At 38.9% G+C, this 288,358-nt stretch overlaps 7 protein-coding genes and 1 long non-coding RNA gene across 15 annotated transcripts in view; 5 read left to right on the forward strand and 3 right to left on the reverse strand.

The window, feature by feature from the left end:
• Nucleotides 1–692, forward strand: part of mbd3a (methyl-CpG binding domain protein 3a) — a 10,333-nt gene extending 9,641 nt beyond the window's left edge. For all 4 annotated transcript variants that reach the window (XM_017697111.2, XM_017697112.2, XM_017697113.2 and 1 more), the window contains exon 7: nucleotides 1–692. This exon is cut by the window's left edge and continues 980 nt beyond it. The gene's annotated coding sequence lies outside the window, so the exon portion shown is untranslated.
• A 2,603-nt stretch (nucleotides 693–3,295) lies between these two features.
• LOC108427159 (RNA-binding protein MEX3B) lies at nucleotides 3,296–9,300 on the forward strand. Its single transcript, XM_017697116.2, has 3 exons — nucleotides 3,296–3,676; nucleotides 4,271–4,836; nucleotides 6,441–9,300. Exons 2-3 carry the CDS (start codon nucleotides 4,335–4,337, stop codon nucleotides 7,820–7,822), a joined length of 1,884 nt encoding a protein of 627 aa, XP_017552605.1. The 5' UTR covers nucleotides 3,296–3,676; nucleotides 4,271–4,334; the 3' UTR covers nucleotides 7,823–9,300.
• A 7,015-nt stretch (nucleotides 9,301–16,315) lies between these two features.
• On the reverse strand, nucleotides 16,316–100,990 carry LOC108427160 (protein unc-13 homolog A). Of its 2 annotated transcripts, XM_017697119.2 has the most exons (42): nucleotides 100,622–100,990; nucleotides 83,912–83,941; nucleotides 83,711–83,810; nucleotides 77,165–77,282; nucleotides 73,614–73,737; nucleotides 70,980–71,050; nucleotides 70,163–70,217; nucleotides 67,017–67,046; nucleotides 65,294–65,501; nucleotides 56,852–57,958; nucleotides 55,839–55,941; nucleotides 54,358–54,404; nucleotides 50,718–50,796; nucleotides 50,040–50,045; nucleotides 49,840–49,914; nucleotides 48,701–48,920; nucleotides 47,600–47,827; nucleotides 46,935–47,076; nucleotides 44,741–44,910; nucleotides 44,473–44,588; nucleotides 42,721–42,884; nucleotides 41,037–41,190; nucleotides 40,486–40,554; nucleotides 40,053–40,142; nucleotides 39,773–39,907; nucleotides 38,061–38,188; nucleotides 37,756–37,841; nucleotides 37,060–37,186; nucleotides 35,511–35,607; nucleotides 34,901–35,044; nucleotides 33,607–33,684; nucleotides 33,016–33,093; nucleotides 30,835–30,923; nucleotides 29,155–29,304; nucleotides 28,076–28,199; nucleotides 27,326–27,382; nucleotides 26,586–26,666; nucleotides 24,369–24,516; nucleotides 22,420–22,476; nucleotides 19,296–19,388; nucleotides 19,027–19,186; nucleotides 16,316–17,278 (listed from the first exon to the last, which is right to left on the reverse strand). In XM_017697119.2, exons 1-42 carry the CDS (start codon nucleotides 100,641–100,643, stop codon nucleotides 16,987–16,989), a joined length of 5,652 nt encoding a protein of 1,883 aa, XP_017552608.1. In that variant the 5' UTR covers nucleotides 100,644–100,990; the 3' UTR covers nucleotides 16,316–16,986. The 2 variants fall into 2 exon arrangements, with proteins under 2 accessions (XP_017552608.1, XP_017552609.1); XM_017697120.2 differs by lacking the exon at nucleotides 22,420–22,476.
• A 5,971-nt stretch (nucleotides 100,991–106,961) lies between these two features.
• On the forward strand, nucleotides 106,962–116,822 carry LOC108427161 (BTB/POZ domain-containing protein 2). 2 transcript variants are annotated; one of them, XM_017697122.2, is made up of 9 exons: nucleotides 106,962–107,660; nucleotides 108,745–108,864; nucleotides 108,987–109,143; nucleotides 109,339–109,444; nucleotides 110,440–110,580; nucleotides 110,947–111,139; nucleotides 112,914–113,001; nucleotides 113,216–113,362; nucleotides 113,927–116,822. In XM_017697122.2, exons 1-9 carry the CDS (start codon nucleotides 107,059–107,061, stop codon nucleotides 114,086–114,088), a joined length of 1,716 nt encoding a protein of 571 aa, XP_017552611.2. In that variant the 5' UTR covers nucleotides 106,962–107,058; the 3' UTR covers nucleotides 114,089–116,822. The 2 variants fall into 2 exon arrangements, with proteins under 2 accessions (XP_017552611.2, XP_017552610.2); XM_017697121.2 differs by having other exon boundaries at nucleotides 107,059–107,660; nucleotides 110,440–110,637.
• Nucleotides 116,823–120,795: 3,973 nt separating this feature from the next.
• Nucleotides 120,796–145,228, reverse strand: eef2b (eukaryotic translation elongation factor 2b). Its single transcript, XM_017697123.2, has 13 exons — nucleotides 145,014–145,228; nucleotides 142,004–142,218; nucleotides 136,891–137,072; nucleotides 135,743–135,954; nucleotides 135,280–135,458; nucleotides 134,613–134,718; nucleotides 130,764–131,016; nucleotides 128,703–128,898; nucleotides 127,061–127,427; nucleotides 125,201–125,554; nucleotides 123,351–123,533; nucleotides 121,952–122,084; nucleotides 120,796–121,268 (listed from the first exon to the last, which is right to left on the reverse strand). The coding sequence occupies exons 1-13, from the start codon at nucleotides 145,014–145,016 to the stop codon at nucleotides 121,075–121,077; spliced, it is 2,577 nt and encodes an 858-aa protein (XP_017552612.1). The 5' UTR covers nucleotides 145,017–145,228; the 3' UTR covers nucleotides 120,796–121,074.
• A 1,457-nt stretch (nucleotides 145,229–146,685) lies between these two features.
• Nucleotides 146,686–153,648, forward strand: armc6 (armadillo repeat containing 6). The gene is made up of 8 exons (XM_017697125.2): nucleotides 146,686–146,857; nucleotides 147,236–147,379; nucleotides 147,932–148,017; nucleotides 148,328–148,895; nucleotides 150,918–151,063; nucleotides 151,241–151,372; nucleotides 151,710–151,847; nucleotides 152,783–153,648. The coding sequence occupies exons 2-8, from the start codon at nucleotides 147,244–147,246 to the stop codon at nucleotides 152,993–152,995; spliced, it is 1,419 nt and encodes a 472-aa protein (XP_017552614.1). The 5' UTR covers nucleotides 146,686–146,857; nucleotides 147,236–147,243; the 3' UTR covers nucleotides 152,996–153,648.
• A 940-nt stretch (nucleotides 153,649–154,588) lies between these two features.
• slc25a42 (solute carrier family 25 member 42) lies at nucleotides 154,589–175,952 on the forward strand. The gene is made up of 9 exons (XM_017697126.2): nucleotides 154,589–154,802; nucleotides 154,948–154,998; nucleotides 161,704–161,865; nucleotides 166,540–166,651; nucleotides 167,763–167,788; nucleotides 168,023–168,189; nucleotides 169,630–169,746; nucleotides 170,127–170,278; nucleotides 171,794–175,952. The coding sequence occupies exons 3-9, from the start codon at nucleotides 161,785–161,787 to the stop codon at nucleotides 172,108–172,110; spliced, it is 972 nt and encodes a 323-aa protein (XP_017552615.1). The 5' UTR covers nucleotides 154,589–154,802; nucleotides 154,948–154,998; nucleotides 161,704–161,784; the 3' UTR covers nucleotides 172,111–175,952.
• Nucleotides 175,953–182,519: 6,567 nt separating this feature from the next.
• LOC108427105 lies at nucleotides 182,520–232,529 on the reverse strand. 3 transcript variants are annotated; one of them, XR_005129128.1, is made up of 5 exons: nucleotides 232,490–232,529; nucleotides 225,775–225,989; nucleotides 217,125–217,236; nucleotides 199,274–200,353; nucleotides 182,520–183,442 (listed from the first exon to the last, which is right to left on the reverse strand). It is a non-coding gene; the product is annotated as an uncharacterized LOC108427105 (long non-coding RNA). The 3 variants fall into 3 exon arrangements; XR_005129127.1 differs by having other exon boundaries at nucleotides 225,775–225,993; nucleotides 232,490–232,504; XR_001857825.2 differs by lacking the exon at nucleotides 232,490–232,529 and having other exon boundaries at nucleotides 225,775–226,016.
• Between the last annotated feature and the right edge of the window lie 55,829 nt (nucleotides 232,530–288,358).

The following is a 288,358-nucleotide window of genomic DNA, read 5'->3' on the forward strand; positions in this document are numbered from 1 at the left end:
GATTTGATCATAGCAACATACACAGGCAGCTGGGCTTCACCTTGCACTATTGTGGATGGTTTCAAGGGTTAAACTAGGAAAATGTGTTGTGTTAAATATTTGTTGTTAATTTATTGCATTAACATGCTATTATTCTTTGACAGACATTTTTTTGCATAAACCCGTATTTACAGAATTTGCCGACTGTCCAGAGCCTTCCATTATAAGTGTGTTTTGAGTCAGGGTACGTGTGTGTGTGTGTGGTGTGTGTGTGTTTTTTTTTTTTTTTTTTTTTTTTTTTTTTTTTTTTTAAAGTACAGACAGTCTTGTCAAAACTACTGTCTGTTGTAATCGAGTGTATGCTAAAGGTTATGCTGAAAATGTTTTTTTTCTTTAACAGTTCCAACCTTATTCTACTATTTATGTTGAATTTTCTACCCCTCAGTGAATTCTCAGAGCATGTGACAGTGAAACACTGAAATCCTTTAAAACAAAGGTTTTAATATTGGTGCTTACCTTTTTTCTGTACATTATGACTACAGGGCCATGATTGGCAGGTTTTTGTGTCAGGGAGTCAAGAATTTATAAATTGTAGAGAATTGTGAAATGAATGTTACATTGGTCATTCTGAAAGCCACAAGAAGCTGCCATCAATGTTTTTTTCTTTATTTAAAAGCTCTCAGTGTCCAGCAAGTGAAAAAAAAAAAAAAAAAGGTTAACAGTCTAAATAGTTTGTAAATCTATTTTTAATCTTTGGATTGAAAATAATTTTGTGCCCTCCCTGCCCTTACATTTCTGATTATTCATTCTAATGAATCAGTGTCTTACACATTTTCCTAAAGGGCTTATTCTTCAGCTGTCTTTTATCTAAGGCACTATCATCACCTTAAAATCAATCATTATTTAACAAGGCAATCCTTAATCCAGACAGCAAATCTTTGGATTATAAGATAATGTTTTGGTGTATAAGCTCTTGTGCTTTCACATTCATAGTCAAGAAAACAGTAGTAAGCTCTTAAGGTATTAAGGGCCAGTTGTTTAAACAGAGATTAAGTACTATGCCTTAGACTAATTACCTGTAGAGTACCCCTTGAAAATACCCTTTTAGTCTTGTACTTGGCTTAATCTGTTTGGAGAATTGGTGCATAAATGATGCTCTAGAGAAGAGATTGTTGGCTGATTATAACATTTAGTGAAAACGCCTCATCTGATGGTGCTAAAACTTAATAAATAAATAAGGTGCTTTTTGAAAGGTGGGGTTTCTGTTTGCAGGTTGTGGTGTTACATAAGTTTAGAAGCTTTTTTTGTGTGTGTGTGTAATGCCAGACCACTGTAAATATATGCATTGGTAGAAGCTATTTGAGAAACGGGCAAATTTGCACTTTAAATGCTCGACCAGCAGAGATTAAAAACACTGCTAATCAGTGCACCACTTTGTCAAAAATGGCAAAGGACTGTATGTTGACAAGCGTCCACTTTGGTCCCCAAATGTATTAAGCTTGGTTGAGAGTGCTGAACTAGGAACAGTTCCATTTTGTCCATATCGCTGTATTTGTCTGGATGTGAACAACAAAAAAACTGAACCCTGATCAAGTCTAACTAATGCAACTGAGAATGAATGCATCCAAGTGGACTGTTCTGCAGGGTTTTCATGAATCATCTTCACATTTTTAAATATATATTATATATTTTTACATTTGCTTTAAGAATATGGTTATTTTACAGATTTGATCTCAAAGCCAGCAAAAATTCTGTATGAAATTTTCTATTTTACAAAGAGTTATTTACCTGATTTTGTTTTCTCACATTTAATAAATGTAAGCTACAGAGGCAAAGACTTTTTTTGTACTTTATGCAGTTTGAGCGTGTGGATCTAATTTCTTTGAGAGAAGATTCCCTCAAAATGGACTTAATTTTATAAATTAATAAAATTTCATCTTTGATCAAATGCTTCTGGGGTTTCTTGTGATGAATGCTTGCAAGTACTTAAGTCTGATGTGAAAATATGGAGATTTGACTCAAGTGGAAGGGGATTCCATCCCATTTCGCATCACAATAGTTTTCAAGGACACTTCACAATTACACTCGCCCCCTGGGGCTAGGCTACATAAATGAGATTTACGGCTGTTGAGACAAATGTACAAAAAGACAACTATAACTTATAATGTAAGATCTTTTTCCCTCCATTTACCTGGAAACAATTTGAAGATGGTTTTATTCCTATAGGTGACTAAAATGTTTGGGCACCACTGGTCAAATTACATTTTTTTTTTTTTTTTTTTAAATGAAAATTGACGTCACTACAGAGAACATACTACTGCACATTTTAATGCACAGTAACTGCACACCTACTGTAGAGCATGTAACTTGTTTTGACTTAGAAAATCAATAAAACACAATTTGACCAGAAGTGTTCGCAACATTTTTACATGGACCTGTATATGCAATCCAAAAATGTGCCAGATGTCAAAATGAATGATGAAATTAAGATTAAGTGACCCTTATTAGCCCCACAATGGGGAAATTTCACCTCTGCATTTAACCCATCCATGAAGTGAAACACCACATACACACTAGTGAGCACACACACTAGGGGGCAGTGAGCACACTTGCCCGGAGCGGTGGGCAGCCCAATCCGCAGCGCCCAGGGAGCAGTTGGGGGTTCGGTGTCTTGCTCAAGGACACCTCAGTCATGTGCTGTCGGCTCTGGGGATCGAACCAGCGACCTTCCGGTCACGAGGCTGGATCCTTAACCTCCAGTCCATGACTGCCCCACCAAATATACCAGCTGACAAAATTAATGAAGTTTTGTTACGTTAAAAGTTGCTTTTTCTTTCTCCTGTGAAGTTACCATTTATATGTTTATATATAGGACATGGCATTATTTATAATTAATTATAATTTCATGCAGTGGGGGGAAGAGCACTGTAACTGAGCTAGACAATAAAGCTTCTGATGTTCAGCGTTTATCAACTTAAAGGCGAGGTAGTGTAAGAAGTAACACAGTGGGGAAGTTCTCATTGTACAGCGCAGTATTGTATGGTTTGCCCTCAGCTGGCATTAAAAATATCTGCTGTGCTTTGAAGTTCAGTGGCTGATGTAACAATCTTGAGGACTTTCACATTTCCTTCAGCATTTATGAGAAGGAACGAATCTGCAGTTAACATCGCAAATGTCCAAAACATGTTGGTAAATAAGGTGCATTGTGTCCGGTTCGTCGTAACCGGTGCGCGGGTACGCGCAGGCGCGCCACCGGCTCTCCGCGCGCCTATTGCGTGGCCTTTGAACCCATTGTTGTGTCGCGGGTGACGTCAGCGCCGTGTGCGCGAGAGACGGGCAGAGCGGCGAGCGTGCGCGTGGCGAGACAAAGACGGCGGAGCGGAGAAACGGGAGAGAGACGAGACACGGGCTCGGTGCGTGTCTGTTTTTGTTTTTGTGGAGCTCTGCGCGCATGGAAATGTGAAGAACTGTACGAACGGATGCCCTGAGCGATGTCAAAGCGAAAAGATTATTTTTAAATTAATTTATTTTTTTTCCGCGAGCTGACGACTCCCGGTCTTTCTCCACTCCGTATGGTTTTTAAATCTTTTCTCCAACGCCCCCCAAAATTAGCAGGTCTCCGCTAACCTTAGCCTGAACTGCTTCACATTTTGTTCCTTGTCTGAATCAGAAGAAAGGAGGAAGAGGCTGCCCAGAGGTAAATCACGTTTACCTGCTTAATTACGTCTTTTAGAAAATGTTATTATCGACTGTTGAACTTTGTTCGGCGTGGCTGCATGCCTGTGTAGCTAGCTGTGTAGATGTTCTCCACAAACAAAGGCGGCGACAACGTGACTTACCTTCCTCTGCTAGCTGGCTAACGTTAGTTTGCTAACAACAAAATACAATTTTCTCTGCTTGTAAATGTACGTTTTGGGGTCGTAACCTTTCCCAAGTCACACCCTCCTTCATCCTGTTGGTTGTTTTTGTGAATGTCAGGGCTCTATTTGGTAATTTACTGTGGGTTAGAGTGAGACCTGATTGTTAAAACATTGTACCAAGTGTGCTAACTAGCTAGTTGTGATGCTATGTAGCCGCGTTAGCTGCTCGGCTAACAAAACTGGCAGGCGAGGAGAAAGAAACAATAAGGACAAAGCGGCGAGGCGAGAGAGGAGGGGAGCTAATGTGGTCTTCACACATGAACTAGACATTGGGGCAGCGTGTATGCGACACTTCATTATGATTTGTGCGGTTTATAGTTCGACTCGCAGTGCGTTGTTCGCCTGAATAATCCTCTTTTCCCCTTTTTTAGAGAACCGCTCCCGCCCCAAGAGCAACTTCGGAGTCTGATGGTCATCCACGGGGACTGAGTTACTATGCCTAGCCCCCTGTTCCACCCTGAGATTATGGATCACGATATGGTAGTGAGCGGCCAGCAGAACGGGGTCACTCTAGCCAGGGAAACGGACCCGGAGTCCCGGGACGAAGACCACCAGGAAGCGCTCCGCTTCGCCCTGGACCAGCTGTCACTCATGGGGCTGGACAAAGTAGATCCACTGGATGGGACAACGGGAACTACCGTGTCCGAAAACTGCAACGGTGGAGGAGGAGTAGGAGGAGGCAGCGGTGGCAGCAGCGGAGGCTACGTCGACCTCCAGATGCTGGAGCACCCTGGTGGATCTTGCGAGTCTCCCACCTCATGTTCCCCGTCTCCGGAGTACTATGGCCCGGGCGGCTACCACATAGGCGGCCCGCACTCTCACGCGGTACTTGGCGAACAGAGCTCGGTGCTGTGTAGCCGAAAGAGGAGCGTCAACATGACCGAGTGTGTACCTGTCCCCAGCTCGGAGCACGTTGCAGAAATCGTAGGACGGCAAGGTAACGCTGATATTTACGCATGTTTACTTGTCGTTCATGTGCGTCAGTATTTACAAAGTAAACAACTGGGACGTGCCAAGCAGTTTGTGAGCCTCTTAAAACTCTTTGTCTATCTGGCAGACCTGAAGGAAGTTATAGCTGCTTGACTAGTTAGCAGTACTCAGGTTGGTGCGCTGTGGCTGTGGAGGAGTAACCTTAGCGTTAGCATGCTGCATGTTTTGCCTAGGAAGCAGCAGCTATTTAGCGGTACAAAACATCAGAAAACGATGTCTCCAGCGGGCCGATTGTCTGGTAGCCCTTCTTCGGCAGATGGAAGTAGCTTTGGAGGGGGAGGGGAGCTAAGGAGGGAGGAGGGGGGTCAGACAAAGCGGCAGATTGTCGGGTAGTCTGGACGTGTCTAGCAGTCTGCCCCAAACAAAAGAACCGTATCGACCGATGCCGTTGGGCTGGACCCAAGTCCACGTTCACGTACCAGACTTCTCGCAGACTTTATTTTTATGATCGTCTGCGTTCAAGAGTTTGTGTTTATCGCTTTATTTTTCATAATTGAGCAGGAACGCGTACGCAGAGCAGGGCCGAGCGCGCACCGGGACGGTCTGGGCGGTGTTTGCGGTCTCTGCAGCGCGGTGGACGGAGTAGCCGCATTAAACACATTTTAAGCTTATATTCGTGCTGTTTTATACGTTGTTGTCCGTAGTGATGATGGACCGAAAGCGTTGTGGAGGTAAAAGCCTCTGAGCGCTGGTTATTGCATTGTTCTCTTTGTTTGAAAATGCCATGCTTTCTGCCTCCGACAATGACATCACGCACCACGCACACTATTGGCTGCGTGCAGGAAGCCGTCCGTATTTAAAGAAACAGTAGCACCCTGTTGGGTAACAGTGCTTGCATGCTAAGTACTCGTTAGCTTATAGAGGAAGAACAATAAAAACGTGCTGTTTAATAGTTTCGCTTTATAGATTGTTTTTGAAAATGTATCCATATGCCCAAATATGTCGTTAAACGGTGTTTGGCCCGCTCTTGCAGTCCTCAACTCATACCTTTTGTTATGTAATTGACTAGCATTCACGCGTTTTACACAGGGGCAGTATAGGACAAAGCCCTTAAGACAGATGTTTTGCTTGAACATTTTTTTTTCTGCTTTTAAGTGTAGTGTTTTCTCATAAGACCCTTTTATTCGTTTAAGGTTTTTCATATGACCACATTTTTCATATGCTTGTTGGTTTTTAAAGGAAACATGAGTGATGGAGCAGTATTTTTATTTATTTGTTTTTTGTTCTCTTTAGACTCTCACCCAGAAGACATTCTCTGGCGGCAGTTTTATAGAATAACTTATATTTTTTGCTGTAGCTTTCACTTGATTGTGGTGTTTTTTTTTTTTTTTTTTGTTTTTTTAGGGTGGGGGTAATTTTTTGTGGAGCACCTGTGAAATGCATTTGTGTTTACAGAACTATGCAGATAGTTTTCATTGCGTTTTTTTCCCTGTTTATTTTTGTGTAATATTATTGTTGTGATTTGGTAGTAGTAGCAGTATTACAGTTACTACTATTATAATTTGTAAGTTTATTATGTGCTAAATGTCTGGAATTTGTTTTTAATTGCAGGTTGTAAGATCAAAGCCCTGCGTGCAAAGACCAACACTTACATCAAGACACCCGTCCGAGGAGAAGACCCTGTATTCATTGTGACTGGCCGGCGTGAGGATGTTGAAATGGCCAAACGGGAGATCATTTCCGCCGCAGAGCACTTCTCCATGATTCGTGCCTCTCGCTGCAAAGCTGGGGCCGGAGGCAGCAGTGGCGGTTCCCTCCCCGGTCCACCACATCTGCCGGGTCAGACCACCATCCAAGTGCGCGTTCCTTACCGGGTGGTAGGCCTGGTGGTGGGGCCTAAAGGAGCCACAATCAAACGCATCCAGCAGCAGACGCACACATACATTGTGACTCCAAGTCGAGAGAAGGACCCTGTTTTTGAGGTGACTGGGATGCCAGAGAATGTAGACAGAGCACGGGAAGAGATCGAGACGCACATCACTCTACGCACGGGTGCCTTTGTGGACCTGCAGGGTGACAACGACTTCCATAGTAACGGCACCGATGTCAGCCTAGAGGGTCTGGGTTCGCTGGGGCTTGGTGGTACCTTATGGTCTCGCAGCGGTGGTCATGGCCACACCACCCAACCTCCTCCACCTCCTCCTCCTCCGCCTCCTCTTCCTCTCTCCATGCACCACTCCACACGTAAGCTGTCCTCTGCTTCCTACCACAACGGCGGCCTGAGCTCCGACTCCTATTCAACCAGCCGCCGGCCCACTGAAAGCGGCAGTCCCACAAGCCCCTTCAGCACAGGCAGCGGTGGCGGAGGCTTCACTTTCGGCAGCGACTCTGCCCCCAGCTTGCCGGCCACAGCCTCAGACGACCTGAGCTTCGAGTTCAGCGGGTCCAACATCTGGGCACCCTTCATGAATGGTGGCAAGCAGCCACAAGCAATCCGCCGCAACAGCAGTGGCTTGAGCGGGGGCAACATCACACCCCGCCTCTCACCCACCCTGCCTGCTGACTCGGCCTTGGATCATCCACTGGCTCGCCGGGCGCAGAGTGACCCCCTCAGCACGCTTTCCTGGCTCCAGACTGGATCATCCTTCTCCGGAGGCAGCAGCAGCAGCGGTGGAAGCACTACTGGCTATTCTTCTTGCTCCGCCTCCTCCCTACCTGGAGGTTCCCCCACCGACTCTGAAGGCGGTGGCAGTGGAGTGGGTGTTGCCTCTGGTGTCCTGGGCCGGCTGAAGGCCAGTGGCCTGGCCGGTATGGTACCTGGTGGCAACAGGGACTGCTTTGTTTGCTTTGAAAGTGAGGTGACAGCAGCACTGGTGCCCTGCGGCCACAACCTGTTCTGCATGGACTGCGCTGGGCAGATATGCCAATCGCAAGAGCCTGAATGCCCTGTGTGCCACACCCCTGCCACGCAGTGCATTCGTATCTTCTCTTAATGCCATGCAGTTAGACCGGAGGATGGTTGAGTGGGTTGCTGTCATTGAAAACTTATAGAACATCCAGCTGTCCAGCTATTTAGAAAGTCTACAATAAAACTTGTAAGGAAAGAGGAGGACGTGTATCTGCAACCTGCCTACACTTAGGATTGACAGTAATAAGTACCATATTAAATATGACACTATTCTGATGTTGATTTATTATTATTATTATTAATATTAATAATAATAACTGATGATGACAATATTATTTGCTGACTCATGTACTTGTCCCAGGCTGTGGAATCAGCAGGTTTTGTGGGTTTATTATTATTATTATTTTTCTCAGAACTGAAATTTCATTGTGGACGAGGAGGATGGATACCAGTGTCTTATCTTTCTTTAGGCATTAATTTTATCTAACACCGATGAGTCTGTCCATGTATTATACATTCCCCCTCCCCCCTTCATTTTTGCTTCTGAGCTCAGCCTGACTACAGGTTATTATTTTTTTGCTTGAGACTTTTTTCTACTTGCAGATATTTTTCGATTTAAGCTGCATAGGTCTGCACTTTTTTCTAATGGTTAATTTTGAAAAATTTTCAGAGGGACGGGAATGCGCTTTGTTTATAATCCCGCGTGTTTGCGTTTGCTGTTGGAGTGAGCAGCAACACTATGACAACGAGCCTGTAATGGTGAGCTTGGGGAAAACACAAGACTGTGGAGCCTGCATACCCGTCAGACCAAAATATTAGTTTTTTTTTTTTTAATGATTATTGTCAATGAAGAATGAAACACTTAATATTTATTCAAGTTAAGAGTTGATATCCAACATAATGGTTAATGTTCAATATAAAGATAAGTAGGTAGGTAGAATAGTTAACGTTGCATAAGAAATATCCTTACAGTGCTGAGAGGTTGGTGTTCCGACTGTCTCTTGTCTTTGTCTCTCTAGCCTTGCAACCTTAAAACACTCATACTCCAGTCCAGTGGAGGGCACTGTTAACCCCTCTACAACTAATTGTGAGCTCTGTGGCCTGTTTGTGTTCTAGCATAGAGCAGACTGGTCAGATACACTTCATTACCACAGACACTCTTGTATTTGCTACTACGATCAAAAAAGGTCAGATTTGTTCATTCTAGTTTTGTGCTCTTACTCAAGGGGGCGCCAAAACTAACATTTTAAAACACCACCACAGACACTGCACAGTCTGGAGTCGCCTTTTAGTCCACGGAAAACCTTATCTGTTACAATTTTTATTGTTGGAGAGATTCTTTTAAACATTAGCTGTCCAGGTTGTTGCTGCAGAGTTGGACAGACGTAACCTCTTCTCCACCAACCACGATGTTCATTGAATTTACTGAATTATAGGATAGATAGGTCTTTGTAACTTTGCAAGAATGTTTCTCCTTACTGTGGAGGTATGTGTGAGTGAGAGCGTGTGTGTGGAGGAGGAAGAAGAAAAGAGTGGGACGTTCTTCTTCTTTTTTTTTTTTTTCTTTTTTTTTTTTTTTTTCTTTTCTTTTAATTTAGAGGACTGTTGTAGAGCCATCCCACTTTGTGCACTGCGACACATTGCAATGTTCTTTTTTTTCCTTTAAATCTCCTGCTGGGGCCACAGTGGATCTATTGGGCCAAAATGGAGAAAACGCCGGTCTTCCGCCCCTTCAGTTTGTGAGCTTATATGTTCTTGCTCTTACTTACTCTTTGAGGATGGATGCCCCACAGTTCAAACTGCCAATAGAGCAGTGCTGTCCTCTGTCCACCGTTAGAATGGAGATCACCTCCCATGTGTTTTATCATTGCTGTCATATCAAAATCTCGTTGCTAAGATTGTTTGATTTTTCAGGTGGCATTTACAGTAAGGTTTTACTGATGAATTGGCCAATGGAAGTCCTCCATAATTATTCTCATTACATCAATGTTAGTCTTTTAGAAGTGAATGACCTTTCACAGATACGAGGTTTTGCTATGACAGCGACAATATCACCTATTAACTCATTTTTGTGCTCCGATGTACAGCTTTTGGTCCGATGAAATGGCGTATCATGTCGGTAGCCCTTGGAAAAGTTCAGAATGATTTTTACGTGACAAGCCATGACATCATACCATTTTTAAAGGGCTTCCTGTGACTGCACTGCAATTCAGGTCTCATTCAGTTAACAATAACCAGGAAAAATTCCCAATCAGAACCTGGCAGCTATATCACCCAGGGCTTCCATACACTTTTTGTGCTGACATGTCCAAGAGCTGCAGCAGTAGGTTTTAGGCTTTTAGAGGTTGGAGCAGCTTCAATCTCCTGGTATCCTGGCTTAGAACTGAACCGAGATAGAGACTTTAAAATTGCATTTAAAGGCTGAAGTTTAGGTCAGAGGCACCTTTTTTCAATTGTTTCTGGGTTTGCCAAGTTTGTATGTGTTGTCCAAGGACTTTCAAGACTAACTTGGAGTGTAGGAAGTTAAGCAAGTCTCATCGGTCTGGTCCATGCTTCTCAGTCTGTGTCTTTTGAGGGCTTTGTGTTTTCGCTTCGTTCACAGATGAGGACTATTGCTAAGTAATTTGGTTGTTCCAGTTGAGACCAGTTGACGGTGCTTTGGTGGTGCAGATCATTACTGATGACTGGTCTAGAAGCAGGCACGTTATCCTGTGTTGGTTCCCGTTACCCCATTGCCTGTAGCTGAACTGTAACAGGGACAAATACTCACAGTTTTTGCTTTACTTTGTTACTTCAAATGCAGAATGATTTCAATAATGCGATGAGGATAAACTCTCTTAAAAGTATTTGTTCAGAGTCTGACATGGCATCTGAACCCACCTTGACAACGTTTTCTCTTTTTGTCCTTCTAAAACAAGTTTGTGAGTTCAAGTCTTGGGAATCTATTCGCTGAAGTTTTGCTGTTTTTTAGTAAGATTAGTTTTAAGAAATGTGTTCAGAACTGAAACCAAGGGTTTGTTTCTGGTTGTGTACAGTAGGAAAATGGATTAAAGGTACAAAATTAGCTCCGAGTCAGTAGTGTACTGTAAAGGTGCCTCCGATTCTGTGTTGTTTGTGTTCCAGGCACTTCTCAGAAACCTCAGAAATCAGCCTAGAGGATACAGCTTTCCTCCACAATCCGTCACTCCGAACCTGGACACACCGATAGCACAGAAACATGGAGATGGAATTGTTTCAATCTGTAACTCCCCCACCCCCCATTCCCCTCCAATGTTTAAAAACAGGGTTTACAGATGTTGTTCTGAGGGAGGTAGATCTTGGGCACGGTCTTGCATTGGAATGGCATCAACTGCCATCTTCCTTTGAATCACTTAGCCCTCTAACTCTGCTCTCCTTTATAGTTTTATTTTATTTTTTTATTTTGCTTTAATTCTTTTGTATGCAGAACCAAAAGTCGTTTCAATAACAAGGTTTGAGACCTACCTGTAAATACCCTGAATTACAATCATTGGGATTTGTTTTCCAGAAGTACAAAACTGATAAGGTTAATGTAGTTTTTAAAAACATGTATCATTATTTGTAAGTTAACTATCTGCATGTCTTGAAGCCATCAGGCATTAGCTAATAATTTTCTAAAGAAAAAAATCGACAAAAAAAAACTTTTTACACATTTTATTTTTACAATTTATTTGCTTACCTTGACATAAATATCCCAGATTATAATGTGACCCTTTTATTACTGCAAATTTATCTTTATTTTCCATATTTCTGTTTCCTGTGTACAACATATAGGCAATTTATAACAAAATGAGAAAATTATTGAAGAAATTTAAAATTGAAATATATTTTATTTGAAAGTTTATGGACCTTTTAGCCGTGAGTTGGAACAATTGTATACTCGTATGATTTGAACTGACTTGACGGTTATAAGAAATGTATCAAGAGTTTTATTTTTTATGCTTCTTTAATAAAATCTTGTTTTTTGTTTTCATTTTTTACTGTAAAACAATAAACATCAGTGTCTTGGTGCTTTTCATTTGATTTACAATAGGACAATACAAAGAAGTTCTTCAGTATATGGTAGGTGCTTAAAAGCAAAACTGCACTGGATTATAGGAAACAGTTTTAATAGAACTGTTGCATTTAAGTAGGAAAAGGTGCTGCTAACATGCTTTGTGAATCTTTGTGAAACTAGGGTGCAGTAGCTTATACTGCCACAAGGGGGTATCAAAACATCAGTGTGAACTTTGTGAGTGAGCGAAAGGCTGCCACTCTGTTTTTTTTCTGTCAAGGAAGTGTGTTTGTGAACTGGTTGATATTTCCTGCACTTCAGAATTCTTGTTTTTACTCTAGAAGCTGGTGTACAGTTACAGTAGATATTTACACAGCACAGACAAACTGACTGCACAGAAACCTGGTTAAGATTCATATGCCATCGTAATAAAAGGTGGACAAAACTGCCGTAAGCTGTAGACATGTATGAATGCTACAATGGGCAGAAGTGCACTTGCCTTTTCTGCTTTACTTGTTGGGATTTAATCACTTTTAAGCACCATCTAGTGGGAAATATAGCTAGAATGTTCTTCAAAAGGAACAGCATCAATGTATTTAATTGATTGAAATAGGCACCTAGTGCAGAAAGACTTACTTTGTCTTCTTGTAAAGCCTATCTAGATATGGAAGGAGTAAAAGAACGTATTTCTTTCTTCATGAGTTTGTGCTCGCTTTACCAGGTTGTGCATTTTGGAAAGTGGTTAAGTCTTTTCCAGACGACAGCCCACAAATAAATTGCAGCTTCTTCTTCCATTCTGGACCAAACCTTTATGAGTCGTTTTGGACCAGCTGTACTAGCATATGTTGGATGACTGATGTTGCCTCAGAAGCTCTTATATTGAAACTAATAGTATTGGTAAAACATGCTGGTAATTAAAAGTACAAGAACCTGTGAGTGAATGATCAGAAAAAAATGAGCTGTTTGCTTTAGGGATAGGACAGCTACTCATAGGGTCAGTTTACTGGAGCCTTGGGCTACACAGTATTCTGAAAGGAGAAAAGATGGTTCTTCAAGGGTTTTACAGTGCCTTTCATAGTTTATTCTACTGTTCTGTTCTAACAGTAGCAGAACCCTTTCTGGTGCTATATAGAACCATAAACAGCTGGAAACTTTCAGACATGTAGTGTATGTTAGAGAAATCCACACTGTATAAGATTATAGAGCCTAAACAAAGAAAGCTGTGGTTCCAATGAACTGTTTTCATTAGTTTTTCTGTCTCTTGTACCTGTTAGAACTGCTTGTGTGTCTGTGTGTATATATATATATATATATATATATATATATATATATATATAAAAACAAGAGAAAAGAGTGAGTGATCAGTTTTTTTAATAGGAAGCAATGCTGCATTAATCCACCATCATCCTCATTAGAAACCATCATAATGGTTAAAAATAAAAATTAGAAACATCCTCAGTATAAAAACGTCCTGTCATGCTTATACACGCTACATTCATTTTTGGATACGTCAATGTATTCACAAGCTTTTTTACTTTTTTTATTTTGAAAAATAAATACATTTGAAAATATCTCAAATAAAAACCAAAGGAAATATACAGATAAATCTGTCGACAGTTGGCAGGTTAACATCAAAAAAGACACGTGCTGGCACAATTAAAGTTCAGTTTCTGTTCATGCACTTGATTTCTATTCACAAAGTGGGCACCACAGCAACCGCGTCTGTGGGCATGCACACATGCATATGGGTAATTTTCATGCCCATTTGTGCTTGAGCCAGTCTGTGAGTGTGTGCCTGTGGGGGGGTGGAGTGGGGTTGAGGACAGATGATGTTCCTGTTACTGTTAAGCATGTGGCATTATTTCATTATGTCCACCTTCTACCAAATAAAGGCCAGTGTGACGGACATTCAGAGCCGCATTGGATTTGGTTTTGAAACTAAATAGCTCAGGATGATGAGCCCCACTTCTGTTCAGAACAGTTAAAACACAAACTTCATTGCTCACAATGTTGCCTTTAAGCTTTATCCATTGCAACTAGCTCATGAAAATCCTATTTTGCTTTCCAACAGTAATTATATAAATATGTGCAAGCGCTTGTGCTGATTACTCACACTCTGCCTTGTAAACATTTTATATTCTATTCCAAGTAGACAAACAGCTAACCACTACAATGTTATTTAATTGCACTATGGTTTAGTAAAACAGCAAACTTTGATGGCTATGCGTCCATGACTGGCTCTCATAAAACCACTTATAGTGTATCTTTTAATCTATTCACTCAGTCATATATATATATATATATATATATCACTGTTATAACAAAACCTCCCACCTCAGGTATTGTATCTTTGTAGGAGAAGGAAAAACACAACGTAGGTTAAAGTAATGAGATTTTATTTTCATTACATCACAATTTTGGGCCATTACTATTGGCCGATTCCTCTGGAAATGCTCACTCAAAGTAAAGGCCAGCTGGTGTTTTCAGACTGCATAAAACAATGTAAAGGTTCTGAGGTTTTGATATGACAGTGATACATGACATCATTTATGTCTCCCATATATCACAACCCTATACGAGGCCAAGTGGCTATTACAGATTTTTGTCAATTGGTCATTAAGTAAGTAAGCCACTTAATTTGAGGTTAAATGACAGAAACAAAATCTGTTTTGTACTTCCTCTTTCAGTAAATCCTACATATTTTATTGTATGCACAAGTACAATGGTGTAGTTTCATATTTGCCTCTGCACTCCCTGTATGACCTCTGAGCAAGAGATCCAGAGAGCTGTGTTTTAGTCTCAGTCTTAAAGTATTGCTGTAGAAGTCAGACAGATAAGACTACACCAGATTGCACAGAACATATGGAAAGCACAATCAGCAGCTGTGCCCATAAGCCAGTGATGCCGGACATGAACATGAGGACCAAAGCTTGTATTATTGTTGAGCTGACAGCCTCAGGCCTGAACACGACACAGACGGTGCTTTTATTTGGTGGAATCAGTCTAATCAGATCCAGCCATGTTGAAACACAATGGAGTAGCACTGTAGCGAAGCTGTACTGCATTTAATTTTTGCTTGGTTATCTCCCCATAGATGGTTATCACCTGTTCCTTCCCACTCTGCCCCTCAAAGGCAAAGAACAGTAACTATGGCAACAGTGGCACAGTCATGTTATTGTCCAGCTCAATATATTACTGCGATACTTTTTTTCAATATCCTTAAATACTTGCCCAATTATCTACCCCAGTGCTGGTTATCACCAGCTCCTACCCACCATTTAAATCTCCCTTACTGTACATCTCCAACCAATCTGGAAGCAGGTTCATGGTTCCTCCAGGATGTTTTGACCTTTTTTTGAAAGTTGCACTTTTTTTGAAAAGCTATAGTGCAGATGAAGGTGTTTGGGTGAAATTGCCCTGTTTTGCAGATGTCTACAGTTGGTCAGCACCACTATAGAAGGACAGAGAGTAACTAGGCCATCCTTCACACTCAGAAACCAGCAACGCCACTGGTGATCCCTTGAACTTGAACTCAGTGTGATAGGAAGTGACTCTCTTAGCCAGCTGCACCATTTAGAAAGCCCCAGATTCAGGTTTTGGGATTAATACACGTAACCCATTGTCTGTTAAACAAGCTGTAGAGTCATATTTGCAGAGGCACTCATTGGATTTTGTCATTGTTAAGAAACATGTCTGAGTCTCACAACTTCCAAAGGCAATTTGAGCATCTCTACTCATGTTTAAGTAATACGCTCTTCCAAAACTCCCTCTAACAAAGATCAGGTCAAATTGGGCTGGAATAATCCTGATGTTAAGGGTCAATCATGTCTCAGAGTTGTCACAGGATGGCCTAATCATGGGGCAAGGTTTGTAGAAGTAGATTCACAAAATCACTTAAAATCAAATTAATAAATCCTGGTGAGTCCACCAGTTGTTTTTGTTGTTTTTTTTTTTGCTGTGTTCTTACGTGTAACTCAATGTCCAAATGTATTTTTTTTAGATATTTATTAGATCATGGACATGAAAAAGCTATTTAGCTAGCTGTTTGGCTTGGCAAGTGCATAGTGCAGGCTAACCTGTGCCTTGATTAGCTAGGCAACTTCCAAGTTCTGTAGCTTAACTAGCTATCATAGCAATTTATGTGAACTTAACTGAACTTAGAAAGTTGCAGCGCCTTCTACTTTCCAACTTAACCTGTGACGAGCCTCAAATTTCTCTGACCAGTCAAGATCCATAATAGCACAAAGTTTGTGTTCTCTCATTTGTCACACCATCATTTTTTGGATGTCCAGCAGCGAACAGAACTAACACATCACAATCGAAACAAACAAACAAAAGCCCTGTAACACACAGCGGCTGAGTGGCAGCTGAGGCGGGCACATGGAGAGAGTCACAGTGTTAAAGTGGCTTGGCTTCAACATGCACAACATGGTAGAGGACAGGAGAGCGACAGAGTGCTTACTGAACCAGACAGACAGACAGACAGGGAATGGAGTTAAACACCTTAAACATGCAAAGAAGGCAAAGTGCAAAATATTGCAAACAATGCAAACAAATCAAGCCCCATTGTGGATTTTGACAATTGGCTATAAATGCTAGTGAGGTGTGTGGGGGAAGGAAAAGTCAGAGAGAGGAAAAGGGGAGAGGGTTTTTTTTTGGATTAGGGTACTTATGTACCTTTCAAGGCAGCGATGCAGTGCATGTACGCAGGCAAGGACAGGATGACATAGAGGACCAATGGCTTCAAAAAGCCTTCGGCATGTTTTCAAAAATAATAGTCAAAGAAAGTCAGAAACATGAATTTTTACTGGACTATAAATCTGCATGGAGCTAATCACTGGATGTATTGTTTCAATAGAAGCCCTGTGACATGCTGAAGTCCTTAGTAAATCTAGAGTGCAAAGACAAAGAAATTGGGAGGATATGGCTGTGAATCTATATGTACATGGTCATGTGTTAGCACGTCATAGCTGAATTCCCTTTTTAAAAATAAAACAAGGCAAAGATGAAAGAGCTATACCTCTGACATCATTATTTGCTTGAATCAGATTTCATTGCTTTAAGTTTTTGTATATTCGTGTTATGCCACTATCAATTATATTAGCAGAGGCACAACAGTTTAGAGCTCTATATGGTCTGTACTGAAGTCTGTACTTACTGGACTGAACTCCACTGGTTTGGTTACTGTGTGCATGTCTATGTGCGTGTATATATGTGTGCCTCTCCCATTTTCGCTTCTAGCTGCCTCGTCCCTCCTCGGCCGAGCGCTGATCGGACTTGAGCTTGACAAACTCCTTAGCCACTTCGTCATTGTTGCGCTGGGAGAGGATGCGCAGCACGGTCAGGCCCGTCTCGTCCATGTGTACCCGTTTGCCCAGCGGCAGCCAGTAGGCCCCACTGCCCCGCGCCACCACATCCTTCAGCTGCAGCACAGCCATGCCCACTGTGCGGTCCTCCCGTGCAAAGCAGTAGTCCTTTACACACACCTGCAGCTCATAGCCCTCGGGGCCCAGCTCACTGCCCAGAACACTGCACAGAGAGTCACAGACAAGGAGAGAGGGTAGAGAAGAACATTTAAGGTGATGACTGCATAGCTGTCAGGAATTGGTTATAGCCTGATGTTATGACACTGTGGGACACATCGTGTTTGGAAATTGTATCTACCAAATTGGATTTACCACTTTGTTGCAAAAATATATATATTTGCCTACGTCACTGGTGCATATCTCTTGAATCAATGCTGGCTGGCTATCTGGTAGTGCCAGGGGAAGGACGAGACCCAAACAATACTCAACCTAACCCAGAACTGGCTCAAAATGTAGCAGTTTAAGGATGGGTTGGCAAAAGCGGCGTGGCGTTACAAATATTTATATGACCTTTTATATATATTATTCATATGATCTTCAAAATGTTACAAAAATAGGTGAGTATTAATTATTGAAGAGACACAGGAAAAACTCACAACTCTGGTCTTCATTTTTTGTACACTCTGGCTTGAACACAAAGATTTTTTTACACTCTGGCCCTCTAGTGCATGCATTCATATTACACTCAACATACACACAGATGTACACAGACACAGATGTCGCAGTATAATTTAGCCTTTAGACTAAAATAGTGTTTTCACTAACCCTAACCATAGCTAGTCAAGGTTTTGGCTTAACCTGGTTCTGAGAAACCAGCCCCTAAGAACAAAATGCCAGCTGTTGTGTTCTAAAATGGTAAAGCCTATACATATGTCCTCATAGACTCCTAGTTATTCCTAATACCAATATTACTGCTATTAATATTAGTAATATAATCACTTGTAGGTAGTTTGACCAGAGGAGGATGGGTCCCCCCTGGTGAGTCTGGTTCCTCCCAAGGTTTCTTCCTCAGTTCTGAGGGAGTTTTTCCTTGCCACTGTTGCCCCTGGCTTGCCCACCAGGGGGTTTCTGTACATTCTTACAGTCCTGTTAAAACTTTGTCTTTTCCGAAATTCTGTAAAGCTGCTTTGTGACAACATCCGTTGTAAAAAGCGCTATACAAATAAATTTGATTTGATTTGAAATTTGATATACTATGTGTACACACGCTGAAATAACACATTATTAAAGTTTATTATATGTCTGTGAAAGTATCCCCTCTCACTGTTTCTGTGCATAAAGGTTAGATGCATTGAATTTCCTTAAAGGAACTCTTTGTCCATAAATGCAAATGTTATTATTGCAAATGCAAATTATTTTATATGAATTTTAATGGGTGGCAACATTGTGCAAATAAACCTATGCTAAATTTACAAAAGAAAAAAATTACATGGTTACGCATCAGTTAGTGTCCGATGTTTGCTTCTTTTTTGCCACTGAAGTTACAAGGACAAGGAATGGAAATTCACCAATTAGCATCATGTGCATGCCTGAAACATCACACACTTGCCTCAAACCATGTAGAGTTGTTCAGTAAGCAAACAGACTTGCTGAAATGGTTTCTGATAGCGCATGACAAACTTCTATCTAAAAAAATTATTAAAAAAGGTAAAACAGTGGTTGCAGTTATAAAGCCTGAATTTTGTCCATACTTTAGTTCACATTAATAAATAATAACTTGCACTAGTTGTTAGCAACATAAGCCTCATAGCTTCAGAGCAAAACTAAAGAAGTGAAATTCAGACACTAAACATGTCTTGAACCACATCTGAGGTTACAGGAAACTTGTGTAAATTGCGTTTCTTTAATGCAAGAACTATTCTTTTACTCAAAATGTGAGCTACTGAGCACTGCATAGATGAGAACACTTACAATTGAAAGGATTCGCCAAACTTAGGGGACCAGCTGTTGTTCTTAGACTTGGTGGCAAACTTCCTCTTTTTGTCACTGAGATGAGGCCCAATGATGTACACTTCCACAAAGGGGCGGAATATACCCTGGGTCTGCCAGCGCAGGTCATTGGCTGCCACCACTGTTAAAAGTGAAAAAAAAAACAAACAAACAAACAGTGAAATCTACAAAGAAAAGATGGAGAAACCAGAAAAGCTGAAGAGAAAACAGGGTGAGGGAGAGATTTATACCTTTAACATTGATTTTATGTCCTCCTGTGTTGGGGTCACCAAGGGTCTCCACAGTCATGGACGCCTCTCCTACAGCATCGTCCACACTCGGGGCTGCAAAATAAGGTTGAAGGAAAGGAAAAAACATCAGTTTTCACATTCATCAGTATCAAGATATGCCATTGCTCAGAAAAGCCTTTGCATATATACATGCAGTATATATGCTGTAACTTAGATACGTTTCCACTTTGTTTATGCATTGCCACGTCTCGTACTTTCCTGCCACACAGCTCATGCATCACCTGATGTCATTCCACAAGCTCTCATTTGCATTTGTACATTGGGAGAGAAATAACTAAGGAACACACTTAAAAATCCTTCTGAGAATTGCTGCATGCCATCAGTGAGCTAACATTCAGCTGATAAGACAATGCGTGCCAAGTTCAAGCTTTGTTCTTTCACAGTAAAGGTTTATTGGCCACAGTCCTCTGACAGTAGCTGCGTTTACTTTGACTTCCTGTGCAAAACAATGTGAAAGCAAAAATGAGAATGCATAATATGAAATGAAAATGCATAATGAAACGTTAGAAATGCGCTTATATCTAAGTCACTTTTAGCGATAAGTATATGTTATGATATCAACAATGTAATTTCCTGCAAAAAAACTGTTGTTGCAAACGTTTACAAATAAAAGAAAAGCTGGACATCCATCTTTAATTTCATGTACACTTTTAGAAATAAAGATTCTGTGCAGGTATATATTTTTTCGTTTATCAAGGTACAAACAATGTGCCCTCAAAGGTACACAGTGGTTTTAAGGTCCATTGTGTGCCTTAAATAAGTTTTTCCCAGTAAAAAATGACATATTTACACATTTTCATAAATTAATGTTTAAAATAACTTAAAAGCCTGGAGACAAGATGGGGTGTGTGGAGTCAATATCATTTCAATGGATTATGGTACAATTATGTTCCCTAACTAAAGGTAGTGAGATGTATCCTTGAGAGCACATCTTTAGTGTAATATTTAGTGTACTAAAGATGTGAGGGTAACTGCCCCAGTGACAGTTTCATAGCTTTTTTCTGTGAGTGTAACTTGTGCACCTTTGGCCTGCCTGAATTCCCTCTTTTTTTCCAAATTAGAACCACAATATAGAGCTGTTCCAACTCCATTTAGAAAGAAACATCTCTCTCTTTAAAAGCTGAAAAATGACACAGATTGACCTTTCATAGAGATGTACCACATACTTTTTAAAAAGGAAAATTCTGTTAAAGAATTACATTCACAAAGACATTTGCCAATGAAAATGAATGAAAGAGGTCATTTTTACACCAAAACAACACAAAATGCATTGCAGATTCTACACTGTAATACATTCACCTTTTGCACTGTGTTCTGTGAAATGCTATTGAGACATGACTGAATATCTGAAGGAATCTGCTTGGTCCTGTGGCCTCGGTGAAAAAATATATATCTATACCTATCCTACAACAACGAAAAACACCAGGAGGAGCCCACCGCTCTTAACTCCTGAGAGATCTTTTTAGAATTGGTCAACATATGCTACTACCCACCAGATGGTGCTACTGTGCTAATGACCTCTGTGCATTTTTTAAAAGACTTGCCATTTTCTGGCCTACGGATATAGAACTTACTGAAGACAACATTTTACACAATTTCGGGGAATCCTTTTCGTTCCCTCAAGCAAAAATAGCAGTCTTTCTCTCCAGATGCACAAAAGTGCACTTGGCAGCATAACTGAGACTTCTACCCAAAGGTCCATCTGCTGATTAAACTGCTCAATGAATTAGATAATTGCTATTAACTAATTCACTGAATAAAAGCACAGCAGTAAAACCGTGACACAAAGCTCAGTGCTGGCAGTGAACACACACACACACACACACACACACACACACACTATAAAAAGGATCAGCATAGTCTTCTAATGGCATAGAAGAATGAGCAGGCAGGCTGTATGCCAGGTTAAATGCCAGTCTGTGCCCTCATCCGCTCCAACACCACCATTACAGCTCATTCAATCAAATACATGCTCAGATATCACGCTGCGATGTGAGGACAACAGAGAGACAAATGGAGAGAGAGGGAGACACTAATTTTCACATTTTACACAAGACACTTTCTACTTTTTAGACTGTCTGCACTCTTTAATCTCTTCTTTTGCTGCTAAAGACTGCGGTTACACAGTTTACATTGACTGACTGTCATTGATCATTGCATCAAAAACAGAAATACTGCTGTTAATGACTGTCCATTTGTTTTGTTTTACTGTTTATTGTCCTACACTTAATAAACAGCAAGACACCTAATTGTGAATTTTATGACCAATATTGCAATTTAAATAAAGATTATTTTCTATAATTTAAGATGCAGATGTTTTTTGGCCAAAAAGTCCAGAATATCTACTTTTTCTGTCTTCAGGCTTAAATGCTGAACATACCGCCTGTTAATTGTGGTTGTACTATCACAGCACAAGGGCGTGGCTTTTGATTGGTCAAGCTCATTGTATTTGGTTATTATTTTCTCAATTAAAACTGCTAAGACAACGCTGAAGGCTATAAAAAAACTGCAGCTCCTGCAATATGAAAACTGCACTCTTTCAGATAGTGATTTCAGTTTAAAGACAATCTGTGTTTCAGCCCTATTGCTGTAATGTATCTACAGACCAAAATCATTCCTCCCTAAACGTATGGCTGTGTGAATGAAAATAAAGCTTGACTTGACTTAACCTGAGGCTTATGATGTAAAGAGATGTAAAAATGCACATATGCATGTATTTTAAAAAAATAATTCTACAGTAGTGTAAGCAAACTGAATTGTGCAGTGAAATATGCGCTCACTGCTGGTCAGAATTCAAAATATTACACAAAAGCTCAGTGTACTGTATTCCACAGCTGTGCAATATGTCTTCTGTGTCCTGTGCACTGGCACCTCCACTGCAACAGCTGTGATGGTGGGACGCAGGCCACTGAGCTAGACCCAATTAACATAATTACTTAACATGCATACACAAATATGCAAACACCTCGTTTGCATACATGAATGTGAATGAGGTCTTTGTTTAAGTGCAGTCATGCTCATGCAGGGAGCAGCCCTGTGTGCCCAGAGCCCTTTAGAGACGTACCCTTCTCTGGGTACACATCCTCAGTGGGGGTAAACCTCACCCCTTTACCTCCATGGACTAGCAGAGAGACAAAGTGACAGAAAGGAAGGAGGAAGAAGGAGAAGACGAGCGAGAGAGAGAGAGAAAGAGAGAGAGGATAAGTACTTAGAGTAACATCTGAACACAAAAAACACAAACAACACACAGTTTGGAGTGGACAAACAGTAGTGGCATAGTGAGCTAGAGAGACAGAGAGAGACAAAGGAGAAGGGAAGACAGAGAGAGAGAAAGAGATAAAGAGATATAGGGAGCGAGAAGTGTAATTTCCGTTCATGTTTTCAAATTTTAAGTAAAAAATTTCCAGAAAGTCTGTAAAAGAAAATACAAATTAAGTTTTCATCTACTACTGTTTTGTGAAAATTCCTGAAGATAACATGAGATCCTGTGATGCGCAGTGTGAGCCAAGCATCCAGTTCACCATGTGCGGCATATACAATGGAGGGATTCACATCTTTATTAGCTCTCGGCAGTTTTGGCAGCCCTCTGTTAGCTCTAAATAGGACACAGAGTGGAGCAGGTAGTGGGCCTTATAATAAGCGTTGATGTCACTGTCCCACTTCACTGTCACCCACCAAATCCCTGCGAACACCACTGGGGCATGTAATGCCAAATACTACATCATCGCTTATTCACAAAATCTATTTCCTTCACATTTTTTAACATTTCTGCTTAAAACATAATACAACTATTCCCCCTCACCCAAGCGTAAAAACTTATTTTACAACATGGAGGCTTTTCTTTATGGCTTTTCCATTTTATTTTATGCACATTTTCAAAATGTACTTACAACCCCAATTCCAATGAAGTTGGGACGTTGTGTAAAACATAAATAAAAACAGAATACGATGAATTGCAAATCCTTTTCAACCTATATTCAATTGAATACACTACAAAGACAAGATATTTAATGTTGTTAAATTTAATTATATTTAATTTAATGTTGTTTTTGCAAATATTCACTCATTTTGAATTTGATGCCTGCAACACGTTCCAAAGAAGTTGGGACAGGGGCATGTTTACCACTGTGTTACATCACCTTTCCTTTTAACAACACTCAATAAGCATTTGGGAACTGAGGACACTAGTTGTTGAAGCTTTGTAGGTGGAATTCCTTCCCATTCTTGCTTGATGTACAACTTCAGTTGCTCAACAGGCCAGTCTAGTACCTGCACTCTTTTTACTATGAAGCCACACTGTTGTAATGCATGCAGAATGTGGCTTGGCATTGTCTTGCTGAAATAAGCAGGGACGTCCCTGAAAAAGACGTTGCTTGAATGGCAGCATATGTTGCTCCAAAACCTGTATGTACCTTTCAGCATTAATGGTGCCTTCACAGATGTGCAAGTTACCCATGCCATGGGCACTAACACACCCCCACACCATCAGAGATGCTGGCTTTTGAACTTTGCGCTGATAACAATCCGGACAGTCTTTTTCCAGTCTTTTGTTGCCCAAGTCCCAACTTCTTTGGAATGTGTTGCAGGCATCAAATTCAAAATGAGTGAATATTTGCAAAAAACAATAAAGTTTATCCATTTGAACATTAAATATCTTGTCTTTGTAGTGTATTGAATTGAATATAGGTTGAAAAGGATTTGCAAATCATCATATTCTGTTTTTATTTATGTTTTACACAACGTCCCAACTTCATTGGAATTGGGGTTGTAAAAAAGGTGCACGGAAAACCCTTTAAATAAAAGGAGAGAGAGAGAAAGAGGGAGAGGGGGAAGAGAAAGAGGAAGAGAAAGGGAGAGAGATAAGGACAAAATTAAAAGGAGAGAGAGACAGAGTGAGAGTGAGAGAGGGGAAGAGGGAGAAAGAGATGGGTAGAGTACACAGACCTATAAAAGAGATAAAAGAGATTAGTGAAGTGTACAAATGCAGACAGAGGGGTGTGGACAGAGATGTACCCTGAGTGTGCTGTGACTGGACGAATTTCCTAATGAGTTTGTCCGTAGCCTGCGTGTAGAGTGAGAGAGCGTAGCGCAGAGACTGCAGGTCTGGGCTTTTCTCCAAAAACGTCTTCTTCAGACCCACCCCGCCAGCGTGGAAGTATTGCTGTTATACACAAAGACACACACATTTTCAGTGCCTTATCTCAGAATGAATTCACAAACATTGTCTAGGGCTGTATGTAACTATCATAGTACTTCTAAACAGTGTGGTACAATAAGTGGTACCATTCAGCATTTGATGAAAAAACAGAAAACGAATGGAAATATATTTATTTTTATTTTGAGTAATGTACAGTAGTTAATGTAATTAATCGTCTCCACAACAACAACAGCAGCAGCAGCAGCAACAACAACAACAACAACAACAACAACAACAACAACAATAATAAATAATTTTATTAATATAGCACTTTTCATGCCAGTGGCAGCTCCAAGTGCTTTACTGACAGGTAATAAAACATAGTTATAGAAGAGAATCAGAAGAAAATGAAAAAGATTAAATTACAAGATAAACACAACAAGACGTAGAGTTTTAACTAAATGGTAACTTAAAGGGATACTTTAGATGCTTCTTAAAAGTGAGCACTGAGCTTGACTGTCTAATAAATGGTGGAGTTAAGTTCCACAGATTAGATGCATAATAACTGAAAGAGGCCTCTCCTTGTTTTCTGTATTTTACAGAGGGTGTCTGTGGAAGGCCACTATCTGTAGATCTTAGATTACGTACCGGAACATAGACAGACAGACACTCTATGATGTAAGCAGGTGCTAGGTTGTTTTGAGCTTTAAAGACTAGTAGCAGAACCTTGAAATCTATCCTGAATGATACAGGCAGCCAGTGCAGTTCTTTCAAAACTGGAGTGATCAGATCTCTCTTTTTTGTTTCTGTTAGGATGCTGCTAATTTTTGTATGAGTTGTAAGGCATGTATAGGTTTCTTAGGAAGTCCAGTGAGAAGAGCAATACAGCAGTCAAGTCTGCTTGTAAAAAACGCATGAACAAGTTTCTCTGCATCGCCCTAAGAGAGAAAAGGCTTAACTTTAGCGATATTTCTTAAATGATAAAAAGCTTTAGTGGCTGTGTTTACATGCAGGATAAAACAGCTCAGAGTCAAAGATCACATCCAGGTTTTGTACTTCAGGTTTGGCGTAAGAAGCTAAAGAACCAGGTTTCTCATAAATCATTTTTCTCTGAGTTTCTGTACCAATTATCAATATTTCTGCTTTTTAATTATTTATTTGTAGACAATTTTGCGACATCCCCTGAGAAATATCTGACATGCAGCTGGTTAGTCTGTCTACAGAGTCTTGATCTTCAGAAGGAATAGAAATGTATAGCTGGGTGTCATCAGCATAGCTATGAAAATGTACACTATGCTTCCTAATGACATCCCCTAGAGGTAGCATGTACAAAGAGAAAAGCAAAGGTCCTAAGACTGAACCTTGAGGGACTCAACAATACAGTTTCCCCACACAGCATGCTATTACAGCTGCAGGTACTTTTGCATGTGTCACTGAAAATGAGGAATTCCCACAGTAGTGGGATCTCATGGATGCACCCATGTTTGCACACTCACAGCGAGGTAGTTTATTAGTGCAGGACCTGCATTGCTCAACATTATTTAACATGTGATTTATAAATGAATCAGTGAATTAAAAAAAAAAGGATATAGTCAAAAGATAACAAAGGCTGTACTTGCACTTGTATGGTGTCTCATCTATTGAATCCAAAGTCGTCTTTGGGCTGACTTCGTTTTTTTCAACAGGCAAATGGTTAAATCCTTGATCACTGCTCACAATACATATGATATTACAGCCCCTGAACATGTTTTGGACTTTCTATACTACATGTGCATTTCATGTGTCATTAATTTTTGCTCACCAATACTACCAATTAAATATCTTTGAAGTAGCTGATGAACTACAACTACCATAAACGCTGGAACATAACCTGCTTCATAATTTAAGACATATTTCTATCATGAATGCACGCATACACAGGGTTCATGTGCAACTGTGATTGTTTTTGTATTTGCACTGGAATCGCTTCTCAGACACTATTGCACTGTACAGCCCTGCAATCATTCAAGCACAGTTTCAGTGCTCAGTGTAGAATCAACTGTGATGTGAACTTGAACGTATGATTGTGTGTGAAGAGAGTTGTATGTGTTCACCTTTATGGTGTCCAGTGCCAACTCAATGACAGCACACTGTTTTGGGGTGAGTGCCTTGGCCTCCTCTCGCACCATGTGCTCCTAAATGCCGAACAGAAAACAAGTCAGTATGATGAGATTTTATTTACATTATTCCAAATGTTTTATAATAAAATGTACATTTAATATACATTCGTTATTAATTAGTGTGATTCAGCTGCACTTATTTTGGAGAAATGATTACATACATTTCTTGGCCACAATAATATTGTTTTATTGTCTATATTCCATTATTTAGCTAAATGTTATTCTCATATGCAGGTGTTCAGTGTATACGACTCATATCAACATAATTGAACCGAACTGCAGTTTCATGATGCACTGAAGATAAAACATATACTAAATATAGGCTTTGCTGGATTTTTATTAAGGATGCATGATACTTCAAACCAATATTTATTCAAAATAAATAGATTTGATAAATAAATAAATAAATTTGAAATAGATTTCAAAACTGAAATATCACCATTTCCTTTATTTTACTGCATCTATAACCCTACAGGAATAATTGTTATATTTCTCTGTAATGCTAATCCAGGTAGGTTTAGTCCCAATGTCTATATTTTATACATACTGATGTATTGCTACCAGCACTGGCAGATATGTACAGGACAAACACTGAACATTGGCATGAGCCCACAATTTCCATATTGGTGCATCCCCAATGTTTATTATTTGGGTATATGACTTAGCATGTTTACCTTCAGCTTGGAGAGCTGGCCCAACTCTTTAGCAGCATTAAAGATGAGCTGCGTGCCCTGAAAATAGAGGAATCAGCTATTAAAAATGCTGGTCAGAGGAATGATAGTGGAAAAGTGTTTAGCATATGAAAATCATAATGCATACACTCAGACACTCAAAAGGAACTCCATGAGCAATGCAGCTTCAAACACTTACACACTCAAACTCACACAGCCCACTCTCTCTCTCCTCCCACAGAGCTTGACCTAACACTAACTCTAGACTGCATTAGATCAGAAACCCATCTCCTCTTGTAGCGCTGAAAGACAGGAAGCAACAAGAGCTTTTTTCCGGCCTCTCTGCCCACCGTATCATATTTATGCTCCCATTCTTGTAATGGTGCAATTCGATCTCTCAGCTGCCAGAGCTTTTTACCAGAAGAGACCATGTGGGTTCAGCATGCTGGCGGACACTCAGGATTACAGCTGCTTGGGCAGCAGGTTTTCAATCTCCATGTTTTGTGCGCATGTATGTGTAGGTGTATCACAGAAGGAGTGAAAGTAGAGAGCTGAGTCTTTCTCAGTATTCTGCATCTGCTGAAGGCCCACTGAGAACTTGCTGATGGGCTGGATCATGCTGACATACAGCACCTGCTAATCCATCATCATCAAACATTACATACACAAAGGAACTCTTGTGCATCAAGATGTAATTTAATGATAAAACACAAGTGCGTGTGTTTGACAGTGTGTTAGGAGAGGAACCCTCACCGTTTGGTCTGTAAGTTGGGGAAGAACGATGGTTTTCTCCATGGTGTTCATAACCAGCTTCCACAGCTCTTTGAGGACACGCTTCAGAACTGTCTTCTCACAGATTTTAGCAAACAATGTCAGACTGAGAGAGAGAGAGAGAGGGCAAGAGGCAGAGAGGTAGATAAAGAGGGGCAGAGAGTGAATTTACACTTACAGTTTGACAGAAACAAACAACAAACTATTTCTTAAGCTATTATTTTAAAAGTCTACAGATCTGGATAGTCCAGATATACGGATGATAATTTTTATGTACTATTTGACTTTAATTATCTAATTACATCATTTGTTACTTATGCAATAAATTACATCTACATTCTGTATCAATAATTTTGAGCCCTACTGGTGACATCTAAATTAAATAAAAATGATGTATGACCACGCCTTATTAATATGTGAAAACGAGATCCAAATGCGTGACAATGACTTAGTAAGCTGTGGAAATGAGATAATTGTGGCCATGACTCAGTAAGGCAAGTGAAAAATCACACCTTACAAAGTCATGGCCATGCATTAGGATCTCATTCCTACTCCTTACTAAGGTGTGGTCAAGCATTAGGATCTCATTCTCATGCCTTACTAAGTTGTGGCCATGCATTAGGATCTCGTTCACGTACTTTACTAAGTCGTGGCAATGCATTAGGATCTCATTCCCATGCCTTACTAAGTTGTGGCCACACATTAGGATCTTGGTCCCACGCTTCACTAAGTTGTGGCCACGCATTTTTATTTATACAGGATGTCACCAGCAGGGCTCCATAAAAAATGAAAACGATCGTAATACTTTTTCTTTACACTAAAATCATAACAAAATATTTCCTGTTCTACTAAGAGAACAGGCAAATGTAGCATTCATAGGAAGGATCTGCGTTTTTGACAAAAAGTCTTTGCTTGTTTCAATTAGGTACGATGTATCAATCATTTTTTGAATGAATAATCGAAATGTAAAAAGCCGTATCAAGATATGTGGCAGGAGAAACCTAGAACAGTTAAAGCCTGTAGACGTGATCACTGGTTTATGTGGGTGTGTACTTTCTCACTTGCTGTCAAGGAAATCCATGATGGGCTGCAGGACGTTGTCGGCATCCTGTGTGAGGCTGCCGTTGCCGTTAGCAGGAACGTTTGCCCCCTTCACCTGGCTCAGGATATCCCCCATCTGCCTTACACTCACTTCAATGTGGGGCTGGAAACTGTAGCACACACACACACGGACACACAGACGTACCCACTATGGCGAGAGGACTCACAGTTAACTGAAGTGCTCTGGATGTGTGAGGTCAAGGATGTGGGTACAAACTGATGTATGCAAATCAGGCAATTCTAGCCTGAGCAATTTCTCATTGTATAAAACAAACATGGATGATTCTGTATGGAATTTTTTTAGTAAACAAAGATGTATTTTTCATTAAAGCAACAGTTTCACAAAAATTCTAACTTACACAATGTCCCCCTTTCCCTATGTTTGAAGTGCTTTATTTTTGCACAGCAGCAATGAGGCTAATGTAGCTAATAGAAGCTTATATCTCAGTAATTAGCACTGTACAAACAGCATGCCTTAATCATCACATGTTTACTGGACAAAAATGTGTCAAAAAATTATAAAAAGTACATTAATAGCAGTAGCAGCAATCCTGAAGCTTTCATTTTGGGTGTACATTTGTATATAATTTACAGACAGTATGTTCTACAATGTCAGAAGCCATGCATGCAGGTCTATTTGAAATTACTTGAAATTAGAATTCAGTGCAGGCTGAGTATGTAGTCTGAACCGGATTAATTGATAGGGCACAACTTTCCATAACTTGTTAGCTATACTCGACTGAAGTTCCAGTGCAAACCTAAAGAAGCAAACATCAAAGACACCAAAGAGGTCTTGGGTGACCATCTAGATTTGCCATTTGATTTTTTTACCTGAAATGCTGCTTTAATTACTCTTAGGGTTTCAAACTGTTCAGGAAAACCAAACCAAACATTCACTGCATGGTTTAGTGCTTTGCTGGTCTGTCACAACTGATACAGAAGAGCTTTTTATTTAGTTGATGAGTTGACTACAGCGCACAAAGAAATTCTCAGCATGCCATTACATCAATGTAGGGCTGCCGTTATTATTTATATCAGTAAATCTAATCTTACTTCTAAATTTAGTATGATTTTTTTCAATAAAAAAAGCCAAACAACTTAACAAAGCAACAAGTCAACAACAAGACAGTTTCTTACTGTTAAATGGCCCTCATTTTTTTCAGTCAAGTAATTGTGACAGTCCTATATGAATCACATTTGTTAAAACTAAGCGTCTCTTAAGTCAGGCCTCCAATAAACGATTTAAAGCCCACTATTAACCACGATTTGCACCTTCTGACAAGCGTTCACAAATGGAAGCAATTTTCCAGGTCGTATCTCAGGCATGGATGATCTGATGATCTAGCTCCAGAGTAATCGGAGGCCTTCCAATATTTTCGAATGTTTAATTTTTCTTCTTGTGTGTGCATAAAAGAACAAACAGGTCTGGTTCCAGCTTTGTTTGAATCATGTAATAACATGTAGATTTGGACTCTTTTGAGGCTAAAATGCTTTATGTGTGCAATACCCTCATCTTGCCAACAAAACATCAGGAAACTCTGCCAAAGACTGATGTTAAGTGGGTGATGCTGTCTGTTTTTGAAATCTGTTAAGAATCTAACAGTTGTGAAGTGCACACTAAGCTTTACAGCAGGACCCACCTGACTGCAAAGATCCTGCTGAGGTCATCCATCACGTTATTGAGTTTGACCTGCAGCTCCTTCAGGAAGTCACTGGCCTCCACGTTTAGCTGTGAAAAAGGCACACACAGATGGCATCATGGCCATTGCCAAAATAGCATTGAAATGCAAAGCACATCACTCCCAGGAAGCAACAGCACATTAGCAACGGTAAATCTCTTCAGCATGTCAGCCACAGATTCCCGTCAGTGTACTAAATATTCAGGCTTTGCTGACTTTCCAGGAATTTGAAGCAGAAACAGCCAGTTAGCCAAGAGAGGTTAAAACAGAACGAGGTACCATGCATTTGTTTGCTCTCCACCGAATGAATAATTGGCCAATATACATTCACAATATCAGTAAGTTACAAGTTATTGCGAGAGTGCTTTTGAATATTCATTATTTGTCTAAGTGCATGTGTCATCCATCAAATGCAGTTCATTATTCAGTCAACATTGTAAGCATGCAGAGAATTAATTCTCAGGAGAAGATTAGGATATCAGTCATAAATGGAGTAATACACAGTAAATGTTTTGATCTGCTGTGAAATTAATGTGCCATCCCATGGAGGGGCCTGATAGGCATTAAATGGTGTGTCATGCAATAATTACTATGCGGCAAGTGTCAGTGGGTAACAGGTGGACCAGAGGCTTTGCTGCGGAGGAGGGAATGACTAAGAGGTTTTGGAAGAGGCAGACTGAGAAGGAGTTTTACTGTAGGGTGACTCAGGAAAGAGGGCAGGATGGATAGACGAGAGAGGGAGAGACTGGTAAATGACAGAAAGATTTAAGTGCTCAACAGGGAGCTGGAGTGATGGCGTATTATGGAGGGAAGTGAAAGATAAATCAACAACTAGCACAGGAGGCAGTCCCCACTCCAAGTGCACTAGTGGAGCTGAGATATGAAACTTCTATAGAAACAGCTTCTCTTGCAAAGGAAACTGAGGACTAATAAGAAGACATTTAAACAGTCCCACATTTTTCAAACTAATCTGTATCTGCTGCATCTGTAGGGTACAATAAACCACCATGAGCAATAGGTTCAACATGTTTTCCTGGACCTGAACAGAACAGAAAAGCTATGCATTCAAAACACATCTGTAATAGAATCTTTTGGGGCAGTTAGTGAATTCTATCTCTAAACAATTATTTTATGAAATCTTCAGTCAAAAATATACAAATTAAGCTGTAAATCTGTTTAAGTTGTTATTTCAGAGATAGGACTAGAATTTCAGAAGGAAAAAAAAATATATGAATTTGTTACCAAATTAAACACACAACACACAATTTTAACATCATGCAAATACTCTTAATATTTTACACTATGTTCCCTGGGACTTCAAAATAACACTGTTTACAATGAAGCAGCCATAGGTACACACTTAAAAATATAGTTCTTCAAGGGTTCTTAATCCTTTTTGAAAACGGTTCTACATAGAATGGCTCTTTTATTGTTATGATGCCAATCTTGTAACAATAAAAGAAACCTTTTGGGTGCTATCTAGAACCATCTGTAACACATTCATGCACATTTTCCATCGATCTGAAGAAAATCTTCATGATCCACAGGGTTCTTTGAGTGTTCATGGTTCTATAAAGAACAATTTTATTTACTAAAGAACCCTTGAAGAACCATCCTTTTTAAACATACAGTATTCACTCACCCCTTAATTGATTCAGGATGTACCATGGATGAAAAATAAATAACTTCACTAGAAAAAACTTCACTATTTTCAATGAAATAATTCATTTTAGTTGATAGTTGATATGTGAAATGGAGGGAAAAAAAGAATGCCACTGTATAAACAGAATTTACAACTGTTAAAAGCTGTCACCATGATTGGACACAGCACACTGTTAGGAGATCCAGTGCATCATGATCATTTGTCACATTAGCCAATCCACAGTGCAGGAAAATGCTGGTCCAGGACCCTAGGGAAAACGCCCTTGGCCAATCAAGTGGCCGTTGCTAGGTTAACCTTTTTGTGCCTGTGCAAAGTGAAAGTTGATTAGGATTGGGAATCTCAGTTTAGTGCTACATGAGGATTCAAAATTTCACATGCGGATTACATAAGAATTGTGAGTTCTAGATGAGGACTATATGAAGATTTGGACTACTATATGAGAACTACATGAGGTTTTGGAATACTGTGCACGCACTCACATCTTTGCCTCCCATGGCCTCGAACATCTTCTCCAACTGCACTCTCAGCTGTTGGATGTTATTAATGATGATGCAAGGCTGATTATAAGAAAACAGAGGAAATTTATGATTAAACTCACCTATTAAAACATAATTAAAACATACACACAAGCACACTCCAACCCTGAGGCACACAGAGGAACACAAAATCACTATCTACTTCAAGCAGTAAATTCATGCTGTGTCCTGCTGAAAATTATCAGAGTACTTAAACACACACTGATAAGACCAAATTCCCAGCAGCCTATGCACCACAGTGGGCTGGAAATCAATTAGAGTTTCACTTAGCTGTGTGAGCTGAACAGGATGTGTGTGTGTGTGCATGTCTACTGGGGCCAATTCCTCTCAGACCATGCTGACTACATTCAGCTAATTACTCCATCCCCACTCAATTAAACACACAGATACCTTTTCCAGACTAATCAAACATCATAAAAGCTGTTTCACTCTTTTCAAAGTAAAGAGAAAGAAAAAAAAACAGAGAAAAGCATGACAAAACACATACATACACACAGACACACACACACATGCAAACACACAAAACCCACATACCACTTTCTCCTTATTACAGTGGCTGGGGAAGTCCTTGGCAATGATATCAGCATAAGACAGAAGTACAGTTCCGATAGTCTGAAAGGGGAGAGAAAACAAGAGTAAGAGATATGTTAAAGGAGGATTTGACTGGTTTAAAAAAAAACCTGTATAATTTAATGATTGAGAGGTAAACAATTTCATTCCAATTGATTTTGATGCAAAATTCTGAATAATAGGGAATTTCTGGTTTCTTTAAAGTGATGGTGATAGGAATCAGGGCTTGCCATGTCTACAACTCAACAATAGCCATTTTGTTTACTATGTAAGATGACTAGTGAACCTATATGTGTCATGTGGGTTTTAATATGTAATGCTGAAAATGGTAAAATATTGGTAAAACTGAAAAATGTATTTTAATTGGGTGCTATTTTGCCTAACAACTAATGAATGAATGCACTTATAAATGTAAGTTTTAAAGTTATTTTCTCAAAATGAACATAAAACAATGTTTCAGGCTCCAGGCAACATATTCTTAACTTCTGTCAATTAGCCTTTAGAGCCATTAAACACAACAGACATAAGCTTCCTATCATCACCACTGTGAACAATTCTGACTCCACAACAGAGCATTTTCATTCTGAATGACTGTTTACATATTAATAATTGAATTATTATTCTCCTTTTAAGTGTAAAGTTCAGTGAAATTAATTAAACAAATCACAATTCATCAATTAATTAAAATGTCGATAACTGTGGTTTCCTTAGCCAAGCCATGAAGTACAAAAGAAGGTCTGAAATTTTGAACCAGACCTGAATATAGACTGCTAATATTGTGTCCCAGTCTAACTACAGAAACACTGCCTAATTTTGTACCCGAACTTGAGTGCAGCCCAACAAAATTCTGTTGAGTATGATTTGAGGCCAGCACAAATTTCAGTACTAGTTCACTCAAAATTACTGACCATGATGTTTAACAGCATGATATGCACCTGGAAACAGAAATTAGGGAAAAATGCTGGAGTAGCACTTTCCTTTCTGTTTACACCCAACTGCATTCTGGACAAATTATGTCTCTGTATAGTGGTAGACCGACAAACTTATGTCCAAATGTTACTGTAAGCTAGAACAATTCTGTCCCAAATTGCCCACAGCCTGATAAGATTTGGTCTAAACCTGACTGTAGCCCAATAAAATTCTGTCCAATTCTGACTGTAGGCCAACACAATGCCTCACCCAAATGTAGCATGACAAAACTTGGCGTAAACCCAACAGTAGGCTGTATGCTGTAGCTCAATAAAGCATAAAGCAGCACCTTTGCAAATCTCTTCATGTAATTGCCAACAATTTGAGGGTCAGGGCACTCCAACTTCCGAATAATTTCAAAGCTCTGATTGAGTTGAGAGAAAACATCCACTACAGAGCAAGAGAACAGGGCATGCTCTGACGTCTGCTGGAACTGCAGAGAGAAGAGAGAGAGAGAGAGAGAGAGAGAGAGAGAGAGAGAGAGAGAGAGAGAGAGAGAGTGATGTGAAGAAACATTGAGTAGAAGGACCTAGAACAGGAGACCTTAAAGGAATCATAAAACTGCTTGGATCAATAGAAAGAAATTATTTGACAAATTAATAACATCTTTAAAACTTTGATATATTTTGACCATTTGGCAAAGATTCATAAGTATTGTGAACAGGACTTTAGAGTCAGATCTATTGCCAGACACATGTGGCTCTAAGGGCAAACACTTATTTCTTGTTACATGTGAAAAATTTCAGCATATGATATATTGTAACAACTAGGTTAATTATTATAATTAATTATAATCAATATAATCCATATAGAGTCATTATAATATCAAAGTAATGAACATCAGATCATGCATAAATATAAACAATAACCTGTTAAATAAATAGAGGTGTGATATTTACCCCATCCTTTGCATCCCTCACCAGGGCACCATGCAGGAAATCCTTAGATACTTCTTCATTTTCATCCAACCAGAGAATCACAAAAGGCTCAAACCACCTATTAGAGACAGTCAATTGTCACTAAATTATATTATTATTGTAATTACTGCAACCATGGTCATGTCAAAGTATACAGCTTGAAGTTTTCTAAAGAAATAGTACAAAAGGACAGAAATTGCTGCTCTGTAGTGTATAGTAATGTAACAAGATGCATTAGAAGCAATTTGCTAAATGATTTTAACTGGGATTGCAAAATAAATCATATTTGAGTTTCTGCAATAAACACACCATTAAGGGCTGTGATGAGAGAGTGGGATCGAATTATTTCTGTGCTGGGCTTGAAGCCTGCTCTCCCAAGTCAGTTACAAAAGACACACATTCACAGCTCAAAAACAACCCTATCCCTATTAGCCTGTAAAAATGCTCCAAACATGATCACCACTCTCACTCTCAGTGCTTTGTGTAAATGCACAGAATGTATGGTAAAATATAGGAAGCAACAATCTATGTCATCATAAATTAGTTTTTTAAGATATTAAATATGTATTAGATACTTTGTAGATACTTAATTTATTCGAGTTACATTCAACTACATATTTACTAAATTGACCACAATTGTCTTTAACTCTAAACCTGGCTCTAATCCTAATCCTAACCTTAACCTCAACCCAAAACCTAAACCCAACCCTGGTCCTAGACCTAATCCTGGTCCAAGTCCTAACGCTTAACCCAATCATTTAGAAGCAATTGAGTTTCAGTTTAATTTGTTAACAATTTGAACATCTGTAGATAATTTATAAGGGTCTATAGTGGGCTATAAATCTATTCAGGGAATCTTGTTTTTAGACTGAAGCTCCTCAAACTCATTCATGTTTCACGGGCTACAAATTCTGCACAAGGCGGTGCTGAACATCAGTGACTGTGTCCTTGTTCATTGCACAAAAAGTGCTTGTAGTTCTGATGTAAGTAGATTTTAATATTTCATTATTTTTTATTCGCTCAATGGTGCTTTTGTAATTTTGTATTTTTTGCATTTTCTTAAAGGAGAGTTATATTTCTTTTTACACAGCAAAAAAAGTCTCTACTTGCGGCACATCCAGTCAGGCAGAGTCAGGCACGCTATCTTAACAATTATTTATCGCTTCTCATATCGTTGCAAGTTATATTGAACATTGCTAGTTATTTCCATATTGTACAGCCCTAATTAATAACTGTGTCCACAGAAGTACATGGGACTATGATTTGTAGTACTTTCTGTAGATATTATATTCTAGTTGGGCTAGTGTATCTAGTGTATGTGAATGTGTATCTATCAATCTAACCTACTAAAAAACTAACAATCAAACTAACAAACATCCATCCATCCATCTATCCATCTATCCATCCATCCATCCATCCATCCATCAACAAAACACTGTACATCTTCCTGTAGGGTTCACCATTCTAACAGGGAGTACTTCAGTATGCAGAGAAGATTTAGAGTATTTCAGAAGGATTTGACAGTACTTACGCCGGGTACTCTGGCACACGGTCTTGGAAGCAGGGCAGCTCCTTGCAGTATTCATTGTATAGCCACTTGACTTTGAAGTGAAGGTTCATGTAATCTGCACTCTTACACAGCCGGTGCTTTTCATGCTCTAAAACAGACAACATCAGTCCATCAGGACAGATTGCACTTAAAGCAGCGACATGCTCAGGAAAAGCGTAGCAATAAAGAAAGCACAGATGGAGAGGAATCCGCAGGGGCAGCAGCACCTGCAACTTTACCAGCAGGACTGAAAGGCTTACAACTGATTTGGCCATAAAGTATGATCTATGCCTTATATATTTCACAACTCATTAGTCTGTTACTACACAGTTTGTTGACCACTCTTTATTTGGTACCTCAGTGGAAAGGGACCACCACTGGACTACCACTGACCAGATATTATTTGGGTGGTGGACAGCAGTGATATTAACAATTTGGTATGTTGGACTGGCACAAGTGTGTCAGGCAACGCAGCATTGCTGGGGTTTTACACATGTGTACTAACGGCCACTTGAAACACCAACCTTTGTTGATACTCTTGTTGACATACAGTTAGACACTATAGCTTATTGTTTTCCACGTATAATCTGCATTAGTCATCTTCTAGCCAGCCTCATCCTCAGTGCATACTGCATATTCATAAATAATGTCTAAAGCAGTGACTACAGCAGTCCTCACCTTCCATGGCATACTTCATGTCCTGAGCGAACATGTTCCACATTACCTCAGCACTAATTTTCCCCACATTCAGCTCCTGAGGGAACCTGTAAAAAAGGGGTAATGCGTAGTGTAGTCTGTTAATGTTTTCTCAAAAACAAAACAACAAATACAAATAGCTACTGTGTGTCTCCTATCAAGTCTAATATTAAGGATTTAGTGATAGTGAATAAAGTGATAGTGATTTAGTGATAGTGAATAAAGAAATCTGAAATCAATTACAACATACATTTTACACAAACCTCTGATTATACGCAAACACTCACTGGTTAAGACAAGGTGTGTAGGAGTTCTTGTCCTCTTCTATAATGGAAACAATAAGGGTAATGAGTTTGGACCAGAAGTCTAGGTTTTTGACGCTTGGGCCCTGCTCCTCTGGAGGGACACTTTTAGACTGGAAATGCACGCACACACACACACACACACACACACACACACACACACACACACACACACACACACACACACACACACACACACACACACACACACACACACAGATTGAACATCTGATACAGTTCAGGTAATAAATAAAAAAAAAACTTATTTTACTTATTTGGTATTAAGTTTTAGCATTTTGCTATCTTGAGAGGAGATGAGAAGAGAAGAGAAAAAGATGACAAAAGAAAAGAAAGAAGAGGAAGATGAGAAAATGAGAAGACAAGAAAAAGAGAAAATGAAAAGAGATCAAAAGGAGAGTAGAGAAGAGAAGAAAAAGAAATGAGAAAAGAAGAGAAAAAGAAAATGAAAAGAAAAAATAAAATGACAAGAGAAAAAGAAAATGAGAAGACATCAAAAGAAGAGAAACAGAGAAGAGAAAGCAAGAAGAGAAGAGAAAAAGAAAATGAGAAGAGAAAAAGAGAAAATGAGAAGAGAAAGAGCACAGAAGAAAAGAGAAAGCGATAAGAGATAAAAAAGGAGCAGAGAAGAGAAAGCAAGAAGAGAGAAGATAACAGAAGAGAAAAGAAGAGAAAGAGAAAATGAGAAGAGGAAGAGAGAAAACAAAAAGAGAAGAGATGAAGAGAAGAAAAGAGAAGAGAAACATTGCAGCTGTTCATAACTGCCATGCCAGCCCAATGATCAATATTTTATTTTCTTAAAAAAAATGTCCATCAGAGGCTCCCTGTTCTCTGCCTGCTGCTGCTGAATAAAAAAGTCGCCTGTGGTGGAATCACCATGACAACTTGAGCATGAAAGTGGTGAAAAACTGCTGTGTAGCCTTGGGCCGGAGGTGAATGGCTCGACTCATGAGACTCTAAAACTCTGCATCAAACACCTGCACACTCCTGAATCAGTGTAAAACCAATCAGCTCTGGAGCAATTCAAAAACATTCCTGCCACTTACACCTGCGCAAACACATGCCTGCATGAAACAAATCTCAGCTACTGCTACTAATTAACGCTCAGCAGGAGGAGAGGAAATCAGTCCCTTACATAATTCTCTGCATCAAATAACTCTTGAGTATTTCTACAAACAGCTCTGCATTAAATAAGTCAACAATTAAAATGTATTATATAAGCAACAAAGCAAGACAAGAAAACAATAGAGAATAAGCACTCCTGCTGAACTATTAATATCTCATAACCTAATGACATGTCCCAGAAAGCTTTGAACACTAGCAAATACAATTTAAAACATAAATAAACATAGAAGGCATATAATATTTAGACTAATGACTCATGAAAGTTTAGAAAATGTTTCCTTAATAGTAGAAGGTACATAAAAGGAACTCATACTTTCAGTTATTATTGCCTCAAATGGGAATCGAACTGATTTTTTTTTCAAAAGTTCTGCCTAAATAAATGTTTAAAATGTAAAGAAAAAGTCATTGAGAGGGGTCTGATGTGAAATGCTCCATTCTAGAGAAACTTCAAAGTCAGGATTGTTAAATAAATGGTTTCACCCAGCAACTCTGAGCAGTCACCCTAATGGGTATTACGCACATGAACACATGCAAACATAGTCTCGCACACTAACCGGGTCAGTCTGATATTCTCGGCTGTAGAGCTCATGGCAGTTGTTGAAGATGTATTCATACGTAGAGTTCAGACAGGCCTTCACGCAATCTTTAACCACCTGACTCGCACGAGGAGGACTCTGCAGCTCCTGGACCTGCACACACAAACACACAGATGTTAAGACATACATTATCAGATGCTAAGTTAGGAATGTTCCTTGCTTGCCTTATGAAGTTACCCAGAGAACAATTTTAAGGCTCAAATATCTGTGCTTATGTGTTGTTCACTGTAACACAAACCTTCATCCTGAAGAAGGTGATGCTGGTGAGAAGATCCACAGTAGACTTCAGATCCTGCAGCCTCTCAGGACTACTGGCAGGGAAATTATTCTGCAATACACACACACATACACAGAAGAAAGCACCCTTATGAGGAGTAGCTATGGTATCCCAGGTGGTTGCTATGGTGTTACTAAGGTATCCAAGGAGGTTGATAACGGTGTTACTAGGCAGTTGCTAGATGATTGCCATTTTATCCCAGGAAGATGCTAAGGTTGCTAAGGGTGGTTGCCATGGTGTCTTATGTGGTTGCTAGCATGTAGTTCAGTAGTTCATGTTATTACAGGTGGTTTCTAGAGTGTTGCTATGTGACTGCTATGTTATTGAAGATGGATACTAGGATGTTGTTAGGTGATTGTTATGATATCTCTGGTGGTGTGTATTGAATCAGTACCCTGTACATGGAAAGGTCAATCCTCAGGGAGTTGTGCAGTTGATCCAGCAGCTTCACAAACCTCTCTTTCTGCAGGACACACCAACATACAATAAGAACAAGCTAACAAACAACCCCAGATAATGACACTGAACCTTTATGTACTGTATATAGTAGAATTTAAAGCCTGAACTAATGTATAAAATACAGAATAAAAAAGCTGTGATTCCTATACTTTACCCAGATGTAAAGAGTCACAAAAATGAATATGACCACACATTTCCATTATTTAAATATGGTAAAATCAGCATGTTTGTTACCCCAACATGAATGTCAACGTGTCTTCAGTTTGTAAGTCAAATAAATGTCTTAGTCTCTCATACCAACTATAGATATGTTGACATTAACAAACAGTTACATTTTATGTTGAGGTGATGCAACCATTTATATTTTGAATGCATTTATTTCTTTCTAACAGTTGCAATAATGAAATACAGTGGAAAATAAAGCTATTTGATGAGTTACATGAGTTCTAAAGTTTACTCGATTATGATGATATAAAAGTAATGTACCCCAAAGTTGGATGCAGCGAAACGGTCAGAGGCAGACACGTTGTTGGAGGACTGGGTGGTGTGAGCATAGTAAGCATTGATGTTGGCGAGGAGGGTGCTCATCACGGCTGGAACGCCAGGACACATGTACTTCGAAGACAAACATGCAAAGTGCCTGCAAACATGTACAGAGCACTCTGGCTGAGCCTTTTAATAAAAAGACGTAATCCAGCAGTACAGTTGGAGTCATAAGTTAACATACACCTTAGTTACATTCATCTAAACTCAGCTTTTCACAATTCCTGACATTTAATCCCAGTACACATTCCTTTTATTAGGTCAGTTATGATTACTACTTTATTTTAAGAATGTGAAATGTCAAAGTAATACTAGAGACCATTTATTTCACCTTTTATTACTTTCATCACATTCTCAGTGGCTCAGAGGTTTACATACATGTGGTAAGTATTTGTTAGAATTGCCTTTAAAATGTTTAACTTGGGACATTTTAGCCCATTCCTCCTGACAGACCTGGTTTAACTGAGTCAGGTTTGTAGGGCTCCTTGCTCACACACACTGTTTCAGTTCTGCAAATAAATTTTCTATGAGATTGAGCTCAGTGTTGAACTCCATTACCTTCACTTTGTTGTCCTTAAGCCATTTTGCCACAACTTTGGAGGTATGCTTGAGGTCATTGTACATTTAGAAGACCCATTTGCACCCAAGTTTTAACTTCCTGGCTGATGTCTTGGGATGTTGCTTTCTGCACATAATTTTCCTCATAATGCCATCTATTTTGTGAAGTGCTCCAGTCCCTCCTGCTGCAAAGCACAACTTGATGCTGCCACCCTCATGCTTCACAGGTGGGATGGTGCTCCTTGTCATTAGAGCCAAACAGTTCCATTTTTGTTTGATGAGACCAGAGGACATTTCTCCAAATAATAAGATGTTTGTCCTCATGTCCATTTACAAACTGCAATCTGTTTTTTTATGGCCATTTTGGGGCAGTTGCTTCTTTTTTACTGAGGGCTTTCAGATCATGTCAAAATAAAGCATGTTTTATTGTTGATAGAAATACTTTTGTACCTCCAGCCTCCTCACAAGGTTGTTTGTTGTTGTTCTTCACACCAAAGTCCTGTACATTCATCTAGGAGACAGACTGTGTCTCCTTTCTGAACAGTGTGATGGCTGCATGGTTTCATGGTGTTTAAACTTGAATGTTATCATTTGAACAGATGAACATGGTACCTTCAGGTGCTTGCTCCCAGTGATGTACCAGACTTGTGGAGGTCCACAATTCAATAAACAATAACTTAAACATATTATTATTATTATTATTATTATTATTCAAAAGATTCTAAAATCTTAGTACAGTTTGAGAAATATTCATTTAAATATTTAATATTCATTTTATATTTTTGGTGCAACTTGCAAGACACAGTAAGGCCTGATGAATGTATTCATGCATGACACTATTCTCTCTGTTCACTGAAATGGTTTATAGGAAACAGCTACAACCCTGTCAGGTTTGTTCAAAATAATCTTTTTTCATGAACCATTGTATAATGAAAAGGACGAAAAGAAGGCAGAGGAAAACACAAGAGATATCTGTATTATGATTATATGATCAGGAAAACATTGTAACACCACAACAACCCCCCCAATTATTAATTTTCATTTTTTTACATCTCCCTCAATTGCTTACGTCATAGCCTGGTAGATGGACTCCACTCCGTATCTCATGGCAAACTCATCCACAATCTCCTGTGCCGTCTCCTCGAAGTAAACCTTCCAGGCATCGTCTCCTTTAGCGTCTGGAATCTTCACCACACCGCTATTCTGCTCTTCAGTGGTGTAATGGAACAGGTGCTGGAGATAGCAACACTGCCAATAAGACCCTCAAGAAACCCTCCATCAACACTAGGACAGATTTTTAAAAAATCTAATTCTCACAGTCTCCCTTACCTCAAGTTTAGTCGATCATTCAAGACATATTGACATCTTTAGTTATCCACTGAATGTAGCTAACAAGTAATGGAAGCTTACACCCCACGAGACAGAGCTATGCAAACTGCATGCCTATCACAAACCTGCCTCAAACAACAGTGCTGTCTCAAATAGACTTGAATCAGATTTATAAAACTTGACAGCTGCAGTGAAAAGTGAGACAAAGTAAGTAAGTCCGATTTATAAAGTCACTGTGGTGGTGATTAGCACACCGGTGCTGCTTTATTTTTACCTGTGTAAAAATCCACATAAAGCCATATATATTAAAGACCCACACCAAGTGAATCTCCGATTGACTGCCAAAGTGATAACGTGAAAGAAACAAAGGAAACGAAAAGTCTTTGACACAAAGCTACAGATTTAGAGGAGCGAAGTGCCGGCAAAGTTCTTTATGCTAAAAAAACATTATCAGGAAACGTTCTTGATACTAGAAAAAAAACAATATATAAAAACACATATACATTATACATCTTAAAATTTGACTTTAAATTGTAGGTATTACCTTTCAGCAAGCAAGAGTTTATTTCTCATTGATAAGATTTCAAGCCCTTTTCCCATTCATTATAACTGCAGTAGCAATTTTTACTAACATGAATAAAAATTTTAACATGTATTTTTTTCCACATCAGAACTTAGATTGATTTTCTGAAGCTCTAATTATTGTTTCAGCCTTTGTTTCTTATTTTTCTTGTTCTAAGGAATTCAGTTTAAAAATTTAATTCCACTAATATAAATTGAATTTAGTTTTTATTTTTAAGAAATGACTTTTTACTAACATTTATGTCATTTTCACATGTGTAAATTGAATTTCTTTGTAAAATCTTGCAAGTAAGTCATTCTGAAAATGTAATTGGAATCTCAACATGTCAAATGACTTTTCACTAATTTGGATTACAAGCCAAACCCACTTTCCACACACAAGAGGGTGATTTGCGAAAGAGTGAGTTACCATTTAAATCTGCCAATCTGAGATTCTCCTCTGCACTTCTACAACGGCTATTAGAAGGTTTGCCATGGCGCTCCATCCAAATAGATCAAAGCATGTCTTTTAAACATATTGCTTAATCAGCTGACTGTGTGTATGTGTGATTTGCGTGTACTTGCATGTGTGACCAAACTTGGAAATACTGTTGAAAATATCATTTAATCCACAATGGCTACTTACCAGGGAAAATTGCCAGTAGTTGTTCTGGAGTTATTTTTTGTGCTTCTGTTACTGAATAATGAATTTAGCCTTATACTTTCAGTGCAAAACTAAAGAAGCAAATTTTGGACATCAAACATGTCTTAATTGTTTGACTACATTCTGGGATAAGGGGGAAATTGTTAGAAGTGTTAGATATATTTGAACAGAAATCAGACTCAGAAATGCTAAACCAGTGTTTAAAAACAGTGTGATGTTAGCAGAACGCTTCGCTGGCTGACTCATAGAGTGTGACCTTTAGCTGACCTCATGCAGGCAGGTGTACTGGACATGGTATGGGGCCACAGTCTCCTCTCCTTTGATCTCCACGCTGATACGCATGCGGATGGCTCCAGATACAGCTGACTTATCAGTGCGCTTGTCTTTGTGAAGAGAGGGAGAGAGAAAAAAAGAGAAAGAAAGACAGGTCATCACTTAATTCGACCTCTTTCTATTCTTAGATCTCCCTTTTCTGCCCTATCTTTAGTCTTCATCTGCATAATTAAACTCACACACACACACATGCACTGCTCACCCAGGTTGTACCACACATCCATCTCTCCACTGAGGGTTCGGACCTCGATGATGGTCTGGCCGAGGAAGTCATCAGACTCTCGTTTGAACCTCTGCTTCACACGAGACTTAATGTCATCATCCTCATCCCACACTCTGACCTTTATACGATCTGACGAGTTATGGCACTCACTGCCAACAAGGAGACAATCTTAGCATTAGATTACACATGTATATGATTGATCTCTATTTTATAACATTTTTCATTGTGCTAAACTGAACACTTTGCAGTTTGAGCGCTCTGTCCCGACAGTATATAAATGCAGCAATACAAACTTTAGCCCATAGAAGTCTCAGTTACCTCGAGAATCAGCAAAGTAATTCATAATTTTATATTATTTAATTATTTCTCTCTCGTGTGTGCAAGTGGAGAAATTCTGATATCACAGTTGTGAATTTGACATTTTTGCCATTTTTTGACATCAAACCAATGGGTTCAGACTCAAATCTGCTGATTATTATTTTTATTAAGGGTCAGGAAATCATGGGAAGTGTTTTTCCAGAATATCTTGTCTTCTGTTTGGGCCTTCAGGCTTCTGAATGGCTGGTCTATGATTCCTCTGTGCTAGTCGCCTTTCTCCTCTTTTACCTTTGACTCTTTCAAGCATAATGGTCTTATCCAATGATTTCATTCTCATCAGAACCAAAAATAAGATGGTTTCACTTTGGTTATCTGGGCCTTGAGTAAAAGGTGAGGCTTGCTTTCGTTGGGGAATCCATTCATTTGCTTCCTCTGCTGTCCAGTGTACTCTTACAAGTCTTTGAAAATATCAAAAAACACCAGCCTCGCTTCTTTATTGTCTACCCTTCACACCCATAAAGAACCACAGAGAAGACAACAGCCTGGACAATTCTGATCTTTGTTTGTAGAGATCTTTTCAAGCTCCTTCATCCCTGGTTTCCCAAACACTAAACTGTGTTATATTTCTTCAGTGTATAAACCTCTGAGTAGGCAAAAGCTGTCAATTTCCAAAACCATTTCCACGTCTTCTCCATTAATGTTGTCACGCCTCAGGCGGACTCGGATATCATCTTGAACTCCATCTCCCAGACAGCATCAGGAGATCACATGACTGGGGACGAGCACCCATGTCACTACCAACGCTCGCAGTCTCCTGATTACTGATCATACGCACCTGTACAGGTTAACCTACTGAGACACTATTTAAGACTAGTTCAAAGTAGGCTTCGGTGCAAGGTATTGCTTCTGTTTCTCAAGAATGTACTGAGCGATTTCTTCATCTTCTATGATCTCCTGTTATGACCCTGTTCTATCGTTGTTACCGACTTAGTCTTTTGAATGTACCCTTTTGTACTTTCACTGGCGGTTTTGGTTTTCTCGTGTTTGAACTTGGAACTGGTTTTGTAGCTTCTGGAAGAAGGTAGCTTCTTCCGCGTTCGTCTCCCTCCGGTCCAGCGTTACAAATGTAAATCAATCAGAAATGTGGTCACATAACTAATGATTTAATTTTCAATGTAATTACACATAATTAGTATAGCAACTTAACAATAACTCTAGACATGTTAAGGACTGTTTTTAATTATCCTTGTGCACTGATAACAATACATGGACATCAGTCTTCACTGCTGTGGTCTGACAGCTGGACTTTTTTTCTCTCACTTCATTGTCACTGTCATTGTCTACTCTCTATTGTCCTGTGATTCATAGTTGCATACTTCATACTATATTATTTAACAGTGGTCACCAATCCTCTTAGAGATATACTTTCATGCAGAGCTTAGTTTTTTTCCTAATAAGCTGCCACCCCCCCCCAATACTTAACACTGATGCAGCCAATCAGGGACTTGGGAAGAGGTTCATAAGCTGAAGCAGGTCTGGTAGATTGTGTTTGTAACTAGACTGTGCAGGGGGGGGCAGATATTTATGACCAGGGCTGGTGACCACTGTTGTATTGTATAGTTTAAGTTGCAGTGTTTTGTATAACTTATTATCTGTATTGTCTGCTTGTACTGTTGCTGCTGTGTTAAATGCAGCACTGTGTCCTAGAGAAACAAAATTTTGTTCATTTTGTTCATAAGATACATATGGAATGATCATAAAACTGGCTTTAAATACTGAACCTAAATGGCTATTCCTAATGACACAGGCAGTGCTAAGTGAGCTATAAGTCATACAAATGAAGGGGATTGCTCACAAGTGGAAACTCTCATCCCAGATGGGGTTCAGGTTGCCGTAGATGGTCTTAGTCCTCTTCTTGGTCTTTCCCACCTGTACTGTTACGTAGGGGTCACTGGAGCCAGTCTTATCCTTTGCTTGTAGCCCTTGGGCACAGACCACTGAGGGAGAGGCGCAAACACACACACACACACACACACACACACACACACACACACACACACACACATTCCATTCAATCTTCAATTAATTTACTTTGGTCTATGAATTAATTCATATATAGCAAACACAAAAAAATCACCTTCACTTCTATTGTTTATGCGGTATATTTAATACTTAACTAGGAGTAATAAAAGGGTCACATACAATCTGAAAAGTGATCAGACAACTTGCTGCTTAGTTGTGTCTTGATCCGTGTCATAATAGATGACCAGAAAATTCAATTGTGCAGAGAAAAAAAAACTGTGCAGAAAAACTGATCAACAGATCAAGATTGTTTCATTGTGCTAAGTACTTGCCAAGAGAAGACTGCAACACACATAAACAGAACTATAGCTCAAAACCCAGTCTATTTATCCTCCACTAATGCTGTAATTTAATCTAATTCCATAGGACTCATAGTGTTCATAAATAGGCTTTTATGACAATATGTCTGTTCTAATAAGTTTGATCAGAAACACTAACCCGTGATGCTGATCTTGGCTGACCATTTGGAGGTTCCATCAAGCACGCTCTGCTTGATCTGCTTCATCTGAGTGGCGTGGGTCGCCTTGACCACACCAAAAACTTCTTGGATTAGCTCAAAGATCTCTGGTTTGTTGCGCTCGCGGATCTTCATACGGTCCTTCAGGACCATGATAATATTCTGAGTGCGATCCTCTGCGCCGTGCTTAGAACTCTTCTCAGCAGCTCCTGAAATGCAGATAACAGAGATCCAGAACATCTGGTATGCTCAAATAAACTAGGGCAAGTAAACTTAAACCATATTGGGCCAGATTTACAGTTTTTGTACATTAAAATTTAGTCATCTGGCCAATTACTGAATAGCAAAGCAGTCAACTCTCATCCTCTGTACCAGGAAAACATCTGTGATTGAGCTATGTGTAGTCCACATATATTAGTAAATTAGATCCCAGCTAATGAATATCAAAACCGATTTCAAGAATCAGTTCAGGAGAAAGCAGGTTGTCGACTCAAAGTTTGCCCTTTCATAAATATATTTTTAATTGTATTAATCATTCAGAAGAAATCCTTTATAAGAAAACCTTGTGTTAAAGTCCACTGGCAACAAAATCTGTCTGCTATACTGTTATTTTATTATACTTCTATCTTCTTTAAAATTATATCTTGTAAATTACGTATAAAAATAAATTAAATGACTATGTAAAATTACATTAACGGATTAAAGGGGAGTTCCACCAACTTTTTCAAAATTCTTGCGTACGTTTTTCAGAATGGTTTGATGTGAAATACGTCAGGTTTTGACCTAAAATGTATTGAATGAATGAAAAATAGCACTCCAAGAAAACATTATTGTTTCAAATATACCAGAAAAATCACATTTAGGTTCGCTGATTATTTTACAAAGTAAAATGGCTGTATTTGCATTGCAGGAATTGTGATCCATGGCTCCTATCACCACTACTGTAAAGAAAATCTTAGTCAGTAATTTTCTCTACACTCAGCTGTCAAGACTAGAAAGCAATGTTAATTCAGAGGAAAACCAATTAAGAGCATCATTAAATTTGTCGTAACAATACAGTTCTATAAACTCTACTGTCTCACTCTGTAGGCAGTCAGCATTGAGCAGGTCCTGGCACTTCTCGTGGCATTTGACCCCACACTCTGTGCAGCGCATGCCCTGCCGGGCGATGCCCCAGAGCAGCCCCTCACACTCGTAGCAGTAGGTGGGGGTGGTGGCTGTCCAAACCTCAAAGTTATGCGGTGTGGTACAAGAGATGGGGTAGATCAGAGCCTGTAGCGTCTTTTTATACACATGACTCTTCTGCAGGAATGGAAGAAACAGGAAGACAGGAAACAGAAGAGTGAGGTGCATTATGGGATGTTGAATTTTTTACAATTAGGGGAAATGTAAGAGATTAGCGGGTGCAGGAGCATGTGTGTTAGTGGTTTGCTGAATCAGTTTAGACTGTCTCTCTGGAACCACACTATGATTGTGCTTTACAGTATATTTGGTAGGTTCTACATCTTAATTGGGAGAGATATGTGAGTATGTAAGTAGTGCTGACCACAACAAAAAAAATTAGGGATCTTCAATCTACATCTTAAATAAAGTGACTACTACAAAGAAATAGTAGTCACTTTATTGGGTGTCTAGTTCAAGAAGCAGCTCAACATGGCAAATGTAAACAAATGACTTGCAATTCAAAGCTGAGATATCAATGGATTTTCTTTTTTGGTCATTGGTTGGTAGGAGGAAAGGTCACACCTCTGTGATTGGATCCAGGTGTGACTAGAGCTTGTGCATTTATTTGCTCTTGACTATGTCTTTGTGTAGCACTGATAAAAGTCTGCTGACTGAAATATTTGCTGCTCTGTTTTCTTTACCTGTGCATCTTGCATTTGAGCATAAGGTCTGGCAAATAAAGAAAACTGATATCTCAGCTTTGAAATGTTTAACTTTGTAGCTTGCTTGAGTCAATCAAATACTTTTTTTTATACGTCAAATAGTATTGGTCACTAAATGTGAATGCTTTATTTTGTTCTATCAGATGTCTTTGCACTGTGTCTATGTGTAAATATGCATAGTGTGGGTGGTTACATATCAATTTATTATGTTTCTACTGTTGCAGCCAAATTTTCCCAGAGAAAAAATGGTACAATACAATCAATACAGTATAGCTCTCTATTTATATTACTCATGCACACACACACATACCCACATACACACACATATCACTCACCAGTTCTTCATTGTTGAGTGTGCTACATGCCATAGCAGATGTGATTCCGGCCTTCCGAGAGTTCTGCACCAAAGACTGCATTCACACAAATGGAGGGAAGAAAAAAATGAATAAATATAACAAGTGACAGTATTAAATGAAAGTAATACACATCTATATTCAGATCTATACATCTATGATACCTCAGGAATAATGCTTACCATAGCCTGAAGGAAGAGACAGCAAAGGACAAGAAAAACAAAACAATGTTATATTCTAAAAAAAAAAACCTCAACAAATTGACAACAAGAACATTATGTAATGTGGGGACTTACCGAATATATCAAGATAACAAAAATTGCATGAAAAATCTTCAAGACCAAACCATGAAGGATATGTATGTGCTGTTTAAATATCTCTGGCTGAGCAGTATGAGTGTGTTGAAGCTAATGTGTTATATGTGTGTGTTTTGTGTGTGTATGTAATGTAGCTATGTGAACTGCTCAGATTCTCTGGCCCAGAGAATCAGTAAGGCATGTGTTTAACGTCTGACACATCATGTCTGCAAGAGCTTGACACTCACTTCATTTTTATGAGTTGATGCAGTAGTCTACATTGTGAACATAGAGACTAACAAAGACAATCAAACTGTACTGATAGTGTATGCAAAATACCACACTACATCATGTAGATTATATTTGCTTATTTTAAAATGTATTTTGTTTCCTTTTAACTTTCCATTTGTGATTTTGCTTTATTATACACAAAATGGCCAGTTACAGAATGTGCTAAAAATGATTTCATTAAATGGTTATGTCACAATAATTGTAAACTTGTTTAACTTGAGCTTGTTTTAATTAAAGAAATTGGAGGATGGAAATGGAGTGACGGTCACTCACCAAGTCCCGGACTAATGGGATGGCTTTCCTCTTGCGCAGGTCAGGCATGCTGTCTATGCTGTACAGAGCTCCTCCCATCCTGTCGGAAAAAGGACATTCAACAAACCTGAGTGCAGAGTCAGGTACAGGAGAGAAAGTGTGGCAAATTATATCAGTCCTTTCTGATTGCAAAGAACGTTTAGTTTCTCCATAGGCTTTTAATCAAACTTACCTTCTGATGAAAGAATTTTTCCAAACGATATTTCAGTCTCTATTTCATTGTCTCATTATAGTCTTCTTCCAGTGATTGTTTGTTTGTGGGGTCATTTAAAGCATCCAAAACAAATCAGCCTATTTTTTTTAACTCCTGGCTTTCATATTAGTGCTCATGCACAAGCATGAAACAATATATCTTGCCTGGTGCGTTGGTGTAACTATCGGCAAGGGGGCAGAGGGGCCAGTCACATAACATGTCATTTCTCTACTTTTCTAATGTCATTAGTCAAATAAAACTTCAAGTTGGTGCCAATTTTGGTACAGGAAGACAGTCCCCTTAAAGCAAAAATAGCAGGGTCCCAGACATGTACTTTAGGGTGTGCATGCAGCACAGAGCAAATGTCTTATAAATGAATTGTCGCTACTGCTAATGACTCTCTCCAGGTCTTATTATACCTCTAAGTTACATCAGCTCTAAATTTGCTCATGAACACTGAAATATTCATTCACTCTTCCACTGGCATTGAAATGACACTTCCCTAGTCAAGAACAGACACATATGCAATAGGGAGTGGATGATGGGACAATTACCAGTTTTAATGATACAGCTGTAAGCAAAAGCTTAGCCAAATTACATATTTTGTTGATTTTTGAAGTGAAAAATCTGTAATAAACTATTTAAAAATATATCATTGTAATACAAACATTAATGCACACTTACCTTATATTTGATATCTACCAAAGGGGGTGTTACTAAGCACTGACCTTTTCAATATTATTATAGTTTTCTATTATTTAAAATAATCAAATATAAGGTAAGTGTACATTAATGTTTTTTAAATAATTATAGTTTGATACACAAGGTATTTTAGCTGGTTTCACTTCAAAAATCAACAAAATGGCGGCACGGTGGCGTGGTGGGTAGCGCTGTCGCCTCACAGCAAGGAGGCCCTGGGTTCGATTCCCCGGCCGGGCGACCAGGGTCCTCTCTGTGTGGAGTTTGCATGTTCTCCCCGTGTCTGCATGGGTTTCCTCCGGGTTCTCTGGTTTCCTCCCACAGTCCAAAAGACATGCAGTTAGGCCATTTGTGTAAAATGATCAAATTGTAAGTCGCTCTGGATAAGAGCGTCAGCCAAATGCCGGTAAAAGAATTCATAATTAAATAAATAATAATCCAAACTTTTGATATTTTATATCACGGTGCAAAACCCAGAAGAAATTATACCAGTTCAAATATTAATAGCTCTGATAAGTGTGTGCAATTATTGTCCTTCATAAAGTGATGGTGGAAGAAAATAATCTACTGCTACACTCTCCCTGCAATGCAGATGCCAGGACAACACAAGTACAACATGCAATGAGAGCTTGCTAACATGCTTCTATGGCAGAACAACACATTCCACATTTAATTTATACATACTTGGTGAGTCAAATATGTATTTGTTTATTGACTGATTTATTGATTTTTAAGTTCTATAGAAATACATTAGACTGCGTGAAAAGTATATCAATGTCATACCTGTAGTGAAACAATGTTTTTTTTCAATGAAACAGTGTATTTTATCAATAATGCCATAATATAAAAACATGATAATCTGGGAGCTAGGCCTCCTTGTTCAATAGAACCAGGCCCAAATTTAAACACTGGGTTGAACGTCGGGTGTTTTAAATCAGAACGTGTTTCCTGAGTTTGACTAAGTCTGATTATATCTCAATAGGTTCATGCTGTTCTACCTTAAGCCCTAATAATAGAAAACTGCTATAAAGTTTCAAGAGCTTACTGCAGTATATTAGGAAATAGCTCCCTATTGCTGGGGAAAACATCTCCCTCAGACTATCTGCACTGTAATTAATGTCATTAATTATGTACATATTTTTTCTGTGTGTGTGTGTGTGTGTGTGTGTGTGTGTGTGTGTATGAAATCTTTTACCTGAACAAATGGGTGAGTGTGAGCTAGTAAGTGCTGTTCTCAGCAAAATCCCCCAGCATTCTCATTACATTCAGAGCTAAAGAAGCTGCCTGGTAGTGAAGAGCAAATGAGCTAGAAAACTATACACTCACTGTCATTCTCAAACCTGACTCAAATTTGCTGAATGTCAAACTGACATTTCATTATTTGTAAGGGAAAAACTTGCATTAGATGATTGTCTGAGGATGTTCTTTTCAGACAGTCATTACCGACAGTGGCAAAGCTTTTTTAGCTTTTGGCTTTGTACTCCAGAGCACTGGAACTATAATGAAACAATGACGTTGCCGTGCATATTATCACTTTAATTAAAGTGTATGTATATCAATATCAAATGAACTGTGTAAGGACTATAGCTCTTTCTATCTATTTTTTAGGGAACCAAATGTAACCCGACAATAAAAGGCTGGAAAGATAACAAAAGGTCTAAGCCAGGGGTCGGCAACCCACATGTTAAGAAGAGTATAAGTTAAAAAATATAATAAAAACAAAAACACAGACTTTGCTCTGTTTTAAGCTTTATCTTAGCTATAGTTTCTCCAGCAGGAAACTTTTCTGGGCAAAATAGAATAGTTTCTTGTAAAATGTCTATCAATTTAAATTTTCTACGATGTCAGCTTCTCATTCTCGTTAAAATTGTCCCGTTCGACCTTAAATGGTGGCTGAGGCATCAGAATGTAACTGCGGCACCAAGGTGGAACGGGAAAATCACTGAATGTTGCTACTGCTACTGTCAACTTGAGCTTCGTGACTTTTTGGTGTTTGAAAGTTTTTTGCTACAGATTAGACAAAAATAGTAGATAGGCGAGACTGCTGTCTGTGTTGCTATGTGACCAGCAGTCTATGCACCAACCTTCAGGGTTAAAGAGTGAAATATCATTTATAAGCTGCATTAACTCCAGCCTTTACAATGATTTAATGTTAAAATGTGTTAGAACTACCAGCAGAGCTTTTTACTGTAGAGGAGGATTATTTTATTTTTATCTAAAATTCTGCTGTGGAGCTGCAACAGGGCAGTTGCTGCCCCCTGGTCTAAAGGATGATTTTTAATGTGGCATCTGGAAACTCAGTGTGAAAATCAATGAAATGTCAATGCAAGCAAAGCAGGCCAACATGAAGCTGAAAAAACAGTAGCCTAATATGACCCAAAACACTGCTACAGCGATTATAGAGTTTTTAGGGCCAACTATGGAAATTGTATAAATGGCAAAATACTTAGCATTTGAGTTTAGGCAGATTATGTTAACAAGATTAGCAAAAACTAAGAAGATTATCTCAATTCATCCAATTAATTTTGGTCCCCCAGAATCCCTATCCTAAGCCAATATACTGGAGTACAGATCCAACACAACAGTTTCACTGTTGATTCACTGTACAATTACTTATGAACCCCACTGTATACTATTAAATGACTGCTCCTTTTCTTGCTTCTCAACAGCATGCTGAGTGAGTGCTTGACTTTGACCACAGTGACTTACCCTCCCTTTCCAAACCACAGAGACTGAGAGTCTGTTTCTCCCCGTGCCTGAAAGAGAGACAGAGAGTCAGAGAGAGAGAGAGAAAGAGAGAGAGAAAAAGAGAGAGAGAGTCTTTCTGTGAACAAGCCTTTAGAGCTCTTCACAAACCCTGATTAGCTCTGTCTTCAAAAAAAATGTTTACAGTACTCATGGAGGATATTTTGATCAAATCACAATAATGAGCAAGCCTCAAACACTCTTATTCACAGTGATGCCCTTCATTTGACCTTCAGTGATGCCCACAACCTGTGATCAACATCAGAATAAATGAACATGACTGATACAGTGCTGGTGGGTCTTCATATAGTGTGATTCTAAACAATTACATGGATAATTCCATACAATTCCATGAATAATTAAAAAAATAAAAGTCTGCATTCATAAATAAGGTTGGAAACAAGTTATGTAGCTATGCTACAACCTTTATAAGAATGTTGTGTTAAAAAATTCTGCATAGGCAATCCAAGAAACAGGGATTAGAATTCTGAGGCACATTTATTCATAATTTCTCAGACAACATTTCATTACTGTAAAACATTACGATCAGTAATAAAAAATCTGCTCTCTCATTTTCAGCTGCATGAAATTCTCCTGGCACAGAATCTTATGATGAATTCCAACTGTGAGTGATTTAGCGCCTAGCAGAGATGCTTGATAAGGTGAAAGCGCTTAAGTTTACCCTTGCATTATGTGCCTAACATGCCAACAACCTTTCCATAAATTGACTAATGTATTTAGTTTAACTGGCTTGAATGACCAGAAAAGCAAGCAATAATGGCATAAACATACAATGCTGCACTTGCTTTCAGCTCAAAGAAGAAGTATTTGCAGTAGCTTACGTCAACATTAGCTCTTGTCTGCGCAATAAGGCACAAGAAAAAACAAACACACAAAGTTCACACGTCCAACACAGACCCACCTGACTCTCGTCCAAGCATGGCCCATCTGAGTGAACATGCAAATCGCGATAGCAATGAAAAGAGACTGGAGAGAAAACAAAAATGGTGGGATACACACAGACAAACGAAAAAACAACCAAAAATAACAGAGAAAACAAAAGAAGAAGCAGTGTGATAAAATTGCAAATCAAGCATGGCAGATGTTATCTGCTGTGGTCATAATATCAGCAAGACAAAGCCTCAGCATCAAAACAAGTCAGCAAATGCGTGTATGTAAAATCAAACTCATAAGCAAACTGAGTGTCCTGGTCCAGCATTTCAGAACTAAAATAATAAACAACTGAGGACAACAGGGTTGTGAATTGTGATGACTGTTGTTCTGAAGCGCATCCCAAATGATTGATGTTTCAGCTATTCAGAAATCATCCAATACTACATAGTATGCATCACTTTAACAAAGCACTTTAGCATACACCTCTGATTTCACACAGAATCTAGGTTCATTGACAGACGTTCTTCAGTCTGAACCTTTTAGAAACCTACCTCTTGCAGTTGCTGCCGGACCTTGTTGAAAAGCCGTAGCCAGTTTTCCTTGGCTCGTAGTGCTGGGTCCACAGGCTCCTTCACCTCCTCAACCACTGGCTCTCTATGCAGAGATAAATGGAATACATACATACACAGTAGGGCCAAAAAGGGAAATTATTTGGCAGATAAGTTATCTAATATTAGGACTTCTGATTTATTTGCATCAGTTGTAACCCCCCTATAAAGCACCAATCCCATCATTTGTGAGGTGCTTTTGTCAAGGAGAACAGACAATGTACTTTAAATGAACTCTTGTTTGAGATCAACACTGTTTTAAGTTTTTTTTTGTAGGACGTTTTAGGATTTTAGGGAGGTTTAGGATTGTATGAAATTTACTATAGGCTATAAGTGGCTTGTTTGTTTTTTATATATTTCCAGTCAAATTGCCATTAAGTACAAGTTATTCATTTCTCAGTCTTAAGCATCAATTAAACAAAATAATACTTCTTTAGCTTAAATTTCTCTTCTCTCTTAAAGAGAAAAACTTTAAGTACTGTTCTTCCAAAGTGACAGTTTTGGTTGTTTACCAGGTCCTGCATGGGTGCTAGGACTCCCATTTACTTTATATCTTTTAATCGGTTTTCGAACTTTGGAAACTGCTTTCCCATGTTAAATGTCCATTCAAAATGGTTTTGCTATCCTTGCTAATACATAATAGAGTCTGCCTTTGCTGCATAACATAGGCCTGTGTAAATCTGTGAACATGAGTCCTCTTCCTTAACTTCCTACAAAACTAAATACATCTAGATCGGTTACAGAGGGCTTGGGTTGGACTCAATGATGAGCAATGATCACCACTGATATGAACCACATCATTACTATTGACCATAGCATTACATCATTCAGCCTTTCCTTTCATGACCTATTGAAATCGACCTATTGGCAGGTGCATTACGAACTCATTTGGAAATGTACAGTCTTGAATAAAAATATCTGTTCACTTTCAATTTCCACATGAAAATTAGCATTACCTCTCTTCTTCAGGCAATTGCTCCTTCTCTTCTAGAGTTGGTGAGGGAGGGATGCTTTCTTTTTCCAGCTCTTCCAAAGGAGGCTCTTCCACAGGTATCTCCTCATCCTGCAGATGGGGTTGTTCTGGTACTGCTGGCTCCTCAAAGATCTCTTCTGTTGGGGTAGGGAGATTGGCTGTGGGAGCTGGGGGTTGAGAGGTGGTAACTGGAACTTGGGGTTGAGTTGGAGATTCTTGAGGTTTGGCTGAAGCTGTAGGTACTTGGTGAGTGCCAGGAGCAGAAGCTTGGACTGCTGGAGCTTGGTGTTGGGGGACTACAGATTGGGGTTGTTGCTGTGGTTGGTGGACTTGGGTTGCAGGCGCAGGAGGTTGTGAGGGTGTGGAGCCGCCTAACCCAAACACTGCAGTCAAAGGCTTGGCCATGGCAAAGAAAGACTGGACAGATGGGATAGGGCCTGAAGAGGACTGCTGATGCTGGAGAGGGGGGTTCTGCCTAGGAGGCTGCTGTGACAGGGGCTTGGCTGGTGCCTGGTTGGGTGGTTGTGGTTGCGCTTGAGTTTGAATGGTTTGATTGGCCGGTTGACTTGAAACTTGATTGGACAGCTGAGTTGGAACTTGATTGGGTGGTTGGCTAGCATTCTGTCCCTGCGGTGGTGGCTGTTGGTGCAGAGATGCCTGCTTCTCCAGTGGTGGCCTGGAGGTCGATGGCACACCCAGTGTTGGGGCAGTGCTGGTTGGGGTTGGGGTGTATGGAGGTTCCTGGTCTTCACTGAGAACTTCATCCACAGGGTACAAGTCTTCATCTTCATAGTTGAAGTCATCCTCTTCACCCTCATAAAGATCAGCCTCTTCAGCATACGGGTCTACATCCTCCTCTTCATACAGGGCACCCTCCTCACCACCATCCTTGCTGTAGCCGCCCTCGTCGCTGTAGGCGCCTGGTGTTTCATCTGGGTCCCAGTCAGGAGAGCCTTTACTGTAGGACACGGAGGAGTGGCAGGAGTGGTAGGAGTCATTTTCATCATACAGCTCCCGCTCGCCATACTCCTCACTCAACTGGGAGCTGCAGCGGCTTAACTCTGCAGAAGATGCATAGCTTCCTGTTGGACTAAGTGATGGAAAGGGAGAAAGGGAGAGAGCGAGAGAGAGAGAGAAAGAGAGAGAGACAGACAGATATCATATTGTTTTACTTGAAAATGGTAGATAAAATATGAAAACAAAGAATGTCAACATAAAAAGCAGTTATTTTTGTCTTTTTATCTACTTCATCACATTCATTTTTATATAAAGAACATGATCTAAAAAATTTGAAGCAAGCATATCGCTGCTGTCAAGACAAAACCTTGTATCTTAATTTTTGGCATTTTTCAGTTTTTGACATTATTTGAAAATGTCTGTTGCCCTTTACATAGTGTATACATTTCATGTTAAATGGACAAAAGAAATGGCCCAAAATTACTTGGAAAAAAGGTCGGGTTCCATTGACTTACATTAACTGGATACAAGTTTTTGTTCTGACAACAGCCATATGAATCGTATTATATTTCACATTTTAGTCACATTCTCCTGTTACTCCGATATAAAAAATCAACAGAAAGAATTTCAAAAGCGTTGTAAGTTGTGATGTGAATGTATGCGGACACTCGCTCACGAACTATTGCAATATATTCAATGATAAAGACAGAATGGAGCTTCTTTTTCATAATCATAGAAACATGGAAGCAACAGAAAGCTTCAGCTCCACATGCTGATCCATTTTACAATAACCAATTATTCTAGTGTTAGATTTTATTATAGTTATAGATATTTCCAAAGTCTCTGAATGTATTGGCAATAATGTTATTGTTACGGGACGGCAGGGAGGTGGACCTAAGTGCAGAAATTAAACCCAGCAAAAACAAAAAGGCAACGGAATATGCAGTTGCCACTAATCAGATGCCCGGACCAATGTTCAAACCGTTGTTGTTAGGGTCGACGGGCCACAGCGCTACCGCTGTGCCACTAGAGTGTGCAAGTGGCGATGGTCAAAGCACCTCAAGGAAGTTGGGGAAAAAAAAGCACGGGAATGACAAACAAAGGCGACGCCACAACCGACGTGCTCAAACAAAGACTGAGTAGAATGGGAAACAATAAGATAATGAGAACACAAAAGACGTGATTATGAGAGGAAAGCTTTATGCTTCCCTTCACTTGTTTGCTCTTAGAGCAAACACCTTTTGTATGGCTTGGTTTTTTCTTTGGTGAGCAATTTGGGAGCAATTACTCTCTTCTCAGCCCTCTTTGTGGTTTTGGAGCAGTTTTTGTTTCTTTTCTTTTCTTTTCTTTTCTTTTCTTTTCTGATCTTTTCTTCTCTGTTCTTTTCTTTTCTCTTCTTTTCTGTTCTTTTCTGTTCTTGGACTAAGTACTGTACCAGCCACCCCTCTACAAAGGTGCGACAAACATTGGTGTTTGTCAGCACCTTATATAAGGAAGCTTCCAGGTGCGTTGAGTTAGTCTAATTGATGCACAGCACCTTGCTGTCATCGCCCTCTGCCTGCAGCAGGTAGCACAGGTCTAACCCTTACAGTTCTCCTTGCATTGGTGGTGCAGTGGTAGAATTCTTGCCTGCCATGCGGGAGATGTGGGCTAAAGGTTACGGTACCAGCCTTCTGACCGGAAGGTTGCCAGTTTGATTCCCTGAGCTGACAGGACATGACTGAAGTACTCTTGAGCAAAGCACGTAACCCCCAACTCTTCCCCGGGTGCCATGGATAGGGCTGCCCGCTGCTTTGGGCAAGAGTGCTCACCTGCCGTCTAATATGTGTGGGTGTTTCACTTCAAGAATGGGTTAAATGTGGTGGTCAAATTTCTCTGTGTGCAAGCACAGTTGGTCAATGGTTCTATATTCTAATGGGTTAAGTACAGTACTTATCTAGTAATATAAGTACCACTTTTTAAAAATATGAATACTTCATTCACTTTTGGAAGCTGCAGTCAGGACACTCCTAGCTCACTGAAACAAGTGGAGCAATCATCTCTTAAGTCAATGTCACAACGATGTTCATAATTAGAAGTGGTCATAACTTATTGTTGAGTGCACAGTCCTGTATTGCAGAAACAAAAAACAATCTTCGCTTTTCGTCTTTTGATGTAATTAATGACTAAACCGTTCTGTTTGAATAGTTCTATTGATACAGAATGTAAACTGAATGTAAATGTAATTCATTACATAACCTCCTTTGTAAGTAAAAAAGGATACTACTGGTTACTAATTTTAAATTGTGCTTCTTTAATTCTTTCAGTATTTTCTCAGTATTAAATACATCTATTAAATTGACTGTGTTGCTAAACTAGTCTTTTAGATTCCTGCCAGTGATGTGAGCCATCACTTGAGTCAGTTTCAGCAGTTGAAGGTGACAGTGTATATGAAAAAATGAAGAACATAAACACAAACAAAGAAAGAGAGAGAAAGAAAGGGAGAAAGATTGAATGAGGGTGTGAGGCTATATTTGATATAGCCAAACAGAAAACAAATGCAGTAGAGAGAGTGAACCATCCATCAAAAAGATGGAGCATCTTTAGCAGCCGTGGGATGACTAAAGTGGGAAAATGTCAAGAACAACAAGGTTGACTCATCAAACAAGCCCACACGCACACTCATACACCTCAATCTCTGTTTGCCCTCACTCTGCTACCGGCTATTTATGCATTACCATGACATGGAGGACACCTCCAGAGTCTTCTGCTTGGGAAAACACAGGACTTTTATATCTTATTAGACTGAAGCACCTATTAAGGATCCGTCCTGTATTTTTAAACCTAACAGCAGTCTTTTTCCAGGAAATGCACTGAAAGCATGGGGCAAAGTGCTATTCTGTAGGCGGACAATTTCAAAAGGGAAAGCTTTTAGAGAAGCTATTCAACAATGCATTACACCATCATCATAACAAACCCCTTATAACATGTTTATTTAAACACAATAATTGCATTTGCATGAACATTCTCTGGAAAGGAAAGAAAAGAAAAGAGAAAGGAAGAGAATAAATAGTAAAATGACAAACTAAAAGAAGAGAAAAAAATAAGAAAAAAGAAAAAAGGATGAGGAGAGAAGGAATAAGGGGAGAAGAAAAGAAGATAAAGCAAAAGAGAAGTGAATAGAATGGAGGTAAAGGAAAGAGAAGACAGGAGAAAGAGGGAGAAGAGTACAGATGTGATAAGATGAGAAGAGAAAGGAGGAGAAGAGAAGAGAAAGGGAAAGAATAGCTAATAAAATTGGCAGTAAAAGGGGAGAAAAAAAGGAAACAATAAGGGGAGAAAAATATGTGAAAGAGGACAGAAGAGAAAACAGTAGAAGTGAGAACAGATGTTAAGGAAAGAGAAGAGAATGAAAAAGAGGTCAGAAAATGAAGAGAAGAGAAGAGAATGGATGGCTGGATGGTAAGAAATAGAAGAAAGAGAAGGAGAACAGAATAGATGCCAAGAGAAGAGAAGAGAAGAGAAGAGAAGAGAAGAGAAGAGAAGAGAAGAGAAGAGAAAGTATGAATGTCAAGGACAGAGAAGAGAAGATAGTGTGAAGAAAAGAAGGGAGAAGAGAAGAGAAGAGAATGTGAATGAATGTGAAAGAAAGAGAAGAGAAGAGAAGATAATGTGAAGAAAAGAGAGGAGAAGAGAATAGAAGAGGAGAGGAGAGGAGAGAACAGATACCAAAAGAAGAGAATGGAAAGTGACTGAAAGAGAAGAGAAGAGAAGATAATGTGAAGAGAAGAGAATGAATGTGAGGGAAGGAAGAGAAAAAAAGAGGAGAGAAGAGAACAGATGCCAAAAGAAGAGAATGGAAAGTGACTGAATGTGAAGAGAAGAGAAGAGAAGAGAATGAATGTGAAGGAAAGAGAAGAGAAGATAATGTGAAGAGAAGAGAATGACTGTGAGGGAAAGAGAAGAAAAGAAAAGAGAATGAATGTGAAGAAGAGAAGGGAAGAGAATGGAAAGTGACTCACTGTGAGGAGAAGAGAATGAATGTGAAGGAAAGAGAAGAGAAGAAAAGAGAATAAATGTGAAGGAAAGAGAAGAAGAGAAGAGGAGAGAAGAGGAGAGAACAGATGCCAAAAGAAGAGAATGGAAAGTGACTGACTGTGAAGAGAAGAGAAGAGAATGAATGTGAAGGAAAGAGAAGAGAAGAAAAGAGAATGAATGTGAAGGAAAGAGAAGAGAAGAGGAGAGAAGAGAACAGATGCCAAAAGAAGAGAATGGAAAGTGACTGAATGAGAAGAGAAGAGAAGAGAAGAGAAGAGAAGAGAAGAGAAGAGAAGAGAAGAGAAGAGAAGAGAAGAGAAGAGAAGTGCCCGGGTGAGGACAAAGAGAGAAAAAAAAGTATCCCTGAAAAAAGAGAAGACTCACAGATCAGACATGATGAATGAGCCTATTAAAATACCAGGAAGAGAAAGAGAAAACACGTCACACACACGCATACACACACACGCACACACACGCATGCGCACACACACACACACACACACGCATGCACACACGCACACACAAGCATGCACACACACACGCATACACACACACGCACACACACACACACACAACAATCTGACCCATATGCAGTCACACTCTTGCATAGGCATTTCACCCCACCCCTCTCACACACACAGCCACATACACATGTGCACAGTTGCTGCTGACAGATGTGTTCTGCACTATTGACCACTGGACTGGTTACTGAATAATGCATGAAGTAGCAGAGGACTACTTCTTCTTCTTTCGGCTGCTCCCTTTAGGGGTCGCCACAGCGGATCATCTGCCTCCATCTTGCCCTATCCACTGCCTCCTCTACTTTTACACCAACCATCTCCATGTCCACCTTCACTACATCCATAAACCTTCTCTGAGGTCTACCTCTTCTCCTTCTGCCTGGCAGCTCCATCTCCAACATTCTCTGACCAATATATCCACTATTCCTCCTCAACACATGTCCAAACCATCTCAACCTGGCCTCTCTGGCTTTATCTCCAAACTGCTCCACCTTCACTGTTCCTCTGATCTGCTAATTTCTAATCTTGTCCATCCTTGTCACTCCCAACGAAAATCTCAGCATCTTCATCTCCGCCACCTCCAGCTCAGCCTCCTGTCTTTTAGACAGAGCCACAGTCTCCAAACCATACATCAAAGCAGGACGCACTACTGTCTTGTAAACCTTCCCTTTCACTCTTGCTGCTATCCTTCTGTCACACATCAGCCCTGACATCCGTCTCCACCCACTCCATCCTGCCTGCACCCTCTTCTACACCTCTTTTCTACACTGTCCATTGCTCTGGATGGTTGACCCAAGATATTTGAAGTCATCCACCTTTACGACCTCTACGCCTTGCATCTTCACCTTTCCACCTGCCTCCCTCTCATTCACACACATGTATTCCGTCTTGTCTCTACTGACCTTCATTCCTCTCCTCTCCAGTGCAAACCTCCACCTCTCCAGATTCTCTTCCACTTGCTCTCTACTCTCACCACAGATTACAATGTCATCTGCAAACATCATGGTCCATGGAGCCTCCTGCCTGACCTCATCTGTCAACCTTTCCATCACCATTGCAAACAAGAAGGGGCTCAAAGCTGATCCCTGATGTAACCCTATCTTCACCTTGAAACCATTTGTCACTCCAACTGCACACCTCACCACTGTCTCACTATCCTCATACATGTCCTGCACCACCCTAACATACTTTTCAGCTACACCTGACTTCCTCATACAGTACCACAGTTCCTCTCTTGGCACCCTATCATATGCCTTCTCTAGATCCATCCATCTATGAAGTAGCAGAGGACAAAAAACAAAAAAACAAAAATGGCTTTAACATGAAACACACCTTAGGACAAGAGAGTGGTGCACTAGAGACATGCACAGGTACTCGAGGACTTGGTTACGAGTTCCAGTTGCCAGTTGTTGAGTACTGAAATCACAATTCGGGTTCACTTGTAAAGTTTTAGCTACTTTGAATTTACTTGATTCCAATGGTGAAAAGTAACAAAGTAAATGTAATTCGTTACTGTACTTAAGTAGTTTTACTTTACTGAAGTTTTTCCATTTTTGGCAACTTTTTACTTTAACTCCACTACATTTCAAAGTCAAATATCTTATTTTTTACTCCACTACATTATGCGAAATATGTAATTCCTTTTGGTTTATATGTGGGTAAAAATGTAACATGTCAAAACACAAGAAGCATGAAGGAAGCGCACTAATCAGGGCACAGCGTGCACTTTGTTTTGAGCTCGTTTTGACCTGTTGGACATAACGACTCTGTGCAAGCACAAGGTTCAATGTCAGTGTCTATTCCAACATAAATGATGGAACTAACCTAATTTTGTGTAAACAGACACAATATAGAATATGTACACATATGCAGTTGTGACTGACGTGTCTTTTTTCTGAATTTATACAAACACTATTTCATCCTATAGTACATTTGTTTTTGCCTGTTTATGAACAGAAACCTACAGATGCAATACAGTAAAGGAAAACTCATTTGTAAACCTGTGTTTAAAGCAAGTTTTAATTCATCTTCTAACTAAGTTGAATTAAGTTAATTAATTTTTTAGTACTTTTACTTTTGATACTTAAGTACATTTGAAGGCAAATCCTTTTGTAGTTTTACTCAAGTGGAGGTCTGAAGGGAGGACTTCTACTTTTACTGGAGTAATTATTGTTGTTCATTTTACTTACCTTTGGCAAGACCTGTGTTGATTTAATGTATTTCATTAAAGTAGAACTGATGTACACATTTGAATCAAGTCAAATCAAAGCAGCACGTTTGAGAAAAGCTGATCTGAGAGTGGTACACAGACACTGTTACGCTTTGCCAGCTGCTGTGTGCAGTATTATATGGCAATCCTGAATTACTGAAATCCTATCCTGAAGGGCCAAAACACTGCACACTTTAATGCTCTTTGTTTTCCCACACACTCATTTCAAATCTAATTACGCCTTCAGGAGTTCAATCAGGTGCGTCACGACAGCATAAACATTTGATTGTGTTGTACTACATCTCTTCTGTCTTACATTTGAGGCCTACTGTTAACTCTTAGCAGTGCAGATGTATCATTTTGTTCTATATTAGATTCACATTATATAATTATATAATAATTACACAGTTGCTTAATGAAATACTTTTATATTCTGTATTGATGGGCTGGGCTGTGTTTTGATGAAAAGAACAGTAACAATATAATTTCCTTCTCTACTTACAAACACAAAAGTGGTGTCAATTAATAGTCTACAATGTGCACTTTTGATAGAGATTCTCTGTTTGCTTTAATAAGCTCAGAGTGAGAAATAAGTCGTATACAATTGCGACATCTTTTTGTTATGGACGTCAATGAATGTGACTTCAAAACCTTAATGATTCGGAAAAACTCTATCAAAACTAACGATTTCTCACAAAGAGATGCGCTCACACAGACACACCTGATTGCTCTGTGGTGGTCATAGTCGATGTCGCAGCTGTTGCCGGAGCGGGAGTAGTTGGTGCGGGTGGTGCGGTGCTGGTTCATAGGGTACTGGTGGACTGAGGCATTGGGCTGTGAGGTTGAGTAGAATGGCGGAGGGATACTGTTACTGGTCTCACTGCGATAATCGCTGTCCCGGTCGTCCACCGCACTGTCCGGATCTTCATCTAGAGGCAGACAGAAGCTATTTGTAAGGGATTAAACCTTTAAAATCCCAGGATTATGACATACCTTATTACTTAAGTATTATTATTCAGTGTCTACTTGAACATCAAAGCAAACTGGCTGAGCTATTCTTAGGTTATAGAAGTTAAGAAGTGTGCCCTGGCTATTTAAGGGGATAAAGAAACATTCTAGCACTTTTCAACCTAATCTCTGTCAGTCACATCTATATTAGTTACCATGGACATTTCTCATGAATTTCCATTTACTTGTAGTTGCTTCAACATCTGCCCTTTGGCTTCTATGTGTTTTTGAGATAACAAGTTTTCTGTTCTTTTCTGACAAGCTAAAATTATTGCTTGTGGGAATCTATTGTATGATTGCAAACTGACAAAGACAAAAATGATTACTTATGATTATGTTATGTGAAATGGAGGGATTCTATCCACCAAAATAAAGTTTGAGATTATGGTAAGAACTAAATGCTGCAGGGGTGCAGCATTTAAGGAAGAAGAAAATGAAAACTCTGAGAAGTGACTCATAGATGAAGAGCAGAGCACGGGGCTGCTTCCAGCACGGTTCCAGCACGAGTTAAACTCTTCATTAGCATTATGCACTGGAGAGCGGGGCCAAGGAAAGGCAAGAGGGTGGCATGACAAATCACCCAACAGGCCAACTGGGCACCCGCCAGCAATCCCATCTGCTGATCTGCACAGCAGGAAGTGAGCATGTAAGGGTATCACAGTAAGAGTCTGATCCATAACTGCTCTTTTTGTGAGCCACTTTTTGTTTAAAGTCTGTTGAAAGACTGTCACATTAAAGCAAGTGGAAGCATATATATATATATATATGTGTGTGTGTGTGTGTGTGTGTGTGTGTGTGTGGTGTGTGTGTGTCTGTGTGTGTTTATGTATATATTTGTGTTTTATATATGTTTTATATATAAACTTTTTATTTATTTTCTCAGAAGGTCAGTAAAAATTGGTATAAAACAAAAAAGCCCATTTACTATCTTCCATGCTAAAGGATCATTATTTTAAATGTTTGCTGAAAAAGATTTTTTTTTATTCTTGAATTAATTAGGTTATATTTCTGATGCTATGTGTCCATTTATCAACAATAAATGTGATGACGAGCTCATTAGAGAAAAATATTATAAAAAAGCTCATTACATTTTCTCATTTTCATGTGCAGAACAACACTGGAATATCTTCTGTCAGCAAAATTATCACCAAAAGGCTGCCATATGGAAGCAAGCACTCTAACAAACCACAGGCCCATATTAGATGTTTCTGATGAATAATCTGTGAGCCTTCTGATGAATTACAGGCAACCATGTGGTCCAACAAAGGATCATATGTCCTGCCAGAAAGCTGCAACCTTTAACCAAGTTAAATGGATCCAGGATTAAACAATGTATTCTAAGATAATTCATACACAATAGATATAATAATCATATTACAATAGTTTGTCCATATTGTGTAGGCGTGTCTTCAAAATGACAGTAGCAAACAACTCACTTGGTTGATCTCCCCATAGATTCCAATTACCTGTAAAAGAGCAAAGGGCACAGAAGTCTAGTATAAGAAAGTGGAAGAGGAAGTGAACAGTACTAGTAAGCAAACCCCTGCATTCACTGTGTGCAATTTAGCACCTATGTCAGCAATTATAAGGGGGTGTCTGGATACATGACATATAGTGTACCACCCAAAAGGAAAGAAGCAAAGATGAACACCAGGAACATTGACTTATCTGACGAATGTTTCCAACACCTTGTTGAAAAAATGCCTCGAAGTATTAAGTCAGTTCTGAAGGCAGTAGGGGGTCCAACCTTTTACTAGCAAGGTGTACCTAATAAAGTGTGTATATATATATATATATATATATATATATATATATATATATATATATATATATATATAATAACTCAATACACAGCCATTGATGTCTAAATAGCTGCCAACACAAGTGAGTACACCTCATAGTGAACATGTCCAAATTGTGCCCAATTGTGTCATTATCCCTCCCTGGTGTCATGTGACTCGTTAGAGTTACAAGGTTCCAGGTGTGAATGGGGAGCAGGGCTGTTAAATTTGATGTTTGGGGTACAACTCATATATATTCAGTCATTCATAATACTGGCGGCTGGATATTCAACATGGCACCTCATGGCAAAGAACTCTCTGAGGATGTGAGAAATAGAATTGTTGCTCTCCACAAAGATGGCCTACGCTATAAGAAGATTGCTAACACCCTGAAACTGAGCTGTAGCATGGTGACCAAGGTCATACAAAGGTTTTCCAGGACAGGTTCCACTCGGAACAGGCTTCGTCAGGGTCGACCAAAGAAGTCCATGTGTTCGGCGTCACATCCAGAGGTTGGCTTCAAAAAATAGATGCATGAGAGCTGCCAGCGTTGCTGCATAGGTTGAAGAAGAGGAAGGTCAGCCTGTCAATTCTCAGCCCAAGTGTTACACAATGCATCAACTTGGTCTGCATGGCCGTCATCCCAGAAGGAAGCCTCTTCTGAAACTGACACACAAGAAAGCCCACAAACAGTTTGCTGAAGATAAGCAGTCCAAGAACATGGATTATTGGAACCATGTCCTGTGGTCTGACGAGACCAAGATAAACTTGTTTGGCTCAGTTGGTGTCCAGCATGTGTGGTGGTGCCCTGGTGAGGAGTACCAAGACAACTGTCTCTTGCCCAGTCAAGTATGGTTGTGGTAGCATCATGGTAGCATCATGGCTGCATGAGTGCTGCCGGCACTGGGGAGCTGCAGTTCATTGAGGGAAACATGAATTCCAACATGTACTGTGACATTCTGAAGCAGAGCATGATCCCCTTCCTTATATATATATATATATATATATATATATATATATATATATATATATATACCTATTCAGCCTACAGCAGTATATTCCCACCCATTCATGCTGAAGTTATACAAGGTGTTTCACCCCAGACTGCTGTGAACAAAACACCACACAGGGCAGCCAATCAGAACAAAGCTATATGTTATTCTGCAGGAGGATGGGCTCTTTAAAATGGAGGCTGCATACTGCTCTTATCTGCTCTTCGATAAAGGCACCTTTTATCTTAAAGTTTTAGTGTATGCTACCCCAAGCCTGAATGACTTTGAGAAATGACGTCCAGTGTGAAGTCACTGTTATGTCACCACTACTCTGGACTCTGGTGAACAATGTCTCCTTTACTCAGCTAAGAGCAGAATGGGTGAAGTCAGACTATATGACTCTTCCCAGAAGACAGGCCATGACTTCGGCGATGCGTCACTGGCCTATGAGTAACACAAAAGGTCTAGCAGCTAGCCAATGACAAAGCACACTGTCTGCCTCAGCTAATGAAAAAAGCTCCTGCTGTTTGCCTCAGCCAATGAGAAATTCCTGCTGTTTGCCTCAGCCAATGAGAAATTCCTGCTGTTTGCCACACCCAAAGTAAAAAAATCCTGCTGCGTGCTTCAGTCAATGACATGCCAACAGAGTCTATTACAGCTCACTGAGAGCAATGACAGCACTGCTTGGGGAGTGTATATGAATGTGTATGTGTGATTATGGAACAGTTACACACTCGTAAAGAGTCCCAGTCATTCACTGAGCTTACTGAGGTACCTGCCAGACAGTCATTCATATTTCTCCTTCACACACTGCTCTATCATCAAACAATGACTAACCAACTATAATCTACAATGACTATAGTGCACAGAAAGCACAGATGAACAGTGAAAATTACTCTTTAACAGCTCTGCCCTCAATCTTGTCTGTAACTGTTCAAGGAGAACACAGAAAGACTTCATGTTCAAAATGTTTTGGGCTCATATTCAATATATTCAACTTATAATGTTTGTGCTGCTTTATGTTCCAAAAACAAACCTAATTCATTTTTACATGACCGCTTTACAACTTGCAGGCTGTTTTGCTCTTGCGCTGTATAATGTAAACCACTCTTCTGACTGCCTGCTCTGTATTGTGAGTTGTTCAAAAAGCATTCAAGACCCAAATGTACAAAACAAAAATCCATAATGCTTGAACTGAAATCCTCAGGGATGTTGGATCAGGTGGAAGGCTTTCATTTCCTTCTTGACAGTAAGGAAACAGTACAACATTTAATTGTTTTCTCCACATCTTCCACTACAAAAACTCTGCTACAGGCTGTCTGCAGGAACAACACTCCGTATCACCTCAGTATGAATGGGCTTGAACTGCTGCAAGCTCAGTCAGTGGTGTGCATGGTGGTAACAATACAACCATTATGAATTTAAAATGAGCAGGTTTTGTAGCCTAGCTTTCATATATGGACTGTATAGAGAAGAGAGTACCATAGTTTGCAACTCTAACCATGTTTACATTTAGATTAAATTTTTTGTTTAAAACAATCTAGGATTTTTTTTCCAAGACAGGGGTCCTCTAGGTCCCAGCTCAGATGACACCATTATACTGCATGAAAGCTTTCATAATGCTGGTGGAGACTGCGCAAGACATGGTTTGAGGTTATATAATGTCCTAACTCAGAACCTCTAAAAATTCTTGTTGAAGATTATGAATTCAATTGAGGCTCTATGGATATGACTGATACTACAGGCAGGAAACCACATGTTAACATAGCCTTTGATGTTGTAATATAGATGTAAAAAAGAGTAACTCACAGCACTGTGTCCCAGGAACAGGTAGAGGCCTCTCCTGCTCCTCCTGATATGAGTACTGTGACAGAAATATTTTGTGATTAATTTGTCCAAAAATCCCTCCATAAATCTCTCTATAAATTAATCCCTTAAATCCTACAGGCCTGTACTTGGCCCATATTTCAGTTCCTCAATCACTTCAATGCATAACTTGCATATTAAGCACTACTCAAGATGGATTAATTTTACAAGAGCAGGTTATGTAATGTAATTTGTAAGTGATTTGACTTGCATATTTGCATGGAAGAAAATGTGTGTAATTTCCACAAATTATCACAGACAGCTGGCACTGAAAGATGATAGCCTGGATGTCCATATGACAGACTCCACATTCAATAACAGCAACAACAATCCACACGGCTGTATCTATTAGTAGGTTATTTCATTAGCATGACGTGGATTGGAACAAGACTTCAGGAGTTCAGCCAATTGCAGAAGGTCATTCATAACTGTCAGACTGTAAGAAGCACATACACTGCATGTTCATGTGGAAACATGGATCTTGGTGGCATTCATTTCATCAGGTATGACAAATCCAGCTGAAATGGTTACCAAGTATTACTTACTTCATTACTTCATCATCACTAGCTTTAGTGACTTTTTTGCTACAGTACAAATATAAAGGGTCTTTTACTGTTATGGGGCCACAATACATAAGGAAGTATAATGGTGTCTTAAAGGCAAATTTCAGACATGGAGCTTGGCTTCAGTGCAGAGGGAAAATAATGAACAATAGAGAGAAACAAGTGTGAGAGGAATCACCCTATCAGCCTGGACTTACATCCTGGTCCCTCATGGCATTCAGCTGCTCCAGTTTCTTAGCCCAGTATCGAGCTTCCTCCTCAGGGATATCTGTCACAAGTGCCACAAACACACACTGTTCAGCTACACAGCAAATACACACATATATACTCATACGCTCCTCAAACACTATCATAGTGATACATTGTATTTTTATAATAATATATAACTATATAATTACAATATAATTGCATAATTATACAATATACCCAAATCATCAATCCTTTTTTACACTCATTGCCCCTTTTATCAGCTCCACTTCTATATCGGTGCACTTTGTAGTTCTATAATTACAGACTTAGTCCATCTACTTCTAGGTATATTTTGTTAGCCCCCTTTTTACCCTGTTCTTCAATGGTCACCACAGAGCAGGTATTATTTGGGTGGTGGATCATTCTTAGTGACACTGACATTTGCTGATGTGTTAGTTTGTGTTGCACTGGTACGAGTGGATCAGACACACCACACTGCCAGAGTTTTCAAACACCTCAGCTGGACTGAGAATAGTCCACCAACCAAGGATATCCAGGCAACAGTGTCCTGTGGGCACTGATGAAGAACTAGAGGATGACCAAACAGAGAACCGCATAATGAACAAATGCCTGAGTATTCAAATGATTTGGGCCAGCCAAAAAACACACACAGGCTCACCTGTTCATGTGAACACACACAGGCACTGGCAGATACAAACAAACAAACACCCACATAAACACTATGCTTGTTTATGAAAAGAGGAATATGGCTTTTCACCTGCTGTGACCTTATGTCAGTACTGTTTTTTTTTTTTTTCGCCAAGAAACAAGTTTGTGCTGTAGACAGAATGAATGAGTTTCCAAGTAAACAGATATAGCACTGTGCTGTGCTTGGTGTTTGAGAAAGTAGGTCTGCCACTTCCTGCAGAATCTCACCACTCACTCAGGTTGTATATTTCAATGACCCATTGCTCCAGGACAGATTTTTGTCATTTTGAGGGTGTCCTGTTTTCTGTTGTGTGCTTTGGAACCTTTCAAAACTGCTGCTTCAGTGTTTTCAAGTAAAAAAAAAACACTCAGAGCTATTGCAGTCCACATCACAAGTTTGTGACACCATATTAAAGGAGTATATATATATATATATATATATATATATATATATATATATATATATATATATATATATATATTTCTTTTGTTACACATATCTGAACTGAGACACAGTAGTATGTGACTACATGTCTTATATTTGAGACTGCAGCTCCCTAATCTATTACAAATCCAATTTTGTGTTTTGTAGGTTCAGTATTACTGCCTAGTATGTGAGTGAATAATCCTCCCTTACAGTTTTCTCTTGTCCCAGCAGTTTTTAACATAAGTCCATTTAGCATAAAATGTGTTCACCTTTTTAATTGTAACATTTCACTTAAAAATCCTTATTTTCTATAACATTTACACAGATAAAAAAAAATGCAAGTAATCGTGATTAACTATATGTGTAACGCCGGGGAGCGAGGAGGTGGACGCATATGCAGAGATAAGCGACTTTTATTCAGGGCAAATCCAGACAGTCCAGGTTTGTTAAGCCAACACGGATTGAAAGGGGGGGATGGGCGTTGGGGTAGACATGACAGACAAACCAGAATCGCACAATAAACAATCAACACGATCAAACATCCAAACAGTTCAAACAAAGAGCAGTAACCAGACAGGGGAAAACACGGGGCTTAAATACATAAGGGTAAACGAGGGACAGGTGGAAACACAGGTGGAGATCAGGGGCGGAGTAACCAAAACAAGGGGCCGGACTAGGAAATCAAAACAAACACATATGGGCTAAACCAAAACACAACACGAACACATGGACAGGACTGGGAGGGGCCAATCGTCACAATATGAAATTCTGAGATTAATCGCAATTACATTTTTTAAACATTTGACAGCCCTATATATATATATATATATATATATATATATATATATATATAAATAAAAAATAAACAGTGATTTTCTGGATGTTAGTGTGTTTGTTTAACCATTTTCAAACGTCTCCTCGAGGAAGCCCAGTATTATATGTAGTTAAAAAGCAACTCCTGGTTTAACGAATCAGCGCTTCATTAAATTGTGCTCATGATGTAATTGAGGATATTAACAAGTCTCTGTGGTCGCTGTGAAGGTGTCAAGGAGAAATATGGACCCAAAAAATTCTTGTTACTTTTTATTGTTTTTATGTTTATCTGAAGTAGGAATATGACTTTATTCTAATGTATATTGTGATAAACTCACTGCTGAGGTAAATTGTTTAAAAATTTGCTTAGAAGCCTAAAACTTTCGCACAGTGCTGTGTACAACCACATAAAGAAATCTTTCAGCCAAAGCGTGGTTTTACTGAAAGGTTTAAGTGCTGTTGAGTACCGACATCACAACAAGGGAATGAAATGCATGCGCTTCGGCGTTATTCCCTATGCTGAACCTTTGTCAAATGGCCCTTCAGTTTTGCAGGTTTTGCAAAGAAAAATGGCAAAATCTGAGCAGGTTTCTAATGAATGTCACATTAAGAAAACAAGCTCATTAAATATAGTGTGTCAAGCTGTATGAGAATAAGTTTGTATGGTTAGGCTTGCAATTATGAATAGTCTTACCCAGTGGCAGTTCGAAGCGTGTGTCGAGTAGCACCCGGTGGAATGTTGGGTCTTTGGTGCCGCAGATTTCATTATCTGCCATGATTACCTGTGAGTCCAGTGTCAACCATTCCCCTGGACCCTCCTGTAACAACATACACAAAACCATGTTAGACTTCCTTGCTCCTCTTGATAACAACTGCCCCACTTTTGGCCCCAGTTCCTTACCCATAACTACATAATTACATATTAAACAATATTTGATTAGAATTAACAACCATTCGTCACTGTGTGTGCAGACTGTGAAATTAGACCTCTGCATTTAACCCATCCTTGCAGTGAAACACCCACATACATGCACATTAGTGAACACACACTAGGGGGCAGTGAGCACAGTTGCCCGGAGCAGTGGGCAGCCCTATCCACGGCACCCGGGGAGCAAATGAGGGTTAGGTGCCTTGCACAAGGGCACTTCAGTCATGGAGTGTCAGCCAAGGGGATCAAACCGGCAACCTCCAGGTCAAAGGGCTGGGTCCCTAACCTCCAGCCAATGACTTTGATGTGGGGTAATGTAATTTGTAAGCCATCTGACTCGAAGATTTATATGGGATGAAATATCTTTGTAATTTCTCCAAATTATTATAGATAGCCCAGACTGAAAGGTCAGGATGTACACATTAGTGCCACACTCTATAACAATAACAACACACAGCACAGCTATATTATTAAACATTTTGTTATTAGCACAAGATGAACTGAAATAGGACTACCATTACTGAGAAAGTCAAGAGTTCAGCCACTTCTTGAAGAGCAAGCACTGCACAATTATTAGTGTCATACAGTAAAAACTACATACTGCAGAGTCATCCTGGAATCAATTCACAGATCATGTTGGCAATTACTAAAAATACAGTAGGTTTTTCCTCTCCTGAACCTTCCAATTACAGTATACTCAAAAACATGTTACAGTCTGTTACAATCTCTGAGGCCTGCCATTAGAAAAAAACAGCGTTGGTTGCTGGAGCCTATCCCAGCAATTGTCCAGCAATGGTTGGGCGAAAGGCAGGAAACACCTTGGACATTAAGGTCAACACTACAGATTGTTATAATTGTCAACAAACCCTCAATTGAAACTCAGCTGATTCCCAACAGCCCTAGGGTTAGAATCACAGTTAAAGTTAGAGTCAGGGTTAAGGTTAAAATTTTGGGTTCAGTGTTAGAGTTATTGACAGGTTAGGGAAAAGTTGAGGTGATGTTAAAAGGTATTAAGTCGATGTAGAATAAAGACCACCATTCACAAAATATCTGCTTCAGTCCGTTGTAGCAACTGAATCTGTATCTGTCGTTTTTTGGGCCTTCCTTTTCTGCCACTTCTGTCAGTAAAGAACACTGTCAGAATACTTCAATCTGATATATAGAAGCATAATGTAAGCGTAAATCATTACGCAATGTAAATTGAAGGTATATCAAAATGTCAATTAAAAGTCTTGGATTCTAAGGTTAAAAAAATTAAGGAATTAATACACTAAACACACTACATGTCCATTCATTCATAAAGTAGCCACAGAAATACAATTACTCTAGCTGGAATTTCTCCAAATGAAAACTTGGGAAACACCCAAATATTACCCTCCACTGTCACCACTGCTGTAACCCTGTCATACTTCAACAGTTTTCACTCTTGTCCCTATTATTTCAGATCAGAAAACGCAAAAACATGTTTATAGAATCAGAGGGAAAACACTCATTCATAATTGAGGGCAGGTGATACATCATTCATACAAACTTATGAAAGCAAGGGAAAAAGCCTTGGGGTCATTTATAAAACAAGACTTAAAAGCTGCAAACTGGTGACCACTCAGCAAAAGGTTTGCCTGAAAGGAGCCCAGCGTTTGCTTACATAACTGTCTCTCAGCAGCTGCTGTGTATATGTCTGTGTGTCTACAGTCTGAGTCTCTTTTGTATTCCCAAAAAGTTGTAAAAGAAAATGCTAATTAACCAGTGTTTTCATCTACTATGACTGTGCACAAATACCTGACGTGACATGCTTGTGACGGACAGGAAAAGACCAAAGTCTTTCTCAATGTATGTGGTTAATACAATGGAGGGATTCTAACTTTTATGTGCTCTCATAAGCTAACCCAAATGTAGTCAGCCAACACTTGTAAGTTGTACAAAGTTTGCTTTTAAGTTTCAAACTAGATCTACAAGGCTCATGTAGCTAACAACTAATGAAAGCTTATTTCGTCTTTATGATTGTGTATTTTAATAGATCTGCTAATTTGTACATCTTTTGTCCATTTTATAGATCATGTTGTATAGTGTCAGGAACCCCTTGAAATGACTTAAAAACTCGAGGTCTGCACAGGACTGTTTTATCAGTCCCACTCCCACCTGTTCCCACAAGATTTCATCCCGCTCCCACAGAAAAGCAGAATCATTTGTCCTACTCCCATCTGCAACTGAAACATTTTGGCCCTCTCTCACCCATGCAGTTCCATCAAGGAGAACTGACATCCAATATTTATCACAGTCTATTCTCAAACACATTACTCTCTGCTGGAATGACATTTTAGTCATAGTCATTGGGCTTACTATGAAGTAACTTCACCAAACGCCAGAGGATGGTTATTTTGGTGTTTTGCTGATCAGCTGTTGCTGTCAGACTGGACACTCCACCATCTCTGTAAACGACAAGAATTGTTTACATGATCGGTTGTCTTTTGAATGACTTCATTTATTCTATTCCTTTCACCTTTTATATTGGATGTATTTTATATATATATGTATCTGTATGTATGTGTGTGTGTGTGTGTGTGTATATATATATATATATATATATATATATATATATATATATATATGTATTTGCTGAACTCCTTTAACATCTTGCTTTATTATTGTTATTAATTTAAAGATTAAGCATTTAGAAGCTACTAATGAAAACTACTATAAAATGAATGTAAGTTATGTAGTTATGAAAGTGAGGAATCGGAGTGCGCACCCACATACAAACCCATAACAAAAGTAAATAAACAAATAAGTAGTAAATATAACTAAATAAACTTTATACATGTTAATTTGTTCAATCAACTACATTTGGAAATTTGGGGGAGGGGGGTACCGTGCAAATTATATTTTGCCAAACTATTCCTTTAACACGTATGCTCTCAATCCTGGGAACTATGAGCTATAGTACTAGAAGTAATATTTATTTATAGTACATTTAAAACAGTATGCCAAACCAAAAAACTTTAAACCAATAACATCATGAATAAGATTAGCAGATCAACATTATAGCCAGGGCTCAGAATCTCTGATAAAAATTAGATCCACATATAACCAAACATTCTGAGCACAATAATATCTCTAAAGTAATGGCCTAGAAATATACATTACCAGTCAAAAGTGTGGACACACCTAACTGAATAAGTATATTTCATAACAATGCCCCCAAATAATATGTATATTAGTCTAAATCATGGAATATTAGTGTATGTTAGTGTATTTTAACTCTAGAGAACAGTGTGAGTGTAAAGTGGCAGTAGCACTGGCACTAGACACACACCCACCTCATTTGATTGGCGGATGCTCCGCAAGGGGATCCAGATGGTGCCCACCATGGTGTCCCAGATCAGACCTTTATTCCACACCTCCACAGTCAGGCCCAGGTCCAGCCTGTTTATCTCACTGGAGAGAGAGATATAGAAAGAGGGAGAATTGCTTTTGCTGTTTAGATAGATTTTTTTTCTTTTTAAACATTGTGCATGTTGCTGCTAAATTAAACTAAGCAAAATGGTAACACAGATGAATACAACAACAAAGCTCTTATTAAGGAGAGAAAGAGAAAGGTACACCCTCAGAAATAAAGGTATGAAACTGTCAATGGGGCAGCACCACTCTTGTCACTGGGGTGGTATCATCAAGGGTATATCTCAGTACCTTTAGTCAGGGAACATAACTTTATCATAATCCACTGAAATTACAGTTTCTAAGTTGTATTGATTCCACACACCCCGCCTTGTCTCCAGGCTTTTTATTTTGTTGTTCTGCTTTAAAACATTCGGTTATGGAATGGTACAAATATGTCTTTTCACCTGGAAAAACTTATTTAAGGTGCACAGTTGGACCTTAAAACCACTGTGTACCTTGGAGGTACATTTACATTGTTTGTACCTTGATGAATGAAAAATGTACTTGGACAAAACCTTTATTTCTAACAGTGTAGAAACAGAGGAAATAAAATAAAAGAGCAAGACAGATAGAATGATAACACTAGGCAGAATGAGCCAGAGGCAGATTACAATGGGACAAATGGAAAAAAAAATTTGATGTGTAACTTGGTATTGAAGAGAGATGAAAACAAGGAGAGGATGTAGGATGTCCAAAAGTATCCATACATCCCTTGAATTCAGCTACTTTAAGGTGCACCCATTGTTGACAAAGGTGTTCAACTGCTTGTATAATCTCTATAGGAAAGCACTGCCAGAAGAACAGGATGCTCTCTCTGACCATGCTCAATGGACATGTATTGTGGGCAGCTAATTATCCACATTATCCACAATACAGTAGTTTATGTATCTTCACAACACTGGACAAAAGCTAACACTAACACTTAGTTTAGCTAGCTAGCTGTTACCAGCTAACACAACACTCAAATGATCTGAGACATGTGTCATCTGCTTTAACATTAACCTAACACGATATGCTAGGACAGCTACCATAATAAATAAATAAAAAATAGGGTAACACTTTATTTGTAGAGTCCACTTTAGATGCTTTGTAGATACTTAATTTACTTTCAAGTTACATTCACCTAAATATATACTAAACAGGCCATCATTTTCTTGAACTCTAAACCTGCTCTAATCCTAACCCTAACCTTAACTTCAACCCAAAACTTAAACCCAGCCCTCATCCTGGTCCTTGCCATAATCCTGGTCCAAATACTAACCCTAACCTCACCACTGCTTAGAATCAACTGAGTGTCAACAGATAGTTTGTTAACAATTTGAACATCTGTAGATAATCTACAGGGGACTATAGTGGACTATCCAAATAAAATGAGACCAAAATTAGATATGGGCATTAAGAGGAAAGAGTCTGCTTGAGAAAATATATTTATATTATATAAATATATTTATATTTTCTCAAAGCAGACTCTTTCCTTTTAATGCCCATATTTATTTTTAGCACTTTTCTTTAAATAACATTTTGGGATTAGCTTTGCTTTTTGTTCTTTTGCCTCTGTCATGATAAAAGCATGTTTTCTTGACTGCTAAAAGTCATCGACAAATCAATCATAAGATTCTTGCTATCTTTAAAAAATAGTTTGTTTAAAGAACCAGAAATATAAAAATATGGATAACAGATTTGAATATGGCTGCTACTGTTTTTACACTAAAAAAAAGTCAAGACTACTTATTTATAGCTTTTTTGAGTCAACTCAAACTTGAGGGAATAGGAGTTAGGAACCAATGACCTCATGTTCGGTTAACTCAAAACAGCTGTGAATTTTTTTTGTCCATTTGTTCAGAGAGCAAGTTATACAGTGTTAGGAACTACATAAGCAAGTCTATGTGTGACAACGTGATACATTTTGAAGCCAATGTGTGATGATTTAGACATGCAAACTGCATGATGCCAAGCAGTTGGGTCAGCCTTTAGAAGCAAACTGTGACATCAAACATGTCTTGTATGATCAACTGCATTTGGGTGGTTGAATGACACAAAGCTGTATAACAGAAAATGAAATTAGATTAATATCCAGAATGCTGTGAAATATTAAACAAAATATTAGGGTATTATTCTGCTAAGGGGCAAAATTCTCTGAATTTGACATGATGGCATAAAGGGCTTACAGCCTTGTTACATAACAGCTGCAGTGTAACACCAGTGAAATCTCAGTGCTCTGAACTATGAGTGTGTGCCTCACACACACTTACACACACACTCAGCTTATTCTACTCAACTGGAGCACTGATAAGCAAATAAAGGAAAATGAGAAGGGGGACTGCCAAGAGAAAATGAGAGAGACAGGATTGAGAGGAAGAGAGAGAGAGGTGGATACATGAATGAATGGAGAGAGAAAGAAGCGTGACTGAGTGAGTGAATGATTAAATGGGTAAGAGGAGGAGAAAGGGAGGGAGAGGTGAAAGTGTGAGCGAGAGAGCGATTAAAGTTGAAGATAATGCATGAGTGTGAATGAAAGAGAGCAGGAGAGTGGGTAGCTGTGGGTGGAGGAACTGAGTCACTTTCTGTATGTGAAATATATAAAAACTCACTAAGTCATCTCTACTGACCCGATACATCAAAAGTTTACAATCATTGTGTTCAATATTATAAAAATAAAGGTCCTAGATATGTGTATAACGTGACTGTTTCTAATATGAAACTCATAGGTTTCAAATACATTTTACATGTGGCAAAAAAGATGCATGGAGTTATAGATGATTCCATAATTCTAAAGCATCAAGAGGTAAAATTACATTTAAAAAGCCAATTTACTACACTGTTTGAACATCCTCTGTCAAACGACATGTTCTGTTGATTGAAAATATGTTTGCAAATATACAATTTCCCTGTAGAGTATTTGTTAATATATTTTCAATCAACAAAACGTCATTTGGGCGGCACGGTGGCGTGGTGGGTAGCGATGTCGCCTCACAGCGAGGAGGGCCTGGGTTCGATTCCCCGGCCGGGCGGCCAGGGTCCTCTCTGTGTGGAGTTTGCATGTTCTCCCCGTGTCTGCGTGGGTTTCCTCCGGGTTCTCCGGTTTCCTCCCACAGTCCAAAGACATGCCAGGCTAAAGTCAGGCCAATTGGACATGCTAAATTGCCCCTAGGTGTGAGTGTGTGAGTGACTGTCTGTGTCTGTCTGTCTGCCCTGCGATGGACTGGCGACCTGTCCAGGGTGTATCCTGCCTTTCGCCCAAAGACTGCTGGGATAGGCTCCAGCATCCCCCCGCGACCCTGACGGAGAAGCGGCTTAGAAAATGGATGGATGGATGGATGGATGGAAAACGTCATTTGACAGGGGATGTTCAAACTGACTATATGAGTCCTAAAGCCACAGTAACTGTTCAATTCTAAAGTGAAGTTTGCAAGTCTGTAGTGATTGTCATTTTATGTGGTCTACCACTTCATTCAGATTCCTGGCTGTGTTTATACTTTGTTTCCAAAAGTATTCAGTCACCCATCCAACTCATTGTGTTCTACTCACTTCTATGGCCAATGGCATATAAAACCAAGCACCTAGGCCTGCAGACTGCTTCTATAATCTACAAACATTTATAAAAGAATGGGTCACTCTCAGGAGCTCAGTGAATTCCAGCATGGCCCTGTGATAGGATAATACCTGTGCAACAAGTCCAGTCGTGAAATTTCCTCACTACTAAATATTCCACAGTCAACTGTCAGTGGTATTATAACAAAGTGGAAGCAACTGGGAACGACAGCAACTCAGCCATGAAGCGGAAGGCCATGTCAAATGACAGAGCTGGGTCAGCGGATGCGCAGAGGTCGCCAACTTTCTGCAGAGTCAATTGCTACAGACCTCCAAACTTTATGTGGCCTTCAGATTACCTCAAGAACAGCATAGAGAGCTTCATGGAATGAGTTCCCATGGCTGAGCAGCTGCATCCAAGTCTTACATCACGAAGCACAACGCAAAGTGTCAAATGCAGTGTTGAAAAGAGCCACCACTGGACTCTAGAGCAGTGGAGATATGTTCTCTGAAGTGATGAATCACTTTAATTTACTTTTAATGTCAGTCAATGGAGCCAGACTTTTTTCCCCAGTAACTTATTTTCATTCATAAAATCAACAAAAGCCTGTAATTCAGCATGGGGTGCGCAAACTTTTGCACTTTTGCACACAACTGTACTTGTAAATAATCTCTGTTCTGACTAGTTGCCCTATGTTGTGTCTCATTCAAAAAGCAGTCCAGGCTGAAACACTGATAACTTCAACATGAATGGCCGTAGCCAAACTGCTGCATGTTGAATATATGAGCACACTGATTTTTGTGACATCACAACAGTAAATTCAAAAGAAGCTGTTTTTGCCACTTAGTTTCCTGTATGGACTGTATGAACTGAAGAGAGAAATTGTAACAATGTTTATGCTGTTACTTTTATTTAAAAATTTAGATTTTCAATTATATGGCACCTTTAACTACTAGAACGTCTTTTATTTTTAGAGTGGTGATCAAAACTCAAGGTAAATAATGTGGCAAGACACAGACAAGACAATAAATAGATAATTACAGTATCTACATTAATAATAACTTCATAACCTTCTCATTCCTAAAACACAATGTTAAATAAAAGACATTAAAATACCTTTTGTTGCCTAGTACATATATTTTACACCAGTCGTCTCGAACCCTGGTCCTGAAGAGCTGTCCTGCAGAGTTTACTCCCAACCTGTATCCAATATGCTGCACTGCCCCTTACTTAACTCTAATACATCGGATCCAGCCACTCAGGGACTTGGGAAGAGGTAGATTAGCTGGAGCAGGTGTGGTAGACTATGACTGGAACTAGGATCTGCAGGAAGGTAGCTCTATAGGACCAGGGTTGGAGACCTCTGCTCTACACTGTATACACTATTATTGAACAAAATAACAGCAATCATTAATATGACATGATTCCAAACTTCTGAATGATGATATGTCAGTTTAAGTGTAAAGCCATTTGTACTGTACTTAGCACTTGTGAAAGTGAGAATAACATTCACCAAGTTAATTTACAATGTCAGCATATGCTCTGGACATCTGGACATCTGCCCTGTGTATGAATGCAGAGCCTGGAGAAGTCATGTGACCTGGCCAGTGTGGAGTGGGTGCTAGTGAGAGTGTCTGAGTTAGCCAGTGTGGACAATACAGTTAGAATGTAATGAAGACAAATTAAAGCTCAAACTCAAGTTGAGATGGAAAGGAAGGGGAGCAAGAGCAAAGGGCACAGAGGACAAAGAGACTGAGGGAAGACAGGAAGAGGGAGGGAAGAGAGAGAACAGAAGATGATTGAAGGAAGAGGAGAGGAGAAAATGAGGAGACAATGGGTGACAGGTAAGAGACAAAATGAGGTGAGAAGAGGGAGACAGAGCGAAAGAACAAAGGTAGACAGAGATAAAGAGAGAGAAAGAGAGAGAACATGAATGGGCAGAGTAGCTTAAACACCCCTGAGGAACTCATGTCTGTACTTTACTTTTCACTCTTATTATCCTTTTTGTTTATTTGGATCGAAATGTTCGTTTCACTCATTAACTACGTTACAGCTCATTGGCCTGGCTGTAATGTAACTAACAAAATTTATTCATGTTAACAAAGATTATTAAATTAACAGAAAGCGAGAAACAACAAACTTGTTGAAGCTTTGAAATACAGCTTTGATGTTTAATGAGGAATTAGCATTTGAGGTTTATCCGGCCTGATAACACAGCCGTCTGCGAGCGCATATTTCTTTTATGGAATTACATTAAATTGCAATATGACAAAGCATGTGGAAAACAAACACTGCAAGAGAGGGGGGAGAGAGAGGGCAAGAGCAAGAAAGAGAGAGAAAGGGAAAGCAGAGATAAAGAGAGACAGAGGGAAAGAGGAGAGAGGGATGTCCAGAGGTAAAGAAAGGGAAGAGAATGAGTAAAGAAAAAGCAGTGGAGAAAAAGTGAGGGGATGAAAGAGAAAACATAATAATGGGGGAAATTGAGAGAACGAGAGAGACTGGAGAAAAGAATGAGAGAAAGAGAGAGGGTTGCAGAAAGACAAAGAAAGGGAAGAGAAAGGCAGAAAAGGGGGAAGAAAGCAACAGAGAAAAGGACAGAGATGGAAGGAAGAGAGAGGCAGACAGAGAGAGAAAAAGGTAGGGAGCAGAAAAAGGGAGCAGAAAAAGAAAGAAAGCAAAAAAAGAAGAACAGAGAGAGAGAGAAAGAGCAGAGTGAGACAGACAGAGAGAAGGAGAGACAGAGTGAGAGAGAAGAGGAAGGACAGAGCCATAGAAAGAGAGGAAGAGAAAGCAATAGAGAGGGCTAGAAAAGACAGATGGAAAAATAGAAAGGGGAGAGGGAAAGAGGAAAAGAGGGAGAGAAAGAGAGATAAATAGAGAGAGATATACTCACAACATGAAATCTTGCTCCCAGCTGGGCTGATTGCCCCGCACTGCGATTGTCGTGCTTTTAACATTCTGCACCTTCAGACTCACATATGTGTTGAACTTCTCTGCAGGTGAGAGTAACAACAGGAGGTCACAAACACATACACAGTGTGGAATGACTGTAAAAGGAATGGTGGTGGCTCTTGAGGTTTTTCTTCAGTCTCACCTTGGGGTCCGTCGAGCTTGGCTTTCTTCACTGCAGAAAAAAAGAAAAGAAAGAAGACAGAAAACAAAACTGTTATACCTTTCAGGCTCTTCATGCTCACACTTACCCTTTAAATGCATGCTTTATTGACAGTAATAAAACAAAGCTTGTTAGATTTTGATTTTAAAGTCAGAATATACTGTGGTGGTGATAGGAACCAGACATCCAAAGCCTCTAAAGCTACCTCACATAAAGTTATTAAACAAAACTGTTACAAATACATTGCCTGACATACTTGATACATTGTTTTACTACTGTTTTTGACTAAAGGTTGTTATGTTTTGGCCTAAAACATAGAAAAAATACATTCATGGTGGAAATGGGAGAAAAATGGCAGAAAAAAAATTGTAGCTTATTATTTCAGATTTCACAATATCTTACCACTATCAGCACTACATATAAAAAATCAGAAGACGTGTAGATACACTGGTAGTTTGGACAGTACATTAAAAGACTGTATTTGCATTGTATATATCAAGAGCCCTGGTTCTCAACACCACCACTGCAAAGAAATCCTTCAGTGTGTTTTTCTATAATGCACCACTTCACATCAAACTACTCTCAATCATAATGATTAAATTGTGCAGAAAAAAAAAAAATGTTTTTGTTTACAAATGCAGAGTGGTGTTAACTTGTGTCCCTAATACTTAAACCAACACTATAACATAGTTTGGGGATTAGGAGACTTCTCTGGTGGAAATTTATATTTGAGAAGAATTGTCTGTAATGTTTTTTGTGCTTCGAAACCCTTCCCCAAGAGGATGAATTTGATGATTGGGAGTGAGTTGGAAGAATATTCTAAGAGAACTCAAAACTTGGTGAAGGGTGTGTGTACCAAGGATGTGAGTGAATTATGTAATATTGTCATCAGTATAATGTTGATTTTGGACTTAAGACCTAAACATCGATCTGGATCTTCTTTTTGTGCCTATGTGTATTACGCTAGTATGTAAAGATGTATGACATGGACTGAAATACTTTGCAAAGTCCGACGCCACAGCTCTGACTTTTAAATGATGATTTCAGACTTTACAGAGCTACCCGTAACAGTGCACATGCACCATATTTGTCCTCATAACTCAATAATGCTACTTAATTTTAACATAAAATCATACATAGCGCAACTTTATTCTGTGAGAGTTCATCTAGTACATACAGCACATACAGAGACACAGTTATACTGAAAACAGAGAGCCATGTCTTAGCAGGAATTGAGTAAGAACTGGGAGTTTAACTGATCCTTGATCACGTCTCATGTCCAAATCCCTGTGGCTTGTGTTAATGCTGGACATGAGCAGGACAGAGCAGTGTGTTTTAGTGCAAGTGTCAGGAAAAGCTCCAAAAATTCAGGGCATTCTGTAAGTCTGGGCATAAAAAGCACCTAAATGTCTGAACAAATGTGTGAACATCAGTGTTTTTGGTGACTTCAGAGACAAAGGAAAAAGCATTCCTAACATCCTAACTATGATTTCATTCCATGCCATTTTAGACCATTTCTATTGGTTCATTCATAATGACCTTTTCTCACAATGTGAATGGCAGATGGTGTTTTCAAATTGTGCAACAAAGAAAATAAAAAACTGATGAGGATTTAATATGACAGCGCCAGTATGAAATGTAATATACTGCTAAAAGTATGTGGACTCTTTCCTAGTTACTGGGTTCAAAGATTTCATCCACAACCATTGCTAAAACGTATATAAAATCAAGCACATATGCAATCTCCATAGACAAACATTGGCAGAATGGGTTGTACTGAAGAACTCTGTGACATTTTGTGAAATTTCTGGCAACAACAGCTCAGCCACAAAGCAGTAGACCACGCAAACTCACAGTGCGAGTGCTGAAGCATCCAAGATGTAAAATCGCCTATCCTCTGTTGCATCACTCACTACAGAGTTCCAAACTGCCTCTGGATTTACCAGCAGGAACCAGCAAAGAACTGGGTGTCAGAAGCTTCATGAAATGGGAATAACTGCAGTCAAGACTAAGATCAGTACGTGCAATACCAAGCGTCAGCTGGAATGGTGTAAAGCACACTGCCACTGGACTTTGGACCACTGAAAACATGTTCACTGGAGTGATGAATCATGCTTCATGTATCTGGCACTCTGATGGAGAAATGTGGATTTGGCAGATGCCAAGAGAACACTATCTACGGGAATGCGTAATGTCAACAGTAAAGTTTGGTGAAGGAGGTATAATGGTCTGGGGCTGCTCAGCTCTTTAGCTCCAGTGAAGGGTAATGTTCATGCTACAGCACACAAAGACATTTTAGACATTTATATGCCTCCAACTGTGTGGCAACAGTTTGGGGAAGGCCCCTTCCTGTTCCAGCATAGCTGTGCCCCAGTGTAAAAAGCAGGGTCCATAAAAAGTTTGCAACTCCAGTGGCCTGCACAGAGCCCTGACCTAAACTCCACTGAATACCTTAGGGATGGGGACGCTGATTGCAAACCAGGACTTCTCATCCAACATCAGCGCCTAAACTCACAAATTCCCACAGATACACTCCAAACTTGGAAAGCTTTCCTAGAGAAGTGGATGCTGTACTAGCCACAAGGGGGGGGGGGGGACTCCATATTAATGCCAATAGTTTTGGAATGTGATGTCCAACAAGCTCATGATGTGATGGTCAGGTGTCAAATACTTTTGGTCATATACTTTGCTTGGTGTGTACTGGAAGAGATGCACCTCTTTCTCTCTCTGTCTTTCTGCAGTAGTTTGTAAGGGCAGAGTTATTACGTCAGTTTCTATGCATTATTGATGCCCATTGCTGCCCCTGCCACGTAGCCTAGAGGACATTAATATTCATATCAAACACTCCATGCTCTCATCCTGTAATCCTTCTCTCCAAATGCCTCCACTTTCCTCCCTCCTTCTCTCTCCCTCCCTTCTCCCCTCTCCTCTTTTCTTCTCTTGCTAAGCCTCTCCTTCTTTCCTCCCTGGAGCAGCCACTAAAAACAAAAAGGAAAGATGTGTAAAAGCCCGACTCAGCTAAAACAGAGAGAGAGTGGGAGAGAGAGAAAGCAAGAAAGCAAAGAATGGCAGAAAGAAAGACATATTCAGAAAAAGTGAGACAAAGAGAAAGTGGAAGAGAAAATAAGAAAAACAGATATTAAAAAATACAGAGATACAAAACGAGAGAGAAAGTAGGGATAGAGAAAGAGTGAATGAGAGAGTGAAAGAAAGTAAGGGGACGCAAAAAGAGACAGAAAGGAAGAAAGAGATGTAGAAAGAAAAATTCAGAATGAATGCAAGGAGGAGAGAAGAGGGAGATAAAGTAAGAAAAAGAGATTGCAAGAGAGAGGGAGAAGTACAGAATGAGAGAGAGAAAGGATATGTAGAGAAAAGACATGTACAGAGGTGTATAGAAAGAAATCCTGGAAGGGAAGGGGAAAGCAGAGAGACAAAGTTAGAACGTGAAAGGACAAACAGATACAGAGGGAAAGAGATACAGAGGGAGAGAGAGCGAAAGAAAGAAAGAAAGAAAGAAAGAAAGAAAGAAAGAAAGAGAAAGATATGTGTTATGCTGCATATTCGCAGCACTCAGCTGCCAACAAAGCGCTTTAAAAAGGACAGAAGTGAACTATGTTCAGAGCAGCAAACAGTAAGCCTCGGGATTAGTCTCAGAGAAGCACAATAAGCCCAGGAGAGCAGTTGTAGGAGCAGCACAGACAACTTGCACTGCAGAAAAACCAAGACATGCACTGGCCTACAAAAGCCGTCAAGATCAGCAGGATATTCCACTGTAGATTTTATGCCACCAAATTGAAACAGATGAACATTTAAAGGGATGGTTTTTACACCACTTTATCCTTAACCAACCAAGACATAAGTCATGCCCAAAGTTAGCCTCTTTAGCTATAAGGCTAAAGTGGCTAACAGTAGAAGAGTTTGATATAAAAATGGACAAAGGTACAAGAAACAGTCAAAAACAGGAGCAGCAGCCATCTTGAAGCCTGTTTTGTCCTACACACACAACAGGTTCCTCCAAATTACAAGGTTATGAAGTAGTTAAGATACATTCAAGCTAACACTGCTGCAAACTGAATTGACATAAATCTGGCAACCTTAAAAATAAAAAATATCCCAGACAAACCAGCAAACTTCGTGAAATGTGGTGGTTAAGTTGCGTTAGCAGTAGCAGCCTACAGTTTGAGTAGCTAGCATTTGTACATGACACTGTTTAATACCAGACTTTCATGCATCATTTCAATGTGCACAAGAGTTGGCTTTTGTAGCATGTGTGTAGCATTTGACTGCTAAATGCTAAATGCTGACTTGAGAGAATCCAGGGACATTCAGAGGAATTGCAGGCATGACGCTGACCATAAAATGATACATGACTTCAGATTTATACTGGCATAAGCTCAAAGGCTCAGCTTCAGTGCAACACTAAAGAAGCAAACTTCAAATCAACAAATCTTCTGGCTGATCAACTGTACTTAGGGTAAATGGGAAATTGTGTATATTTGATGCTTTGCTGAATAATTTAAAATCACATAAAAGGATGGCATGTTAACAAGGATGTGAGGCAAAATGTTAAAGGTTTAGCATTTCCTATACACAGAACTATACCTAAAACCTAAGTGCTTTACATAAACACAAAGAAAACACAGTAAAGCTACATTACGTTTTATATGAAAAAGTTAATTACATGAAAATTGAAAATGAATGAAGTAAGAGCACAATTACACACACTGGCATACAATTACACACAAGGGCACCAAATGTTCCTGACTTTTTATCATTATGTACAGTCAGTATAGCGCCATACTAGAATCCCAGAGCACCAGCTGCCTCTGGTAATAAGCAGACTCAGCACGGAGTGGCTAGCCTGAAAGCCCATCTCTCATTTCCCCTGCACACACTCTCCTGTTAGCCCCCCACCACTGCTTTCAGCTCCAGCCATTCGATCAGGCTCATATCCCCAGCCACATAAAGCCGACATCCAGCCCTCGCCGTTCTAATTCAGAGCCGTTTGGGTTCCTCCCGCTCTAATTAAGGCCGTCTCTGTGGAGGTACGGGTGACACTGGGGAACTGTGGCCTTTCTGATGAGCCCCAGTGAAGCAGCATGGTGTTCTGTCGTTTAGTGCCGTCATCTCTCTTAATGGCTCCCTCAACAGCAGTAGTCCCTCTTCTCATTTCCTCTCATTTCTTCCTCCTGTCGCACTCTCCACATGCCTACATTTTATGTGTTTTATGATTGGTTTATGCTGTGTATGTGTGTGCGTGTGTGTATGTGTTGGGGGTAGAGAGAGCTCTCTATGTCATATAAAAGGTCAGATCTATCTATCTATCTATCTATGTATCTATTTATCTATATATATATATATATATATATATATATATATATATATATATATATATATATATATATATATATATATATATATATATATATACACCAGCATGTCTTGAAGACTGAATGTGCCAAAGTGTTGCATTCTTAGATCAATTGCACTCAAATTGTAATTTCAATAAAAACTGAACATCGTGTTTTTCCGCCCTAAATAAATCTATCCTGAAACAGCACTTACTCACACTGTGAGGTGAGATGTTGGCTGTGTATTTCTTCCTGTGGTGTAACAGTGTTTGAGTAGTTTGAGCACGATAGTCTACTTTTAGATGTTTTTCAAAAAAAATAGCTAATTTTAAAGCTTAGTAGTTTCTAAAGATGAAATATTGCATCACTATCGACTGGTACTGGTATCGGTATTGGAAAAGAAAAAGTGGTATCGTGCCATCTGTAATCGTACACTGAAAAGAACATCCAGAAGTAGTGATCAAATTTAATCTTGAGGCAGATGACTAAATATAAAAATTACTGTAACTAGATAAGTGAAGAATATTCATTCATGTAATAACTTTTTATTGTTCTTTTTATATGTTACATGTTTAAATTTACATTCATTTACTGTCATTGAAAGGTTTAAAAATAACGTGTCATATGAATAATTCTTGCCATTTTACATTACCATACATAAAAATATAAAAATTCTTAACATGAGACGTAATTCCAAACTAATTCCAAAAGGTATCTATCATTTTCATGCAGGTTGAGGATGAACTGTATGTGTGAGAATACTTTTATCACTTTCCTGCACTTTAAGGATGAATACCATATAACGTTGTGTGTGTATGGGACTCTCTTGCTGTATTTCATAGATTCCCCTCTCTTTATTGCACTAAGCTTCTTCTAACTTGGGCGGCCATATGAATATTTCATAGTGAGAAAGGCAGCAAAGTTCTCGCTCTGGCCTTTTGGCAGGACGCCTCTGAGAGAAACAGCTGAGGCACCAGAACGTAGCTATAACGGGCCTTTAAAGCCACAATAAGGGATTTGTGAAGACATTTTCATCCATCGGTTTTATAGTAAGTGTGCAGTGATAAACGTTTTTTAGACGTATTTACAAATCCCAATTTGCCATGCCACTGTTTTGACGAATCAAATGGGTTTTTGACTGTTTTGATGGTAAATGATAATAAAAACATACAGGATCCAGAGCTTTATTTTTTATACCACTGAGTGTTGGATCTTGCATTTAGACTTTAGGGAGTGTAACATGTCCCCAGTGACTTTCAAGAGCAGTTTATAAAGGTATTTAGCCAGATGTACATCTACATCTAGATACACTCTTAGATACATTCTTAGATACATTCTTAGATACACTCTTAGATACATCTAAAAAATAGAATGAAAGTGAAATGAAAAGAGAGGAAAGCTGAGAAAAACGTGGGAGCTACAAAGTGGGAAAAAACATGGACACCTTCATTAAAGTAGCAAGTGTTGCTAGCTAACATTAGTATTATTCTCACTCTAGCTGTAGCAAAAATGATAGCATGCTATTTCCAGTGATTCTTGCTTCCAATTTCAACATCATTAATTCTACCCACCTAATTTTTGAACCAAAGACATGACACCTAGATTGTGTTTTTTGCAGCCATTGCAGCTTGAAAGTTTGGTTAAAACATGTCCTGTAAAGTGACTAAAAATAGAATGCCCAGTCTAATCTGTCGTTAAATCTGCGCATCCCACTGAAAAACTGATGACACAGTCCAGGTGTAGCAGCCGATCTGTGCTAACAGACCAAAACTATTTTAAGCTATCTTAAACTCCACTGCCTGCTTTGCAGCTGAGAAGAGTCAATGCAAAATACATAGCAGAAACACCAGGTTGATCCAATGCAGTGGATTTCAGCCCGAGATCGAACTCTGGGAGAAAAGAGCACCTTAGAGGCTTTGGGTTTCAGTCAGAGTGGTTAAAAACAGCCCTGCTGCAATATATCAATACACGTCAGCGATCAATGAAAAAGAAATTGGACTGCAGAACACAGGAAATAGGCTCTTAATAATAGCACCAACTCATAAATCACTGCCAGTATAAATAATTCAGGCCAGGAACTGCCGCCTACAAACAACATGTCGTAATCAATGACCCTGAGATTTCATTTACAAGGTAGAGGGTGGAGGGGAACGACAAGCTAACCCCCCAAAACCAAACTGGGTTATAGACTCAAAGCCAACCTGAAACACATCAATGTTTTCTGAGTCTGAACGTATTTTTTGCCAGAGCTTCAAAGTATACAGTCTGTTAGTCGCAGTATTGGCCTTTGCAATATTGATACCACAGAAGGCTGCAATATGCAAATGAGGCATCAAATCAATCACATGCTTTGAGCATCCTGCCCAATCACAGTTCCAGATTTGTGTTTCAATAGGTGATTTTTCATATAGGTGGTTTTGATGAAGAAAGTATTCACGGGATCCATCCATCCATCCATCCATCCATCCATCCATCCATCCATCCATCCATCCATCCATCCATCCATCCATCCACCCATTTTCTAAGCCGCTTCTCCGTCAGGGTCGCGGGGGGATGCTGGAGCCTATCCCAGCAGTCTTTGGGCGGAAGGCAGGATACACCCTGGACAGGTAGCCAGTCCGTCGCAGGGCAGACAGACAGACACAGACAGTCACTCACACACTCACACCTAGGGGCAATTTAGCATGTCCAATTGGCCTGACTGCATGTCTTTGGACTGTGGGAGGAAACTGGAGAACCCGGAGGAAACCCATGCAGACACGGGGAGAACATGCAAACTCCACACAGAGAGGACCCTGGCCGCCCGGCCGAGGAATCGAACCCAGGCCCTCCTTGCTGTGAGGCGCTCACGGGATCCAACAACAATACATTATTTTGGATAAAAAAGAACTCTAAGCAATCTTTCACCATGTTACATTAATTATTCACTTTATACACATTTTTAATATATTGCAATGTGTATTGGAATACTAGTATTGTTCAATACAATCCATCGGATTGTCTGGGATTATTAGTAGGGTAAATTTGAACTGTTCTATTATAAATTCTAAATTTTAAAACTGTGAAAAATGATTAACTTAAATTTCATTACATCGGTTTCACTTTTTTATCATCATTTACTTTACATATGAAATTTCAGGAGACACATTTAGGTTCACTCGTTGCTCTGGATAGCAAATAAAATGGCTATATTTGAGTTGTAGACATTAAATCATCTGGTTCCTATCACTGCTACTGTAAAGAAATTCAAGTTGGCAAGTTTCTCTACAATTCTCTGCACAAGTTTCATTCACATCAAAGCACTTGAAATGACTTTGTTTACATCTCAAAAATTTAATTATGCAGAAATTTCTATTACCCTTTAATAGCCTCAATCAATAAAATCAATTACAGATGAAATCACTTATTTCATGATGAGAATGTGCTTGAAAGAAATCCATGCATCTATGAACTGACTGGGGTCAATATTGTTTTTTGTCAATAATACTATTCACATGGTTACTCGTACATCTGCTGATGATTTGATTCCACCAGCAATGTTTTCACTTGCCTTCCACATAGGAGCTCTTTATACTGAAGCCGCTAAACTAGGCATGTAAGCCCTTACTTTATTACATAAATCCGGATAGACTCCCACAAGCTGTATGTGAGAGGAGGATGTTATAGGACTTGCAACACATAAGAAAATACAAAAGGGTTACATCACCATAAACAGAGAGAGAGAGAGAGACATACATTATGTAACACAGCCATATAATTAAATCCTCTGTTGAGGTGAGAAATGGATGAAAGTGTGTAGGTGACAGTTCTCTGTTAAGTCACACACGTATAAACACCAAGTACACAATGCACATTAAAAGAATAGTTTGGCGAAAACTCCACATACCCTATATGTAATCAATCAATGTTCAGAGGCCAATTTTTGTTTCTTTAGTTTAGAACTGGAGGCTGCCTAACATCGCTAACAAATACGAGAACCCAACCTTCACTCAAACAGCCCAAATAGTTTCTGTAAAACTACATCCAAAACAACAATATCTATATTCACAAATCACCTCAGGAGTAAGAGCTGATCTAGAATCAGTATTTGTAACAATGACTATCTATGACTATCTATATCATTAATATGGAGGAATCTGATCCAAGATCAGTCCTGCTTTGTGGATACCAGCTTTATTTGTTGCAACAGCTGGCCTTAGTTTTGCTCATTGTAATAGCTCAGAGTGAGTCATACTGTATCCTAAACCACATCAGCAAGTTTGCACAACCTTAGTTAAGAGCTGGATGCTGTTTCTGTAGATTGAGAAAGGTTCTGGGGAAGTTTGTTTTTTACATTAACAATTTGGGTGACTATTAAGTTCTAGTGTTTGTTAGCGATGTTAGCTCCTGGTAGGGTCTCCCATGGCAAACTGGTCCTAGGTGACAGGTCAGACAAAGTGTGATCCATAATAACCCCTATGAAGACACAAAAACAGGACTTGTGTACCCTGCCCGGAACAGGGTTACCCTGGAGCCAGGCCTGGGGGAGGGGCTCGCCAGCGAGCGTCTGGTGGCCGGGCATTTACTCATGGTGCCCAGCCAGGCCCAGCCCGAAGGAGTTACATGAGTCCCCCCTCCCATCGACCCACCACCAATGGGAGGGGCAGTAGTAGGGGTTCGGTGCGTTGTGGATCGGGCAGTGTCCGAAGGCGTGGGCCTTGGCGTTCTGATCCTCGGTTGCTGAACTAGATATAGTTGGGCTCACCTCAACACTCAGCTTGGGCTCTGGGTCCAGTCTCCTTGAGAGGGGCTGGACTTTATTCTTTTCTGGAGTTGCCCATGGTGAGAGGCGGCGGGCAGGTGTGGGCTTTCTCATAGCCCCTCGACTCGGTGCCTGTATGTTGGGGTTTTCTCCGGTGGACGAGAGGGTAGCTTCCCTACGCCTTCGGGTTGGGGAACGGGTCCTGACTGCTGTCTGTGCTTATGCACCGAACAGCAGTTCAGAGTACCCAGCCTTCTTAGAGTCCTTGGGAAGGGTGCTTGAAAGTGCTCCTCCTGGAGACTCTATTGTCCTACTGTGGGACTTCAACGCTCACGTGGGCAATGACAGTGAGACCTGGAGGGGTGTGATTGGGAGGAATGGCCTCTCTGATCTGAACCCGAGTGGTGTTCAGTTTTTGGACTTCTGTGCAAACTACAGTTTGTCCATCACGAACACCATGTTTGAACACAAGGATGTCCATAAGTGCACATGGCACCAGGACACCCTAGGCCGCAGTTCAATGATTGACTTTCTAGTCGTGTCATCGGACTTGCGGCCATGTGTTTTGGACACTCGGGTAAAGAGAGGAGCTGAGCTGTCAACTGATCACCACCTGGTGGTGAGTTGGATCAGGTGGTGGGGGAAGATGCCGGTCAGACCTGGCAAGCCCAAACGTATAGTGAGGGTTTGCTGGGAACGTCTAGCAGAAGAACCTGTCAGATTGATCTTCAACTCACTCCTCCGTCAGAACTTTGACCAGATATTGGGGGAGGTGGGGGACATTGACTTAGAATGGGCCATGTTCCGTTCCTCCATTGCTGAAGTGGCTGACTGTAGCTGTGGCCGTAAGGTAGTTGGTGCCTGTCGGGGCGGTAATCCTCGAACCCGGTGGTGGACACCCCAGGTGAGAGATGCCGTCAAGCTGAAGAAGGAGTCCTACCGGGCATGGTTGGCCTGTGGGACACCAGAGGCAGCTGGCAGGTATCGACAGGCCAAGCGATCTGCGGCTTCAGTTGTCGCCAAGGCAAAAACCCGTGTATGGGAGGAGTTTGGTGAGGCCTTGGAAAGTGACTTTAAGTCGGCTCCGAAAAGATTCTGGCAAACCGTCAGGCGACTCAGAAGGGGAAAGCAGTGTGCCACGAGCACTGTATATAGTGGAGATGGTGTGCTGCTGACTTCGACTGAAGACGTCATTGGGCGGTGGAAGGAATACTTTGAGGACCTTCTCAATCCCAACGACACGTTCTCCAGTGAGGAGGCTGAGTCTGGGGACATAGGAATAGGCTTGTCCATTACTGAGGCCGAAGTCGTTAAGGTAGTTAAGAAGCTCCTTGGTGGCAAGGCTCCAGGGGTGGATGAGATCCGCCCTGAGTTCCTCAAGGCTCTGGATGTTGTGGGGCTGTCTTGGCTGACACGCCTTTTCAACATTGCGTGGACATCGGGGGCGGTGCCACTGGATTGGCAGACTGGGGTGGTGGTGCCTCTTTTTAAAAAAGGGGACCGGAGGGTGTGTTCCAACTACAGGGGAATCACACTCCTCAGCCTCCCTGGCAAGGTCTATGCATGGGTACTGGAGAAGAGAGTCCGGCTTATAGTCGAACCTCGGATCCAGGAGGAGCAGTGTGGGTTCCGCCCTGGTCGTGGAACACTGGACCAACTCTTCACCCTCTCCAGGACTCTGGAGGGTTCATGGGAGTTTGCCCAACCAGTCCACATGTGCTTTGTGGATTTGGAGAAGGCATTCGACTGTGTTCCCCGGGGTATTCTGTGGGAGGTGCTTCGGGAGTACGGGGTACATGGCTCTTTGCTACGAGCCATTCAGGCCCTGTACAAACAAAGCTGGAGTTTGGTTCGCAAAGCCGGCAGTAAGTCAGACTTGTTCCCAGTGAGAGTTGGACTCCGTCAGGGCTGCCCTTTGTCACCGATTCTATTCATAATTTTTATGGATAGAATTTCTAGGCGCAGTCAAGGGATGGAGGGTGTCCGGTTTGGTGACCTCAGGGTCACATCGCTGCTGTTTGCAGATGATGTGGTCCTACTGGGGACATCAGGCCACGAACTTCAGCTTTCGCTGGATCGGTTTGCAGCCGAGTGTGAAGCGGCTGGGATGAGAATCAGTACCTCTAAATCCGAGACCATGGTTCTCAGGCGGAAAAGGGTGGAGAGCCCTCTCTGGGTCGGGGATAGGCTCTTGCCTCAAGTGGAGGAGTTCAAGTATCTCGGGGTCTTGTTCACGAGTGATGGTACAAGGGAGCGGGAGATTGACAGGCGGATTGGTGCTGGGTCAGCAGTGATGCGGGCTCTTTACCGGTCTGTTGTGGTAAAGAAAGAGCTGAGCCATAAGGCAAGGCTCTCGATTTACCGGTTGATCTACGTTCCCACCCTCACATATGGTCATGAGCTTTGGGTAATGACCGAAAGAATAAGATCGCGAATACAAGCGGCCGAAATGAGTTTCCTCCGCAGGGTGTCTGGACTCTCCCTTAGAGATAGGGTGAGAAGTTCAGTCATCCGGGAGGGACTCGGAGTAGAGCCGCTGCTTCTTCACGTCGAGAGGAGCCAGCTAAGGTGGTTCGGGCATCTGGTTAGGATGCCTCCTGGACGCCTCCCTCGGGAGGTGTCACAGGCAAGTCCACCTGGGAGGAGACCCCGGGGAAGACCCAGGACACGCTGGCGCGACTATATCGCCCAGCTGGCCTGGGAGCGCCTCGGAATCCCCCTTGGAGAGCTGGTGGAAGTGGCTGGGGAAAGGGAGGTCTGGGCTTCATTGCTTAGGATGCTGCCCCCGCAACCCGAACCCCAGAGAAGCGGAAGATAAAGGATGGATGGATGGATGGATGTTTGTTAGCAATGTTAGCTTTGTAGCTGTAATTTTAAACAAAAGAAGCAAAACGTGTCTTGGCAGATTGACTACATCCATGGCAAGTGGAGAATTTGGTGCATTTTTTTCCTGAATTATTCCTTTAAATGCTTTACATGCCAGGTTCCTATCACCAGTCCTTTGAATTCTAACTTGGTGTCACTAGAACGCTGCATTTCACATCAAACTGTTCTGAATTACTTTATTTACATCTTAAAAACTGAATTTTGCAATTGTTGGGGTGTAGCCACCAAAAGAAACTGCAGCTTGAAATTTTTTAAATGTACAAATTACAATTACAGCGATCAGGAACAACATTATGACCACCTCCTTGATTCTATGCTCATTGTATATTTTATCAGCTCCACTTACTATATAGGAGCACTTTGTAGTTCTACAATTACAGACTGTAGTCCACCTATTTCTCTGCATATTTTGTTAGACATCAAAACTTTTACCCTGTTCTTTAGTGGTCAGGACCCCCCCATAGACCCTCACAGAACAGGTACTATTTGGGTGGCGGAACATTCTCTGCAGTAATGCAGGTGGTGTGTTAGTGTGTGTTGTGCTGGTCTGAGTGGATCAGACACAGCAGTGCTGCTGGAATTTTTAAACACTTCAGTGTCACTGCTGGACTGAGAATAGTCAAAAAAACAAACATATCCAGCCTATAGTGTCCTGTGGGCAGCGTCCTGTGACAACTGATGAAGGACTAGAGGATGACCAGCACAAACTGTGCAGCAGCAGATGATCTATCATCTCTGACTTTATATCTACAAGTTGGACCAACAAGGTAGGAGTATCTAATAGAGTGGACAGTGAGTGGACACAGTGTTTAAAAACTCCAGCAGCACTGCTGTTCTGATCCACTCATACCAGTGAAACATTCACTAACACACCACCACCACATTAGGGTCCATGGGGGTCCTTAACTATATTATAACACAATATTATTTGCACAAACCTATTTGCAATAAGGATACCTAATGTTAATGGAAACTGGGCACGTTAATGGCTAATTCTGACTTGCTAACGTTCAGTGAGGTAAGTGGTGGTAATTTGCCATTTCCATTTAGTGTATTTAGCGTTAGTGTTATAGACAATACTGCACTACAAAGATTTAGGCACTAGATAGTTTAGTGAGTAGTGTCAGAGTGTATAGTGCCCGATTTCATTCATAGGGAAGTGTTCTTCCTTAAAGGATATGCTGTCAGCTGATATCTCATTTCTTGAATGAGAAGCATTATGCTGATATATTTTAACATCAAATCCAGACCTCTGGTCATCTTAGACATAAACTAGCGAGGCTAGGTTTACTGCAACAGCTCCGGAAACCCTGCTGAGAGCAGTAAAATATGGCATCGACCATATCACCGCCTTCCATATTACTCATTCATTCATTATTCACTCTAAGCAGAGCAGCTCTTTGGCTGTGACCTTACTCATGGACTTTGTTTTAACTCCTCCCCCTCCCCCCTCTCTCTCTCTCTCTCTCTCTCTCTCACTCTCATTCACTTTCTCCCTCTCTCACTGATTTACTGGTCAGGATGCTGATGCTGAGAGCCAGCAGAGCGGAGATAAATTTCTCAAAGAGAGATGGGATCTCAAACCAAGGCTGACAGAATCCCCCTGTACAAGGCAGAAGAGACGACAAAGACTGTGCTCGTAGTGTGTCTAGTGGATCAGTGTCTGAATGCTTTCATCTAGCCCCTGCTATCTTACAGATGTAACGCTCAAAGGGAGTGAACACATTCATCTATTTTTGGCCTGTACAGAAAGAGAGGTTTAACGTGATACGAACAATAATATGTCTTCCCTTCATTTCAAGAGCATTGCATAAGCCATAAGGCCATGTACCGTAAAGCATATGATGCAAAGAGAAGGTGAAGAGTGTTTGAGGCTGCGTGAGAAATCAATGTTTCCACCAGTCTCTCACGCAGGGATAACAAATGGTAGCCTACAGACAACAGTAACTGAAAAAGAACATTTTTCATGGAGTGTAAACGAAAACAGTAGCAAGATTGAGGGGAATGTTAAAGCTTTAGCTTAAGGTTAATAATGCTACTTCATTTGTAACTCTGATTCATTCTTAACTAAAATGCTGCAATAATCCACAAAAAAAGGTTAATATGTAGCACACTGTACATATACACGTAGATGGTTCCTCAAGGGTTCTTTAGTAAAGGCAATGGTTCTATTTAGAACCAGGAGTTCAATATAGAACCATGTCATGCTTAAATAGTGAAATGATTTGATGGAGTATGTGTTTACATCATAACTACGTATGATATAGTGTACAGTCCTATACAGAACCGTTTTCGAAAAAGGTTCTACAGAACCAAAAATGGTTCTGCTACTGTTTCAAGCTTGACGTCGTAACAAGAGAGCAATCATTTTGGTTTTCTTTACTAAACCACCCTTAAAGAACCACCTTTTAAGAGTGCTGTCCTGTAAAAACTCTAACACCACCAAATCAGTCACTGTCGCGATTATTTTAATAAAGTTAACTAAATATCAGGCTAACGTTGTCAGCCAGTTAACCAGCCAGTTATTTCAAACGGAGGTTTTCGCTCTGGGCGCTCAAAGCGATTTGTTTTGAGCGAAAACCCTGTTTTCTACGGAAAACAGAAACAGGGTTACAGAAAACCCTGTTTTCTACGACGTTTCGTTAAAAAATGCTGTTTGTTGTTTCCGTTCCGCGGCTAACGGCTCTTCTCCTGACTACGAGCACCGCGCGCAGCTGCTTCGTTTCAGCGCGCGAGAGGCACGTCTGAGGCAGAGCGCGAGCTCACGCGCGCGTACACCCAAAGGATTCCCTCACGTCCGAGAAGAGACAAAGCGGCTCTCTCGCTCTTTTGTGTTCTCCCCTCTCCCCTCTCCTGTCCCCTCTGTCCTCTTCCCGCTCTTGCCTTTCTTCTCTTTTCTCTCCATCTTTCTTTCCTCTCTATTTCCTTTCTCCTCTCTTCTTTCATATTTTCTATCTCTTTACTCCCACTGTCCTGCTGCCCCCTCTCATTCCCACATCATTATAAAGCTCTGAACGCTGCGGCAAACTCATACGGTCTGCCTTTAAACCGGCCACCCTGAGGGAGAACACAGGCAAACGGGTTTACAGGTGAGACTCGTCAAACTGCAGACTGCGGAGTCAGGTGCAGAGTGGAACACTGGAGTATTGTCATATCAGCACAACTGCTTCATAAATCAGTTTCAGTCAGAAAAATGCAGAAACACAATCAGCCAGAACATATTCAGCCAAACAAGAGGAAGAACAGTATATATAGTATACTGATAGTATATAGCATGTTACAATAGCATATTATAATTGCATATTCAGCAAGAGTATATCTATCTATCTATGTATCTACACACACACACACAGGCATACTCAGTATATGATATATAATGCATTGAGTATATATTATAGATATGTACTGAATGCAGTGTAATACTGACAGTACGTATCACATGGAATATTATATACTGTATTATATATACTCTATATTGTATTGTCAATTGTACTATTTAATGTAACTATATATACAGCTGCCCCATCAAGGGTCCCATAAAACATTTATTAAACCTTTATAAAACCTTTACTAAAACCTTTTCCTAAATCATAAAATGACCCCAAATAGAGCCCAGCTGAACTCTGTCAGGACAGCAGCGCATAATAAACAGGTCTACAGACATGGCTAAGTCACACAGAGGTGTACCAGAGCGGCGCTGATGTGTCCACTTACCCCCCACACACAGCAGGGACATGGCTGTGAGCAGCTCGGAGCTCGGTCCTCTCTCCTCTCCCGCTGCTCCGCACGGGCTGCAGGGATCCGCGCGCGCCCACGCTCACCACACACTCATGACACAACCCAGACACGCGCGCGCACACACTCTCTCTCTCTCACTCTCTCTCTCTCTCTCTCTCTCTCTCTCTCTCTCTCTCTCTCGCTCGCTCGCTCGCTCGCTCGCTCGCTCTTTCCCTCTTACACAAACTTCCACGCACACACGCGTCAGCTGCAGCCGGTTCTCCAGCGGCGCTCGTTCTCTGTAGCCTCTCAGCTCTCCGCTCACTAGCGCACAGCCATCTTGTTTCAGCACCGGACAGCTCGAGCCGTGACGTCACGGGGTTTCTCCCACAGCCCACGCGGCCACGCGTCCCCGCACCCACCCACGCACGAACGCACGCGCAGATCCGCAGGATCGCAGTGCAGAAAAGTTAAAGAACATGTGGAGAGGGGGGCTCGCGCTACCAGAGGAACAGGATCTAATGGAAAAAAAAACATACATAATTAATGTTCATTACAAAATCGATCGTTAATGTAATCACGTTAATATGGTCGCCTCATTAATACAGTCATTCGCATGAGCACACGTAATTAATTACCGAACTGGGTATAAACACAAACACATAATTAATGATCGAACGGGTCATTAAGACAGCCACATTAACCCGTTAATGCTCACGTCTGAATCTTTGAATGTTCTTTGATCTTACCGGAACATTAATATGAAGAAACAGATCAAAGAAAAATCAGTGGGAAATCATGCGAGTCTTTGTCAGATCATCTACACATAATGTCAGTCTTCTCGGTCACGTGGTCCTGATTTTTGACAAGACAACAAAGTCCTTACATGGCTTTTTTCCTCAACATACTAAATTACGTTGTCAGAAATGAATGGGTTAACATAGTCACCTCAATATAAACGCGTTAATATGTCGTTAACACAACCACGTTGACAAAACGCCTTGCATTAAAAAAAATATTTTTAAAATTAAAAATATTAATAAAAAAATATTAATAGAGCTTAATGAATATAATCATCAATAAAGCCACATGTAATTACTGTCCGAGTTGAATCTGCGAGAGTAATGGTTTTGCAGATAACAGGTCCGTACATTGAAAACACCTCGTGATCTTTAAGTCAGGAAACACAAGGACAGATAATATCAAACGCTGACAGCATCAGGGATCCCGAGACTTGCACTGATTATGCTATGGTCCCATTTGGTCATTCCAACAACAACGAAATGCTTTTAGTTTTGTTGTGAAATAAATAAAAGTAGAAGGTCCCACGTGGTGAAGAGTGCTTGAGAGGCCACTCGCCTTCAGCACTGAACACGCGCAGCTGCAGTGTCTGGAGTGATGCAGTGCGCATGTTCCTCTTCTGTCCGGCAGATGGCAGCAGAATTGACCTAACCAAACACTATAATAATAATAATAATAATAATAATGATAACAATAATAATAACAATAATAACAAAACAACTACAATAATAATCATAGTAGTAATAATAATAATAATACCAATAACAACAACAACAACAAAACAACTACAATAATAATAATTATAATAATAATAATATAATATAAAAAATAATATTATACCATGGGGGAAAAACTTACACATGGACTTCATAACACTTATACAAGCACTGAATAATGCATTCATAAAGCAATACTACAATACTTATAAACAGCTAATGCCAGTGATTGCATATGATAACATAAAATGTTTTAAGAAGTAACCCATCCATGTACAAGCCCATTTCCAAAAAAAGAGAATGTAATGGAATGCAAATTTTGTGAAGGAATATACTACAAAGACAATATATCAAATGTAGAAACTGAGAAATTGTAATGTACTTTGAAAAATATATGCCTATTTTGAATTTTATGCCAACAACACGTTTAAAAAAACGTCTGGCTCTTATTTTAATAACACTGTGTAAGTGTTTGGGAACTGAGGAGACCAACTGCTGTAGTTTGGAAAGTAAAATGTTTTCCCATTCTTGCTCAATATAGGATTTCAGCTGTTCAACAGTTCAGGGTCTCCTTTGTCGTATTTTTCCCTTCATAATGTGCCAAATGTTACCAGTGGGTGACAGGTCTAGACTGCAGGCAGGCCAGTTTACTGCCTTTTAATATGGAGTATTAAATACATGCAGAATGCATTACAACATACATTGTCTTGCTGAAATAAGCAAGGCCTTCCTCCATAAAGACGTCATCTAGGTTTCAGCATATGTTGCCAAAACACACACATATATATATATATATATATATATATATATATATATATATATATATATGGGTGTGTATAATGACAATAAACTGGACTGGGCTAAGAACACCAATGCCCTCTACTGGAAGGGCCAAAGTCGTCTCTATTTTCTGAGGTGCCTGAGGTCCTTCAACATCTGCTGGACTATGCTCAGGATCTTCTATGAGTCTGTGGTGGCGAGTGCTATCCTCTATGCTGTTGCATGCTGGGGAAGCAGGCTGAGGGTGGCAGATGCCAACAGACTCAGCAAACAGATCTGCAAGGCCGGTGATGTTGTGGGTGTGGAGCTGGACTCGCTGACGGCCGTGTCGGAGAGGAGGACGCTGTCTAAGCTGAAGGCCATTATGAACAATGGCTCCCACCCACTCTAGGACACAGTGATGAGACACAAGAGCTCATTCAGCTCAAGACTCACACTACCAAAATGCACCACAGAGAGTCACAGGAAGTCATTCTTACCTGTGGCCATCAAGGAATCTGAATCTGAATCTGAATATATCATTGAGCATTAATGGTGCCGTGCACGTGACCCATTGTGCAGAAACACATGAACTGTATGCTGAAAACAAACTGAGTGGTCTTTAGCCCAGAGGACACAGTTTTTATGTTTTCCAAAAAGAATTTCAAACGCTGATTTGTTGGACCACAGGACATTTTTCTGCTTCTCCTCAGTCCACTTTAAATAAGCTTGGGCCCAGAGAAGGCGGTGGTGTTTCTGGATCCTGTTTATGTATGGTTTCTTCTTGCATTTTAGAGTTTTAACTTACTTTTGTGGATGCAGTGATGAACTGGATTCACAGACAGTGGTTTTCAGACGTGTTCCTGAGCCCATGCAATGATTTCCACTAAAGCATGTCTAGTGCAGTGCTGCCTGAGGGCCCAAAGATCATGGCCAGCAAATACTGTTTTTTGGCCTAGTCTCTTTTATATGAAGATTTCTCCAGATTCTCTGAATTTTTTTATGTTATTATGCACCGTAGATGATGAAAAGCTAAAGTTCTATGCTATTTTATGTTGAGAAATGTTATTTTTAAATTGTCGCACTATACAAAATGGGCATATATTTAAAAAAACAAAAAACTTTCTCACTTTCAACATCTGTTACATTGTCTTTGTACTATTTTCAAGAAATATAGGGTTTAAATGATTTGCACATAATTGCATTTTGATTTTATTTGCATTTTTCACAGCATTCCAACTTATTTGGAAATGGAGTTGTACATAAAGTCCCTAAAACAGAAGTAAATATGTTTATTTGGTTTCTAACACTGTTATGAAGCATCATTCCTATGTAAGTAAGTAACTACATATCACTTCCTTGGAAGAATTTGATACACTTGTGCCATATACCCTTATGGGGTAACTGTCATAGATGTTTTCCATTGTATTCTTAAACAGACCTCTGCCTTATCAGTTTCATTTCCTTGGAATGCTGCTTCATAGCAAAACAAATCTGTATTACTTTAGTTTATGGTCTCTTATGTCAATACAACATCAATCACTAGCACAAGGTGTTTCTATATTTGCAAATATTGCTTTAATGAGTTATTCAATGCTTATTTATGTGTTATATTGTCTGTAAGTTGCCTATGAATAAAGTATATCAATTTATTTAAAGGGGATATTTTCAGAATAATTAATGATTGAGATGTAAACTAAGGCAGTCAGAGTGTTTTAGTGTTAATGTTCCAAGTCAAAAGTGTTCACAGCGGTGATGATGGCAACCAGACAACTGATGAGTGTAATGCCTCTAAAAGCTCAAGTTATAAGATAAAATGTTTGACTACACTGCCTGATGCCTGTGATACTATTTTACAGCAGTTCTGAGATAAGATTTTGGCCTAAAACATCTACTTCTGCATCCATTCATGATAGGGGTAGGGCAAAACTATGGAAAACCACTATTTTACCATTATTTGCTATTATAATTATTATCAATATTTTACTTTATGTGGATAAAAGTGTTGGGACACACCTCTTAATTATTGAAATCAGGTGTTTCATTCAGTCCCATTGCCACAGGTGTATAAAATCAAGTACCTAGCCATGCAGTCTGCCTTTACACACATTTGTGAAAAAATGCGTCATTCTAAAGAGGTCACTGAATTTGAGTGTGGTACTGTAATAAGCTGCTACCACTACAGGTCAGGTTGCAAAATTTCTTCCTTTTACATGTTACCTGCCTGACTGCATTGTGCCGACTGTAAAATTTGGTGGAGGAGGGATAATGCTATGGGATTGTTTTTCAAGGGTTGGCCTCGGCCCCTTTGTTGCAGTGAAGTGAAATCTTAATCCAGGACATTTTGGACAATTGTCTGCTTCCTAAAGGCTCCTGTAGGTGTAACGTATAAGTGCCCAATACTTTTGCCCATATAGTGTATATAAAAACGCAGAAGACTGGTATAAATTCACTGCTGTTTTTGGATAGTTAATAAAAGGGCTATACTTGAGTTGTTCATATTACAACCCCTGATTCCCATCACCACCACCGATGTGTCTTGGTAAAATTTTGCTACAATGAACCATTTCTCCAACTTTGTTTACTTCTCCAGCACAGATGTTTTGACAAACTGGTGGAATTCCTCTTTAATGTTGATTCCTATTCCATGTATGGTTCATTGTGTGCAGAACGTCCTGGGTGTTCAAATGAGTCTTTAACCAGTTTTGTGGGTAAGGACATTGTTGTAGGATATTAACCCTATTTTAGTCTGTGAGTCTAATATTCTGAATATTTGAATGTCTTGTCTGCTTACCTAAAAGAGCCTTGTTTCTCTTCTATTTATGTGCTTACAGGATGGAGCTGTCAGTTACTGTTGTAGAGCTTTTCCTGAGTTTGAAAACATTGAGAGCTTGTGACCTTGGCTTGTAGTCAAAAGTGTTATTCTAAGCCTGTAGGATTTTACAGCCATGACAGCAGTTAAGCTTAGGATGAATTATATATTTGGTCTGGAGTTCAGAGAATGTCTTCCTTGCTGCTAAAGGCCGAGTTTTTTTTTTTATGATTTGCCTATGTGTATTCAGTTTGGTATCTCACCCGTTACTTGTGCCATGATATTTTAACTTTCACTTAGGAAGATACTTAATTGGCCATAAAAGTAAAGAGCAACTTTTACTAGAACCACTGTTGTATTTTGTAATAAATGTTTTAAATCTTCAATCCCCTGTCTGAACTCATTACTCTTGTGCTGGATATCACTTTAAAAGCAAATGTCAAACCCAAGTCAACATATTATTGTACATTTTACATAAAACAACTTATCTTAGTATCTTATGCTTAGTAAATTTTTTAAAAATATGTATTTATGAGCTAATCAAATTCTGGTTACATAACTGAATTCATTCCTATGTAGAAGTGAGTAACACAACTAAGACACCTTCAGTGTGTTTACATGCACTTAATAATATGATGATAATCGGATTCCAGCAGTTTTCTGATTATTTATGCGACCACTAAAAAGCTGTGATGCATTTGAGTTTACATCACGAGCTCTTCTTCGAGTTTATAGGCTGTTTGCATAGCAGAAATGCCACACTCATGAAGACGTGGATTTACATTTACATTTACAGCATTTAGCAGACGCTCTTATCCAGAGCGACTTACAAGAAGTGCTTTGTCTATCTAGAGAAAGTATCTTTGCTAGTTACCAATAGGTTCAAGAAAAAGACAGTCCTGAGCTCAGATACTGCTAGAAACAAGTCACTGTAGATACCCAGAAAAAAGGAACAGAGTTGAGCACAGAACTCTGTGCCATGCAGCGCCATACAATACAATAAAGTAAACTACAAAACACAGTGCAATACAATAAAATATGATATTCAAGTGGAACACAATATATTGCAAACAATTACCAGGATACGATATAGGCCCTAGTACTAATTCAAATGCTTCATTTTTTATGCCCACATTACCCTAAAAACTATTTACTCTCTGCTTTAAGGTTGTGCCCTCATATGAACTTTGACACAGAAAAGATGATTTTGAGAACTGATTTTTCTTGTCATCTGTCATTTTGAACTAAACTAAAAAAATCCCCCTTTAATAAGGCTATTTTAATCAGTCCACAACAGTCCTCCTGCTCTGTGTTTAAGTCCGGGTTAAACCTCCCCCGCTGGCAGGATGCTGCTGCTGTGTGCGGTTTGTTTTCCGCACGACATCGCCTTCGAGAACTTCAAGATGGCTGCGGGAGACAACAGCGGCCGGGCGCCCTGTTTAAATTTCTCCTCCCCAGGACCACTGGGGAACAGCCAGCCGAGCAACAGTCCGTACACTTTGGCTACAAACAACGCAGGAGCGTCCGCTGGTGCGGCCGGAAGCTCGCAGAGTCTAGCGAGACGGTCGAACCCCCAGTCGGGGCCTAGCGGCTCGGAAAGCACCGGTGTCGCGTCGGGGCTGCCGCCGAACATAAGGAACTCACTCCCGCATGCCGCGGGTCAAGGCTCCGCGGTCGGCGGGTCCATGGCCAGTGTAGCCTCAAACATGCTGGGCTCGACCTCGAACTTCCCGCCTACAGCAGCAGTACCGGCCACCCATTCGTCTCTATCTTCAGCAGCTCCGGCTGCAGCGGCGGTTCTGGTTTACCGAGAGCCCGTCTATAACTGGCAAGCGACGAAAAGTACCGTGAAGGAAAGGTTCGCCTTCCTCTTCAATAACGAGGTTCTTAGTGACGTTCATTTTCTGGTGGGCAAAGGACTCGGGGTGCAACGGATACCTGCACACAGGTAACCAAACATGCTCACTGCTCGCTAATGTTATTTTTATAGCTACACTTATTTTATGACCATAGATAGCTCAGCGTCCGCAAACTAAATCTAAAAACAGAGCAAATGGATTATTTCGGAGTGTTGTCGTTGTTATCCTGTGGCATGTGCTAGCGTAAACAATCGGATCAGGACTGCCAAAGTACAGGGTTTGCGTTTGCGGTGGGATGGGATGAGGGCCAATATAACAAAGAAGGTAACGTTATGTAGAGTTCAGATAAAAACAAATAACTACATTTTAGAAGGAGAATAAGAGCTCAATAAGGTATATATAATATAAAATGAGTTTCTGGGTGTTGAGTTAGGGTAACTTTACAGTGGGCTAAATTAAACGTCCTCGGGTCACACTTAGGACAGCCGTGGTCCAGACTATGTTGTTTTATTAATGTGCGTCTTCTTATTAAAGGAATGTCTTTAATCAGAGGTTTGCAGAATTGCTTATGTTTACATCTGCAGAGAATGTTAGGTTATGTCTGGAGGCATATGAGTTTCAAGCCGTCAGCCTGATGTTTCATGTTTAACTTTTTAAAGGACTCATATGGAAGACTGGTTTTTTTTGGAGTAAGACTTTGAAGTAGCATGAAATCATTGCAAACGTTTCAAAATGTTCACTCTCCAGTTCATATATGGAAACTTAACAGATCAACTTGTTTTGAGTTCATTGTTTTTGTGATGTCGCAAACCAGTGCTTTTGCTTATAGATAGATAGATAGATAGATACATTATTGATCCCGAAGGAAATTTATCCACCTATTTGGCAGTCTAGTCCCAACAATTCTCAACAATTATAACAGAAATCATTAATGTATGCCAGTATTAAAGGCACAGTAACACAAATAGCAAGGGATAAAGAAAAGTTGAAAGACAGACATTTAGAAATGAATTAGCCAATTTTTTTAACACATGAAATTACACAAACATCAAGTGCAATTATACTGATGCTTGGAAGCAGAACTCCAACAATGAACTTTAAATGACCATCCTCTCATAAACCTGGTAAGAAAATATTACTGACATTCACTTGTCTGTATTATTGTGTTTGTAGGTTTGTGTTGGCAGTTGGCAGTGCTGTGTTTGATGCCATGTTTAACGGCGGAATGGCTACCACTTCGACAGAAATAGAGCTCCCTGATGTAGAACCTGCTGCTTTCCTGGCCTTGCTAAAGTGAGACATTGATTTATGTCTTTAGAAATGTTTGAATATAGTAAAATCAATCATTGGTAGCATTTCCTTAAGTAACATTTGAATTCTTGTGATGATTTAAAAAAAAAAAAACACATTTCCAGGTTCCTGTATTCTGATGAGGTCCAGATTGGTCCTGAGACTGTGATGACCACTCTGTACACGGCAAAAAAATATGCTGTTCCGGCCCTGGAGGCCCACTGTGTGGAGTTCCTCAAGAAGAACCTGCGTGCTGACAATGCCTTTATGCTCCTCACACAGGTATGGTTCTGTTCCAGTCTTTAGAACATCTCTACATTCACATATGAAACTTGGCCAAGACAGTTTGTATATTTGTATATAAAAGGTTCTGATCATGTTATTTTAAAGGATTATGAAAAATGTAAATTTTTTGTCATACGTTGTTGTCATAAGAAAATATTACATTCATTTTTAATTTATGACGTGTTTGACCAGGCACGGCTCTTTGACGAACCCCAGCTGGCTAGTCTGTGCCTTGAGAACATTGATAAGAACACTGGTGATGCTTTGGCTGCCGAGGGCTTCACAGATATAGATCTGGGTATGTATAATTATATGTTAGATTGAGTGAATGATCAAAGTTGCATATTAGTAGCCAAATCTTTTCACCTGTTGTTTACCACATAGCTTAGCGCAGTGTTTCCCACACTGCCCTGTACATTTTAGTGTTTTTCCTGCTTTAACACATACACTTCTACACAGGAAGTAGTTGCAACACTGCCTGGGTTAGGAAACACTGGCTTAGAACAATAGCTAAATATGACTTAAAGCAGCATTCTGAACTAAAACTAGTGTTTAGTATTTTATTTGTCAAGTTATGCAGTATTATGTAGCACAACAATGTATCCCTCAGCCGTATTGGTTTGACAGAATTCACTATTTATACTATCACTTTTTGGTCATTTTTATGTTTTTAATCTTCAATGAACAATATGAAAACATTTTATCTCATTATGCCCTTATTTGACAACTCATTTTTGTCATTTGAGTAATCCATTCGCTCTATGTAAATACTGTTTAGCAGACAATTACCCAATTACCACAATTGATTAGGTCGAAGTAAGAGGCTTTGCTTCCTTACAGTAATGTTCGTTGTCTGCTGTCCATCTACAATCAGCAGCAGAAAAAAAAAATTAAAAAAACAGCCAACCCCCAAAAATCCATCCCAAAACCTTCACCTTCAAGATACATCATCAGAATGAGGCTTTCCTAGTTTTTAAACCAGAAAATGTCATTCTAAGGACCACTGGGGCACTGCTGCAGGATATGAGCAAGCTTGCTTACAACTGAAATAATGATGTGTTTTTTTTCAGGATTTTGGTTATTGTGTTCATTTAACTCTGTCACACCGGTTGCAAGCTTTTCAGGCATTTTTTAATGGAGCATCTAATTGGCACGCTTTACCATAGTAGATTCTGTTCTCTTAATTCTATTAATATAGCAGTAATGTTACCTTGGTTTGTAAAATATGGATGAAAATGATGTACTTATTGGCCATTTTAAAGCTTTCTCTCTTTATGCTGCTGTCTCTCTCAGACACGCTAGTTGCTGTGCTCGAGCGGGACACGCTGGGGGTGCGAGAAGTGCGCTTGTTTGGTGCGGCGGTCCGTTGGGCCGAGGCTGAGGCCCACCGTCAGCAGCTGCAGCCCACACCTGAGAACAAGAGACGCGTGTTGGGTAAAGCCCTCACCCTCATCCGCTTCCCTTTAATGACCATAGAGGAGTTTGCTGCAGGTACACCGCGTCATGCCAGTTGCTCTTGGATTACACCCAGTTGTTCTCAATCCCAGCCATAGGGACCCACCCCTCTGCACAGGGGGCTCAGGCTTTCACTGCTCTGACACACATGATTCAAGTCATGAAGGATTAGTAATTAGTTAAATGCAGGAATTGAATAATGGAAAACACTTTTTTTTTTTTTTTTTTTGTGCACGGCAGTGGGTTCCAGGATTGGGAACCACTGGGTTAGCGTTGACTGTCATTAATTCATGTTCATTTTCCTCCTCCAGTGGCATAAATGTGTTTGAATGTTGCTGCATGTAGGTCCAGCGCAGTCTGGCATCCTGACGGACAGGGAAGTGGTCAGTCTGTTCCTGCACTTTACAGTAAACCCCAAACCACGTGTTGAGTTCATTGACCGACCACGCTGCTGCCTGCGCGGCAAAGAGTGCAGCATTACACGTTTCGGCCAGGTGGAGAGCCGCTGGGGATACAGTGGAACCAGTGACCGTATCAGGTGAGCACAAAAATGTACATTCACTAATTTTAAACAGTTGCTTTTTATGGACAATTAGGAAGGTCAGAGCAGGGCAGGCTGTATTTTAATGGTTCAAAATTGGCTATTATAATGTTGACTCTGTTTTGCCATATAGCACTCATTCAGACATAACCAGTCATAATGGAGTCCACAGTAACAGCTGCTCCAGGAGGTTTCGGTTTCATCTTTGCCAGCATCACAGGCGCTTAGAAGAAGTTTTGATGGCTGAGAGCTTGGTTTATCACCTTGAATGTTCTTGAGCTTGCAGTAAAAAGACCATGTTATTAAGCCACAGCCACTTCTTTGGTTTGCGTCCTTGGTTTCTTCAAAGCTTTTAGACTTTTAATTTTGTTCATACAGAAACATCAGCCCCAATGTTTATGAGGTCTCAGCAGTGTGAAATTATGACTAGTTGGATTGACATAAAAGTCGTATGAATTCCAGTCTGGCTGTTTGGACTGAGCAGCATTATCGCAGAATGGATATGTACAGGATTTCAGTACAGTTCAGTGTGTGTTTTGCTGTTTACAGTGCTATACATTGAACACATCTGTGTCACATATGACAAAAAAGATTGGATTTGGGCCTCTTTTACCTGCTGCGTGAACAAAGCCTTAAATGGACATCCACAACTAGCAGCAGTGTTTTCAGAATTTAAAGGAATGGTTTCACAAGAAGTCAGGGAACACAGTTTTCCATTTACTCCACATGTAGGCAATCACCTAGCCTTTTGTGTCCAAATTTTAAGTTTTGGGTTAGCACTACAGTTATGAGGCTAACATTATTAACAAACACAATGTCAATATTCAGCCAGATCTTTTCTCATTCCCAAAACTTTTCTCAAACTGGTTAAACCACATCCAAGTCTTCATTGAACTGAACGCAGCTAGTTGTTTGTGTGATATGAATGCACACTTGGGGGACTAAAAATGGCTGCCCACAGAGTTCAGCTACTTGGTGAACTTCTGTTTTTTTTGTTGTTGTTGTTGTTGTTGTTGTTGTTTTTTTTTTAATACACAATTGTGTCCTAAAACACACTGGCCAGTCAGTGTGTGACCTTAATGAAGACCTGGATGCATTTCAAAGGGACATATGTGCCACATAAAAAAGCTGTTTAAAGCTGAGAGAGACAAGAAAGGAGTCGTTTGCTCAGATTAGATAAACTGTGCAGTAGAAAGTAGTGTTCAAAATGGTTATTTAAAAAAAAATGGTCCAACTTTTAAAGTGATTGTGCACATAGTGCACCCATGTTAAATGGCATCTGATCTCCAAAGAATGACCTCAACTCAGTAGTGGAATTTGTCTAGAGTTTGGCCCTTCAGATGTAAGACCTAAGAAATGCTTTGTGCTTCATTTCTCAGAATTGAGATGAATTCAATGTATATCCCTCATACATATCCCTTGTACATCTTTATCCACCTTTATGTAACTCCTAAACCTCATGCTACACCTCTGTTATTTTTAAACCATTGATGAGATCAGACAAGGATTGTGGGAATGAAAAAAATTGGAACAGTTCATTGTTCTTTATCATCACTGAATTTTAGGCAGCAGTGTCTGGTCTGCACTGAGAGGTCATGTACCACTCTAATGGATAAACTCTACCACATGTATTTGAGACCTGCACAGACATGCTTTTTAAAAACGAAGGATTGTCATTACTTGTTTTTACTGTGTGTAAGATATTCTGCAAGTATTTCAAATGGGTCATACCCCTCCTGTTTTCTCTCTTGTGCTCTACTCTCTCTCACAGGTTCTCAGTAAACCGCAGGATATTTGTTGTTGGTTTTGGACTGTATGGTTCCATACATGGACCCACAGACTATCAGGTCAACATACAGGTACAGTCTATAATTTATTTAAGAGTGACTAGTTGGGTTACATTATCTTTTATAAAGTAATAATATTAATTGTAGGATGCAAATGCAATTGTGTGAAGTATAAATATACATAACATGACCATGGCATTTTTTTAAAATTTACAATTAATTATGGCTGTGTATAACTCTGATTACAATGGTGATCTGTATGTTAGCCATTTTTCCATTCCCTCAGATCATTCACACAGACAGTAATACAGTTCTCGGTCAGAACGACACGGGTTTCAGCTGTGACGGGTCATCAAACACCTTCCGGGTCATGTTTAAAGAGCCAGTGGAGATTCTGCCCAATGTAAACTACACAGCCTGTGCTACTCTTAAGGTACAACTTACTGAGTGCATACAAGTACAACCACATCTTTAGTGCCTCATAATACCGCCTACTTGACACAGGTAGTGATTTGTTAGCGAGTTGAATATCACCTGAGCAAACATTTTAGAATGGTTTATATTTTTTATTTTTTTGTGCTCTATAGTTTGCAGAAAATGCCATATTTATGGTTTATTCCTGACAGATGATGTTATTTTTGCTAAGAAAATAAACTTAACGCAGTTTTACATATAGGGCATTCAAGTTTTTGCATATGATTATAGGTAAAGAAACAATACACCAAGTTTGTTTTGGATTTTAAATTTGTATTTTCATTTTAAGTAGTCAATGAGCACATATTTTATTGAATATTATTAGAATCCATTATACAAAAAAAAAAATCGATGGAGCTGAAGCTCTTCACCTTCACATGAATGCATGACAATGCAGCATTGCATTTTTACACCTTTATTAATTAATAATTTGGTAGATAACATGTAATATTAATATGATTACATTTTTAAACAATGCTCAAATGCTGGTTGATGGAGTGAATGTGTTTTTGTGCTCTCACAGGGTCCAGACTCGCACTATGGTACCAAAGGAATGCGGAAGGTTACCCATGAGTCCTCAGGGTCTGGAACCAAAACCTGCTTCACATTCTGCTACGCTGCTGGCAACAACAATGGCACTTCCGTTGAGGATGGACAGATCCCTGAGGTCATCTTCTACACATAGTATGACCATTTGACTTTTTCAGGGTTCCAGGAGTAGAGGGCCCCTTTGGGCTGTTGGAAAAAGCTCACTGGTGAACTTGCTATTCTGACTAATGCACTAAAACTTATTGAAAGAACTGATATTGGTGAGTAATGTAGTGGATGGTGGCACCACATAGATACTGCCTCCTACTAAGACTTTCTTCAAAAGTGGGAGTAGAACTAATCTGCTTGCTTAATGATAACTGAGAAGAAAAAACAATGGACTGTTGAGGAAAAAGTGTGCTTTGTCCTCACGTTAAAGGTCCATATTGATGTATCAGAGCCTGCAAACTGTAAACAAGTCACTTTTTGTACTGGTATGACTGACCTGGATGCTGTTTAACTGAACTGCAGAACTGTTGTCAACCTTCTTGTCTATAACAGCTAATCCTTGTGAGTTAGAAGGGTTTACCTGAGATAGTCTGAGGAAAATTTTCACTAAAAATCTGCATCTCCTATGAGGAGTGTAATTTGAACTGGATTAACAGTAACTCCATTACGCCTATTTATTATAGCCAGAGAAGTAACATTAGAGAATGAAGCCATTCGAGAACACTGGGGAATTCTGCGCTGTCAAGTTCCCTCGCCTTCTGTGCCAAAATATTGCGCTTAAGTAAAATGCCTCCTTAGAATCCACTTTTTCTGTTTATCCATGCATGCTCTGCCCATAAATGCAGTTCCGTAGCAGCTGTTCTGAGGATGAAGCTTTACAGAAAAGTGTCATAAATCCCATTCAGGGAGGGAGAATGTAGTCAGCAAATCCATTTCAGCAGCTTGGATGGGAATTTCACTTAAACAAAATTCCATTTTAAAAAAATACTGCATCATTTCAGTGGCTATTATGTAATCAGTCATTCAGAGTGGTTTAATTGGTTCATTGTAGAGTGACTAAGGATTTCTTTGTAATGATGGTGGTAGGAACCAGGAGTCACAGTGTCTACACCGCAAATATAGCTATTTTATTTACTGTCCAAATCCACCAGTAAACCTACACATGACTTCAGTTTTTATATGTATTTTGTATTTTGATAACGGTAAAATTGTAAATCCAAGAACTATACTTTCTTTGGGGACTATTTTGCCTTGGAATGTGCTACATGTACCTCTTCACTGTGACAAGATTTAAGTTTTTAGGACAAAACTGTATTAAAACATAAAACATTGTCTTTGACATCAGGCAGCTACTGTTGGTAGAACTGGTTGTGTAAAAACTTTCTGTGCAGGACCTTTTTAGAGAAACAGTTCACATGTCTGCTTCCTTTCATCACTGTTGCTCAGTGCTAGATAATGGTAAGCTTCTCTAGAATTGAGCTTCTCACAGCAACCCATTCTGAATGACTGTTTACTTCTTAACCATTTAATTATGCAGAATTTCAGAAAAGTCAGTGGAATACCCCTTTCCTCCATGCTACTGGTGTAGACTACAATATTCAGTTGACCACCGGTGGGGAAAAAAAAAAAACCCTCTGAACTTTCTGCTAAGCCAGTCAGACATTGTCCCTAATGTTATTCTAGTCAATTAATAACACATTCTAGATGAATGTATTCTGACCAAAAAAAACCACAAATTTCAATTTCTTATAATTGAAATTTGATGTTGAAATGGGGAACAGATAGGGGGAAAAAAAAGAAAAGGCATTAGTGAGTAGAGCATGGATAGATCAATATTGTCAATTCTTGGAGGTAAAACTATCCCAAATCATCCTAAGCTATGCATGCAGTTCTGTAGGTCACATTAGACTGTTTTGTGAACTAGCATGCACAGTGTGGAGAATCCACCCTCTGCTTTAGTTGTGCCTAATGTATGGAGTCCTCATCTCAATGGTGACTTAATTCAGTGAGTCATCTTACAGGCTATTCCAAACACATCTGTTTGAATAGATTGTCACATATCCAGCTGTTAAAACGTCTGTTCGTGTCTTGTAGTTCACCTGACAAATGTGAAGCATGGATGTGATAGTTTTAAAGATGCCCAGCAAAGTCATTGTCAATCTTTAGTGAGTGGTGAATAATAATACAATATCACGTCATTTAATATTATTTATTCAGCAAAATACATCACCAGCAGTCACTTCCGTTTTTATTGATTTGGCAGGCATTTTGGGTTTAATTGGCCACTATTCATTGGGTGCCATTTAGTAACCCCTTAAGGACAAAGACTTTCTTGTGCATCTTTAATAAAACACATGGCATCCCTTGTGTAGTGTTAATAAACTGACAAATGTCTCAACACCACGCAGACTAAACTGGGCTTAAGGGACTGTTTCATCACTAATTGTTCTGTAGCTGAACAAGTTCATGTGTAGGACTTTTTTTTTTTAATTTGTCTTGTCTTGTTGTTTGGTGGGAGCAAAACGGGGGTTTTGTTCTTTCTAACCGGGCTAAAACTGTAAAGTACTGGCACACCTTGTGTTTAAAAAAAGAAAAAGAAAGAAAGAAAAGAGAAAAAAGCTTTCAAACAATGGCTGTTAAACGCATATGCAAGTGTTATTCATTTTACCTGAAGCTGAACACGTTTGTAATGACCTGGTTATGAATGTAGGGGGACTTTGAACCATATATGAACTGTGCACAGAAAAGCTGTTTTTTTTTTTTTTCTTTTTTTTCGTTTTTTTTTTTCTTGGTGATTATATTTAATTTTCGGGGTGTGGGGAAAGATTAGGGCTGCATAACAAGTAGCATTATAAATAAACTTTGTTTGTATCTGCTATGAAGTTACTTTGTTTTGTGTCTGAAATTTTCAAGTTGATGTGTCATCCTTAGGGCTGTATTAGATAACAGCAGGGGTGTCACTAGAGGTTCATAGATGTAGTAAGACTACTGGGGGGTCTGGGGCCAACAAATATTTATTTATTTATTTATTTTGTGGCCTCAAAATGTTTATAATGCACTTTTGGAGTAGCAGCAGCCAGAAAATGTCAAGTATATCACCTGTGTTCAGTGGATCAAAAAATGCATATTTGGTTGAATTGGTACACAGTAGATCTGTTCCTTCGTAGTTTGTATTGATCCCAGAGCCAGTATAGCAAAAACTATATCCAAGGTACTTTAGCAAAGCAATGCTCTCTGCGCTCTGTTAGGTAAGCTGCAAGATCCTAACTATAATATCCAAACATATTTTAGATCAGGCTCAATGGGAACAATTAGAAAGACATTGATTTTTTTTTTTTTTTTTTTTTTTTGTAAAGGCAGGTTCAATAAACTAGGTGACAGAATGTCATGGTTACGGTGACAAATATTACATTTTATCAGTTAAATTTAGTATTAATTTAAACGGAAAGCTTATGCAGTTCTACCCTTCTTGATCACTAACCTCCATCAGACCTGCTCCTTCTGTCGTGTCACTGTCCTTCAGCTTCATTCTCTCTCTCTCTTCCTGTGTTTAATGCAGTAATTTTATTAAACTCAAATTTACTAGAATTCAAGAAAATAATGATCAATCTTTGTTGTTTGTTTAACTAGTAAAAATCTTTGGCCTTTAAAAGAGCTGCTGCATCTTAGTTTCCATCTTTAGATTGAGGAATTGAGTGATATACAACTGTTATTTTTATGATGACCTTTTCACACAAAGCTGAAGTCACTGTTTGAATTTTCCGTTCCACCCTAAATCCTGCAGTAGTTACAATCTGGCACCTCGCAGCGGAAATATTCTAACAAGAATCTGGCGAAAAGGAACCCATTTCAGCCTCGTCCTTTTCACTGACATTAGCTTACTGTAAACAACAATATACAACAAATACTGGTGTCACTGTTTCCAAATACTGAAGAGAAATATAAAAACATAATATAGAGCTCTCAATAATGGTATTTCTGTCCCACTTGTTTGTCTATCCCACTCTTGTGCTCACTATGAAGAGGGGTTAACTAGTTTAATTAGCTAATGATAATGTTAGCCTAACCTCTTTAGCTAGCTAACTTACCTTACTAAAACCCAAAGTTAACTAAATTTAGTTAGCTAGAGTTAACACACAAGCAAGTAAGAAACTGATATTCAGCTATACTGACCAGAATTTGTCACAAATCCATGTTGTAGGTGGATAAATTTCCTCTGTTTCACTCTGTAGTTACATTACAGATTTTGAATAAATTCTAATGTTTATTGTACAGAGATTTCAGGCAAAATCCTGTCTTCAACTCAGCTACCGATTACTTTGCAGTGCATTAACAGAGCCCCTCCCCCAGCTGTGATATGATTGGCATACAAAATATCAAGTCTGATATGATTGGCTGAATGTTAAGTTGGTCAAGCTGTGATAGTACACCAGAGGCTGTGCCTCATTAGAGCAGCAGCAGCAGCAGTGCCTCTCCCAGGTCGCGTCCTGTTATTACAACCCTAATTCCAATGAAGTTGGGATGTTGTGTAAAACGTAAATGAAAAAAGAATTCGATGATTTGCAAATCCTTTTCAACCTATATTCAGTTGAATACAAAGACAAGATATTTAATGTCCAAATGGATAAACTTTATTATTTTTTGCAAATATTCACTCATTTTGAATTTGATGCCTGCAACACGCTCCAAAGAAATTGGGACAGGGGCAACGAAAGACTGGGAAAGTTGAGGAATGCTCAAAAAATATCTGTTTGGAACATTCCACAGGTGAACAGGTTAATTGGAAAGAGGTGAGTGTCATGATTGGGTATAAAGGGAGCAACCCTGAAAGGCTCAGTCGTTCACAAGCAAGGATGGGGCGAGGTTCACCACTTTGTACTTTGAGCAAATAGTCCAACAGTTTAAGAATGTTTCTCAATGTGTAATTGCAAGGAATTTAGGGATTTCATCATCTACAGTCCATAATATCAAAAGATTCAGAGAATCTGGAGAAATCACAAGTAAGCAGCAAGGCAGAAAACCAACACTGAATGCCCGTGACCTTCGATCCCTCAGGCGGCACTGCATTAAAAACCGACATCATTCTGTAATGGATATTACCACATGGACTCAGGAACACTTCAGAAAACCACTGTCAGTGAACACAGTTCGTCGCTCCATCTACAAGTGCAAGTTAAAACTCTGCCATGCAAAGCGAAAGCCATATATCAACAACACCCAGAAACGCCGCCGGCTTCTCTGGGCCCAAGCTCATCTGAGATGGACTAACGCAAAGTGGAAAAGTGTCCTGTGGTCTGACGTGTCCAAAATTTTTTTTTGGTCGTGTCCTCCGGGCCAAAGAGGAAAAGGACTGTCCGGATTGTTATAAGCACAAAGTTCAAAAGCCAGCATCTCTGATGGTCTCCCATTGAAAATGTGCATTATGAAGCGCAAGATACGACAACGGAGACCCTGGACTGTTGAGCAACTGAAGTTGTATATCAAGCAAGAATGGGAAAGAATTCCACCTACAAAGCTTCAACAATTAGTGTCCTCAGTTCCCAAACACTTATTGAGTGTTGTTAAAAGGAAAGGTGATGTAACACAGTGGTAAACATGCCCCTGTCCCAACTTCTTTGGAACGTGTCGTAGGCATCAAATTCAAAATGAGTGAATATTTGCAAAAAACAATAAAGTTTATCCATTTGAACATTAAATATCTTGTCTTTGTAGTGTATTCAATTGAATATAGGTTGAAAAGTATTTGCAAATCATCGTATGCTGTTATTTATGTTTTACACAATGTCCCAAATTCATTGGAATTGGAGTTATACAATATATTGTGAAGGCAATGCCCATGCATAACAGTAGAGTAACGCGTGGATGATTTTGATGAATAATCTTCAAGTAATGAGCATTTGGAGCAAACCATAAAAATATGGCTAAGAGTACTTATCAGTTTATCGAAATGATCAACAATAGTTAGGAAATCTATAAGTAGAATTTAGAGGGGTTTTTTGTTTCCATTGTATATTTGAGAGTTCTGCGCTCCGATCCGTGATCTGAAACTCCAGTCCTGGCTGTACAGCAGTGATTTGCTGGTGAGAGTGAGTGACACACTGGAATGCTCGTACGTAGGGAAAACACCATCAGAAACAGGATTTTTCATTCTTAATTATGGGTAAAATATTTTGTTGTCATGAGGTCTTTTCACACCAAATCAAACCACTGACACCTTCACATCAAGTCTGATGGACAGCTTTTTCGAGGAGATCCACTGACTCACAGGAGCTGAAGCTCTGCTGAAGCAGTGTTTGTGTGGGGTGGAATTTGAGGCTGTGCTTCAGCTCAGAACATTGAAATGAGAAAACGGCAACCACAAGACCTGATATGAAAGATGACATTGTTTTAATGGTTTTGTACGTTCTTCTGTAAAATTGGTGTGAAAAGGTCTTACAGCTTTGTCGTAGCCCACTGTCCTAGATACAGAGCTGTTGTTTTAATAAATGTTTTAAATAATTCAAAATTGCTTTCAAAATTGCTTATCACATACTAAAATAAAATGCGCTTTAATGAACAAAAGCAAGCTATACATAGTCTTTAAAATATTCCAAAAGACAGACAAGCAGGCCTTTGAAAAGACTAAAAATAAACAAGTACAGTAATATGCAAAATATCCCTACTCAAATTTCGTTTTATGTTGATTTTGTAAGTAGCCAACTTAACATATTTACATAAACACATACATCAGCATGCTGTTTCTTACTGTAAGACTAAGCAGTAGTGTAAAATAAGCAGTAACTGTTGATGACTGACAATTTATAGCAGGTAATATTCAATTTGACCAAGTTTAATTAAGAAATCGACAAATGATAATCATAGTGATCGTAATGTTTTTATTTGTAGTTTAAGAAGATTTACAAGCTTTTTAAACCACTTTAAGCTTCTTAATATGTCACAGTATATGTTTCCATTGTGGAAATGTGTCATGGTGCTTTAGTGCTATATACAGCCTGCCCTTACTGCTACACTTAGATGGAAGGGGAGGAAGGGAGGAATGAAAAAGAGGAATAAAGAGAGAGGTGGAAGAGTGGTTGTGGGTGGTGGTAGAGAGGGGGTGGTGAGATTAAAGAAGTAAGGTGTATTCGCTGTCCTTTATAACTTGTCCAGGAAGTTGTCCAGCTGGGGGATGCCCTCTTTCAGGCCTTTGCGTTTGCGTGTCTCTGCAATGATCTGGAAAGGCTTAGAAGTGGGGTCTTTGGGGTCACCTGGGAGAACCTGCCAATGGTCAAACACACACTGAGGAAAGGCTTGACCACCTGTGTTGGAGCGAAGATCAGCTGTGAAACCTGGAGATACAGAAAGAATTGAAGGAGAACTGATTAATAACCATGTATTACCATTTCATGAATAAATAGTAATGCTTAAGGAAATAAGAGCTAGTAATGATGGCAAGTTTTAAATATAAAGCAAAACCTCAACAGAGCAGTCCAATTTTATAGCTTATAGCTTAGCAAAATAAAATCAAATTTAGAAAATCCCCCCTTATCCCAAATGTAGTCTGACATGGTGTCTACCTTTTTCTTCTTCAGGTTTGCACCAGAGCTATGAGGCTAATGTAGCTAACAAGTAATGGAGGCTTATGCACACCAATTAGCATTTAGTGCAAACTACAAAATTAAGTCATGAGACACTTGCATTAAACCACACTGTGTTGTTAAGTAATCTTGAATAGACAAATGTATGGATAAAAGTCAGACTTGCAACCTACTTTGTCCATTTTTATAGATTAAGTGTCTGACACCACTTAAGCAAGTCTTAATCTGAGATTACTTAACAACTCATTGTGGGTTGAGGAAAGGTGTACAAGCTACACTGCTTGATAAAAGTTTTGTAAATTAGATTTTTTTGCCAACCTTTCACCTAAACAACGTCAATGCACTTGACATTGAATATCAGAAAAACACTTTCCCAAATAGGCCTTTTAACTGTCTACTGCTAGAATAACTAACTGCAAGTGCATCTCACTCACCAAAGGACTCGTTGACAGGCATGTAGGCCTTGACGACAAACATGGGCGTCCCCATGACCTGAGCCTCTTCAAACACATGACCTCTCTTCCTGTTCAGCACACCATAGATACCCCCCACCACCTGTTCTGGGCACTGTGAGGGGAAATCACAACATGGTATCAGAAGACCCCAAAACACCAAGTAAAAGCGCACACTCATATCACACAGCAAGAGAGCTAAAAAAAGAAATAACTGGCACTCCATTACTGGGGAACATAGAGAACCGAGTGCTAAACTTGGGCTAACAGATATCCAGAGAACACGAGACTATTAAATAGTGATTAATTACTATGACATCAATAGAAAATAATAATTACTAGGGACTAATAAGGTACCAGAATCTCCATAGAATGCACTAGTTATTGTATGTACAGCAATTTGTAAATCTATCTGAACTGTATTTAAACAAAAAAAAACCCTACAAAGACAAGATATTACCTGTTTCACTTTATTAGTGTCATTGTTGTTTGCAAATATACACTTATTCTGAAACTGACACTGGCAACACATGACAGAAATGTTGGGACAGGGGCAATTTAAGACTATGTACATTGTGAAATTAATGAAAAAAAATCTTCAACATGTGATACAATCATGCTGGGGTATACAAGGACCATCAAAGAAAGACCTAGTCTTCTTTGACTCTTTGTGTTCTCTAGGATAAAAGGAGCATCTCGATTATTACCAGTGTAAAGTTCAAGAACCAGAAAATATATCATGATATGGTGGTGTATTTGTGTCAATGGCATATGTAACTTGCACATTAATCCTGAAATATACACATACGCAGCAACATATGCTGTCTGACGTCCATGATAACAACAGGATGGCTGTGTAACCAGAGCGTGAGGCTGCTAAACTGACCTGCCTGCAGTCTAGACCTATCTCCTAAATAATGAAAGAATGGAAGGAATTAAAGTCCCCAAACTATTATTAAGGACAGGCTGTTAAAGGCTTTTAAAAGGAAAGGTGATGTAACACAGGGGTAAACATGCTCCTACTCAACTTTTTTGCAATGTGTTGCAGGCATCAAATTTAGAATGAGCACATATTTACAAAAAACGATAAAGTTCATAAGGTAAAACATCATATTTTGTGTTTTTGATTTTATTAGCATTTCACATACTGTTCCAACTTTTTTGGAATTGAGGTTTGAAGTTGCTGGGGACCAGTAACTAGTTACAGGACTCCACGGAAAGCAATAGTTACTAGGGAGTACCTCTGACTCATAAATGCACCAGATTTATTGAAGTCTTTAACATATGCTAACATATGTCTTGGTTAGAGATTAAAAACTTTTAAGCATATTAGTTTAAGTCATTGAAACAGACCTTTTCTATGTAAGAGTATGACACTGACCTGGATCTCCACCAGGTAGACTGGCTCCATAAGCCTGGGCTCAGCGGTCAGCTGGCAGGCGTACAGCACCCTGCGGGCAGTAGGAATTATCTGACCCCCACCACGGTGGATGGCATCGGCGTGCAACGTCACATCATGGATGTCGAAGCGGATAGCACGCATGTTCTCCTCACATAATGCTCCCTGCACACAGCAAAAATTGAGAAAACAAGGGAATTTACACTATAAAACCCCAAGAACAATTAAAAGAACAGTTCTATTGGCTGTTTTAAACAATACCAATAACTTGGGATTTTTGTAATAACAGCTTCCATTGGTTGTTACTTATATCAGCCTCAAAGCTCCAGTGAAAAACTAAAGAAGAAACTTTAGATGCCAAACATATCTTGGCAGATCAATTACATCGGTGCTAAGGGTGTAAATACTGTAAAATAGTGTAAAGTGCACATTTAATTTCCTATTTCAAACAAAAGTCTAAAAAAGTCTGCATGCTGTCTGCCAGAAAGCTCCGGCTGAGATGAGTAAAATTCAAGAGGGGTACTCCTTTGATTTACAGTATTGCACCTGTAGGAGGCACTGTTGTAAGTATGAACTGCTGCAACGACACAGCAAAGGTTCCTGTTCAAACTAAGAATTTTTCATGCAGAAATGAATTTTTCATGCAGTCTGATTACTAAAAAACAAATGTAAGGAACTTATTGAAATTTTTAAGTACTTACCCAGTGCCAAACTAATGTGTATAATCTGACTTGATATACATAAGTCAACATTTCCATTTATTATCTAAATGTGTTTTACATATTAAAATGAAATCTGTGCAGGTCTCAGATACTGTGGTAAGGGGTATCCATCAGCTTATCAGCGTGGTGCATGATTTTTCTTCATAGACCTGACAGTACTACCAGTAAACACTAGAATGAGATTTGAACTCCTGCTGCAGCTCAGAGTTCCTCTTCACTACCCTGTCTTAACCTGCTGCACCACTTGGGGGCAGGGTACAACATGCTTCTTTCTATATAAAGGTGCTGCTTTGAAGATGCTCAAATGCACAAAAAAAACAGACATTCCAGTCCTAGTTTGGCAAAAAAATGTTCATTTTACCTCTTACCTCAAACTCTATCCATCAGCCAAGACATGTTTGATGTCCAAAGCTTGCTTCTTTAGTTTTGCACTGAAGCTACAAGGCTAATGTCAGCTATGCCATAGAAGAACTACCTTTGGTTCCTTAAATAACCATGTTTGTGAGTGTGAATAACTTTTCAAAGATTTAAAAAACTTCACATTATGCAAATGTGCTACACTCTTATATAAAAAAGGTATCAAATAGCTTCTTCTTAACAAAGCCATAGAAGTACCAATTTTGGTTCCCCAAAAAAACTCTTGAAGAACCTTTTTTATAATTGAGATATGAAAGCATGAAGAACCTTTTTAAGGTTTATAGGACTTCCACATAATGTAATAGTTACAGGAAGAACCCATAAACTTTTTTTTACATCCACAAATCTCTTTTTAAAACATTGGTTTTAGGGAACCAAATGTGGTTCCCCAGTGGCTTCACTCAAAGAACCCTTTGTGGCACCTTTTTACTACATCTAGTGTAATTGAGAAAATCCAAAAATCTATTTAGCGAGATGCTAAATAGCAGCCATACGCTTCCATTGTTTGTTAGGTACATTACCTTGTAGCTTCAGCGCACAACTAATGAAGCAAACTCAGACGCCAAACGTGTATTGGCTGGTTAACTATATTTGGGGTAGGGTGGGGTGGGGTTGGGTGTACTTTTGATTTTTCATTAAACTATCACTTGAAGATAAGAGTTGGAATAAAATAAGTGACTTCATCCACCTCACCTCCTTGGTGGCCCACTGGAACCCGGCCACCACACTGTCTTTGATCTCATTGAGGTACTGGACACCCTTGGTCACATCCACCAAGACGTTGGGTCCAGTCCCGTCTGGCCCGAAGCACCAGATTTTGCGAGCCTCGGTAACTTCCCATTCGTATTTGTCAGCCAGGTAACGGGCGCGGGCCTTCAGCTCCTGCCTGGCCGTCACCTCCCCCTTCTCTATGTCCTCAGCCAGGCCGTCAGGGAAAGGCCGAGCCTTCATGTACAGACGGTTGTGCTTGTTTGGAGATTTGGACAGACACATCTGATCTGACTCCTCACTCACTGTCTCTCTGTAGGACACAACCGGGTCCGATTTCTGCAGTTCAACAGAGAGGTAGGGATTTAAGTGACAGGGTATGCTTTCAACAAACCATTTTTTTCTTCTAATTCTCCTCTTATCTTTTTACTCTTTATTAAACTGACATGTTCCTTTAATGTTTGTTCTTTTTTGATATAAATTTTTTCAGTCACTAACACTGTAAAGCACTTTGGGCTGCATTCGTGCTTGGATGGTGCTAAATAAATTAAGTCATTATTACTATTATTATCATCATCACTGATGTTATTTTTCAAACCAAAGCACATGCAAACTTATCACTGTTTACCTGTTTAGTATACATACAATACTGTGCAAAAGCCAGAGACCACCCTTCATTTATTTCATTTCTATTCGAAACAGCCATTAGGAACAGGTTATTAATTTTTAGGAGATGTTCTTGAGGAGATTAGATATAAGATAATTAACCTGCATACAGAAGGAGAAATAAGTGAAATGAGGGTGAAAAAATATTGAAAGATACAAATAAAATGGGACTTTTAACAACTGTGCATACCTGGTAGATAAATAAAACTTAAAGCTTTCATTTTTGAAAGATGAGAAAATCAAGCTCCACTCTTGCTTCAGATCTAAAAAATACCCCAGGTGTTTTTGTCCATCGTTCCATTGTGAGAAGACAACAGTGCTATGAGGATGTGTAGCTGTCAACCAACTTCGAAGACTGAACTTGGGAAGTGTTGAAAAAACCTAAACAGAAAGGAAGCTGTAGTGACTGCAAATACTAAATATTTAATACTGAAATAATTGTTATATTTGGTTATTTTATTATTTATATTTAGTTATTTTATTCCAGAATTCATGTACTTTTAATGTACTGGCTGTTTCACTGTAAATAAATGAACAGTGGTCTCTGACTTTTGCACAGCATATATATATATATATATATATATATATATATATATATATATATATATATATACACACACACACACACACACACACACACACACACACACACATATAATATATAATATATATATATATATATATATACACACACACACACACACACACATATAACATATAATATATATATATATATATATATATATATATATATATATATATATATATATATATATATATATATATATGTATGTATACACAACAAAACATTACAGATCAAAATGTTATAGATATTATAATGATCATACAGGAACATCCACAAAAAGCTGATCTTTGTGGCACATTGACACATTCTTATTAGTGATGTCTATAATTAAGTCAATAGAAACAGATGCAAAATTATCAAAATGATTTGTTAAACACTGCCATCTAGTGGTGCATGTCTTTAACTGTAACCACTGCATAGTGCTGATAGTAGATAAGTTGTTTTTATCTTCTGCACCCTCACTGCCAATTTCTTCTGAAAAGCAACTACAAAACTACATTGTGAGTCACCAGAAAGCCCTATTAAAAGAATCATTCTACTATGAGAAAACAAGCCCACTTCCACTTTAAGAGCTTTATCTCCATCTTCCTCACTTTGAGTGGAATGCATGCATGGTCCTCCTCCAAGTCCTTTAGGCAGATCTCCAGGTGCAGTTCTCCAGCTCCGGCGACAATGTGCTCTCCTGACTCTTCAATGATGCACTGCACCATGGGGTCAGACTTGGCCAGGCGCTTCAGTCCCTCCACCAGTTTGGGCAGGTCAGCTGGGTTTTTGGCCTCCACTGCCACACGCACCACAGGGCTCACACTGAACTTCATCACACGCATGTTGTGCGCCTGTTCATATGTAGTGATGGTCCCTGTTTTAACCAGGAACTGGTCCACACCCACCAGGCCTACAATGTTCCCGCAAGGCACGTCCTCAATGGGCTCTACATAACGCCCCATCATTAGGATGGTCCTGCAGAGGAGGAGAGTGACATAGAATGTTAACATAGATTGGATAGATGCCTGAGTTACATAATGGGTTACAGATGCTTGTCCATGTTCAGGTCCATGTTCCTTCCCTTCTCCAGCTAGCACATGGTAAGTCATTTTATGTCTGTTTTTTCTATTTTAATAAAATGTTGTAATCATGTAATAATAAAACATCCATAATTATGTAATTACAGAAAAAAATATAAGTAATCATGTAATTACATAATTATAACACATTATAATAAATGATAATAAATTATGCAATAAATCAATTTTACATTTGCTTTACACTCTGTGTTGACAGGTTCCAGTCTGCATTTAAAACTTCTTTTTGCCATCTGTTTAGACATCAACAACTGTCAAAACAGACAATCTTCCTACAAATTAGGAACACTTTATAATAAGAGGCCCCATTAAATGGCTACTTAATGATTATCAAATAATTTGGCAATGATAATGATTTTAAAATTGTTAAGTATGTATTAGTAAGTGCTACCATTTGACTTTACAATTTAGTGAAATGAACCATTTAATTAGTGATATACAAATAATTAACATTTTTTAAAATTATTTAGAAATGTAATCATTAACTAATCAATTATTAAGCATTTACTAAGTTTCACAAAAATGCTTTATAATAATTCTGAATAAACTGTCCATGTCCTATTTTAAGCAATTGAGTAGTTATTTACTGTTTTACTACTTTGTGATACAACTTTTATTTAATGCTTAGTTGATCATTGTTAAGTGGCTAATATATACTTTTTTAAACATTCATTTTCATCAACTTGTCACCAACTATAAAGTTGTGACTTTTTAATGTATTTATTGATTTATGAATACAAGTAATTTTTATATAATTTCTTAAAATGTAATTGCATAATTACATTACAATATTATAGTAAAATTGTCAGTAATGTTACCTATAACACTGTACTTACAATAATAATCGTTTTAGCTAATTTGAATAATAAAATCATTATATAGGTGCTATAAATTGAAATTTTTGAATTTGTATTTAGCAGAATGTCTATTATTTTCAATGAGCTATGAGTGAGAAATAATTTTGCTAAAGTAACTTTTAAGAGACGTAGGCTGTAATCTTCCTTGACCCAATTTCATTACAAATGTTAATGGATTCCCTCATAAAAAAATCTAGTTTGAATGAAAGTCTGATGAAAAGTAATGCCTAAGAGACCTAGGCCAAACATTTTTTCCCAAAACAGTACTTCAGTTCTGAAGTTGAGATTGTACTGACCTCTGGATAGGTTTGATATAGAGGTCTTCTTTCTTTCCTGGAGTGAAGTTTGGTCCCATGATTCGTACTTTCTGCCCAGTGGACACACAGCCAGAGAAGACGCGACCAAACGCGTAAAATCTGCCTTTATCAGATGTGGGCACCATCTTAGAGATGTACATCATCAAAGGAGCTTTAGGGTCACAGTTTTTAATTCCTGAGAGAACAAAAAAAACCCAGTATTGTAATAGTAATGAGTATACTTTTGCTATCATTTTGTTAAAGCACTTGTTTGACAAAAGATCTAATCTTGGCCCCTCCCAGTCATCCATGTGCTTTTCTTTTGCTTCAGTCTTCCTTGTGTTTTTGTTTACTTGTCCATGTGCTTTCAATGTTTTGATTCTTCTCTGTCCTGCCCCCTTGTTTCTTGACTAATTGTCACCACCTGTTTTCCACCTGTGTCATGTTAACCATCGTTATCCCCGTTGTATTTGAGCCCTGTGTTTTCCCTAGTCCCTTGCTGGTCTTTGTTTGATGTGTAGTCCTGTGTTTCTGTTAATTATGTCTGTACCCCGATCTCTCCATGTTGGCTCCTTGACCCTGGACTGTTCTGACCCCGAATCTGGATTTGCCCCGAACAATTTCATCAGTCCAAGAAATACTGTTCTAAGCATTTGTCTGCTCTGAATACAATGACAACATGAGCCTTTGGGATATAGGTGTAGATTTCTGATTGAGGTGCTAGCATTCAAATGTTTTCAGTGAAGTAGCTCTAAAGCCACAGTTACATCAGACTATTGCCTCGCTATTTTCTTGACTATTCGGTGTGGAATAAAAATAAGGCAAGTATGTGCAGTCCAGATATGGTGACGTTTTGGAGTGAACATATTGTTTGGTGAAAGGCTAACTTTTTTTTAAAAAATGTATTCACTGCGAGCAACAAATGACATTATCTTGAATGAAACAAAGCTCATCTGTTTATTTTCCTTTGAGAAAGAAAGAATAGAGTAACTTGTTTTCTATTGTCTCTCTGAGGCCTACAAATTTGCAGAGTTAAAGTTTGCCTGGAAAAACTTGTGAAGTGAAAGTGACTTTCATTACTTTTTAAATATGTTAGCCTCGTAGCTCCTGTGCAAAACTAAAGAAGTAAACTTCACACACCAAACATTTTACTTTAAAAACTTTACTTTTTGAAAATTTACTTTACATGATTTTCCACTTCCCCAAATGCAAGAGATGTCTGGTGTCCAAGTTTTGCTTTTTAAGTTTAGAACAGGAGTTACTAGGCTAACGGTGCTGACAAAAACTAGAAAGAAATAGGCACCAAACATTCATATTCTTGCTTTGAATTAGACCGATAAACTACACGAACTTGTTTAAAAAAAATTAAAAGATTTTGTAAAATGGCAAGGATAACCCTTATTTACAGATTTATGCTAAAATTGAAACTACATTATCTTATGATTTCCGGGACCATTCCTCTTTCAAACTCTGGGAGGCTGGGGTGCAGTGATATGTTGTAAAACACCACTATGCAAATACATAGTGTTACCACAGTAACACCTAAGGTTGCTTACTGTAAGAGATGTTTCATTTTGAATAATGATAAATCAACAAAAATTAGGTGTTGCGTTCCATTTTGCAAAAACACGACAAAGAACATCTTGTCTGTGTGACCTGAACTAAGACCTGAATGCAGTTTGAGTTGGTAGAGAGAAGCACTGGGCATGTATTTAAGGAAACAGTTTGGGTGACTATTGGCTTAAAGTTTTAGTTAGCAACGTTAGCCTAGTAAAGAAGTAAAATTTTGACATCAAAACCATCTTGGCTGATTGACTGCATGTGGGGTAATTAGAAAATGATGTAAATTAGATTTTTTGCAAAAGTAATCCTTTATCATAACAGATTGATTACAAAGAGCAATTCAGCTGACAGTGAACCAATAAACACAAGCTTGAGAGAATCTCTCTCTATGTCTCTCTCACTTTTATGTGTTAGCAGGCTAGTTACACAGGCACACATCATTCATGTTGTTAGCATCACATGTTAACTCCAAGAACTGTTATAATAGACGAGCCATACCCATGGCAGCCTCATCATCGCCAGGCCCCTCGTACAGCAGCTCACAGCGATATCTCTGTGCAGTGACAGGTGAGGGCAGATGGATGGTGATCATCTGTAGCAGAGCCTCTCCAGCAGGCAGCCAGCGGCGCATCACAGCTTTCAACAATGGCTTGCCCTCCTTATCCCGGTCTTCCTGATCCAGCTTAATGTCCAGCTTCTCTATCAGCTTAGCCGTCTCCTCCTTCTTAAAGTTCATGATGGCATCAAATACCTGGGGAAAACAAGGATATAATGATATCATTCACACACAGAAGTACAGTACTAATCCAAAGCCTGGACCAGCCAACTACACAGTAACATATGGAATTACGCAGAAACCAAAAGAAATAAATTAGTTTTCTATTTCTGATCCTCTCTTTGTTTTGATGCAGCTTTACATAATTATGGAATTCTCTTAAGCAGCTTCCAAATGAAATGCTTTTCCAACAACATCTTCATACATTTAAAAGTTTGGGCACCCCTGTTCAAAAACATGTATTGTTGATTTTCTGAGTGGAAAAAGGTAACACATTCTCCATGGAGAACACAATTCTGTACATTGTAATGCACAAAGATGAATGCGGAATATATTCTACTGAGAAAAAATAAAACATAAATTGTGGCCTGTGCAAAAGATAACACCTTTTAAATTTTACATGTTATGTTAAACTCAGCAAATTAATAGAAATTGGGCACTAAAAGTAGCAGACAAATGCCATGTTTAAGTTTGTTTCCTGTAGAGAATGTGTCACACATCTCTCCAGTGTAATTAATAGACACAAAGATAATACCAAAATCCTTTTTTCCACCATAAACTAACTAATTAACCCTAACTTGTCTGCTAGTACACTTAATGATGATTTATCTTCTAAAGTCGGTGAAGAGTTCGCAATTCATTTTCAAATAAAATAGACCTGATACGACAGGGTGTAGCTTTTTGATTGTGTGCACAATGATGTTTCAACTATTGTAAATTGTTCTCTGTCAACAGGTGTTTTTCCAGATGCTTTTAAAACTGCCCTGGTGAAGCCTCTGCTAAAAAAGAGTAGCATGGATCCTTCCATACTAAATCATTTTAGACCAATTTCAAACCTACCTTTTCTAAGTAAAGTCTTAGAAGAAGTTATTTTCAAACAAATAAATGCATGTCTAATATCAAACAATTTATATGAGAAGTTTCAGTCAGGTTTTCATTCCAACCATAGTACAGAGACAGGACTGATTTGCGTTATGAATGACTTCAGGCTCAGCACTGATGCACAAAATTGGTTTTATTAGATCTTAGTGCAGCCTTTGATACCATTGACCACAAGATTTTAATCCAGCGTCTTGAATGCTGGGTTGGCATCTCAGGCACAGTTTTAAAATGGTTTAAATTATATTCAAGTAACAGACAGTTCATGGTTTCACTTGGAAATCATTTGTCAAAAAGATTTCTTTGGAGTCCCTCAAGGTTCAGTCTTAGGGCCTTTGCTTTTCTTTCTGTACAGGCTACCTCTAGGTGATGTCATTAGGAAGCACAGTATAAATTTTCATAGCTATGCTGATGACACCCAGCTATAAATTTCTGTTCCTTCTGAAGATCAAGACTCTGTAGACAGACTAACCAGCTGTGTGTCAGATATTTCTCAGTGGATGTCGCAAATTTTTTGGTTAAATCATTAAAAAACTGAAATATTGATCATTGGTACAGAAACTCAGAGAAAAATGATTTATGAGAAACCTGGTTCTTTAGCTTCATACACCAAACCTGAAGTGCAAAACCTGGGTGTGATCTTAGACTCCGAGCTGTTTTGTCCTGCATGTAAACACAGCCACTAAAGTAGCTTTTTATCATTTAAGAAATATCGCTAAAATTAGGCCTTTTCTCTCTTAGGGCGATGCAGAGAAACTTGTTCATGCGTTTGCTACAAGCAGACTTGACTGCTTTATTGCTCTTCTCACTGGACTTCCTAAGAAAACTATACATCCCTTACAACTCGTACAAAAAGTAGCAGCATCCTAACAAAAACAAAAAAGAGAGATCTGATCACTCCAGTTTTGAAAGAACTGCACTGGCTGCCTGTATCATTCAGGACAGATTTCAAGGTTCTGCTACTAGTCTTTAAAGCTCAAAACAACCTAGCACCTGCTTACATCACAGAGTGTCTGTCTGTCTATGTTCCGGTACGTAATCTAAGATCTACAGATAGTGGCCTTCCACAGACACCCTCTGTAAAATACAGAAAACAAGGAGAGGCCTCTTTCAGTATGCATTATGCATCTAAACTGTGGAACTTAACTCCACCTTTTATTAGACAGTCAAGCTCAGCGCTCACTTTTAAGAAGCACCTAAAACGTATCTCTTTAAGTTTAATTAAAACTACGTTTCATGGTGTTCTTGTAATTTAATTTTTTTCATTTCCTTCCGCTTCTCTTCTACAACCCCAATTCCAATGAAGTTGGGGCGTTGTGTAAAACATAAATAAAAACAGAAAACTTCTTTGGAACGTGTTGCAGGCATCACATTCAAAATGAGTGAATATTTGCAAAAAACAATAAAGTTTATCTGTTTGAACATTAAATATCTTGTCTTTGTAGTGGATTCAATTGAATGTAGGTTGAAAAGGATTTGCAAATCATCGTATTCTGTTTTTATTTATGTTTCACACAACGTCCCAACTTCAGTGGAATTGGGGTTGTATAACTATGTTTTATCACCTGTCTGTAAAGCACTTTGAGCTGCCACTGGCATGAAAAGTGCTAAATTAATACATTTATTACTATTATTATTACTTTACTAAGATAATTAACAAAACATGTAATTTGACTGAGGGATGTACTTTTGCATACTACTGTATGCTAAGACCTTGTCAGCTGCTGAAAACTACTTATTAGGTTGCAGTACACAGCAGTATACAAAACAGACAGTCCTACGTGTACCCTCGCTGAGCACTTTATTAGGTATACTTGTATACTTGTAACTTGTATCTACTCTCCATGTCAATTTTATTAACTCTACTTAACATATAGGCAGACTTTGTAGTTCTACAATTACAGACTGTATTCCATCTGTCTATTTACAAAATTTTTTATCATAGTTTTACCCTGTTCATCAATGATCAATACCCCCAAAGGACCACCACAGAGCAGGTATTATTTGTGTGGTGGATCATTGCACTGCAGTGACACTGGCATGGTGGAAGTGTGTTAGTAAATGTTGTGCTAATATGAGTAGATCAGGCACAGCGGTGCTGCTGGAGTTTTTAAAACACCTCCTTATAACTGCTCCTTATAACTCCTTATAACTGCTGGATTGAGAATAGTCCACCAAACAAAAATGCTTACCAACAGCATCCAACATGGTGGAGGTGTGTTAGCACACACTAACATACCACCACGTCAGTATCACTGCAGTGCTGAAAATGATCCGCCACCCAAATAATGCCAGCTCTATGGTGGTCCTGTGGTTGTCCTGACCACTGAAGAACAGGGTAAAGGGGGCTAACAAAGTATACAGAGAACCAGATGGATTACAATCTGTAATTGTAGAACTACAAAGTGCACCTATATAGTAAGTAGAGCTGATAAAATGGACAATGAGCATATAAATAAGGAGGTGGTCATAATGCTATGCCTGATGGATGTAAGAAAAGTGCTAATCAGCTAGTTGAAGGAATTACAGGGGTTATTTCAGACTATACTGATTATGTTTCATAATAACTCCAATATAATGAGACTCACTAAGAGTCACTAAGGGCACTGAGGACAGTGCAAAGAATAAATTAACTATTCCTTTTTTGTACAGGATGCTCTGCAAAGTGAAAATGTAAAGTAGCAGATGCTCACCTTAAAAATGGGATCGAGGATGAGCTGGGCAAAAGTGCGTGGCAATTTTTTCCCATCAGGACCAGTAGCAGTTTTACTGAATTTTCCAACAGCTGGATCAAAATACCTGACAGAGAGTGAGAACAAGCAAGAGAAAGAGAGAGAGAGAGAGTGAGAGCAAGAGTGTGAGATGTGTTTCCAATTCATTTGGGTAAGTAAGGCATATTGTGCCTCAAGTATTTCTGCCATACTTGTATTGTTTTAGAAAACAAAAAAGTCAAACTGTCTTTTATTTAAACAGACCATATGAAGACTGTCATTATCTTTTTGTGAATACAGTCTTTCAAAATGTGGCTGTTTTTTTGCAGATATCTGTAGGTTTGCAACCAATATGGCTTTGCACATTTCAGAGTTCTAGATCCCATCATTGAACAAAAGCTCACTGACACCATTGTAAGATGAACAGACTTGATGCTTTCACTACTGTGTTTACAGTACTCTTAGTGCAGTCTGCTTGGAATTATTCTCCAGTCTTTGATGTTGTGCTAAAAGTGTTTTTTCTGTGAAATAAATTTCAGTTTGTTGAACACTTTATGAAGTAACCAAAAAACTTAAGTAAAGTTTATAGATGGTTTAATGCTTAAAGGGTCCAAAAACTTTTTGGCGCCACTGTATGTGTGTGTCTTACCTGTCCCCCCACAGTTTCTTCATCATGTCCTCCACCTTCTTGCAGCGTTCTACGGGCCCTAGCTGGGCTTCACCTTTTGCAGCGAACTTCGCCACATACATTTCAGCAAACTGCTTCAGAGAGAAGGCCCAGCCATGGAGACCAGAACCAAACCCTACTGTCCCCACCACTGGGTCAATCTGAGACAGAGAAAAAGGAAGAATTAGAGTCTGTTCAGATAGCAAAGATGATGCACTGATATTAACTGTAACTATATAAGCTTCTATTACTTGTTAGTTGCATAAGCTTTGTAGCTCCAAAACTAAAAGCTTTACCTATCAAGTTAGATTTACATTCTCTACTTTTGTTTGACACTCACCATTACTTACTATTCACTGTACATGATACATACATGGCTAATAAATGACTCTGATGTGAATCTAAATTCATATAAATAAACCCTAACACACCCCAACACTCTCACCATGATGTTGCCCATGGGTCCACTCTCATCCTCTCCATACGTGGAGATGATGACATTGACATTCTCCACGATGCGCTGGAAGGTTTGATAGAGCTCCTCAGGCTCCAGCTGCAGTTCCAGTAGCGCCCGGTCCATCTTATTCATCATCAGCAAGGGCTTAATACGCTCTGCTATAGCCTGCCTGAGCACCGTTTCCGTTTGCACACACACCCCTGAGGAGACAGCAGTATCGATTAGGAAGGCTGCATTAATCCCTTAAAGCCTAAAGGCATGTATGTGGGCCACATTTCAGTTTCTCTCTTTCATACAGTACTGTGCTGAAGTCAGAGACCACCCTTCAGTTATTTAAATTCCAGTTAAAACAGTCTTTAGGAACAAGTTATGCTTTTTCAGAGCCAGGAAAAAAGCAGTAAACAAACAACAGGAAATTACACAGAAACCTCAACAACTGAATATCAATTTAATTTCAATATTTAGTGTGTCCACCCTTTATTTTCATTACAGCTTCCATTCTTTTGGGGGAGACTTGCTTTCAGTTTTTCAAAGAAATCTGTAGAAATATTTTTTTCACATCTCCAAAGTTCAGTCTTAGAAGCTGGCTGTTGTTGCTTCTGGTTTCTGGGTCACCTGATCTAAGTAATCCCAAAAACATTTAGTAATAATGAGGTCTGGACTCTAGGGTGGCCAGTCCATTGAGATAACTTCTTTGAATGAAGACCCATAGTGTTGAGTTGTCTTCTCAGAGTGAAAGGATGGACAAGATCACTTGTGGATTTTTCCAGATTTGAAGCAAGAGTGGAGTCTGATTTTCTTCTTTAGGTACTGTTTATCTGAAGGCAACAGTTTTGGTGGTATCTGCATCTTTTAATAATTCCTTATGCAAATTGATTATCTTAATCTCCTAATCTCATCAGAAATATCTCAAACAGAAATATCTCAAACAATACTTTGCTTGTAGAAATAAAATAAATACGATAATACACAGAAATGAATAATTTAACACAAACAAATGAAGAGTGTCTTCCAGTGTAATTAATGCAAAGTTCATATGGGATTCCTTTTATTGGTGTAAATTATGGTTGAAGTCTGAAGATTTGCCGATGGACTACATTTACAGTAAGGAGAAAATGGATGCATGTGGCTCTTACCAGACACACAGTCCACCACGACGAGTGCTCCGTCAGTGACCCGCAGGGCAGCTGTCACCTCTGAGGAGAAGTCCACATGTCCGGGTGAGTCGATCAGGTTGATGAGAAATCCTGAGCCATCTTTGCTCTGCTTAATGAAGGCCAGGTCATTATCATTCAGCTCATAGTACATAGAGATCGCCCTGCAGAGGGAGAAAACACACTGAGCTGAACAGCCAAGTACAGTCCTGACTCCCATATGTTCAGACCTCAGACACGGGGACAAGTTGACTGAAACGTTCCTTATAATTTCAGCATGAATGAGTGGATCTACAGTGGTGTAGCCAGAACCTTTTCAATGGGGCAACCAAGTTAGGCCTGGCTAATTTACTGGGGTGGCAAACTACTGGGAAAATAAGGTATGAGGTAACACTACAAGAAAATAGTATTTGTCTAGGTAAAATGCAACGCTACTGGAGCATTAGCAGCACTGGATTCACCTTTGATGAAGTCTAGCCTCCATCATTAAACACAGATGCATTTAGCTTAACAGTATTTGGCTTACATGATAAATAACCAGTGTTGTGCCAGTTCACAGCTTTTCTGAACTAGTTCAAGTTCAGTTCATACATGCTCAAAGTGAACAGTTCACGTTCAAAGTTCACAATTTTAATTCTGAACTAGTTCAAAGTTCAGTTCAATTTACTTTTTTCGTGAGATATTCAAATAAATACTTTTTTTCACGCTACAAGCTAGAAATCACTATACGCTCTTTGAAACTGCTCATTGTAGACATTTGCTCACGACACTGCAATTGTGGGTTTCTTACCAGGTGATGAAACTTGCAGCAGTACAGACAAGGTAGACCAGTTCTATACTTAGTGCAATTAAATCTACCAGCATTTAATTAAAAAAAGAATATATAATATGAAATATGTATATATTATTTGATATATATGATATTATATATACATATGTGTGTGTATGAAATGAGCAAAACTCTTGAATGAAGGTAATGAAGGCAAAACTCAAAGGCACAAAAAACTTTATTTTTAAGGAAACTGCGTATCTTTATGGTTGATACAGTGATTTTCAAGATGTAACTTTGTGTAAGATGGAACTTTATGCAACTTTAGGTAGGTAACTTCAACTTTCATACAGTATTTGGTGACCTTTTCAATTCAGTGCTGGGGACATGATCTACAGGAACAGGCTGTTGGCAGTGTCATTTGCGTTGGGGTTGGCAGGGGGTCTTTTTCCTCCCTTATGACCCTCGAGGGCGTGCATATATGCATTCACACTGGATGGATGTTTTAACTCAACGTGCAGTTTCAAAAATCGAGAAGGACGTTGTTGATGTCCTAACTTGTTTTTGCTGCGCGGTGGACATATCTTACACAGAAAGGTAAGATTTTTGCCGTCGGGGTCTTGGTTTGCAAGAGTGTAAAATTGTTTTAAACGTTCATAAGGAGAATCGGTGTCTGTCTTCGTGCCATCACTTCCACTAGCCATTTTTTTTTTAATTGCAGCGCTCTCTCTCTCTCTCTCTCTCTCTCTCTCTCTCTCGCTCCTCCAGCCCTCCACACTCTTGTCGTTGCAGGCTACGCAGCGTTGCTATGCCTACCTCAGCCGGACACTACGTTGCCCGCAATGCATTGCGCACACAATGTCGAAACCATTTCTGTCTGGTGATGCATGATTTAAGCGGCACCAGCGAGAAGACAGGAGGGAGGAACTTTCTCTCATTGCGTTTCAAAAGAGAAAACAGATGTCACTCAGTTTTCAATGGAAAACAAATTCCAACGTGATGTCTGCCGTTCATGACACATAATGTGAACTAATTCACGTTCAAGTTCTTTATTAAAAAATGTGTTGCGTTCAGTTCAACGTTCACGAAAAAATGAGCGTGTTCAATGAACGCGTTCTTTTGAACTCGTTCACGCACAACACTGTAAATAACAATGTTACTATACAATAGTCAATTGTATTGTAACTTATTTTTAATTGTTCATCTTGCCATCGCATACTTCATATAATGTAGCTCACAGAGCAGCGCTGTTAAAGTATACTGGGCAAATTATTAGTGTGGTCTATGAAAAGTTAAAAAATTCTAGCATTATTTACCACTTAACCACATTTTAAATAGAGTTTCACTCTGGTGGTACTGAAAGTGATTTTACCCTGTTTTCAGTTATGTTTTTGTGAAATGTTTAGTTCCTTGTACTACTCATGTTGCAATAATCTATAATCTGTACAACATGTAATGATCCTCAATACTCTGATGCAAAGATTTTTTGAGGTGATTTTGAATGCTTTCCTTACATAGAAAGCCAATGTAAGCTGCTTTCTTTAGCAAAATAAACAAGCACTAAAGCAAAACACAGTAACCTGTGACAGAATATATGAATTACATCACGGCAAAACTAGAGGAGGAAAATTTGTGAATTAACTTTATGTTGGCTTGACAAAGTCAGTGCCATGAAATCCCAGGCAGTTAGTAAGGTTTTGCTGTTTCTAGGTTAACCCAGGTGGTTGCTAAGCCATTACTACTGTATCCAGGGAGTTATTAAGGAACCATACCACATATGCAATCTGTCCTGGAATTATTATTTTTATATACTTTCTACAAACCTGCATTGTTCCATGGTTCTAGCATGAAAACAGTAACCCATGTAAATGGTATAAAAATGCAGGAAATAATAACATGAACAAGTCAAGCCAATTTAATATATCTGAAAACAAAATATGTGAATAAAATACTTTGAGCACCTATTGCCACATCTGCAGAACATGTACCACAACACAATTATTGCTGACACTGGATGTTATTCAGTGCTACGCACTGCAGAGGCGAAGATGATAAATAGCTTGAGTCTGTTGACTTAATACCTAGAGCCCAGAGACTGTTTTTATATTCTAGCACTGCCCTTGGCTTCTCAGTGTATAGTGTTCTGCTGACTTAAAAGGACTCATTCCAAAGATACCAGCACAATAAGCTCTCTAATAACTTTCACTTGTTTCTTGTTGAAGGAATATTACAATGTTTTCCAACATGATCTTCATCTTTTACATCTGTAGCACAGTTAGCATAGACTTTCCTGTATTTAATAAAGCAACGGAAAAACAACTGGCTTGAAAAACACTCTTATAATAGAAGCCAGTGGACAGCTGCTTCTATTATAAATGTGTCCATAAGTTCCGTCAGTTTGCTTAACACAGGAAATTATATGTGGTTACTGACCGTATGTGCCGGATGCAACAGATGGTTAGCAGGTTGAAAAATACTGGAGTATTCCTGTAAAATCTTTATTTAGAAACTGCTGTGTGCCATTCTCTACACAAAACACACCATCAGTTACATCTCAGCTAAGGTGACAAAATGCAACTCAACACCCATGGTGCAGGTTTGTGTCAAATTACCAGCCAGCTCATCAGGTTAAAACTGACCAATCTCCAACAATGAGTTGTACGTTTCAACACTCACCGTCAAATGGCATGCTTTGTTGATTTTCTACATGAAAATATGTTAACAACACAGCTTCTGCGGGAAACTTAAATATGACATTTTCAGCCAATTTTTGTGCACAATTTAGAATTAATTGCTTAATTTAACATATTGGGAAAAAAAATGCAACATAACCTTTCCTTGTTTCTACGCTCTTTGTCCATTTTATCATCTCCACTTACTATATAGATGCACTTTGTAGTTCTACAATTAGTAATCCATTGGTCTCTCTGCTTACTTTGTTAGCCCCCTTTCACCCTGTTCTTCAGTGGTCAGGACCCTATAGACCCTCACAGAGCAGGTACTATTTGGGTGATGGATCATTCTCAGCACTGCAGTAACACAAAGTGTATCTTTGATTATACTTATGAATACATATGTTTTTAAAAAGACATTATACGTGCGAATTTGAAGTGGATATATGCACTGTAAATACACTCACTGGCCACTTTATTCCTAGTAAAAGGTTGGACCCCCTTTTTCTTCGTGGCAGACTTTCAACAATTTTTTGGTTTTTGGTTGGTTATTAGAGTTACTGTTGCCTTTCTATCATCTGGAACCAGTCTGCCCATTCTCCTCTGACCTCTCACATCAACAAGGCATTTTCGTCCACACAACTGCCGCTCACTGGATATTTTCTCTTTTTTGGACCATTCTCTGTAAACCCTAGAGATGGTTGTGCATGAAAATCCCAGTAGATCAGCAGTTTCTGAAATACTCAGACCAGCCCGTCTGGCACCAACAACCATGCCATGTTCAAAGTCACTTAAATCACCTTTCTTCTCCATTCTGATGCTCGGTTTGCACTTCAGCAAGTTGTCTTGACCACCTCTTCATGCCTAAATGCATTGAGTTGCAGCCATGTGATTGGCTGATTAGCTATTTGTGTTAACAAGCAATTGAACTGTACCTAATAAAGTGGCCGGTGAGTGTATATTAAATAACAAAAAACAAAAGATGCTGTATACTTTTTTCTTTCGCTGAAGCTGGCTAAGAAGGGCCATACTTCATTGTGTTATATCATTATAACTGCATTATTATCAATTCTAACACTGCAAAAATAAGTCACTCTAAAAAAAACTACTGTACATGTTTTTTATTAATCCAAGGTACAAATAATATAAATGTACCCTCACAGGTACAAAGGTTCTTTTAAGGTTCAATTTTTCTGAGGGAAAAAATTACATATTTGTACATTACCTTATGTTTTAAAACAGATCAATTAAATCATCAGGCTGGAAACAGGACAGGGTGTGTGGATTCATATAACCTACAAATATAACAGCATCAGAAGGTGATACAATTATATTTCTTAACTAAAAGTACATAAGAGACACATACCCTTGAGGGTGCTACCCCAGTGACAAGAGGGGCACCATCGAGTAACAGTTAAGTACGTTTTCTTCTGAGCGTGTTCAGTTAAATAACTACTTTCAAATAACATTACAATACACTAGTGCTATTCTCCACACCAGTTATAATCTTTCATAAATACAATTCAACTGCAGCTGTTTATAAATGTGTTACAGACTTTCATAAATGTGTTACAGCCCTTTATAAATATGTGAGAACCTTTCCATTGCATCTTACAGCAGATGTCCAATTTGTGGTGGTCCAAGTGCTGCTTACGTGGATTTGATGGTGATGCAGCGCTCCTGCTCGTCTTTGCGAGTGTCTGTGAAGCGGGTCTCTCCAGCTCGTGCTGACGCAATGATACCAGCTTTGGACACTAGTGAGTCGGTCAGGGTGGACTTGCCGTGGTCCACATGCGCAATTACTGACATGTTGCGGATGTTGGACTTCTTGTCCATGATGGCACGAATTTGATCCACTGTGAAGTTCACCTGGCAAGGAGAACAAGATGGCAGGGGAAGTAAGATCATAAACTCATGTGATCATGTGGCTTTACACATTCCAGATTCTACATCTGCTTGACTTTGTCCAAATTCATACAGGTGTACACAAAGTTTCAAACACCCCTGGTCAAATTACATGTTTTGCTGACTTTAAATGAAAACAAGTAAACACAGCTTCAGCATAGAACTTAAATATGCCATTTTCCATATATTTTAGAGCACAATTTTCTGTTTACTTACTGAGTTTAACATATTGGAAAAAATAAAACATTAAACATAAAATGTGCCAGGACAACAGGCCACAGTTTATGTATGTGTGTGTACATGTATATATATATATATATATATATACACACACACACACACACACACACACACACACACACACACACACACTATATTGCCATTGAATTCAAGTGTTCCAATCACTTCCATGGCCACAGGTGTATAAAACTACCTAGGCATGCAGGCTGCTTCTACAAACATTAGTAAAAGAATAGGTCGCTCTCAGGAGCTCAGTGAATTCCAGCATGGTACTGTGATAGGATGATACCTGTGCTACAAGTCCAGTAGTGAAATTTCCCCGCTACTAAATATTCCACAGGCAACTGTAAGTGGTATTATAAGAAAGTGGAAGCAACTGGGAACGACAACTACTCAGCCACGAAGTGGTAGGCCACGTAAAATGACAGAGTGAGGTCAGTGGATGCTGAGGCACATAGTGCGCAGAGGACAGCAACTTTCTGCAGAGTCAATCGCTACAATTAGCAAACTGCTGCAAATGCTGATATAAAACCAATATCATCACGAATCCTTAAAATAGAGCTTTAGAATCAAGTAATTTCTAACACAGAAAATAAAAAAAAAACGCATCAACTCTGAAAATATGTGTCCTGCTACACCCCCAGCAGCTGCATCTTTTAGGGGTGGGCAATGTTGAGATAAACCATGTATACATTTTTCTGAGTGTATCATGAATATTGTTAGTATTTAATGCATGTACAAGTTTGAAATTACATTTTGCTGGTTTTTGCTAAAAAGTACATTATGTTTTGTTGGTTTGTGTTAGAAAGTTAACACATTCTCTACAAAGAACACATTTCTGCAAATTTTAGTTCATCATTTTTATTTACTTGCTTAGTGTAACATATTGGAAAAAAATAAACATAAAATAGAAAATGTGCCATAACCTCTGCAAAGGCCACATTTCTGTTTTTTCCAAGTATGTTAAATTAATAAAGCATAAAATGTGCAGAGGTGTGTTCTGTGTATAGGATGTTTGAACTTATGTACACTTACAAAATAAATTAAATGTAATTTAACCAGGAATGTCCAAACATTTGCATATGACTATGTTTCAGAGGTGTGTAGAGCAGCCTGAAATGGTAACCCCTTGACCCCGTGGTTTCGTCAGGTACTGCGTTATTAATCTTTAGACTTACTTTTCAGTAACTGCTACTAATCATTTGTGAACTACAGATAACATAGTAACATAGTTCAACATATACAATGAATGAATGCTGTCAATGAATATGTAAGTTATGGGGTTAAGAGAGTGAGCAAATGGAGCACAGTACTGTACAAAGTCAAAACCGGCTTCAGAACTAGTTTCCAGTTTCAGTTCAGAAAACATACTTACCAGAAAATTACACAGAAGCATCAACAACTAAATATAACATGAAATATTTCAATATAGTATTTTCACAATCCAAGTAATCCCCAACACATTGAGTGATACTGAATGTTCTTCGCCTTTCTATTCTACTGGTCTAAAAAGAAGTTTGAGTACATGTCTACAAGTCAGTTCACTTCATGAATAAAAAATATCTCATGAGATACAGGCGATAATGTGACAGCTGAGATATTACAGGTGGACAAACTAGCTAAACATGCAGTGATCAACACTGAAGACATAGCCAGATGCTGATTAAGTAACTATTACAACATATAAGCAGCTATAAGTTGTCGATGAGACGGAAAAGTCTAGGGACATCTATGAGCATTCATTCACGTCCTTCACTTTCCTCATCCGGATTAAACTTGTGCATGACTCACGACCGGCCAAAGCTGCTCCAGCCCTTTACTTACACCACGGTTGCATCATTCACAACACAACTGACCGCCATACAAAATGGCCCGGTAAAAAGGACCAGCTGGACTGGTTGTGTGTACTGTGTACACACATTAATGTGTAGTGCATACACACTTCATCTAGAACACGAAGCTTAAGCTGGTTTCGTCTTTGCCACCATCTACCTGGAATTTTCCGTTCCACCTTAAATGGCACAGCAATTACATCCAGGCACCCAAGGCACCTGAAGGTAACTGCTGTACCATTTTAGGTGGAACGAAAAAATCCAATACAAAGCTAGCAAATAAGAAGCCAGATCTCTAAACACTGCATGGTTTAGATTAGGTGATAGGTGCTATCATCAGCTACGGGCTATAACTAGTTAAGTCAGTGCCAGAGCCCGTATGCATGGATAAGATTTCAACAAACGCCAGATATTAATCCAAATTTTGCACATATGCAAAGTTTGAGGACTCTGTTAATGGGATTCATCCTCCTGTGCTCTACCAATAGTTAACAGCTAGCTAGTTAACTCCATGTGTGAAAAAGGTAGCTATTTTATTAGCACTCAAGCTGCTAGACAACCCTGCCATTTTGTTGCCGTTGCTAGGGGCTAAGCTAGTGAGGCTCTAGTCTATAACTATTAGCCTAACTCAAGTCCGTTACGTCTGTCCACCGTGTGAAAAGTGAGGTGAAAATCCCGACCACTCACCATTTTGACAGGTGCTTCCAGTCAGAGCAACAGACGGAGCAGAGTGAAGTGCGCTGCCTTCCACTCGCGGGGACAGGCACGGAGAAAACAGGCTGCGTGAGGGGAGATGCGCTTTTATACCGAGGCGTAGGCCTCGGGCGCAACGCGATGACCGCGCGTGCGTGCGCGTGTGATGTTGCTGTTGTTGTCAGCGCGTGCCAATACATTCCTCTACAAGCTACACGGAATAAATGTCTACAGCGAGTTATGTTATATCATGTTAAAGCTTCAGAGTGGTTTCAAAGCATCGCGTGATCGTGGGTTGTAGTTAATTTACTCTTACTTGCTCATTTCCAAAGCCCGAGGGAACTCAGGTGGAACTGACCGAGGTGCTGAACGAGTCTTAACGGGCAATGCCACCGATTTTTCAAAATTTCATAACACGCATAACTCATAAGTCGTTGTATATGGTTATGAATTCAGAGTTATTGTAATGTCTCATATCAGAATTACTATAAAACAATGTTTCAGGTACTAGGCAGCATATATGTCCGCATTTGATGTAATAGCTTTACTTTGAAGTAGATTTTAGAAGCTACAAAAAAAAAATCACTGAGTCAATGGTTACGATGCAGTCAAAGTCACTGAGATCGGTTTGATGTGAAATACTCTGTTCTAGAGAAAGCTACAGTCACAATTGTTCACTGTGGTTTTGATAGGAACCAGACATCTGAAGAGTTTAATGAAATGGTTATGAAGACACTGCTTGATGAATGAAAATGTATTTTATAATACATTTTAAAAATTCATGTTTTTGATCCACTCATAGCAGAGAGATATGCGCATGATGCTTTGAGGAGAAAAAGCACTGAAAGAAAGCTTGTTTTCAGATTCATCAGTGTTTTGCCTTTAACAGAGGGTGGGGGGGGGGGGGGCAGTGAGAGAGAGAGAGAGACCCAGAGAGGGGGGGGGGGGGGGGGGCGAGAGAGGGGGGGGACGACCCAGACAGAGAGAGAGAGAGAGAGAGATAGACCCAGAGAGAGGGGGGGGGGGCAGAGAGAGAGAGAGAGAGAGAGAGAGAGAGAGAGAGAGAGAGAGAGAGAGAGACCCAGAGAGGGGGGGGGGGGGCAGAGAGAGAGAGAGAGACCCAGAGAGAGAGAGAGAGAGAGAGAGAGAGAGAGAGAGAGAGACCCAGAGAGGGGGGGGGGGCAGAGAGAGAGAGAGAGACCCAGAGAGAGAGACCCAGAGAGAGCGAGAGAGCGAGAGAGAGGGGGGGGGGGGCAGACAGAGAGAGAGAGAGAGAGAGAGAGAGAGAGAGAGAGAGAGAGAGAGAGAGACCTGTTATTTGATCCTTGAGGCAGTTGTTTTCCTCTTAGCGTCCACATTCCATAGAATTACATGTTCATGTCAAATAACGAATCCGCTAAATGATTAAGTAAAACATTTATGATCGCAGCTAAAGTGCAATGTAGCTTCCCGACAAGTTCATCTCCCCGACAAGGGAGGTTATAACGTATTATTATTTTTATTTTTTGCTTTGAACAAAGAAATTTGCAGACACGGAACCTAATTCGTAGTCCATATATTCATCCCGACTCTTATTAACAAACGGACCTACGTAAGGTTTGCGATTCATAAACGGTTACTTAAATTGCGTAGAGTGCAATGTGCCTATCCTTACTCTGTTAACGTACAATGCTCTTCGGCTAAGTTGGGTGGGACTGTAGCTTTATCTTTAGCGCGCTGCTGCGAGTGGCACGACTGATATTAGAGATGTATCTAACTGACTTCTAGACTTTTGGAACTAACCTTCTGAATAAGTGCCATTCCGGGACGATAAAGCTCAGTGATTGAAGCGACTCTTGGTAAATTTACTGAATGCAGAGACGACATTCATTCATTCTTTCATGCATTCGCTTTAGCTGTCTGCAGTGAATAGCCAGTTTTGTTAGCTCACTAGCTGGTCAGTAGCCTTCTGGTACGAGGCTGAATTTGGCTTCTTATTCAAATTCCCCGTTCCTCCTTAAATGGTGCAGCATTACATTCAGCCTCAGGCTCCACAATGTAGCTAACGGCTGCACCATTTAAGGTGGAACGGGGAATTCGAATAAGAAGCGAACTTCAGCTTCGTCCAGCTGGATTACATGTCATTAATATAAGCGTCTGACGTGGGACTGTGTCCTGTCTGTGAGTGAAAAAAGTAGAAAGAAATGTAACTTCTTCATCATCGCTCTCTTGTGCAGCTGGTCCAATGCACTTTGCAGATATGGCAAAACGCAGGATCACTCAGGAGACGTTTGACGCTGTCGTCAGGGAGAACATCGACGAGTTCGAGATGGATGAGAATGAAGCCCTGAGAGAAGCTATTGAGCAGTTTGAGTCTCAGGGTAATGTCACGAGTTCATTATAATGCTTTAAAGGGGGATTTCATCTCAAAATGTGCGCACAATTCAGTCGTGGAAGTATAAATAGAGTCATCATTCATAATGTGATGTGAAATGATTCAGTTTAGATAAACTTACCAACTCTTCTTTACAGTGGTGGTGATAGAAAGCAGGAGTTGTGATGTCTGTATTCTTTTTATTTACTATCCTTCATGACATGAACCTGCACGTGTCTTCTGAGGTTTTATGTGTAATGATGATGGTAAAATTGTGGTAAATCTAAACAAATACATTTTTGGTATGTACTTTGGGTACCATTTTGTCTCACAATGCCCTGCATGTACTCCCTCTCCTGAATGCGGAAAAACACTGTTCTAAACAATGTCTCAAGCCTTAGGCAAAGTATAACCATTACCAGTAGCTTTCTGGGGCATTAAACTCTTCAGATGTCACTGCTGTGAAAAATTCTGACTGGATACATTTTTCTTGAACAGAACATCTGGTTGCATGGTGAATTACTTTTTAATTGAATTTGTAATGCCTGTTCTTTTGAAGGTGTGGACCTCAGTAACATTGTGAAGGCAGTGCCAAAAGCTTCCTCTGAAGAGACCACAGAGGATCAGACTCATGAAGTTCTTCAGGTAGAATTTAGTTTCTTTTAATGAAAATGAAGCTGCTGCTGTTGAGAGGTCATATTGTCATTGTCAGAACAAAACTTTGTATCTCTAAAAAATATATTCTTAATTGTAATACATGTTAAAGTGATGACAAGAAAATTTTGGACTATTTGTAATAGTCCATTTGTCATGAAATGCCCCATACTGAAGGAGCTACTAGCATTTTCAAATAGGATTTAAAAAAAAAAGTAACAAGGTTTTGATATGACCGCAACAACATGTATTGCAAATGCATATAATGCACATAAATTGAAGTCTGCCAATTTTTCTCCAGGCCCTGGATTCTCTCAGAAGTACTTTAGAGTCCTCCTCTACATCCATGTTGGAAGGTTTGAAGCTCTTCACAGAGCAGTGCTCCCTTGGCTTTGCTCAACGTTACCTAGCTGCACAGAAAGAGGCCTATCCCACCATCCTCTCCTGCTGCCAGAGTGCTGGTGAGGACAAAGAGACACTCTCAGCTGCTCTAGCTGCTCTCTATTCCCTCACAGACGGGCAGCCAGACCTTCTGGATGGCGTGGGCCAGGAGTTTTTGATTGCCACCTTACGCACCCACCAGGGAGACCCAGCCCTTACCTGCTTGGCCATCCGGGCGGTACGCCACTGCTGTCTGAAGCATGAGCAGAACAGGCAGGACTTGGTGAAGGCTGGTGTTCTGGCCTTGCTCACTGGCACCATCACCCGATATGTAGAACGATCTGAGGTGGTCAAGGAAGCTTGTGTTGCCCTCAGGGTCATGACTTTTGATGACGATGTGCGTGTTCCTTTTGGCCATGCGCACGAACATGCAAAAATGATAGTTTTGGAGCACAACGGATTAAAAGTCATTGTAGAAGCTGCTAAAGGTAAGCTGTGGTATTGTCAATGGTGTTATACTGTAGAAACATGTAGTGATCATTGTCTGTTTACTTTTACTAGCTACTTTATCAGGCACACATTGTAAAGTTAGAGATTTTAGCTCACTTATTCCATGCATGGTTTGTGTTGATCATCTATACATCACTGGGCAGGTGTTTGGCATGCCCACTCAGATTATTTAATCACTGCATTGTGGGGGTGTAACAATACATTGTGACATTGTGATATCGAAATGCAAATCTGTGGAGATTTGCCATTTGCCATTCTATTATGCCATTGTGGAGATGGCATAATAGAACGGACATACTTTTATGCCATCTAATACAATAACATTGCTTCAAGACTGAAGTTTGCAAATGATCATCACCAATCAAAACCTCACTCCAACATCCCTCCTGCCACAGGTATGGTCCTGAAAGTAAGGATATGCATGGGTACTCGTTTGTTTATTTAACTGTTTGAGGTAGCGGTGTTCAAATACTGAAATCACTTCTCAGGATTTGAATTAGGTTCATTCCGGGAAAACAAAGATAGATGTGCGTGCGTGCGTGCGTATATATATATATATATATATATATATATATATATATATATATATATATATATATATATATATATATATATATATATATATATATAATATTATATATAATGAGAGAGTGAGAGAGAGAGAGAGAAAAAATATTGCCCAACGATGCCACAGCCATCTGCAGCCAGCAGTTGAAGAGAGCATAATTGGCCCTGCTTCTCTCTCTCTCTCTGCTATACAGTTGTAGGCATCTGTTAGCTCACTTAGGCAGGGTTTGGCAGTTACACTGTGTTCACATGTTGGCAGTTGGCGTTTGATGGTAAACTGGATGTTGTATTGTTTTCATTGTATCTGCGACAGAAATTGTGCAACCGCCAGCAGCAGCTTTCCACTGGTCGGCAAGAGTTCAGTTCTCCCAACTTTTGCCATCAACCATAGTGGAAACCTATTATACAACATAAAATGAAAGCTTACAGAGCATCCTCTTGTCTTTTGTCCACCTTAAATAATATATACACTGCTAAAACTGTTCTCTGATAATCATCAATTTTCGCAGCAATGTTGTCGCCTTACCAACATTTTAGTGGCTTCCTGCTGCCTTTGGTCATGTATCGCAGTAAGGCACAGACCAAAGTTTTTGTTGTTGTTGTTTTTTTTTATTTTTATTGTTCTTCTCAATGCTAACATATAAAGCAGCATGAGCATTCTCCCCCAAGTCCGCTGAGCTGTTCAATTACGTTGCGTTAGGGTCAGATGCGGAGGTTTGGTTCATGTGACTCAGAAGAAGCATGTGCAAGCCTTCAGCTTGCGAGTGTTGTGTAATGGGGGAATTTGTCAGTGACTAAGTTGGAAAAATGCACCTAGCAGCAGTGCTACAAATTATCCAGTGCAGCATATACCTGGTGGTGGTCCTTTTCCCTTGGGGTGGGAGGGGGATGCAGTCAGCAACTGTAAACCTACACTATTCAAAATGGTGGTTCTTCAAAGGTTCTTTAGTACAGAAAAGGGTTCTAGATAGAACCATCAACACTCAAAGAACCCTTTGCATGATTAAAGAGTTCTTTGCATTGCTAAATTGTTCTTCAGACTGATGGAAAATATGTTGTACATGGTTCTATACAGCACATTTTTGAAAAGGGTTCTGTATAGCACCGTAAAAGGTTCTTCTTTTGTTACAGTGTCAAGTTGTAACAATACAAGAACCATTTTTGTTGCTCTATAGAACATTTTTCAAAAAGGTTCTATATAGGACCATGTAAAATGGACCCTTCATTAATCTGAAGAATGCTTTCAAGAACCCTTTAATCATGCAAGGTAGGTGTTTCTGATAAAATGGCCACTGAGTGGGTGTACCTATAAACGCAGTGTGCAGTATACTTCATGAGTGAACAAATGCATGTGTGACCTTGCATACTGAGAATAAGAGAACACTATAAATAAGCTTGTTAAATACTGGGTTGATATTCTTACTCCCATCCAGCCCACCCGGAGAACATGTCAGTCCTCAGTGAGCTGTGTGCCACGCTGTCCCGGCTGGCTGTGAGGAATGAGTTCTGCCAGGATATTGTGGACCTGGGAGGGCTGAAGTTTATGATGACGCTGCTGGCAGATAGTTTGGATTGTCAGGTGACGACTTTGAACATTGTGTTCATCATTCTTCATCACTTTTTTTTGAGTAATGTGCTTAAAAATGTGTTAACTGTGCAACTGACAAGCCAGTACGTGTGATTCAAACAGTAACAACCATGCTACAAGACAGCACCTACTAAAGAATTGTCTGTCACCTGTACTTTTTTCGTACAGGACCTTGTAAAACAGGTGCTAAGTGCACTACGAGCAATTGCAGGGAACGATGACGTGAAAGATGCCGTTGTGAACGCAGGCGGGACTGAACTTATTGTCATGGCGATAAACCGCCACATGGGTAATGCACAGGTGTGTCCTCTGTTGTGCAATCATGGAATTATGCAGTCATTTTTTAAAGTGCTGGATCAGGCATGTGTCTGTGCTGATTGGTGGGTTAAGCCTAAATAAAAAGAGCTCAGATGAGGTATTTAAAAACAATGGCCAGTGTTTTAATGATGGTAGTATGCTGTGATTGCTCTAATGAACTTAATGAAGCTTAAAATGCTGTGAAAAACAGCTTGTTTTGCTAACTCGTGAGCCAAAATTCATAAAGAAAGTTACCAGACTGAATCTTGAAATATTAAATGTTGTTTACATAACCTGTTGGATCGCTTTAAAATCATCACTGTCTTTGCTTTCATCTCAGGTGTGTGAACAGGGCTGTGCTGCTCTCTGTGTGCTTGCTCTGCGGAAGCCCAGCAACTGCAAAGTCATCATGGAGAGTGGGGGGGCACTGGCTGCCCTGCAGGCTATGAAGGCCCATCCGGCAGAAGTCAATGTGCAGGTCAGGACATCATCATGATGGGGCAATTCTACATTTAGCTATCAGGTTGTCATGATCCCAGAATTGTGATTTTGATACCAATACCAACTGTAAAATCACAATGTTTGATACTAAAATGATACTATGGCAGAATATTAAAAACAATTGTAATTGTCTAGACACACAGTGTTTATTGGATTGAACACAGAAAAAAATTGAATTTGTTACAGCTTAATTAATATCTCTTATTTTTAAATTAAGATGTTTATCAACACAAAGACAAGTCAGAAATGCTCACTTGGGGTCTCTCTCACAAAGCTGGATTCATGGCTTAGCCAGCTAAATTTAAGCTTAGTGAAATCTAACCCTGCGTTTTCTGTCTCACAGTGATGGATCTCTTTTTACTAGGATATGATTTTTTCTGCTCTAGGTCAAGTTAAGTTCAGTATTACATTTCATAAACATTCTTGCACCAATCAGGGTTGATGGGGTCGATAGCGGTGGACCCTCTGATAATCTTTTTTTTTTCTTTTGTTTGTACATTTGTAGTAAATGTAGCTTAAACGAAACTTTAGAATTTGAAGTTGATTTGGCATCATAGTGTCTCACCTTAAACAACAAAGAATAAAATGTAAGCTACAGTTGCCTGCAAAGGTCTGAAAACCCTGATCAAAATACATGCATCCTGTATGCGTAACAGATTTAATTTATGGCAATTAATATTTAATGGCATTGGTTTTAGAATCCACATGGATTTCTATGGAGTTGCTGAGATTAACATAATGAAAAAAAATGACATGAAATGAAATATTCAGCAAATAAACAGCAATGTTACATTAAAATGAGCAGAAATGTCTTCTCTGTAGAGAATGTTTTAACTTATTTTCACTTAGAAAATCAACAACACATGGTTAAGCCATAGTTTTTTCTACTGTTTTCTCTTTATGCTGTTACAGAAACAATCCTGCATGCTGTTGAGGAACCTGGTTGCACGCACACGCGATTTCAGCCAGCCCATCCTGGAGATGGGAGCGGAAGCTCTGATTGGTCAGGCTCTGGCCTCTCACAGGGACTGTGGTGACGTGGGAAGGGCCGCCCTTAGAGACCTGGGTTGCCAGGTAGAACTGAGAGAGCTCTGGACTGGCAAGAAAGGAAGTCTCACTAACTAAAAAACTGGAGTTTCTAGATAGCTTTGCTTCATTTACTGTGGAACCGCATGGAAGAGAGACTGAGCAGTGAGGGTTTAAAAAGTCTTCAGTCATACAAAATTAAGGCCAAGACCAGTTACTGATGCCCTGATCATACATTTTCCTTAATATATTTTGTTAGTGTAAATATTTTTTTTTCAGTTTTTATGTTTTAATACCCTTTATGTTCTTTATTTTTGTAATGTTTTTGTAATGTTTTCTTTGTGTCCAAGTATGTTGTTTTTTTTTTTTTTTTTTATCTAAATGAATATCTTTCCTTACTGGACAGATTCACTGGAATGGTCTTTGGAATAAGTGTACTTAGTTCAGAAAGTGCTTTTCTCTTCAGTCACGTTGTGACAGTATATGAACACGAAGTAATGTTTGGATGGTGCCCTTCATGCTGTGATCTTTCCATTATTGTTGTTGTTGTTGTTGTTGTGCATGAGAGGAGCTACATTTATTTGCATTCCCTAATATTCCATAGAGAAGTATGACACAATATTGGCCAGGAAGTAAAAAAAAAAACAGACTGAAAATGTAAAGACTTCTATGATACCCTGACAGTGGCTTGATAAGTACATGTGTAAAACAGTCCCAGCCTAAAAATGTGAATAAACCTACCTGGTTTATGACTAATTGTGTGATGATTTCAACCCAGATTTGAAAAGCATTCAGAACAATGTATCAAATTTTAAAGCAGTATCACAGATAATGTCTTGTCTGAGCTTCTCTCATTTACTATCTAAAAACTGGGTCTATGAGCATAACGTAGCATCTGGGTGCATCCCATCAGAGTAAAGCAGGTGGGACGGCAGGGCTTGTGCTATACACCCACACACACCCAAATGACTGGAGCTACGCCTAAAACTGCTTACTAATGTGCTATATATTCTAACCTCATAAATTCTAGGGGTTGTGGTTTTTGAGCTTATTATATTACGCTAGAGGGCTTGACCGATTCCAAAGGGACTATATGTACATTTGCAAACATCTGTCAATGTGTTTCATAACACACATATATTACACATAAAAATAGCACATATATTACACATTTCACAAAAATGTGTCAAAATGTAAACATACATATATTTACAAATATTTTAAATGTTCACGAACTGGCGTATATTTAAATATTAAAGTGATGCATTTAGGTATAGAAAATATATGTACATATTTTTCTTCCATATGGAGTGCTGCAGGCATTGAACTTTTATTCTCATTATTATTATTGTTATTATTATTATTACTGTTATTTTATTTGATTTAACCTTTGTAGTGCATAATTATTGTATTTTCACATACAAAAATACGGAAAACCAAATCGAATCTTTACCTCAGAGCTGAAAATCCTATTGTGAAAATATGTTCCACCCCCGATTGTGACGCAATTGATTCTGGAATCCTGAATGTAGAAACTGCCTTGTGACATCTGTTTAATCAGATTAGGACAGAGAAACCTTCTAACCTGTCTTTTTGATTATTTAAACACGACTTTTTGTTTTCTGGACGGCTCCCGTCACGCCCCTCAAACCGACCTATCCAGTCGAGCGTCTCTGCCTTTGGACTTCATTTCCCACAGTCCCGTGTAAGTCGCCCTTGCTTGCTAGTGTCAGACAGTGTATTCGAAAAGGCATGGAAGGTGCAAGTTCTCGTACTCAGTTTTCGTGCACTTGAGGCGAATGAAGTGTAGAAATGTCTTCGAGCCGTTTCCCGTTGGCTGCCGAGCTTTGAGGACACTTTTGAATATGCGTGTGTTTACAAGCAGCGTAGTGTGACTGGCCACCAGGTTAGTTAACCAGCTCACGGAACGGTAGCTAGCCGTCTGTGGCTAACCCTGCTAGCGTTGGTATTCAACTCAACTCAAGGGGAGTGGTTGTCAAACTGTCATTACATTTACATGAAAAAGTGTATCTAACCTAGTCTGTATCTAGGAGGTGGAGCACGTGTCAAGCAGGGCACAACTCGCTCGTGTTATCAGGAAGGTAAGTCAAAGAATTATGAATTCAATCGAGTAACGTAATACTTTGTTAATGATAGCTAGCTGGGTCGCTAACTTGCTTGCTAAGTAAGTCTTTCTCTAACGTTAGTTGTGGTTCATTTGAGAGGAGTGTATTTCGTACTATTTGGACTCTTTTCTGTCCAGGCTGTTGTTGTTTACTGAGTAAAGAATTCATTGTTTAGTATGTAAACATGCAAGGCGTATGGGGGTGGGGGTCACAGTGTGAGGCTAGTAAGCTGTACTTTGCCCTGGTCGTTTCACCTTACAAAGGTCTCAGTGGTTTTAACAGCATGTAGGGCTGAACGATTTGGGAAAAATGTCTAATTGACACATTTTGTGACTGTGATTTAAGTGGTAAATATTTCTACATTATATTATATGATATAAATGACATTTTTTTGGCCAAGAAGAAACGTTTTTTTTTCTGGTTTGAGGCTTGTACCCTGAATGTAGTGTTCCAAACAGCCAGTAAGTTGTGGTTGTGATGTCACAACACATGGTGGTTTGGTTATCTTTGATTGGTCTAACTCAGCTACAGCCCAGCAGTTGCCCAGCTGTGTTATTAGGTCAGTTTTAAAACAATATAGTGTTGTTCTGATAATACCTACAATAGTTTTAAAATTCTAAGCTGCTTTTCCTTCTGGGTCGTGGGGGATCCGGAGGCCATCCCAGCAGTCATGGCGTGGAAGGCAAGATACACCCTGCACAGGTCCATTACCATTCAAAGTTGAACTAATTAATTTAACTGTCAGATGCTGTGAGATAGCATTTCAAGGGTTAATGTCTAACAGATGAGATCAGTATGCTATAATGGGATGTGTTTTGCTCCTGAAAGCACACCGGGGTTAGGATAAGAGACCAAGCTCTGTTTGAGTTACTGTAGGTCTGAATAACAGCAAAATAGGGGTTCTCTATTTTCATACATTCACTAAACATGCCTTGCTTAGCTAAAGAGTGATCAGTGTGTTAGACTTGAAAATAAGTCAAATAATTCCTTTCTTGACACACAAAGCCTCAGGAATGCATGGTTTGATAAGTGAATGAGCTGCTTCCTTGAGAAAACTTCATTGGGAACATTAGGCCATTAGTCCCCAGTCCAATTTCTCAGGTTAGGATAAGAGACCAAGCTCTGTTTGGGTTACTGTAGGTCTGAATAACAGCAAAATAGGGGTTCTCTATTTTCGTATACATTCACTAAACATGCCTTGCTTAGCTAAAGAGTGATCAGTGTGTTAGACTTGACAATAAGTCAAATAATTCCTTCCTTGACACACATAAAGCCTCAGGAATGCATGGTTTGATAAGTGAATGAGCTGCTTCCTTGAGAAAACTTCATTGGGAACATTAGGCCATTAGTCCCCAGTCCAATTTCTCAGGTAATAAGATACTTCTCAAAAGTAGCGCACCAGAGTCTATAAAAGCCTTGGCTGTAAGGTGACCCACAAAGGCAAAAAAGAGGTTCAAAGGTTGCTTTATAATGCAACTGTTTATATTACTCATACCCACATGTACATGCATATATCTACAGTGCAGCTGCACATACTGCTAATTGTATTTTATTTATTTTTAGGTTAAAATGGTCTATTTTATATTTGGGCTTACTGTCCTTGTACTTCTACACTTGGTGAATGAAGATTCTGATTTTGAGTTGTTTGTGGAAGAAGGCTTGGAGAGAAACATGTAACATATAAAATGCAATTTTAACAATTAATATCACAATATTTAGTTTTTTTGAGGTTTGATAAGTTGGAACAGCAAAAGCCCCTGTAGTGCTACATTTATGAAATACTATTTAAAACCTTTTGTTCTGTGTTTGTTCATGCTCTGCAGTGTACTAAATTCAGTGAAACAAAATTACAGTTGTTTGCAAATGTTTGGGCACCTCTGGTCATATTACAAGTTTCTAATGAAAGTAAGTCACACATCTGGTACAGAAAATGCACATCTGCACATTTAATACACAACTACTGTATATTTGTTGAATTTAACATATCGAGAAAAAATAAAGCACAAAATGTGGCCTGTTTTTTTAAAAGGTTTTTAAATGTTTCTTGTTTGTTAAAGAAGTACATAGACATTTTTCAACATTTGCAAGAAAATGCCATATTTAAGTGTGTTCCTTGTGGAGGACGTGTTAACATATTCTCACATAGAAAATAAATAAAACATGTAATTTGACTGAGGGTGTTCAAACTTTTGCATACAACTGTAATTGTGATCTCTTTCTAGTAAACATGCAGCTCATGCCGTTGATCTGTGTTCTTTGAGTACTGATAGTATCCGTGATAAAAAAAGTGTATTGTGTCGTTTTATTATCAGTTTGGTTTTGCTAAGAAAGCGGATGAAAAACATTTATTGTTCTTCGGTAGAGCAGAATGTGTAGGGGATGTGGCTGTTGCCCTAAAATATCTGCGTTTTATTTATTTTACTGCATTTATAACACAATTCAAGTAAATTGTATATTTTTTGTAATGCTCATTTTTTGTAATGCTCATCATGAGGTGGATTTAGTACCACCATCTACATTTTACAAAGGTTTAAGTATCTGCATCAGAAGATATATACATGAAAATTATCAGCTGTCAACATCGATCTGCATCATCCCTCTTAATTACATAGTACACAGACTCATTTGGTTCAGAAAAGTACACATTTTATTTTAAACCATGCACCTTGTTGTTGTGAAACAAAATGCCTAATTTCCTGATCCAAATCTATCTGTGAAGTATATTATTGAGAGTTGGGATGCTGGTCGATAGTGTCTAGAAAGATTTAAATGACCTTAAGTGATCTTATAAAACAGTCCAACAGAGGTATAAACAGTATGAAAACAGATAGATGCACTAGGATGCTTAGTTTTAATTACTGATAATAGTTTGACATGCCTTCAGAAAAGAGTTGGGGGCGTAACAGGGTTACAGTTTTTATATTTCATTGCACCATTAGTACAAGCAGCATTAGCCGGTGACTGGTTAAAATAACAGGGCTGTCAGCCAACATGTAAATAGATCTGTTATCAGCACTGATGTGTAACTACAGTGCTGCTTGCACCAGAGCAGAATATAAAAGGGCATAGAGGGTTAATAGGGTCAGTGAGTTTTCAGTTCCATGGCTAGGACACATCCGATGAACTAGACATGCCAAGCCTCCGTTTCCCTGACAACCCTGTCCTCCCTCGGGTCCGCACTTTTTTCTCCCTTCTTGTCTTTTTATTCCTCCATTCTCTCAATAAGCCTGTCCCAAAAGGCTCCTCTGTCCAGTTTTATAAGCTAACAATTAACTCTTAGAATAATGAGCAGCTAAAATTTCCTCTCTAAATTTTCCATTTAGTTTAGAATCGGCTGTCCAAATGCAGGGTGGCTCCAACACTGTATTTAGCAACAAATAATAAACGCTTCAAATCACTTTTAAAGGAATTGTCTTGTGGTAATTAATCTAATCTAAGTCTGCTGTATCTGTGGTGCATGGGCAAATACCATGGACATTTTGTACACACTTAGCTTAGCAACAGCATCTGCCCATTGGACTCCACTATAAGTCTCTTTCAAGTCAATAAGTGTTCTTTTTATTTACATAAAAACATTGGAATTGTCTGTGGTAATTGAACATATGCCATGTAGATAAAGACAAGGTTATAAAAACCCTGGGGTAGTCGTTGTACAGATCTTTCTCTGTTAAGGCTTGTTCACACCACAGTTTAGTTTAGACAAAAAAATAAATAAAATAAAATAACGCAGGTCAACTTTGGAAAATAATCACATGTATATTAATAAACTTTCACTAAACATTAAGTCTAAAACTGAGCGACTACGATGCTGCATAATAAAAAAGAAAAGACGAAATCGCTGACACATTTATCAAAAGCAGAAGAGGTTTGGTGGGCTCCTTGTTGAACTCCCTATGTTGCATTTCTGTAGAATAGGGTGCATCCAGTGTGTGTGTCGTTTGATTGCAGTGCTTAAAAGAGAAAAGTCTATACATTTCTTTTTCCTTCTCTATCTTTTTCAGAGTGTTTACACAAAAAATATTGGATTTGGTGTGGACTTTGGGCTGGCTTTACACTGTGAAACTTGTACCCTGTACCCTGTTTATTACTAGTTTATTAACTAGTTTCTTGTTGTGAGTTGCATGTGACTTTATTTCTGTGTAACTTGATATTGCAGTTAAAAAACTTGCCCTTTTGACTAAGTTTGGTTGTTCACAACCTTCATTCTGATGCTTTGTTTCCATTCATACAGTGTGTGTGTGTGTGTGTGTGTGTGCGTGCGTGCGTGTGTGTGATGGTAAGAGGAAACCTTTCACCCAGAGAGCCACCAGTACAGAAGGGTTGCACTGTTATGCGAACACTCTGATGCCCTCACACTTGGTTTATGTGGATAGCAGCCATTATGTGTGCCAGCTGAGTCAAGTCAAGTTTATCTCAGCAACACCATAAGCACATGCAGCCCTTCCATTCAGTCATATGTCAAAGCGTCATGTGTTGTTGTGGGTGTTGACAGGATTACTGAAGGATTTCTAATGTAGCTCCTTACAACAGTGCCAGAAAAAAATTATGTGGGGCATAAATTTAAGAGTGGGAGATATGTCCAAAGTCCATAATCACAATACTTGAAGGCACCTTCATGATCTACGATATGTATCTCGATATTTAGTTTTGCATACAAGTTGGACTAAATAGAATACACCAGTGAAACAGTAGAGCTACATTTATTTATATATAGACTGTGTTAGTAAATTAATGTTATAGTGATTTATTTCCAGTTTATTAAGTAATCATATAAATGCAGTTTATGATACCATTTTATTTTCTGTTTATTTATTTCTGCCCAGTAATGCTGATGTGGGTTTCCACTCTTATGCCTCTTTATATCCAATGCTGTGTTATTACTCAAATTGCAAAGTAAGGTGATTTTTCGAGAATGTACATTTTAATAGGTTATGTTTCAAATTGATTTTAATAAAGTAATAGTGACAGCCCTGATTACTATGCAGTTTCAGCAGTACAGAGTAAAGACTGTCTATAATTGGTCTAAATCTTTTTCATCATTTGTTCAGTGGTCTAGACGTTTTGTCATGATTACAATACTACATCATATTTCCTACCACTAATGTGAACCAGAAGTAGAAGGGTGTGATTAGTGCATTTGTGTTCATAGGCCTGTCCTTTCTGCAATTTAAATAATTCAGCGGTTCTGGTTCTATTTTTGGAATTCTGCCATGTGATGCCCTTTTAGATGCCATTTGATCCTGTAAGTTATAGATTGTGCATAGCTGTTTACCTCTCTCATATACATACCCCAGTGACCTGGCACTAGGTAACATTTTGCTCAGGCTGTTCTTTGGTGAGAATATGACATCTTGTTTAAGATCAGGTTAAACATTCACACATTTTACCTGTAGGTCTGGTGACTCTTCACTAAGGACATTGGGCATGTCTGATCGTATTGTAGAACAATAACTGGAACTTAAGCTGGTCTTTGTAGACTTCAAAGACAAAATTTCATAGAAAGCCACTCAGGAAGCAACTATGTTTCCTAGTGATAAAAAATGTTGATGCATGTTCAAATGAAGATTCATGAAGTGTTTTCTGAAGCAATTTTGTATGTGTCTCAGATTGTCTGCTCCTTTACATGAACATCTGACATTATACTGTGATTTTGTAAGCAAACTAAGTTGCTAAATTATATACAGTTGGCATCCCCCCATGACCCTGAGGGAGAAGCGGCTTAGAAAATGGATGGATGGATAGATGGATGGTATTATGATATGTTTGAGTGTTTTTGAAATAATTTTTTGTATGTTACCCATAAATCATGTAGATTTTATGTCAAGTCAAAATTTAGCACTTTATAAAATGGGCATTATCACAAAGCATCTTAACCAAAAAAATCTAGGTCCTTGCCCCAGTGAGCAAGCCAAGGATGACAGTGGCAGGGAAAAACTCCCTAAGATAAAGAGGAAGAAAACTTGAGAAACTTGATATGCAGATTATGAAATTTGTTTAGTCTACTGCTGGTAGAGAAGACTGATGTGGAATCCCTCTTCCCCTGTAAGCAGCACAGCAACAGCTCTGTCAAGCCCTCACATATAGTGTTTAATTTTTACTGACCAATTAGAATTAAGATAACAGTACCAAAAAGTGAAGAAACTTGTGCGGAGATGCTGGTTTAATTTTTGCATATTCGGATAGCTTTTGAGCGGTGGGCAAAAAAAATGATTAACCTGTGAGCACTATCAGTGTTTGCAAACATGACAGTGAGCTAGCACTTCATTTTTGTCTGAAATTGATTTCATGGATTTCTGTGGAATGTTGTTACTGCTGTGAGAGCATCACAAGTGGCAATTATCAGGTCTGCACAATTGATTGTCTTTTAATTGAGATCAGAAATTTTGCCTTCCTCAATCAAACATAACCGTGTGTAACATTGGTGAACTTGAAGCAAAGAATTGTACACTTGAAAGAAGGGCTTATAATGTGCAGTATGAAAGAAATGGCTGTTATCTATTGATTTAAAAGGCTAAAAATGGTCCTGAATTGCCTCATTTGTAGCAATTGTGATGTCAATGTGGAGTGAAATGATTGTGATTATTGTTTTAGCTATTATCATGCCACCGTAATATCTGCAACAAATTTTATAATGATGTACATTTTTCCAAGTTACACCAGGCTGCTTTTTATCTTTTCTAGGAAGCTGTCCTGCGTGAGTGTATCCAGCTAGCCAGCCAGCTAGCCCCCAAGTGCTGGCTTGTATGAGTGTAGGGGGCAGGGATGGGGAATGGAGTGCAGGAAAGCCAGCGGGCGCTCACACAGGGTGAAGTGTTGCCACTTCCCTCCTCCAGCCAGTCCGAGGTAAGAATATGAATCTATGAATAAGGTCTGCAGAAGTTTGAAGAAGTTAGAGGGCTGACTGTATCTCTGAATGCTGCAATTCACTAAGTGGATTCAGAAGTCTTTATTTCATGACCTGTGTATATGTATATAGGAGTAGGATTCACACTGGTCTGACTTGGCAATGAACACAAACACATCTCCTCTCTTCAACTAGCTGGATATAGATGCAAAATCCAATCAAATTGAAATCTTAATGAGTCAATATTCGTGTTATTAATACTTGTACCCATTCCATAGACGGAATGAATTGGATCCAGTGTTATGCATAGCCATGCTGTACCAGTGCAAGTGGAGCTTTAGATCATGTTATGAGAGTGCCTTATGGCATCAGCCCTTCTTAGTTAACATAATGCACTGTACAGTATGGGAAAAGATTATCAATCACCAATTATAAGGCTTGCCAATGACCTTTAGACCTGTGCTAGTAAGAGTCCTGTTATTTAGGTAATCATGTGAAAAATAAGCACTGTAAACAGTTAAACCGTTTTGAGGTAGAGGCTATCACTTTTCCGTTTGTCCATTAATTTTATGATGGTTCCTAACACTGAAGCGGACAGAGAAAACACAGTAAGTGAGTTGAATGTTAATCTTTGTCAAATCAAAGAAGATAATAAAGTGCAGTTCAGTAACAGTTGTGATGGTCATCTTTATTGTGGCCACAGAATTATGCGCAGACACAGGATATAGCAGTACTGAGGGAGCTGCAGCACTTCTAGATTTCAAGACTATTTAACTGCAACAAACAATAGCAGAAAAATAACAAAAGAACTGAACTTTACAATATTTTGAGCATAGCAAAGACTCATTTGTGCTTTTTTTGTAGGTTGGAATTTGTTCATTGTAATAATCTGACGATAGGTGTGGGCATCTATCTTAACTTTGGGCTTGATGCCATCAACAATCTGATTGGCCGACACTCAGCTGATTTTTATGTTTGTCCAACAAGTGAGTAAGACATGTGAGGTGAGCATCAGTGGATGCTGTCATGTTCGTAAACACGTCTTATTTAGCATGATGTCACGTATACGCTGCTCATAATTTCAGCACCCCATCTTAAAATAATGTCCAGTATTCCTCGAATTGTGAATGTCACACAGTCTGAGAGTTTGCAGAGGCTTAGCTGAGCCCTTTGCCTTTTTAATGAAGCCAGTAAAAACACGTTGTGTGAGGATGTCGTAAAATGCACAGCTTAACATTTGAGGCAGCTTTTTGTATGGACACGATATCTGTCTGCAGTACTGAGTTCGTTTAACTCAGCACAAGGAAGATCAAAACACAACACAAACACATGGACAGGACTGGGATGGGCCAATCGTGACACCATTGACTTAAATTAAAAGTAAAGTAGGTTTTTTTCCGTCTCCTGTTATCATTTTGGAGATAAGAGATTTTCTTCTGACAACAGTGATTTGCAGTTGTGTGCAAGCAGACAACAAAACCGATGTACGTCCAAACACTACACGAGCATTTTTTCAGTGTCTGATTGATCAGAAACAGGTACAGATTTCTTATCTAGAGCAGTGATGTTCAGCCTCATTCCTGGTAACACAACACATCCAGCTTATCAGGTTCTTCAGCAGCATCTGATAGCTACTGCAAGTGGATTATGCACAATAACCAGTTGTTTTGTTGACGTACTGCGTTATAAAACCCAGTGATAATCAAGTCAGTTCTGATGAGCACATATGATGACTGTTTTTAAAGAGTCACAGTGGAAGTGCGGATGAATGGATATGCCATTGGATTCCCAATGCAAATTTCTCTAGCCCCAAACTAACATTTTTGCATTGTGCAATTTTTGGACCCTGTGCAGTTTAAGCAGCTTCAAAATGAATCATTTATTACCTCTGTCGGTTGAATGTATGTTGAATGTGTGCATTGAATCGAGATCATCATGTTAAATGATACAATATCTGTATTGTAAGAACTCTACAACACCTACAGCAAAAATTATTGCCTTCCTGTGTAGCTTGCTGTTTCATGCATTTCTCATTCATTACAGTGTGAGATTTTAGGACTGGAGAAAGTTCAGGTATAAAACGTCTCCCATGGTTTCATCTGCACAGCAGTGTTGTAACACTGGGTTTCAGAGCTTTGTAACCTGACTCCCAATTTGAGAGTGTGTTTGTTCCAGAGTCAACAGTGTGGGATACTTTTTGATGCAAAAATAGTGGCACACTTTAAATACATACACTCTTATTTTTAGAATAGCAAAGTAATCTAAAGCTTCTATTTCAGTCGGCTGTTATTGCCATCCAGTTGTCATTTTGAGCCGTTATAGAAAGCCACATGCTCCCGCCCACAATTAAATGATAAAATAAACAGTTAAGTAAAACACCAGAGTGAGGTAAATAAAATAATTTGGCAGTTTAATTTAGTTTTAGTTTTAATTTGAGATATTATAGTGAGTAAAATTGGGGTGAATTGTGTGCGCAATATCTGTATGCCCTGGAAATTCATTTTAAGTTGGGTAATTATTAGGGCAATTATGAGTAATTGAATAAACATGATTAATCAATTAAAAATCATCTATTTATTTTTTGATGATTATTATTATTTTGATTTATATTGTTAATTCTTTTACATTAATAATCAGGGTGACACACCTATTCATAATCATAAGCAAGCAAAAGATTTACATTGATTTTCTAAGTGAAAATAAGTACATTCAAGAATTACAACACAAGGATGAAGTTAATTTAGTAACTAAACATCCAATGTCTGTGATTCATTAAGTGCTCAAATAGTTACTTAATGTAGATGAGTAACTTATATTTTTTTGCAACAGCTGAAGTAATTATGGATGACTGAAATGAGTCAATGTGAATTTTAATTTGAGTGGGATATTGTGGGGAATTTTGTAGAATATCTCTATATCTACAATAAATATTATTTTTATGTTGCATGCTTATTAATGGCATTGTGATTAATAATAATAGTAAAGAGGAAAAGAAATCAATTGGAATTTTTATTGATAAGTTGACTCATCAATCACTCATTATGATGCTGCATATTTTAAATTCTTTTACAGTAAGAAACACACCCACTTACAGTCATGTGCAAAAGATTGAACACCCGTGGTGAAATGACCAGTTTTGTTGGTTTTCTAAGTAAACATAAGTTTAGTTGTTCGAGTTTAAATATTGTGAAGAAATAAAACTAAAACATCATGATTAACATATTGGGGAAAAAAGACTTGACATCAGACGTGTTAATTTATCCAGTAAAAATATTTTGAGATCATTATTAATATTTCTATTATGTCAATTTTAATTAATCAAGTATGTTTTGTGTTAATTTAATGAATCTGTAAAATAGTTGGTAGATTGCTTCATTACTACTATAACTGATATAGTATGTGATGTTGTTTTAGATTGCTTATATCAGCTGAGTAGACAGTCGTATGCATTTTGTACTATAGCTGCCTCTTGATTTAACTTCCCACCTAAATGGTTTTGATGCTGTTTCCTTATAAACATTCACGGTCTGTCAGGCAGGTTTAATCCGTTCTAGTTCCTTGCATAAGTTCGTCTTAATAATATACTGCATCTCAAACAAACACATAACTATGGCTTCATGTTTGCATTGACTCATCATTGGCTGGCATGCCTGGTACCTGCATTTATACAATGAATCAGCTCTAAAAACATGTCTTTACATAGGCTTTACGCAGTCTGCCTAGTCCTGCTTCTCTGTTTTGCACTCAACACCAGGATCATCCAATAGAAGATCTGTTGGTGAAAAACAAATAGGGATGCACTGATAATTCATTTTTATAGCCGATTACTATGTGAAATTTAAACTGGGTGCTAAAGTCATAGAGCTTGCTCCTGTTAGAATGTCTGGCATGGTTAGTGTGTCTTTTAAAAACACAAGAAGTTCAGTATTTTTGTTTAGTCCAAAGATAAAGTGGTAAATGTAACTTGGATTTTACCCTCCAAGCTTTGCAAAACTGCAGTTGTGACTGTAATTGGGGTTGTTTGTTTGAGGGACTGTTCAGGAAAGCTTTTGTGGCGACTTGATGTTTATCATAAGTGGCTTATTTATTCTTCCGACATTGGTGCCGTATTTTCATGCCAAACTCTCAGGATAACTGCAGTGGAATTTTGTAGTTTGTGTGTGTAATCTTAGAAAAGGTTTTTCTTTTTTCTTTCAGTCCTTTTTTCTTTCCATTCCCAGTCAAAAAGGTTATTAAGTACAAGTTATTTATTCTTTAGGATATATTTTTGAGGAATCTATTGGATATAAGATCATCCACTTGCATAGGGAAGAGGAAAGTCAATGGAAAATACATGGGGGACTTTCCAAAATTGTTCAAAATATGATACGAGGAAGGAGAGAAAATGGAATTCCTAATAACTGTCCAAGAACTGGTAGGTCACCAAAACCTTTAAAAAAAAAGCTCAAGGCTTGCAATTTTTTCCTCAGAAAATCAAGCCCAACTTTTACTTTAGATCTGAAAATAATCCACAGATGTTTCTGTCCATCCTTCCACTGTGAGAAGACACCTCAACACTATGGGTCTGAAAGGATGTGTGCAGCATTAATACTGTTTTTTATGGGGTTTTTTTTCTTCTCCTGCGTGCGTGCATGCGTATGTGTGTTTGTGTATCTGTGTGTCTGTGTGTCTAGGGTTTTAAGCAGAGTCGCTCCGTGTTGAACTCATTGTTCTCTGGAGCTTTGGCAGGGGCCGTTGCCAAAACAGCTGTGGCTCCTCTGGATAGAACAAAGATCATCTTCCAAGGCAAGAAACACTAAACTGATACTTATACAGAGTCCAACACACACTCCTTACAATGAAATAAAAATCTGTCTACGCTGCTATTGCCAATATAAGAATATGTATATTGTTCAGTAAGTTATTAAGCCCACTTATTTTTCTGTTTGACCCTTTGAACCATCTGTAGTAGTGCAGACTAAAGCCTACCTCCTGGTGTGCTGTATGTTGCTATGACAGAAACCGTGACTGTGGGCCTCTTGTTCACCTTTAGATTTTAAATGGCTATATAAGCAAAACCTTTAGCACCTTCAACAGACAATGCTGAACAGTGCTTGCAGGACAACTATTATTGAATCAACAAGCAGCAAACTAACAGCAACAGCAAAGTGAAAAACAGCAGTTCCCTTTGAGGGTCTCCACTTAAACAAGAATCCATGAGCTGTATGAACAAGTGGCTGTAATCACGTTGGAATCATGGCCTATACATATATATGTATGTGTGTGCATGTGTGTGTGTATATATATATATATATATATATATATATATATATATATATATATATATATATATATATATATGTATATATATATATATATGTGTGTGTGTGTGTAAATGATGCATACATTCATTGGTTGGAACGTGCAGCCACTATTGCTCTCACTGGACATGGTGATGAAAATTTTAAATTGTGGTCATTGTATAGAAATCATGTGATTGTCATATTCAAGTTCATGTGACTCTGGGTTTACATGAAACAAATCATGTTACTAAATCTTTCATAGTAATAAATATGTTCCGATGAAACTTATTTTACCCCTTGATATAACTACAGTTATATGCAAAAGTTTGAAAATCATGTTACACGTTTTGTTGATTTTCTAGGTGGAAATACGTTAATACATGCTCAACAGTCAACATACTGAAACATAGCATTCTCCTGCACAATTTAGTGTACAGTTTCTATTTCTTGCTGAGCTTGAAAAAGAATAAAACCTAAAATATAAAATGCACTGTAAGATTTGCAGTGGCTTATCCCCCCCCATATATGATTATTTATTTATTTATTTATTTATTTTTTGCAATTAAGGAAATGTCTAACTTTCTTTTTCTCATTTTGTACCCTTTACATTTCAGTGTCTTCAAATAGATTTTCTGCCAAGGTGAGTGTATATTTCAAGAAGTGTTAACAGCATAGCAAATAATGTTAAATGATAAAGCAAGCATCAATTAGTGCACTCTCTCTACCCTGTAAAGGTAATTATAATACTATGGGGAAATCATAAAGCTTTTGGGAAACACAAAATTCCGGCAGTGAAAATGCCTTTCTTGCTAATGAAGCATAAAGTTATTGAAGCCAAACTCATACAGATCTGTCTGTTTTTCCATGAGAGCAGGAGGCGTATCGGCTGATTTACCGTACCTATCGCAAGGATGGCTTCTTCAGCTTATGGAGGGGCAACTCGGCCACCATGGTGCGGGTGATTCCCTATGCTGCCATCCAGTTTTGTGCCCACGAGCAATACAAAAGGCTGCTGGGAAGGTATTATGGCTTCCAGGGAAAGTAAGTATCTTATACTATGCAATAGTAGGGCTACAGAATATCTCATTTGCTAATCATTAGTGGGTTTTTTCAGTGTTAGTATTCTAGAAGACAGCAATATGCAAGTAAGCCTGCAAACAAATTGCAGGTTTTTTTTTTTTTGGTTTTTTTTTTTTAATCAACTGCTGTGAGTATCCTAAATAACCTCAGAAGTTCCGGGTTGATTCTAGATGTTGAGTTTCTGCAATTATTTGGATTAACCAAGGCAGTCCTGTGAGCCAATAAATAATTTTGGCCGAAGTATTGCAGGCCAGACTTTAGCCGTGTCTTATTAAGGGTTACGTAATATGTTATAATGTATTACAAGGGATATCGTAGTCACAAAACAATTACAATGTGGTATTTTGTCCATATCTTGTAACCCTATATGCCCTATTTAGTAGTGTCTCAAATGCTGTTAAATGTTAGCACATGCTTAGCCTGTGTGGGACCTTTGAGAGATTAGACACAATTAAAAGATATGTAGTTAATAAAGTCCAAAATAAAGAAATCCAAGACATGGCAAGTAAACTTCAATATGCAGATTAGATCAAGACTTAACAAAATATAAAGCATGAATCTGTTTTTATCCCAGTTTACTCATGTCTTGATCATTATCGTGGTCTTAAGTCGACATTTTAAGACTAACTAGGCCCATTTTAAATCTAGGCCTATTGCACCCTGGTCTTAGGGTGAGTGAGCTGATGTAAGATCAAGTTTACTGATCTAATAACCATAGAAGCTAATCATTACCACATAGCGTGATGTCTCTTGAATAATGCTGACTAGTTACTATTCACTTCCATTTATTGTTAGTAACAGTGGTACTATTAACTGAACCATAACTGATCATCATAACCTTGTGGAGGAAACTGTAGCATAATTAGAATGGCACACATAAAAAGAACCCTTGAAGAACCAACTTTTTAAAAGTATAAATGGTGAAAACTGGTCTTTGGTGAGCAGCTTTACACTAAGAAATGATTCGTAGATGCTGTAGTGTCCCAGTGTCCCTCTTCTGCAGCCCTCATTAAGAAGTGTTGAGTTTCATTCACTAAAGCTGTTCTGTGACTGTCTGCATGCCAGCATAGGCCCCATTTCTGTAAGGTCATCGCTGTTGCTATCAGATTACAGCATTTTCAAAGCATCATGCTTCCATCATGCATTTGGAATAAACAAAGCATCAAGTAAAGCACAGTATTATCATTTCCATCAAAACAGGGCCAGTCTGTAATTTTATCCCATTACTGATACACCAGTGCATTTTCAAGGCTGATCGAAATCACAATATATCCTGCATATCCTGCATTCTGTTTCACCTAATCTTGCAAATATGTTGGTTGGATATGTCATAAGTTAGCTGTCATCTCATACAGTGCCTTAGTGCCTAGCACTCAATGCCCTGTTTGCTTTCTGTTGCAGGGCTTTGCCTCCTGTTCCACGACTCTTGGCTGGCTCGCTAGCTGGTACCACTGCGGCCATGCTTACATATCCACTGGACATGGTCCGTGCCCGCATGGCTGTCACGCCGAAAGAAATGTAAGATGCACTGATCCTTAAAGGGGTACCTCTTCTGAAAAATCCCTAATAACTACTAAAAACGAAAATGTTGGTGGTGGATTGTTAAGCATTATGATAGTTATGCTAATTTCTCCACAGTCGCTTTCTGTGTTTAGGATTTAGGACATTTTGTATACTGTAAACGCTTAATGTTGAGCTTTGTTCCCTCATTTTACTCAAATATGTTTCTGTTCTGTATTCAACAGAGGAATAAGCACTTAGCTATGACTGAAGTAGACATGTTTTCCTTCAATGCTACTGTGCAATTCTGTATTATTATTTAACAGCAATATTTTAAAATTAAATGGAGCAACTGATTTGATTGGTGGTTAATATTGTTTTTGGCCTGTGGTTGTCAGGTACAGTAATATATTGGATGTGTTTGTACGGATCTCCCGTGAGGAGGGACTGAAGACGCTCTACAGGGGATTCACCCCAACAATACTAGGAGTGGTTCCCTATGCAGGACTCAGCTTCTTTACCTATGAAACACTTAAAAAGCTCCATGCAGGTATTTTGTTTTACTGCAGTTTGTGTCAGATATATACTGTATACACATTTCCGTACAACTTTACCAGCCAAGATCCCCCCCAACTTTCATATTAGTGTCGCTCTGTGAAAAACGTATTCATACTGGCTTTACTAGTTTTTTTCCACTCTGTGTTGAGAAATTTTGCATCAGATTAGTTTGCTGTTACATTCTTTTGCAAGCTGTGACCACTCACAAAGTGACTCTGAGGAATTTGTATTTAAGATTTTGTTAAAGCTTTGTCAGTTCTCAATAATCATGTAATGTCATGTAATATCTATTTGTTTGGTATTGTTCTTATTGTTCTAAGTGCTTATTGGAAGTGATTATTTCTATAATAGATTCATTTATGGACTATCGATTGATTAATAGATTAATTGAATGTTCAGAGCATTTTTCTTGTTGCGTGTTTTGTTCTGTCAGAATGTCCATGTGTATCACATGAATATTACAGAGTAGGGTATAAATCTCAGAATGCATAGTGATTGCTGTTGTTTAGGAACTTTAGGAAGCTTTTACCACAGCTTGTTTTAATTATTATTTTGGTATGAATCAGAATTATTCTTAAAAATAAGTCATACAGAAATATGACTGGAAGGACTGTTGGCACAGTGGTGGAATATAGTCAGTAAAAATAATACCCCAACCTTTTTATTAGTTTTCAAATGAAATGCTACTGATTGAACAGCTGACTAGGTTTAATATAGATTGATTGTTGTTTACAGCCAGGACAGTCGGATACAACGTTTAAAATTCATAGGAAGCACAGATTTCTATAGTATCTGTTAGAGCTATTGGGAACAAAATAGATGGAAGAATTTGGTAGACTCCCAACAACCATCAGAAGACTGACCTTTTAACTTTATTATGGTAAGCAACCGATTTTTAAACAAATAGGTAAAAAAATACCTGGAAAGTAGTACAGACTCTGATATGACTTGTATTTGCAAAGTTGTTGAACTCAACCTCAAATCAGTGAACTGATTCATTCTACAAAATTTCTAGTTTCCCTGTATTTTAGTATCAGAGTGCTTCATTTCATGTGTAAAAATATATTTAGAGAGATAGTTGTAGCCATTCATATTGAAAAAAAAAATGTTGTAAATGTTGAGTTAGGTGCTATTTTTTTAAAAAATACTTAAAAAAATAGTGGCTTTTGTTTCTTCAGGTTGATGGCTTTTTTGGGGCGTTTTTTTTTTACCGGTTCAGCTTGGACTATTAAATACAGTCAATACAGTAAAGACATTTAAATTTAAGGATTGTCTTGGTTTGGAGAGTTTTTTCTCTCTTTTTCCTCATTGTAAAAATAATTTCTCCTGTGGAACGATGCTTCCGGACATCCCCTACCGGGGGTTGGATTCTGAACTTTTTCATTCTTCGTGAGTTTGCATGTATTGACTTCTTCAACCAACAGTTGCAGCCCTGGTGTTTATTTAGCTGTGATTATGCTTTTTTTTGTTCAGCTCTAATTTCTCTCTCTTTTTATTTCTCTATCAGAGAAGACAGGGAGAGCCCAGCCATACTCTTATGAGAGGCTTGCATTTGGGGCATGCGCTGGCCTGATCGGCCAGTCGGCCTCCTATCCGTTGGATGTGGTGCGTCGGCGCATGCAGACGGCTGGTGTGACGGGCCACATGTACGGCACCATCCTGGGCACCATGCGGGAGATCGTGGCCGAGGAGGGCATCATCCGTGGCCTTTACAAGGGCCTGAGCATGAACTGGGTCAAGGGGCCCATTGCTGTAGGAATCAGCTTTATGACCTTCGACCTCACACAGATCTTCCTTCGCAAAGTGGGCTATAGCTCACGATAGCCTGGAGGGGTGCTGGAAAGCCACAGAGCAGCAGCCTCTACAGAGAAGAAAATGAAAGTTTAGCAGGGAAACACAAGGATGTAGAGACAAAAAAAGGACTTTAAAGGGGTTGGGGTAAGACTTAAACTGTGAAATAGATTTCTGCTTATAGTGGAGGTGGAAATCACACAGAAAACTTCTTTCTGCCCATGTTGCCATGAGCAAAGGGAAAGCGACGCCGCTAATTTCATGTGAATGCTGCCAGTGGATCAAATAGGGTCATTTTTAATTAACTCACACAAGGCACAGAGATTATAGTGGAAGTTTGCAGAACTGTATGTTTATGTACTAGCAGGACTTCAGACATTTTTAGAGGTTTTGTTTTCTGCAGAAGCCGTTGGTACACACTATGTGTGTGAGAGTGTGGGCATGTGTGTGTGAGTCAGAGCGAGGTACAGACAGACAAAATGAATGTTATGTCCTCTATAAGCCCCCTTTACACTGCCGTCTCACAAGAGTCCCAGCACAGCGACATGCAGGATGTCCTTTAAGTGCAATATTATCTATGTTCTTCTCATACCCATATAATTCTGCCATCAGCATGGAAAGCCCCTGTGTTTTCTGCGTCTTTTCTGGCTCCTTATATTGCTCTCGTCCTTTTAAACATGGCTTCCTCATCGTCCTTCTGCCTTGTGACGCCCAGTGCGTTTGAGCTGCCTTGACTGAGTAACTAAGGATTGATTTATGTTGAGTTTAGGGGGGAAAAAATTTTGAACAACCCCTGGTGGAACATTTATGCGCAAATTTTGGTTTAGCTTAGTTTGAGTTAAAAAAATAATAACGTAAAATGAGACAACTTTTACACAGGCTGCATTGTATGATTGATACCACTTTAAAAAAAGTGCCCTTGTAAAGGATTTATGAATGGTTTAAACTCTGTTTATTAATGTGAGATCTGAGGGTTAACAGCATAGATGTGGGCTTACCTTATTTATGTTAAATATTGTTATAAATATTACTTAACAATAGTGTTTGACAGTAATTAATAACAGATCATTAACAATTTTTTATCATTCATACACTCTTTGTAAGCATAGTCTTATTTTAAAGTGGTACCATATGTTACTATATGTTCACTATGTTAAGTTCAGCAAATTAATTGTTCTTAAAAATGTACAGAAGTGTGTTAACTTGTTTTCACAAAACTGTGTTGGAGGTAAACCAGGGTCATCAGTAGCAAATGCACCCATATATTTTCATAGAGAGTATACAATAAAGTCTCTATATTAAAGCAGACAGCTTCAGAGGAAGTTTGGAGTTGCTTGCTGTCCACTGTAGGCGTGTTGGCTGCTTCTATCTTTAGCCTGTGCTATAAGTGTAGCCATGCAAGCCACCACTGAGTGGTCAGAGCAGGTGTGTGTGTGTGTGTGTGTGTGTGTGTGTGTGTGTGTGTGTGCACGCACGCGCAGTGAGCTGACCAGGTGCACTGAAGTGAGGGCAGTGGAAATGCTGTTTGGGTCAGTGTCTTGCTGAGAGAAGCGTGCTTGTTTGGTTCTACTGGAATGTGTCCTCATTTTACCCTTGTGTGTCGCTTTCTTGCCTGGGCTACAAATATAAGGAATGCTATGGTGCATACTAAGACTTCATACTAAAGCAAAGTTCTCCAGCTTTGGTCCTGGAGGACTTTTGTCCAACACAGTTTGGTCATTTTCCCTCCTCAAGCACACCTGATTGAACTAAATAGCAGAGTGCGCAATATATCATTATATTGTTTCTGCGTATTTGCCTTTGCAGTAGTGATATTGCCAAGGCTTGCGATATGCAAACGAACCTTTGAACAAATCATTAAATGTTGTTTACTTATGTGATGTCATCGTCTTGATCATATCTTTTGCGTTCCAGATGAAATATGGATAAAGTATCTTAACTGCAGTTAAATTGCTGTATATTGCAATTGAGATTCCTGTATTCAGTCATGTAGGTCATCCTACAAATTAGCACATCCTCTACAACTTGAACATGGCATTTTTTTTGCAAATGTCAGTGCACAATTAATATTTATTTGTTTAGCATATTGAGAAAAAATAAATAAAAAGCTATAGCTTCTGCAGAGACCACATTTGATGTCATATTTTTCCCTAATTTGTTAAATTCAGCAAATGAACAGCACCGAAATGTGCAGAAATGTGTTCTCTGTAGAGCACATGTTTTCAACAAAATGTCATTTGACCAGGGCACCCAAACTTTCACTGTACCCTCGATTCAGCTTCTTTTCCTGTTCTTAACTTAAAGCTCTTTTATAATAGAAGCCAGTGGTCAGGTTTGTGTTTTGGCATTCATGTGTGAACCAAGTAACTTTTGTCATCCAATGAATTCCAATAATTTATTAATAATAATCTGGCCAGTGTTGATAAATAGTGTAGACTAGCCTTTATCTATATTATATTTAAAGAGATATTTCAGTATTTTTCAACCTAAAATCTTGTCTAATCTGTCTGCCAGTATGCCTGATCTGTTTGTGCAGTACACATAATGTACCACAGATAGTAAGTCTAAGTAATTTTCCTATATGTAGATAAGACCAGAAAAGCTGGTAACTGAAATAGAAGGCTGAAGCATCTGCCCCATTGACTTCTATTGTAATTGAGTTGCAAGTTAAGAGGTTTTCTGCTCTTTTTATTAAGTAAAGGAGACGTGTTGAAATTATCTGTGGTAATTGACTTCCTGCTGCAGATATAGCAGATGCAGATTAGGTTGGAAAACAGGACATTATTCCTTTAATAGTTCTCCAGTATGGTATTAATATATTGTAAAGGATATCATAGTTGCAATATACAGCAATATACGTGCAGTTATCTTTTGCAGCTAATTGTGTTTGAGCAGGGAACTTATCAAACTGCTTCGACCCATCTGTCTTAGTGCTTGTCTGTTCATTGTTGAACAAATATGTCTGCAGCATTTAAAGCTGAAAGTTATATACTAAGTGCCTACATTGATAGAACAGGAAGACGTACTATGATCAACACTCACACTACTGCTTCTCTCAGTAACTACTCATCTTAAGTACCATGTGACAGTGTTCTGAAACTGTCAGTAATAGTGCAATAGGTAAAAGCTCATGTTTATGGTGAGCGCACTGTGTGGTGGTTATCAGTGTAACTGCATGATTTATTATTGTGCAAGTTTCAAATATTTGCTCTTTAGTATTTGGGTAACACATTGCAAATAACACCCTTTGCATTTGATATATTTTTGGTAACTCTTAAGAGACTTCATATCACTCATCTCAGCCTTCCGATGGAGCGCTATTGTGGACTGTTTAACATAATCTGCTCTCATTTACTTCTGTCTGTAATCCACTGTCATTCAGTGGCTAGTATTATGATGTATTCTATGAGCCTTGACCGTTGTCTCATCCGCACAAATATTGTCAAGGAGGTCAGAGTTGATTGTTGAAATAAAATGAAATGAAGTGAAAATGTCATTTTAAAAACTTAACATAAACATAACAGTCCTACTAACTGACAATCACGCTATGCCAAAGCACAGTTCGTGAATTGTGGACCTGTTTTATCTTGTGTAATGGCATTTTTTGGCTTTTAATCTGCAAATCCAAGAGGCCTATTAGAAATGTTTGTATTTAATGCTTTAAATATAACCACACCACTCCTTAGGGATGGAGAGGTTTTACAGTGTGTCATTTATCCCCCTGTAATAACCTCCCTGTTTCAGATGTTGGTGATTTCCCAAGTTAATTGATTTAATCTCTTACTAAGATGACTGATTTTGAAGCTTTAAGACTGGTTTTGTCAATTTTAAGGTATTGTGCCAAGTGAATGTACATTAAACTAATGAGACTGTAATCCTTGTGTGTTGGTGGTGTTGCTAAAATTTGTCCAGAATGAGTATCCTATTGAAATTCATGCACTGTACACCTACAATTATTTGAAGTATTTAATATCCCAATGTATTGATTACTTTGTAATGTGCTAAGATCGGTTAGAATGACTTAAGTCAGTCAAATGATTTCAAATCATTTATCACAAGCACATACATCTCTAACGATTGTTGCACTTAAATTACTGTACCATCCACTAGATGCCGCCACTTAACCACAAAGTGCCTTTGTTCAGTTTACCAAAGGTTAGAGCACAGTGATGGTTATTAATTATGAAAGGTGTACATTTACACCTCCATTATAAAAGGAGTAAATTTTATACCAGAATATCCATCACCTTATACACTAAACTCTGTATTTAGTTTTCTGTTTTTTTGCAAGAAAATATCTATTAAAATATCTATTTTACACACACACACACACACACACACACACACACACACACACACACACACACACATATATATATACATATATATATATATATATATATATATATATATATATATATATATATATATATATATATATATATATATGTATGTATATATGTGTGTGTATATATATATATATATATATATATATATATATATATATATATATATATATATACAACCCCATTTCCAAAACAGTTGGGGCGCAGTGAAAAATGTAAATAAAAAACCAAAATGCAATGATGTCCAAATCATTTAAACCCTATATTTCATTAAAAATTTCTTTCTGGAAATCATGGACACGGTGTCCTCCGGGCACAAGACCACTCAGCTTGTTATCAGTGCACTGTTCAAAAGCCAGCATCCATGATAGTATAGGTGTGCATTTGTGCATATGGCATGGGTGACTGGCAGATCTGTGAAGGCACCATTAATGTTAAATGATATATATATGATTTGGCAACATATGCTGCCATCCAGACAACGTCCTTTTCAGGGTAGGCCTTGCTTATGTCAGCAAGACAATGTATCACCACATTCTGCATTCCGCACATATTACAACAGCATTACTCCGTTAAAAGAGTTTGGGTGCTAAGCTGGCATACCTGGCATACCCAAACACTGTTGTCAAAAGAAGAGGTGGTAAACATGCCCCCATCCCAACTTTTTGGAATGGGTTGTTGGCATTTAATTCAAAATGGGCTTATATTTTTCAAAAACCAATAAAATTTCTCAGTTTCAACATTTGATTTGTTGTCTTTGTAGTATTTTCAATGAAATACACGGTTAAAATGATTTGCATTTCGTTTTTCATTTACATTTTGCACATCGTCCCAACTTTTTGGAAATGAGGTTGTAGATAGATCGATAGTCCACCAAGCAATATCCACTCACACCATGCCAAGAATGATCCACCACCCAAATAATACTTGCTCTGTTGTGGTCCTGTGGGGGTCCTGACCGTTGAAAAAAACACACACACACACACACACACACACACACACACACACACACTACAAGTCAATAATTGATCAATCATTATAATAATATTATAACTAAATATAATATCAATGTTTTAGTATTTAGTGTGTTGACCCTCAGCCTTTATTACAGCTTCCATTTTTCCATTCTTTTCAGGAGATTTCAATTCAGTTTTTTCAAAGAAATCTGCAGGTATTAGCATATTGTTTAGCATATTCTCTCTAAGTTTTGTGTGATGAAGTCGACATGCTTGACAGAGTCTGTGAAAGATGAAGAAAATAGGTATGTAATGTAATATGTAATGTTAATGTGGAAAGAGACACCTAAGAGCATAGTGAAGGACTGAGACATTTCTTTGATATTTGAAATGGATCTTTATAATTGTCTGCAGGGACATTTAAAAATGCAAGTATTTGCAAAGAATATACCTAAAAACAATGCAACGAAACACATTTACTAAGTTAATGATGAGCTTTAAATGAAAATATTTAAGCTTATGAAACATTCATTATCCATTTATGCATTGCATCATATGCTGTGGATTTACTGTTTTTTCAGTGAAATAATGACTAGGTAAAATTTAGCAGATCAAAATAACTTAAAGGGCAATTTTTTTTTCAAAATTTCTGTGGAATTTACTGGTTGAGATATAAACAAAGTCTTGATGTGAAATGGTTGATTTGCAGAGAAACTTAGAGATTCAGACTGCTTTACAGTGGCGGTGAAAGGAGCCAGAAGTCCTGATATCTACAACACAAATATAGCCATTTCATTGACCATTGAAACCCATCAGATGTCTTAAAAAAAGTAAAGTAAAGGTCAGTCTCAAAAAAGTTTTTTTGGCCATTATTTTGCCTTAGAACGCCCTTTATGTATCCTTCCATCATGAATAGATTTAAATGAATGGATTCAAATTTGCTTATATGTGATAGAAATTTCCCTTCTTAAAGGGGAATTCAACCATTTTTTCAAAATCTCTAATGCTGTCTCTAAAACAAAAACAAAATCATTCAGAGTGGTTTGATGGGTGAAGTGATGTGAAGATATGTTTTAGACCAAAACTTTATCACCAAGCCACTGTAACACAAGACATCAGGCAGTGTATTCATAACTAGGACAAATTCACCAATATCACACTTGCGCACATATCAGAGTAAATGAAACTAGTTATGACCCACCTCTGTATATATTATAGAAAAATCAACCAGTTGTCAAATTGATCAAAATCTCTGACTAATTCCATCTTTGAGATGTAAACAAAGTGATTCAGAGTGGTTTGATGTGAAACGGTTCACTGTAGAGACACAGTCTCAGATTTCTTTATACTGGTGGTGATAGGAACCAGTAGTCGCCAGGTCCACAGTACAAATATAGCCCTTTTTATTTACTTTCCAGAACCACCGGTGAACCTAAATTTGCTTGCTTAAAAAAGTTTTCTTTGGGGATTATTTTGCCTCAAAATGCCCTTGCATGTACCCGTCCGCCGTGAATGGATTAAAATTAATTTTATGCTAAAACTTTATCACAAAACTGTAATAAAACAATGCCTCAGACATCAGACAGTGTATTTATAACCATTTCATATAATAACCTTCTGTGAGGGAGCTTTTAGAGACATTAAAGTCTTCACACATCTGGTTCCTTTCATGAGCAATTCTGACTCTGCCTGTTTCTTCAGAACGGAACATTTCACACCAAACCAATTTGAATTACATTTTGTTTACATCTCAACCAATTAATTATATAGAAATGTTGTGAAAAAGGGATGTAGTTCCCCTTGGACAATTAAAAGTTAAACTCAAGAAAAAATAGGGCTTCAGCCAATGCTTTCCACATATGACGTGCTCTCCGATCTGCCACTAGATGGCGCTCCATAACAGGGAACTATAGGTGGACCCTTGTCTCTGCCTGTGACCTGAACTTGACCTTCACGTAGACCTTCGCTGAAAGGTCCATACTGGCCTGCTGTCCTAGGTGTATGAGATGGTACTCAATACTGCTGGTGAAGCTTATAATGATAATATGGTGTGTCTATATGTGGTCAGCCATTATGTTTAGTCCATTTTAAATATACAGCCAGAACGGGCCATGTGTTACTGCTACTCTGTCTGGTCAGTTCATATTCCCTGCTGGGTACAGCAGATATTATTAGAAGTCCCACATGGAGGTAAGTGGTGTATTAATAGAAGATGCAGTACAAAAAACCTCCAACCAGCTCAGAATTTCTTTCAATTTAACTCAAAATTATTGGGTTCCCATTTTAGCCTTAAAGTCAGGGAACCTGTGAATGAACAAAGGTATAGGGCATAGATGATGAGGTGAACTAGAAGCTGTTGTTGTGTGGGGGTGGGTTCTCGCACACCACAGGGCACACAGTGGGTGGAGCCAGAGGATGCGGTTGCCATAGGTACTTGGAATGGTGCCAGATGAAGGGAAAATGTATTTGCATGTATTCAAATTTCTCATGAATAATTTACAGCACTGCGGACGGGTCACATGCCCACATACACATGCGCCATCTCCCCCACTGCATCTTCCCTTCTACTAAACAAGCCTCATTTTGTCAGAGGAGAATGGAAAGGTATGTTGTGTCATTATAATAGATCTCATACTAATATACCTCTTACTATTATAACGTTTTTTTCTCAATCATAATTATTTTTCTATCCATATCACTAGAAATATCTCCACTTTCATTAACAAATATGCTGATGCAGGCCTTCTGCTGATCACCTGGTTGTGAGATGTACATTCAAAGGTATGTAGATGTAGAAAAAGAGGCTGCTGGTGTGTATGGGTCTCATACCATTATGTTTAAGGGGAGTGATCCACGAATTGATATTCTCCCACCGTAATTTACTGTATAAGATTTAAGGGGGGCTGTTGGTCAATTAAAGTGTGAAAATGACCTGAGAACCACACTGTATAATCAACTGTGCAGCTGCATTTCTCAGCATCTGATCTTTCATATCTCAGCACTACACCCCTCTTCACCCTACAGTAACACATGATGTGGCTTATTGGTTCATCTCTTGCTCAGGAAGTGATGTGGAAGTGATGTAAAACCTGGGGATTGGGGAATATTATTAGAGGGCGTGGTCTGGCTGAGAGGTAAACAGTCTCCATTTTGCCCGTTTGAAAGGCCAGTGGGCAAAACCTGCCGTAGTGTTGTGCTTGCCTTAAAGAGGGTGTGTAGTTATGAACAATAGGTGTGAAATATTTTATGTGGTCATTTTTAAATTGTAAGACTGAACATGTAAAATATTATTTTGCTCTTTGAGGAAAAATATTTACTTCATTTGCTTTTGAACAGGGACAGTGCGCAGTCATCAGCATCATTGTTTCATGACGTAAATGTGCCAGATTCAGCCAAATGGACAATTTTCCACTAATATACTAAAGGCTATTCTATAGAATACCCCTAATAATGAGATCTTAATAAATAATAAAATAAAAACCATAATCGAAAATGAATCATAGTGTAATATATTTTAAAAAATAAAAGCCTTATAAATATTGTTTCTTTAAATATGAATAAATGTGTATTAAACAATTTATCCGTAATGGGAACATTTTAACGCTGTGGAAAGTTTAATGACTGTGGTTCTTTGGGTAATTGTTTAATCAAATTTTTAATTATTATATATCAGATTTTTAAAAACGCACTAATTTTGGCGGTAATTAAAAGTCCTACTAAGGTCCCCTGATTATACAGTTAGCAGCTGCTTGTTAGTGTAAATGCGTTCGTGTCCAGAAACAACGGGTTCCACTTTTTTCGTTTTTTTATTTATTTTATTATTCTCTCCAGATTTGGAAAAATATATCAAATTACCAAATAATTCAAGAATTTCGACATTTTCTCAGAACCTTCCTGCTTTTTCGTCAGGCACAGTTTTCAGCTCTAAGGTGAGAGTGCCCGGCGGTTTCTTCATTAGTCCGTTTTCACGTTATTTTCTTCTTTCCCTCGTTAAACTGGACCGCATTACGCTGCAGTTATACTGGCCTGATGTTTCCACCTCTCCCACACACACTTAATCGCCACGAAATTAACAGAAAACAAGAATACAGAATTCTTATAGATGTGTTCCGCTACAAATTAAAAAAGACCTTGAACGCGACGAAAATCATGCTAGCAGGCTAATAAACGAAATGTGGTTCGCTAAAGATACGAACAGAAACATCAACCGCTCACTAAAATTAACACACAAGGTTTTTTTGCGTTTAATACACCATACACAATACATCCCTTCCACAAATACTATAAGAAACATCTTTAGTGCTGTATAATACATCTAACCTGATGTCATTTTTCACTTTGTGTAGTTAGTGTTCTTACAGCATTGTCTGTAACACGTTTGTGGCTTTATATTCTGTGTCCAAGTTTATTATAAGATTGTTGTGGAAATCCTGTGATAAATTCTAGTGTATCTTTTCTGTATTGTTTTTTTTCCTTTTAATCTGTTTTTTGTGCTCATCTCAACTCCATAATTTGTTAGAAGTTGATCAAACAGGCCTATCCTTTCTTCTGCTAATCAAATTAGTCCATTGAAAAGTTTGAGCAAACTTTGTTCAGAGCCCATCACAGTAGAGGCCCAGCAGCTTTAATTTAGTCAGGATAAATAAACCTTATTTGGGTGAACACCGACACTCAGAGCCTAACAAGATTAACCAAGTAGACCAAGTGTGGCAATTCATGCTGTCTTTCAATGTAGGGTGTGTGTGTGTGTGTGTGTGTGTGTGTGTATAGTCTATGTGCGTGTCTAAAACCAGATGCAAGTGCTTACCCCACTCAACCAGTTCAGTGCACTTTGGGCCTATTTAGCAAGCCCACCCAAGAGGAGAGCAGTGAGCCTGAACAAGTGTTATTCAAGGCATATTCATCTCCTCTTTCCTTTTACACACACACACTGGGGTGCATTACAGGATTTTTGACTAGTGCTGATTTACATAATATATACTACATGCAATGTATCCTTTCCAATTTGATTCACACTTAGACCGCCATTATACTGGAATAATCACAGTCATCAGACTACCTAACCATTTTTCCTATACTTATATTTTTTCCCATTACATATTCCCTTTTATTCAAATGAAGAGAAGCACACACTGCAGAATACTGTATTCAAAACTTTATTGAAAAAAGCTTTAAGACAGAAAAATAAAAAGAAACTTTCTCATCACTGTCTAAAAATATGTATCATCCTTTTTTCAGCAGTTGTCTTTTACAGTGTGTAAAACTTTTTTACAATTAGTGAATAGAATAGAATAGAATAGAATAGAATAGAAAGGCTCCAAAATGATTTGGGCTAAAATCTCTTTCCAATCCTTGCATTAAAAGTTAAGAAGAAGTTAAGTTTTTCCCTTCTCCTGTAAAGCTACTTAGATTCATGTCTTTCGTTGGACAGTGATGTTATGATGTATTATATATTTGCTGTTATTGATGTGCTGAGAAGGCAGCAAGAACTAAAAGCATTCAGAAGTACCACCATGATGGAGTGATACAGAAATAGCCACATGTAAACCATTTTTCCTTTCCTTCCAGTTCTATTCCATTTCCCAGTAACTGTCTTGGGAAAGAGTATTTGAATATTATATAAGACATATATAAACTAGTTCTGAGTATGAACATTGCCAAAAACAAACAATAATATATTTGTGCATGTGTCTCACTTACCTCTTATTGTTTGCTTACCTTTTGCAGATTGACCACAGTCTTCGGGTGTTTACACTGCAACAGAAATGTCATGAAATATCCAGACTTTAGGTTGAAGTATAAATCAAAAGAACCTCAGGAGCAAAGGTAAGACATTCAATAGAAACTCATTTTTGAGGTTGTGTACAATTCACAAAAAACTCAGCACAGTCCTGCAGTGCACGTCTGATGGCTGTTTTCTTCTCCCAGTGCTGGGCCTGAACGAGAGCTGTTGGACATCACTGTCATCAGCGTCGTCATTGTGTTCAGTGCTGTTTCTCTCTTTCCAGAAGGGCCGGTCAGTCTACTCTTCAGTCTTAATTCAGCATCCCTGCAGTGAGTGATCTACGGGTAAGGAAGCAAAACAGTCCAATCTGAGCGATTCATTTGGATAACAGAATGAGGTCATTGTATCAGATGGACTGTTTTTTATAGTTTGTTTTATACAGGCACTGGTGCAAGTTTCAGCCTAGTTTGTGGCCCAGCAATAACAAAGGCTTTCAGATACCACTGCTAACATTTAAACACAGCATGATTTTGTTATGACACCAACTACGTTTACTTTTACAGGTTTAAGAATTATTTGCCTCAATATTACCTCAATATTACATGTAAAAAGACTATTCCCTGATATTACTTGTGTTTCAGTCTTCAGTTTGTCATCAAATCAGTATAACTGCTTATGAGTGTATTTTGCTGGCCTAAGTACAGCCATATGCAGATGTTTTAATGTTTTACGTTAATGCTTTAATGTACAATTACTGTTTATTTGTTTAATTTGGCATATCAGGAAAAATACAATTTTTATACAGAACATTTTATACTGAATGTTTTATTTTTTCTGATATGTTGAAATCAGCAAATAAAAGGAAACTGCAAGAAAATGTGCATAAAATTACATATTTTTAGTTTTTTAAAGTGGAGGTGTAGTTTTGCTTAGAAAATTGGTAACCAGGCGTGTTCAGTCTTTTGCATACAACTGTAAGTGCCTGTCGTATACAGCACAGTGCAAAAGGCCAGCCAGGAAAATTGTTTAGAACAATTTATCTAGGCAATAAATTATTATTTACTAGTAAAAACGCTTTTTCAAACTTAAACTGCCACTTTAAGTGCACCCCTCAGTCTTTTCCAAGGATTTGTTATTTGCCACTATCACTGATCAAAAGTAGGTGTTTGGCTGTATCCAATCAGATTAAAGTGGGCAGAGAGGGGCGGGGTTTCTGAGCACCTATGCTGACCTTTCTTTCCAAAGTCGCTCTTGAATTATAGAGAGTGATTTAATGGGGTCTTTTGGTTAAAGGTTGGCACGACAGGCGTTGATGAAGTTCTGTTCGACAACTTTTACCTGTGCCAACGTTTGGTCACTCTGGTCAGATTACTTATTGTGTTGATACTGTAAGTGAAACTAAGTAGGCTACATATCCTCCACATTGAACACATATTTTAGTGCAGAATTACTGTTTATTTGCTGGACTAAACATAATTGGGGGGGTGCAAATGGAATGGCACATTTTAAGCTGGATTTCTTTCCCAGTATGTTTAAGCAGAAATTTTGAAGGAATGACAGGAAGATGCCATATAAAGAAAATAAGGTACTTTCACTACAGTGGTGTGGTCAGTGTGTGGTCTACAACACTGCACCATGTCATCTGTTTTTGAAATAAAAGTTACAACATATCATCAAAAAATCATGATATCATAGTCTTAATTCACACACACCCACAGACTCACTGGGTGACCTCTGAGTCTCTGTTTAGGCACAGGTCACTGCACAGACTGTCTGGCCCCACCACACACTCTGTCTGGATCCTCTGTGTGACCTCTCATTTTGGGAGTGTGCGGGGGCTTATTGGGGACGAAATCAAATCCACTGGGACCAAGCTAACATGACCCATGGGACAGCAAAACTAGACGTACAGACACGTGCACTCAAACTTCACATCAACAAAACTCTTGCCAAAAGTAAACTGAAAGACAGCATGTTTTGATGTAGTAATATGTAGCACTGTGCAAAAGTCTCATGTGCCTAAGCACATAGTTTAAAGCCCTTTATATGGGCAGTAAGTAGTTTTGTTAGTAAAAAAAAAAACACTTTCAGAATAAATGGAATAAATGGGAGCAAATATTAATATTGTTAAAAGGAACAAGAATTTCTTGTTTTTTAAAAGGAATTTAACATCTCATGAGCTAGTTTGAGGAACAAAAGCTCCAGATTTCTCCTCAATGCTACCAGCCGTCTCAGTGGTTTCTTCAAATCCGTCACCAGCACAGCTGATTTAATTTAATGAAGCATTGATTAGCCACATGATTTACTAATTGATAACTATACTAGGCTTGGAAGTTTGGAAATCGAACACATTAACATGCATAACATAACCTCTTATTGTATTAATGCTATTTGTAAGTATTCAAGTAATAGTATTTTTCTGATCAAATAAACACTTGCACCCTAATTAAATAGACTTTTGCACAGTACTGCATTTTATTCATACAGACATTTGATTTAAGTAAATTCTATGCATCACGTTCTTCAGTGCAGCTAAAGATGAACGTATGACGGGAGTCTTTTCATGACAATTATGCTGTTAAAGTGAGCAATAGAAGTCTAAATCTCTGATCTAAAGACGTCAGTGGTACAGCGTATAATCTCCTAATAAAAGGAAATGTTGTCTCTTTGAAGTGCCTAATATATTTGTCTTTATTCCTCAGTAAAGAAAGAATTCTCCATCCATGGAGAGGTTTTCTCAGCATATAATTCATCACTAGGAGTGTAAAACGCAGAATTATTTTTAAAAATACAGTGAATAATCAAATACTCAAAAGAACTATTTACACAGTGGACTAAAAACTAAGCATGGCCGGTTTGGGCTTTTTCATGTTAAAAATAGCCTGAGTAAGCCTGAGAATGGTGCATCTCTCTAAAAATGGTGCATAAATTTGAAATGTTAGAATGAATTACATCATTTATCATAAAACCGTTTAATTTTGTCAGTTTTTGGCCAAAATAACATTCTCTGGCAAATTTAAAAATCCAAAACAAGCTTGATGTGTTGTTCTATTGTCTCTATTCCAGTGCTTTATGAGTAATTCTTCTCATCACATTTATTTTTTCTTGAAATGCACAGTGATTCCCATAAAATGATTCATCATACTAAAATGATTAAATCATATCTAATTGTGGTGAAATCTTAAATTTAATGATGCACTGAAAACATTTGTAATCGTGTTTGAATCAAATTGTTGTAAGGCCTCTGATTTACACCCCTATTAATCACTGTAGCCTCCAGAGTACCTGCAGAAATGCTTAACTGCATAAAGGTCAGTGTGGCAGACAGTTTGATCCAACATTAAAGACATGTCCCATACTGTACACAGAAAAGTGATGCATAACATTTAATTCCTTAAAAAAGATCAGTCACTCCTGTTCATTTTCTGTCCTGTTGATTTTCTTAATGAAAACACATCAACACTCTACATGGAATATACCTCAGGAAGTTCTATACACACTTGCCATTTATTTGCTGAATTTATCATATTGGGAAAAAGTAAAACATAAAATCTGGCATGTGCAAACATTCCAAGGATCAGTTGATTATTTATTGATGTGACAATTAGTTAAAACACATTTTTGCACATTTTAAGGCACAAATATTTTAAAAACATAAAGTAATGTGCATGTGCAAAAGTTTTTACACTTTGTTAAATTCAGCAAATAAATTAAAATAATGCCCTAAAACTTGCAGAAAAATACCATATTGAAGTCTGTTCCTTATAGAGGAGGTATTAACTTATTTTACACTTAGAAAATAAGATGTCGTTTGACCAGGGACGTTCAAACATTTGCATGCAAGTGTACATCATTTCCACATGAATAAAGTATATTACACCAGCACAGTTATTGCGAAAAGTACATGAAAACAAAAATGTGGTTTCATATTTTATTCATGTCCACATTTGAGTCAAACAAATGGAGTGCAGTACTTTTTTTTTCCATTTCAGTCGAGGCTTGTGCCTCTAGTAGGTTAGCTGCTATAAGTAATAAATCTCTAGCATCTGCGTAAGTATAAATGTCTGCTGTGCTCAGAGTTAGACTAGGCCAGACAGAAGGCGTCTGCCAATGGCTGTTCTATTAGTGTAATATATTCACAATTAAAGGGTGGAGGGGGTCTGTGTGTGTTTGTTGGGGGGTTGGAGGGGTGTCTGGTCAGGGTTATGAGAGAGTTGGGGGAGACAGAAGGGTGTCTGGTTGTGTGGGGGTGGAAGACTTTAGGAGAAGTAGCAGGGTGTCTGGGTACAAGTGTGGGAGAAAGATTTGAATGGGCCGTTGGGGGTGGGGGGGGGGGTGGTCTGGATGCAAGTGTGTAATTTTGGGTGTGTGTCTGTGTCAGGGTAAGAGACACAGCTTGAGTGTATGTGCCTGGGTTTAGGAGGGGTGTTTAATGTGAGGTTCAGGTTTTAATTTGAATCTTTGTCTTGAATTAATTTTGCAAATTACAGGGCCCATAGCTTACATTTTTAAATTTATTGTTTTTTTCCTGAGGTCCACTCAATTGTGTGAGTTTATATGAGAAAAACAGTCATCGTTCATTTTCATATTACCATTTCCAACCTCTCTGTATCTCTTAGAATTAAACAGGGTGTTTTTGTTTCTGTCTGATATGTAAATTAACTGTATTCTGATACAGCCGTGTATTGGTGTGAGGCACAGTAGTGCAGGCAGAAACACTCCTTATAACTTCAGCGTGAATGGGTGGGGCTAAACTTCTATAAGCTGAATAAGCAGATATATGTAAATGAGTTGGTAATACGTATCAGACTGGTTGTATTTGTAGCTAAGTTTCTGTATATGGACTGTATAGCCTGGGGAGTGAATGGTAGATTTTTTGAAACAGTGTTTACGCACTACATTAACGTCTCTTATTTCAGTAGAAGGGAGGAAAACTCTATTTTTCATGAAGTGAGTTTTCTAAACCTTGTGTAAATATAGGCAAAATTGCTATTATCTTGTGGCTGTGTGATGCTTACTTAATGTCATAACTGTTTTTTTTTCCTTCATTTTTTACACCATTTGAAAATGCCAGCTGCCATTTACATTTTGTGAACATTTCATGATGAATGGACCAATAGACATGGTCCAGAATGTTGTGCAGTTTTGTTAAGCATTTTCTTTCTTCCTCCCATAGAATACCAAATGTAGTCTATCAGCCAAGACATGTTACCTCTCTAAGGTTCTCTTCTTTCATTTTGCACTGAATCTATGCAGCTAATGTAGCTAACAGTAATGGAAGCTTTTAACCATCCATTGTCCAAACCGTATGCCTAAATATTCCCACATTTGGCTCAATTATCAAGTTGTTCAGTGATCTCAAATAGACTTGCTTCTGCGGTTTATGGCACTGTGTGACATACTGTTAAGCCCCTTTCACACATGCACTTTTATCCCTGAAATTTGACAGTACTTAACCAGGAAAGGGCTAAGTAAGAATGCAAGCTAGAGTCCAGATAAAAATCCAGATAAAGTTGACGTGACACTTTACCTGTACAAGACCCAGTACCCGGGAAACTAAAACGCAGGGTCATGTGTGATAAGAAGCTGATGCATTACCAAGAAATACGAAGGCATCTAAATTACACCTGAAAAAGCTGAATGTTTTAGTCATGCTTGTTTTTACAGTTAATTTTTTGTGTAGTTTTGCAAGTAAAAATAATAAAGGAAGTTCTGTACATAAATCATTATCATAAATGTAGGCATCCTGGTAAAATACAGTTTAAGGGCTGCATGGATCAGTAATCCAAAGCCTGAACTTTACTGGTAGAAGTATCTTGATATTGTCCCAGGTTTTAAGTGTCAAAGATGCTTTGATAAGAACAGTGGGCAAACCAATTACAAACCGTAGTTGTGGCCACCTTGGAGAGTGAATTTTGTCTGTAAAATTGTCTGGTTTTGTGCACTAAATTATCTTGACTGAACAATTACATTAAGATCTAAATTGTGTGATTTTCAGAACATTTTCTTGAACACGAGTGTGAACATGCAATGATAAATATCTGCCAAGCCATTCTATCATTAGCATTTGCAGGCTGTTTTCCTGATGAAATTATCATTCTAAGTGAGTGTGCTGTGGAAGCAAGTGCAGAAAGTGAAGAGAAGTTTAGTGTTCGCCTTTTCTAATCTGGGCTTCTATTCTATTTTTTTCTTTTTCTGTCGTCTTCTCCACAGCCAACTGATGAAGCCAAGAGAGAGAGAGAAAGAGAGGGAGAGTAGAATGGTTAAAAAAGGAGGACAAAGTGAGAGTAAGTGAGTTCTATGTGTGTGTGTGTGTGTGTGTGTGTGTGTGTGTGTGTGTGTGTGTGTGTATGTGTGTGTGTGTGTGTGTTCTCATTCCTCTCCCACACCCCCTCCTTTGCCTGGATATTGTGTCTTTCCAACAAAGACGTAGGCCCTCATTAAAAATACATGTCATTGGATCACACCTCGGCTGAATCAAGAGATTGTGGCGAGCTTTAAGAGGCCGTGACTGAGCCGTGAATGGGTGGGCCAGGACAGCCATGGCAATAGAGCGTGGAGCCCAGCCCAGCCTGCCCCGGGCTATGGGAACCAGGTCCCAGGGCTAGGGGTCACTGCCTGTCCGTTAGACCCAAGAAATCCTTTCTGGCCAAAACTCTGAGCAAACAAACTTTCACGAGAGAAGTCGCTTTAAGAAAATTTATTAGATGTGTATTTTGTTGTATTTTTCCTACTTATACTATACAGTTGATTCAGATGTACTCTATAATAAATATGTAATTTATTAAACATTTGGCTGATTTGGCCAAAGGCAACTATGCAGAATTTTTACAGTTTCATAGTAAATATCAGCTGAAGTGCTACATATTGAACACTGATCTGTAGTTTATCTCTGTCATTGAAAATAACAGCAACTTTATAGAAGAAGATGAAGCTGTTAAAATAATGTAGGTAGCACATTTTTATCTTCTAATAAGAGTAAATATTTTATGTTATATTAAAAAATACTTTTATGTTTATGTATAAAAAATATTTAATGGAGGTTTGCTGTTCAAAATTTGTTCATTCATCATGAGATATTCACACACTGTAAAATGCAACTAGCATTTTAAATGGTATAAAAACAATATGATATATTATAAGACATAAAATCTTATGATAGTTGCAATTTTCTCTTGAAACTCCGGTACTACAAAACTAGTAGTGAAATAAACTCATCAGAACAGCTTTCTTAATGTCAACATGAAATCAGTTTTTGTCTGTTTGTCTGTCTCTTTGGTTTGGAACATAATGGCTTTTGGCCTCTAAAACGTCTTCTGAGATTTCATTACCAGTGGATGGGAAAAATATTTTTTATATAATCTTAATAAAATATTTTCCTCCCACTCCCCCTGCCTGTCATTGCGAGAAACTTAGTTAGTTCAGACACCACTGACACCAATTTTCCCTCTCAAATATATTATGTATATATTTAAATTTTGCTTTATAAACATCATAGTTCCAGTTGTGTTAAGATGTTCACATGATGTAAAGGGCAGCTGGCCCTTTAAAACCTCTTAAACAACCAGACTTCCTAAATTGTAAAGACTAAATAAAAATGCAACTCCTTTCAAAATTTAAAACTGGACTGTACAATAGATGCGAGCCGGGTGGACAGGATTCTGCTGACAGTGGCCATGCTGAGGGAGTGGTCATGCCGAGGCTAGGCCGTGGGCAGACCGCAGGAAGCCCCAGAGACGGCGGAATGAGGGCACACTCTGAGCTCACTGCGCTCCGTCCTCTCTCCTGTATGAACGTAACGAGCACTCTCTCTGATCTGAAGCACCGTTTTAATAGAGCACTTTTCACACAGCTTTTCATTATCTTTCCTTAAAGCATGAAATGAGACCCACAGGGCAAATATGAGAGATGGTACAATGGCACCCAGTGTGCAGTGTGTGTGTATGTGTGTGTCTGACAGAAGACGATGGTAAGAAGACACACAGACACTGCTCTCTTTCTGTATGTTACCCATATTAAAGCCGCCTCATTCTATGCAGTGACAGAGCGGCCAGTTCCTGATGCAAATGCTCGAGTGCAAATAGCCCATTAGCTTCTGTATATTCAGCTCATCAGCAAAGACAGGGCTTGCCCATCAGTGCAGAGTAGCAGTCATGTAGTAGCCTTTGTCAGTTCAGACAGTCCATATATAGAAATTAAGCTGCAAAAGCAGCCTGTTTCGAATTAATTGTTTTTGTGATGTCACAAAAACCAATGCATGTGCAAAAATCCATTTATTCAGCGAAATCCAATTTGTTCAGCCCCACCCATTAACACTGTTATTTACAATGTTATAAGGAGTGTTTCAGCAGACTGTGTTTCAGGAAAAATCAAATCAGGACCAATCGAAACAGAGGAAATTTACATATGTTAGTTTGAAAGGAACAGTAATATATTGAGGCTGTTAAATTCTAAAGCATATAAAGGTTGGAAAATGTAAAGAAATATATTTTTTACTGTTATTGTTGTTCATATCCTCATGCAAATATCATAAGTGGACATGCAGGGAAAGTCTAAATACCAGAAAAATGTAGGATATGGCCACTTTAAGCATGGTGTAGCAATAGAGGGAGCCCTAAAATTGCATCAGTACAGAAATTCAGTCTTGTTCTCTAGAGCACCAATGTCTCCTCCCACTCCTGAAATTAGGACCCCTGGGTCTCTCTCCATAGCTGTCTAGTCTGCATGCCTAACAGAAAAGGCAGGTGGCACAGATGCACTGTTCTTCACCTGCCTGCCCTCTGCTTCCCAAAATAAGCCCACAATGTGCAAGCAAACCTGGCCCCTATTCTTCACCAGAACTAAGCAGAAATGACCCGACGCAGAGCTGTGCTGGAGCTTTGTGTTTGCTTGCTACATCTTAAAGGAACAGTTTGGCTCAAAACAAATGTGCACAATTTTCTCTTTCTCCCAAGTGTAGTCAACCAGCCAAGATCTGTTTGGTGTGTGAAGCTTAGAAATCAACAAACCGCAAGGAGGTCTATTTGAGATCGCTTAACATGGTTTGAGGCAAATATGTGATGATTTAGGTGTTCAGTTTGCACAGTACTACATGGAGAAAAAATAAGATTCTTACTTGTTAGCAACATAAGTTTCATCGCTCCAGTAGAAACTAATAAAACCAACTTCAGACAATGAACATCTCTTGACTTAATTTGAGGGTTAAACGAGCACTTTTAAGTGAGTAAGCTTAAACTCATTTCAGAACAACCTGGTCCACCTAGGACTTTGACCGTCACATATTGAACTTAGGCTTGAATTATGCTCTTAAAAATAATAGTCCCTACGTTGTCCTTGGGTTTTATGCATGTTTCTACAAAGAATATTTAATTTGTATAAAACTTATGCTTTATCATGAAAATTCTTTAAGCTCAAGCTCATACATCTCTTTCACAAAAATGGTTATCTGAAGAACTATCTATTAAAAGGTTCTTTGGGGAAGGTCATTCTTCTATGGTGTCACTCCAAAGAACCCTTTTTTGACACCTTTATTTTAAGTGCATATGAAGGATTTTAAGTGGTTCATCACCATTTAGAGTTTGATCATGTGTGCTGAGACTTTCACCTTAGTTGTGTCTTTCACATATTAAACTTTTGGGAAATATGGCTTACACAGAGTAGTCGCAGGATGAACAATATCAAGACAGGGCCGGAGAGAGAAAGAGAGAGAGATGGACAGAGTGAGTGACAGGAGGTAGAAGGTTAAACCCTGCCGGCTATTGTGGAGCCCCAGCTGAGCGGACATTTTGTTGACATGGCGATAAGGTTTTAAGCAGTGGGCGGGAAGCCGGTTGGACTGACCGGGAGAAAAGCAAAAGAAGGGGGAGAAGTTTGAGGAGGGGAGAAAGAGAGAGGCGCACAAAAGTGGCATTACTAAGCTTGATTTCAGCGAGCGCTGAGACGATTAAACCTACAGAGAGAGAAGGAAAGAGAGAGAGTTGGAGAAAAGGAGAGAAAAGGGGTTTGGTGCAGGGACAGGTCTATTGAGGTTGTTTTGGCAGGGGGTGTGAGGGTGCAACGGAGGGAGGGGATCTTTTTCTGCTGAGTAAATGAAGCTTAAAGTGAAAGGTATAAAGGAATCTAAGCCAGCAAGTTCAAGCATACCTCTTTCTCCCATTCATGCTAACCCTTCCTCCGCCAGCACTGGTGAAGTAATGGCCTTCCCTCTTAAAGGGGTAATGGTGGCCGAGCCGTTTAACATCAAGTGCATTTACAGTTAAGGGTCTACTCATGTTTAATAGCGACGTGTATTATTGCTGGTCAAAAGCAGTCTCTCAACAGCCATTACTTCACTACCTGACTTGGGGGTGTATTTTTTTGCAGCAGATGGAATGACCATGCCAGCAGGCCTTATAACAAATTCTCAGACCATCTCTAGCAACAAAGATTCACCAACTATCAATCGCTCTGTTATTACTTTGACTCTTAAAAATAAAGCTTCCTAGATGGTTCTTTTGGGAACTTTAAGTGGTTCTTATGTGGCTTACCAGACATTTCCTCTATTATTCTTAGGAGCATGTTGGAGGCCTTGCATGTCTCAAGACTAATGCTGGCTTTAGTGATGCTGAATCCACCAAATGAAGATGAACCATCAGGATCTCATGGGTGGGTAAAATAATCCTATGCTGTTTTGGAGCATCTTATCAAAATGATCTGTTACTCTCATATCTGAGTCAAAAGGACTAGAGGGACGTGGACTGTCAAAAAGTTGCTGAGAGGGACAGTGCAATAGTAAAGAAGAAAAAAGGACAGAGGAAGCGAAGCTGCCAAAAATATCCCACAATAAGAGACGTCATGGTGCACAGCAGGCCGAGGAATGTTGTCTAAAAAATTGCTGCAAGCGCCCCATTGTTGCTGAATAAATAACCATCTTTTCTTTTTAACATCCATTGTTTTTGTCCATAGCGATTTCTGCCCTGATCAGGAACAATGTTTGTCATTGCAGTCTCCATCTTTCCAAAGGCATGAAGTCACTAAGACAAAGCATATATCAGCAAACGTCGAAGCGGGCGCTTTCGTCTGAATAACTGTGGAACTTTGCGCCAGACACAAAAGAGCGAGACGGTGTCAATCAGACAACCATTGTGCGAAGGCAAAGACGGAAAGGGGACCAGTCAAGGAATTATGGCAGCCAGTAACCATGGGAAGTGTTTGCACTATGAGGAGAGGATGGACTAAATGTCTGGACCTTTTTGTCACCCCTTAATATTACTGCAGAAGGGTAATGTGCATTGAGAGGTCCACCTTCTAGCAGAACCTTCATAAAAGAAGCGTGAAGTTAGGCAAATATGGCCACTGAGTGATTATTAAACGGCCAAGCTCATTTACATTCAGGCCCAGACAGGCAGGGCCTGGGCCAGCCATACAGACGAGGACCCCCCCCTTTGACCTTGACCTCTGAGGTCCTTCTTCACCTGCTATGGAGGCATTCACGGCGCTGTACCCAGGCCATGCACTTTCCTTGCATTCCCACGGCCTGAAACCAACCCCCCTTTTTAGCATCACTCAAGAAGAATGTTCTGGGACTTAATATTTATGTCTTCAGAGTCTTCCAGACTGGCATTGTCTGGACATGTTGGTCTACCAGCCCCCTACTCCTAGATTAATATTCTGGAGTTAGATGAACTTGGTGAACTCTAACCATGCCTTACGAAGCACTGAAGTCCGCAATTACGTGCTGCGAGTGATCAAAGCCCAAAATACCCACCTAATTTCAGACAAATAAAGGCTTAGCAGCTAGAATGCTTTTTGTGTTTTCCACTATCCAGGTTTGCTAAGTATTAACCTTATTTATCTGCATCAGCTGTCAATGGCTACATTCGGCTCACTGAAAGAAGAGGACAATTTTACTCAGTTAAGCTTATTAGAGGAAACTTGCAGGTCTGACCCTGCCCTTCAGCTGAAGAGGGATCCTCAGTAAAACTCTGCTCTCCAAATGATGTTCAGGTTATAAGCTATTTTAATTTAGTTGCAAAAAATAAAACAATAGTCCTTAGTTCCTTTCTTTTTGCTTATTTCTCATGTTTATCACAGCATTTCATTTGTGAAATGGAGCCCTTCGCTGTAACTCTCAGCCATTTGTCTCACCGTTATATCCAACCTGTTTTTTCTCTCTGAACACACACCCACTCTCTTTCTGTATGTGCAACTCAATGCAGATGAATCATTCCTGGCATGTAAAGGGTCAACTCTGCTCCTTTCCTCCTTGACTTCCTGTTCCTGCTTGGATGTGATTGGCTATGGACCCTTGCTTTCTTTTGCTTTCTCCTTTGTGCAGAGGGAGATACAGTAGCATTGTGGTGTTAGTATCACCTTATTGTACCAGCAAGCCACTGAGAAGCCAAGTCCAAGCTGAGGTGCTGTACGGCTTTCTTCTGGTGAAGCCTCAGAATGCTAAAGCGGCCGTTGGTAGTGGCATCGTGCGTCAGGTTTATTCAGTGGCGTTATTATTTGGGGTGGGGTTTTGTGTGTGTGTGTATGTGTGAGGGGGGCACCTGCTGACGTGTCATCGCATCTGTTTAGACTGAATGACATATGTGCAGTCAGGGTAAGCTGAATATGCAAATCAGCCTCTCACGTAGACACATAGGCCGAGCCAGACACTATTCTTTCCCCGTTAACCCCCCTAAAACACACACACACACACACACACTCAGACTCACCCATACACACATTTTAATGGGTTCCATTCTGTCCCAGACAGACAGACCTTCCCCCAGCACCCCCATCCCTCATAGACGAACCCCAAAAAAAACCCATGTTCAAGTGCAAACCCCCCCCCCCCCCCCCCCCCCCCCAAGACCTCTCAACCCCCCCTTGATGGCAACACATACACACACAGCTAAGACTAGACGAGCAACGTGCAAGCGCCATTTTGCTGCTGTTGTGTGCCTGTACTGTGCCCCTCCAACTCCGCCAGCCACCGTCTGGTTTACGCTTAGCCGCCATAACTGAATCGAAACAAAGGTGGGGCACGCTGATTATGCTAGCCATTCAAATGAAAGCACCACCTAATGACGGTGCTCATTTACATACATAAAACTAAACAAACGAGAAGCCATCAGAAACTAGCGATGGTTTCTGCTTTGGTAGATCACACAAGGAAATGACACCATGATCTAACAAAAGAAAAAGGGTGGTTTAAGAGTTTGCTTTAGTGTCTGCTAATGTTAGGTGTCCAGAATATCCATTTCATCTCCATTTGTCAAATATGGAATACAGAGCTAATCCTGTATTTTATGGTGGTGATGGTGATGTCCTAGATTTTTGACATCTCTTGATCTAAAAATAGAACTTCTGTGTCAGAATTAGAGGCTATTTTCGTAAGCGCAGGAAATGAAATGTTTGCCACCTTGTAAAAAAAACTGAGTAAAATGTTGCTAAAGGAGCTCTGTGTTCTTTGACAGTGAATATATTTACATCCATATTACAGCACAAAAGGCAGTGCGGGTTGTGCTTTGTTGCTGCCAGTCATATTACCACCCACCCACACACACACACACACACACACACCCCCACACCCACCCACACACACACACACACACACACACACACAAAATACAGTGTCAAGTGGCACCCTAACGCAGGCATTGCTAGTCAGGTAGTCCAACATCATTGTCAAAGGCAACCACGAATGTGTCTGTTGTAATTAGACTTAAACATCCCCTTCAGTGTGACCACACAAGAGGAACTGCTAGCAAAATTGAAGCTAAGTGTGATATTTCCGAGAGGCAACTGATCGGTTACTGTACACCAGCTTCACATCAATTACAGCAGATGCCAACATTAGCATCAATGGCACCATAAATAATTTATGATGCCCACGCTATGGCACTGATCTGTCCTCACAATAGGAGGTTGAAAACGAACCAAACCCTTTACCGCATGGCACATGTCCCCCACAATGGCACACCGCACACACAGATGTGTCCGACGACACACTCGCTGAGGAAATCTAGCGAGTCGTGTGCATAGTGATGAGGTAATTATGGTCTGTCTGCCTGGGAGACAGTCATGGGTTGCCCCCCCAACCCCCTTCTTGTCTTTACAGTGAGGGATTTCTATACAGGGGGCCAGTTGTCGGTGGAGATGGAGCTGTCTCGCTAACTCGTAGCCTACGTCCCATATGGCAGAGTTAGCATTACGCTGTCCTAGCCCCGCTGACAGCTATAAAACATGGCTAATGCAGGGCATAAAAGATTAGAGGAAAGAGAGAGAGCGAGAGAGGGAGGGAAAGAAGGCAGGGGGAAGGTGCCAAGGCAGCGTTCCTTTCTCAACATGCCCCCGTTGAGCGATTTGCATGCTTAGCCTCCGTGTTCACAAGCGATTAGCCATGTTCTCAGGCCCAGCTAAGTAAATCAAGGATATGCAAATGCAATTAGGCCGCATTTGCATAAGCCTAACGGCTGCACAGATGGCAAACGGCAAAAAAGGTGCCGCCATCTTTTGGAGGGAAAAGGCCAGTCAGCAAAGGTGGCGGCCATTTTGTCTGCGGCTGTGCCAGCCAGATGCTCTTCGGCGCCAGCAGCAGGACAACGGCGGCCAGATTGGCATCGCCAACCCCTGAAAAGCACTCTTAATTTATCACAGCCGCTATTGCATTGTGCCAAAGAGCCAGCAGTGTGAAGTACAGAATAGTGGCTGTTGTCAGTTGAAGTAAGAAAATAAATCTGTGCATGGGAACCTGGTCAGTTAAGAATGCATTCATTAATGCAATGCATAATTCACCATGATAGCTCGAGGAGATTTAGCAAGATAATGTAAAGGACATTACCCTTTTGCATTTGCATTCACGCTTGAACAGTAACGTTTTAGTGTCTTTTGCATTTAAAGCATATACAAATAGAATCAAAGCCTTGTTTAAATAACAGCATTTACTCTGAATGAACACATATTAAGCTTGTAATCGACTCCTTAAACTGTAGACTTTTTATTCAGTAACTATTATGAATTATTTAAAACAAAAATTTTGACTCTGTATTTTCACACTGGAGCTACAGGGCTAATGTAGCTAAGTACAGGAAGCTTACACCCTGCCAGTTAGCATCTGCAAGCAGCCGACTAAATTATAGTGCATTTGCCTCAAACCACATTGGGTTGTTATCTCAAGTAAACCTGCTTATGTGAATCTGACACTGTGGCCCTGTTCATACCTGATCTCAAGTGGGCATCTGGTATTTCCAAGTGTCTCAATGTAACCAAATGTGATCTGACTTTGCGACTGTGAAGGGTACCAAGCAAATTCACTGCATTCGTCTCTCACTGTATTTATTGTCAGACAAGAATTTCCAGTGAGTTCTTGGTTGTGTACATGTGTGGGCTGCGACAGATGTTTAGATTGCATAGGTTGCAAAGAAACTGTGCAAATCAGCTGCTTTCATCTCTACTGTGGTCCTTTGTTATTGCGAGGGATGCTTTAGCTTTCACACTGCAAATGTCATATGGTCATATGTGTTTCCAACCAACTCAGAAGGTAGTTTGAATGACTAGATCACGATCTGTCTCCAAGATGACTTGGACCTCGTTCAGACCAAGATGTATGCTAATGCCAGGTGCGATCAGGGCCTGTTCGAAATAGTTCATTTACTGTAAAACTAATGTAAGCTATGTAGCTAAGAGGAATTCTTCAGAATAAATCATTAAGATTTAAACAGTCTTTCAGTAGTGGTTCCATTCTCGAGAACCTCCCGAATCAGAATTAATCACAGTTGTGGTGAAAGGTACCAAACGTCTGTATCATTTAATGCCTCTAAAATCTCCCTCACTGAACACCATTACATGAAATGGTTGTGAATAAGTTGCCTGATGCCTGAGACATTGTTCTATGACTTAGTTAAGATAAGGTTTTGACCTAAAACATATTTTTAAAACCAATTCATGGTGGAGAGGTACATGCAGCATGTTATAAGGCAAAAAAGTCCTCAAAGAAAAATTTACTGCTATTTTACCATTATCAATATTACATACATAAACGTAGAAGACACATATAGGATTCACTGGTCATTTTGAATGATAAATAAACCCCTGATTCCTATGACCACCACTGTAAAGACATTAGGTCTCTTTGGAATGGCGCATGTCAAAACATGTTTTGACCCAAATGAACTGTTAAGCATACTAGGCAGACTCACCTTTTTGGCTGAGGTTGAAGTTCGATGTGTTCTGCACTTGAGCTTGTAGTTTTAGCCTCACTTCTGCTGTAATGCTGTACTGGGCTCTGCTTAGTCCACACTGTCCCATGGCTCGACTGACTGATGGCTGTTGTTCTTGAGGGAACACTCTGCTTGGCAGTGAGAGAGGTGGTCATAATGGCTGAGGTATGATGGTGCGTTAACCTCCTTGGTGCGGAGGAGTGTAGGAGTCTTAGTGCAGCAAGGCACGGCACAGCAAAGTGCTTCCTTCTTTCAAGTCTTTGCCACAGAATGGGCAATGAGATGCTCGGGGGAGGAAGTTCATCGTTGTACAAACATATTTGAATAATTTCTCTCTCGCGCCAAGAGTGGGAGGCGGCATGGCTGAAGGTAGAGCGATGGAGAGAGAGTGTGAGAGAAAGAGGGGAGAAGCCAGCTAGGACCTTTTGGCATCTTCAGGAAAAATAATTGAGGCCTGTTTGGGTTGTAGAGAGCTGGTCCAAAATAACATGCCCTCAAGGTAAACCTTACACACACACACATACACATGGTTAGGTGTGTGGGAGTCAGGACTTGTGCGAGGTCTTTAGTAACACTAGTGTATATTTGTGTGTGTGTGTGAAAGAGCATAACTGTACGCATGTTAGCGTGTTAGCATGACTTTGTAAGTGAGAGAGACAGATAGAGCATAACTATGTATGCTAACGTGTGTGACTGTGCCGATGTATGTGTGTGTGAGAGGTCATTTGGCTCGCGGCTGGGGGGCTAGCTTGGGTGATCCAGCATCAGTCTCTCTTTCCTCATATTGATTTCACTCTGGGCTCCAGAGGTGGTGCTGACCGAGGAGGGGGGGTTCAGGCTACCTCTCCAAGCCCATGACAGCTCACCCTAGCTGGCCTCGGTGCGCTAGCACGCTCCCCGGGCTGGAGAGAGGGGCCTGCAGAGGAGGAAGATAGCAGGAGAGCCCCCGGCGATCACAATCTGAGCTGGACCTCTCCAAGTTCATCCATCTATCGCTATCCATCCTTCATCTCCCCCTCCCACTCCCTGGCTCTTCTCTTCTCCTCTGTCTCTCTCTTTCTGCAGAACAAAAAGGAAAACAAAGAAACAGAGAGAAGGATTCAGAAATATGTTCAAGTGTGGGCTTCACAGTGCTGCTTCATGCATATGGTCAGATTTCGTGTGTAAGCAAATCTACAATCAATTAATTTAACGTAATGTATTTAAAGCACTATATATATGCACTGTTGTCTAAAAAATGATAAGAATATGAACAAAATTCAAGTAACTCAAGACAAGTGCTGCTTCTTTGTCTTTTTTTTATTATTATTATTTTTTGTTTATGTAACGTACATAATACTGATTAGCATAAGTTACTTATTAGCTGATGGACTGCATTTATGGAATATAAATAAGATATATTTGCCAAATAGACAAAAGTATGGACAATATTCGAAACAGCTACTACCATTGTTTTTAGCAACAGACCATTGCCACTTTCTATAGACAGCAGTATGTCATACAATTGTTAGAAATCACTTAAGCAGGTCTATTTGATACTACATGACAACTCAACTCTTTGCAGATTATCATTACTTATGTAATGATTTTGGTAGGCAGTTTACATGATGCTAATTAGTTTCCATTACATCTCAGCTAGATTAACCTCAAAGCCTGAGCGCACACTCAGAACACCAGTTGTGTTGGCTCACATTTGGAATCAGGGGGAAAGCTGTGTAAATTTTCTTGCCAAAAGCACAAAAGTACGAACAAAATTCAAGATGGTCAGGACTACTGGTTTTCACTACAACTTTGCACTATTTGAGGTAAGTGTGTGACAGTTTGTATAATACTAATTATAATATGCTTCCACCCCATTAGGTAATAAGGCTAATTTTGTACCTAAGTTAGCCTTGTAGCTTCAGAACAAAACTAACTTCAGGTATGTTTTGGCTAATGATAAGGAGAAAACTGAACTTTTTTTTTCTTCATTTTAACACATGCAGCTATGGACTGTGTTGAGTATTTTATGCTAAGCACTTTCGCAAGCACTGTTATGTGGGAGCATGTGGCTGAGGAGGTGTTCGGGGCAAGCTGGGTGTTTTTAGACACAATAACTCCATTCAAGGGGCTCAGACATGGGTGTTAACTCCCCGTCCGCACGGGACAATGGAGCTTGCTAACATTCACACTTCCCTCACCCCACTGTTAGCTCAGGCCTAGCCTCCGTCCAGCCTGAAGGAAAGGAGCGCTATTGTATTTAGCGTGGACGGATGGACGGCTGGGATGGAGGGAGAGATGAAGAGTGGGAGGGAGGCCCTGGAGGTGAAAGGCAAAAGGGGTGAAAAGCAGGGGGAACGTTTGTCTGACTGTCAGTGAAAAGGGGGCTAGTTTTCAGCCCATTGCTTTGGACTTGCCTTAGAAGGATGAGAGGAGGAGAAAAAGTTGTAAATATTGTGAGCTGTGGATCATAAATGGAAAAAGAGAGATTTCAGTGGAAAAGATGTGAGTGTGACTATGGAAAAAATGAGGTGTTCAGCCTACTTAAAACATGTATCTGTTTTTGTGGATCATAAGTCATAATTGCTGCAGTCATTTACTTTGGTTTGCACTCGATGAAATCCAGTTCAGTTAACTGGAGTTTGTGTGATTTTACACATGTTGAATGTGAGAATATTACCTCAATACATCATAAACTGAACCTTGTAAGTTTTCCTGTCGTGCTAATCAAATGTAGACTGTAGTTTTATATGTAATTACAACATAAGTTATGCATTCTGTTTTAAAAGGATCACATATAATATATATGTATATATATGTGTATATATATATATATATATATATATATATATATATATATATATATATATATATACATTTTTCAGTTTTTTCATAACTTGAAGATGTCCTTTACATTGTGTATAAATTTCATGATAAATGGTCCAAAATTATTTGGAAAAAGTCTGGTTCTGTTGACGCTGAAAATAAAGTATCTGTTTTTCCTATTGTAAAGATACAATGTTTTGTTCCAGATATATGTATATACACTATATTGCCAAAAGTATTCACTCACCCATCCAAATAAATGAATTCAGGTGTTCCAATCACTTCCATGGCCACAGGTGTATAAAACCAATTACCTAGGCATGCAGACTGATTCTACAAACATTTGTGAAAGAATGAGTCGCTCTCAGGAGCTCAGTGAATTCCAGCGTAGTACCGTGATAGGATGCCACCTGTGCTACAAGTCCAGTTTCCTCGCTATTAAATATTCCACAGTCAACTGTCAGTGGTATCAATTAAAAGTGGAAGTGATTGGGAATGACAACAACTCACCCACAATGTGGTAGGCCACGTAAAATGACAGGGCAGGGTCAGCGGATGCTGAGGCGCATAGTGCACAATGCAAAGCGCTGAATGCAGTTGTGTAAAGTGCCGCCACTGGACTCTAGAGCAGTGGAGATGTGTTCTCTGGAGTGATGAATCACGCTTCTCCATCTGGCAATATGATGGACGAGTTTGGACTTGGCGGCTGCCAGGAGAACTGTACTTGTCTGACTGCATTGTGCCAAGTGTAAATTTTGGTGGAGGGGGAATTATGGTGTGGTGTTGTTTTTCAGGATTTGCGCTCAGCCCCTTTGTTCCAATGAAAGGAACTCTTAATGCTTCAGCAGAGCAAGAGATTTTTGACAATTTCATGCTCCCAACGTTGTGGGAACAGTTTGGGAATGGCCCCTTCCTGTTCCAACATGATTGTGCACCAATGCACAAAGCAAGGTCCATAAAGATATGGATGAGCGAGTTTGGTGTGGAAGAACTTGACTGGCCTGCACAGAGTCCTGACCTCTGCCTGGCAGAACACCTTTGGGATGAATTAGAGCGGAGACTGTGAGTCAGGCCTTCTCACACAAATACGCTTCTGGAAGAATGATGAATTTTTTATTCATCATTTATTTTTACATTAACATTTTACAACCACTCTCTTTATCCCATGTTTTCTGTGTAAAATGATATATGTAAAAGAGCTCTATTCTAATTGGGTGCTTTGAATTGTGCCTCATTCAGAAAGAAAATCAGGCTGCAACACTTCTTATAACTTCAACATGGACTGATGGAGCTAAGCTGCTGTTGGCTGTGTAGGTGGGTATATGTAAATGTGTTGGGTTTTAGTGACATCACAAAAACAGCAAATTCAAAACAGGCTGTTTTTTGCAGCTCGTTCCCATATATGGACCCTAAGGCCAAAGGCCAGACCCTATGGACTTCTGACTTTTTACATTTTTTTCAATGTCAAGAAATGACAGCATGTCAAAAAATGCAAAGAATTTTTTATTTCTGCAAGAAAAGTATGCACACACAACAATAACTTTAAAAGCTATTTATGAGCTGTATTTGAATGAGGGGGCTACAGTCACTGATTCTATTTTAGCAGCGTGTGAGCCTGGGATTACTGCATATGGTTCAATAGTTCAGTCAAACTTGGATAATGCATTAATGGTTTTAAAAAGTGACATTAACATTTTATTGAATTATCATATTAACCTGTTTTTCATGTACATTTTTTGAAAACCTAGTTAAAACATGACCTGCGTTTAATTGACTACAATCTCAGATGTTGAGAGTTATTTATTTTACCCCACTAAGATTTTTGACAGTGTTGTCCTTGTTAATAAATTGATTTTGTTATAGACTCCAAACACTTAGATAGGATCAGAATGTGCATTAAATTTCATAGAACACTTGACAAGGAGAAAACAGCACGGGGAGTGAGGGAGAGACCGAGGAAGTGAGGGATGGAGGGAGAGAAAGTGAAGAGTTTTCAGGTGTGTGAAATGAAGCAGGTGTGAAACAGAAGAGTCCTGCTGGGCCTCAGGCTCTCTGTTTCAAGCTGGAACTGAAGTGAAATGAGTGAGTAGTGCGAGACATCTATCTCTGATAGCATCTAGAGGATACAGTGAGGGCTGATAGCATGAGAGAGACGAAAGTGACAGAGTACAGAGACAGAGAGAGGAGGGATTAGTTGTGGGAGATCAAGGTATACATGAGAGAGAATGAACTCAAAAGTTATAGTGTTTAAAGGCCTATCTCCCACATCTATTTTGCATGGTTACTTACCATAGGTAACAATTTCAGTTTCTCTGTACTCAATGAAATAACAGAAAAGGTATGTGTAACAGAAGCCAATGGGCAGATCCTGAAACATCACAAATTTAATAGAAGTCAATGGGCAGATGCTAGAGCCACATAGCACACTCTTACAGTTACTGTTCTGCTGGATCCATTTAGCTACAACTGCATTAACACTTAAGCATCTTTTTGCTTCAACAGAGCAACATGGCAACCATGCAGGTGGCCAACTCAATCCCAGTGCATGTATACTCTCTCTCTCTCTCTCTCTCTCTCTCTCTCTCCTTTACACACACACTGGTGCACACACTGCTCTCCACTCTAACTGCTCTTTATTTGTTTCCCCTCTGGTTAACTCCGACAATTTGTCACCATAGCAACCTCCCCTCCTTTCCTCTGCATCCCTCATACCAGGCCCGAGTTGGATCTCACCTCAGGGAGAGAGAGAGACTGAGAAAGAGAAGGAAAGGGAGAGATAAAGAGAAGAATGGGAAAGAATGGACAAAGCAAAAAAGAGAGAGTGTGCGCAGTACGAAGTGGTTTGCCTGAGTGTTTTGACATAATGTTTGCTGATGTAAGTGCAGTATAAAAAGCAAGCTGACTTAAGTCACTGAGCCAGGTGCTCAAAACAGAAGACTTACCAGAATTTTTACATCAAGGGAATATATTGGCTCATATAAATTAGGAATGCAGTGAATACAGTGGAGCCAACAAGATGGCATTTCTCACTAATGTTGCACTTTAGGATTTGAACTCTTTTGAGTCATTATAACTACTTACTAACTATTTGATCTACAGTATATACATTTGTAACTATTTCCAATATGAACATTAAAAAAAATAACAGCTGACATATAATGGAAAACACATTTTTATTTCTCTAATAACAATGGCATAAATTATAATATAGCATCACTATTTGTATGTGTAAATCACTATTGTATGTGTAAAGCCCAATCCCAACAAGATATATCATGAAAAGAAAAAAAATAAAATTTAAAATAATAAAATAAAAGTGGTCTATAATATGTTATAGAACAAAACCCTTCATTCACTTCACCTCTTAAATGAATAGCACCCAGTGGTGGATCCAAACTTTTATTATGCACTTTTAGAACTTAGGAAAAGCTCTGCCAGTGTGCATTGTAGTCCATGTGGTCACTAAACCTCAGAATGTAATAAGCCTGGGATTCTAGGGGCTTAACTGTTGATTGTCTCAGCATTGCTCCAAGCCCTTGTGAAATATCCAGTATATGCACACCTGTGACTGCCTTACATCTAAATTTTATCATAATGCAGAACTTCACCATTACATTTTTCTCACACAGTGAGAAAAAAAAGAGCCTGTATAGAAAAAAAGATGCATCAAGATGCAGCGATAATCGTTTTATAATCGCATCGCGGTCCTCTGAATCGTAATCGAATCGAATCGTGAGGTGCCAAGAGATTCCCACCCCTACTACATAAGAACCTGGTGTTCTTTCAGCTTACTATCTCAACAACCTGGACTATGAAGATCAGCTCCTCTATTCAGATTCAATGCTATATGCTTTGAAATGAAATGTTTATTGAAGGATTCACTGTAAAACTGCAACATACAAAGTATAGAATATGTCTAATAAGCTTCAGATGTCTGGTGTTGGTAGATCTGCTATAAACCCAGTGTGGGAAAAGAAACTGATGCTAACAGAGCACAATGAATCACAGAGGCATTATCATTGAAGTGGAAATGTAATGAGAAAAATGTTATAAGGCTGCCATGGTTGCCTTTGGACCACTGAATAAAGCAATAAGCCTCTCATAGCTTATTTCTTTATATTGCGTTGTTTATGTAGTATGTGTAAATGAATGAAGGTAATGAAGATGCTTTGCTTTACATTGTAGCAGTGCTATCAGAGGCTTATACTATTAGCTGTTACAGGCTATAAATGCTCATAATATTAGATATAACAGGAATCATGTTTTTCTACCCTAATGGCTTTACAGTATCTGTAACAACAATCATTTTGATGTGTTTGACTGTACTCTTTGAAAGAACATAAAACCCATTGAAAGTTGAAACCAATAGGCAGGAGCCTGTCAGTCACAGAGGTTCTCTTTCTCCTCTTTTGATTCCACAACCCCTCACTGTCTCTCTGCTCTCCACAACACTAGGCTAACACACTCAAGTGCAGAGCTTTAGCACACACGCTATTGATCAGGAAAGGCTGCCCACAGCTGAGAGCTTAGAGCCAGCCAGCAGCAGCAGCAGCAGTGCTCTCTACTCAGACACAGCCTAAACACTTCATATCCTCAACGCTACAGCAGCTGCTCCTGCAAGAACATTCCAGTGGAAAAGCTACTGAGCTGTACAGCCTTAGGGAACCTACTGTACATCTGTGTATATACTCAAGGAAAAGAATCCTTGCTTTAATTTAATTCTGCCACACTTTGCTATGCAGTGCAATCAGTATATCTGCACTGTTGGAACAACAGTGTATCTCAAAAATGGTGACATACTCTAAAATTACTGCTAAAACTTTGCATATTTATTTATATTTTCATGCTGTTATCTTTCTATATGCTGACTGGACCTTCCTGGGGTTGTTATATCATTTTTGTGTTACGTTTAGTGTTTATAATACCTTTTTATGAGACATTTCAAAATAATTGATACATGATATGCTTGAAGCAGGTTTAAATTTAAATACTAACAAGAATTCTTGATTACGCAATAGTAAAAACCACCCTTCATTTCTTTAATTCCCAGACAAAATGGCCATGGAGCCCAAGTTAGTATTTTTTTAGCATTGGGAAAAAAGCAGAAATAATTTGACACAAGCCCCAACAACTAAATATAATATTTTTTTAATGTCTATTTTAATGTCAATTAATTTCAGGACACCTTCTTTCAGTTCTCCTAAGAAATCTACAGGGATATTTTTCCACACCTCCAAAGTTCAGGCTTAGAGGTTAGTTGCATTTTCTGTATATCACAATTCAAATTATTCCCAGCACATTTAATGATGTTGAGGTCTGGACTCTGGTGTGGTCAGTCCATTGTTCACCAACAGCTTTTTTGTTTGATTTGCAAATTTTCTTTGTTGTCTAATTTAATTTCTCAGTTATGACTTCTTGACAGCTACACATCCTTTCAGACTCATAGTGTTAAGTTGTCTTCTCACAGTGCAAGGAAGGGCCTCTGAGAGATCCGGGGGTGCCAGTTTTTGTGGTCTGTCAGGTCTGTTAGGAGTTCCATTCCATTTTCTCTGCATCTTGTAATAGTTTTCTGAACTCCGCCTCTGTTTTTTTTGTTTTTTTTTTACCTTTTTTCCTTTGATTTTCCCCTTCTTTAAGCAAATGGGTTTTCTTCTATCTAAACGTCTCAGAAATACCTCCTGAAAAATGAATAACTTCTGTTTAATCGGCATTTTGACTGGATATTAAATCTGATTTGAGTACACTATTAAATCTGATTTGAATACAGTCTGTAATGGTAGGTCTTATGCTTTTATGCTAAAATTTAGATGGTTTTATGTAGAGGTTTAGCTAGAGAGAGAAGACATTCAGTGAAATGGGGACAATGTACTGCCATGCTTTACTAGCAAAAATCAGTGTAGTTTTAAGGACTCCAAGCGAAGTTTTCCACACAATCCTCAAAAATAAACAAATTTATTTATGCTGCCCCTTTGTTTATCCACCACCGCGCAGACAAAAGCTTGCAAGAGCATGGGAATCACCTGCGCCTGTGAAACCGTTACTAGCATCTCCTCTTTCGCTTCTATTTCCTTCAAAAGCCTGAGAGAGAGAAGGGCCATTGAAACAGCAGGGCCATACTCTGGATCCTCTCGCCGCCTTAACACTCTATACATTCCCGCACAAAGCACACACTGATTGGCACTAAGCATCCTCACATTGAACTAATTAGAGGGAGTCCTCTACTATTCTTCATTTCCATTTGAATCTGAGGAAGAAAGAAGAAAGGCAGTGAGGAGGTAGCGAGGGGGAGGTGGACGCAACACGCTGATTTGTATTTACTCAAAGGATGGGGGCTTGTGTCTTTGAGTTTTCCAGGAACATAAAGAAGGGTAAACAAGGCATGGGGGAGCTAATTGAGCGTGACGCGGCTGTGGGCGCATTCTGCAGGGGGGAGCCCTGGTGAAAAGGGCTCTGAATGCTAGCACTGCCCAAGGGCCCTGCGTTTTCCGCTAATGACGACTATGTTATGCTAATAATGCTAATGCGGAGGATTCGATGGATCCAGAAAAGAGACGGCGAAGCTTTTTTACTTTCACAAGCGTGTTTGCAAGGCATCTTTGATATTATGTTCTTATAATTCACCACCCTGACAGTACAAAGCAATAAAAGTGGCAGATAAAGAGTGAGAGGATGCTTCTGTTACACTTGCTGATGCTTCCCCAGTGGGTACAGCAGTGAGAGCTAGTATCACTGACCAAAGAAAGTCTTAGGCTGAGCCCAAAACCGCGTACTACTGTATTTTATATATTATTCAAATGAATGGACTTCTAGTGGTGGCGTACTAATTAGTATTCTAGTATGTGATTTTGGACTCTGTTGCAGAATTCATTACAGTATTTTATAATACTGTGCATAGTGTTAAATAATATGCTGTCAACAACAAAATAGCCAGCTGCCTTATTTTTCAGAGAAGAGAAGGAGGTTCTATTTTTTCCCAATAGAAATTAGACACTAAAATTAGCTGAAAAAAGTGCTGTGTATTAAGTGTATTCCCTGCAGGGGATGTGTTCACTTAAAAAATCAACAAAATATCATTTGACCAGGGGGTGTTCATACTTTTACATATGACGGAAGCTTACTATAACAAAAGGCCCATATTCACTCATCAGTCTGTACAGTGTGGATGAATGTGATGTTGTGAGAACTGACTCATTTACATACGTTTGCCTGTTCAGCCTACAGTACTTTATCCTCGCCCATTCACACTGAATGTATAAGGAGTGTTTCAGCCCAGACTGTTTTTTGAATGAGGCACAGCACAGGGCAGCCAATCAAAACATACCTCATTTACATCCTTCAGTCTTGAAGGCAGAGTCTGTTTATTTCTGAGGAATGGAGATAGGCCAGAAAATGATTATGCAAAAAAAAATTCTGACTTTTTTTGTAAAGCCTCTCTTAATGGTATATAGGGACGAATGACATCACACATTGACAAATAAATGCAAGAAATTTGTAAGATATGGGCCTTTTAAACAGGGAACTTATTATTAAGTATATGCTAAGAATTATTCAGTAAAGTTGATAAAACCAATATGCATGTTATTTAATCATGTAAGCAGGGGTGTAGCATTATTTATTTTGGAAAATTTATATGTTAAATGAGTATTATTGAAATTGAATACTTGTACTTTTACTCAATTACATTATATGTTGAACATAATTTAATTTATAGAATTCATTTATGAATTCATTTACTTTTCACTTTTATATACTTTTATACTTAGTATTTTACAGTATTTTAAAATATCGACACTTTACTTTCACTAAAGGATATTTCTGGCTCCTTACTTTAACTTTTAATTGAGCAAGACATTGACACAGTGCCCCAAATGAGCACTTTCATTTAAAAAACATAGAAAACAAAAAAAGCAAAAAAGGACAGACGTAAAAGTTTCCTTTTGCTCCCCAGTTCATCAGTCCATGCATGGAAACTGAACTGCAAAGTTTTAGTGTTGTCATGAAAATTTCTGTTTACTCAGCCTGTAGCAGTTTAGCACCGCCTATTCACATTGAAGTTATAAGGGATGTTTCAGCCCAGACTGCTTTTTGAATGAGGCACAATATTGCCTTAACTAAAGAACCCTTAAAGACCCATCATTAAAAAAAAAGCATGTTGCCACTTTCCATATAATATAGTCAATATTGCCGTCATATCATAACATAGCACTTTATGATGAATAGACGTAGTTCAAGATGACTTGGGATAAACATCTCATTAGATTAGTATATGTTAAAATTGAAAATGTTTTTTCCCTCCAGTGTAAAGTTTCTAAAGTCTATTTTGTTATGACAGTGATGACATACAGACTTGTCTTTCTCAATATAAAATTCAGTGGAAATTAATATTTATATGTTTTCAGTCTGTTAATGAAACAGTGCATTTGGTTCATGTCAGGTTACATGTTGTATTAACACCTTTCCTAGTTGTACCCTTTGAACTGTCCATAGTTCCAGCCTGAAGCCTACCTGTTGTACACTGTGGCTGTAATTCCACAACTGTAGCCCCCTTATAGCTTTTAAATGGCAAGAAATTCCATTAATGGCTGTCTTGATAAAACAGAAGCTTCTTCTAGCTACTGTAATGGTGAATTTGTTTATCACTGAAGCAGTGGAGTCCTAAGTAGGCAGACCACAGCACTGATGTCAACAATATCAGTAATAATCATAATGTTAGCACTGGAGGATGCCACACAAACTACACTGGATAGTTCTTGCAGGAAACCTATGGATAAATCAACAAGCAGCAAACTAACAAAAGTAATAGCAGCATGGAGAACTAGTTTTCCTTAAAACAAGGTGTAACAGCAGTATGAGAGTGAGAGGCTACAGTCACAGAGGAGTTAGAACATGCAGCCACTGTTACTCTCACTGAACATAGATGGTGAAGACCAGCCACTGCATTCACTCTGTGGAAATCACGTGATTATCATGTTCAGGTTCATATGAAAACTGCATTCACACAATGAATAAATACATTCCGATCAAGCATATTTTGTCCACTCATATAACTACAACAAAATGTGTTTTAAATGGAAAGTCAGATTTCAGCAAATAAGACCATCAGGCAAATGTGATTAATCACAATTCATTTGTTGAATCTTCCCTAGAACCCTAGTTTTAGTGTTTCTTCTGCATTCAAAGTCAAAGATGTTGAAATACACCCAACCCCCATCTCTGTGTCCCTCTTACACTCATACATACCCTCTGTTGGCCCCCCATTATGGACATAGATCACAGATCTTATTGAATGTCTTGTAGAAAGACATTCCAGCTAAGTTGCTATGTGTTCCACTAACAGACCCCCGTACACCAACACCCCCCATGCCAGTTTGAGTGCTGTTCTTTCTGTCTGACTAGATCAGTCTGCCTCTCTCTCTCACACACACACACACGCACACACACGCATACGGATGCACAGACAGACTTGTTCTTGACTCAGAGACAGACCATGTGCAAGGCCAAGTTTAGCTATAGGTCAGCCTGAATTATTAAGTGAGAAAAACAGAATTGATGATTGAGAATTGTAAACAAATCATACTAACATGTTTTTTATGGACACAAAGGTCATATGCATTGATAAAAATTCACCTCTTGCTTATTTTTGTTAGATAAGTTAGTGCATATGATTTGTATGGTAGTCCCTGTTGATCACAATTGCAGTCTAACTTTCTGTCTGTTTTGTCAATGAGTCGAGTAATCAGTCTTTAAATAGCCAAAAAATTTGAAAAAAAACTGAAAACAAACAATTAGAAACATTTTTTTCTGAATGTATGAGAGACTAGAATTTACATTAGGTTATTAATTATTTATCTTTATGGTAAATTTTAGCCTATTATTTTTTTTAAATCAAGTTATTGTGACAGCCTAAATGATATAACAATCTGACATTAATTTGTCGTACGTGCTCATTTTAATTCTAGTTGTCGGACCTCTTTTGGTTCCCTAAATAACCCTTCAGCTCAACCCTTCTTTAAAGTAAATGAGAAATGCAATTGTGACAAACCTTTTTAAAGGTATAAAGGACATCCAACATAATGTAATCAATTTAAGGTTTTTCCCACAACTGTACTTCCAAGTCAAAAACCAAATGTGAACCTTTACTTTCAACAGTGTAATTATAGGGTAATGTGCCCTAGTTTTCTGACAGATAGGCAGGTGTCCGTTGCGAGACGTTCTAGACGTTCCTCAGACAACTCGTTAATTTGCACGCCTTCGATATCTTCTCTCGCTCTATGTATATATTAGCCATGTGACGTGACCCTTACAGACTGCACGACTGTTTCGTGTCTGGCCGGGCGTGGGAAAAAGGGTTCCACTCTTTTCACAGCTGCCTCTCGCTCTGCACCCCACCAGTGGAGGCCCAAAAAAAAGCCCTCCGGCCCCCCTCCCGATCCTTTACCCCCTCTTTTCCATTCAGTCTCCAGTCTGCTCCCTTTCAAAAAGCTCCAACATCCCCCCACCCCACACCCCCCTTCCTCATCGGCCTTCATAAATACATCTCATTATTCAAGCTCTAGTTTGCATAGAAATGTTAAAGAGGCCCAGCCTCCTCCAGCTTATTTTTCTTTTTTTTCCCAGCAGACCAAACACTTTTTTTTTTTACACTAGTGTTGTTATTCTGCATTATCTCCGCTGGAACAGTGCATACATGAGTATAGTATTCATGTGCGGTTTTTAAATGATCAATAAAGACTATCTCTGTTATACCACATGTAATATTAACCTACATTCTAGAAACTTATATTATTCATCTGCTGACAATCACAGTGTTACTTGTAAGCTTGTAAGAAAGGCTTGTTAATAAACAAAATATTGATCTGTCTATTTAGAGCCTAACAGTACAACATATCATATTATATCATTCAATATTAACCTGTCAGTTCAATACATACAGATATCAGACAACACATTTAACTGAGTGGTGCACATAATATACTCAGTTTAATTCTGATTATATTGTATGTAGTAGAATAAAAATTTAACAAGCACCCCCACTGTGAGGCCCTTCCAACTCTGAAAATATTGCTTCCTCTTTTCTCAAAATGGACAGTGGATAGAAAAAGAACACTCCAAGTGTGTATTAGGTCAACGTAAATATACTAGCTTATGGCCTATAAGCCATATAAGTTATAAGCCATGTAAGCTATAGGTGCCTTATTATAATATATGTATAATAGAAACTGAAAATGGAAACATTGACATATTAAAGCTGCACTATGTAAGATTTGGTCATTTGGGGGCCTCTGTGGTGATAATGTGTAATTGCACACACTATGCAGAAGAACATTTTGTGACGTTAGTTTCAGGACCCCTTCCCCGAATCTGATGATTGTGAGAACATTGAAAGAATGTTCAAAGAGAGTTCAGACAAAACTTGGAAAAGGACGTGTCTTTTGAGGGTGTACGTGAATTAACAACTATTGTCATCATATCTTCATCAGTGTAATGTTGATTTAGCATTTGACACTTAAACGTTGACTGTTCTTTTTCTGTGGGTGTGATGTAAATATAAAAGACGAATGATGTAGTCTGACAACTCTAACCTGACACTTTAAAATATTTTAATTTGAATTATTTTAGACTTGGGGCACTGTATTTTACTGTTTTTCCTCCTGACTCAGTAATGCTGCTTCTTTTAATATCAACAAAAGGCTATATTGTTACACCCCTACTATCAATGCCTGTCTGTCTTTCTATCTGTTTTGTAGTTTATTTTTCATTTCAATTTTTTTTTGTAAAAAACTGAAACTTTGAACTTTTGAAACTTACCTAGTTTACCTGCGTGCATTTTTGGGTATACTTCAAAAAGTATGAAATACCTAAGAAAATAAAGTAAAGCTCATGTGAACTGGAATTAGCCTGCTTGTGTTATTCTGTAGGCACCCCAGCCTACTCATGCCTCTTCCCCATTCACCAAATTCATTTAGAGAGATTTATTTCCTATCACGCCACATTATGTGGAGGGCATAATTTAAGTCAATTTATGAGAACAGTGCAGCAGAGTGTTGTGTGCATACAAATGGCCAAAGCTTGAGAGAAAGTGTTAGCCAGTCAAAGGCCAGTTCAACTACTCAAAGATCTGCTGAGCTTCTGGGTAAACTTTCACAAGTGTAAAATCTGATTTGTGTCAGATTTAATGATCACAATTTGCATAGTCTTAAAAATAAAAGCTCTTAAATGATTCTTGGTTCCTGCATGGTTCTCAGTAATTAGTATATAACCTTTGCTTCTTCGCTTTCACACATCTGATTTCCAAAACTTAATTTTAAAGAAACATCATTCAAAGTTCTTTAGAGAACCAAAAGCGGTTATTCTGTAGCATCTTTCTGTAAAACTACACTTGCATTACACACAATATTTCATATTTTCATAAACCATTAAACCTCATAGGTGATTATTTTTTCCTTGATTGAGCCTCTAATACAGGATGTATAATAATAGTATAAAAAATTCATCTTTTTCGGCCCTTCAGTTTTTTACCTTTTTTTGAACTAATGAAAACATAATACACAGGAAAAGACTAAAACTTTTATTACACCAAATAACAACATATCACTGCTATTGGGACCTCATATCTTTTTGTCATTTTTAATTTTTTGACATAATTTGAAAAGGCCAGTTGCTCCTTATGACCTTATGACCTTTCATGACCAACAGAAATGGTCCAAAATGGCTTGGAAAATAAATCATTATCCATTTACTTCCATTAAAAATTAAGAACATTTTTCCTTGTCCTGTAAAAAGTTATCTTTTTGAAGATACAAAGTTTTGTTCCAACAGCAGTGATACATGGTTTAGATTAGATAATGTCTTATATGAATACATATATTTAGTTAGGCTTTTTATAAATTTTTTTACAGAAGGTTTATTATGTATAGTGGAAGGTGGAAGTCTTCTGAAATGTCTAGTCAAATCATGTTTAAGTTAAAAAAAAAAAAAAAAAAATATATATATATATATATATATATATATATATATATATATATATTCTCCAGCATGTATTTAGACAGTTGGCAATATTTTCTGACTTACAAAAATGTAATAACGGACAAAACTGCAACATTGTCATTTGAAGTTTAAATTCTGGCTAAAGGCTTCTTAGGTTTTTATATAGAAATCAAGGCAAACATTCAGCAGAACCGTTTTTATAAATATGTGGGTGTGAACCTTTTTTAAATAAAGTACATAGTTCTATAAACTTTAGAACAACTATTTCTATATAGTTTGCCTTGTTTTCAATGTAAAGCCTTAAGAAGCCTTTAGTTATAATTTAAACTTCAAATGACAAACTTCTCTGTAGAGAACTGGTGTAAATTTACAGTGGAAATGCTACAGTAATGTACTGCACTCCTTAAATACAGCAGATTGTTGTAAACGTGGTGCATTCTGGGAGATATAGGTCATACTTCTTGTTTAAAATGTTGGATTTTACTGTACTTAGCTGTAACTAGCAAAGCATATTGTGAAAGTGACCAGTTTCTGCAATCTGTGTCTGAATGTTGTAGTGATGGGGTGCAACTTGCCAGCATTCCTTGCAGTTTTTATTCATTTTCATTCATTTGTTGAAGTCTTTTTAGCAACATTTTCTGTTTTTGTCTTAATGTATTATTTCTACCTCATGATGAGTCTGAATTAATTTTACATCTTTTGATATTCTAACTGCTTCTAATTCTAATTGCTGAAGCACTGCTGAAGAGTCCTTCTCCAGCGTAACCTAAACAAAATCAACATCTACCACAGAGGTTTGATTGTTGTAGCAACACTTAAAACAGTTTTGGCTTATATTTTTGACACTCAGCACCTACAGGTCCACTCTGGGCAGTGTGGACCAAATGCAGTCAGGGGGGAGGTCTCCGAACAAACAGAGTGAATTCTGTTTAGCAGCCCCACAATACAAACTTAAACCACCATGTCATTTTGACCAAAAAAGATGCCATTTTGCTTCAAAATGCTTTGTTACAGTGGACAAAAGACTAATACACAAAATCTTGATCTTAAGGCCCATATCCTTCATATTACCTGTATTTTATTAGCCTTTTATGGTATTTGTGTTGTTTTATGTACCAAGAACGGTCATGCTTCATTGCTACATGACAGTGTTCCAACCTTTATCCCTTAGAATTAAACAGGCTTTTTTGGTTACGGTGCTTTTAAGTACTGATATATGTAAATGACATCTGTTCTGATTAGCTGCTTTCTACTGTGCCTCATTCAAAAGCAGTACAAGCTGACACACTCCTTATAAGGTCAGTGTGAATGGGTGGGGCTAAACTGCTGTACATCTAAAAGGCAGATAAACAGTTATATGCAAATATTTAAAAACCCCTGGTCACCTGCATGTTTTGTTGATTTTTAAGTGAAAATGAGCGAACTCATCCAGTACAATAAACAAACATAAATATGACATTTTTTCTGCAAATGGTAGTACATGATCTTCTAATAATTTGCTGAGGTTTAACAGACCAAATAAATAAACAAATAAATCAGTAAAACAGTATTCAACTTTTGCAGAGGGCATATTTTATGTTTGATCTTTTTTCCAGTATGTTTTATAAACATTGTGCATGGTGTTTGGTTTTTGTGACATCACAAAAACAAATTCAAAACGTGCTGTGCGAGGAATTCAGCCCTTTTGTTCTTTATTCTGCATACACCTAACACTGATTAATGTGCTATACACATAGTTCTGTTTACTAGTGTTTACTAAAAATAAAGGAGTCATAAAAGGCTCTTTATGTTTATTTTGGAAGGGGTGGTTCCCTAAAGAACTGGTTTTGTAAATGAGTGAGAGCGTGAATAACCTTTTCCAAGTTTAAAGAACCTTCACATTATGTATAGGTTCTGTACCAGGTAGAGGTTTCTACTGGAACCACGTGTCCAAGCCAAGAAATGTTTATGAACCTTTATTTTTAAGAATGCAGCCTCTATTAAGCAGAACATGTGTGTTTTTTCATAATAAAACAGTATTGATGCAGATTGTTTTTACCTGCTGTGTGGTTTATTCTTGAGTGCTGGACAGTACTGGATAGGGCAGGACAGTGCTGGATATGCACCATCACGAAGCAGGTGATGGGTGTCTTACTCCATTGAGGCACACACTAAAATAGTGAGAGAAAACAGCATTAATATGGATGTAATGTAATGAAAGGACATTGATACTTTGTAACTTTCCCTTTTTTAACAAACAGTAGAATTTTTATTGGTGGCCTTTTGTCCAGGATACTATTTCTCAGTGTTAGAAGAAAATACATCAGTATTAATGAATAATATGCCATTCATATTATCGATATTATCACATACCGATTGGCCCTATTTAAAAATATTTTTAAAACGATGAAACATATGATTTTACATCAGAAGACAGCAAAGATTTGTATAGATTACAGGTCATAGGTTTCATATTAAAATAAGCCTAATTTTATCCCCAACATAGTACAAAATACCCATTTACATAAGCAGAATAGCATAAGCATCTATAAGAGATTTTAAGGAGTGACCAGACAGATGGTGACATTTTGCTAAAAGGTTTTTTAAAGCATTTGCTGAAAACCTAACAAAGACACCAGTATATCACCAAACAAACACTGTTTCCAGTGACACTGTCAATATGCAGCCATCAAGGACATGTCCAACTGTACAACAGAACAAGTGCAAAGCAGTCAAATCACATGCAGTAATAATATAAGAAAGATCTCAAGAATCACATCTGAACCTACAATGTAAATACAGCTCACAGTGTAGTGATGGCTTAGATAATATGGACTATGTTCTTGATAAGCTGGAACACATTCATGCATTCAAGACATGAATAATCACAATTCAAATGTACCTCTAATCCTAAACCTGCAAAATCCAACTAAATGTGTTTGATTCCATGCATAAGCTGTCATGAAGCTAGCCTCGGCAAATTTGCACGTTCAGATAACAAATCTAATATTAGCTTTCACAATAAAAAGCGCACCTTAATCTTCTTTTCTAACATGAACAATATTGTATCACTCACACTCTCATTAATGGCTTGTGTTTAAAACCGAGTCTTACTGTAGACACTTCTTGTCCTCAGAAATGTAAACTCAAGCTATGTCTGGAAGTGTGTGTGTTAGCCTATAGAAAAGGGTACAATGCATTCACACACTGCACACAAGACGGCTGTGGACTGCAGCCACTGAAGCGTTTTAACACCCCTGAAGCTTTGTATGTTTAAGCCATTTGCCTGTAAATTATGACACAGTGTAGTTTCGAGTATTGCGAGACAAAATAATATGGGACATTGTATTAAAAGAGTACTCCAGCATTTTTCAGCATAACTCATCTGTATCATATGATCATTTTTCAGCATAACTCATAACACATCTGTATCATATGATCAGTTACCACAGACAGTTATTTTGACGTGTTTCCATGTAGCTAGTAAAAGAACAGAAAACATTGATTCAAACACACTTATGCTTCAGCACCTGCCCATTAGCTCCCATTAGTCATTGGGAGTCCTGTTCTTTTACTAAGCATGGAGAAATGCAGCGAAATGACTGTCTATGGTGAGTGACCATACACTATATGCAACAGATGTGGGGACTCAAGATCTCATATATCCAAAACTTTACAGGAGAAGGAAAAAACCCAACTTTGAAAGGAAGTTAGGACCTAGATTTAATTCCAAGTCATTTTGAAGGTCCTTTCATCATGAAATGTTAATGCAAAGTAAATAGCTGCTGGTATTTTCAAATTATGCCAAAAATGGAAAGCTACAAATATGCTGCAAGATACAAGGTGTTGTGACAGCAATTGTGTGTTCCAGGCCCTAAAATATACAGCCACTGTTTTCTTTCATTTCTCACTAAAAATGACTTTTTGCAACATAACAAGCCTATTTCCCTCTGCTCTGTTAGACAGAATACTCAACTAAACATCAGCAGACACTGGGATAAACAAGAGCTACTTAAAGTGTCCCCAATCACCTGTAAAGACAGCAAATGAAGAAAATAGCTGACCCAAAGAAGAAGAGTGCATCACTGCAACCCACCATTGACAAATATCATTGGTCAACAGGACACAGTCTTTACAACGATGGGAATGAAGACGAGGCATCAGCAGCCACTCAGCCCCAACCAAAACTGGGCCTCATCAGCACCGCTGACATTCAGTTACAGTCGCTGTCCATTCAGCACTGCTGACTGACCGCAGCCATAAAGCCACTCATTCTGCTTACTGACAGGCCATGATCGCGCTGGATGTGGACGTTGCGCGAAACAACACGCCGCTCCTCAAACCCACGTGACACGCGAGCCGCGCACCAATCGGGCCGCGCGCCTCCGTTAACCGTTTCGCTGCGGCGACTCAACTGAGGCAACAAACCACACAAAAGACTGATGCGCTAAATACCTGACTACAGTATAAACAGATATCAGCCGGCTATAAGGACCACATATGCACGTGCACGACCGTCGTGAACGCGCGCCACCTGCACAGTGCCAGAGGAAAAGGCTTCTCGCATCGCAGCCTGCGTACGTTTTCAAATACCACGCGTGGGGGTGGAGTAAACGCACGAGATGCACGAACTCTAATGATGATGATGATGATGTTGACGGTGATGATGTGCGGAACCCCCCCCCCCAAAGTCCTCCTCGTGCTGCTCGGTGTCCGTACCGAGCCCGAGCCTGAAGCGGCTCGCGCAGCCCCCAGTGAGCCTCGTGCTCCGCCGTGGATCTGTCGTGAAGCGCGTGGGCTCAGTTTCTACATTCGGTTCTCTAGCTTTATGATATTTCATAAACTCATACAGCTAGATAACCAAAGACAGAAACTAACCCGCCAGCGTTCTTAAAGGGGCCGCGCGCGCGCCGCACGCCGCCGTCGTGCTGGGTCACGTGGTGCCGCCGCACTTGCTGGCGTGCGAGATGCTCTCTCTCTCTCTCTCTCTCTCTCTCTCACACACACACACACGCGCGCGCACACACATACTAGCGCAGGCTCGAGCGTGGAGTTCAATGCTTAAATGTGGATGTCATATGGATGTGTTGTATAGGTGTGTGTGTGTGTGTGTGTGTGTGTGTGTGTGTGTGTGTGTGTGTGTGTATGAATATAAGTATATGTGTATATGTCCTTGTGTATATATGTGTGTATACACCAAATAATAGTTTTATGTGGCATGAACTGTAATATATATATATATATATATATATATATATATATATATATATATATATATATATAATCATATATAAATATAGACTGCAATACAGCCCTCTGTACTTTAACACACAAAGCATACCCAAGGACTCCATAAAACAGCAGCCAATCAGCACAAAGCAGGACCCAGCAAAGTTGGGAAGCTGTTACCAGCCTCAGCTATTTCCATCGCTATTATGCATCCAATTACTACAGGCTTTAAAACATAAGGCCGCCTATAAGCGAGGAACCGCACCATCTGCATCACATTCAGCCACCAAACTCTGCGATCGGCCCCATTACTTACACTCGTTTGCCTCTCAATGATGCGCATTCCTCTTCCTGTTAATCCAGCGCTCGGACCTACAGGCTTATTGTAGCGCGGCCTGAATAAACTCTTGTTTCTTTCCTCAGCCTTGATGACGAGCACTTTCAGGACGGAGTGCACGAGCCACAGCAAGTGCACTCACACCGTACACTCTCCAGTGTCCCCGCCTCTCTCTCTCTCACACACACATACACTCTCTCTCTCTCTCTCTCTCTCACACACACACACACACACACCACTCACTCCCTCTGTCTGAATTACAAAGCCTCCTTTAGAATCCCCTACATTACGTGAAGCCAAGTAATCTGATTTTATTACAATGCAGTGCAGCTAAACAGATAAACAGATACAGTCATTAAGGTTTCTACATCTCAACCTGATGATCTGGACCATGTGCTCTATGAGGTTCCTGCTCTGGAGGCGCGTGAGAAATCGTGTTGAACGCTGGTGATTATCATGACAATGAGATTAGTACAGTGAGGGCGCTATGGAAATATCAGTGCGCCTATGTGAGCACGTAGCGTCCGCTATAGGCGTGAGGTTTTAGCGCCATAATCCTACGTGCATACCATCCTTCCTGAACCGGATTCTGGACCTTGCTACACATCTAAAAATGATGGTTCTTCAAGGGTTCTTTAGTCAAGCCAATGGTATTCTTTAGGACCAGTGTTCCGTATGTCATGCTTAAACGTTTGTTTTTTGTTTTTTTTGCATGGTGAAATGGTTCTTCAGATTGATGGATTATGTGTTCTATACAGCACCATAAAGGTTCTTCTATTGTTACAAGTTTGACATTCTAACAACAGCAGAACCCTTTTAATGCTATGTAGAGCCATTTTTAAAATTCTTCATCAATCTGTAGAACAATTTCAGCATGCAAACGTATAATGGTTCAAATAAAACCATTCTCTCTCTCTCTCTCTCTCTCTCTCTCTCTCTCTCTCTCTCTCTCTCTCTATATATATATATATATATATATATATATATATATATATATATAAGAGGCTGTTTAGAAGTTTTGTAGGCACTTTAGTAGGCACTGATTTTGATGGTGATATGATATCAGTATGAACGTATGATGTGTATTTCAGGTCTTTCAAGCTAAACTAAATTGTTCTTTTCCTCTAGATCAACTCATAAACGCCTCACACTCACATACATGCATTCATAAGCATGCTCGTAGGCTTGTACCCACAATGCAATCTTCCTCGGCTGCTTACGTCTGATTTACAAAATGGAATGAACCACAGAAGGCGCGAGGGGGTGTGTGGTGCCCATCAGCACACAGTGACAGTCATACTGTAGGCCACACAGGCCTTGCTTACTATTTGTGACATATTTATGATACCTTTCTGCAAAAGACTTTCTGCAAACAACGCATGCGCCTATTTTTTCCCCAGCGACTATGGGGGTCTTTTAAACGTGTAAAACGTGTTTATTTTATAGCATAAGATTCAGGCTGGACTGGAACCCAGAAAAGGCACGTGCAGAGGATAAAATTGGTAAGGTATTATATTTAAGCGTCTGATATCTGATAAGAAAATACTCCTTAATACATACTCCATGTTTCATTCACCATCCATAATTACACCAAACTCAATATATACCCCATACAGTATATACACCATACATACTCCATACATATACTCAGCATATACCTCATACATACTCCATGCGCTCCATGTGTAGTGAATTAATACACCCTGGATATACTATATATATACACGTTGTAATAAAGCGGAAACTGTAAACCAATGAGTTTATTAATGATTCTGTAAAGCACTGAAATATATGTTTAAGCTGCTGTAATACTACATTCCCACGCCACCCTGCTTTTACCTCGATTAAATAAATGAGCATCTTACACTGTCAGAAATAAAAGTGCTATGCAGGTACATGATTCATTGATCAAGGTACAAACAATGTAAGTCTACCCTCAAAGGTGCAACAGCAGTTTTAAGGTCCAATTGTGTACCTTAAATAAGTTTTTCCTAGTGGAAAAGTAAATATTTCTATCTTTTTATAAACTAATGTTTTAAAGAGAACAATAAAATAAAAAAGGCTGGAGACGAGATGGGGGGTGTGGAGTCAGTACAGCTTAGAAAATATCATTTCAGTGGATTATGGTACAATTATGTTCCCTGACTAAAGGTACTGAGATGTACCCCTGAGGGTTCCACCACAGTGACAGGAATGGTTCTGTCCCAGTGACAGTGTCGTACCTTTTTTTCTGAGAGTGTGCTTTTTCAGTTTTTAAATATTAAACTTAAATTATCTTAAAGAGTTTTGTCAGGTTTTCTGGAATGACGAGACAATATACTGTACAGTTACACAGTGATTGATTTAGAAATAATGTATTATCATTGTGTGTGCGTGTGTGTGTGTGTGTGTGTGTGTGTGTGTGTGTGTGTGTGTGTGTGTGTGTGTGAGGTGTATTGCACAGTGGAGTATGTGTAATGTAGCATATTCCAATGAGTTACACAGATTTTACATTTATTTTACTTATTTTCATGACTGTAATTTATTTAGGTTGAAATTCGTTTTTAATCACGAGTGAAATATAAAGCAGATGATTTTTAAAATGAAATATAGCTATTTTATCTTTTTTTTGTACTTTTGAATCTGATATATCTTTGTCACCGTTATTATATTTAACCATTATTACACAGTTATTTACGCAAACACTTAAGTTCCACCAGAGAACCAGTTGTGACGAAACAGTGTATTTTACGCTAAAATGACCAAATGTCTTCAGTAAAGTTGTTTATAGCCGGACTTGTTCAGGTTAGGTTCACTTAGTGCATTATTACTGTCTGAAATCTGAGGCCCTTTGAGAGGCTTTAGAAAACAGTAGTTCTAAAATCTAAACGGTGTAGGAGAGTGTCCTACAGCCGAGACCGAGACTGAGTATCTGAGAAAATTTCCAACTGTATTTATAGATTTATTTACAGACTTGGCGTTTTTTGCAAAGAGAACAGGAAAAAAGAAAGAAGGTTCTAGACTCTTTGAGGATTATCTCATCTGCCGTGCACATTTCTTGTATTGCCTTCCAGTGAAGAAATATTTTAACAATACTAATAATAATAATAATAATAATAATAATAATCCTCTACCTGTTGATTCCCGTGACGTGTATTAATTAGAAATGGAAGAAGTAGGTTTCCTAAAGAAGCCATTGTTTTGTAAATGTGTGTAAATGAATCCTGACCTGCTCACTGAACGTTCACATTACAGCTTACCGATCATTGTAAGTCTAAAAAAAATCAAACCTAGTAGGCTGAAGCAGAACGCAGTCAGGACTCAGGTGGGCCACACGGTGGGCTTGGCGGAGATGCGTTAAGCTGCTGCAGGAGCGCTGTCCTCGGTGCTGAAGCCGAGAACATATGAACACACCTTCACATTACAGCAGCTTATCAGCCCATCTTACACACCATCAGAGAGCAGATCAGAGGATAAGAACTGCGCGCGCGAAATCTGATAAGAGGAGAACATTAATACGCAGAAATACAGATCGCAGCGCGAGACTGCAGACTACCTCTGAAAAGCTCCTTAACGGTTTATCTTTAAATTATGTGTGTGTGTGTGTGTGTGTGTGTTTGTGTGAGTGTGTGCGTGTGATTTTGTGTGTGTGTGTGTGTTTGTGTAATTGTGTGTGTGTGTGTGTGTTTGTGTGTGTGTGAGTGTGTGCGCGTGATTTTGTGTGTGTGTGTTTGTGTAATTGTGTGTGTGTGTGTGATTGTGTGTTTGTGTATGTCTGTGAGTGTGTATTTGTGTAATTGTGTGTGTGAGTGTGTTTATGTGTGTGCGGTTTATCTTTAAATGATGTGTGTGTGTGTGTGTCTGTGTGTGTGTGTGTGTTTCAAGAGCCAAAAGAGAAGAACCTGGATTCACAATTTTGAAGTTACGGAAAGGTATATATATCTTCCTTTCTTTCTTTCTCTCTTTCTTTGTTTAGTTTAGTTTTACTTATACGTCCTGCTATTATGCAGTTTATATATATATATATATATATATATATATATATATATATATATATATATTATATTTCTGTAAATAAAGCAGGCCTTAATGCAGCAACACGCTAAAAAACGGTGAATGTATTTTACTAAACATGCACCTTAAAATTCACTGTTTTTCTTCTTCTGGAGCTTTGGGGCCTTTTGTTTTTTAACACCTGTTGCTCTTTAGTGGTCATTTAGGGGTACCAAATCCTTCAAATTAAGCAAAATATACAACATGATCTTTAAAAATAAGTGTAAGAACATCTTTCATACAAGTCATGATATTCACTGACATATCCGATTTACACAGTAATGCATTAAAGTATTGCCTCATGTAAATCATATATATATATATATATATATATATATATATATTCAGCAATAAAAGTGTCCAACAAGACCATGAAAACCCTCGACTCGGTCACAACCCGTCTATTTCTTTTGTTCCCCTCTCCAAAAAAAACTGTCTCTGAAAGAGGCCTGAGAAAAAAAATCTTCCCACAAACAAGTGACCGAGAAAAATTAGCCCCAAAGAAAGAAGTCAACATCAAGTTCAACAGCGAGCTGTTCTCATTAGCATGAGAATACCGGCGCATTCCCTGCACATCGCTCACTCAGCGCAGGCCTGGAGGAAAGAAAGGTCCGGAGCTACCAGAGGGTCCAGTAGGTCCAACAGGCCTTATTACTGCGCACTAACACGAGAGCGGCTTCAGTACCGCCGCTGGAACTCGCAGTTCAGGCGCGTTTCTATTCAGGCGTCCATTGTTTTTACTTACAAGGCCGAGTGAAGTGTAATTCAGCGTAATTCAGCAGTAAGAACAGTGTGATCGGCGGGGCTTCGCTGTGTTAGTGTTCGTACTCTAATTTTAATTTTAGCCCTAAAATAACTAGCGAGTATGCTAATGCGCCCGTTTGTTTGTTTGTTAGTTTTTTATGCAAAAGACCTCGCATCCAAAAAAAGGAGTGACACTCATGAAACAGCTGCTTTTGTCAGAGTAATTACTGCCTGTGAGGAATAAGAATAAATGCACAAGGCTGCTAAACTGTTAGCGCTGTAAAGACGCGCAGACGCTCGCTGCTCCGTACCGGAGCTGAAAGTGGGCGCGCGCTAGCGCAGAGAGAGTGGAGCGCGTGGAGCTCACCGGGTCCTGCCTGGCTGAAGGATCCGTGATCGCAGGCGCGCGACTCCCGCACGAGCGCGGAAAGCCCGCGGGTTCGGCTCCTCCGAGCTTCCGCTTCCAACTTCTTCTTTACTTCCTTCCCCTTTCCGTCGATTTACGTCCGTTTCTGAAAGCGATGCAGCGAGAAAGAGAGAGAGAAAGAGAGGGAGGGAGAGAGAGAAAGAAAGAGAGAGAGACTGACTGGGTGAGCGCGCGAGGGAATGAAATGGAAAGCGAGAGGGGAGGAGGATAGAGAGAGAGAGGAGGTGGGAGAGAGAGAGGGTGGGAGAGAGAGGGGAGGAGGGAGGTGGAGAAGGAGGGAGGGAGGAGGGAGAGAGCGACCCATCAATCGTGAGCGAGACGGAATATTTCAGAAAAATCAGAAAACCTGAGAGCCAGAGATTCAAGACTCAAGCAGCACTGACTCAACTGATTCAACGGAAAAGGCCTCGCTGGATCACCGCTTTACTTCACGGCAGTGCTCGAGCAGAGTCCCCTCAAACTAACCGGCACCGTTCGGTTCTTATTTCCATGCTATTTATTTATTGAATGGCAGCTTAGCAGAAAACTATATGGAGAGCAGCATCAATAGGGCCGACACACACACTCGCATACACACACACATACACACACACACACTTATACATATTCAACTGCTCAGAGTGATACAGCGTTTACAACAGCTCGGCTATCTTGAATGTTACGACTTGTAAAATTATGACTCCTCCTCATTTTTCCTTCACTCTCCTGTAAAAATCTCCCATTCGACCCAATCAAAACAGGCGAGTTGAGCGTTTCTAATTCCGCGCTCATAAGCGCTCTTAAAGAGGCTCTCGAGCCTCTTTTTCCCCCCACTCGTATTCCGGCAAGCCACGCCCTACTGCACTGACATTGGCTACTGGCGTCCCTTCTCCTTTGCCTGGATTGGCTAGTAGATCGTACTCGCTAGTGCAACGGCCAGCGTTTCAGTACGAGGTCCCAGCCAATCCCAGCGCAGGAGGGCGGGGTTTCCTGAATATGGGTGGGAAAGAAAATGACGCTGGTTGGCGAAGGCCCGCTGTTCCACGATCAGCGCGGCAGATTCAAAACGTAATGGGTTTAGGAGCCGCTCCGAGCGGAACATTTCAAACCCTCAACCAGGACAAACAAAGCCAGTGAAAACACGCCTCTTTAGTGCCTACGGATTCATTTCTTCCCCTCATTAAGAAAATGAAATGCAAACGTTTGGAATGTCTTCTGAGCGATCTTGCTGCTGTAGCATGTGACGTTCTTATATATTTGCACGTTGGGGGAAATTTAATTGAGGCACATTTTTTAAGCAAATTTGTTTTCTAAGTTTGCGTTTTTTTTGAGGGAATCGTGTAAAATCGAGGCTGTATTAAAAAAAAAAACTCGCAGTAAATGTTGAGTGAAAGCTCAGAAGAGATCTTGTCTCATCTGCAGAGATGCAGCCCATCGAGGAAAATACTGAACAGTAAATACGCAAAAATAAATAAATAAACAAATTACACACACACACACACACATATATATATATATATATATATATATATATATATATATATATATATATATATATATATATATATAAGCAACACACTGCGGATTAAGCTGCAGTGAACACAGATCAACCTCTTTTTTAAAGGTATAAGCAAAGCCACCGCGTGCCAGTTCACTAATACATGCTATGGTGATTAACGACCCAGAAAAAAAACATAAAGAAAATGAGATTTTTCTACATTTCTTTGAAAACCAGTATGAACAAGCAGACACGAATGCAGACATGTTCAGTGGGCACTTCTGCAGCCCGACCACCAGCTGAAGCAAAAAAGGCTTTCCTTCTCCTTCATGCTCACCCACATTATATGTAATGCACGCATTTGGCTCTATAAATCGAGTTATTAAATACTGCGTCTTTATCGCTAATATTATTTTCATTTAATTCTGTACTTACATTGCTGCTTATTACAGTAGCAAAACCTTATTATGCACTAGCAAAACCTAGTTTTTTTCTTCTTCAAACTGTTTGCAGATGTAAGACTCATTTGTAAACTCTATTGAGAACATATATATATATATATATATATATATATAGATAGATAGATAGATAGATAGATAGATAGATAGATAGATAGATAGATAGATTTTTTTTGTTCCATCACTTCAATGTAATGAGGTGGGCGAACTTTGATCTTGTTTTCCCATTAATTAATCAACGATTTTAAAAAAGCAGTACAATTTTCGGCGTTTCTGAAATCAATACTTGTTCTAAGCGTTTAAAATCTGATTGACAAAGTAAACACGTGCGTCGCTGTTTCCAGTCTACACGTATGTCCTCATTAATGACTTTGACCTCCAGCCTTTTTCATCATCTTCTTAACCTTCAACCTCAGCTTAAAGGCATTTTCACGTCACATGTTCGCTGTTAGTATCGCGTAAAACACTGAACAGCGACCAACAGCCACTACTGTATAATTATAAGAGGAGAACACTGTCCTCCGATCTCTGCCACGTAACGCCTTCGTCGTTTGGCTTAAGGTGATGGTGATTTTTTTCTTTTTAATACGAATAAATGAGGTACAAATTTGAACCATTTTGTGATACCACTCGAAATTAGAAAAATATTTTTAAATATTTTCTTTTTTTTTAATATTCTCTTTATTTTCTTCATTTGTTCACTTGTTAATTTCGCTCTCGTTCAGTATCTTAACCTTCAACAATGCTCTGTCATTTACTGCCAGTAGAAAGTCCATTTACGTTTAAATACGTCATTTTCACTTGTACCTGTTTTTAGACTGGACCTTGTCATCGAGTATCATTTTGTATCCTTATTTTGTAAAGCTTATGTTGTGGCGCTGTCGAGCTGATTAACAATCAACGCGCAGAAAGTGCGTAAATTAACGCGTAAATAACGTACAGCAACGTTCCCACACCTAAAAGTTATTGAAATATCACAATAGCTAAATCTCTAAAATGCTCCATTGTAAGTACATTAGCAGCAAGAAAGTGCACATCATGAATAAAAATAACCATAAATATCTATAATATTTCAGTGCAGTGCGGTGATTGGCCCCCTTTTCTTTTTTACCTTCGTGGCTCGTTTGTTATGATGCAGCTGGAAAGAATGTGTTAGCTCTAATATTTTAAAACACTAAATAAAAGGTAAAATGGAATTCATAGTAAATAAGTAACATAACAGAAGCTCTCTGCTTATTTTTGAACTTATTTCTGCCTTGGTCTACACGTGATATTCTCTATTGGCATGTATAATATGCTCTTCAGTAGGTGCTGCAGTATCTACCTGCTGCTGCTGCTCAGTGTTGCTTCCCTGCCAGCTTGGCTGACCACCCACCTTTATTAATCTGCATATTAATCTTTCTGAAATATCAGTATGCATATGAAACCACGGCAGCACCTGCACTTTGTGTGAGTTCCTGCCACGAAGCGTTTAACGCAGAGATTGCCTAAAGCAATGCATTCATATTCTCTTCTTCAGCTGACCTGTACAGCCTGCACCTGTGCGTTCACATCCAAGAGTGCAGCCATTAAACCACTTATGTGTGATCAATAGACAACTTCATAGCTCTTCACTGACCACTTTACTATATCCCAGCTGCCCAGCATTCAAGCAATCACAAAATGATTTGCTAAGTAATCACTCTCAATGTCATTACTAACTTATTACATAGTAATGACATTGTAATTACAGAAGCATGTATGTTTAATAGTGTAAATGTCTTTGAGTGACGTCAACCCATGTTAGAATTTCAGTCTAAGCTTGTCTGCAGTCTGTAGAACAGTAAAAGTAAAGGGATATAATATTATGTAAGCTACAGTAAAGAGCATTTTATATCAGGTGACTAATTTTATAAAGCATTTCTATTTCCAAGGTACAGGCCAAGGTATTTTGTTCAAAAGTTAGCTCAACCATCCATTGGTGCCTATAAGGGTAAAATTTAGATCACTTCTCTTTAAAAAGACACAATAATAATAATAATAATAATAATAGCTCAAGGCATCCATTATTAATAGGTGTAGTATGAATTGTAATTATTGATAGGTGGCAGAAAGTGATGATAGATGAGAGAAAGTGCACGCACACACACACACACACACCACACACACACATACACACACACACACACACACGCACACACACACATATATATATATATATATATACACATATATGAAATGAGATGATGTTATTTGGAACGCACTGTAAAAATAGTGAGTCACAGTTTTTAATGCCACAGTCCATATTAACACTTAGAGATGGATGAATGAAGAAAAATATGTGAACAGTGTAGGGGAAATGAGCAGAGCTATTTTCTAAAAGAGGAAAAAAGAGCAAAAGAGCTAAGAGTATCTGCATTAAACAGAAATGTGATTTGAATTTGGTTTGAAGTGACTAATCAAGTGTATCTTACTCAGTTTACCTTGTTTACAGCTGCATTTCTAACATTATTGTAAAGAATGGATGCACATTTTATCACAGTGTTGTTACTAACTCTGATTGCAGAGAATTGTGGTGAATGGCTCAAATTTGTGTGCTTGCTCTGAGCATTAAGTGGGACAGGATCAAAGCTAATGGTCTATGGAGATTCTCTAATGAAACAAGGGGGGCTATGAGTCTCTCCAGGTCTCCTGTATTGTTTTATGGAGCCTCTTATTATAGAAACTCTGTAGACCAGTAAAGAAACAAATCAGAGTTTAATAAACAGATGTGTGTAAAACTGTAATAATAAAATAGAAACTATAGGATTATGATTCTTAGGAATCTGGCTTGGATGTATGGTTTCAGGAGAAACCTTTAATTGATAAAGAAGCTTTACATAATGGAGAGATTTAAATAGGTTTACACTCACACCTCATTTAAAAAATGGTTCTTTAAAGAACCACCCATTGAAAAGTTCTTTAGGACCAAAAGTGGTCCTTCACTGCAAGAGTGGTTTGAATGGTTTTAGGAGATACCTTTGACATGGCATAGAACTTTTACACTATGTGGAGGTCATCCATAAAAAAACACATAGCAAGGTTCTTTACACCAAAACCCTTTTTAATGAGTGTTCCTAAAAACATTATATATATATATATATATATATATATATATATATATATATATATATATATATATATATATATATATAATACATTATACTTTTTATTAATACCTGAAATATATTGTAGTTATCTTTAATACTATAAAATGTTTGCAGTATCATTATATTATATTATATTATATTATATTATATTATATTATATTATATTATATTATATTATATTATATTAATGTATAAATGTGCGGTAAGATTCCTGTATTCCATAGAATTACATAGGAATTTCCAAAGGAATCTCATAGGAATTCCTGTTGTATATGATTCTTCTTCCAAGAACTTTCAAACACAGAAGCTCCCAAATCCTATCTGACGTAATCTATTATTCAAAGTCTATGGGAATGTAGGATTAATGCAGCTACATTCACTTTTTCTTTTACCGATATTCATATGACCCCCAGAATTTGACACTGATCCAATCTTTCACCTGCAAACAGTGTATTTTTCTATAAAGGAATAAAAAAGGCAGGTAGTTCATACTTGGCTGTAGCTGAAGTTCTAACATCATCAACATCCAGCACGTATTCATTTGAAGCCTATTTTCAAACGTCACAATTCACTGTGTGACACATCTCATTGAATCATGACGAGTCGCTTGATCTTCCCTGATGCTGGTCTGCCTCTAGAGTGCTACAGAACACTACTGAGCAGAGTAATACTTTCTACTCATTGCACGATTCTTACAGGACATTTCACAACACTGCTGAAAACAAAGACAAAGCTACAGCAGAGAAAGGCCTGAGACACTGTCTATGCACTTTACACCATACATGGAGCACCAATACTGGAACACAGACAGGGGGTCTTTCAAAGTTAAATGTGAATTACACACACCCAGCCTGAATGAATTAAGCAAAGCACCCATCCATCACTGAATTGAGCTGCTTTTCAGACCACAGTGAATTAATGCAGGGCTCTGCATGAACAGCATGGAAGATAAAACAACTTTTACATTTACTTCTTACATCCTGATACCAGAATTTCACTCACTTTTCTTTGCAGACAACATTTAAGATTAGCTCAAATGAACACATTCTTAAAATGGCTAAAGTTGACATTAAAATTCAGCTAATAATTAGTGAGCATTCAATTTTGGCTAAAGTTAATTTTAAAGTTTGTTAAAATTAGTGAACATACAAATTTGGTGAAAGTTAACATTAAAATTTTGCTAAAATGCGCAAACATTCAAATTTAGCTGAAGTTAATGTTTAAAGTTTGCAAAATGAGTGAACATTTAAATTTGGCTAAAGTTAACATTTAAGGTTAACCAAAATTAACGAACATTCAAATTTAGCCATACTCAACATTTAAAGATAGCTAAAATTAGCAAGCATTCAAATTTAACCAAGTTTAACACAAAGCTAGCTGAATATTTCAGTTGAAGTTAGTTATGTTAGCTAATATTTAAAGTAAACTACAGCAATAACACTTGTGAAAATTAAGAAAACAAATGAACAAATTAACAAAGAACAAAAGCTTTGTGCTTTATTGTTAATGTTTTTGAGTTGGCCCTCAATCAATAAAAATGAAAAATAAATGTAAAGTAGAAATGCAGTAACATGTTTAAAAGATGAACTTACAGAGGGTCTTAGAGGAGCTGTGAGTTGTCTCCAGGCTTTGAGAAAAGAGGAAGAGTGTGTCTGTGCTCTCGCCTTTTAATTGAAGGCAGGCGGGAGAGTATGGAAATGAGGGCTGACACTAAGTTGTGCATGATAATAGCTGGGGCCAAACTGCGCCTCCGTTCCCAGGAGGTCAAGTTCAAGCTCAAGTCCCACGTCCCTGCAGCAACCTGTGGGCCAGGCGAGCCCTTAGAGCCTGCGCTCAATGAGAAGAGTTACTGTGGTTCAGGATGTTTCAGTAGTCATAATCATCACCAAGAGGAATGCCAAAATAATGGAAACTGTTCATTCATATTCATAATAAGGCTTTGAGATTTTAATTTTTTGTGTTTTATATCTTTAATGTAAAGAGAAACTTTCAAAACAGATGTGTTAAACATGTGGCATTTTTAACACATCTGGGCAACATTTTTTTGTTATCAATGTTAACACTAATGTGGGACCATATTCAGTTGTTTAAAGATGTGTTATAATATCAACAATACAAAAAAAGTGCTATTTTTACACAGTTCTGATTATGTGGATTAAATTTCACGCTCATTGTAATATAATAAGCAACACAAATGTCCCTTTGCATTATAATAGAGATAAACATGAATGAAGAAAACTAGTCAATGTCTTTGTGCCATAAAACTATTTTCACATTCTTATTAATCATGTTTGATTAAGCTTGCTTCCAGCACTTTTCCCATTCAAGCTTAACTCAATGTTGTAATGGTTAAAAATATGGGACGTGTTACTGTTGTTACATTCAGGCGTTTACATTTTTAGAACATTATGGTCGTATTATTATTACATATAGGCAGCATGTCGCTGTTATCAGAACAAAATCTCATATCTCCATTTTTGTCGTTTTTCAGTTTTTGATGTAATTTGAAAAGGCCTGTTGCCCATTACACAGTGTGGAAACTTCATAATAAACGGACCAAAAGAAACGACTCAAAATGACTTGAAAAAAGTCTAGTTCCATTGACTTCCATTGAAAGTAAACAATGTTTTTAACTTCTCCTGTCAAGTTACCATTTTAGAGATATAAGGTTTGTTATGTGGAATATGGGTACTTTAAATTAGCTTTCACTATTACATTTAGCAACTGACAGTAAACTAGACTATTGCTTATGTAAAAGCTGTACATCCCACTGTTATACACTCCAAAATAAGCCTTGGACTGGGCTGTCATTCATAATGCAGAATCACAAATAAAAGTGTAATTTCACCAAATGTAACTTAAGCAGTGCTCATAGGTGTGAGAATTTTGGAAGTGGTTTAGATTATGTTTAACAATTTTGTTTTATAAGCATAATGTAATGGTGTACACTGTGGGAGGCCCAGCTCAACTGGACTGAAGGTTTTAAAAGTGTAATAAAAAAAAAACAGTGTAATTAATCTGTATCCGTAGGCATCCATTGGGCTAAATTTGGTAAGTAGAGCAGTTTTCATTTCATAATTATGACGTAGTGGCAGTATTGAGTTTCAATACAGCTTAAGCCAGAGTAGGATGGACTAAATTAGCCTTACATGATTTTCTAAAAACAGATTATGTCTTTATATTGGACTGTGCTATAATTTATAATGGAGATTCATAATTTATAACATAATCAAACCTTAGTTTGCTAGAAAGGCAAGAGCATGGTGAGAGCAGTTCACACTGTACTTCATGATTTTCTTTCATAAGCATAATTTAATGGTTAAATGGTGCCCACCACATGAGGGCAAGCTAAACAGGACTAAAATTGCATTTTGCAGGTTTTTACTTTTTATAAGTAACTGTTGTCTTTTTCTTGCACTGTGTTGTATTTTATGATGGAAAATGACAATTAAGAGACTTGTTTATGTAAACATAGCCATCCATAAACATGCGCTGTGCTGCATTTTTGGAAGTAGGTCGCATTATATTTATAATTTTGTTGCGTAAGTACGGTGTAATGGTAGCATCATGTTCTGTAGTGCTTTCAGACTAATGTGAAGAGCTTTGTCTGTGTGTCTCAGCAGACTGGGAGGAGGAAGCTAACAATAGTGAGGCTGGAGAAAATGAACAGCCATTTTCTGACTCAAAAAGGGTACATAACTGCGTAATGATGGAAGGTTTTTAGAGATGCTGTTTGGAATAAAGAATTGAATTTCAGCTGCCGTTCATTTTACATTTTTAATGGCATGTAAAATGTCCTTTATATTACGTGAACATATCAGGATGACCAGCAGATACTACATTTACATAAACATCACCTCTCAGCAAAAGAAAAGATTCTGTAAAGTACCAAAAAAGGTTCTATGGTTTGTAACAATAGCAGAACCTTTTTAGTGTGACATGGAACCATTTTTAAAAGACACAACAGGTCTTGCATCATAGAGAAGAACCCTATTTATGGGTCAAAGTAATTCATTCAGTGCTCATCATTCTCCAGTGCTGTGCAAAAGTCCAAGATTAACCTTTATTCATTTAATCTCCAATCAAAATGGCAATTAAGTACAGCTGTTTGGTCTTCGGGAGATCATTCTGAGCAGATTAGATCCACTTACATAAGGAAGGAAAATAACTGAAGAACAGGAGCTCCCAAAACTGGGAGACAAGAGATAATAGGACTCCTAACAACCATGCAATACCTGGAAAACCACCAGTACTATCCCTATCAGATAAACAGTACTTTAAGCTTTAATCTTTGGCAGAGAGGAGAAAATCAAGCTTCACTCTTGATTCAGATCTGGAAAAAAGTGCACAGGTACACAGGTGCTTCTGTCCATCCTTCCACTGTGAGAAGACAACTCAACATTGTGAGTCTGAAAGGATGTGTAGCTGAAAAGACCCCCTCAGAACGCCTGAGAAAAAAATAGACGAAAAAGAAGACAATGGACTGACCACCCCAGAGTCCAGACCTTAACATCACTGAATTTTATCTGGGATTACTTGGATCATAGGAATCCAAAAATGTAACCAATATCTAAGACTGAACTTTGGAGGTGTGGAAAAATATCCCTGCAGATTTCTTTGAAAAGCTGAAGAATGGTAAAGAATGGAAGCTGTGAAAATGACAAAGCTAAATACAAACACATACTGAACAAAATCATATATGTGAAAAATTAGAAACATTTATTTCCATTTTTTCAGTCTCTACATCGTTTGAGTGTGGCGGGTATCATTTACAGTGCATTTTCTTTTAAATGTATTTTTTCTGGGGATTTTTTCTGACCATTTTGAATGGAAATAAATGAAGAGTGGGTCTCTGACTGTTGCAGTTCTGTTGTCAGAAGAAAACCGTGCATCTCCAAAATGAGAACTTTACAGGAGAAGGAAAAACCTACTTTACTTTTAATGTAAGTCACTGGAACCTGAAGTTTTCCAAATAATTTCAGGCCATTTCTTTTTGTCCATTCATCAAGAAATTTACACACAATATAAAGAGCAACGGTCACTTTCAAATTATGTCAAAAACTGAAAAAATCACTAACCCCCTTTTGTAACAGTGTACGATCATTTTTTCCCTCCTTCTAATTTAAAGTTACGAGCTGGGATGTATGAGGTGTTACATACATGTTGGTGTGTGTGTGTGTGTGTGTGTGTGTGTGTGTGTGTGTGTGTGTGTGTGTGTGTGTGTGTGTGTGTGTGTGTGATTGTGTGTGTGTTAGATGGGGTGGGGAGTAGGAGCGAATATGCCCAGTGTGTGTGTCTGAGGGGTGTGTTTTTGTGTGAGGGGGGATTCTTTCACACACTCTCAGGCTCATTTGCATATATTAAAGTGGGAAATAAAGACTGAACACACACACGTCAGACAGATGACTGGTGCACACAGAGGGTGTTTCCCAGACACGTCTGTGTGTGAGGGAGTGTGTGTATGCGTGTGTGTGTGTGTGTGTCTGTGAGACAGACTAGACGGACTAGACTAAACCAGCACACTTCCCTCTGCTGTGATTAGTATTATTGATGACAATTGGTCATTAGAAAAGGAGCTGAGTGGTATGTAGACACATGTTTTATGTATCTAAAGATGCAAGATGTTTTGCAGTCTTGTAATAACTAATAATAGCTAATAACACACATTATTTCATTGTGTGAGCTTTCAAAATCTTGATGTATTTGTAGTAGTTAAGACCACCTTTGTCAAGTCCAGGACAAGTCCAAGACCGTTGACCATGTCCTGTCGAGGTCGAGTCAAGACCAAGGCTAAAGGGAGTTGAGACCAAGTCAAGTCAAGAGTCCACAAAATATCAAGTCCTCTTAATAGCCAATTATTAACCTGCTTCCAGACAGATTTCTTGTTTTATTTCTTGTTTTTTTTTTTTTTTCAATTTGTTTGGTGGAATCATTTAAACATGAGTTACATTACTATACAAATGATAGAGACCACCCTTCATATATTTCATTTTCAGTCAAAACAGTTATTAAGTATATGTTATTGACTTTTCAGGATCAGATAAAAATACAATTAGCAGACAATTACACAGTAGCACGCACACACACACACACACACACACACACACACACACACAGACACACACACACACACATATTTTCTAAGCCACTTCTCCTTCTGGGTCACAGGGGGTGCTGGAGCCTATCCGAACTGTCATTTGGTGAAAGGCAGGATACACTCTGGACAGGTCTACACAGAAGCACTTAAATAAAATATCAGTTTTTAGTATTCCCTTCTTTTCTGAAGACTTGCTTTCAGTTTTTTTTTTAAATCTCCAAAGTTTCAGTCTCAGAATGTGGATGCATTTTTGCATCTCTCAAAGATGAAAGCTTTAAGTACTGTTTATCTGAAGGTGTTGGTTTTGGTGGGCTGTCTTGACTGAAATTGAGTAAATGAAGGGTAGTCTCTAACTTATTTACCTAACAGGACTATTACAGGACTGTTTATTAATACAACATAAGCGGCTTAGAAAATGGATGGATGGTACATATTTACATTGTTTGAATGCCCAACATCTCTGTGTAGTTGCAAATAAAGCTGTAGTCACGGCCACCTTTGTCCAGCCAGGTTCAATTCCAAAACTGTGATTAGTCAAGGTCGAGTTCAGACGCCCAAAAGAGTCCTCTTCAGGTCTCTCCTCTTCTAGTCGAAATTGTTTGGTAAAGTCACTTGAAAGTGAACTATAGCCCTTACGGATTAACTTGGAACAACTGACAGGAATACATGCAGGGTGTTATAAGGTAAAATAGTTCCCATAGAAAACTTTATCAATATTACATATAAAAGCTCAGAAGACATATAGGTTCTCTTATGGATTTGAATTGTGAATGAAATGACTACCTTTGCTTTGTGGACAACATCACTGTTTCTCTAGAGTGAAACCAATCATTTCAAACAACTCTGAATAACTTTATATGTGAAGATTTAATTATGCAGAAATTTTGAAGCATCACAATATGTCAAATACGCAGAATTCTAAAGATGTTACAATCGTTTTGCTACAGTGTTTGAATGAAATTCTATAACTGCATAGTTATGTCATTTAAATACATTCATGTTTACTTTATACCATGTATCCACAGGTTCGATTCTGCACAAACATAAAAAATATATAAAAGATCTTTTTTTGGTCATCTTAACAAAAACTGTATTTTCAACCATAAAAAATCCATCAAATTCAAATCATCAGAATATAAAATATTTCCTCTTTTGCTTACAAATCTAAATGTCTCAAATAAGACCAGAGACAAAATTTGGAAAGCCCATTGGCCATATCCAAAATGGTCAGAATACAAATGTTATCAAGCTCAAAACCGGTCCAAATACAAAGCTTGAGCTCAAACCAAGTCTGAATATAAATACTATTGAGTCCAAGACAACGGGTAAGTAAGCAATACAAATAAGCTAACAATAGCTTGTAACCAACACTGGCTGGTGGAGTAAGAAAACTCAGTTTTTTCAGTTTAATATTATTAGAAATGGGATGGGATGGTATGTCAGTATAAGGCTAATATCAGCAGAAAATATTTGATGGAATATTGGTGGGAAAAAAAATGCCGGTCCTATCCTGTAACAAACCTGTCCTGAAACAGCACTCACTCACACTGCGATGTGATGTCGTTCACTGTGTATTTCTTCCTGTGGGGCAGTAGAGTATCTGAGTAGGTTGAGCATGATAACCTAATTTTAGATGCTCATCTTAAGTGAAGTGCTTCATAAACACCTCATTTAAAGGAACTTACTGGGTCTTTATTGACTATTGCTCAATGTTTCAATATTAATTGTATATGTTAGTAAAATAATAATTGAAAAGAAGAAGTAGTAGTGAACCATCTGTAAATATTACATCTTTTATACCATTCGGATGCACCAACTGCTCTTTACAATACCTCTTAAAATCGCAGGCTTGTTTCATAATAAGGCTTATTATTCTGGAACTACAGGGACTTCAATGCAAACTGCCTGAGCTATTCATAGGTTATAGAAGTGTATAATAAAAACTCTGGACATTTAAGTGGTTAGGTGAATATTGCATGATGAATGAGCCAGAAGATATGGTCTGAAAATGCTTATTTCACTAACATATCTTTTTTCCATATTTATTTTCTGCTACAAACTTCTGAGCTAAGTTTTACTAGAGGAAATTAGGAATTAGTTGAATGTAAAAGTTCTACTACACAAACTGGAAATGCATCAGTTATTTTACGAGGTTTCAGACGGAACGTTCTATTAGGCCTCATATATCTGCAGCAGGAAATGTGATGTATGATATAAATTCATGTTGGGATCAAAAGTCTGGCTTGATCGTGGGAAAGAGACATCATGTATGTCAGAGCTGTTGTCTAGCCAGGCTGTAATTGGCCTGTTCACACCCCCTCCCTCTGTGTCGTCCCACAGCCTGATCCCTCTCAGAATGGTGTCTGGCTCTGTGACCTGATGACCTTTCTCTGAATATATGTTTAATTAGCTGAACCAAGTATGGGAAAGATCTGAAAACAGCCTCTCTATGAATACATGTAAAATATATGCTTCAAAGTCGTAAGACAATGCAAAATTTAATATTTCAGCCAAAGTAATAAATATCTTCTAATATTATAAGACTTGTTCAGTTAGCAGAATCATGCATGGAAAAGATCTGAAATCGCCCACCCAGTGCTTCTGTTAGAAACAGGGCTTTATTTAATATTTTAATATTTGAACATTAGATAAATAATTACATATCTATGACTTTTGTGTGTACCTTAAAATACAATCAGAAATGATAAAAATGAAAAAATAGCTCAGCATGAGCTCTAAATTGTAAATTCTACATATGGTGTATTATTGCTTGTATTCAGATAGCATTGTGGCCATTCCTTGACAGATGAGGGCTGACCAGTTAATATTTGTATTAATCTAATAAATATATTTGATTTATTTTTGCATACCCTGAGCAGATCCTTGAAGATTCATTTAGAAATTACAAGAATAGCTAACTTTCTTTTCTCTCTCTCTCTCTCTCTCTCTCTATATATATATATATATATATATATAACTAGTAACTAAGGAACCATTTAATCATGCAAAAGGTTCTTTTAGTGTTCATGGTTCTACACAGATCCATTGTCTTTTCTAAAGAGCCCAGAAAACTCTTTGTCAATGAGAAACATGAGAAATGTGGTGAAATGTTTCTTCAGATTGATGGAGGGTGTGCGTTCCATAATGGTAACTTACAGGAGAAGTAAAAAAACTTACATTAACTTCAATGTATGTCAATGGAACCAGACTTTTTTTACAAGGACATTTCTTTTGGTCCATTCATGATGAAATTTACACATAATGTAAAGGGCATCAGACATTTTCAGATTATGCCAAAAACAAAAATGGCGATACAGGGTTTTGTTCCATTTTGGTGGAATTCTCCTTTAAAACTCCCCCAACAAGCTGTTCTGTTCTCTCTTTGCCATTATGCCGCTGTGCAACTGGAACAAAGTAGAAAGTAGAAGATGTGGCAAATTTCACTGAAATATTGAAGATAACGATTGAAGAAATATGTGTTTTAGGTCTAATATATGTTTTTAACTGAATACTGAGCCCATGGTTGGTTTTGCATAGATTGAATATTGAATTCACTCTTGGTTTGAATACGTTAACAATACGCTAACAATATATTGTGTTCGGTTCATGCAAAATATAATGCCACAATTCAGGAGAACAAACATTTTTAATAAATAAAGCCAACATCAAATTGATTTATTAATTTTGACTTCTCTGTTTACAATACAGTATATCAGGTAGTCTAAGGACACTTGTTAGTTTACCCTCTAAAAAATGAAAAGGGTTTAGTTTTTTTGCTTGATGGCATACATTCTTGAAAGAGATGGTTCTTCAAGTGTTCTTTCATAAAGACGGTTCTAACCCTAAAAAAAACATTTGCGTGCCTAAAGGTTCCTAGCATGGTGAAAAGGTTCTTCAGACGGATGAAGAAACCCTTTTTGGTGCTATATAGAACCACATACAACACAACACATTTTCCGATGCAAAGAACCATTTAGTCATGCAAATGGTTCTTTTAGTGTTCATGGTTCTACACAGATCCATTGTCTTTTCTAAAGAACCCAGAAAACTCTTTGTCAATGAGAAGCATGAGAAATGTGGTGAAAGGTTTCTTCAGATTGATGGAGGGGGTGTTCCATTCAGTTCTATATGGAACCTTTTCGAAAAGGGTTCTATATACCACCAGAAAGGGATACAACATATCCTCCATTTTCCAAAGCTAAGAAACATTTAATCATGTAAATGGTTCTTGGAATTTCATGGTTCCACACAGAACCGTTGTCTTTTCTAAAGAACCCTTGAGAACCATCTTAAGTTCCCTCAAGGTGTTGTGAATGAGAAATGTGAGTGTGAGCCTTTTCAAATTAGAAAGGATCCCCACATGATGTCACTGTTCTAGTAACAATTCAAACGTTGGTATAAAGCACTTTATATTATGTGAAGACTCTGAAAGGTTCTACACACTCATAAATCTTGGTTTCTTTGTTTCTTCAGGGACCCGAAAGTAGTTCTTTGTGGCACCTTTTATGTTTTTTAAGATTATTGGCCTAATAGGACTACAAAAAGAAGCAGGCTAAATGTCCTCTTGCTGAGCTGTAGCCTTTGTCCCTGCTGTTAAAGCAGTTACAGCTGTAAAGCAGAGCAGCGCTGACCGGTGTGTTTTCCTTGCAGGCTTGTTTGAGCCTGTAGAGGCTTTATAGACTTCTCTTTATAGACTCGTGCAGAGTGAAAAGTGTTTAGTCATGTCTCATTAGTGAAATGACCAGGCGAAGTGTGGCTAAAGAAAAGCTTTTCAGCAGGAAGCACTGGGTCCTAACCTGAGGGTCAGCTGACCTCTGGGCTGTGGGGTCAGAGAGCAGGAGTGTTGATGAACTGTTGGCCGCAGGACAGGATGACCCCTGTGAATGATGCACTCAGTAAAGGAATTTGAAGCATTAGTGTGTTTGATGCAAATAACATTTGTTAAAATAGAATTTTCAGTTTGCAATTTAAATGTTATTAAAATTTCATAATGAAGGTACAAATTTTAGATCAAATTTTTATCCCGATTAAAATTTTAACCTCCTGAGCTTGCCTAAGTGCAATTAACCAACAGATTTTTGGTGGAAACCATGACCTCGCTGTCCAAAATAAGATCTTTACAGGAGAAGGCAAAAACATTCCCAAATTATAATGAAAGTTAATGTAGCAAAATTTTACTCCAAGCATTTTAAAACATTTCTATAAGTCCATTCATCCTGAAATCCTAGGCAACAGAAAGTGCAGCTGGTGTGCTCAAATGATCAGTAACAGTGAGCAACCATGGGCGTGATGATAGGTGGCATTTGATATTTTGATAATTTACGATTTGACTATTTTTTGTACTGTAGGCACAAATTTAAGATCAAATTATGACCCCAAACATGTTAAAGATACAGAAACAGCATTTTGCTATGCAGTGAATAGACACTTTTTATTTGGGAAGCCATATTTGATGTATTTGAGTTTATTCAATTTTTTACTGAAATCACATTTTAGAACAAATGTGCTCTTTATTTTAACAATTCATTATAGATGCTTTGTACTGCAGATGCCTGTCTCACCTTTACACAGTTCTGACCCTAAACTAAATCTAATCTTATCCTTAACCTCAACCCAACTCTTATACCAAATCTCAGAGCTTGCCACATACTTAATGTTGTTGATAATCAGATATTTCCGTAACAATTTGATAATCTATTAGGCACAAAATGAAATATAATCCAAAATTTGTTCCAAAATGTTTAAAAGTTCCTAAGTGAAATTGAATTACCCAGATGTCAAAGTACACTATAAGTATAATGCAATAGAGCACAATTTCTCATTTTGTTGCTTAGAATAGAATAGAATAGAATAGAATAGAATAGAATAGAATAGAATAGAAAATGTTATATTTTTGTTTAAATGCATTCCTGTAAATGAACAACCAAGTCAAGGAAACATATAGAAACAACACTGTTCTAGAGAGAGAGAGAGAGAGAGAGAGAGAGAGGGAGAGAGAGAGACAGTGAGAGAGAGGAGGAGGAAGTGAGAGAGTGAAAAAGAAAGAGATAGAGGAGAGAGAGAGAGAGAGAGAACCACCGAGAGAGTGAGAGAAGGAGAGAGAGAGAAAAAAAGAGAAAGGTAGAGGAGGTGAGAAAAAGCGGAGGAGAGAAAAAACAGGAGAGCGAGATAAAAGAGGAGAAGTGCAATAGAGAGAGAGAGACAGAGAGAGAGAAAGAGAGAAAGAGAGAGAGAGAGAGAGACTGACACATTGGTGTAAAGGCAATAATTATGAGACTGAATTCAGGGGCCAGCCAAAGACCTGCAAAAGCCTGGGGTGTTGCTATGGGGATATGAAGGGATATGTGTGTATGTGTGTGTGTGTGTGTGTGTGTGTGTGTGTGTGTGTGTGTGTGTGTGTGTGTGTGTGAGTGTGAGTGTGTGTGTGTGTGTGTGTGTGTGTGTATTTTAGGCACCAGACTCAGGGTCTGTCCCATGGGAGGTGCCCAGACAGTCGTCCCCTCAACCGCCACATTTTTTATTTGGGTGGGAAACCATGAGCAACCATGGATGAGATGAGCTACAACGCAGCCATTTTTTTGGTGGTGGGTGGGGGGGCATTCTGGAAGCCTCTGCTGCACAAAATATGGAAAAAACAACCATATATATATATATTTAATAAAATACATAAGATTTTTTACAGTACACATTTTCACAGACTCCTGCTGACCTGCCTGTAAATATTAATCTGAATTACAAAAACGCTTCACCTTGGATTAGACTATTAAAAAGACAGGCTCCATAATGGTTCCTACATAAAAGAGAAAGCCTTGGTTGGCACAGACATCATGTAGACATGCTTTCAAAAAGATTCTGCATGCTCACAGACCAGTCTCTGTAAAGAATCATTTATTGAAAGGTTCTTTAGGGAGACAAAACTGGTTCTTCTATGCCAGTGCTTCACAGAATGGTTCCTCAGACTGAGAGCGTGTGTGAAAATATCTTCAGGCCCTCATGAAAGATCTTGGTAGAAAAGTAATTGAAGTGATGTAGTAGCTGTGTAGCTAATGAAGTGATAAATTCAGCAACATAGTAAGTGATAACACCCCTGACATAAATATACAAATAAAATGACAGTTATTTACTTTAACCAGGCCTAAAACTCTTTAACTGCAGTTGGGGGTCAAAATAAGGTCAGAAAAAAGTTCAACAGTGACTTGATCTCAAAATAATTCAAAGGTAATCACACCAAAACGTGTAAATTGTTTGAAATTCAAGTAAATGGTACAAAGAAGTTCATTGGAAAGGTCTCCAAACAAACATCATCACTCCCACAAGAATTCTGTCACCAATTTTACACTGGAGCTAATTGATGGCAGGAATATCGTGTCTGTGTAGATATCTCATTATATATCTTCTATTTGTCTGTTACTTTTTAATAACACAAAGGAAATATTTCCTTTGATTAGCAGACCCTTTTGTCAGTAAATAAATAAATGAATAATATATGTAATTGGTCATTTGGAATCTTATCTCTTGCCAAGAACAAGAGAGAAACCTCTGGTGACCTCTGGTGGCAGCAGTATGACTTATGAAAACGAAGAGGCAGCAAACAGAAGGTACAGGCCAAATAAATAGTTCGCTGCTGTGTCCTAAATAATATGTGATTTTTTTACAGTTTACTTGGAAATATAATGTTGTGTCCATTATATTGGACATTTGGACATGAACATATTTATAACCATCAACATAACAAGACACAAAGCAAGCATTGAACTTTTCCTATGTTTAGAGGATGTACAGTTGCATGGAAATATTTCTAGGACTACTTGGACTTCTGCAGGAGCACCTCTTAACTATTACACAACATTTTTTATGTCATAACAATAAAAATGGATCTTTTCACACAAAGCATATACACTGACTACTATATGTAAAATGAATTAATTGTTGAAACAACCAAGGTCATAAAAAAATCTGAAAATATTAAATAAGCTATATTATATCTTACATAGATGTACAGGTAATATTACACTTATTACATATGTTTTGTAAGCTAGTGTCACAGAGAGAAATCACATTTCTGAAACACAGGAAATGTTCAGCTGTTTGCGTCTGTTATCCCGATAGTAATAAATACGTTCATTTTTCAAAATCTTGCAAGTTTCATGTGATTCCAATGTCCAGTGTATTAAAATATGCTAAGCAGAAAACTCTTTTATCCCAACATCCCCTATCACTCTTAAATAAACAGATTTTGTTTAGCAAAATAAACAAAAATAGCCATAAACGATTGCATTTTTAATGCATGGGTCTATTGTATTAATTAAATCAGAATTAACTTTATCTCAAATGCTCCCATTTTGCCTTTAACAAGGGGAAACATACAAAAACATTTCTGAAATATGTACAGGATCATCCATTGATTTGGTCTTGAAGGCGGTGAGTGTCTATCCGACCAGCTGCTGTATTCGTTTTGGTTTAAGACAAAATAAAAAAGGACACATTCTGATAAATTATCAACCAACAGAAGGACAGAGTTCTGTAGAAACAGAAAGTAGTTTATTACAGTAGAACAAAAGTACAGTAAAGAGCAATACAACAGCAAAACGCTATTTAACAGAAGATGTGTTGAAAGCTATTATACAGAAGATGAATTATAGATACTATCCATCCATCCATCTTCTAAGCCGCTTCTCCATCAGGGTCACGGGGGGATGCTGGAGCTTATTCCAGCAGTCATCGGGTGGAAGGCAGGATACACCCTGGACAGGTCACCAGTCCATCACAGGGCAGACAGACAGACACTCACACCTAGGGGCAATTTAGCATGTCCAAATGACCTGACCACATGCCTTTGGACTGCGGAAGGAAACCAGAGAACCCGGAGGAAACCCACGCAGACACGGGGAGAACATGCAAACTCCACACAGAGAGGACCCTGGCCGCCCGGCCGGGGAATCGAACCCATGCCCTCCTCGCTGTGAGGCGACAGCGCTACCCACCACGCCACCGCGCCGCCTATAGATACTATATAATATTATATATATATATAGACAAAGAAATAGAGGTATGTAATAAAATATACTAAAACAACCATGAAATATAATGTGCAGTGTGATATGCAGTATGTATGGATGTATAAACAAAGTTGCAGTGCATAGTAAAGAGTAAAGAGTAGAGTAAATCTCATATGTATCCCACTCAAATTTCTTTAGATGTTCATGTGTTGATCAGTTTCTAGCTATTCACCATTAACAGCCGTGACAATTCACTAATAATAATGCTAATCATCATCATCATCAGCAGCAGCAGCAGCAGCGGCAGCAGCAGCTTTATTTACAAAGCACATTCAGAATATGCAGCTTAGAGAGATTCACAAAGGATAGACGGCCAAAATAAAGTAACTAAAACAAAGGCAATACATTTTGGTGCCGGGCAATTAAACATGTAACACATTAAAAGTCAATGTATGAATTGATTTGACTGAATACATTAGCGGCTACAGAATGGAAAATATATACAAACAGTGTAAACAGAATAAAGTAGGGAGAACTAAAATGACCAAGTCTAGGACAAAGACTAAAACCTAAGACAAAATAAATAATCATCATTACAAGTTACATTTAAATGACATAATATAAAATATGTACAAAATACACTGTCATTCAAACACTTCTATTCAAAGTAGTTTTGCTACTAGTGCTATAGGCACCGCCAGGCATTTCAGAGCCTTAATAAGTCCTGAGGAAAGGAGTCTTTAGCGACACCCTGTGGGCATTTGTTTTTTTTTTTCAAATTACACAGCTTAAACCTGCCCTGAAGTATCCCAGGTCAATGCCTTTATATCTTGAAGCCCAAGGCCACCCATTTTACACAAAAAAAATGTGAAGCTTTTTCAGCAAGTAATTATGTAGCTAATGGATTATTGAACAGTAATGAACAATATGTGTCTGAAAGTACCTGGAAACCTACTCGTCTTCTCCTTCTGCTGAATTCAAGGGTATTAATAGCGAGTTTGTCCCTCTGTCGTAACAGCCACTACTCTTCTGAGAAGGCCATGCAATAGGTGTTGGAACATTGCTCTGAGGATTTAATTGCAACCTCAAGAGCATTATTGAAGTCAGTTAGTGATGCTGGATGATTAGATCTGGATCACAGACACCAGTTCAACTCATTCTAAAGGTATTAGATTGAGCTCCATCACTCCAAAGAATGTAGCTCCACAGCTCCACAGCTGAATGCTGGGGGGCTATATGCCTGGCTGGGCATGGTGACAATAGGCTCAAGTGTGGCTGCTCCAGAGCGTCCCACTCTATTGTCAGTGCTTTTGTTTGGACATTACATGGCTCTGTGTGTATGCAACAACAAAGTCCACTAATTAGAAGGGGGACCTGGATGCATTTAGACGTACAATATACACTATATGGACAAAAGTATTGGGAAACCCACACATTACACCCACAGGAGCTTTTATTGCATCCAATTATGAATCCATAGTCATTAATATGGAGTTGATCCCCCACTTTGTGACTATAATAGCTTCCCCTCTTCACTGAGCTGAATTTTTGACCATTCTTCCAGAAACGCATTTGTGAGGTCAAACCCTGATGTTGGATGAGAAGGCCTGGCTTGCAGTATCCACTCTTATTCATCCCAAAGGTGTTCTATCGTGTTGAGGCCAGTCAAGTTCTTCTACACCAATCTTGCTTATCCATGTCTTTGTGGACCTTGCTTTGTGCACTGGTGTTGGAACAGCAAGGGGTCATCCCCAAATTGTTCCCACAAAGTTGGGAGCAAGAAATCGTCCAAAATCTCTTGGTCTGCTGAAGCATTAAGAGTTTCTTTCACTGGAACTAAGGGGCCGAGCCCAAAAAACAACCCTACACTATAATCCCCCCTCCACCAAACTTTGCACTTGGCACAAAAAAGAGTCAGACAAGTATCGTTCTCCTGGCAACCACCAAACCCAGACTTGGCCATCGGATTGCCAGATGGAGAAGTGTAATTCACTCCAGAGAACACATCTCCACTGCTCTAGAGTCCAATGGGGGCACGCTTTACACCACAGCATTCAACGCTTTGCATTGTGCTTGGGGATGTAAGGCTTGGATGCAGCTGCTCAGCCATGTAAACCCATTCCATGAAGCTCTCTATGCTGTTCTTGAGCTAATCTGAAGGCCACATGAAGTTTGGAGGTCTGTAGCGATTAACTCTGCAGAAAGTTGTGCCTCAGCATCCGCTGACCCCACTCTGTCATTTTTCACGACCTACCACTTTGTGACTTAGTTGCCATTGTTCCCAATTACTTCCGTTTTGTTTTAAAACCACTGACAGTTAACTGTGGAATATTTAGTAGTGCGGAAATTTTAAAAATTGGACTTGCACAGGTGGCATCCTATCATGGGACCACGCTGGAATTCACTGAGCTCCTGAGAACTTCACATCAGTGCATACATAATACATATTGTACTGAGAGGCTGTTCTAGCTCAGAGCCTAGTTCCAGTTTGCCACACCTGCTCCAGCTAATCAATCTCTTCCTAAGTCCCTGATTGGCTGGATCAGATGTATTAGCCTAAAGCAAGGGGTGGGGTAGCTTATTGGATACAGCCTGGAATTAAACTCTGCCATCCAGCACCAGTCTGTAGATGGCGCCAATAACCTGCCTGTGCCTGAACACAGTTGAGCATTGTACAATTTTAGCACACTTGTAATAACCCACAGCTTTAACACTGCACATTCAGCAACACAGTGTGTATTGTTGCAAAAAGGAATTCCGTTTAAATCTTTACTTCAATCAAATATCATCTACTACTAATATTTACTTGCAATAAAGTAGCCTCTGTTACAACAATCCTTTCCTTTCATAGTCTGCTTTGTTATTTTTAGAACTTTTGTTTATCAACTTAGTTTTATAAACTGAGACGGCTTATGTTTCATGGCAAGGTTCTCCTTAATAATGAATTAAACTGCACTGTTCAGGCTTTGAGTGAGTTTTAATGTTAAAATGTTACAAAATGAATATTCATACAGGGCCAATACCCTATGCAGTTTGGAGAACAGGCACTGTACAGGTATATTTTTTTCTCCCAAAGTACAGACAATCTAAATGTACAAGCTGGTCCTTAATGTCTAATAGTGTACTTTCAATGAGTTTCAAAGGTGATAAACCCTTTAATAAGTTTTAAAGATTAAAGGTACTGATGACATACCGTTGAGTATAACGCCCCAGTGACAGTGAGTATGTTTACATGCACTCAATAATCCATTCAAAATAGGATTTCTGCAGTTATCTCATTGTTCAAATGGTCATGTAAACAGCATACTCTGATTTCTTAGAACAGAGTAAGGGCTAGACATCCTATTCAGAAGTCTGATAAATAGAGCTGGATTTTAGCTCAGTAATCAAATTGATAGTGTATGTAAACCCTTACACAGATTTCTTTCAGATTTCTCACTCTGTGCATGCATGAAAACAGACAGAGGTACCAATAAGCAAGCAGCATTGCTGTGAGACGGCAGCAAAACCTTTAAAAATAAAGGCTTTAAATTTTCTTCATCTTCTAGAAGACGTAAGTTCATATTTTCAGGTCAAGTGGTGCGATGTTAAAAAAAAAAAGCCATGGCATGAAGTTTGAGTTTGACGTTAGGTTTACATCACATCTTCACCTGTGAGTTTATTGGCTGATTGCAAAGCAGAAATCTGATTACTACCTGGCTCATGTAGACCCGGAGTTTCCCCATTATCTGATTACTCAAGTGCATATAAATGCATTGATCAGATTACTGACAAAATCTGATTTTCTGCAGTTATTGGATTATTAATACATAATTACATGTAGATGCATTCAGTGTTTGTACCCTAAAAAGTACAGTTTAATGTGCATTGTTCTTTATTTCCTTTTTCCTTTGTGAACCTTTATGACTTGTGTGGTTTTCGGTACCCAAAACAGTATTAAATAATGTTCACTTTCCAACCCCATATATGATCTGGTATATTAAAAATAAATATTGAATATATATTGAAACATTGTGTTAAAACATTAAAATGAACAGATCTGTGTTCCCTGTACATGATAAGTTAACATAATTTCACTTAGAACATCAACATAGCATGTCACTTGACCAGGAGTCCCCAAACTTTTGCACACATCTGCACACATCCCCAAACTTTTGCACACATGCATTGCTTTTTACATACAGCACAAACTTGATGTCCAAAAGCAATAAAAGTAAATAAGTGAATGAATAAATAAATAAATAAACAGAAAAGTTTTTCTCGACCCTTTAAGCAAACACACCATCTACAAGACGTTGAAAATATTAGAATGCAAGAAATTAAAGCCCATATATTCCACATATATACTTTTTCACTGATGGTTTCTGATAGAAAATAGGCATCTTACTGTATTTTTCAACCTTTTATTCTCTTTTCTGTTGATGAGATATTGGCCGTCTTGGTAATTGACAGGCCTGTAGGTGTCAGTGTTTCTCTGCTGAAAAGACAGCGAGTAAGGTGGCTATTTGTGCAATGCAACGCAGTGCCTGAGCCCATCTTCCACTCTGTAGAGGCTGAGGGTTTATTTTGTTCTCTCAGCTTTGTCCCACTCCTCACTTGTATATGATTGTCTTTGTCCTCATTTAAACCTCCCTCCCTGTGCTCAGCATGAGCAGAGTCTGATCTCATACAGAATTGCTCTGAATCACAATGAGCAGCAGTAATGCTGTTGGATGTGAGACGCTGTTACTGTACTATGAATTTGGAGCTTTGCTTATCCACATACAGACTGAGCTGCACTCCCTAATGTACTCCTGCTAAGCTTATGTTAATTACATTCACCTTATCTTACATTCACCTCACTGTTTTTTTCACACCATGTTTTTCCCCAGAAAAGCTTTTTGCTGTTGTTGTTGACACTCGGCACACCAATTCTAGTTTTAAAGAAGTTTTTGGGAAAGCCTGTGGGAGACTGCCAGCAGCTTCTTTACTCAGTTGACTTAGCACGTCTCTTCAAGCTGACATCACTGCACGGAAAACAATTAACACAGTCATTAAAACCTGATTAATGTTTTTGAAAACCAAGAATAAAGCAGTCTGGATTCTGGATTTTTGGTACTGTACTGGACTTTCATATACAGTAGATCACTTGTGGATCATCACAAATTAAATGTCTGTTGACTCTTCAGTTTTAGATTGACCTGATTAATAGAGAACTGTATTTCTGAATAATATCTCTATCATTTCAGAAAACCTCTAAATCACATTTACGTCTGATGCTCTTATCCAGAGCGACTTACAATTTGATCATTTTACACAGGTAGGCGAAGGTGGTGTTAGGAATCTTGCCCAAGGACTCTTATTGGTATAGTGTAGTGTGCTTACCCTGGTGAGGGATTGAACCCCAGTCTACAGTGTAGAAGGCAGAGGTGTTAACCACTACACTAACCAACCACATCCCAACCACATCAAAATCACATCTGAATAACATAAGAAAAATATTTGAATAATGTCTGAATAACAGCTGAACACTCCTCAAATAACCTGTGAATGCTGTTAGAATAACATTTGAATGGCATCCCATCACGGTACCACACTGGAACTCACTGAGCGCCTGAGAGCGACCCATTCTTTCTCAAATGTTTGTAGAAGCAGTCTACAATATAGTGTATCAGTAACCTTTGAATAACTTCTAAAGATTACATGGATAACCTCTAAACACTGTCTGAATAACCCCTGAAAATGTCTGAATAATCTCTTAAGTAGCCTTTGAATAAAACGTGAATAGCCGCTGAAAAACCTCTGGGTGAATAAATAAGGAATAAGCTCTGAATAACCTATAAATAATGTCTGAATAAGTCCTGAAGTGTTTGAAAGAGAGAAAAAAGGAATTGAAAGAGAGAGTGAGAAAGGAAGTAAGAGGAACAGCAGGAAAAGTTATATCCTTATATTGTCTGTACATTTCCCTTCAGCTCTACAGTGTTTTAAACCAACCACACACACACACACACACACACACACACACACACGGTACCCAGGGGTAATAAACAGATAATGACAGATAATGTAGAGGTGGCGTTTTTCACTCTCTCCCACTTCATAGTTTTGCTTGGGGCATCTACCCCCCCACCCCCATTTCTCCATCTCTCTATTGTGTATTTCACTCTCTTTGTGTCTGAGTTCAGTTCAATTCAACAGTGCTTTATTGGCATGGGTGTAAGCAGTTATAGTATTGCCAAAGCAATAGGATTCAAGTGGTTGAAAGTACTTACAAATAAGCAATAATCAGTAATAATTTGTCCCTTGTTGTCCCTCAGGTGGTGACAGGCTGTCACATCTCTTGCTGCATGTATCAGCCCTCTCTTCTCTCCTAATGTACAGGGCTGTTTCTCTGTCTTGCTGCAGTGTAGAATAGGTGGCGCCAACGAGTCCTTAAAGGTGAAAGGAGTCTAACAGCCTAAAATGAAAAAAACTTGTGTAGGGCCTTCCTTTAATTTTGGAACGTTGAAATATGTTTCCATTAAAAGATGGAAGAAAACTTTATCTTTCCATGTTCTACAGTAATTAAGTATTGGAGACCATGAGCTGGAGTTACTGCAACTAGTAGCAATACCTCTATCTCTAGCTCATAGCACTAATGCTGATTGGTTGGCAAGCTGATCAGCTCTTTAGCTGAGTGAAGCATTTCACACTCACTGGTGTCATGAATGAACATGAGGCACTGCTAGAAAGTCTAATTTAATAAGAAAGTCTCATTAAATATTCCTTACGAGCTACTCACGTTAACATATACAAACAGACTAGTAATGAATCTCAAACTGGCTTTGATGTGTATTTAGTCTTTGATTTAGATGACTACTCAGATTTTATTGACACAGACTCTTTCATTGTTGTTGTTTTTTTAGACTTTTCTAATGCATTTTAACAGGACTTTGAGTTTGAATCCCTAAAGCGGTTTGGTTTTGGTAAGTATTTCCTGTCTGTCATTAAAATGGTTCATGAGGATATCAATGGCTCTGTAATTTGAATAGCCATACTTCTTGAAGCTGTAAATTGTGTCATAGTGTTTGACAAAGTTTCATGTTTTCTCTTTATTTTAGTATTAGTTCAGTCTAGTTAGTTAAGTCTATCAGTATTCGCAAGCATCCTCTATGGAAAGGTATTACAATTTTTGAACAAGATAGAATAGAAGAATTTCTCAGTTGGCATGACAAATAAGGACCAAATACCAAATACTCACCTCTGGCTTGCACTAAAGCCTAAAGAAAGAGTTTCTGGGCTTTTATGGCACCCAGGATAAAAAATCTCCATGGTATGCAGATTAAGAATGGTGTGAAACATCATTTAAGCTTGGATGACTCTCTTAGCTTGGAAGCTGTATTACAAACAAAGTTTTCTCTTCATAAATCACTGCTATGGAGTAGCAAAGACATTATTATAAGTGGAAAATCCTTATTTCTGTTACACTGCTATGACAAGAGTGTTTCTCATGGATTTGTTTAATGATGATGACAGCTTAATCTCCTATTAAGAATTTATGAAAACAATAATTTTCACATTATTTTTATGGAGTTCAACTCTGTATCCCAGCTGGCGTGTTACTCTTGATGAAAAGTTATCTTTGCTTTGCAGACAAGTGTATAAAGAACTCTGCCTTGGTCCTTAATGGACTCAATCTTTGACTTCTTCTTCTTCTTCTTTCGGCTGCTCCCTTTATGGGTCACCACAGCGGATCATCTGCCTCCATCTTGCCCTATCCACTGCCTCCTCTACTTTTACACCAACCATCTCCATGTCCACCTTCACTACATCCATAAACCTTCTCTGAGGTCTACCTCTTCTCCTTCTACCCGGCAGCTCCATCTCCAACATTCTTTGACCAATTCTTTGTCCACTATTCCTCCTCAACTCATGTCCAAACCATCTCAACCTGGCCTCTCTGGCTTTATCTCCAATCTGCTCCACCTTCACTGTCCCTCTGATCTGCTCATTTCTAATCTTGTCCATCCTTGTCACTCCCAACGAAAATCTCAGTATCTTCATCTCCGCCACCTCCAGCTCAGCCTCCTGTCTTTTAGACAGAAACACAGTCTCCAAACCATACGTCATATCAGGACGCACTACTGTCTTGTAAACCTTCCCTTTCACTCTTGCTGCTATCCTTCTGTCACACATCATCCCTGACACCAGTCTCCACCCACTCCATCCTGCCTGCACCCTCCTCTTCACCTCTTTTCTACACTGTCCATTGCTCTGGATGGTTGACCCAAGATATTTGAAGGCATCCACCTTACGACCTCTACTTCTTGCATCTTCACCTTTCCACCTGCCTCCTTCTCATTCACACACATGTATTCCGTCTTTTCTCTACTGACCTTCATTCCTCTCCTCTCTAGTACAAACCTCCACCTCTCCAGATTCTCTTCCACCTGCTCTCTACTCTCACCACAGATTACAATGTCATCTGCAAACATCATGGTCCATGGAGCCTCCTGCCTGACCTCATCTGTCAACCTTTCCATCACCATTGCAAACAAGAAGGGGCTCAAAGCTGATCCCTGATGTAACCCTACCTTCACCTTGAAACCATTTGTCACTCCAATTGCACATCTCACCACTGTCTCACTATCCTCATACATGTCCTGCACCACCCTAACATACTTTTCAGCTACACCTGACTTCCTCATACAGTAACACAGTTCCTGTCTTGGCACCCTATCATATGCCTTCTCTAGATCCACAAAGACACAATGTAGCTCCTTCTGACCTTCTCTGTACTTCTCTACCAACACTCTCAACGCAAAAATTGCATCTGTGGTACTCTTTCTGGGTATGAAACCAAACTGCTGCTCACTGATCTGAACCTCTTGCCTTAGCCTTGCTTCAACAACTCTTTCCCATACCTTCATGGTGTGGCTCATCAACTTCATACCTCTGTAGTTACTGCAGCTCTGCACATCACCCTTGTTCTTAAAAATGGGGACCAGTACACTGCTTCTCCACTCATCAGGCATCCTCTCACTCTCCAGGATTTTGTTAAACAACCTGGTTAAAAAGTCCACTGCCTTTTCTCCTAAACATCTCCATACCTCCACAGGTATTGCCTTTCCATTCTTCATCCTTTTTAAAGCTGCCCTCACTTCCACCTTACTAATTCTCTGCACTTCCTGATCCACTATCTCTCCCCCCATTGTCCTCCTCTCTCTCTCGTTTCCCTCATTCATTAGTTCTTCAAAGTACTCCTTCCATCTACTCAACACTCTGTTCACTCACTAGTACATTTCCCTCTCTTTATCAGCCTAACCTGCTGTACATACTTTCCAGCTCTATCTCTCTGTTTAGCCAAACGATACAAGTCCTTTACTCCTTCCTTACTGTCCAGCCTCTCATACAGCTCATCATTGGCCTGAGCCTTTGCCTTTGCCACCATTCTTTTCGCTATGCGACTAGCCTCACAGTACTCCTGCCTACTTCCTTCATCTCTCTGGTTATCCCACTTTTTCTTAGCTGCCTTCTTCTTCTGAATGCTCTCCTGGACTTCCTCATTCCACCACCAACTTTCCTTGTCTTCTTTCCTCTGACCAGACAAAACACCCAACGCATTCTTGTCAGTTTCTCTCACCACCTTAGCTGTAGTTTCCAAGTCCTCAGGTAGCTCCTCACTGCCCCCAAAGGCCTGTTGCAATTTTTTCATGAACTGCCTGCAACCATCCTCCTCCTTCAGCTTCCACCATCTAATCTTTGGCTCTGTCTTCACTCTCTTCCTCTTCTTTGTTTCTAATCTCATTCTACAGACAACCACCCTATGCTGCCTTGCTACACTTTCCCCTGGCACCACTTTACAATCTCCAATCTCCTTTAGGTGGCATCTCCTGCTAAGGATATAATCCACCTGTGTGCACCTCCCTCCACTCTTCTGTCACCCTGTGTTCTTCCCTCTTCTGAAAATACGTGTTCACCACAGCCATTTCCATTCTCTTTGCAAAATCTACAACCATCTGACCTTCCGCATTTCTGTCTTTCACACCATACATACCCAGCACCAGTGTTGTGCGTGAACGAGTTCAAAAGAACGCGTTCATTGAACACGCTCATTTTTTCGTGAACGTTGAACTGAACGCAACACATTTTTAATAAAGAACTTGAACGTGAATCAGTTCACATTATGTGTCATGAACGGCAGACATCACTGTAAATGAACGTTGGAATTAGTTTTCCATTGAAAACTGAGTGACATCTGTTTTCTCTTTTGAAACGCAATGAGAGAAAGTTCCTCCCTCCTGTCTTCTCGCTGGTGCCGCTTAAATCATGCATCACCAGACAGAAATGGTTTTGACGTTGTGTGCGCAATGCATTGCGGGCAACGTAGTGTCCGGCTGAGAATAGTTAACATACTGGCTAGTTAATAACATACTGGCTTCCGCACGACGTTACCCGTGATGAATTGCAGCAGAGCGGGGTAGGCATAGCCACGCCGCGTAGCAGGCAACGACGAGAGCGCGGAGGGCTGGAGGAGCGAGAGAGAGAGAGAGAGAGAGAGAGAGAGAGAGAGAGAGAGTTGCAATAAAAAAAAATGGCTAGTGGGAGTGATGGCACGGAGACAGACACCGATTCTCCTTATGAACGTTTAAAACAATTTTACACTCTGTACTGCTGCAAGTTTCATCACCTGGTAAGAAACCCACAATTGCAGTGTCATGAGCAAATGTCTACAATGAGCAGTTTCAAAGAGCGTATAGTGATTTCTAGCTTGTAGTGTGAAAAAAAGTATTTATTTGAATATCTCACGAAAAAAGTAAATTGAACTGAACTTTGAACTAGTTCAGAATTAAAATTGTGAACTTTGAACGTGAACTGTTCACTTTGAGCATGTATGAACTGAACTTGAGCTAGTTCAGAAAAGCTGTGAACTGGCACAACACTGCCCAGCACCTCTTCATCCCCTCTGTTCCCTTCACCAACATGTCATTGAAGTCTGCATCAATCACTAATCTCTCCTCTATAGGGTCACCATCTGCCACTTCATCCATCTTACTCCAAAATTCCTCTTGTCAAACCTCCTCTTTGGTTCCTCTTTCTCCTCTAACTGACAACCAACCTGTGGTGCATATGAACTGACCACATTCAAAATTACATCATCAACCTCCAACTTCAGGCTCATGATCATGATCTTCGACCGATCCGGTATGGCAAACATATTTGTGATCCGCATGATAGTTTTGTTTTTATGCCGGATGCCCTTCCTGACACAACCCTCACCATTTATCCGGGCTTGGGACTGGCACCAGAAGTACACAAAGTCATGGTCTCGGTCAAAATGGTCCAGGGTCAATGAGCCAACACGGATAGAGCAAGAGTTAGACATGATGACAAACAATAAACAGGTTCAAATGGTTCAAACAACACGTCAAACGAACAGCACGATCAAACACATTGAACAAAGCAAACCAAGCAAACAAATCAAACAAAGACCAGTAAAGACAAGGGGCACACACAGGGCTTATAAAACAGGGATAACGAGGGACAGGTGAAAACAATCTTGGGCAGAGTCAACAAACAAGGGGGCTGAACCAAAACAAATGAACATGGAAGATCCAAAGTACAAAGCACATGGACAGGACTGGGAGGGGCCAATCGTGACAGTGAGGAATTTGTAAACTGGCTGACTCATTGGTGATCAGGTGACCTTCTGCAACTATTTAAAATCAGTAATAAAATGATATTTGGCAAATTTTTGACAAAATTTTAATTACCCAGCCATAAAAGCACATAACATTGGTTATATATAGAAGTTATGCGCTGCCTGATAAACAAAATTTCATGCCTTGAGATGCTCCCTCTTTGATGAGCCTTGATCCATTAAAGCAGTTTAATAGAGCTTAAAATACTATGTTAAAATGTAACATAAGAGTCCTGATAACATCAGTGAACAAAATCTCTGTGACAAATGAATTATTTCAATAAAATACATATTTTATAAATGGAGTATAATGTTAATGATATAAAAAAGTAAACATGAATCTGTTTTATACACATATATAAAAAACAAACCTCTTTGTATTAAAAATGGTTTCTCAATGTTGAAAATTGGTTTTGTGATGAGCTCTTTTACAAATACAGAGCGACTATGGATAAAAAAGAAAAATCCAAGAAATCATAAGGGAAAAGGATTATTTAATCTTAGGTCAACTGTGTTAATGTACATACTGACTTTTGGAGCTGTGCTTAATGTTTTAAGCCTGTTTTTAAGCCCTGCAACCATTGTGACATGGCTTCCTCTCAAAATGGAGAATGACTCATATTCAGATCACACTTCAACACAGACATAAAATTACCCCAAGAGGGAAATTCAATGTTAGACATTGGAAAAGATCTTGGCTACTTACTTACAAACATTGTATTCCCAACAATACTTAAGAGATACTTTTCAAAATTCTCCATAAAATATATCCTAGTAATATAGATAGATAGATAGATAGATAGATAGATAGATAGATAGATAGATAGATAGATAGATGAGTTGCATCAATATTGTAGTGTAAAGTACATAGTGAAACGTGTCATTACAGTAATAGTTGTGACATATTGTAGTGTGTATTGATCAGAGAGGAGATACAGTGATGTGGTTCAGCACAGTTCAGACAGCAGATCATCAGTACCGTCTCTGCAGTAAGGAGAATCATTGTAGAGCCTTATAGCAGTAGGTAAGAAAGATCTCACACGGCGCTCTTCAACACAGCACAGCTGTAACACACGTCCACTGAATGTGCTTCTCCGTTCATCCAGTGTAGCATATAGAGGGTGTGAGGTGTTGTTCAAGATGGCTAACAGCTTGATTAGCATCCTCTGTTCTGCCACAACCTCCAAAGAGTCCAGCTTGACTCCTACAACAGAGTAAGCCTTACTAATAAGTTTGTTCATTTTGTTCAGAGCACTTTTGTTAATGCTGCTGCCCCAGCACACAACAGCACAGAATAGAGCACTCGCTACAACAGACTGGTAGAATGTCCATAGGAGCTTAGTGCACACACCAAAAGACCTCAGCCTCCTCAGGAAGTAGAGATGGCTTTGGCCTTTCTTGTACACCGCAAGAGTGGTACAGCTCTAGTCCAGCTTGTTGTCCAAGTGCACATCCAGATATTTGTATGTCCCAACCACCTCCACATCAACACTGTCAATAGTAATATATCCTCTTTTGTCAAAATTTACAGACTCAGATGACTTGCAGGCATTTGTAAGGAGGAAAGTGAATCATTTTTTCATTTGTTCTATGATTGTGTCTCTTTTCTGCTCTCTTGCAATTTTATTTCTTTCCTCTCCTGTTAATTAGAGTCTCACCATTACTATGAAAGACATCTTTTATTACTGCACAAATTCTGATACTGCCTGATTTTCAGCTTCTGTCTGGTGAATGCTTTATAGCAGAGTAATTGGGCATTCACAAGATTTTATATGCTTTAATTTAGAGTTCTTTCCTGAATGTTTTATAGCAGTGGATACTATCTTTCAGTGGCACTGTTACTATTTTTATATTACCTTAAACCAGGGGTCAGAAACATGTGGTTCTTTTTACTGACCTGTTGGTGCTTCTCAGCAGGATTATATTTTTATGGAAAAGAAAAGCACTCTTTTGCAGTAAAACAAAGCTTAGAAAAGTTTTAACAATAAATGGTCTTAAACACCAGTTAATGTAGCCCATAACTGCTAATTCACCAACCTTTAACAATAAAGGTTGGCACACAGACTGCTGGTCATCACAGCAACGCAGACGACAATCTTGCTGAGCTAGCAGTTAACAAAAAAGCAAAGAAAGATTAAAGACGAACATTGATCATTTGAAGATGAATGGACTTATAAAAAGCTAAAATCAGCTCCTCTTTCGCTAGCTTCTTTTCAGAAAGTGCCTCGGGCACCATTTAAGATGGAATGGAGCTGGTGAACAAGTAACTGACTTCAGCCTCGTAAAAATAGCAAACATTCAGAGACATTTTACAAGAAAATATTCTTCTTTTGCAGAAAGGTTTCCTGCAGGAGATGTGAGAAAATTGGCTATAGCTGAACTAAAGCGTAAAGCAGAACAAAGTAAGTCTGTGTTTTCATTTATATAAAATTTTTAGCCTGTACTAGCACATTAGCACATGAGACATATTTACAGCCAAGATGGTAAAATGGACATAAAATGTTGTGGCTCTTAAGGTGATTTGATTTTGGCTGAAATGGCTTCTTAGGACCCCTGCCCTACATTCTACTGTAGGGTTGTGTTCATAAGACTACAAGACTAAAACTACAAAAGCTTGTCATAACAACAGACATAACCCTACATAAATCTTCATAAATATATATTCCAGCCATCATCTGTTATAAAGGTTGCTTTAGTCAACCTTGATCAAAGTTGGCAAATGTAACTTTTATAGCGAATGATACCTATTGTAATAAGCATTTATAAACATTTATGCAGGGTTATGCCAAACAGTACCCCCCAGTAAAGTGTTACCAACTTTTTTATATAGAAATATTGTATTATAGCTCCATAATTCCAACTGTTGCTGTCATTTATGTTGTGCACCAAGCTGTGATTATGAATGTAAGCAGCATAAGCCTGCATGTCAATATTGACTGCAACTGACTGAAATTGTAAGGTTTGTTGCTTCTGAAAAGTGCTGCATCTTTACTGTCAATGCAAAATTCTATAATAAAGTCTTTTTGATTTATAGAGGACAGATACATCATCCAAAGCCCACCACAAATGTATTAATTTATCCAGTTATAGATGAAATTCAGGCATGTTGTAATAGATGTAATCTGGCTTTAAGACAGCTCAAAGGGTTTGATAGTTGATAATGGGGGGAACAGCTCAAAAATATTTAAATGTGCAGTAGTACATGAGGTTTTGTTCAGCATCATTTTCATGCAAATGCAGCTGAAGTGGTAAAAGCTTCTTGTATTAACAGCTATTACTCTTTCTAACCCACATTTACCTCCATAAGACTGGGTGGCTCATTTTTGCTGTTCTTCCTTTTTTGTTTTTCCTGGCAATTTTAAAAGCCTGATTTGTTTTTTTTTTGGATGGCATCCTCGTTTGATTTACAAATGAAAGTCTCGTTCTTCTTACAGACAATGAGCAGGCCAAACAACTAACCGTTTACGCAGGGTGCCCACTGGAGGGGTGACAGAATGGAAAATGCACTGCTACTGGCACTGTATCTAAAACTGGTCTATGAATAAAGTAATGAATAAAGTGTTTCAAATATGAATCATTTTAGTAGGTTGAGAATATTTTTGCAGAATTCTGTGTACAGAACTATGTGCTTGTTTCAATTTGTAAAATAATTTTCATAACATTTATGTTGGTTTGCTTACCAAAAAGAGTCCTTTTTTCACAAACCTGTCTTTATACCTTAGACTGTGTTTGTTACTGTGAATTTAAGACTGATATATATAAAAGACCTCTGACCTGATTGACTGCCTTTTATTGTGCTTCATTCAAAAAGCATTCTGGGCTAAAACACTCCTTTTCTCAATATGATTGGGTAAGAGCTGAATTGCTGTAGGATGAACAGGTGAATATATGTAAATGCTTGGTTTTCTCATCCTTTAATACTTAATGAGACTGGAGAACACATAACAAAATATCTGAGACTATTTCTACATACAGAACCTCTCCCGATCCTCCAGTTTCTGAGGTCCACAGACTTTTTAGCTCATCCCACAGGTTTTCTGTGGGGCTTAGGTCAGGGGACTGGGGTGGACATGGCAAAATCTAATTCTGTGGTCAGTTTGTGTTGATTTTGATCATTGTCCTGCTGGAAGATCCAAACCATGGCCCAGTTTGTCACGATTGGCCCCTCCCAGTCTTGTCCATGTGCGTTTTTGTTTTGGTCTTTCTAGCCTGGCCCCCTCATTTTGTAACTCCTCCCCTGATTGTCTCCACCGGTTTTCCACCTGTTCCTCGTTATCCCTGTTGTATTTAAGCCCTGTGTTTGCACATTGTGTTTGCTGGTCTTTGTATTGGTCTTTGTCCTTGCCCTGGTTCATTGTATTGGTCTTTGTTGGATGTCTGGGTCTTTGTAGTTGTATGTACTGTTGTTTGAGTCCCTGTCTGTTTTTAAGTTGGATTCTGGGTTATCATGTCTACCCCACGTTCTCTACGTATTGGCTCTTTGACCCTGGACAGTTATGACCCTGATTCTGGATTTGCCCTCAATAAAAGTTGCTTACCTCCGCACATGTGTCTGTTACCTCGCTTCGCGTTTCACAGTTTAAGCTTCATTGTTGAAGTGAGCAGGTTTTGAATTTATATCTGCTGGTACTTGATAGAGTTTGTGGTACCATATATCTGAATAAATTATTCAGGGCCTTTAAAAGAAAAACCAAACAACAATACAGATCCACCACCATACTTCACAGTGGGGTGAGGTACTTTCTTCATGGCTATCTTTGTGTCCACACCAAACTCACCTCTGGTGTTTGTTGCCAAAAACATCTATTTGGTCTCATCTGACCATAGAACACTGTCCTACTGACAGTTCTAGTAATGTTGGGCAAACTACAGGAGCTTGAGTTTGTTGGTGCTTGGTTTTCTTCTGGCAACCCCTCCAAACAACTTGTGGTTATAAAGGTTGTATTTAATCACAGTTTGGGAGATGTTCCGAGCCCAAGACCTAACTAATGCCTGCAATTCGCCATCTGTGATCCTTGGAGAGTCTTTTTCACTTGAACTGGCCTCTTCACTATGTATGGGGTGAGTATGGGCATATGTCCTGGTAGATTCTTTACAGCTCCAGTTGTTTTCAGCTTCTTAATTATTGGCCTGATAGTGTAACTGGAGGGCATGGTAGCGTGGTGTGTAGCACTGTTGCCTCACAGCAAGGAGGGCCTGGGTTTGAGTCCCTGGCCGGGCAACCATGGTCCTCTCTGTGTGAGGTTCGCATGTCTGCGTGGGTGTTCTCCGGTTTCCTCCCACAGTCCAAAGACATGCAGTCAGGCCATTTGGACATGCTAAATTGCCCCTGTGTGTGAGTGAATGTGTATGTCTGTCTGTCAGCCCTGTGATGGACTGGTGACCTGTCCAGGGTGTATCCTGCCTTTCGCCCAATGGCAGCTGGGATAGGCTCCAGTACCCCATGGGACCCAGAAGGAGAAGTGGCTTAGAAGATGCGTATGTGCAAATGAATAAGTAGGAATATTTTTACAGCTTATTTTGCTCATAATTACCAAATGTGCCAGCATTTATTGAATGTATTGTAAATGGTGTATAAAACAAATAGTGCTATTCTGCTGCCATTTAGTGCAATTATTTACAGATTTCAATAGTTTGAGCCAAATTATAATTGGTGTTCTTCTATCTCTTTCTCTCATTCTCTCTCTGATTGTATGTGTGTGTAATGCCTTTTGTAAGGAGGGCTGATAAAAGAACAGTACCTGATGGCTTTACCATCTGTTGTTTCAAAATGTGATTATAACTGTGTTTACAAGAGCTCCTCCAGAGATCTGAACACAGCGCAGCATCTCTCTCTGAGTGTGACAATGTTTCAATTTAGAGCTGCTTTAATTCTCAGAGTCCACTACAGCCTCTCACAACACCTATTAGCAGTTTAACTGTTACAGCTATGAGTCTCCGGTATTCCCTCTCTGATTAAGGTTAGTTAGTTAGCACATAATGGATTTACTGATGAATGAATGTTAATAGTTTTACCATGTTACTCCTGGCCTTTTTTATTTTGCTACAGACATCCTGGTTCTAATGTAACACCTCATCTTCTTATATTCCATGAACGCATCCTTCAAAATTGTTAAACCTACTGTTTTGATTTTATTCCCACATCTATGAAAGAGATTCTAAAATTAGAAATGAGCAGATCAGAGGGACAGTGAAGGTGGAGCAGTTTGGAGATAAAGCCAGAGAGGCCAGGTTGAGATGGTTTGGACATGTGTTGAGGAGGAATAGTGGATATATTGGGCAAAGAATGTTGGAGATGGAGCTGCCGGGTAGAAGGAGAAGAGGTAGACCTCAGAGAAGGTTTATGGATGTAGTGAAGGTGGACATGGAGATGGTTAGTGTGAAAGTAGAGGAGGCAGTTGATAGGACAAGATGGAGGCAGATGATCCGCTGTGGCGACCCCTAAAGGGAGCAGCCGAAAGAAGAAGAAGATCTATGAAAGAGTTTCTCTTAAAAATCATAGTAGTTTTATTTATAGAGCCGTGGAATAAATTTATATCAGTGCTGAAGTTGGGGTCCTTCTTTTCTGGCTCCACCCACAAATGCGCTCCTTGCTGTGAAGTGTTATTAATGAATGTAAAAATGATTCACTACATAATATTGATTTCCTACACAAGGTGGTTCTTCAAGGGTTCTTTAGTAAAGAAAATGGCTTTATATAGGACCATGAACACTCATAGAACCCATTGCATGATTAAAAGGTTCTGTGCATGGTGAAATGGTTCTTCAGATTGGTGGAGAATATGTTGTAGATCGAGATTCTATATAGAACCTTTTTGATCAGGGTTCTATATAGCACCAAAAAGGGTTCTTCTATTATAATAAGCCTGACATCATAACAAAAGAAAAACCCTTTTAGATGCTATATAGAAGCCTTTTCAAAAAGGTTCTATATAGAACGATCTACAACACATTCTCCATCAATCTGAAGAACGATGTGTCCATGAGTCTTTTAATCATGCAAAGCATTGCATAGAACCATTTTCTTTACTAAAGAACCCTTGAAGAACCATCTTTTTTTGGTGTACATTTCCAAATTTATCAGTAAACAGTGCCTGGCCCCCGTTGACGTTAAAGACACCCCCACTTTACATGTTACTCTATTTCCTCAGTGAGGGCTTTTTGACAGCTACACATCCTTTCAGACCCATAGTGCTGAGATGTCTTCTCACAGTAGAAGGATGGACAGAAACACCTGTGGATTTTTCAGATCTGAAGCAAGAGTGGAGCTTGATTTTCTCCTCTTTCTCAAAGATGAAAGCTTTAAGTGCTGTTTATCTGATGGGGACAGTTTTGTTGGTCTACCAGGGCTTGTTGGTTGTTATGAATCATTTTCTCTATAGCTTTTAATAATGTTTTTACTTCAGTTTTGGGAATTCTTGATGTTTTTTCCCCCCAGAATTATGGAGTGTCTGAGTCTTGGTCTTTTCAGCAGATTTTCTGAAAGGCGCACATGTTATCCTTATGAATCTTCCTTGTTTCCTCTGCTGCACTTCGTTCTACACCGGAAGTCTGTTTTTCAGTCCAATCACACACTCGGGCTCATTGTGAGAGTGCTAATTCAGCCCTCGCATTCATAACCTCTGCAAAATTGCCCTTTACGTCAGTCACGTCTTCATATATTCTTTTCATATGTTTGCTGTGTTTGCTCAGCCCAAGGCCCTCAGCAGCCTCTGAATGCTTGCTGATTGTCGTGTCTTTGCAGAATCTCAACCTCAATCTAGCACCATTGTCCCATGCACTGTTCGCCTGGTGGAGGAAGGATGTTGAGGAAAGGAGAAAATCACCACCAAGCCAGCTACATAATAATGAACAAGAATTAGTGGATATGATGAATGAACACTAATTATCAGCCGCCAACATGTATGTTGTATCATGAGCATTCATTATATTTCAACTTTAAAGGGCCACTCAGGTCTGTTTCTAACACTTCTGTACCAGAACACAGTGATGATTCATCTTTATATGAACCTCTTTATCCTCTCCTAGCTGTTTTTGTTACTGTGCCTCAAGACAGGTAAATGTTAATGTTTTCATTGGTTTCCCTGTATTGGGCTTCATTCAAAAAGCAGTGCTGAGTTGAAAAACCTCTTTTAACTTTGTGGGTGAAGCTAAACTGTTGTAGGCAGAATAGATGGGTATATTTACATGTGTTGTTTTTGTGACATTGCAAAAACAATAGATGCAAAATGGGTCATTGTGACTCCTTGTAACTTCAATGTGATTGGGCAGGACTAAACTGCCGTAGGCTGAATTAGTGAATATGCTAATATGTAAATGTGTTGGTTTACATATCAAACTCTTATTTAAAAAAGGTTGAGGAAAATTCAGTTGCCCATGATATAAGCCCTATAAGCCTTGCTTAGGCCAATAGAAAGACCAATGGGAAAAACCGATTGTCCCAATTGTCTGCAGCTGGCTTAGAATAAGAGAATAGGAACAAGATTGAATATGAGTGACCTTTCATGCATTTTGAACACTGTTCTTTTCCTCCTAATCGGATGAAATATGGGTTCTGTACAAGAGCAGAGAAAACAGTTCAGATATTCAAGCTCAATTCAAATACACTATTGCGGTTTAAATCCTATGGAAGTGAGCAGTCCACAATGAAAACTCTTATTTTATAAGCAGCAGCTGTCTAATATTCCCACACTGAGCAATTCTCTCCGGGTATTTGCTTAACATATTGAGTTTGCTGAAATTGCAGCCTTACTAAGGTGCGCTGATTATCCATTTAGAGAAAGTAGAGTGCTGGATAGAATAAAGAGTTCTTTTTTTAGATAAGGATATTGGTATATTGCTGCATTTTATAGATCTCCTGGAAGTTTCTTTGTAAGTTCTAGTTCTGCACGTTTGCTCGAACTAGAACTGTTTCTGCATACTTTAAAGACAAATATTTCCCAAAATGCTTGAAAAGTGAGAATAGAAAGTGAGTCTAGCTCACTAACCTACCTAGAAATACAAAGACTAAGCCATCAGGCCTCTCATTCTGTGGTACCAACACATCACACATTAACCACTTCTAGAAATGCCATTTAAAGGGTTCATATCCTACATTTTTCTGTCCACTGTCCACTTCTGACATTTAAGCAGGTTTATGTACCACAGATACATATTCCCTATGTCTAGTTATAAAGGCTGTTTTTGTAACTGTGCCTTTAAAATTCATATATGAAAAGGATCTCTACTCTAGTTGGCTACTTAACTGGCTCATTGAGGAAACAGTCCAGTCTAAAACACTCCTTGTAAATGAGTGAAGCTAAACTGCCATAGGCCAAGTAGGTAGGTATATGTAAATGTGTTGGTTTTGGTGAAATTACCAAAAACAATGGATACAAAATGGGCCCAAATAATTCCTTAGAACATCAGTGTAAATGGGCGGGGCTAAACTGCTGTAGGCTGAATTAATGGGTCTATGTAAATGCACTAGCTTTTGTGATGTAATAAAAACAAAGCAATCAAACCAGGCCAGTTTACAGCTTAGTTTCCATATATGGACAGATGGAAGAATAGTTTGGTTTAAGAGTGTTTGTTTATATATAGCATAACATAGTATATCCCATCCATCCATCCATCCATCCATTTTCTAAGCCGCTTCTCCGTCAGGGTCGCGGGATAGTATATCCCATTATGAAAAAAAAAATTAGGAATTTGGAATTTGTTTCTCCATGAAAGACGCTCCTCAAGTTAAATACCAGTAGTCTGTGTTTACACTTGTATAGATTTCACTATAAATCATTATGGCTTGGATGTTCTGTAGAGTGATGGCCAAACTATTCCTTTAATTTACTCTGTACTTGCTGACATTGCAGGATCTTTGCCCAGGGGCATGAATAGTAGAATAGTCAGCTATTGAACAAATGAAGAATTGGGTTTGAATTTCTTTATTGCCAGATCTGGAAAACTGAACAGTGTTATAGCGGTTTTCTCATTGGCACATGTTGATGGCTTATATACAGTAAGTATTCAGACACTTTTGTTTTTGATGTTTAACCCCTTAAATGACCAGAGCCCAACAGCAGGCCCAAAGTTTGATTATACACTTCTATAACCTAAGAATAGTTCAGCCAGTTTGCACCCAAGTCACTGTATTTACTAGATTATAAGCCTTAGTATGTAATAAGTCAGGGATTTTAAGGGGTTAATACACTTCCAGTGCATATATCCACTTCAGATTTATACACATACCATCTTTTGACATGGAAATTTATAAATATGTACAAAAAAGTAAACATAAACAAAGATGTATTTAAAATTGAGCTGGTGAAAAAAGTACTTACGCTGCTGTTGTCAATTACAGCATCAACACATGTACATCAAAAAGTAATTAGCTTTGTTTGGCTCATTCCCCTTTGGCAAATGTCTTCAGTTCCCCAAGTACAAGAGTTCCTCTACTCACCTTCACCTTTTTAGAAAACAATCTTTAGTTATTCTGTCTGAATATTTGAGGTCGTTGTCTTGTTGTTCTCTCATTTCTTAGCTCATGAGATTAAACTCTCCTCTGATATCTTTTCATACATCACTCCATTCATGATGGTGTGTAATGTCCCAGTACCATTTGCAGAGACACAAATCTATATCATAATGCTCCCACTTGGTGTTCTTGGCACAGCCCTTCTTTCTCCAAACATGATGGAGCTGAATCATTACCACATAGCTCTTTGTTTCTAACTTTGTTTCATTTGACCAGAGTACACTTTTCCAAATTTTTTTGGAGCAGAAGAGTTTTGCAAGGGGTGTAGAAATGGAGCTGAATGTGGTACAGTTTATTACTTATTGTTCCCTGGAGGGCCGGTTTTCCTGACAATTAGCTGAGCTTACCAGTTGCATATTATCCAACGAGTTCTGATAGGGATCTTTAACTTATCTGTTAGGGCTCTACAGATGTTTCCATTAAAATATTGTTTAATAATATATATATATATATATATATATATATATATATATATATATATATGTGTGTGTGTGTGTGTGTGTGTGTGTGTGTGTGTGTGTGTGTGTGTGTGTGTGATTGTATATGTCTGTATGTCTGCCCTGTGATGGCTTGGCTACCTGTCCAGGGTGTTTTTCTGCCAAATGATCGCTGCCAACCCCCCCCGACCCATAAGAATGAACGGCTTAGGTAATGTGTGTGTGTAGTCTCTTCATCAGTTTGCTTTTTTAAACTTAGATTTGTGTATGCTTATTTAAACTTTTTTTGTTCCTATTTATTATATTTAAGTACAAAGTCAAAAGATGTTGTGGTGTAAATTTGTAGTGGATATACACTATATTGCTCTGCGATGGACTGGCGACCTGTCCAGGGTGTGTCCTGCCTTCCGCCCGATGACAGCTGGGATAGGCTCCAGCACCCCCCCAGCGACCCCCAGTGTGTGTGTGTATGCACTTTACTGACAAAAGTATTCACCCATCTGCCTTCACACACATATAAACTTAAGTGACATCCCATTCTTAATCCATAGGATTTAATTTGATTTTGGTCCACCCTTTGCAGCTACAACAGCTTCAACTCTTCTGGGAAGGCTTTCCACAAGGTTTAGGAGTGTGTTTATGGGAATTTTTGACCATTCCTCCAGAAACGCATTTGTAAGGTCAGACACTGATGTTGGACGAGAAGGCCTGGCTCGCAGTCTCCGCTCTAATTCATCCAAAAGGTGATCTATCGGGTTGAGGTCAGGACAGTGAAGTTCTCCTACACCAAACTCGGTCATCCATGTCTTGCTTTGTACACTGGTGTGCAGTCATGTTGGAACAGGAAGGGACCATCCCCAAACTGTTCCCACAAAGTTGGGAGCATGAAATTATCCAAAATCTCTTGGTCTGCTGAAGTATTAAGTGTTCCTTTCATTGGAACTAAGGGGCCGAGCACAACTCCCGAAAAACAACCCCAAAGCACAATCACCCCCTCCACCCCCTCAAACTTTAAACTTGCAGTCAAGTACCGTTCTCCTGGCAACCACCAAACCCAGACTTGTCCATCAGATTGCCAGATGGAGAAGTGTGATTTGTCACTCCAGAGAGTCTTCACTGCCACTGAGAGTCCAGTGGCAGTGCTTTACACGACTGAATTCGAAGCTTTGCATTGCATTTGGTGATATAAAGCTTGGATGCAGCTGCTCGGCCATGGAAACCCATTCCATGAAGCTCTCTGCACACTGTTCTTGAGCTAATCTGAAGGCCACATTAAGTTTGGAGGTCTGTAGCGATTGACTCCACAGAAAGTTGGCGACCTCTGCACACTATGCGCCTCAGCATCTGCTGACCCCGCGCTGTCATTTTACATGGCTGACCACTTCGTGACTGAGTTGCTGTCATTCCCAATCGCAGCCACTTTGACTGGGCTAGTTGCACAGGTGGCATCCTATTACAATACCATGCTGGAATTCACTGGGCTCCTTATGTTTATAGAAGCAGTCTGCATGCCTAAGTGCTTGGTTTTATACACCTGAAGTGATTGGAACACCTAAATTCAATTATTTGGATGGGTGACTGAATACTTTTGGAAATATAATACATGATATATGTTCTGAAAGTATACTTATACTTTCAAAAACAAGTGATTGAAATAGAATTATCATCATTAAATATCATAGAATTATATCACGATGCCAGTACTCTACAACATCATAAGTTTCAATTAGGAAGCCGTAAAAGGATGAAATATTATATGTAATAACATTAATATACAGTTAATATCCAGAATATCTCATCTTTCAGAAGTGGTGATCAAATCTCAAAGCAGATAAAAATCTGCAGTATAATTCAATAATATGAAAATATAAATTTAACAAAATATGATTTTATAACTTTTTATTCCCAATACCCCCCCCCCCAAAAAAAAAAATAGTAAATAAAACATTTAAAATTACCAGGTGTCTTCTTTTTTTTTATAAAATCTATACATTAGAAGCTTTTGTTGAATGTATCACCAAATAGACAATTACAGTATAAACTATCATTAAAAGTTTGAAATTATTTGCCATATTAGTAAGTGCTGCTATTTTTTTCAATAAAAACGTATATAGTCTAGACTGCAATACTAAAAACATGAAGTACTATATCACCTATTCATAGACAAGGCTAGTTCATTTATACAGTACTAAAACGATGAAAACATTCAAAGTGCAACAGCTTAAAGAATTAAAACAAATAATTAAAAGCAAACACAAACTGCATGAAGTAAAAATAACTAAATGGAAAGTAAAGACAAAGCATGTATGTGTTATTAAAAGCAGCTTAGAAAAGTTGCAATGTTAAAAAATAAAGTGCAGTAAGAATAAAGTGCATCAGTTACAGGAACATGAGAAGGGAAATGTTTTATAGTTCTTTCTTGATAAGTTATCATGCTGAGATTTGGTCACCACATTTTAAATATGAGGCATTTTTATATGGCATTTATTATGAAATTCAGATTAGATATGTTTCTTTCTCAGTCAGTTTAGAGTTGTCTACCATTTCCTCAATTTTGAAACTTCAGGAAATGATTTGAAATCTGTAGAGAGCACTGTAGAGTGGTAGAATCTTAATGTAATCATTTCCTACATTTATCTACATTATTTACATTTTATTTTGTTAAAGACATTGACTCCAAACGTTTGGATTGTGATTCCAAACTATTGAGCTCTAGTGCATGTTAACTGTTGCTTGTTTCCAATAATTCGAAATAATACAATAAAAAAAGCTTAACACACTTGCGTTTGTCTTGTTAATAACACTCCATGGTGTAACTCATTACGTAATAAAACAGTGTAGACTATGTGAGTTCAGACCTCTGGGAGCACATGAAATAGTTTTTTTTTATCTGATGACATCATCCTTTTGGAGTGAGGAATGAGGGGGTGGAGGGCGGGGGAGAGAGAAGAGAGACCACACAGATGAAAGAGTTCAAACAAGCGCTAATCGGCCTCTTTAGTAGTACTGGCCGGCCAGCTTTTCACTGCATTGTCTCGCCCCTGACAGCAGTTTTAGGGAAGGTGTGGGGGTTGCCGTGTTTTTCTGTCCAGAAAAAAAGAGAGAAAGCAGTTTCCCACAGAAACGTTTGACCACTCTGATGAGCCGATGCTTCACTGTTCCTGAAGGCAAGGTGATGCAACAGCATAGAAACTTCCGCATGGGTTAGCATTAGGTTTCCAGACAGACAGGGACTGACAGACACACACACACACACACACACATATATATATATATATATAAGGTATATAGTCTTGTTACCCTTTGCATTAAGTCAAAATGTTATGATGGATGGACCAACAGAAATGCTCCAAAATGGGAAAAAATCATGTTACATTCTCTTCCATTACGCATTAGCAATGTTTTTTTTGTAAGCAAACAAACAACCTTGCTGGTTCATTTTTGAGTGCACCTCTCGTTCATTTTATTTTCAGTCAAAAAAAAGTCATACAATATCATTGATAGTTTTTAGGAGATATTTCTCAGTGGATTAGATGTAAGACAATCCACTTGCATAAGTAAGGGAAAGTTCCCAAACATGGAGTTCAAAAAGTGATTAGAAGATACAGAGAAAATGGGACTCCTAACAACCATGCAAGATCTGGCAGAGCACCAAAACTGTCACTATCAGATAAACAGCAAAAATGTGTAGATGTCATGAAAACATCACTGAAAATAAGAAAAAAACAAATCAAAGAAATAAACTGCTAGTACTGTTAGAACAACACACTGACCAGTCCAGACTGCATAAAATGATATCTTAACAAGTGAAATCATTTTAGATGTATCAAATATTTATAGATATCATTTTAGATATATCTAATATTTCTCATTTTCACATTATTTTAAGAATATTATGACAAAGTGTTTTAACTCCAGGCAATGACTTCATCGCACTATATTGACAGATAATTGTGCTTTTTTCAATCATACTTTTATTTCAGTTTGTTGCAGTGAATGTGTTTGGGGTTACTTGAATTGTAAGAAGCAGAAAATAGAACCAACATAGACAGAACTTTGGTGTGGAAAAACATCCCTGCACATTTCTATACACACAGAATGAAACAGAATGCATTGCAGTATACTATAGAGTGAAATTGCATGAAATGTATCCCAAGAATTGCTTGATGTTAACTCTTTTGTGCGTGGGCGTGCACACATGCTCATACACACAAATGTTTGTTTTTGTGAACTGTGGGGACATTACATACACTTCTATTCATTTCCTAGAGACTGACATTAATTATAACTACTAGTAGCCTCATCCTTACCCTTACCCTTACCGTAACCCGAACCCTAACCTAAGCTTAACACATTAAAATCTAATGATTTATATTGTAGGGACTGGCTTGTGGTCCCCACAAAGAGGAAAGGTCCCCACAACGTGAGTGTGTTTACAGTTTTTGGTCCTCACAATGTGGCATAAACCTGGTACACAAGCACACATGCACACATACATATGCAAGCTCAAGAGAATAAAATCAGCAGGGGACAGAAACAGACATAAAGCAATGCCTCTGGTGATCTGGTCTTACAGAAGCCTTTCTCTCTCTCTCTCTCTCTCTCTCTCTCTCTCTATCTTTCTATCTTCAAAATAGCTTTATTGACATTAATTGTAATTAAAAGGCCTATATTATATGTTTCTATTTTTCTTGTATCTTTCCTATTTTATTGTATCATAATTGATTATTTATGTTATATATTTATTAGGTTTTATGTACCAAGATAATAAAATTCATCTTTTACATGACCATTTTTTTCATCCCTTCAAATTAATCAGACCTTAAAATATGTAAATGAGGTCTGTTCTGATTGGCTGCCTAGAACTGTGCCTCATTTTACAAGCTTTCCGCTTGAAACACCCCTTATACCTTCAGTGTGAGTGGGCAGGGCTAAACATCAGAAGGCTGAATAGACAGATATATGTAAACGTGCTGTGTTCATGACATCACAAAAACATTCGAACTGGGCATAAATGGACAGTACAGCTGAAGAGTCAATGGCACCTTTTAAAACCCTTTAAGGTCAAAGCAAAAAAGCTTATTTTCTGTGGTTTAATCTGCTTTTCTCTACTAATAATGATGTCTCAATGCTTTTGTCACATTTATTTGATATGTAAAGGGCGTGATCTAAAACCAAAAGCTGAAAAACCATAGAATGTGTCAGAAACTACCAATTAATCAAGGAAATGCATGAACAGAAATGTCCTTCACACTTCAGTCTCTTTCTGATGGAACAAATGAATAATAAGCACTTTCAAAGCAATGTAATTTGTGTGCAGAATGCACTCACTCAGAAACAGTGCATCCAGCAATAAAGGCAGCATGGTTTATACAGTGATAGAAAACAAGCTCCACATGCTGATCATTTTATTGAACATGCACTCATCATAACTACTGTGGCGCAGATTTGAATGAGTTAGAGGAGACAAACACCATGAATGTATTCCAACTGAGATGTTGGTGATAAATCTAACTCTATTTCAAAAAGCAAGGAAAATTTATTAAAATGATTTGTGCTTTTTTACCACCGTTGACAAAGCAAAGACAGGAATGCTTACAAAAAGTTATTTCTGACCACTGATTGGTTGAAAAGTGTTTTTTTTATTATATCTGTATCATTTTGCTGACTACAATGGTCAATTTTGCTCTAAGCTGCTGGAACAGATTTTTTGGCAAAAGACATTGGCAATATTAAAAACATTAAAACATTTAAATATTAAAAACAGTACTGTACAAAAATCACAGAGCACTCCTCATTTATTAAATTTACAATTAAAACAGCCATTGAGTACAAGTTATTCAACCTCAGGAAAAAGTTGAACATATAACATATATTTAACAGAAAACTACACAGAAGCCTCATCAAGTAAACTTAAAATCCATAAAACCTTGCTTTACATCTCAGATGTCTAGTTTCTGTGTTCTGGTGGTCTACCAGGTCCTCCACAGTTACTAGGAGTCCTATTATCTTTGTATCTCTGTATTTTTTTGCGCTCCAGTATTTGAAACTCTTGTTTTTTCATTTATTTGTCTTATTTTTCTCCTTCTTTGTGCAAGAGGACTATCTTACATCCAATCTTCAGGGAAATATCTCCGGGAAAAATGGGTGGTCTCTGTATATCTGAAACAATGTTTTGCTTCTTTACTTTGCAAAAGTGCTGTATAAAAACATTAACACTCAAGGTCATGTGTTATCGCAAATAACTCTATGGCTGTTATGATGTACTGCGCTCGCCATCGGCTCGCAATAACAGATTCTCATGTTCTTTTGCTTTTGCTTAAATTGATGACTGTACAGAAGAAAAAATGAGAAAAACAAAGCATTTATATCTGTACAACGTATTGTATATGGATAATCTCTCTCTCTCTCTCTCTCTCTCTCTCTCTCGCCACAGCCCCTTTGAAGAAAGTGAGTAAGACATATGACATTTTCCAGCTTTAAAAATGGATGTGCTCTGGAAACTTGAGAACTGAACCGACCCATTGATTTCTTTTCTCTTTCCTAGTGAGCTGTCTGGATTACTAATCAGCTCTTCAGTGCTCAGCTCTACTACTAAGGTACTCACACTGTCCGCAGTGGTAAAGGAATAGTTAGGCAAAAATCTCATGTACACAATTTTCTTTACAAGTTACTTTAATCATAGTCAATCAGCCAAGATGTGTTTGCTGTCTGAAGTTTCCTTCTTTAGTGTTACACTGGAGCTAAGAGACTAATGTAACCGATGGGTAATGGAAGCTTAAAGCCATACAGCTTAGCACTGTGAAAACTTCATACTTAAACCATCATATACTTCAAACTGCACTTTCTGTTTAGTCATCTCAATTACACTATATGGCCTAAAGTATGCGGACACCCCACAGGTGGCTCAGCCATACCCATTGCTAATGAGTGCTATTCTTGTGATATGGAAGCATCTAGAAGCAACAGCAGCTCGGCGATGAAGCAGAAGACCACACAAACGTACATAGCAAGGCCGCTGAATGTTAAAGTGAGTAGCACATTAAAGTTGCCTTTACTCGGTTGCATTACTCACTACAGAGCTCCAAACTGCCTCTGTAAACAATATCAGGATTAGAATTGTGCATCAGGACCCTCATGAAATAGGGCAGCTGCACTCAAGAATAAGATCACTATGTGTAATGCCAAACATCAACTGGAGGGGTGTAAAGCACACCACTAATGGACTCTGTTGCACTAAAAACATGTTCTCTGAAGTGATGAATAACCCTTCATTATCTGGCAGTCTACTCTAGAAGATCAATCTAGATTTGGTGGATGCCAGGAGAATGCCACCTACAGGAATGCATAGTGCCAACACTAAAGTTTGGTGGAGGAAGGATAATGGTCCAGGGTAGCTCCTTACTTCCAGTGAAAGGTTATGTTCATGCTACAGCACACAAAGACATTTTAGACAATTACACACTTCCTACTTTGTGACGACAGTTGGGGAAGACCCTTTCCTGCTCCAGTGGCCTGCACAGAGCCCTGACCTCAACCCAACTGATCACCTTTGGAGTAATTGCTGTCTTAGCCACAAAGGCGGTGCCACCTCCATATTAATGCCCTTTATTGTGGAATGAGATGTCCAACAAGCTCATATGATCTGATCACCTGTTGTCCAGTATGTACTGGCTTAGGGAAACTCTGGCTACAGTCTTCCATTACTTTAGTTACATTAGCCCCATAGCTCCATTGCAAAACTTCATACACTAAACATGTCTTGGCTGACTGACTCCATTTGGGGAAAAACTGAATTACTTTTTTTTTACTGTTTCATTAAAGGGGAATTCCACCATTTTTTTCCAAATTAAATCTAATTTAATGGATAAGATGTACACAAAGTCATTCAGAATGGTGTTACACTCTGTTCCACAGAAACTTCCAAAGTCATAGTTGTTAACAGTGGTGGTGATAGGAACCAGACATCTGAAATGTTTAATGACTCTGAAAGTTCCCTCACGGAAAGTTATGACATGAAATGGTTATGAATACACTGCCTAATTCCTGCTTAGCAGAAAAAAAGTGTCAAACAAAAAAAAACATCAAAAGTCAAGGCTGTTGAATCAAGCATAATTATCTTCCAATATGGTGGATAATTTCTACAAGATTTCATAAAATGACAAAAAATGTCTTTTATGACAAAAATGATATTTTTAAGATCAATAAATATTTAATTGGTTCAAGATGTTAGATTAGTAACATTAATCTTATTAATCTAATATTAATTAGCGAAAACTAGCACATTAATCTTAAGTATGATGTCAAGCATGTAACAATAGAAGAACCATTTTTGGTGCTATACAAAATTATACTCATATATACCCATATAACCATGCATCCATACATTCCATATATAACCACATAACACATTCTCCATCAATCTGAAGTTCCATTTCACCATGCAAAGAACCATTTTTGCATGAAATGGTTCTATATAGAACTCGAGAACAACTCCCTTTATCCCTTTAGACCATTTTCTAAGAATGTATGTAAATTGGCTACATTTGTGTTGTAGATACTGTGACTCCTGGTTCCTATCAGCACCACTATAAAGAAATCTGAGTCAGTAAGTTTCTCTACAGTGAATCATTTCACATCAGACCACTCTGAATCACCTTATTTACATCTCACCCACTGAATTATGCAGAAATGTTAAAACACCACAGGAATTTCTCCTTAAGTTTGCTTTTGCTCCAGCCTTTATTCCATGTCCACCATTATGGATGGTTAGTTTGAGCATAAGGGAGCCTCTTCTGTATAATGGAGGCTGAAGCAGTCCCTGATGATGATGAGTATTACAATGATGATGAAGATAGGTCATGCGTCAGAGGGGCCCAGCTGGCTCTGGCTACACACACATACGGCGGCTCAACTGAAGCATACCCTCATAAAAGCTGCTCATGACCTGAATACTAAACACCCTGCTACCTAATTGAGCATGTGTGGTGGGGGGTGGGACACACTGGACCTCTGCCATTAAAACACACCCCCTAAACACACAGACATTCAGTGCACAGATGTGCACCCCAGTGAAAGGGAGCTTTTGCCCGCTCGACACATTCACAGGCACATTACAGACGTACTGACTCACACTGTCAGCACACATACATATGTCAATACCATACAGCGAAACATAATTACTCATTCTAAAGGTTTTAATCAGTTTAATCATTTAAATATTTTTACTTTAGTCCAATAAAAGAACAAAAAACTTCAGCAGAACGCTGTGAGAGAGCAGATGCACACAAACCCAGCAGGCGTAATATTCAATTAGCACCTTTAGAACAAATCAAAGCTGTACTTACTGTAAACAAGCACGACTTCACAGAGAGTACAAGCATCACACAGCCTCCTTCTCTCTCTCTCTCTCTCTCTCTCTCTCCCTCTCCCTCATCTGTCTCTACACATTCCTCCCTTTCCCTCTTTTTCTCTCTGTCTCTTTCTCTTATCTCTCTCTCACACACTCTCTCTACCTTTGTCTCTATCTCTGCCATCCTGTGTCTTTCACCCCCACTGTCTCCCCCATCTCTGTCTGCTTTCCTCCCTCTCCCTTTCTTTATTTCTTTCTTTCTAATCTCTTTTGTGCTCACTCTCTCTACCTTTGTCTGTTTCTCTTTCTCTCTCTGTCTCTGTTCCCCACCTCTCTGTCTCTCTGTTTTCCTCCCTCTCACTCGCACCTCTTTCTCTCTTATCTCTTTCTCTCTCACACTCGCTCTCTCAATTTCTCTACCTTTGTATCTACCTCTGCTTTCCTTTCTCTCTGCCTAATTGTGTCTGTTTTTCCCCTCTCACTCTCTCTTAATCTGTCTTTCTGATTTCCCCCCTCTCCCCTGCTCTCTCACCATCTTTTTCTCTCTCTCAGACTCACTCTCTCTCTTTACATTTGTCTCTATCTCTGCCTTTCTTTATCTTTTTCTCCTTGTGCCACCCCCCCCCCCCTTCGTTTCTCTCTCTACCTCTTTCTCGCTTATCTCTCTCTTTTACATACTCACTCAATTCAGTTCAATTCAATATTTCTTTATTGGCATGACAAATATTAGCACTTGCATTGCCAAAGCTTTTTATAAGAGTTAAAGAACAATATAGAACATTTATATGGTAAAAAGGGAACTAACATAATAATATAGGTATAAGAAAATAATAATAATAGTAAAATGTATGTGTTTGTAGGTGGGTATCTCTGACATGGTGTGGTCACTGGCTGTCCCTCAGATTGTGGCAGGTGTGAACTGCGCTGTCAGCATACAGAACTCTTTATTCTCCTAGAACGTACGGCAGCGTCTCTGTATTGGGAAGATTCTTAAATAAATGAAATATTTGGGTGACTGTAGTAAAGAATTCTCTTGTAATCTAAGTGAATTGTGTATATTCAGTTAGAAAGTGTAGCTGTGTGTCAGTCTTATTCTGTTGGCAGTGCTAGCACAGTCTTTACTCTTTGGGTTGCCAAGTCTTCTTGCGTCTGCCCATCTCTATGGCCAGGTGGTGCTGACAGGGTCTGTACTTCGTCAAGGTGGATCTCAGTTTTTGGTCAGTCAGCTCGCTCAGGTCACCTGCTGTGCTATACTCCTGTGTAGGACTGAATAACAATGCATTTTGCTCTGTGAGTTTGATTCAGTTTCCCAGTAGGTGAAATCATTTTCTCAAAGCTGTTTTGTAATTTGGTCGACTCTAATTAGGTTTATTTGGTGTGTTTTGGTCCTGAGTCTGTGAAGTTAATTAGCGAGTGTGTAATGTGTTGACAGAGTAACAGACACGTAGGGATGAAAGTCAAAAGTGATTTAATAAAAATAAACCAATAGTCCAGGCAAAAAGCCAAAAACACAGATCCGATCAGACAAGCAAAGGTAACAGGGGATAAGGCAGAAGTCGAAAACGAAACAAATCAATCAGAACAGAAGGGTAGCAAGCAAGCAAGCAAGCAAAATTTATTTATATAGCGCTTTTTACAACAGGTGTTGTCACAAAGCAGCTTTACAAAACAATCAGTATTACAGAGAGAAGAGAAAAGAAGAAAGAAAATCCAGGTCCGATAGGACACCGGATAGCAAACATTATTAGTATGAAGTATTATAGTAAAGTGGGAAAAGAAAGATCTGAGGGTGAGGATTGCACAGCGCTGTAAAGCAAGAAGTTCAGTGGTGGTCAAACCGGTCCAGAAGGCTGGTGAGCAGCCGCACTAATCAAGGCAGAAGAGGCAACAGCATCAGACACACAGGATGGGCAGCTGATCAGCTTGGCAGAGAAAGGAAAGAAAAAATACAGAGTCAGTTCTGTAAAGAGTGGCTGACCACAGATTAGAGCAGTGGAGACTCCAGCAGGTCTAGACCTGACAGGGAAGACTAATCACCAAATGCTTGACTGTACAAATAAGTTTTTAGCCTAGACTTAAAGATTGATGCTGTGTCTGATTCCAAAACATTAACAGGAAGATTATTCCAGAGCTGGGGGGCTCTGTATGAGAAAGCTCTCCCCCCTGATGTAACTTTATTAATTCTAGGTACCAGTAGTAAGCCAGCACCTTGTGATCTAAGTAGGCGTGATGGTTCATAGTGGGAGAGGAGCTCACTCAGGTACTGAGGGGCGAGCCCGTTTAGAGCTTTATATGTCAGTAATAGAATTTTATAATCAATGCGAAATTTGACTGGTAACCGGTGCAGGTTTGATAAAACTGGACTAATATGGTCGAACTTTCTGGTTCTTGTGAGGACTCTGGCTGCAGCGTTCTGGACCAGCTGAAGCTTATTAAGGATTTTGCTGGGACATCCAGACAGCAGGGCGTTACAGTGATCTAGCCTTGAAGTAATAAATGCATGAACTAGCTTTTCTGAATCCTGTAGGGATAATGCATTTCTTAATTTAGCGATAAATTACCGCTCAGTAGTCTCAAAGAAAGAATACTTCACAGTGTGTCTAACTAAAGCCCGGGCTATTATACTCTACTCTATGAGTCTCATGATCACAAACACAGGTGAAACACATTCAGTAATCAGGAGACTGAAATCTCTGATAGGAGCGTTTGTGAGAGTTCGAAGTCACATGAGAATCCAGAGTATCCTGGGAAAAGTTCTCTCCATTGTCGGAGTCTGAGTGCTGCTGTTCGGTCACCTGATCTCCCAGAGCATTCCGTTGAGATGAAGTCCGTTTGTATTTCAGGACTAGCTGAGTGAGGGGACTGACTCTTTGCTCAGCTCTTGGTACTACAGAGCCCTGCAAGCTTTGTCCCTCAGTTCATTCTCCACCAAGATAACATTTATAGAAGAACTGATTTTTATACCTAAATAATTCAAATTTTTTGGATATTAAATATTATTCACACTAAATGTGTTGTTTTCCCTGAGATCAGGATCCTCTTTGAAATATCATTAGACTTTTGTTTTTCAGGTTCACTGCCAGGGCCCAGGTCTGGCACTGCTCTGTGGGGGACAGCAGAACCAGGTCGTCTGTATAGAGCAGGAGTCAGGCAGAGGTAGACCCCTTGATGTTTACTCTCAGTTGTGTAGGTGGGGAGACGAAAGCTCTGTAGACACTATCTGAATTTAAACATGACCAACTTTATTTCAAATTAAAGATAGCGCTTAAAGCCCTTGTTGCAGAGACCCAGAAGCCAATGTGGAATCTCTTGATCAAGATGCTTCAGCTTTTTAAACAAACTTTACGCACACACGTAATGCAAAATCCATACATTAACATGTGACAACATCTTATGGTATGGCTTACATATAGTTTTTGTTATTATGGCCTCAGCTTCTAGAAAGACAGAGAGGCCCAACTCTGTCCTGGGACCTGAATCTAGGGCCCCCTTGCTCAGGCTCCGTCAACACACATAGAGCCTTATCTTTTCAGCCAGGGCTCCGTTGAAACATATGGAGCCTTCTCATAGTATTGTCTAACAGCAAACAGCTACATGTATATTAGAGCCCAATATCACATCAATATCATATATAACATTTTATCAAGCCTGATACACTTCACCCTCTCTCTCTCTCTCTCTTTCTCTCTCTCTCTCTCTCTCTCACTTGCTCTTTCTCCCTCTACATTTGTCTGTATCTCTGCCTTCCTTTCTCTCTCCACCTTTGTTACTCTTTCTCTGTTACTCTCACTCATTCATTTCTCCGGTCTCTCTCTTGCTCCATCTCTCTTTCCTTTTTCTTTCTTTTTCTCTCATCCGCTCTAGCTCTCCTTCTGTCTCTCTCTCTTCTTTTTCTCTCGATTTCTCTTTTTCTTGTTCTCTCATTCTTTCCCTTCGTTGTCTTTCTCTCTTCCTCTCTCTCTACATTTGTCTCTATATCCGCCTTCCTTACCTCTCTCATTCTCACTCTCTCTCCCTCCTTTATCTACTTTATTCCCTTCCTTTTTCTCTTACTCTCTCTCTCTCTCACTCTCTCTCTGTTTCTGTCTGTCTCTCTCCTCTTCTTACATTCTATACAGTCACTTTCTCTCTCTCTCTGTTTCTTGATTGCTCTCTCACTCATTTGCCTTTCTTTCTTGCTTTCTCCCTCCCACTCTTTCCCTTTTGTCTCTCTCTCTCTCACACACTCTTACCCTCTCCTCAGTATTTCTCTTTCTTTTTCTTTCACTCTCTCTAGCTCTCCTTCTGTCTCTCCCTCTTTTTCTTTCTCTCAGTTTCTCTTTGTCTCACTCTCTCACGTTTTCCCTTGTTTGTCCCCCCTCTCTTTACATCTGTCTCTATCAAAGTCAAAGTTAATTTATACAGCAGTTTTTACAACAGGTGTTGTCACAAATCAGATTAACAGAAAAATCCAGTTCCGAGCCCACGTGAGCGTCGCCAATGGTGACAGTGGGAAGGAAAATCTCGCTAAGAGCAAAAGGAAGAAACCTTGAGAACTCAAACCTTTTGAACTCAAAAGGGGCACACATCCTCAAAATGGGAAATCTCTAAATCTCTGAATGTCTATTTCTGCCTTCTGACTTCTACATCTCTCACTCTCTCTCCCTCCTTTATCTATATAATTCTCTTTCTCTTTTTCTCTGTTTCTCTCTCTCTCTCTCCCCTCTCTCTCTCTCTCTCTCTCTCTCTCTCTCTCTCAGTGCTGAGCTCCCATTTCTCAGTTTCTCAGCCGTTACTCATGCAGGTCCACACCTCATGCAGATGAAGCCCAAATTAAAATCTCATTAACATTTGGCATTTGTTTTAGCCCCAGCCAGTGCGGCGTTGCTGGAGAGGCTTCGCTGTTTCAAACGTACTTTCATTCCAGTCCTAAACACATTTCTCCTCACTGACAAACAAAGAAACAAAGCCAAATGAATGAGAAACAATGCGGCATAAATCAAACCTTTGTTGTTGTTTTTGTTATTATTTTATCTGCTGGGTGAGAACACACAAAGGCCAGTCGCCCAAGCATGTGGTTTCATTTTACACGACTGGGTTCTTTCACCTCTTTTGTTTCTCTTCATACTATATTTTGGGGAGGGATATGTTAGGAGTGTTTTAGCAGGGAGACAGGGAGAGTGTTTGTAAATGAACATTTTACCTTGACAAGGCCATTTTGTCATTAGCAATAAGTTATTATTACTTAAGTTATGTAATTATTTCAGGATAGAAAATAATTCTGAGATACTAAGTCAACATTCAGACAAGTAATTATTTCAACATAGTAAGTCGATATTTTGAAAAAATAAATGATTATGAGATAGTAGGTCAATATTTTTAGGAAAATAATTCATTATTCTGTCCCACTATGTCAATATTTTGAGAAAATAAGTCATTATTCATAGAAACAAAGTCAGTATTTTGAGAAAATAAATTATTAATTTAAGATAAGTTCATATTCTATAGAAAATTGATTTTTTCTCTCCTCTATCTTGCAGAAATGGGCTTCAAAGTTTTGTCCTGAAAATGTATGAAAACAAACAGACACCACAGTTAACACAGTTGCTGCAATACAGCGCAGCTGCCCAACAGAAGGGATTCAGATGAGGTCTGTTGGCATGGGAACATGTGGCTCTGATGGACTGTGTCAAACACAAAAGCATCGTCTATACACACTGACTACTGTTCAGTCCAGCACTAACACACACTGTACAGTTGCAGTGTGCACTGATATACATACAGCCTTAGAAACAGCTTTACTGTGAACTCCCAGCTCACAGAGTATTCTTTTTTTTGTCTGGAGACGTTTGTCTGGAGACGTTTACGTCACCCGAACTGTCACTCAGGAGCAGAGCAGAAACTATAAAAGCCTGAGATGTTATTGATTAGGCTGGATTACTCACAGCCTGAACCAAATGGTCAGTCCAGAAATATTGTATACTCAGTCTGCACTGTCAGCTCCACACACACTCTCTACTTTCATTACATGCTTATTTAAAAGGCGTTACCTGAGACGTAGCTTCACTCTCTTTTCCTCTCTGTATACGCTCTCTCTTTCTTTCTTATATCATCCTGTCTTTTTCTTCTCACTTCTGTCTTTTACATTTTTACTTTCTTTCTCTTTTATCTGTTTCTCTCCCTCAATTTTCTATTCCTCTCTTCTCTCTCTGATCTCTTATCTTTCTCTCACTCTCTGTCTCATTCTCTCCCTTTCTCTTTCTGTCTCTCAATCATTCTCTCCTTCTGTCTCTTTCGTTCTTTCTCTCTCATTTCTCCTCTCTCTCTCTCTCTCTCTCTCTCTCTCTGTCTCTCTCTCTCTCTCTCACTCTGGGTTTGGTCTGCAGTCTGATGATGATTGATTGTGTGTGTTTTGGGACAGAGGGAGATTTTGACATTTGGAAAAGTCATGAGGTCACATCATGTCACAGGATCCACCTGAGTGACAGACCAGGAGGAGAGAGGAGCTGCTGCTCACCACAGCTTCTTCAGTTCAGCTCAGGGTCCAGTGGTTCTGGACAAACTGTGCTTCACTTTACTTCAGTCCAGCTTGGTCTCTGTGCGCTGAGATGAGTTCTGGAATAGAGATCTTGCTTAAAGCCATGTTTTTTACCGCTGGTCTTGCATATTTTGGTGTTTATATATATGTACACACACTCAGACCGCCGCAGTGCATGCGGGGGAGCTGTAGTCTTTAGGCTGGTTGATGAAATTTCATTAACAATTAATAAGTTTTTGTGATCACCAATGTATAGATTTACATACAAATTATTCAGTACATGCAACGAAAGACCACCCTTTCATTTATTTCATTTTCAGTCAAAACAGCCATATAGTTAATTCATTTTACAGTTTTATGAAAAAAGAAAACACATTCACTCTTAATATACAAGATAAAATAATGGTTCTGTATGCAACCTTTTTGAAAAAGATTATATATATATATATATATATATATATATATATATATATATATATCGTTGCTATCGGAAGAAAACCTCGTATCTCCATTTTTGCTGTTTTTCAGCTTCTGACATAATCTGAAAATGCCTGTTGCCCTTTACATTGTGTATAAATTTCATGATGAATGGTCAAAACAAACGGGCCAAAATGACTTGGAAAGACGTCTGGTTCCATTGATTTCCTTTGACAGTAGAGTATGTTTTTACCTTCTCCTGTAAAGTTACCATTTTGGATATACAAGATTTTGATCCAACACATACACATACATAAAATATGTCTATATACAACACGTGTACACATATATATAACAACAACAATGTTTGTCAAGCTTAACAATAACAATAAAAGAATTGTTTTGGTGCTATATAGAACCATACAGAACCTTTTTGAAAAAGGTTATACACAGAACCATCTACAGCACATTTTCCATCTATTTGAGGAGCTCTTTCACCATACAAAGAACCCTTTAATCATACAAAAAGTTCTTTGAGTGTTCATGGTTGTATATAGAACCATTTTGTTTACTAAAGAGCCCCTGAAGAACCAATTCTATATATATAACCAAACAATACACAAATGCTTCCAAAACTAAGTATTATGTCAAATCTGTCAGTATGTAATTTGCTTACTGTACTTCTGTACACCGTACTGTTACATTTCATAGTGTCCATCCAGGTTTTTTATGGCCATTTTACAATTTCACAAAAAAAGCGGTGGGTGGAAAACCAACAATTGACATTATGTTCCCCTTCAAAGACTAACATTTACACAAACAATTACCAAAACACACCAAAGAAACATTTAAGACCTAGAAGACCAGCATGGCCATCAAATAAACAGTAGTCAGATAAACAACACTCAAAGCTTTCATCTTTGACAGGGATCAAAGAGCTCCACTATTGATTCATATCTAAAAAAATCCCCAGGTCTTTCTGTCCATCCTTCCTCTGTGAGAAGACTATTCAGCAGTATGAGTCTGAAAGGATGAGTAGCTGTCAAGAAGCCCTCCATGAGAAAAAGAAGAAGAATTTGCACTAGAAAGGCAAAAATAATACATGAAATAAATGAAAGTAGTGCACTTTTTTTTACTGCAGTAATATGTCAAATTAATACACAGATCAATGACGCATAACATTCAAATGCATTAGCAATACATACATTTGTGTTCAATAAAGGCAAATTAACATACAAATCAGTTGTGCACAAACATGCTAATTTATTCAGAATCAATATATTTATGCGTTCAGTTATGTGTAAATTAACATGCACATAAATTATGCACAGTCATGCAGATTCAGTAAGCTATTAATGCTGATCTTACTTGCAAAAAATTTCAGTAGAATATGCCTTCCAATCAGCCTTATTACATCCACGCAGAATTATTGATCGAAGCATAACGGTCTGCCCTCTCACTCTGTTCGCTCCAGCAGAACTGATGCTGATGGCTTTCTTCTTCCTTCTATGTGAAATATTTGTTGCTGGAAGCAGTCAGCTCAGTTAACAAACAGCAGTTGTGTGTGTGTGATGAAATTTTGTATGAGCTACAGCCCAGTGCTAGCGTATATCACTTTAATATGCTGCACTTCTGTATGTCTACGTTTGCAAGTGTTTTTTCCAGTTTATGGCTGGCTGAATGTGCCACTAGGGTGCTACAAAGATCAGGCAGGCTTCTCCACAGCTTTAGGCAATCCGAAAAAGTTTACAAAGTCAACTTTCAGGCGCATTACACAATGTCGCTGGAGGACTATTTCATAGGGCCGTCTGACAGAAGTAAAAACCACCTCAGTGGATTTGCCAAACCCTCATGGCAAACTTCCTCCAAACCCAAACTGACTCCATCATCCAGGACTTCAGTCTATCGCTGTCAAACACTCCGCCAGCAGAAGTATGCTGCCCGTCGCCCTCTCTCTTTTTCTCTTTGTGCCTTCTGCCCAAGAGTTGCAAAACCGCTGAGCGTAGGCCAACAAACTCTAACGAGCCTTTCAGAGAATATGCATCTTTCCCTGCACATTTACTCTCTGTATGAATCCATTATTCTACCCGTTCAGCTGCGTGAAAATAGACGCCCTTAACCTAGTGGACTCCAACCTTGGTCCTGGAGAGCCACCTTCCTGCCTAGCACCAAAAACAATTTACCACACCTGCTATGCCTAAGCAACCTCTTCCCAAGTCTCTGAGTGGCTGGATCGAATGTATTAGTGTGAAGGGCAGCATATTGGATACAGGATACAACTAAACTCTTTTTGAAAAAGGTTCTATTTTGCACCAGAAATGGTTCTTCTATTGTTACAAGCTTAACATCATAACAATAGTAACCCTTTTCTTTGAAAAACTGAAGCAAAGTAAATTAGTGAAAGAGATTAAAATGTAAAACAGCAAAAAAAGAACAGTAAAAAAAAATCTGCATGTAGGTTTTGGGGATTTGCAGACATGGCAATGTGCAGTTGCATAAAATGGCAGGAAGAACATTGGATGTGTTTTGAACCGTTTCCCAGAGCAGATGAAAGTGACATTCATAAGCGCATTGAAAGAGTATTCAAAGAAAACTCAGAGTCAAAAACTTGGTTAATATTATCTACTGTTATCTTCTATTGTCTTCTATTGCCAACATATCTACATCAGTGTAATGTTGATTTACACAGAGATAGCAGGCAAGCTAAACACCCTAACTGATTCCAATTAAGTGTGAACAGCTAAATCGGTACAAATTTGGTATGAAACGTTGAAAAATCTCTGTGGTCAATGCTAAATGATGTTTTGAGAAGAATGTGTTAGCGAGCTACTGTCCACCAGACTGAATAGTTAATGATTTGACCTGACTTTGCTTACCTGAAAACATGTCTGATGTACACTGCATTTTATGGCAGCTTCCTTAATTTGACTCCGCCCCTTTCTTCATTCAGTGCCTTATTAGTTATTGCTGTCACCTGTAGCTTGTTAACCCTTTTCTAACCTTTTTCTTGTCTTGTCTTTGTTCATGTTGCACTCTCATTTCAGGGCTTCTTTTTCTGGTCTTGAGTCTTTTTGAAGGTCTGTAACTCCAGGACTCCCAGTTTTATTGCTTTTAATCTTTGTTGTTTTTATTTGGCTTTGCAATTATTTTGTTTTATGAATAAAACACTCACATATGCATCCTGCTTCTATCACTATCACTCTCCTTTATTAAAATAGAGTAGTAGGTTAATGTCTTTGGTCACTGCCCAACTTCAAACATGTAACACTCCATTTATTGGTATCTGCAAAGCTAAATGCTAGCTAGCTATAAGCCTCATTGTGAGGATATCATTGCATGTTCAATTCTGATTGGATCTTTGTTTTAAATATGCTGCATTTTTCCACAGACATGGACCTTTTAGAGTAGTGGAAGGAGTGGTATGACATGTTAGCCACTGCTGTCTCCAGAAAACAGAATATTGATGGAAA

Source organism: Pygocentrus nattereri, chromosome 19 (genome assembly GCF_015220715.1).
Source record: "Pygocentrus nattereri isolate fPygNat1 chromosome 19, fPygNat1.pri, whole genome shotgun sequence".
Classification (NCBI taxonomy): domain Eukaryota; kingdom Metazoa; phylum Chordata; class Actinopteri; order Characiformes; family Serrasalmidae; genus Pygocentrus; species Pygocentrus nattereri.

Bases quoted from the DNA above. Each gene is read 5' to 3' on its own strand.
- LOC108427159 (XM_017697116.2), top strand. From the start codon at position 4,335: ATGCCTAGCCCCCTGTTCCACCCTGAGATTATGGATCACGATATGGTA. The intron at 4,837-6,440 runs GTAACGCTGATA...TTTTAATTGCAG, and splicing joins AGAAATCGTAGGACGGCAAG to GTTGTAAGATCAAAGCCCTG.
- LOC108427160 (XM_017697119.2), bottom strand. From the start codon at position 100,643: ATGTCCCTGCTGTGTGTGGGGG. The intron at 55,942-56,851 runs GTAATGCTAATT...ATCTCTGCATAG, and splicing joins CAATTGCCTGAAGAAGAGAG to AGAGCCAGTGGTTGAGGAGG. The intron at 28,200-29,154 runs GTGAGAAAGTAC...TCTCTCTCTCAG, and splicing joins ATGGATTTCCTTGACAGCAA to TCTGACATTGTTTGCTAAAA.
- LOC108427161 (XM_017697121.2), top strand. From the start codon at position 107,059: ATGCTGCTGCTGTGTGCGGTTTGTTTTCCGCACGACATCGCCTTCGAG. The intron at 109,445-110,439 runs GTATGTATAATT...TGTCTCTCTCAG, and splicing joins CTTCACAGATATAGATCTGG to ACACGCTAGTTGCTGTGCTC. The intron at 113,002-113,215 runs GTACAGTCTATA...CCATTCCCTCAG, and splicing joins ACTATCAGGTCAACATACAG to ATCATTCACACAGACAGTAA.
- eef2b (XM_017697123.2), bottom strand. The intron at 122,085-123,350 runs GTCAGTGTCATA...TTCCCCTCACAG, and splicing joins TCTACCTGGTGGAGATCCAG to TGCCCAGAACAGGTGGTGGG. The intron at 121,269-121,951 runs GTGAGTGAGATG...CTGTATCTCCAG, and splicing joins GCCTGTCAACGAGTCCTTTG to GTTTCACAGCTGATCTTCGC.
- armc6 (XM_017697125.2), top strand. From the start codon at position 147,244: ATGCACTTTGCAGATATGGCAAAACGCAGGATCACTCAGGAGACGTTT. The intron at 147,380-147,931 runs GTAATGTCACGA...GTTCTTTTGAAG, and splicing joins TGAGCAGTTTGAGTCTCAGG to GTGTGGACCTCAGTAACATT. The intron at 151,848-152,782 runs GTCAGGACATCA...ATGCTGTTACAG, and splicing joins CGGCAGAAGTCAATGTGCAG to AAACAATCCTGCATGCTGTT.
- slc25a42 (XM_017697126.2), top strand. From the start codon at position 161,785: ATGGGGAATGGAGTGCAGGAAAGCCAGCGGGCGCTCACACAGGGTGAA. The intron at 166,652-167,762 runs GCAAGAAACACT...TTTACATTTCAG, and splicing joins AACAAAGATCATCTTCCAAG to TGTCTTCAAATAGATTTTCT. The intron at 170,279-171,793 runs GTATTTTGTTTT...TTTCTCTATCAG, and splicing joins ACTTAAAAAGCTCCATGCAG to AGAAGACAGGGAGAGCCCAG.